Source organism: Rhinoderma darwinii, chromosome 2, assembly GCF_050947455.1.
Source record: "Rhinoderma darwinii isolate aRhiDar2 chromosome 2, aRhiDar2.hap1, whole genome shotgun sequence".
NCBI lineage: Eukaryota > Metazoa > Chordata > Amphibia > Anura > Rhinodermatidae > Rhinoderma > Rhinoderma darwinii.
In genome coordinates this window covers 236,210,679-236,499,036 of record NC_134688.1, presented here as the reverse complement: position 1 = coordinate 236,499,036, position 288,358 = coordinate 236,210,679, and the positions used below count along the sequence as shown (strand labels likewise).

The 288,358-nt window shown below is 44.1% G+C and overlaps 3 protein-coding genes across 5 annotated transcripts; 1 reads left to right on the top strand and 2 right to left on the bottom strand.

Moving 5' to 3' along the window:
• The first annotated feature begins 51,929 nt into the window (after nt 1-51,929).
• Nucleotides 51,930-268,366, top strand: REPS2 (RALBP1 associated Eps domain containing 2). 3 transcript variants are annotated; one of them, XM_075852974.1, is made up of 20 exons: nt 51,930-52,204; nt 112,341-112,464; nt 152,756-152,898; nt 167,005-167,110; nt 182,761-182,861; nt 194,149-194,287; nt 217,248-217,311; nt 217,856-217,998; nt 225,148-225,224; nt 228,917-228,994; nt 231,101-231,167; nt 232,841-232,909; nt 235,381-235,426; nt 239,442-239,578; nt 247,134-247,195; nt 250,798-250,878; nt 257,884-257,961; nt 261,806-261,951; nt 265,118-265,223; nt 265,721-268,366. In XM_075852974.1, the coding sequence occupies exons 1-20, from the start codon at nt 52,004-52,006 to the stop codon at nt 265,787-265,789; spliced, it is 2,037 nt and encodes a 678-aa protein (XP_075709089.1). In that variant the 5' UTR covers nt 51,930-52,003; the 3' UTR covers nt 265,790-268,366. The 3 variants fall into 3 exon arrangements, with proteins under 3 accessions (XP_075709089.1, XP_075709088.1, XP_075709090.1); XM_075852973.1 differs by having other exon boundaries at nt 194,146-194,287; XM_075852975.1 differs by lacking the exons at nt 51,930-52,204; nt 112,341-112,464 and adding an exon at nt 147,305-147,447 and having other exon boundaries at nt 194,146-194,287.
• Nucleotides 141,390-146,001, bottom strand: LOC142742826 (cyclin-dependent kinase 5 activator 1-like). The gene is made up of 2 exons (XM_075852976.1): nt 145,855-146,001; nt 141,390-142,850 (listed from the first exon to the last, which is right to left on the bottom strand). Exon 2 carries the CDS (start codon nt 142,816-142,818, stop codon nt 142,072-142,074), a length of 747 nt encoding a protein of 248 aa, XP_075709091.1. The 5' UTR covers nt 142,819-142,850; nt 145,855-146,001; the 3' UTR covers nt 141,390-142,071.
• On the bottom strand, nt 204,148-209,722 carry LOC142741006 (cyclin-dependent kinase 5 activator 1-like). The gene is made up of 2 exons (XM_075850413.1): nt 209,587-209,722; nt 204,148-205,810 (listed from the first exon to the last, which is right to left on the bottom strand). Exon 2 carries the CDS (start codon nt 205,776-205,778, stop codon nt 204,972-204,974), a length of 807 nt encoding a protein of 268 aa, XP_075706528.1. The 5' UTR covers nt 205,779-205,810; nt 209,587-209,722; the 3' UTR covers nt 204,148-204,971.
• Nucleotides 268,367-288,358: the final 19,992 nt, after the last annotated feature.

Sequence of the window (288,358 nt, the reverse complement as noted above, 5' to 3'; positions counted from 1 at the left end):
GTGATTGACTTGGCCATTGCAGAATATTCCACTTCTTTGCCTTAAAAAAAACTCCTGGGTTGCTTTGGCAGTAAGTTTTGGGTCATGGTCCATCTGTAATGTGAAGCGACGTCCAATCAACCTTGCTGCATTTGGTTGAATCTGAGCAGAAAGTATATCCCTGAATAATACAGAATTCATCCAGCTGCTTCTGTCTTCAGTCACATCATCAATAAACACTAGTGACCCAGTGCCTTTAGCAGCCATCCATGCCCATGCCATCACACTGCCACCACCATGTTTTACAGAGGTTGTGGTGTGCTTTGGATCATGAGCCGTTCCAAGCCTTCTCCATACTTTCTTCCTCCCATCATTCTGGTACAGGTTGATCTTAGTTTCATCTGTCCAAAGAATGATGTTCCATAACTGGGCTGGCTTCTTTACATGTTGTTTGGCAAAGTCTAATCTGGCCTTTCTATTTTTGAGGGTCATTAATGGTTTGCACCTGTTGGTGAACACTCTGTATTTGCTCTCATGAAGTCTTCTCTTTATGGTAGACTTAGATACTGATACACCAACTTCCAGGAGAGTGTACATCACAGGGTAGATGTTGTGAAGGGGTTTTTCCTCACCATGGAAAGGATTCTGCGATCATCCACCACTGTTGTCTTCCGTGGACGTCCAGGCCTTTTGAAGTTCACAAGATCACCAGTGCGCTCTTTTTTTTCAAGAATGTACCAAGCTGCTGATTTAGCCACTTCTAATATTTGTGCTATCTCTCTGATGGATTTCTTCATTTTTGTCCGCCTAATTGTCTGTTTAACTTGCATTAAGAGCTCCTTTGACCTCATGTTGTGGTTTCACAGCAACAGCTTCCAAATGTAAATGCCACACCTGAATCAACTCAAGACCTTTTATTTGCTTAATTGAAGATGGATTAACGAGGGAATAGCGCATGTTGCCCATTAAATAACTTTTGAGATAGTTGTCCAATTACCTTTGGTCCCTTGAAAAAGAGGCAGCTACATATTAAAGAGCTGTAATTCCTAAACCCTTCCTCAAATTAGGATGTGAATACACTCTAATTAAAGCTGAGAGTCTGCACTTTAAGCCCATATTGATTATATAACTGTATATTCAATATGTTTTGGTAAACAGCCAAAACGCCAAAACTGCAAAATAATTCTGGACCTGACTGTATATATCACATAGAAGCCTCTATTCCATGACTGAGGGATGATAGAGTTTGGTCCTAGTAAACCCTTCTAAACCCCCTACTGAGGCCAACCACCCAATCCCATCCTTGTACTCCTATTTCCCTCAATAAGGACAGACTGATGATGGGATAAAGTTGGCCACAGCAGCCATTTTATTGACAAACAGTAACTAATAAAAATATTACCACCAAATATAAATAATCAACATTATCAACATTAATAACAAACATTCCGAGGAAAGGGATCCTTGGAGCTAAGTAGGGTATCTGCTCAGCCACTCTGCCGATAAGTGCAGTATTTACCCCCAGCCGATTCCCCACAGGCTCAGGGGCAGCGTATCCAACTGCAGATGGCCAATAATTCAACCTTGCTCCCCGGGACACCACCCAGCAGGAGCCCAAAAATAGCCAGAGCCAGGACCATACCCACGATGAGTTCCTCCCCCACCAATTTAACACCATCTCCAAGGACCTCCAACCTGCCAACCACTGCCATGACAAATAAAACATCACCGAAACGCAGCATAACAAAACGATAAAACAAATAGTGAGGGTGGGCAGAAAACTTCACCTGCGTGTGCTTCTCCTCCTAATGGCGCAGGCACTGCCTTCGTGCCACTATAATCCTCAGGCTCCGCCCCATAACCTCTCTCCTCCTATGACCCCGATCATGTGGCCTCCTCCTATGTCCTGCGGCCCAGGTTGGCCTTTCTTTTCAACAGCTGAAAAGTAAATTTATCACATAACTGTTTTTACCAGCACAAATCCCCCCTCCCCCACCACAGATATATAAAAGAATTATAAGAAAATGATATGGTAGAATTATATTTTATTTCTTTCCTTGTATAAGGATGAAGATACAGAAGAAGATGCTGAGGACGGAGTAAGAGCCTCACTGTTACTATTACTAGATAGACATGACATATAAACCTCAACCACAGCATAGAATAACATTAAACATCTCAGAGCCCAACAAGAGGGTCTATAGTTCGGCAGAATATCATTCAGAAGGAGTTTTCCATAGATAAATCTACATGCGGGATCATTCAGTACTGACAGCAGAGTGTCAGAAGGAATCTGAAATGGGTGGACATGGCATTCACAAGAAAAATAGGAGATTATATAGAACATTATTATATAACCCAGAAAAACGAATTCTTCCCTGTTCTGTTGTAGCCGATCTACATGAAGCCAGATGACGGCATGATGATCCCGGAAGATGTAAGTGATGTCAGCAGATAATGGTATTACTTCATGAAGATCCACAACTTCTCTACATATAAACCTGACATTAAATTCTTTATATTCACATCATAATAAACCACAAACCTAGTTATTACTGGAAATAACACTCACAATGTCTCTGACAGATTCCTTACATATCACTCTCAGCATTTACTCATTCTGAACATTATCTGTTACATTTCAATGTGTAGTTTTGGGTTTCGGAGACTCCCCAGTTTATAGATGGGCCGGCCTCAGATTTAACCTTTCCCGTCGCTGTACTGTCTTTTTATGTCGGGACAGGGTATTTAAAAATGGCGCATGCTTTGAAGCCCAGCTGGCGCCGTAGCTTCTGGGTCTCTGTTGTGTTACACACCAGGGACCCAGTGGCAATGCTTGCTATCAGAGACATCTCTGATTGCAAGCATTTAACCCCTCAGATCAGGGGCGTAATTAGGAAAGACTGGGCCCCATAGCAAACTTTTGAATGGGGCCCCCCTCCGCTGGGTATCACACAACCGACCCCTTGTAGACAGTGCCTTCCTATAAATTCCACCACACAGCGCCCCCTGTAGATAGCACCATACACAGCCCCCTGTAGATAGCGCCATACACAGCCCCCTGTAGATAACGCCTTATAGCCCCAAATCCCCCCTGTAGATAACGCCATACAGACCCCCCTGTAGATAACGCCATACAGACCCCCCTGTAGATAACGGCATACAGACGCCCCCTGTAGATAACACCATATAGCCCCCCCCCAAAAAAAAAACGGCCTATACATTGTCCTACAAAAGTGATGTATCCCCTATCCACAGGATAGGGGATACATGTGTGAATGCTGGCAGCGATAAGGAGAACGGGGGACCGAAAGTCCCCCAAAGTTCTCCATGACAAACCTCGGTCTTTCGGCGTCTGCACAGTTAAATAAAAATGAAAGGAGCGCTGGTCACGCATGCGCACAAGTGCGACCTGTGCGCAAGTCATTTCTATGGAGCTGCAGACAGACCCTGGAAGTCCGAGGTTTATCATGGAGAACTTCGGGGGACTTTCGGTCCCCCGTTCTCCTCATCTCAGGGCGTCCCAGCGATCACACATGTATCCCCTATCCTGTGGATATGGGATGCATGTCTTTTGTAGGAACAACCCCTTCAGTGGCGTCGCACTGTAGCAGCCATAGCAGATGCTAGTGGAGCCTCCGGGCATGGTGGGGCCCTGTGCCGGTGGGTGGTACGGGCCCCCTCATGCTGCGGGCCCCGTAGCAGCCACTACTGCTGCTATAGCGGTAGTTACGCCACTGCCTCAGATGCTGGGGTCAGATGTGACCACCGGCATCTGAAGTGTTTTTTCACTTTCCGTTTGTGGCTGGTCACCGTCTCCCATGTGGTGAGATCGCGACAGCCGGTGTGTTCCTATAGTAGCCGGGAACATTGTAAACGCTCCCAGTCCTGCTAAGATTTGCACTGATGCAATCATGCAATGCACTGATCTGATTTGCAATGGATTTCAATACTGTGAGTGCAGTCTGTGGCATAAGCGATCTAATGATCGCAGGTTCAGGTCTCCTAGTGGGGCTAAAAAAAAAATAATTAAAAAATATAAAAATTTAAATCACTCCCCTTTTCCTAGTTCACATAGCAAAATAAATACACAAACAAATAAACAAACACATTAGTTATCCCAACCTCCAAAATGCCCGAACCATAAAAAAATACAAATATTTACCCTATATGGTGAACGCTGTAGCTGGAAGAAAGATCAAAATGGCCGAGTCAAACCAGACTCCAAAATTAATTGAGAACCCTGACACCTAAATTAATTAAAGGGGTTTTCCTATGACGGACATTTATGACATGTCTACAAGATATGTCATAAATGTCCGCTAGGTGCGGGTCCTACCTCTGGGACCTGCACCTATCTCTAGAACGGGGCCACCTAAACCCCGTTCTACCTTTTTCTGCTCCCGCTGCCTTCCGGCCACTTCCTGACTATTTGGTTGAGACTCACGAAAACAGCGTAGCTCGCTGAGCTACAGTGCTTCCGTAAGTCCCATAGTAGTGAATAGCAGTTATGGAAGCAGCGTAGCATGCGAGCTACGCTATTTCTGTAACTACCACTCATTTCTATGGGACTTACGAGAACAGCGTAGCTCAGCGAGCTATGCTGATTTCTTTTTCATGGTCGGAAATCTCCTGCTTCAGCCACTAAACAGAGCGGTAGAACGGGGTCCCTGTTCTAGAGAAAGGTGATGGTCCCAGAGGAGGGACCCGCATCTATCTGACATTTTTAACATATCCTGTAGATATGTCATAAATATCTCTGATGGGAAAACCCCTTTAAGACCCCTAAATAAATTCCAAAAACCAGACCAGGACCCCAGGTAATTCAGAACCCTGACCAAGCCCAAAAATTAAATCAGACCCCCAGGCTGACCCAAAAATAAATTCTGACCTAACCCCAAAACAAATTTAGACTTTAATCCAAACTAAATTCAGATCCCAAAACACACCAAAAATAAAGTCAGACCGCTGCATTTACTTTTTCTTCTTTGCCGGGTTTTCTTCACCTCCAGGCTCTGCGGCACTAGGCTCTGATACTGCCCAGCATCAGAAACTTGTGTTCAGCACTGGATACAGGGAAAAAGTGCCGCGGCGCTCAGGAGTGAAATGCGAGTGCAGAGCGATAAGTGATAGTGGCTGTTATATAGTGAATTTGATTTGCATAGCTGAATAAATAAGCTTCTGATTCTCTCTACTGTAGAAGTTTTTATTTTGCTTTCTTTGAGATATAAGTATAAATAGCTCAGCGTTCTGCACGTTTATAAAATGGACTGAATAATTTCCTAATATATTGTTATTATGGGAATCGCTTCCTTAATAAGCAATTGCCACTCCCATAAACCTACAGAAATACGACTATAAATACCCACACAAACCGTATGTGCTGTTTATGGACGATTTTAATTCATTAAAATGGCTAGGAATACTTAGAATATTCTTCAATATAATAATGTTGGAAATCTGGGTTACAACTAAGATGACACCTGCATGGTAATTCTGAATAGCATACACTACATACATACATAGTATACATTACACACACAATAGACTACACATACACACACACTTATCAGTTTTTCTGTTCTACTTTGCGGTGCTTGGGTGCAGTAATTTAATCGTATGACTGATATCACTAACGGTTCTGCAGTCCTCCTAGTTGTAGTTTAGTCAGACACTGGAAGCTTGTCAAGAGTAAGACAGCAGGCAGAAGGAATAGTGCATGGAGGCAGCCTCTATGTTAGCAGCAAAATTTACTGGGGAGTGGTGACGGGACATGTGCAGCTGCACACCCCTAAAGCAAACCCTGCATAGAGATACAGACCATACAGTCTTTGAAATTACTTCATTTTGTTCACAGGAGCCAGCAATGGAGATTACACCAGAAAGAACCATTCATCTATCTGAAGAGGAAGAAACACCAAGCTGCGCCTGGTTCTGCATTCCAGCAGCCATGATTCTCAGAAGAGCAAGGGCCAGGATTGCGTCCTTCTTCATGAGAGGAGTAAGGGAATCTGCGGTCTGAGAGGCATCTGGGGTCAGGGAGGAAGGGCGGGCATCTGGGGTCAGGGAGGGAGGGCGCACGGGCATCTGGGGTCAGGGAGGGAGGACGGACCGGCCATCTGGGGTCAGAGAGGAAGGGCAGGCATCGGGAAGGAAATCCGGCGTCATAGAGGGAGGGCGTCTACAAAGAAGTCAGGCGTCACAGAGGGAGAGGGCATCTAGAAAGAAGTCAGGCGACAAAGAGGGAGGGCGTCAGGCGACAGAGAGGGAGGGCGTCAGGCGACAGAGAGGGAGGGCGTCAGGCGACAGAGAGGGAGGGCGTCAGGCGACAGAGAGGGAGGGCATCAGGCGTCACTCAGGGAGGGCGTGCAGCTCGCGTCAGTCAGGGAGGGCTTCCGGCTCGCGCCAGGCAGGGAGGGCGTCCGGCTCGCGCCAGTCAGGGAGGGCGTCCGGCCCGCGCCAGTCAGGGAGGGCGTCCGGCTCGCGTCAGTCAGGGAGGGCGTCCGGCTCTCGTCAGTCAGGGAGGACGTCCGGCTCTCGTCAGTCAAGGAGGGCGTCCCTCTCGCGCCAGTCAGGGACGGTGTCCGGCTCGCGCCAGTCAGGGAGGGCGTCCGGCCCGCGTCAGTCAAGGAGGGCATCCGGCTCGCGTCAGTCAGGGAGGGCGTCCGGCTCGCGTCAGTCAGGGAGGGCGTCCGGCTCGCGTCAGTCAGGGAGGGCGTCCGACTCGCGTCAGTCAGGGAGGGCGTCCGGCTCGCGTCAGTCAGGGAGGGCGTCCGGCTCGCGTCAGTCAGGGAGGGCGTCCGGCTCGCGTCAGTCAGGGAGGGCGTCCGGCTCGCGTCAGTCAGGGAGGGCGTCCGGCTCTCGTCAGTCAGGGAGGGCGTCCCTCTCGCGCTAGTCAGGGAGGGCGTCCGGCTCGCGTCAGTCAGGGACGGCGTCCGGCTCGCGCCAGTCAGGGAGGGCGTCCGGCTCGCGCCAGTCAGGGAGGGCGTCCGGCTCGCGCCAGTCAGGGAGGGCGTCCGGCTCGCGCCAGTCAGGGAGGGCGTCCGGCTCGCGCCAGTCAGGGAGGGCGTCAGGCCCGCGTCAGTCAGGGAGGGCGTCGGGCCCGCGTCAGTCAAGGAGGGCGTGTGGCCCGCGTCAGTCAGGGAGGGCGTCCGGCTCGCGCCAGTCAGGGAGGGCGTCCGGCTCACGCCAGTCAGGGAGGGCGTCCTGCTCGCGTCAGTCTGGGAGGGCATCCGGCTCGCGTCAGTCTGGGAGGGCGTCCGGCTCGCGTCAGTCAGGGAGGGCGTCCGGCTCGCGCCAGTCAGGGAGGGCGTCCGGCTCGCGCCAGTCAGGGAGGGCGTCCGGCTCGCGCCAGTCAGGGAGGGCGTCCGGCTCGCGCCAGTCAGGGAGGGCGTCCGGCTCGCGCCAGTCAGGGAGGGCGTCAGGCCCGCGTCAGTCAAGGAGGGCGTCCGGCCCGCGTCAGTCAAGGAGGGCGTGTGGCCCGCGTCAGTCAGGGAGGGCATCCCTCTCGCGCCAGTCAGGGAGGGCGTCCGGCTCGCATCAGTCAGGGACGGCGTCCGGCTCGCGCCAGTCAGGGAGGGCGTCTGGCTCGCGCCAGTCAGGGGGGGCGTCCGGCCCGCGCCAGTCAGGGAGGGAGTCAGGCCCGCGTCAGTCAGGGAGGGCGTTCGGCCCGCGTCAGTCAGGGAGGGCGTCCGGCTCGCGTCAGTCAGGGAGGGCGTCAGGCCCGCGTCAGTCAGGGAGGGCGTCCGGCTCGCGTCAGTCAGGGAGGGCGTCAAGCCCGCGTCAGTCAGGGAGGGCGTCCGGCCCGCGTCAGTCAGGGAGGGCGTCCGGCTCGCGTCAGTCAGGGAGGGCGTCCGGCTCGCGTCAGTCAGGGAGGGCGTCAGGCCCGGTCAGTCAGGGAGGGCGTCCGGCTCGCGTCAGTCAGGGAGGGCGTCCCTCTCGCGCTAGTCAGGGAGGGCGTCCGGCTCGCGTCAGTCAGGGACGGCGTCCGGCTCGCGCCAGTCAGGGAGGGCGTCCGGCTCGCGCCAGTCAGGGAGGGCGTCCGGCTCGCGCCAGTCAGGGAGGGCGTCCGGCTCGCGTCAGACTGGGAGGGCGTCCGGCTCGCGTCAGTCAGGGAGGGCGTCAGTCCCGCGTCAGTCAGGGAGGGCGTCAGGCCCGTGTCAGTCAGGGAGGGCGTCAGGCCCGTGTCAGTCAGGGAGGGCGTCCGGCTCGCGTCAGTCAGGGAGGGCGTCCGGCTCGCGTCAGTCAGGGAGGGCGTCCGGCTCGCGTCAGTCAGGGAGGGCGTCCGGCTCGCGTCAGTCAGGGAGGGCGTCCGGATCGCGTCAGTCAGGGAGGGCGTCCGGCTCGCGCCAGTCAGGGCGGGCGTCCGGCTCACGTCAGTCAGGGAGGGCGTCCGGCTCACGTCAGTCAGGGAGGGCGTCAGGCCCGCGTCAGTCAGGGAGGGCGTCCGGCTCGCGTCAGACTGGGAGGGCGTCCGGCTCGCGTCAGTCAGGGAGGGCGTCAGTCCCGCGTCAGTCAGGGAGGGCGTCAGTCCCGCGCCAGTCAGGGAGGGCGTCCGGCTCGCGCCAGTCAGGGAGGGCGTCAGGCCCGCGTCAGTCAGGGAGGGCGTCGGGCCCGCGTCAGTCAAGGAGGGCGTGTGGCTCGCGCCAGTCAGGGAGGGCGTCCGGCTCGCGTCAGTCTGGGAGGGCATCCCTCTCGCGCCAGTCAGGGAGGGCGTCCGGCTCGCATCAGTCAGGGACGGCGTCCGGCTCGCGCCAGTCAGGGAGGGCGTCTGGCTCGCGCCAGTCAGGGGGGGCGTCCGGCCCGCGCCAGTCAGGGAGGGAGTCAGGCCCGCGTCAGTCAGGGAGGGCGTTCGGCCCGCGTCAGTCAGGGAGGGCGTCCGGCTCGCGTCAGTCAGGGAGGGCGTCAGGCCCGCGTCAGTCAGGGAGGGCGTCCGGCTCGCGTCAGTCAGGGAGGGCGTCAAGCCCGCGTCAGTCAGGGAGGGCGTCCGGCCCGCGTCAGTCAGGGAGGGCGTCCGGCTCGCGTCAGTCAGGGAGGGCGTCCCTCTCGCGCTAGTCAGGGAGGGCGTCTGGCTCGCGTCAGTCAGGGACGGCGTCCGGCTCGCGCCAGTCAGGGAGGGCGTCCGGCTCGCGCCAGTCAGGGAGGGCGTCCGGCTCGCGCCAGTCAGGGAGGGCGTCCGGCTCGCGTCAGACTGGGAGGGCGTCCGGCTCGCGTCAGTCAGGGAGGGCGTCAGTCCCGCGTCAGTCAGGGAGGGCGTCAGGCCCGTGTCAGTCAGGGAGGGCGTCAGGCCCGTGTCAGTCAGGGAGGGCGTCCGACTCGCGTCAGTCAGGGAGGGCGTCCGACTCGCGTCAGTCAGGGAGGGCGTCCGGCTCGCGTCAGTCAGGGAGGGCGTCCGGCTCGCGTCAGTCAGGGAGGGCGCACGGCTCGCGTCAGTCAGGGAGGGCGTCCGGCTCGCGTCAGTCATGGAGGGCGTCCGGCTCGCGTCAGTCATGGAGGGCGTCCGGCTCGCGTCAGTCAGGGAGGGCGTCCGGCTCGCGACAGTCTGGGAGGGCGTCCGGCTCGCGTCAGTCTGGGAGGGCGTCCGGCTCGCGTCAGTCTGGGAGGGGGTCCGGCTCGCGTCAGTCAGGGAGGGCGTCCCGCTCGCGCCAGTCAGGGAGGGCGCCCTGCTCGCGCCAGTCAGGGAGGGGCATCCGGCTCGCGCCAGGAAGGGAGGGCGTCCGGCTCGCGTCAGTCAGGGAGGGCGTCCGGCTCGCGTCAGGGAGGGCGTCCGGCTCGCGTCAGTCATGGAGGGCGTCCGGCTCGCGTCAGTCAGGGAGGGCGTCCGGCTCTCGTCAGTCAGGGAGGGCGTCCCTCTCGCGCCAGTCAGGGAGGGCGTCCGGCTCACATCATTCAGGGAGGGCGTCCGGCTCGCGCCAGTCTGGGAGGGCGTCCCGCTCGCGCCAGTCAGGCAGGGCGCCCTGCTCGCGCCAGTCAGGGAGGGCGTCCGGCTCGCACCAGGAAGGGAAGACGACCGGCTCGCGCCAGTCAGGGACGGCGTACGGCTCGCGCCAGGAAGGGAGGGCGTCCGGCTCGCGTCAGTCAGGGATGGCGTCAAGCCCGCGTCAGTCAGGGAGGGCGTCCGGCCCGCGTCAGTCAGGGAGGGCGTCCGGCTCGCGTCAGTCAGGGAGGGCGTCCGGCTCGCGTCAGTCAGGGAGGGCGTCCGGCTCGCGTCAGTCAGGGAGGGGTCCGGCTCGCGTCAGTCAGGGAGGGCGTCCGGCTCTCGTCAGTCAGGGAGGGCGTCAGGCCCGCGTCAGTCAGGGAGGGCGTCCGGCTCGCGTCAGTCTGGGAGGGCGTCCGGCTCGCGTCAGTCAGGGAGGGCGTCAGTCCCGCGCCAGTCAGGGAGGGCGTCCGGCTCGCGCCAGTCAGGGAGGGCGTCCGGCTCGCGCCAGTCAGGGAGGGCGTCCGGCTCGCGCCAGTCAGGGAGGGCGTCAGGCCCGCGTCAGTCAGGGAGGGCGTCGGGCCCGCGTCAGTCAAAGAGGGCGTGTGGCCCGCGTCAGTCAGGGAGGGCGTCCCTCTCGCGCCAGTCAGGGAGGGCGTCCGGCTCTCATCAGTCAGGGACGGCGTCCGGCTCGCGTCAGTCAGGGAGGGCGTCCGGCTCGCGTCAGTCAGGGAGGGCGTCCGGCTCGCGTCAGTCAGGGAGGGCGTCCGGCTCTCGTCAGTCAGGGAGGGCGTCCGGCTCTCGTCAGTCAGGGACGGCGTCCGGCTCGCGTCAGTCAGGGAGGGCGTCCGGCTCGCGTCAGTCAGGGAGGGCGTCCGGCTCGCGTCAGTCAGGGAGGGCGTCCGGCTCGCGTCAGTCAGGGAGGGCGTCAGGCCCGCGTCAGTCAGGGAGGGCGTCAGGCCCGCGTCAGTCAGGGAGGGCATCCGGCTCGCGTCAGTCAGGGAGGGCGTCCGGCTCGCGTCAGGTAGGGCGTCCGGCTCGCGTCAGTCAGGGAGGGCGTCCGGCTCTTGTCAGTCAGGGAGGGCGTCCGGCTCTCGTCAGTCAGGGAGGGCGTCCCTCTCGCGCCATTCAGGGAGGGTGTCCGGCTCGCGTCAGTCAGGGACGGCGTCCGGCTCGCGCCAGTCAGGGAGGGCGTCCGGCTCACGCCAGTCAGGGAGGGCGTCCGGCTCGCGCCAGTCAGGAAAGGCGTCCGGATCGCGCCAGTCAGGGAGGGCGTCAGGCCCGCGTCAGTCAGGGAGGGCGTCCGGCCCGCGTCAGTCAAGGAGGGCGTGTGGCTCGCGTCAGTCAGGAAGGGCATCCCTGTCGCGCCAGTCAGGGAGGGCGTCCGGCTCGCGTCAGGGACGGCGTCCGGCTCGCGCCAGTCAGGGAGGGCGTCCGGCTCGCGTCAGTCAGGGAGGGCGTCAGTCCCGCGTCAGTCAGGGAGGGCGTCAGGCCCGCGTCAGTCAGGGAGGGCGTCCGGCCCGCGCCAGTCAGGGAGGGCGTCCGGCTCGCGCCAGTCAGGGAGGGCGTCCGGCTCGCGCCAGTTAGGGAGGGCGTCCGGCTCGCGCCAGTCAGGGAGGGCGTCCGGCCCGCGTCAGTCAGGGAGGGCGTCGGGCCCGCGTCAGTCAAGGAGGGCGTGTGGCCCGCGTCAGTCAGGGAGGGCGTCCCTTTTGCGCCAGTCAGGGAGGGCGTCCGGCTCGCGTCAGTCAGGGACGGCGTCCGGCTCGCGCCAGTCAGGGAGGGCGTCCGGCTCGCGCCAGTCAGGGAGGGCGTCCGGCTCGCGCCAGTCAGGGGGGCGTCCGGCCCGCGCCAGTCAGGGAGGGCGTCAGGCCCGCGTCAGTCAGGGAGGGCGTGCGGCCCGCGTCAGTCAGGGAGGGCGTCCGGCTCGCGTCAGTCAGGGAGGGCGTCGGGCCCGCGTCAGTCAGGGAGGGCGTCGGGCCCGCGTCAGTCAGGGAGGGCATCCGGCTCGCGTCAGTCAGGGAGGGCGTCCGGCTCGCGTCAGGGAGGGCGTCCGGCTCGCATCAGTCAGGGAGGGCGTCCGGCTCGCGTCAGTCAGGGAGGGCGTCCGGCTCGCGTCAGTCAGGGAGGGCATCCGGCTCACGCCAGTCAGGGAGGGCGTCCGGCTCGCACCAGTCAGGGGGGGCGTCCGGCCCGCGCCAGTCAGGGTGGGCATCAAGCCCGCGTCAGTCAGGGAGGGCGTTCGGCCCGCGTCAGTCAGGGAGGGCGTCCGGCTCGCGTCAGTCAGGGAGGGCGTCAGTCCCGCGCCAGTCAGGGAGGGCGTCAGGCCCGCGTCAGTCAGGGAGGGCGTGCGGCCCGCGTCAGTCAGGGAGGGCGTCCGGCTCGCGTCAGTCAGGGAGGGCGTCGGGCCCGCGTCAGTCAGGGAGGGCGTCGGGCCCGCGTCAGTCAGGGAGGGCATCCGGCTCGCGTCAGTCAGGGAGGGCGTCCGGCTCGCGTCAGGGAGGGCGTCCGGCTCGCATCAGTCAGGGAGGGCGTCCGGCTCGCGTCAGTCAGGGAGGGCGTCCGGCTCGCGTCAGTCAGGGAGGGCATCCGGCTCTCGTCAGTCAGGGAGGGCATCCCTCTCGCGCCAGTCAGGGAGGGCGTCCGGCTCGCGTCAGTCAGGGACGGCGTCCGGCTCGCGCCAGTCAGGGAGGGCGTCCAGCTCGCGCCAGTCAGGGAGGGCGTCAGTCCCGCGTCAGTCAGGGAGGGCGTCAGGCCCGTGTCAGTCAAGGAGGGCGTCAGGCCCGCGTCAGTCAGGGAGGGCGTCCGGCTCGCGTCAGTCAGGGAGGGCGTCCGGCTCGCGTCAGGGAGGGCGTCCGGCTCGCATCAGTCAGGGAGGGCGTCCGGCTCGCGTCAGTCTGGGAGGGCGTCCGGCTCGCGTCAGTCAGGGAGGGCGTCAGTCCCGCGCCAGTCAGGGAGGGCGTCCGGCTCGCGCCAGTCAGGGAGGGCGTCCGGCTCGCGCCAGTCAGGGAGGGCGTCCGGCTCGCGCCAGTCAGGGAGGGCGTCAGGCCCGCGTCAGTCAGGGAGGGCGTCGGGCCCGCGTCAGTCAAGGAGGGCGTGTGGCCCGCGTCAGTCAGGGAGGGCGTCCCTCTCGCGCCAGTCAGGGAGGGCGTCCGGCTCTCATCAGTCAGGGACGGCGTCCGGCTCGCGTCAGTCAGGGAGGGCGTCCGGCTCGCGTCAGTCAGGGAGGGCGTCCGGCTCGCGTCAGTCAGGGAGGGCGTCCGGCTCTCGTCAGTCAGGGAGGGCGTCCGGCTCTCGTCAGTCAGGGACGGCGTCCGGCTCGCGTCAGTCAGGGAGGGCGTCCGGCTCGCGTCAGTCAGGGAGGGCGTCCGGCTCGCGTCAGTCAGGGAGGGCGTCCGGCTCGCGTCAGTCAGGGAGGGCGTCAGGCCCGCGTCAGTCAGGGAGGGCGTCAGGCCCGCGTCAGTCAGGGAGGGCATCCGGCTCGCGTCAGTCAGGGAGGGCGTCCGGCTCGCGTCAGGTAGGGCGTCCGGCTCGCGTCAGTCAGGGAGGGCGTCCGGCTCTTGTCAGTCAGGGAGGGCGTCCGGCTCTCGTCAGTCAGGGAGGGCGTCCCTCTCGCGCCATTCAGGGAGGGTGTCCGGCTCGCGTCAGTCAGGGACGGCGTCCGGCTCGCGCCAGTCAGGGAGGGCGTCCGGCTCACGCCAGTCAGGGAGGGCGTCCGGCTCGCGCCAGTCAGGGAAGGCGTCCGGATCGCGCCAGTCAGGGAGGGCGTCAGGCCCGCGTCAGTCAGGGAGGGCGTCCGGCCCGCGTCAGTCAAGGAGGGCGTGTGGCTCGCGTCAGTCAGGAAGGGCATCCCTGTCGCGCCAGTCAGGGAGGGCGTCCGGCTCGCGTCAGGGACGGCGTCCGGCTCGCGCCAGTCAGGGAGGGCGTCCGGCTCGCGTCAGTCAGGGAGGGCGTCAGTCCCGCGTCAGTCAGGGAGGGCGTCATGGCCCGCGTCAGTCAGGGAGGGCGTCCGGCCCGCGCCAGTCAGGGAGGGCGTCCGGCTCGCGCCAGTCAGGGAGGGCGTCCGGCTCGCGCCAGTTAGGGAGGGCGTCCGGCTCGCGCCAGTCAGGGAGGGCGTCCGGCCCGCGTCAGTCAGGGAGGGCGTCGGGCCCGCGTCAGTCAAGGAGGGCGTGTGGCCCGCGTCAGTCAGGGAGGGCGTCCCTTTTGCGCCAGTCAGGGAGGGCGTCCGGCTCGCGTCAGTCAGGGACGGCGTCCGGCTCGCGCCAGTCAGGGAGGGCGTCCGGCTCGCGCCAGTCAGGGAGGGCGTCCGGCTCGCGCCAGTCAGGGGGGCGTCCGGCCCGCGCCAGTCAGGGAGGGCGTCAGGCCCGCGTCAGTCAGGGAGGGCGTGCGGCCCGCGTCAGTCAGGGAGGGCGTCCGGCTCGCGTCAGTCAGGGAGGGCGTCGGGCCCGCGTCAGTCAGGGAGGGCGTCGGGCCCGCGTCAGTCAGGGAGGGCATCCGGCTCGCGTCAGTCAGGGAGGGCGTCCGGCTCGCGTCAGGGAGGGCGTCCGGCTCGCATCAGTCAGGGAGGGCGTCCGGCTCGCGTCAGTCAGGGAGGGCGTCCGGCTCGCGTCAGTCAGGGAGGGCATCCGGCTCTCGTCAGTCAGGGAGGGCATCCCTCTCGCGCCAGTCAGGGAGGGCGTCCGGCTCGCGTCAGTCAGGGACGGCGTCCGGCTCGCGCCAGTCAGGGAGGGCGTCCAGCTCGCGCCAGTCAGGGAGGGCGTCAGTCCCGCGTCAGTCAGGGAGGGCGTCAGGCCCGTGTCAGTCAAGGAGGGCGTCAGGCCCGCGTCAGTCAGGGAGGGCGTCCGGCTCGCGTCAGTCAGGGAGGGCGTCCGACTCGCGTCAGTCAGGGAGGGCGTCCGGCTCGCGTCAGTCAGGGAGGGCGTCCGGCTCGCGTCAGTCAGGGAGGGCGTCCGGCTCGCGTCAGTCAGGGAGGGCGTCCGGCTCGCGTCAGTCAGGGAGGGCGTCCGGCTCGCTTCAGTCAGTGAGGGCGTCCGGCTCGCGTCAGTCAGGGAGGGCGTCAGGCCCGCGTCAGTCAGGGAGGGCGTTCGGCCCGCGTCAGTCAGGGAGGGCGTCCGGCTCGCGTCAGTCAGGGAGGGCGTCAGGCCCGCGTCAGTCAGGGAGGGCGTCAGGCCCGCGTCAGTCAGGGAGGGCATCCGGCTCGCGTCAGTCAGGGAGGGCGTCCGGCTCTCGCCAGTCAGGGACGGCGTCCGGCTCGCGTCAGTCAGGGAGGGCGTCCGGCTCTCGTCAGTCAGGGACGGCGTCCGGCTCGCGTCAGTCAGGGAGGGCGTCCGGCTCGCGTCAGTCAGGGAGGGCGTCCGGCTCGCGTCAGTCAGGGAGGGCGTCCGGCTCGCGTCAGTCAGGGAGGGCGTCAGGCCCGCGTCAGTCAGGGAGGGCGTCAGGCCCGCGTCAGTCAGGGAGGGCATCCGGCTCGCGTCAGTCAGGGAGGGCGTCCGGCTCGCGTCAGGTAGGGCGTCCGGCTCGCGTCAGTCAGGGAGGGCGTCCGGCTCTTGTCAGTCAGGGAGGGCGTCCGGCTCTCGTCAGTCAGGGAGGGCGTCCCTCTCGCGCCATTCAGGGAGGGTGTCCGGCTCGCGTCAGTCAGGGACGGCGTCCGGCTCGCGCCAGTCAGGGAGGGCGTCCGGCTCGCGCCAGTCAGGGAGGGCGTCCGGCTCGCACCAGTCAGGGAAGGCGTCCGGATCGCGCCAGTCAGGGAGGGCGTCAGGCCCGCGTCAGTCAGGGAGGGCGTCCGGCCCGCGTCAGTCAAGGAGGGCGTGTGGCTCGCGTCAGTCAGGAAGGGCATCCCTGTCGCGCCAGTCAGGGAGGGCGTCCGGCTCGCGTCAGTCAGGGACGGCGTCCGGCTCGCGCCAGTCAGGGAGGGCGTCCGGCTCGCGTCAGTCAGGGAGGGCGTCAGTCCCGCGTCAGTCAGGGAGGGCGTCAGGCCCGCGTCAGTCAGGGAGGGCGTCTGGCCCGCGCCAGTCAGGGAGGGCGTCCGGCTCGCGCCAGTCAGGGAGGGTGTCCGGCCCGCGTCAGTCAGGGAGGGCGTCGGGCCCGCGTCAGTCAAGGAGGGCGTGTGGCCCGCGTCAGTCAGGGAGGGCGTCCCTTTTGCGCCAGTCAGGGAGGGCGTCCGGCTCGCGTCAGTCAGGGACGGCGTCCGGCTCGCGCCAGTCAGGGAGGGCGTCCGGCTCGCGCCAGTCAGGGAGGGCGTCCGGCCCGCGTCAGTCAGGGAGGGCGTCGGGCCCGCGTCAGTCAAGGAGGGCGTGTGGCCCGCGTCAGTCAGGGAGGGCGTCCCTTTCGCGCCAGTCAGGGAGGGCGTCCGGCTCGCGTCAGTCAGGGAGGGCGTCCGGCTCGCGTCAGTCAGGGACGGCGTCCGGCTCGCGCCAGTCAGGGAGGGCGTCCGGCTCGCGCCAGTCAGGGAGGGCGTCAGTCCCGCGTCAGTCAGGGAGGGCGTCAGGCCCGTGTCAGTCAAGGAGGGCGTCAGGCCCGCGTCAGTCAGGGAGGGCGTCCGGCTCGCGTCAGTCAGGGAGGGCGTCCGACTCGCGTCAGTCAGGGAGGGCGTCCGGCTCGCGTCAGTCAGGGAGGGCGTCCGGCTCGCGTCAGTCAGGGAGGGCGTCCGGCTCGCGTCAGTCAGGGAGGGCGTCCGGCTCGCGTCAGTCAGGGAGGGCGTCCGGCTCGCGTCAGTCAGTGAGGGCGTCCGGCTCGCGTCAGTCAGGGAGGGCGTCCGGCTCTCGTCAGTCAGGGAGGGCGTCCCTCTCGCGCCAGTCAGGGAGGGCGTCCGGCTCGCGTCAGTCAGGGACGGCGTCCGGCTCGCGCCAGTCAGGGAGGGCGTCCGGCTCGCGCCAGTCAGGGAGGGCGTCCGGCTCGCGCCAGTCAGGGAGGGCATCCGGCTCGCGTCAGTCAGGGACGGCGTCCGGCTCGCGCCAGTCAGGGAGGGCGTCCGGCTCGCGCCAGTCAGGGAGGGCGTCCGGCTCGCGCCAGTCAGGGAGGGCGTCCGGCTCGCGCCAGTCAGGGAGGGCGTCAGGCCCGCGTCAGTCAAGGAGGGCATCCGGCCCGCGTCAGTCAAGGAGGGCGTGTGGCCCGCGTCAGTCAGGGAGGGCGTCCCTCTCGCGCCAGTCAGGGAGGGCGTCCGGCTCGCGTCAGACAGGGACGGCGTCCGGCTCACGCCAGTCAGGGAGGGCGTCCGGCTCGCACCAGTCAGGGGGGCGTCCGGCCCGCGCCAGTCAGGGAGGGCATCAGGCCCGCGTCAGTCAGGGAGGGCGTTCGGCCCGCGTCAGTCAGGGAAGGCGTCCGGCTCGCGTCAGTTAGGGAGGGCGTCAGGCCCTCGTCAGTCGGGGAGAGCGTCCAGCTCGTGTCAGTCAGGGACGGCGTCCGGCTCGCGTCAGTCAGGGAGGGCGTCCGGCTCGCGTCAGTCAGGGAGGGCGTCCGGCTCGCGTCAGTCAGGGAGGGCGTCCGGCTCGCGTCAGTCAGGGAGGGCGTCCGGCTCGCGTCAGTCAGGGAGGGCGTCCGGCTCGCGTCAGTCAGGGAGGGCGTCCGGCTCACGTCAGTCAGGGAGGGCGTCCGGCTCTCGTCAGTCAGGGAGGGCGTCCCTCTCGCGCCAGTCAGGGAGGGCGTCCGGCTCGCGTCAGTCAGGGACGGCGTCCGGCTCGCGCCAGTCAGGGAGGGCGTCCGGCTCGCGCCAGTCAGGGAGGGCGTCCGGCTCGCGCCAGTCAGGGAGGGCGTCCGGCCCGCGTCAGTCAGGGAGGGCGTCGGGCCCGCGTCAGTCAAGGAGGGCGTGTGGCCCGCGTCAGTCAGGGAGGGCGTCCCTCTCGCGCCAGTCAGGGAGGGCGTCCAGCTCGTGTCAGTCAGGGACGGCGTCCGGCTCGCGCCAGTCAGGGAGGGCGTCCGGCTCGCGCCAGTCAGGGAGGGCATCAGGCCCGCGTCAGTCAGGGAGGGCGTCCGGCTCGCGTCAGTCAGGGAGGGCGTCCGGCTCGCGTCAGTCAGGGAGGGCATCCGGCTCTCGTCAGTCAGGGAGGCGTCCCTCTCGCGCCAGTCAGGGAGGGCGTCCGGCTCGCGTCAGTCAGGGAGGGCGTCCGGCTCGCGCCAGTCAGGGAGGGCGTCCGGCTCGCGCCAGTTAGGGAGGGCGTCCGGCTCGCGCCAGTCAGGGAGGGCGTCAGGCCCGCGTCAGTGAAGGAGGGCGTCCGGCCCGCGTCAGTCAAGGAGGGCGTCCGGCCCGCGTCAGTCAGGGAGGGCGTCCCTCTCGCGCCAGTCAGGGAGGGCGTCCGGCTCGCGTCAGTCAGGGACGGCGTCCGGCTCACGCCAGTCAGGGAGGGCGTCCGGCTCGCACCAGTCAGGGGGGGCGTCCGGCCCGCGCCAGTCAGGGGGGGCATCAGGCCCGCGTCAGTCAGGGAGGGCGTTCGGCCCGCGTCAGTCAGGGAGGGCGTCCGGCTCGCGTCAGTCAGGGAGGGCGTCAGGCCCTCGTCAGTCAGGGAGGGCGTCAGGCCCGCGTCAGTCGGGGAGAGCGTCCAGCTCGCGTCAGTCGGGGAGGGCGTCCGGCTCTCGTCAGTCAGGGAGGGCGTCCCTCTCGCGCCAGTCAGGGAGGGCGTCCGGCTCGCGTCAGTCAGGGACGGCGTCCGGCTCGCGCCAGTCAGGGAGGGTGTCCGGCTCGCGCCAGTCAGGGAGGGCGTCCGGCTCGCGCCAGTCAGGGAGGGCGTCCGGCTCGCGCCAGTCAGGGAGGGCGTCCGGCCCGCGTTAGTCAGGGAGGGCGTCGGGCCCGCGTCAGTCAAGGAGGGCGTGTGGCCCGCGTCAGTCAGGGAGGGCGTCCCTCTCGCGCCAGTCAGGGAGGGCGTCCGGCTCGTGTCAGTCAGGGACGGCGTCCGGCTCGCGCCAGTCAGGGAGGGCGTCCGGCTCGCGCCAGTCAGGGAGGGCGTCAGGCCCGCGTCAGTCAGGGAGGGCGTTCGGCCCGCGTCAGTCAGGGAGGGCGTCCGGCTCGCGTCAGTCAGGGAGGGCGTCAGGCCCGCGTCAGTCAGGGAGGGCGTCAGGCCCACGTCAGTCAGGGAGGACATCCGGCTCGCGTCAGTCAGGGAGGGCGTCCGGCTCGCGTCAGGCAGGGCGTCCGGCTCGCGTCAGTCAGGGAGGGCGTCCGGCTCGCGTCAGTCAGGGAGGGCGTCCGGCTCGCGTCAGTCAGGGAGGGCATCCGGCTCTCGTCAGTCAGGGAGGGCGTCCGGCTCGCGCCAGTCAGGGAGGGCGTCCGGCTCGCGCCAGTCAGGGAGGGCGTCCGGCTCGCGCCAGTCAGGGAGGGCGTCCGGCTCGCGCCAGTCAGGGAGGGCGTCAGGCCCGCGTCAGTGAAGGAGGGCGTCTGGCCCGCGTCAGTCAAGGAGGGCGTGTGGCCCGCGTCAGTCAGGGAGGGCGTCCCTCTCGCGCCAGTCAGGGAGGGCGTCCGGCTCGCGTCAGTCAGGGACGGCGTCCGGCTCACGCCAGTCAGGGAGGGCGTCCGGCTCGCACCAGTCAGGGGGGGCGTCCGGCCCGCGCCAGTCAGGGTGGGCATCAAGCCCGCGTCAGTCAGGGAGGGCGTTCGGCCCGCGTCAGTCAGGGAGGGCGTCCGGCTCGCGTCAGTCAGGGAGGGCGTCAGGCCCTCGTCAGTCAGGGAGAGCGTCCAGCTCGCGTCAGTCAGGGAGGGCGTCCGGCTCGCGTCAGTCAGGGAGGGCGTCCGGCTCTCGTCAGTCAGGGAGGGCGTCCCGCTCGCGCCAGTCAGGGAGGGCGTCCGGCCCGCACCAGTCAGGGAGGGCGTCCGGCCCGCGTCAGTCAGGGAGGGCGTCCGGCCCGCGTCAGTCAGGGAGGTCATCTGGGGTCAGGGATGGATTGGGTGTACCTGGGGTGAGGGAGGGCATCTGGGGTCAGGGAGGGAGGGAGGGATGTAAAGCATCTGGGGTCAGGGAGGGCAAATGGGATAAGGGAGGGAGGGCAACAGGGGTAAGGGAGGAAAGGCATCAGGGGTCATGGAGGGAGGGAGTGAGATGGGCCATCTGGGGTCAGGGTGGGAGGGCATCTGGGGTCAGGGTGGGAGGGAACTAAAGTATCTGGGGTCAGAGATGGAGGGCATCTGGGCTCATGGAGGGCAACTGAGGTAAGGGAGGGAGGGCATCTGCGGTCAGATATGGAGGGTGGCATCTGGGGTCAGGGAGGGAGGGCTTCTGTGGTCAGGGCGGGAGATGGGGCATCTGTGGTCAGGGCGGGAGATGGGGCATCTGGGGTTAGGGCGGGAGATGGGGCTGGGGCATCTGAAGTCAGGGAGGGAGGGAGAGCATCTTAGGTGAGGGTGCGAGGGAGGGCATCTAAGGTCAGGGAGGGAGGGAGAGCATCTGAGGTTAGGGAGGGAGTGCATCGGAGGTCAGGGAGGGAGGGACGTAAAGCATCTGGGGTCAGAGAGGGAGGGAATCTGGGGTTTAAGAGAAAACAAAATATAAAAAAGTATTAGCAATAGGGCCCCATCCAGTGTTATCACTGCAGTGAACCAGGGAGTAGCCGACCGCCAGTACTTGGGGTCAGGAAGGAATTTTTTTTCCCCCACATGGGGGTTATGTTTCGCCTTCCTCTGGTTCACATCCGTTGTTTGCAGTAAATCCTATAATTTGTCCTGGATGGTTTAGGTAGGTAGTAATAATAGGTATTAATAAAACCTATTTTAATCTATTCATTGTGTCAGTGTCATCTTTTCTGTTTGGTGTGAAATCCCCTGAACGATCTGGTAATAAATCGTCAATTCCTGCCACCTGTTACTTCTAAAAAAATAACATTAACATAAATATACTAAAATCCCTTCAGTCTGGTACAGAACAGTCCACAGAAGCTGATTATCTGGAGTCTGAGAAAAGTAAACATAAAGGAACGGGCATAACAAGAACTTTATGGGACCTGAGCCCCTTCTCCTCACCTGTACCACCCATTATGCATCTTACCCCTGGATAATAACCCGTCCTGAAATAAGGACCTGCCAACCCTCATGATCTGTGGCGTATGTGGAACAGTATCTGGTCTAAGGTGAGTGGTTGAAACACATCACATCACATCACCAGTGTTGGATTATGGTTGACATCTAAAGCTCAGTAATATACACGTTTCTTCTCTTACCACTGGCTTTGTAATGCTGTATAATTGTAAGGGGTCATTCCTATAATAGATTACAATGGAATGAGTATGTGGGTTATTGCTTTGTAAAAGTATCGGGTGAAGTCAAGGCCGACTTTGAGTTATGTGGTGACCTCTGGAGAAATATACCCCTCGCCCGCCACCAACTAATAATGGTGGAGATTGCTTTTGATCTGAGCACCATAGAAAGGTTGATATGAGTGCCAGTTCTATATGGCACTTCAGAAGATAATTTTTGGCAGAATTACAGATTCACCAACAAAAATACCACAATTAATATGCACATTCAGAGTGCAGCCTGATGAAGAATGTTTTTAGTACAGAAAGAAAAGAACATTTTCTACTAGGTAATGAGCCAATCACTCATAGAGTACCTAAGCTGCAGTACAATGAGTTATTTAAAGAGAATCCATCACTAGTTTATCAATTCCCTATCTCCTAACTAATCTAATAGGCGCTATGATGCTGATAACTACAGGGTGATTTGTTTTCAAAAACGTTTATTATTTGCAAAGTTATGAGCTTTTTTCTAAATATGCTAATGTGGCCATACTTGCCAAATAGGAGGTGACTCTTTCTGTTCAGTCTGGGCGGTGTTATGTTTTCTGTATGACGCTGACCAATCGTCAAACAGCTTCTCCCCCTTCCCTGCCCAGCAACACAGAGTGATCACATAGTATACAGCTCCACTCCCGACTGTGTATTCAACTGGCGATATCTCCGGTGGTGTCACAGCTAGAACTGCGATCCTGGGGTCATATGAAAGATTAGAATCTCGGGGATGTGTCCTGATGGCAGCAGACATGGCCGTGTGTTGACTTAGCTCCACTTCCACCTACAACTAAAGCGACAGATAAAGCGTTCTCAGTGTGTAAAAATCTTATCAACAAATAATCCTAAACTCATCCTAAAGACAGATCCTCTCTGTTATTCACTCACTCCGGGAGGAGAACTCAAACACATGACAGAACTGGGACCAGGAATCCCCCAGAGAGCGCGTGATGCACGGAGCTGAAAGATAGATACGGTTATGTTCACACGGCCTATTTTCTGCCGTTTTTCGTCCCGAAAAAAGGATGAATATATGGGGGTTGAACGCCTCCGAACATTTGCCTATTGATTTCAATGGGAAAAACAGTTTCGTTCCCACGGGGCGTTTTTTTTACGTGGCCATTTGTAAAAACAGCTCGTAAAAAAATGCCCTGTAAAAAAGAAGTGCATGTCACTTCTTGAGACGTTTTTGGAGCCGTTTTTCATTTTCTCAATAGAAAAACAGCTCCAAAAACGGCCGTAATAAACGCATCAAAAAATGCCTGATGCATAAAAAAACAGCTGAAAATCAGAGACTGTTTTACCATGAAAACAGCTCTGTATTTTACAGCCGTTTTTTGTTTGCTGTGTGAACATACCCTAAGACTCAGCATACCAGACTAATATGTTACCATCCCTGTTCAGGCAGTCTCCCCTGCTTCAACAAGACTTCACATCACGCTCCGGTTCATCTTAACCCCTTAACGCTATGTGACCTAATAGTCCGTCACAGGCGTTGTCCTGTTAACGCAAACTGATGGACTATTACACCATAGCATTAACAGGGTACTGTGTCTGCAGACACAGTTTTAAAGCAGTGATAGCTTAACACTATCACTGCTTCAAGGCCAGGACCGGAGCTAGCCTCCAATCCGGCCGATTAACCCCTTAGATGCAGCGCTCAAAAGCGAGCGCTGCATATGCAGTGGAGGAAATAAGTATTTGATCCCTTGCTGATTTTGTAAGTTTGCCCACTGTCAAAGTCATGAACAGTCTAGAATTTTTAGGCTAGGTTAATTTTACCAGTGAGAGATAGATTATATTTAAAAAAAAACAGAAAATCACATAGTCAAAATTATATATATTTATTTGCATTGTGCACAGAGAAATACGTATTTGATCCCCTACCAACCATTAAGAGTTCAGCCTCCTCCAGACCAGTTACACGCTCCAAATCAACTTGGTGCCTGCATTAGAGACAGCTGTCTTACATGGTCACCTGTATAAAAGACTCCTGTCCACAGACTCAATTAATCAGTCTGACTCTAACCTCTACAACATGGGCAAGACCAAATAGCTTTCTAAGGATGTCAGGGACAAGATCATAGACCTGCACAAGGCTGGAATGGGCTACAAAGCCATAAGTAAGACGCTGGGTGAGAAGGAGACAACTGTTGGTGCAATAGTAAGAAAATGGAAGACATACAAAATGACTGTCAATCGACATCGATCTGGGGCTCCATGCAAAATCTCACCTCATGGGGTATCCTTGATCCTGAGGAAGGTGAGAGCTCAGCCGAAAACTACACGGGGGGAACTTGTTAATGATCTCAAGGCAGCTGGGACCACAGTCACAAAGAAAACCATTGGTAACACATTACGCCGTAATGGATTAAAATCCTGCAGTGCCCGCAAGGTCCCCCTGCTCAAGAAGGCACATGTACAGGCCCATCTGAAGTTTGCAAATGAACATCTGGATGATTCTAAGAGTGATTGGGAGAAGGTGCTGTGGTCAGATGAGACTAAAATTTAGCTCTTTGGCATGAACTCAACTCGCCGTGTTTGGAGGAAGAGAAATGCTGCCTATGACCCAAAGAACACCGTCCCCACTGTCAAGCATGGAGGTGGAAACATTATGTTTTGGGGGTGTTCTTCTGCTAAGGACACAGGACTACTTCACCGCATCAATGGGAGAATGGATGGAGCCATGTACCGTCAAATCCTGAGTGACAACCTCCTTCCCTCCACCAGGACATTAAAAATGGCTCATGGCTGGGTTTTCACGCACATTAATGACTCGAAACATACAGCCAAGGCAACAAAGGAGTGGCTCAAAAAGAAGCACATTGAGGTCATGGAGCGGCCTAGCCAGTCTCCAGACCTTAATCCCATCGAAAACTTATGGAGGGAGCTGAAGATCCGAGTTGCCAAGCGGCAGCCTCAAAATCTTAATGATTTACAGATGATCTGCAAAGAGGAGTGGGCCAAAATTCCATCTGACATGTGTGCAAACCTCATCATCAACTACAAAAAACGTCTGACTACTGTGCTTGCCAACAAGGGTTTTGCCACCAAGTATTAAGTCTTGTTTGCCAAAGGGATCAAATACTTATTTCTCTGTGCACAATGCAAATAAATATATATAATTTTGACTATGTGATTTTCTGTTTTTTTTTTTTTTAAATAATCTATCTCTCACTGGTAAAATTAACCTAGCCTAAAAATTCTAGACTGTTCATGTCTTTGACAGTGGGCAAACTGACAAAATCAGCAAGGGATCAAATACTTATTTCCTTCACTGTATGGTATTATGGTATGGCATATATGGTATGGCATATATGGTATTTACAAGCAGATCGGAACCCCACACTGATGACTGCTGCGAAATATCGGAGGCCTAACTATGGCCTCCTGTCTGCCAAGTATGGAAACATGCTAGGTCCCGTCCAGAGGCGGGGCCTAAAAGGCGTCCGGCCACAGTAACAAGCCGCAGTAACAAGATGGCGCAGGCTCAGCTTCTGAGACATCAGCCGCTGCTGTCAGCTATATATTACAGATGACACCGTGCTGTAATGGCAGGGAATGGAGCTAGCTACGATCCCTGCTGTTAACCCCTTGGATGCCACGATCAAAAGCGATTGCGGCATCTTAGTGGTTTGTAGTGATCGGCATCAATGTAGTCGTAAGAATGCCGATCGTTGCTATGGCAACCGGAGGCCTAATAATGGCCTCCTGGTCTGTCACGTATGATATCCTATTAGGCCCCGCCCACAGATGGGACCTTTTAGGGTATGTTCACACGCACTAATTACGGACGTAATTCGGGCGTTTTTGCCCCGAATTACGTCCGAAAATAGCGCCTCAATAGCGTTGACAAACATCTGCCTATTGAAAGCAATGGGCAGACGTTTGTCTGTTCACACGAGGCGTATATTTACGCGCCGCTGTCAAATGACGGTGCGTAAATAGACGCCCGCGTCAAAGAAGTGACCTGTCACTTCTTTGGCCGTACTTGGAGCCGTTATTCATTGACTCCAATGAATAGCAGCGGCAATTACGTCCGTAATGGACGCGGCGTTCAAGCGCCTGCACATGGCGTTACGGCTGAAATTACGGGGATGTTTTCAGGCGGAAACATCCCCGTAATTTCAGCCGTTACGGACGCTGTCGTGTGAACATACCCTCAGGCTTGCTGTCAGTGAATGACTGACAGCTCTAATGCTTTGCCAGGGGCGTAGCTAAAGGCTCATGGGCCCTTGTGCATGAATTCAGTTTGGGCCCCCCTACCCCTCCCTAACACCACCAGACCCCTGCACCCAGCTGCCTTGCCTAACAGACCCCATAAATACCCCCACAGTATAATGCCCCCCTAGCTGTCCTCACAGTATAATGCCCCACATAGCTGCCCTCCACACAGTATAATGCCCCCATAGCTGCCCCACAGTATAATGCCACTATAGCTGCCCCCACAGTATAATGCCCCCATAGCTGCCCCCACAGTGTAATGCCCCAATAGCTACACCACAGTATAATGCCACTATAGCTGCCCCCACAGTATAATGCCCCCATAGCTGCCGCCACAGTATAATGCCCCCATAGCTGCCCCCACAGTATAATGCCCCCATAGCTGCCCTCCACACAGTATAATACCCCACATAGCTGCCCTCCACACAGTATAATGCCCCCATAGCTGCCCCACAGTATAATGCCACTATAGCTGCCCCCACAGTATAATGCCCCCATAGCTGCCCCCACAGTGTAATGCCCCAATAGCTACACCACAGTATAATGCCACTATAGCTGCCCCCACAGTATAATGCCCCCATAGCTGCCGCCACAGTATAATGCCCCCATAGCTGCCCCCACAGTATAATGCCCCCATAGCTGCCCTCCACACAGTATAATACCCCACATAGCTGCCCTCCACACAGTATAATGCCCCCCATAGCTGCCGCCACAGTATAATGCCCCCATAGCTGCCCCCACAGTGTAATGCCCCAATAGCTACACCACAGTATAATGCCACTATAGCTGCCCCCACAGTATAATGCCCCCATAGCTGCCGCCACAGTATAATGCCCCCATAGCTGCCCCCACAGTATAATGCCCCCATAGCTGCCCTCCACACAGTATAATACCCCACATAGCTGCCCTCCACACAGTATAATGCCCCCCATAGCTGCCGCCACAGTATAATGCCCCCATAGCTGCCCTCCACACAGTATAATGCTCCACATAGCTGCCCTCCACACAGTATAATGCCCCCCATAGCTGCCCCCACAGTATAATGCCCCATAGCTGCCGCCACAGTATAATGCCCCCATAGCTGCCGCCACAGTGTAATGCCCCAATAGCTACACCACAGTATAATGCCACTATAGCTGCCCCCACAGTATAATGCCCCCATAGCTGCCGCCACAGTATAATGCCCCCATAGCTGCCCCCACAGTATAATGCCCCCATAGCTGCCCTCCACACAGTATAATACCCCACATAGCTGCCCTCCACACAGTATAATGCCCCCCATAGCTGCCGCCACAGTATAATGCCCCCATAGCTGCCCTCCACACAGTATAATGCTCCACATAGCTGCCCTCCACACAGTATAATGCCCCCCATAGCTGCCCCCACAGTATAATGCCCCATAGCTGCCGCCACAGTATAATGCCCCCATAGCTGCCGCCACAGTATAATGCCCCCATAGCTGCCCCCACAGTATAATGCCCCCATAGCTGCCCTCCACACAGTATAATGCCCCACATAGCTGCCCCACAGTATAATGCCCCCATAGCTGTCTTGGGCCTGTTGATAGACTGCTGTGTGACCAATTTAGTATGGGACTGAAGTGCATTCCCTTAAAACAGTTTTTGAGGGGAAGAGCAAAGTCCTGTCCAGATTTAACTTTTCCAAAGTTACTCACAGAGGCAATTAAGTACCACAAAGAAGAGTGTTTTCAGGCTGAATATTGTTGCAGTATTTGCAGCTTTCACCAGCACTCAGACATTGTGGGAGAATCAAACTGGTTTTACTTGGGACAAACAGCAACCAACATCAGTAACAATATCAAGATGGAGAATACAAGAGATAACATACACATCACCACTAGAGGAGCTACACATAGATAATAACTAATAGTTAATACAGCGCCATCTACTGTCAGTTCAAGATTGTTCCTCCAGCATTAAGCTGCAGATGTTGTAATATTCCAACACCCCTTCTCAACAGCTAAGGCTTAATCCATAAATCGACAAAACGAGAATTACAGAAACGCATCAGTGAACATATCTCAGATATAAGAAGGGGAGAATTGAAGAGTCCTCTGGCAGTTCATTTCAAGTCCCATCACAAACAATCGCCGAAGGGCTTACAATTCATGGGGATATATCAGCTGCATGAGGACTGTAGGGGAGGCGACAGAAATAACCTTTTGCTCCAAAAGGAAACCATGTGGATATACACACTGGGGACTTTATCTCTCAGAGGTCTTAATAATGAGATTAAGTTTAATATGTTCCTTTGAAATAATTGGACCCCTGCTCTTCATACTCAATTCTCCCCCTCTTTATTGGGTGAGAATTCTGGACTGACGATCTCGTAACCAGATGAGTATATTATACACTAATCTTCAACTCCTGCTTGCTGGCTATAACCTGGCTCCTCTACTTCATTAACCCTCCGCATGCCAGACAGGCTTAGTGTGCTTACGTCCTCCTTGTTCTAAAAGGGTGATATTTACTCTTCAATTGCATATATGTTGTCATTGGATATGTTTATATAAATTATGTGACCTTGTTTCCATGTATTTTTGGGTGATTACATTTACTGGTCACATTTGCATGAATTGTTATTATTTGTAATATCAATGTTCTCTTGTGCTTTATAGAATATTTTTCCTGGCCAGTTAGCTTTTTTATTGTGTCTCCTTAATCTAACTTTTTTGGTATTTCCTCATGGGAATTGGTCTGTGATATGACCGTTTCCCCCTTTTTTAACTGCTTAATTAATACAATTATTTATTTTTACTATATACCCATGTGAGTGCTGATATATCCTAGAGGGTTTTTTTGTTCTTTTCTGCTTTAATTACTAGGATAGCACCGTGTGGCATTCGGTCCACAAAATTTCTTGGGTTATTGGATATCAAATCTTTTATTTTTTTCATTAAGCCATAAGTCCCAGCTTCTTCACCAGCCTGGAATGTCTTTCAGCGTTCAGGGGCTTTGTGAATATATCTGCCATCATGTCTTCAGTTGGGCAGTACTGCAAGTCCAGAAGTCCTTGCTCTTGAACATCCTTCAGATAATGGAACTTCACATCAATATGCTTGGTTCTGGGATTAACCCTTTCCATCTGTGCAAGGCAACCTTGGTTGTCTTCAAAGACCTTTGTTGCTTCTGATTGTTGTTCACCCCAATCTGCCAACAGTTGTCTCAGCCATAGAACTTATTGACTTGCCTGTGCTGCTGCCACATACTCGGCTTCTGTTGATGAAAGTGTTACAGAGAGTTGTTTTCTACTAGTCCAACTGACAGCGCCACCTGAAAGAAAAAACAGATATCCACTGGTGGATTTTCTGTCACAGGGGTCTCTGGCCCAGTCAGCATCCACATATCCGTTCAGGTTACATTCATCACTTGCTGGTAACTTTAGTTTGAAATGCAAGGTTCCCTTTAAATAACGTATGACTCTTTTTACAGCATTCCAGTCCATCTGACTTGGCATTGAGACCTTTCTACATAAGATTCCTACTGCTGCTGCAATGTCAGGTCTTCTAAGGCTGAGTTCACACGACCATGTTACGTCCGTAATGTACGGAACGTATTTCGTCCGGAAGACCCGGACCGAACACAGTGCAGGGGGCCGGGCTCCTAGCATCATAGTGATGTACGACGCTAGGAGTCCCTGCCTCTGTGTGGAACTACTGTCTTGTACTGTAATCATAATTACAGTACGGGACAGTTGTCCGGCAGCGAGGCAGGGACTCCTAGCATCGTACATCACTATGATGCTAGGAGCCCGGCTCCCTGCAGTGTGTTCGGTCCGGGTCTTCCGGCCGAAATACGTTCCGTACATTACGGACGTAACATAGTCATGTGAACCCAGCCTTACAGTGGTAACATATAGCAATTTTCCTATTGCCTTCCTGTACTGACTGTCATTTGGTAGTAAAATACCTTGGGTGTTCATCTCCTTCAAGTAGTTGGTTTCCATAGGAGACTTTACTGGTTTTGCATCCTTAAGGCCAAAAATTTTGATCATTTCTTGAATCTTGTTCCTTTGGTTCAGAAGAAAACTGCCGTCTTCCTTTCTTTCAATTTGAATACTGAGGTAATGATTTATGTTTCCAGGACCTTTTGGTCTCAAAATTCTCATTTAGAGTTTGCAGTATTTTTTGTTTCATCCCCTTCTTGCTCAGAACAGACTAGAAAATCATCCACATATATGAGCACAAAAATCCATCCGTCTGTCAGCCTCTTTGTGTATAGGCAGGGGTCTGCCTTACTCCTCTGGAAGCCTTCATCTGTCAGCCACTTTGTGTATAGGCAGTGGTCGGCCTTACTCCTCTGGAAGCCTTCATCTGTCAGCCTCTTTGTGTATAGGCAGGGGTCGGCCTTACTCCTCTGGAAGCCTTCATCTGTCAACCTCTTTGTGTATAGGCAGGGGTCGGCCTTACTCCTCTGGAAGCCTTCATCTGTCAGCCTCTTTGTGTATAGGTAGGGGGTCGGCCTTACTCCTCTGGAAGCCTTCATCTGTAAGCACTTCATTGTGTCTAGGCAGGGGTCTGCCTTTACACCTCTGAAAGCCTTCATTTGTAAGCACATTATTGTGTATAGGCAGGGTTCTGCCCTACTCCTCTGATATCCTTCATCTGTAAGCACTTCATTTATTTTAACATTTCATGCTCTTGCAGCCTGCTTTAGACCATATGCTTTAGACCACTAAGGGTATGTTCACACGGCAGCGTCCGTAACGGCTGAAATTACGGGGCTGTTTTCAGGAGAAAACAGCTCCGTAATTTCAGCCGTCATGGCATGTTGAGGTGCTTTTCGCTGCGTCAATTACGGACGTAAATGGAGCTGTTTTTCCATGGAGTCAATGGAAAACTGCTCCATTTACGTCTGAAGAAGTGACAGGCACTTCTTTGACGCAGGCGTCTTTTTTACGCGCCGCCTTTTGACAGAGGGGCGTAAAATAAATGACCGTCGGAACAGAACATCGTAAGATCCATTCAAATGAATGGGCAGATGTTTGCCGACGCTATTGAGGCGCATTTTCGGACGTAATTCGTGGCTGAAACGCCCGAATTACGTCCGTAAATAAGCCGTGTGAACATACCCTAAGTCTGGTCTTTGTTCATCTTTAAATCCTGGTGGTTGTTCCATGTAAATGTTCTCAGTCAGTTCAACGTGCAGAAATGTTGTTTTCACATCAAAATGTTTAACCTGCATTTTTCTTGTAACTGCTACTGCAAGCAAGGTTCTGACGGTAGCAAGAGCAAATGTCTCATCAAAGTCCTCTCCATATTTTTGTCAATATCCCTTGGCAACGAGTCTTGCTTTTTATCATTCCACCGTGCCATCTGTATTGTATTTAACTTTAAAAGTCCATTTACAACCTATGGCTTTTCTACCTAGTGGCAGCTCTGTTAGCGTCCATGTTTTGTATCTCATATCTTCTGCAGCCTTGATCCATTTATTGGCTTCCACTTCTGGAAGCTGGGATACGTCTTCCCAAGATGTGGGTTCATATACAGTGGCGGTGCTTGCCTTCTAAGAGAGACGTACAGGTGGTTTACCTTTGTTTTCTCTTGTTGAACGCCTTGGTTCTGTACCTGGGTTTGGTAGCTTCCACTTCCAGCATTGCATTCATATGCTCCTGCAGATCTTTTTCTATTTTGTCTCATTTTATACAGTTTCCTCAGCAGAAATAACTTTCTCTTTAAACTGGATCTCTCATGCAGCTTTTGCAGTGCGTCCCACATGCCTTTTGCAGCGCTGTCATGTCTGATGTGGATAAGTTGGTCGTCCTCCACTAATAAGCTTATGGTGGCCCTTGCCTGTCTATTTTTCTTGTCCCATTCCTGATAATTGATCTCTGGTTTCTCTGTAGTAATGACCTCCCACAGGTCATCTCTGGATAGTAACATTTCTACTTTAACCCCTTCCCGCCGGATCACGTATATAAACGTCATTAAAATCGGTGGCTTACCGCCTTTTCACGTAAATGTACGTCATGGAGATGAAGCTGGCTCAGGAGCTGAGCCAGCGACATCACCACCGGATGACAGCTGTATGTTACAGCTGGCACCCTAAGGTATCGGCCAGGACCGGAGCTAGCCTCCGATCCGACCGATTAACCCCTCACATGCTGCGTTCAATAGAGATCGCAGCATGTGAGGAGTTTATAGCCACCGGCACCCCAGCAACGTGATCGCTGGGTTGCCGGTGGCTGCAAAGGCGATCGGAGGGCTAATGCTTACCTCCCGATCAGCCTGTAACGGAATCCTCCTATGCCCCGTCGTCGGCGGGGCCCAGGAGGCTTCCGGTAACATCGGCAAGATGGCGCCGGCTCAGCTTCCGGCTCAGAAGCTGAGCCGGCGTCATCAGCAGTGGGTGTCCGCTGTATGTTACAGCGGACACCCCGATCTATCTCCAGGAACCGGAGCTAGCTCCGATTCCTGGCATTAACCCCTTCGATGCAGCGATCCATTGTGATCGCTGCATCCTAGAGGTTTGTAGAAAATCGGCAGCCTTGCCATGCGATGGCAAGGCTGCCGACTGCTACCATGGCAACAGGAGCCCTAACAATGGACTCCTGTCTGCCATTACGTAAGCTGATTAGGCCCCGCCCAGAGGCGGAGCCTGATCGGCTTGCTGTCAGTGAACAACTGACAATTCCAATACATTGCACTACATAGGTAGTGCAATGTATTAGAACATCAAACAAACAGTTGGACATTCAAGTCCCCTAGTGGGACTAAAGAAAAGTGTAAAAAAAAAGTGTAAAAAAAAAAGTAAAAATAAAAGTTGTAAAACATACAATAAAAGTTTCAAATAATAACACAAAACACAATCACCCTTTTTCCCTTATAAGTCATTTATTATTGAAAAAAATAATAAAGCCATACATATTTGGTATCGCTGCGACTGTAACGACCTGAACTATAAAAATATTATGTTATTTATCCAGCGCAGTGAATGCCGTAAAAAAACAAAAAAAAAAACACTGCCATAATTACTGTTTTTTTGGTCACCGTCTTCCAAAAATTGAAATACAAAGTGATCAAAAAGTCGCATGTATCCAAAAATGGTACCGATAAAATCTATACCTCGTCTCGCAAAAAACAAGCCCTCACACAGCTCCATCGATGAAAAAATTTAAAAGTTATGGCTCTCACAACTTGGCGACAGAAAAAATACATTCTCTTTCCAAAAGCAATTTTATTGTGCAAAAAGTTATAAAAAAGTTCTATAAATTTGGTATCGCCGGAATCGTACTGACACTCAGAATAAAGGTAACATGTAGTTTATAACGTACGGTGAACGGTGTATATAAAAAAAAAAGTGGCACAAGCTGGGCATGACATATTTGACACTGAATTGGCATATCTAGGGAAACATTTTAATTTGTACCTTCCGCAGCGCAATCATTTATGGAAAAGACACGTGGGGTGAAAATGCTCACTACACCTCTTAATAAATGCCTTGAGGGGTGCAGTTTCCAAAATGGGGTCACTTCTCAGGGGTTTCTTTTATTATTTCACATCAAAGCCTCTGCAATTGTGAACCAATACTTTATAAGTCGCCAAATTAGGCCTCAATTTTACATGGTACTCTTTCACTCCTGAGCCCTGTCGAATGTCCAGGCAAAAGATTAGGGCCACATGTAGGGTGATTCTAAAACAGGGAAACACTGCATAATAATTGAGAGCTGTCTTGTTATGGTGGCACAAGCCGGGCACCACATATTGGCGTATCTAAGGAAAAATTCCCATTTTCATTCTCCCACATCGTGTGCACACGAATTTCTGCAAAACACCTGTGGGGTTAACATGCTCACTACACCCCTAGGTGAATACCTTGAGGGTGTTGTTTCCAAAATTGGGTCACTTCTGGGGGGGATCCACTGTTTTGGTCCCACAGGGACTTTGCAAATGCAACATAGCGACCAGAAACCAAATGCAGCAAAATCTGTACACCAAAAGCAAATGGCGCTCCTTCCCTTCTGAGCCCTGCCGTGTGCCCAAAAAGCATTTTACGACCACGTGTGGGGTATTGCCGTACTCCAGAGAAGTTGCTTTACAAGCGTTGGGGTTCTTTTTTTCCTTTATTTGTTGAGAAAATTAAAAATTTGGAGCTAAATCTACGTCTTATTGAAGAGAAAGGATTTTTTTTATTTTCACTGCCCAATTCTAATAAAATCTATGAAACACCTGTGGGGGCAAAATGCTCACTACACCCCTAGATGGATTCCTCAAGGGGTGTAGTTTTCTCAATGGAGTCACTTTTTTGGCGTTTTCACTGTTTTGGTACCTCAGGGGCTTTGCAAATGCGACATGGCCTGCGCAAACCATTCCTGCTAAATTTGAGCTCCAAAAGCCAAATGGCGCTCTTTCCCTTCTAAGCTCCGCCGTGTGTCCAAACATCCGTTTATAACCACATGTGGGGTATTGTTTTACTCGGGAGAAATTGCTTTACAAATGTTGTGGTGCTTTTTCTCCTTTAGTCCTCGTGGAAATTAGAAAAAATTAGCTAAACCTACATAATCTTTGAAAGAATGACGATTTTTATTTTCACGGCCTACTTCCAATAATTTCTGCAAAAAACCTGCTTGGTCAAAATGCTCACTATACCCCTAGATAATTTCCTCAAGGGGTGTAGTTTCCAAAATGGGGTCACTTTTGGTGGATTTCCACTGTTTTGGCACCGAAAGAGCCCTTGAAACCTGACATGGTGCCTAAAATATTTTCTAATAAAAAGGAGGCCCAAAATCCACTGGGTGCTCCTTTGCTTCTGAGGCCGGTGCTTCAGTCCATTACCACACTAGGGCCACATGTGGGATATTTCTAAAAACTGCAGAATCTGGGCAATAAATATTGAGTTGCGTTTCTCTGGTAAAAACTTCTGTGTTACAAAAAAAATAGAATAAAAATGAATTTCTGCAAAAAAAAATGAAATTTGAAAATTTCACCTCTACGTTGCTTTAATTCCTGTGAAACGTTTAAAGGGTTAAGAAACTTTCTAAATGCTGTTTTGAATACTTTGAGGGGTGAAGACTTTTTGGCGGTTTCTAATATATAAGGCCCTAAAAGCCGCTTCACAACTGAACTGGCCCCTGTAAAAATAGCCTTTTGAAATTTTCTTGAAAATGTGAGAAATTGCTGCTAAAGTTCTAAGCCTTGTAACGTCCTAGAAAAATAAAAGGATGTTCAAAAAACGATGCCAATCTAAAGTAGACATATGGGGGATGTTAATTAGCAACAATTTTGTGTGGTATAACTGCCTGTCTTACAAGCAGATACATTTACATTTAGAAAAATGCTAATTTTTGCAATTTTTCACCAAATTTTGGTGTTTTTCACTGGTAAATATTGAATTTATCGACCACATTTTTCCACTATCATAAAGTCCAATGTGTCACGAGAAAACAATCTCAGAATCGCTTTGATAGGTAAAAGCGTTCCGGAGTTATTACCACATAAAGTGAAATATGTCAGATTTGAAAAAATGGGTCTGGTCCTGAAGGCCAAAATGAGCTTGGTCCTGAAGGGGTTAAACTTCCATAGCTGGTAATTGTCATTGTTCAGTTTGGCCACTGTAAGTTTCAGCTCTGAGCTGCCGCCATCTTCCTTTATATGTTTCTTACTTGTATTCAGGAGATGAGACCTCCTGGATGATTCCTGGTATCAGTCTGATCACCAAGCTGTGCTGTTCTGTTCCTTGTCTGTGACTGGGCCCATAACCTGTTGCAGTATTTGCAGCTTTCAACAGCACTCAGACATTGTGGGAGAATCAAACTGGTTTTACTTGGGACAAACAGCAACCAACATCAGTAACAATATCAAGATGGAGAATACAAGAGATGACATACACATCACCACTAGAGGCGCTACACATAGATAATAACTTATAGTTAACACAGCGCCATCTACTGTCAGTTCAAGATAGTTCCTCCAGCATTAAGCTGTTATATTTGTTGGAATATTACAACATCTGAAGTGCAGGAGGGAACCAAAGAGGCCCCCAAAACTGTCTAACAAGTGCTCAAGTGCAGACAAGACATGAATGTAGTGAAAAGTTAATGCCTTCTCTTAAAAACCTAGCAGATTAGATAGCTGACCTGAAGAAAAGGTAATTGTGCCAAAGTATAGTGACAGGCAGCCGCTTTGTGATTCCGGATGTGGCGCTGTCAGTAGGCAGAGTTACCTGCATAAACACCTTAGATCTATTTTGCCAGATATCTCAAAGAATATGGAAGGTGTAACTTCCATATTTCCCACTACCCAAAAGCCGGTGGGTACAAGTAGACAGACCACTTGCATTGTGAGTACAACTACTGCCAAGCCAAGGGCATCTATGGTGTCTGAGAGGAATATGCCAACAATGACGTTTTCAGGAACCGTGCAGTGGTTTAACATGTACAAAGGTTATGGGCTTATTAGGAGACATGACACCAACAACAATGTGTATGTACATTACGGTGGAATTGTATGGAGACATCCTGATCCGCTTGTCCGCCATTTGAATAAAGGTGAACCTGTGGAATTTAATATTGTTGATGGACTGCAAGGTCCAAAGGTGGATAATGTAACTGTCAGGGATCATTACCATGTATATTGTCTGAAAAATATTATCCTCACACATATGTATATACATTTCAGTTCTTTGTGTAATATACTGATATATATAACAAGTTCTTTGTTCATGTCGGACACACCTATGGAAGACACCGCCCCCTGGAATGCAAAGAGGAGTGTGCAGAAGAATGTATAGGAAAAGTTACAGCTGGGGAGCGAATAGAATTTAAGGAAGTCCCACATCTATAGGGAGGGGCATGTGTCTTCTCTGTGTGTGTTTCTTTGTTCTGAATAAAGTTCAGTTCCTCCTGGCTGACATTGAAGCTGTACCTCAGACATTTGTGTGGTGTACTTCTCTCCAGGCATGCCTTCAGCTTTCAATTTACAGAGGTGGTTATTCGGTGTGAAATACGGACCTGACATAACTGGGCCTAGTGCTGCCCCAGTAAAGGCAAATGGGTATCCTGTGCAATGTGTTAGGAGTGCCCTTTATACGAGGACTTCCAATATGGCCACAGCATTGTAGAGGACTACAATGGACAAACAAGGGGGAAGTGTAAGAGGGGTGAACATGGCTGGGATAAATGATTGTAGTCTGTGTAACCTGTATTCTGCTGTACTATGCGTATGCTGTAACTGTAGTTTGTTATTACTGTTATCTGTCTGGTTATATTTGTAGAAGCAATATTTTTACTAATGAAAATATGACAGATTGTACTGAGCATGCCCAGAAAGCCCAGCACAGCAGACTGAGGAAAGTTCTAGAAAGGAAGAGGAGCAGCAGGAGGCGAAGCTCTGTGCTAGAGGAGCAGACAAGAGAGTGAAGGAAGAGAGACTGCAGAGAGACTCATGAGAGGAGAGTGTAAAGAGAGACTACCGAGAGACTCCTGAATGGAAAATCTGGAAAGAGAGCAGAATTTAGAGAAAACTGTGGAGACTGAGACCGTTACTGGAGTGGCTGAGAACTGCTGGGACTGTCCTCACTGATGTGGCAGGTGGGAGCTGAGGAGAAGCCTGTGACTGGGATATGTGGATATTTGCAGAGACTGATATTGTGTCACTGTATAACCCACAGATACTCATTTAATTTCTGAAGTAAAGTTGTGTAAAATCTGCCACCTGTCTGGTTCCTGTGCTCATATATTGCGCTGGTTGTGCCACCCTTACAGACTTGACAAGTGGACGCTGGCAAGTACCAACACAAGAAGGGGAGCAAGAGAATACTGTGTCTGTTGTTTCTACGAACCTGTTGCCCTTCAGTCTCATGATCACCTTCGGTCTCATGAACGCCCCCAGTACCTTTAACCCGTTAGTGACCGGCCCATCGTGTTTCTACGTCGGTCACTAACGGGCCTTATTCCGATGCCATAGACTTTTTACGTCGCGGCATCGGAATAAGTTTACAGAGCAGGGAGATGTCAAATCTACCTGCTCTCAGCTGCTAGAGGCAGCTGAGGGCTGGGGGCGTCCCTGCTCTGCCGGGTGAGATCGATATTAGTATCGATCTCACACGTTTAACCCCTCAGATGCGGTGCTCAATAGCGAGCACCGCATCTGAGTGGTTTTGGAGAGAGGGAGGGAGCTCCCTCTCATCCCACCGACACCCAGCGATACGATCGCCGAGTGTCTGTGTCTCTAATGGCAGCCGGGGGTCTAATAAAGGCCCCCAGGTCTGCCTGGAGTGAATGCCTGCTAGATCATGCCGCAGGCATGACCTAGCAGATGCCTGTCCGTGTTAAACGGACAGGCAGTAATACACTGCAATACAAAAGTATTGCAGTGTATTACAATAGCGATCGCAGAATCGCATATTATAGTCCCCTAATGGGACTAGTAAAAAAGTGAAAAAAAAGTTTAATAAAGTTAATTTAAAAAAAAATGTGGAAAAAAAATGAAAAACCCAGCTTTTCCCCTTACAAAATGCTTTACTATTAAAAAAACAAAATAAAGTTAAAAAGTTACACATATTTGGTATCGCCGCGTCCGTAACGACCCCGACTATAAATCTATTACATTATTTAACCCGCACGGTGAACGGCGTAAAAAATTTAATAAAAAACTATGGAATAATTGCTGTTTTATGTGAATACTGACTTTAAAAAAATGTGATAAAAAGTGATCAAAAAGTCGCATCTACTCCAAAATGGTACCAATAAAAACTACAAGTCTTCCCGCAAAAAAAAAGCCCTCAACCGCATCGGTGAAAAAATAAAAACTTTACGGCTCTTCAAATATGGAGACACAAAAACAAATAATTTTGAAAAAAAAGCGTTTTTACTGTGTAAAAGTAGTAAAACATACAAAAACTATACAAATTTGGTATCGTTGCAATCGTAACAACCCGCTGAATAAAGTTATTGTGTTATTTATACCACACGGTAAACGGCGTAGATTTAGGACGCAAAAAAGTGTGGCGAAATTTCTGTTTTTTTTCTATTCCCCCCCCCCCCCCAAAAAAAAGTTAATAAAAGTTAATCAATAAATAATATGTACCTAAAAATGGTGCTATTAAAAAATACAACTTGTCCCGCAAAAAACAAGACCTTATACAGCTATGTCGACGCAAAAATAAAAAGGTTATAGCTCTTGGAATGCGACGATTGAAAAACGTAAAAAATAGCTTGGTCATTAAGGTCCAAAATAGGCTGGTCATTAAGGGGTTAAACGAGCCATGAAACGGTGCTCAGGAGATTAAAACTATGAGTCGGTGTTAATCTATCTTGACAATTGTGATTTTTTTTTTTTTTCGATAAATTTCAGGACCACTTGGAACACTTAAAGGAACAGTGTCACCAACATTTTTTTTTTTTTATATCAGTTTTATGTTAGGGTTTTATTAAAAACGTTTATATTTATTTGTGTGTTTGTGTGTTACTTTTTTCTATTTTTACACTTTTTCTTCCCTATGGGGGCTGCCATTTTTTTTCCATTTCTGTATGTGTCGATTAAAGACACATACAGACATGGAATACGGCAGCTCCAGTCCCATAGGGACTGCGAACGGGGCCCGTTCCATCCACTATGGTGTACGCCGTGTGTGTGGGAACGGCGCATGCGCTGCTCCCACACAGTCCGATTTGAAATGCGCGCCGTCCGGCGCCATTTTCCTGTGGACCGGAAGTCGCGGCCGGGCAGTAAGATTACTACTTCCGGTCGCGGCTTCCGGACTTGTGCACATGGAGCAGCGGCAGCAGACGGAGCGGACAGACCGGAGGGAGCGGCGACGACTGGAGCAGGTAAGTGATTTCTATGTATGTTCATGTTTCAGTGTGTTTTACTAGTGTATGTAAACCTTCTACACTGTGTGTTAGCTCAAAAAATGGCGACACACAGTGTAGGAGATTAGACCGTTCAAACCCCTCGTTTCTCCCGGCACTAGCCAGGATGAAGGAGGGGGGGATTCTGAGAGCTCACTAGAGCGAGGGATTTTTTCCCAATTTTGCAGCATAAAGCAATGTGGTTGCTTTACCACATGCAATGCTGCAATTTTGGGAATTGCTCCATCTAGTGACCAGTGCTGGGAAATATTATAAATTGAATCCAATTTATAATATTTCCTGACTCGTGAAAAAAATAAAAAAAATTAGAACAATGTTTAATCACCTACACACTAATTGTTTAACTAAAAAAAACAAAACATGTTTTGCTGGCAACACATTCCCTTTAAGAGTCTTGTTAGCCTCGCCATAACTTAGCCATGAAACAGTGCTCGTGAGCACTTTGCTGTACAGTCGCCCTTGTAGATCAAGCCCCCCACCTCTGCCCTGTAGATCGTGTTATACAGCCCCCTCTGTCGACAGCACCCCCCACCTTCCCCTGTAGATTCTGCCACACAGCCCCCTGTGTAGATGGCATCCCCGCCTCCCCCTCGTAGAGTGCCATACAGTCCCACTGTAGATAGCACCCCCCACCACCCCCTTGTAGATAGTGCCATACAGCCATCAGCAGATAGTGCCATACAGCCCCCCTGTAGGTAGTGCTATACAACCCCCCAAAAAAAAAATATTATACTCACCTAGGCCATGTTCCTGCGACGAACTGAGCTTTTACACAGCCTTAACCCTACGGGATCCTTGCGTAGTCCAGCGTGATCCAGTGACGTCATTGTGCTGGCCTGAGCAGGGATCCCGCCCCTGCACCTGATAGGCTGCAGGCCTGTAGCCTAGTTAAGGGGGTTTTCCCGTGAGGGACATTTGTGACATATCCACAGGGTATTCCAAGACAAATAGTAGGACAACAGCACACGTCTCCAGATCTTCAAAGTGGTTTTATTGTCAAAACATCCACGACAAACAGGCTGTTTGTCGTGGATGTTTTGACAATAAAACCACTTTGAAGATCTGGAGACGTGTGCTGTTGTCCTACTATTTGTCTTGGAATTTGCATGATGCCGGAGTGGGTTTGGCTGGCTTGACATTGTGCTCCGCACCAGACTCGGGACTTGTGCTGCTTCAAAACCTTCTATTTTTCTTCATATCCACAGGATATGTCATAAATGTCAGATAGATGCGGGTCCCACCTCTAGGACCCGCAGCTATCTCTAGAAATAGGGCCCCCTAAACCTCAATCTAGCCTTTTGTGCTCACGCTGCCTCCCGGCCCCCTACTGATTACATGGTCAGGAATTACGAAAACCGCGTAGCTCGCATGCTACGCTGCTTCGGTATTTGCCATTCACTACCATGGGAGTTACCGAAACAGCGTAGCTCAGCGAGTTCTGCCTTCCTGGTGTGGACTGGAACAGGCTTGGATTTGTCGTATTACTTCACGGCACCATGCAACACTGCAGATGCTCCAAGGCTAGAAACGGATGAAGGTTTTGGCAACCGGATACTGGTGAGTTCACTGGCAGCACCAGGCTTAGAATCTTGCTTGCAGATAGGGAACTGGACATATGTGGCATGAGGCCTTATGCTGCCCTCAGACATGTCAGCATAAAAATCTGACTGATCTGTTTTAACTCTATCGTGATGCTGTGGCATGACTTGAAGAGGGCTGTGCACGCACAAAGCTTGATGAACTAAAACATATTTGAAGGGAGGAATGGCCCAAAATTCCTCCTCAACGTTGTGCAAATCGTATTTTATGCTACAGGAAACGTCTGGTGGAGATGATGGAGATCTACAAGCAGGAGTGAACCTAGCCCCTTTGCTGCCTGAGGCGAACTATAGAAAGGCGTCCCCCCCCCCCCCCACAAATCTATCCAAGTAACCACAGCCGGACGTTCTGACTTTCTGCTGAGTTCAGCGGCCCAGTGCGGATGGCATGATGCAGTGACGTAATCGCGCTAGGCCGCTGACGTCAATAGCGTGCTCTTGGACTGTTGTGGACCGCAGGCCTAAACCTGGCTGTGGTCTACTAGAGAAAACGGTGGGGCAGGGTGCCAACGGCCCAGGGCTGGCTGGCACATTTTAGCCTGGAGGCAAGCACACAGCACTTTCTCAAGAGTAGCGGCCCATTTTGGGGGCATTGTGCAATTGTTGAGTTTGTCCTCCATAACACCACCGCTATAGAACTGCTACATGTCAATGGAAAAATCTTCCACCAGAGGAAAAAATGGTTCCCAGTGGTGGAGTAAAAGAAAGCTTCACCCGAACCTGGGACGGGTACAATCCAATACCTGAACATATGAAGTGACGGCCGGGCACTGTCATCCCTTCAGATGGTTGGGTTCTGGATCGTACCTAGCTCTTCCTGGTACCCCTGATAGCGGTGGGTACTGGGGTAATAATGGGAGGTTGTGCTAGCATTTTTACTGGTTAACACTAAGCCCCAGCCTTAGTAATGGATGCTGTCAGACAGCGGCTATTACGAAGACGGTAATATAGTATAAAAAAAAAAGACATACTATTTTTTTAATTGAAATAAAAACTCCCTCACATAACCCTCTGACCATTTTATTAAAAAAATGTAGATTATCAAAGTAATCCAACGAATCTACGACGTTGTCCAAATGGTCCAGCGGAACCTGCAAAACATAACCAGTATGAAAAATAATACTTCCACTCACCTACTGCAGTCTTCTGTCTTCTCCCCTGCGCTGCAATCGAAACTAGAGGTCAATGAACTGTAGTTCCTATTGTGGCGCACAGGAACTAGAGATCCGGCAGAAATATTAATCGTTCTTAATTCTGATGCATCTGGGACGTCCCGTGCAACAGAAAATGCTAATGCATGGACTCCTAAAGTCCCTGTATTGGCTACGTGACCGGGGTTACTAGCAGTCACATTGAAGTGTTAGGTAAGGGTGTGGGGCAGGAGGAGGCGGCAATTCAAATGAATTGACGGGCGGTCCTGCATTCACAGCAGGCAGGGCCTGGCAATTCATTTCAATTGACAGACAACTCCTGCGATGACTGCAGTGGCTGTCGCTCTTAGATAAAATGGCGCCTGTCTTCCCCCTAGAAGCGACGGTCGCTGTGGGTCCTTGTGAACCGTACATGCCACGAAGCATGCACAGTTCAAAGCTAAAATGGCTCCAGCAGGAGATCGGAAAGTAGGGATGGGAGCCGACCCTATACCCTGAGTGCACCATATAGCACCTGTGTATGTGTCATACAGAAACACGTACACAGATGCTAATAAAGATGGCTGCCCCCATATTTATTAGTACAAATATATGAATAAATACAGTTACATTAGGGAACTTTAAAATAGTTAGAAAAAATAGGTTCATAACTTAAAACACAAAAAAATACAAAAAACTTTCCTTAAAGGAACAGTGTCATCACAAATTATTTTTTTATATGTTAAAGATGTTAGTGCTTTATTAAAAACGTTTATATTCATTTGTGTGTTTGTGTTTTACTTTTTCTTATTTTTACACTTTTTCTTCCCTATGGGGGCTGCCATTTTTTGTTCCATTTCTGTGTGTGTCGATTAACGACACATACAGACATGGAATATGGCAGCCACAGTCCCATAGGGACTGAGAACGACTCCCGTCCCATTGACTTCAGTGTACGGCGTCTGTGTGGGAACTGCGCATGCGCCGCTCCCACACAGTCCAATTCGAAATTGGCGCCGTCCGGCGCCATTTTCCTGTGGACCGGAAGTCGCGGCCGGACAGTAATATTACTACTTCCGGTCGCGGCTTCCGGATTTGTGCACTTGGACCAGCGGCAGCAAACGGAGCGGACGGGCCGGAGGGAGCCGCGGCGGCAGGAGCAGGTAAGAGATTTCAATGTATGTTCGTGTTTGTGTGTGTTTACTACTGTATGTAAACCTACTACACTGTGTGTTAGCTCAAAAAATGGCGACACACAGTGTAGGAGGTTACACCGTTCAAACCCCTCGTTTATCCCGGCACTAGCCAGGATAAAGGAGCGGGGGGATGCTGAGAGCTCACTAGAGCGAGGGCTTTTTACCCAATTTTGCAAAGCTGCAATTTTGGGGATAGCTCCATCTAGTGACCAAAAATGGGTAGTATTATAAATTAGAATTAATTTATAATATTTCCTGACTCGTGAAAAAAATAAAAAAAATTTGAACAATGTTTAATCACCCACACACTAAATGTTTAATTTAAAAAAAAACAACATGTTTTTCTGGCAACACATTCCCTTTAAAGAGGCTCTGTCATCAGATTATAAAATCCCTATCGCCTATTGAATGTGATCGGCGCTGCAATGTAGATAACAGTAAAGCGTTTTTTTTTTAAAAACGATCATTTTTGCCCAAGTTATGAACAATTTTAGATTTATGCAAATGAGATTTTCAATAGACAACTGGGCGTGTTTTCTCGTTTTACCAACTGGGCGTGTATTGTGTTTTTACCAACTGGGCGTGTTTATTCGTTTTACCAACTGGGCGTTGTGAATAGAAGTGTGACATAAACTGAATGAGGATCCTGGGTAGTTGGCGGGTATAATACACAATTAACAAAAAGAATGCCTGCAGGCAAACAAACCCTTTTTCCCAACCACCCTTAAAAGATGAGAACAATATTTTATTGTGCTACGTATAGCAAAAAGGACAGACCACTTATAGGATTATTAAAATTGTCAATGCCCCGGGGGGGGCTTTCTTTATTTTAATTCCTGCCTCAAGCCGTACCTACCGCTATACTACTTAGACAATCTAACTTATAACTGCTAGGAATGACGGTTCTTATATCTGTTGGTACACCGCTGTATTTGTATCAGCTGATTACTCTCATGTCCGGCTCTTGGCAGTGACAATTTTAATAATCCTATATGTGGTCTGTCCTTTTTGCTATACGTAGCACAATAAAATATTGTTCTCATCTTTTAAGGGTGGTTGGGAAAAAGGGTTTGTTTGCCTGCAGGCATTCTTTTTGTTAATTATGAATAGAAGTGTCTGACGCTAACCAATCAGCATCATACACTTCTCATCGTTCCCACCCAGCTTCTTTCACTGCACAGACACACAGCGTGACGTCACCCACAGGTCTTTCACCATCCCGTCGGACGAGAGAAGACACATCGGCTCCAGGCGTCAGAGAGGGTACAGTTGAATCTGCAGCAGCATCACCGTGTGCAGGTAATCATAGTGAACTCCCTAGAGATGAGCATATTACCCTCTCGGACGCCTGGAGCCGATGTATCTTCTCTCGTCCGACGCCAAGGTTGAAGGACCTGTGGGTGACGTCACGCTGTATGTCTGCAGTGAAAAAAGCTGGGTGGGAACGTTGAGAAGTGTATGACGCTGATTGGTTAGCGTCATACACTTCTATTCACAACGCCCAGTTGGTAAAACGAGTAAACACGCCCAGTTGGTAAAAACACAATACACGCCCAGTTGGTAAAACGAGAAAACATGCCCAGTTGTCTATTGAAAAGCTAATTTCCATAAATCAAAAATTGCTCATAACTTGGGCAAAAATGATCGTTTTTAAATAAAACAACTTTACTGGTCTCTACATTGCAGCGCCGATCACATTCAATAGGAGATAGGGATTTTATAATCTGGTGACAGAGCCTCTTTAAGGGTATGTTTACGCAGAGTTTTTTGCAGGCAGATTTTGATCTGCCTGCACACCGTTTGCCGCGCTTTTCGTTTGTGCCCATTGAGCGCAACGGGAAAAAACGCAGTGAAACACACTTTCTCTGCCCCCCATTGGGAGGAAAGAGACGTAAACGCCCAAAGATAGAGCATGCCGCTGCTTTTTCCCGTGAGACGGTTTTTCCGCTCGCGGGAAAAAAAATGCCTCCGATTGAAATCAATGGGAGGCATTTTCAGCAGTTCTTTGGCGCGTTTTTCCGACGCGGTTTCCGCATCAAAAAACTCTTTGTGAACTGACCCTTAAAGTGTAAATAAACTTTAAAAAAACCTTTGTCATGTCATAGTAAAATTTCAGAAGTTTTGATCATTGGGGGTCTGAGCACTTAGCACTCCCCGATCGCTAAAACGAAACAGCAAAAGTGCTCAGGTGAGCGTTGTGCCGCTTCGTTTCTTATTGGCGTGTGTGTGTTTGTGTGCGTGTGTAAGTATGTATGTGTGTGTGTGTGTGTGTGTGTGTGTGTGTGTGTGTGTGTGTATATATATATATATTGTGCACGCACACACTATGGCCTCATGCACACGACCGTACTGGTTAGTTGTGTATTGGTGTATCATTAGGATTCACGGATCCACAACAATTCACCATTATTGGCAAATCCGAACCGTAAAATTACTTGTCTTGAGTTTTTGCAGTCCGGATTTGCAGCCCCCATACGGATCAGTGTAAACCACGGTTGGGTTCATAGGGCCATAGAAATGAATGGATCCGCAATTTATCCGCAAATATGCGGATAAATTACAGCTGAGAAAAAACGGTCATGTGCATGAGGCCATACTGTACGTACGTACATCCGTACATATATACTCTGATACATACACAAATGTATATCATATATGTATATACACACACACACTGGCGTAGCTATAGGGGTCGCAGCGGTCGCAATTGCGACCGGGCCCCGAAGCCAGGGGGGCCCACGGCCCCCCGCACCACATCAATAAAAAGTTACTATAGTAACTCGGGCCGCGGGCCCCTGTTACTATAGTAACATACTTTACTTACCTTCCTGGTTCCGGATTGCAGCGGAGGTCCTGACGTCAAGCGCTGTGCGCAGCGCATGACGTCACAGCGCTATGCCGCCGCGCACAGCATCGAGACTACAGAACTCCCGCCGCGGCCGAAGAGGAAGGTAAGGTTAGCCCTGACTGGCGGGGTCTGACTCCCGGGACCCGCCAATCAGCTGTTTTGAAGGGGCCGCAGCACTCGTACGAGAGCTGCTCCCCTTCATTCCTGTCACTTCATTCCGGTCACACTGTGAATCGGTGTCGGCGATTCACAGTGTGAGCGAGTAGTGAAATGAAGGGGAAGCAGCTCTCGTACGAGTGCTGCGGCCACTTCAAAACAGCTGATTTGCGGGTCCCGGGAGACGTACCCCGACACATCAGCTATTGATGGCCTATCCTGTGGATAGGCCATCAATGTTTAGGGACTGCACAACCCCTAAGCCTACGATGTATCAGGCTTAGGGGGCCCATGAGACAGGATCACAGATTGTGTGATCCTGTCTGCTGGGCCCTGTATCTAAGCCTACCACACTGTAGGTTTAGATACAGGGCCCCAGCACACAGTAATCTTATACTGTATAAGATTACTGTCTGCTGGACCCTGTATCTAAGCCTACCTTGTGGTAGGCTTAGATACAGGGTCCCACAGACAGTATCACACATGGGCCCTGTATCTAAGCCTTAGGGTATGTGCACAGACACTAATTACGTCCGTAATTGACGGACGTATTTCGGCCGCAAGTACCAGACCGAACACAGTGCAGGGAGCCGGGCTCCTAGCATTATAGTTATGTACGATGCTAGGAGTCCCTGGCTCGCTGCAGGACAACTTCCCATACTGTAAACATGTTTTCAGTACGGGACAGTTGTCCGGCAGCGAGGCAGGGACTCCTAGTGTCGTACATAAGTACGACGCTAGGAGCCCGGCTCCCTGCACTGTGTTTGGTCCAGTACTTGCGGCCGAAATACGTCCGTCAATTATGGACGTAATTAGTGTGTGTGCACATACCCTAACACATGTGTTACTAATCATTTTTTGTGTGTTTTCTTACAGGTTCGGTCGTTGGACTACGGCGGATTCCAGGACTACTTCGATGACAGCTTTTTTTTTTTATTAATAAAATGGTTAATGAGGGCTGTGTGGGTTTTTTTTTTATTTCAATAAAATATTTTTTCTATGTCTTTGTGTTTTTTTTTTAAACTATATTACTACCGCCTTAGTAATGGCCGCCGGCTGATTGACAGCATCTATTGCTAAGGCGGGGCTTAGTGTTAGCGGATGCAGAGGCTAACACTAACCCCCTTTATTACCCCGGTACCCACCGCCACCAAAAACAGTGGCCCTTCCCATCCTGGTAATGCTGCCTGCTGCTGCTTTATTGTATCTGGCTGGTTATGAAAATGGGGGGGACCCCACGTCATTTAAAAAATAAAAAAAAAATAAAAAATTGGAAAGAACGATGTCGGGTCCCCCCCAATTTTCATAACCAGCCAGATACAACACAGCAGCAGCAGGCAGCATTACAAGGGTGGGAAGGGCCACTGTTTTTGGCCTTCCCCAGCCTAATACTACCAGCCTGCGGCCACCCCGGTGCCTGCCCGTCACTACAGATGGTCGGGTACTGGTTTGTACCCGGCTCTTCCCAGTACCCCTGGTGGCGGTGGGTACCGGGGTAATAATGGGGGTTAGTGTAGCCTCTGCACCGGCTAACATTAAGCCTCGCCTTAGTAATGGAGGTTGTCAATCAGCCAGCGGCCATTACTAAGGCGGTGATAATAAAGTTTAAAAAGATACAAGCACATAGAAAAAATATTTTATTGAAATAAAAAAACACAACCCTCATTAACCATTTTATTGAGAATAAAAAAAACGCCGTCATTGAAGTCCTCAAATCCGAAGTCCAACAACCGAACCTGTAAAAAAAACACAAACACAAAAATAATCAGTAACACATAAAGAAGCAAAATTATTATTCTTACCTATCCTGGGTCCAGCGCTGGAGCCGCAATGTCAGCGAGCTGGGCCCTGTATCTAATCCTATCATGTGTGATAGTCTGCTGAGCTGTGTATCTAATCCAATCATGTATGATACTGTCTGCTGGGCCCTATATCTAATCCGATCATGTGTGATACTGTCTGCTGAGCCACTGTATCTAATCCTATCATGTGTAATAGTCTGCTGAGCTGTGTATCTAATCCAATCATGTATGATACTGTCTGCTGGGCCCTATATCTAATCCGATCATGTGTGATACTGTCTGCTGAGCCACTGTATCTAATCCTATCATGTGTGATACTGTCTGCTGAGCCACTGTATCTAATCCTATCATGTGTGGTACTGTCTGCTGAGCCACTGTATCTAATCCTATCATGTGTGATACTGTCTGCTGGGCCACTGTATCCAATCCTATCATGTGTGATACTGTCTGCTGAGCTGTGTATCTAATCCTATCATGTGTGATACTGCCTTCTGAGCCACTGTATCTAATCCTATCATGTGTGATACTGTCTGCTCAGCCACTGTATCTAATCCTATCCATAGTTTATAGGGTCGTAGTGCTATAGATATGCTATGCTGTCTCATATACACACTTTTTTTTGGGGCGGACATATATGTATTGGGGCTATTTCCCGGACATTTTAAGCCCTGAGGGTATGTTCACACGGCAGCGTCCGTTACGGCTGAAATTACTGTGCTGTTTTCAGGAGAAAACAGCACCGTAATTTCAGCCGTAATGGCATGTGCAGGCGTCTTTTGCTGCGTCCATTACGGAAGTAACTGAAGCTGGTTTTCCATGGAGTCCATGGAAAACGGCTCCATTTACGTCTGAAGAAGTGACAGGCACTTTTTTACGCGCCGCCTTTTGACAGCGACGCGTAAAAAAAATGACCGTCGGCACAGAACATCGTAAGACCCATTCAAATGAATGGGCAGATGTTTGCCGACGCTTTTGAGCCGCATTTTCGGACGTAATTCAATGCTAACACACACACATACATTACACATACAGTACACACATTACATATAGTATACACTACACATACACATGACATTTACCTTTAGTGCAGGCTGCTGCCTATATGGATCTTCTCTCAATGTGCAGGGAGACTCCAGAGAAAATTAGGAAGTGGTGGTGAGTCCATGGCAGGATTTCCCCTTCCCGACACTGAGCAGGATCACTTTATAATAGCCACAGAAGAGTGGAGAGCAGCGGGGGAAGTCGGGGGGGGGGGGTGGGGGGTTGTTAAGGTGGCACAGGAGGAATGTTCTCTTAAGGAGGCAGCACATCTTGCAGCTGCTAATAAGTGGTGGAAACGTCGGCCAGCAGTTCTGTAATGCCGCCCCCTCTGAGACTCTGCAGTGTGCCGCCTGAAGCCAGAGGCTCAACTCGCCTCATGGTAGGTGCGGCCCTGTCTACAAGTTAGAAAATTCAAGGGTTGACTTACTTTTACTCCCTGCCCTGTGTTCAATAAAAGTCATGAACAGTGCTTGGTAAAAGACATGAACAGCATTTGTGTGTTATTAGTTTAGTTAGGCCTGATTCACACGAACATGTTAAACGTCCGTGGGATGGCTGTTGAAACATCATCCGTCTCCCGGACCTATGTAATTCAATGTGGCCGTTCACACAGCCGTTGTTTCAACGGACCGTGTGAACGGTCCGTGAGAAAATAGAACATGTCCTATCTTTTCACGCATCTCTCCATAGACTCTAAACTATGGTGGATGCGTGACATCGCGTCCCGCAGCGCTGAGCACGGATGCACCTCGGACGTGAAACTGCAGTTTTTCATGTCCGAGATGCGCAGCGCTCGTGTGAATCAGGCCTTAGATTGTGTTGGTCTATAACTGTGATTTAGAAAACATTTTATTAGTCAATGCAGGAATCCAGGTAAATTCAAAGTGTTCACTTACTTTTTCTTGCAACTGTAGGTATATTATTTTTTGTAGTGGAGGAACCCGTATCTAAAATAATTTTTTGCCATAAATATCTGTGATGGGAATAGCCTTTAAAGTAATGTGTAAAAAAATAAAAGTTAATAAATTGTGTGTAAAGGAACTCTCACATGGAGGCATGAATGCATACAGGGCCGGTGTCAGCACCCGGCAAACCTGGGCAAGTGCCGGGGCTTACTCCACTTGGGGGGGCCCACTCGGCCTCCGGGTGCTGACGCTGCCGTCGTTAAGGCATCACTGTCAATATATGGACAGTGATGTAAGAAGGAGAGGAGTCCCAGGCAGAGCGCTAGTCGCTTTGCTCCGGGACTCAGTCTCTAGGAAAGCCCCTGACATTGCTGTCCATATATGGACAGTGAATATGGACAGCGATGCCAGGACCAGAGCAGTGTCACAGCCAGACCACGCTGGTCCCGCCTCCAACCGAGCCTGCGTCCGTAGGACGCAGATTCAGTTGGGTTGAATGCTGGAGCCTCACTACATCGCACCTGTCTGCGACGAGCCACTCGCAGCACAGTGCAGAGGAGGAGAAGGATCCTCCACACGTCGTAGGTAAGTCATTATGTTATTATTTTTCTATTAGGTACATATGGGGCATTATACTAGGTATGGGAGGGGGGTCCTATTGTAGCTGCTGAGGGGGCATTATACTGTATGGGGGCATTATACTGTATGGGACAGCTGTGGGGGCATTATACTGTATGTGGCAGCTATGGAGGGCATTATACTGTATAGTGCAGCTATGGGGGGCATTATACTGTATGGTGCAGCTATGGGGGGCATTATACTGTATGGTGCAGCTATGGGGGGAATTATACTGTATGGTGTAGCTATGGGGGGCATTATACGGTATGGGACAGCTATGGGGGCATTATACTGTGTGGGGGCAGCTATGGGGGGCATTATACTGTGTGGTGGCTTTATACTGTGGGAGCACCTATGGGGGCATTATACTGTGGTGGTCAGCTATGGAGGGCATTATACTTTGTGGGGGCAGGTATGAGGGCATTATACTTTGTGGGGGCAGCTATAGGGGCATTATACTGTGTGTGGGGCAGCTATGGGGAGCATTATACTGTGTGGGGGGCAGCTATAGGGAGAATTATACTGTGGTGGTAAGCTATGGGGGGCATTATACTGTGTGGGGGGAATTATACTGTGTGGGGCAGCTATGGGTAGTCATTATACTGTGGGGCAGCCATGGGGGCATTATACTGTGGGGGCATTCATGGGGTCTGTCGGGCAAGGCAGCTGGGCATAGGCGTGCAAAGGGGTCTGGTGATGTTGGGGAGGGGTAGGGGGGCCTAAGCTGATTTCTTGCACCAGGGCCCATGAGCCTTTAGCTACGCCACTCTCAGGCAGAGTGCTAGTAGTGCTCTGCCCGGGACTATGGATCTGGGGTTATCCCTGACAACACTGTCCATATATAGACAGTGACGTCAGGAGCTGTGTGGCACTACCTGGGAGGGGGGGCTGTGCGGCACTATCTACAGAGGGCACTAAATTTATGGGGGTACAAACTTGGGGTCTAACTTCTATATGGGGGCATAAACAGGGTCTAACGTCTATATGGGGGCATAAAGTGATGATTTTTGGCATTTTACTGCCGCCGTGAGTTCCCCCACATAGGGGCCCACTAAGTCTGTGTTGCCCAAGGGCCCACATAAACCTGTAGCTGGCCCTGAATGCATATCATACAGTATATCTTTACTTTTACACTAGTCTGTGCTGGAAAAAAATAAAATAAAAACCGCATTGGAGTAATTTTATAAATAATACTGTTTTATTACCGGATCTTTCCTCAAGATAAAGTTCAATGTTATTTGTATTTAACAATCAATTTTACTAGTGCTAGCTACTTCTCTACTGATTTAGAAACACACAGCAGTTGGTGAGTTTGATGTGGACAGCAGGGGGCAGCAAAGAGCTATATGAGTAAAATGCTGAGCTGTGGACACCCAGCAGCAGCAATGCAGAGAGGGATGTTTCACCAGCTGCAGTAGTAACACCTCCTCTTTTCAGCTTCTTTACCTCTTGTTGAGAGAGCACAGGAAGAGGGTGACAACCATAGAAAGAGAAGGTACTTCTGATTCACTGGCTTGGGCTGCTTAAATTGAGATTGTCAGATAGGAGCTGCTCTATGGATCCAGGACCTCCAGTGGTGTCTGCTGGTCAAGCAGCTGGAGCACACTATCTACCTCTCAGTGACAATGAGCAGAAACGTTACTCAGAGCTTTTTTCCTTGTGCCAAGTTGAAGGATCCTCAAGACTGGCAGCTGATAGCAGCAAAGTGGCAGAGTTGTTTATGGCATCCCAGCTTCCAGCTGAAACTTTACACCAGGTGAGTCCTCAATAGTGGGACAGGTATTCTCACCCATTGGAGATTTGGTTTAATATTTTGTTGATAGTTGCTCAATTATTGATTTCTTCAATTTCAAGGGTGGAAATGGCAGTATAAAGTATTTACTATGATCCCATGAAACAATGAGAAGCTTGTCGAATGCATGCTGGTGACCTTACCTAGAATTTTACAGAGTTACTGGACCAGTTAGGCCTCTTCTTAATGCACTTGTTTTACCAGTCTGCTCAGGTTGTTTTTAGGCTTACTTTGCTGAGCAGCATATAATGGAGTATAGATTTCTCCTGGGAGGGATACGCTTGCTTTGGTTAAATAAACCCATTTATGACCACATTGATGAAAAATAATTATAGGTCTGTTTTAGTCTTGGCCCATTATTTATAATTATTGCAGAAAAAGAAGAGTGCCTATAATGTTATTTTGTTTTCGTGCTTTCTTTTTTTTATTATTGATTTACATTAGTCCTTAAAGCATCTGCTTCCTACAGGACTCATAAAACAACATTAGTAATAGAAGAATCACTAACAATATATCATTGTAGACATTCTACCTCTTAGAGGGGCTTCAAAAACACATTCTTATATAAATTGGAAAAACCTCATTCTGACTTAATAATTTATACTGCAGTAGACATTATGAAGTGATGTCCAGGTGCATTTATGTATATATATATATATATATATATATATATATATATATATATATATATATATATATATATATATATATATATATTATATTTATATTTATTTTTTAGGTAGTGCAGCCAGTGGAGATGAAAATAACGTCTGGAAGCCATTCATGATATGGCTAACTTCACTAAAGAGCTTGTTTGGTTCCATTTTCATAAACCTATTAGGGAATTCTGGATTAATAGTGGGGGTCCCCTGTTCAGGATCCTCATCTTTTGGTCAGCGTGGAGAGAATCTGTAGCTCTGGCAGATCTGTCCTCCACTAAACAGATACCCCATTGATTTGAACAGACACTGTGAAATGCTTAATTTCTCCTGTGGTGGCGCTGCAGGGAAATTAAACACTTACTACCAGGTTTCCCCACCGATTACAGGTGATCGCTGGGGTTCCCGATATCAGGAAGTGCAGAGGTCAAAACCAGCCGGGAGCAGAATGTCCAAATCAGTAAGCAAGGGGTAAATCCAGAGACAAGCCGAGGTCCAGTTCCAAAAGATCAAATAGTCAAAGGTACAGGGTATAATCAGGAGTTTGATCAAACACATGTAAATAAGGAGAATCACAAGCAAAGAACACAGAACCAAACCAGAACTAAATACTCTACACTTTAATCTGATAGGAAGAAAGACAGAGAATCTGGGATAGGCTCTGCAACTAAAACCAGAGCCGCCCAGAAGCTAGACTAGTAGTCATGGCAATCTTAAAGGGACAGATGTTTCCTAACAAATCCCTTAATGACTGGTACATAAAGCACAATATTAAAGAGACACTCTGGCCAAAACTAAACTTTCCCATATGTACGATTATGGTATTTAATGTGTCAGTCTCTCACCTGCATAGTTGCCAACAGTTGATTTTTTTTCCAGGGACACTCAGGGTGTGGCTACTTTGGTGGGTGTGTCCAATGTGGGCGTGGTTTATCTGAAGGGCGTGGCTTTCCAGAATTTATGCATACAAATAAAACGAACAAAAATGTCTGCACTTGTTTTGGCTGGCAAATATTTTGGCAGCCAGTATCTCTCTCTGGTTTTCTGGTTGTATACAGGCAGGTGATGTCTCACTTTATCACTAGGGCTAGGCGATATGTGCTGATCACTACTGGTAGTGTAAAAACCAGCGTAGATAGTGTCATACTCAGTGCCCCTTATAGATGGTGCTCCACACTGCTCCCTGTAGATATTGCCACACACTGCTCCTTGTAGTTATTGCCACACACCGCTTCCTGTAGATAATTCCACAGTGCCCCCTGTAGATGGTGCCACATGGCCCCACAGTGCCCTCTGTAGATAGTGGCACACATGTTTTTTTAGCTAGTGCCACACAGCCTCCCTGTAGATAGTACCACACAGCCTCCCTGTAGATAGTACCACACAGCCCCCCGTAGATAGTGCCATACAGCCCCATTGTAGATAGAGCCACACAGCCCCCTGTAGATGATGCCACACAGCCCTCCCTGTAAATGATGCTACACAGCCTCCCTGTAGATGCCACACAGAACCCTGTACTTGATGCCACCCTGCCCCCCTATACTTGATGCCACACAGCCCCCTGTAGATGATGCCACACATTTCTCTGCTGGAGGAGCCCCTGATGTCACTGCCCATAGACAGTGACGTCAGGGGATCCTCCTGGAGCGGAATGTGATGTCAGAGGCAACCCCAGAGTGCTACTAGCACTCTGCCTGGGACTCCAGCTCTGCTCCTGACATCACTGTCCATATATAGACAGTGATGTGAGGGGAAACCCTAGAGCCGGATTCCCAGAGCAGAGCGCTACTAGCACTCTGCCTGGGACTCCTGCTCTTCTCCTGACATCACTGTCTATATATGGACAGTGATGTCAGGGGCTTTCCCAGCCGGAGTACTGGAGCAGAACGCTTCTAGCACTCTGCCTGGGACTCATGCTCTGCTCCTGACATACTGTTCATATATGGACAGTGTTGTCAGGGGCTTCCCCAGAGCAGGAGTCTCTGAGCAGAGCGCTAGTATTGTCTCTGCTCTGGGACTCCTTCTCTGGGGAAGCCCCTGACATCAGTGTCCATATATGGACAGTGAAGTCAGGGGCTCCGTCTATGAGCGGAATCCGAGGCAGAGCATCGGCAATGCTCAGGCCGGGGATTCCGCTGCAGGAGGGAGGTGCCCTGCCCTGACGTCACTGCCCTTATATGAACAGTGAAGTCAGGGGCTCCGACTATGAGCAGAATCCGAGGCCAGAGCATCGGCAAGGCTTTTTCCAGGGATTCCGCTGTAGGAGGTGCCCTGCCCTGATGTCACTGCCCTAATATGGACAGTGAAGTCAGGGGCTCTGATTATGAGCGGAATCCCCGGCCATCACATCGGCAATGCTTTGGCCAAGGATTCCGGCGTTCCAGGAGGAGTGAATGGCTTAGCAGGAAGCAGATAGTTTCCTGCTCTGAGAAAAAAGGAGAAATGATCCAGCGCTGTGTCGGGATAAAAAGGATACGTGGATCCCACTTTTATTGGCAATAGAAGATATAAAATGTAGACCGAGACGCAGTCCCAGGATGGTTGATGGTGCGGGCGTGTGCCAGAGCCTACGCGTTTCAAGCACCGACCGTGCTCTTAGTCATGGCAAGAAATGACTTCAGAGATCCGTGCGAGGTGTCAGGCTGGGACGCAGGATTTGGTGAGCTGGAGGTTTCTCCCCATTTTTTCAGTTTCCTGCTCTGCCATAATATTCAATTGTATCTGTGTCCTAAGGACGCAGATACAATTGAATGTAGCAGTTGCCGGGACAAGTCCCGGGACAGTAATTTGCCAGGACAGTCTCTGTAGATTCGGGACAGTCCGGCAAATACAGGACTGTTGGCAAGTATGCACCTGTAATTTTTATTGCTGCTTCTATTTCTATATATCAGACTGGGATGGTTGCTTAGTAGCAGTGTAAATCCGGCTCGGCGACACGCTTTCTCCACTTGATTTTATGGAGAACTATGTGTCACCCATCACAGGATTCAGAAGTTGCTGTACCACATAAGTTTTGCACAGGGGGGGGGGGGGGGGCACACAAATTTCTTTCTTCAGCTACCCCTGATACTTAGACAGGTTCCTGTCACACATGTATAATGTGGAAGAATATAGTGCAGCCTCCCTGTCTGTATACTTATGGTTTCTCAGCTTATTTAGGAGAATATAGAGCGAATGATAATCACAGTGTCCCCCAGAATGCAGAAATTGTATGGTCTTTAGCTGGTCATCTGATGCTGTGCTGAAGCATTATGGGATTGATAGCAAAGCAGAGAGGAAGAGGAACCTGGGGAAATCTAAGAATCAAGATGGAGACTTTTTTTTAGAGCACAGACAAGGCAGCAGTTCAAAAAGTTAATACAGAATACATAAAAGAAGTGTAAAGTGTGGTATGTAATCAGGTGGGGAATACAGACATGGAAAGTTGTGTTTCCACTGAAGGTCTTCTTTAAATATATAAAACACGAGAGTGTTATTCAAAAGTGTTATTACAGACACTTGTAAACATTTATAGTACTGATACAGAATGAGACATGAGAAAACTTGTCTGAAAATACTTCAGGCGCTGTGAACATTGAACTGAGATTGTGCATGTATCTCTATTCTCTTCGAAGGTAGTGCAAAACATGAATCTCAGCAAACGCCTGAAGACCATTCATTGGAAATTTCTGGTGTTTTGCTGATATTTGTACTTTATACTGAATTTATTTGAACTGTCTCTGTAACTAAGTTGACTCATTAGAATTGCTTAAAAAAGCTTGTCATCAAATTATTATTTTGCCTATATAATGCTAACTCACCAGCAGTATCCTAGCAGTGTCCTTTGTTTTTTCCTATCTCAGTTGCATCTATAAATTTCTAACCCTTTTTGGGCATCTGTGTCATGTGATCTCTGTCTGACTACCAAAATAGAAAATGACCTCATGTGTAGAAAGGAAGTCATTTTCTCCTGTGTGGATGACTTCCTGTGAAATATAGGATTACACCATCACCAATCAAATCCATCCTGCTAGCTCTGAGACACCTCTCTTTCTAACCCAGCTTCACCCTCCTTGTTTCTCTATATGTCCCCTATGCTTATGGTGCTGCTGAAGAGATCATTTCTGCCCTATCTAAGGAAACAGGAGTGCAGTGATATAAAGGGTGAGTCCATACAATGATTAGCTGCAGAGTTATAAACTCCCCTGACTCACACTGCCTGTCTATACTATAAGTGAGTGCTGTGTGCAAAATCTCCAGTGTATTTCTATGAGATGTTATGACATGGAAAAACCTATTACAAGCAGAATGCAGAGTAGATAGGCTGAAGCTGCATCACATAGGAATACACTGAGACTGCAGTGCGAGGACATAAATTATGTCACTGATCTATCACTTGCCGCACTTAGATAGTACTCAGAGCAGAGCAAGTGCAGTGTGATGAGACTCCACCCTTTCTGCCTCTGCAAAGCCAGAAGTATCATGGGAAATGTAGGATGCATTAGGGGAACCATAACAGAGGGAAAGAAGGAACCAAGATGGCAGACAACCCATAAATGGCACATCAACTAATACAGGCATACACAAGGCATACACAAGAGCCTCTACATTATTCTTTAATAGTAGCCTATGCTGCACTATATAGGCAAATAAAAATAAAATTGCTGGAGTTCTTCTCACTGTATAAATTAAAAGTTCCACAACTTTCTAATAGACTATGGCCTACATTTACTAAGACAAGCCAGTCTTAGTAAAAGAGAGAGTTTTCGTAATTTGTTCTGAATTTATTAAAAGATGCATTTCTCTCATTAAATTTGTTTTTTTTTGCACTGTCTGAGAGGCAGAAAAACAAACCTACACCTTCTACGAGCAGGTGTAGATTTGTACCAAAATTTCCCCCATTTCCAGACTTTATACTTGAGTAAAACGATGTCTCATTGAAGACCATGCCCACTTTGAGTCACTTTCAAAACTTGGCGAGTCATAAGAAAAAGCGCAAAAGTTGTAAGAGCGCTGCAGCCTTTTCATTGTTTACCTAGGTTTCATTCCTGTTCGTACCTTCACACGTCTAAACTTTCGTGGCGGATGTGCAATGTATTGCAGCACTTTCCCATTCACTTTAACAACTGCAGTTAAACGGAGCTCGTTTTTACCAATTTATCTTCAAGTGTAAAAAGTGTTTCAATTCCTCAGCATTTCCAATGTCTTTGTTTGCGGTCAGGTCCTGCTCACAGCGGGGAAGTGGATACATTTGTATACAGTCTAGGCAATTCTCTGTGAACTGAATTTATCACTAGCACAAATCTCTTCATACAATGTTTGCTAAATGTATCAGTCTTGAGTCCAATATGTTTGGTTCACAGAGCATTGACTAGACTAGATACAATTCTATCCACTTCTCAGATGAGAGCAGGACTAGCTATGTACACGTTTTCAGCCTCTGGATGTAAACCAGAATGTTTTCATCCACTGTCAGTAAAAAGAAATCTTAAAAATGTTCCGAAAGTGGTAAAAAAAATATTAGAAATTTGCTAAACTTTTTATTAGAGGACCTATCAGCTTTACTGACATGTTTATTTTAGTAAACACTTGTATGCCCCATGAAATAACAATGCTGGAGCGAGCATCTTTTCTTAAAACTGCGATGTGTGATTCCTGTGTTATTTCTCATGAAAATGTATGAATAAATTGACAACTGGGTGTTACCTTTTCCGCAGCCAAAGTAGCTTGTTCCTACACAGTCTGACAACAAGAATTGGACAGTAAACTATCAAAACAGCTCAGGAGCTTAACCCCTTCCCGCACCTTGGCGTAAATGCACGTCCAGGTGAGCAGTAACTTCGCGCACCTGGGCGTGCAGTTACGTCCGCGCTTTAACAGTTAACCGCCGCGCGGCGCTACACCGCAGCGGCGGTTAACTGTGCAGGGTGTCAGCCCTGCTCTCCCCGTTGCCGATCAGCGGCCTGTCGCCGCTGAAATCGGCAATTAACCCCTTCGATGCGGTGGTCGATTGCGATCACCACATCGAAGAGGTTTACAGCGGATCGGCAGCCCCCCACATGCATTTGCGGGGGCTGGCGATCCTTATCATGGCAACCAGAGGCCAGACCATGACCTCTGGGTTGCCATGTACGGAAGCCTCGGAGGATCAGGCTCCGGCCGGTCCTCCGATGCTTCCTGTCAGTGTGACTGTTACGTCACAATGACAGTTAGAACACATTACACTACGCGTGTAGTGTAATGTGTTCCAGCAGCGATCAGAGCTGCAAGTCTAAGTGTCCCCTAGTGGGACAAGTAAAAAAAAAAGATAATAAAAATGTTTTTAAAAAGTGTAAAAATAAAAGTTAGAAGTGACATAAACAAAGAATGCTTTTTTTTCCTATAATAAAAGACTTAACACGTTAAAAAAAGTACACATATTTGGTATCGCCGCGTTCGTAACGACCCCAACTATAAAACTGTAATATTATTTTTCCCGCACGGTGAACACCGCGAAAAAAATAATAGTGCCCGAATCACAATTTTTTGGTTACCAACCCTCCCAAAATATACAATAAAAAGTGATCAAAAAGTCGCATGTACGCCAAAATGGTACCAATACAAACTTCATCCCGTCCCGCAAAAAACAAGCCCTTACACCGCTTTTTTGACTGAAAAATAAAAAAGTTATGGCTCTCAGAATAGGGTGACAGAAAAAATAATTTATTTTATAAATAAGTGATTTTATTGCACAAACGCTGCAAAACATAAAAAAATTATATACATCTGGTATCGCCGTAATCGTATCGACCCGCAGAATAAAGTAAAATGGTCATTTATAGCCCAGGGTGAAGGCCATAAAAAACAAATAAAAAACATTGTCAGAAATGATGGTTTTTGGTCACCTTGCTTGCCAAAAAATGGAATAAAACGTGATCAAAAAAATTTCTGCTACCCCAAAATGGTACCAATGAAAACCTACAGATTGTCCCGCAAAGAATAAACCCTCACACAGCTCCGGTGGTGAAAAAATATAAAAGTTCTGGCTCCCAGAATATGGCGATGCAAAATTTGCAGTGTCCAAAAGCAGATAAGATCGGGCGCCATTTATAAGTGCGACACCGGCCACATATCTGCGAATTACTATTTATTTACGGCATTATTATACCCTCTTATTATACCCTGATTTACCCCGCACAGATAACATATGCCCCCACATTATAAACTGAAACACCAGTAAAACCCCAAACAGAACAACTACCAAGCTACATCTGCGCCCCAAAAGCCAAATGGCGTCCCTCCCTTCTGAGACCTGCAGCGTGCCTAGACACCAATTTACGTCCACAGATATGGCATCGCCATACCCGGGAGAACCCGGTTAATATTTTATGAGGTATTTGTCTTCAGTGGCACAAACTGGGCATAACATATTGTGCACTAAAATGGCATATGAGTGGAAAATTTTAATTTTCACTCCGCACCATGCGCTGCGCATTAACCCCTTCACGCACCACAACATAGCATGTCTTAGTGTGGGGGGTGATGTATGGAGCGTCTCATGTGAAAAATAAAGAATTTAAAACTGCAAAATCGCTGTTTTTTTGGTCACCTTGGCTCTACCCAAAAATGTAATTAAAAGTGCTTAAAAAGTTGTATGTACCAAAAAATGGTACCAATAAAAACGACCGCTCGTCCCTCAATAAATAAGCCCTCACACCGCTCTATTGACTGAAAAATAAAAAAGTTGTGGCTCTTGGAACGCGGGGAGGAAAAAACTAAAAAGGAAAAAAAAAAAATGGATCAGTTCAGAAAGGGTTAATTACTTTCTAACGAATAACCATTTATGACCACACGTGGGGTATTGCCGTACTCGGGAGAAATTGCTTTACAAATGTTGGGGTGCTTTTTCCCCCTTTATCCTTTGTGAAATTGAAAAAAATGCAACATTTTAGTGGAAGAAATGTTGATATTCATATTCACGGCCTAATTCTAATAAATCCTGCAAAAGACTTGTGGGGTCTAAATGCCCACTATATCCCTAGATAGATTCTTTAACCGGTTAAGGACTAGGCTGTTTTACAGCTAAATGACCAGAGCAAATTTCACAATTTTGCTACGCGCTTCTTTAGATGACTATAACTCAGCAGGTGAATAAAGTTCATCTTTGAATTTTACACTCTTTTTAAAGGACAGATAGGGCTTTGTTTTAGTGGCATTTGTCAGTATATATCATTTATTTTTTTTTCTCTAAAGTGGGCAAAATTGGAAAAAAATGCAAGAATTTAACAATTGCGTCGGTTTATGCTAGCATTTTTCACACACGGTATGAACCACGGCCAAAATTAATCTCCTTTCACATTCTTCCACTTCTCCCGTGCATGGGGATACCAAATATGTGAGCCTTATTCACTGTGCGGGCATGTGCCAGGGCTTGGCATAAAAGGAGGCTTTTTGGCCTTTTCGGTCCAGGAATTTTGCATTTGATTTTATAGCCGTATACTGTTTTCTGGGGGGCCTAATGCTGCTGAAACATTAGAAACACCCCATAAATGACTTCATTCACACAAGTAGACCCCACAAGGTTTCCTTCAAGGGGTTTATCATATTTTTAGCAAGTCCAGTTTTCTTCTGAAAGTTTCTTGAATAAGATGGAACAAAATAAAATCAGCACTTTTTTAGCAAATGCGTCAGTTTAGGCTAGTATTTTTCACACACGGTATAGACCACGGACAAAATTCATCTCCTTTCACGTTCTTCCACTTCTCCCGTGCATGGGGATACCAAATATGTGTGCCTTATTCACTGTGCGGGCATGTGCCAGGGCTTGGCATAAAAGGAGGCTTTTTGGCCTTTTCGGTCCAGGAATTTTGCATTTGATTTTAGAGCCGCATACTGTTTTCTGGGGGGCCTAATGCTGCTGAAACATTAGAAACACCCCATAAATGACTTCATTCACACAAGTAGACCCCACAAGGTTTCCTTCAAGGGGTTTATCATATTTTTAGCAAGTCCAGTTTTCTTCTGAAAGTTTCTTGAATAAGATGGAACAAAATAAAATCAGCACTTTTTTAGCAAATGCGTCAGTTTATGCTAGCATTTTTCACACACGGTATAGACCACGGCCAAAATTCATCTCCTTTCACGTTCTTCCACTTCTCCCGTGCATGGGGATACCAAATATGTGTGCCTTATTCGCTGTGCGGGCATGTGCCAGGGCTTGGCATAAAAGGAGGCTTTTTGGCCTTTTCGGTCCAGGAATTTTGCATTTGATTTTAGAGCCGCATACTGTTTTCTGGGGGGCCTAATGCTGCTGAAAGATTAGAATCACCCCATAAATGACTTCATTCACACAAGTAGACCCCACAAGGTTTCCTTCAAGGGGTTTATCATATTTTTAGACAGTCCAGTTTTCTTCTGAAAGTTTCTTGAATAAGATGGATCAAAATAAAATTAGCAATTTTTTAGCAAATTCGTCAGTTTATACCAGCATTTTTCACACACGGCATAGACCACGGCCAAAATTAATCTCCGTTCACATTCTGCCACTTCTCCTGAGCATGGGGATACCAAATATGTGTGTCTTATTTATCACATAGAGATGTAGGAGGGCGGAGGATAGAAGAAGATTATTTCACAAATCGCTTTTTTTCAAAGCTGGTTTTACAAAACTCAACAGAGTTTCTATAACACTTCCAAAATATCTGCTCTTGAAGCAGAAATCCCAAAATATTCATCTAGGGGTATAATGGGAATTTATTTTTTGGGGTTTTCTAAAATAAGAAATTGCAGGTTAATGCAAATGGAGCTCTCCAGCAGATGAACTTTAGAAAACATCAAACATGACATCCACCCCCCACCCATTCCCTCCCTCACCCTTGGAGTAAAATCATGGGAAAAATAAAAACGTAATGTAGGGCAAATATATTTTCAACAAATTAACTAAAATCTAATAATTCAGAACAGTGTGGTATTTTTTAAAACATGGCTCAATGCACAGGCCTGGTTGCGAGGGACATGAGGGACAGAAATATCGGGAATCTTTGCGGTGCCCGTCTTTTCTGCAGACGCGGCACTTTTTCTGGGGGTTGCTTCTGGTTGCTGTTGGGGGAATCCGACTGATGAAGTGTCTTTCAGTCAGTCGCGTGACATCCTCAGACTGGGGGCATTCTCGGGTGTCCTGAACATCAAAAATGAGGCCTTCAATAATTTTTTCCTGGAAATCCAGGTATGTGTCTCTGCCTCTGTTTTTTTTATAGAGCACAAATGAGTTGTGGATGGCCACCTGTAACAAATAAATGGCCACCTTTTTGTACCAGGTTTTAGTTTTGCGTTTTACTAAATAGGGCTGTAAAACCTGGTCGCTTAAATCCACCTCCCCATGTACTTGTTATATTCGGACACGCTCACTGGTTTGTGCTTGTCCGATGTTGCCCCTCTTTCCCTCACTGCCACTGTTCCTGCGGTATGAATCGTGCTTAGCACATACACATCTTTGCGATCCCTGAACTTGACCGCCAGCAATTCTTCAGATGCATAAGCACAGGAGTCCCCCTTTAACATGCGCTTCCCCACTAATTGCTGTGGAAAACCAATTCGGTTTTTGCGCATGGTACCACATGCCCCAGTCCTTGCAGCATGCAAATGCCTAAACAGGGGCACACTCGAATAAAAATTATCACAGTACAGGTGGTACCCCTTGTGAAGCAGAGGCTGCATTATCTCCCACACAATCTTACTGCTGGTGGAAAGATCAGGGGGGCATCCAGGAACATTTATTGTGCGGTCCCGCCCTTCATAAATCCTGAAGGCGGTGGTATATCCTGACCCGCTTTCACACAATTTGTAGAGCTTAACGCCATATCTTGCCCTTTTGGAAGGTAGATATTGGCGAAAGCTAAGTCTGCCATGAAAGTTGAGGAGGGATTCGTCCACACTTACATTCTGCTCAGGGGTGTAGAGTTGCAGAAATAAATTATTCAGGGAATTTATTAGCGGTCTTATTTTGAACAACCGATCCCGGTTTGCATCGGTACTTGGGGGGGCCTGTGCGTTGTCATTGAAGTGGAGGAACCTCATTATTGTCTCATAACGAGACCTGGGCATTACTGCAGAATATACTGGGGTGGCTTGGGCGGGTCTTGTTGACCAGTAAGACCTAATGGAGGGCTTTTTGACAATACCCATATTTAGGGTGAGCCCCAAAAAATTTTTTAATTCCTGCAAATTGGTGGGCGTCCAATCTCTGGCATGGGTGGATGAAGGTTTCTGCCTTATATATTGCGTGGCATATAAATTTGTTTCGTGGACAATCTGATTTAGGATGTCGTCCGTTATAAATAAATGGAAGTAATCCATTTGGACAAAATTTGTATTGTCCACGGTTATGCCAGGAGTGGCCGTAAATCCGTGGATTCTAGGCCCAAAAGATGGGGCAGGTGCCCATACAAGAGCCTGGACTGGAGGGACCAGGCTGTCCCGTGCTACAGCGCTACTTGGCCCTGCGCTTTCATGTTCTGCAGTTTCGACTGCATCAGGGACAACGTCCCCTGAAGATGAACCTGAAGTGACGCTGTCATCGTCACTACCTAAAACAGGTTCCATCTCGGACGCCATCTCTGATGCGGTCTCCGACTCAGACCACAGCATGGCGTATGCCTCCTCGGCGCTAAACAACTTCCTCGCCATAACGTAACTAACACTAACACTAACTAAACAAATTTTTTTATTTTTTTTTATAAAACACACAAACTAACTGCTATATATATCTACACTACCGCTAACAAAAAAATAAACCGCTATTGCTATATATATTATATATATGTGGATATATATATAATTATATACTCCCTACCTGCCTATTCTAATAGAATAAAAGAAAGAAAGGTAGATAGATAGAAAAAAAGATAGATGGATAGATAGATTGTATAGATAGATAGAAATCTATCTATACAGAGAATGTTTTAGTGTAACTGTATTTTTTTTCACTGTATTCTTCTGGCAGCAATTCTCCCGAGTCTCTTCTTCTCCTCAAACTGAAACAATGTTTGAGGAGAAGAAAAGAGGCAGGAGATTTACTGCCAGAAAAGTCAAAATAAAACAAATGTGGTCGCTGTGATAGGTTTTCACAGCGACCACATGATCAGGGACCATCAGATTGGTCCCTGATACTCTGCCCAGTGCCCAGAGCTGTTGGTAACAGCGTGGGCACAGGGCTGTGTGCACGCGATCGCGTGCACACTGTTTTATAAGCAGGAATGCATGTGATCGCTGTGATTGGTTGTCACAGCGACCACATGTTCAGGGACCATCAGATTGGTCCCTGATACTCTGCCCAGTGCCCAGAGCTGTTGGTAACAGCGAGGGCACAGGGCTGTGTGCACGCGATCGCGTGCACACTGTTTTCTATGCAGAAATGCATGTGATCGCTGTGATTGGTTGTCACAGCGATCACATGTTCAGGGGCCAAAAGATTGACCCCTGACATTCTGCCCAGTGTCCATGGCTGTTAGCAACAGCCAGGGCATAGAGCTGTGTGCACGCGATCGCGCGTGCACAGTCTCTGAAGTGCGGCCGTATATATACTATACGCCGGACTTTAGAGACCCTGACCGCTGGCCGTATATTTACGGCCAGCGGTCGGGAACCTGTTAAAGAGGCTCTGTCACCAGATTTTGCAACCCCTATCTGCTATTGCAGCAGATAGGCGCTGCAATGTAGATTACAGTAACGTTTTTATTTTTAAAAAACGAGCATTTTGGCCAAGTTATGGCCATTTTTGTATTTATGCAAATGAGGCTTGCAAAAGTACAACTGGGCGTGTTGAAAAGTAAAAGAACAACTGGGCGTGTATTATGTGCATACATCGGGGCGTGTTTACTACTTTTACTAGCTGGGCTTTCTGACGAGAAGTATCATCTACTTCTCTTCAGAACGCCCAGCTTCTGGCAGTGCAGACACAGCCGTGTTCTCGAGAGATCACGCTGTGACGTCACTTCCCCAGGTCCTGCATCGTGTCAGACGAGCCAGCACCAGAGGCTACAGATGATTCTGCAGCAGCATCGGCGTTTGCAGGTAAATCGATGTAGCTACTTACCTGCAAATGCTGATTCTGCTGCAGAATCAACTGTAGCCTCTGGTGCCGATGTGGCCGACACGATGCAGGACCTGTGAGTGACGTCACAGATCTGCACTGCCAGAAGCTGGGCGTTCTGAAGAGAAGTGGATGATACTTCTCATCAGAACGCCCAGCTAGTAAAAGTAGTAAACGCCCCGATGTACACACATAATACACGCCCAGTTGTACTTTTACTTTTCAACACGCCCAGTTGTACTTTTGCAAGCCTCATTTGCATAAATACAAAAATGGCCATAACTTGGCCAAAAATGCTCGTTTTTTAAAAATAAAAACGTTACTGTAATCTACATTGCAGCGCCTATCTGCTGCAATAGCAGATAGGGGTTGCAAAATCTGGTCACAGAGCCTCTTTAAGTGGTGTAATTTCCACTTTTGCGGGGTTTCCACTGTTTTGGCCTCTCAGGGGCTTTGCTAATGCGACATGGCACCTAAAAACCATTTCAGCTAAATTTGAGCTCCAAAAGCCAAATAGCGCTCCTTCCCTTCGAAGCCTTGCTGTGGGTCCAATCAGCAGTTTATTACCACATATGGCATATTTCCGTAATCGGGAGAAATTGTTTTACAAATGTTGGGGTGCTTTTTCTCCTTTATTCCTTGTAAAAATTAAAAATGGCTACCTTTTTTCAGAAAAAAAGTCAATTTTTACCTTTACAGAATAATTCCAATGAATTCAGCAAAACAACCGTGGGGTCAAAATGCTAACTTTACACCTAGAAAAATTCCTTGATGAGTGTAGTTTCCAAAATGGGGTCACTTTCCGGGGGTTTCCACTATTTTGTTCCCTCCAGTGCATTTCAAACGCGACATGGCACTGAAAACTATTCCAGCAAAATCAGAATTTCAAAATCCAAATGGTGCTCCTTCCCTTCTGAGTCCTGCTGTGGGTTCAAATAGCAGTTTATTACCACATATGGGGTATTGCTATAATCAGGAGAAATTGCTTTACATATGTTGGGGTGTTTTTCTCTTTTATTCCTTGAAAAAATTTAAAATTTCTAAGTTTTTTTCAGAAAAAAAGTAGATTTTCATCTTCACAAACTAATTCAAATAAATTTAGCAAAAAAACTGTGGGTTCAAAATGCTAACTATACCCCTAGATAAATTCCCTGAGGGGTGTAGTTTCCAAAATGAGGTCACTTTTGGGGGTCTTTATTGTTTTTGCCCCACAAGACCTCTTCAAACCTGACATGGTACCTAAAATATATGCTAAAAAAAAGTAGGCCCCAAAATCCTCTAGGTGCTCCTTTGCTTCTGAGGCCGGTGTTTCAGTCCATTACCGCACTAGGGCCACATGTGGGGTATTTCTAAAAACTGCAGAATCTGGGCAATAAATAATAAGTTACATTTCTCAGGTAAAACCTTCTGTGGTATAGAAAAAAATGTATTACAAATAAATTTTGTAAAAAAAAAATGAAATTTGTAACTTTCACCTCTACTTTGCTTTAACTCCTGTGAAACGCCTAAAGGGTTAATACACTTTCTGAATGCTGTTTTGAATACTTTGAGGGGTGCAGTTTTCAAAATGGGGTGATTTATGGGGACTTTCTAATATATAAGGCCCTCAAAGCCACTTCAGAACTGAACTGGTCCTTGTAAAAATCGCCTTTTAACATTTTCTTGAAAATATGAGAAATCGCTGCTAAAGTTCTAAGCCTTGTAACGTCCTAGAAAAATAAAAGAATGTTCAAAAAACGATGCCAAACTAAAGTAGACATATGGGAAATGTTAACTAGTAACTATTTTGTGTGGTATTAGTATCTGTTTTACAAGCAGATACATTTAAATTTAGAAAAATGCTAATTTTTGCAAATTTTCTCCAAATCTTGGTGTTTTTTACAAATAAATATTGAATTTATCAACCAAATTTTTTCACTAACATAAAGTACAATATGTCATGAGAAAACAATCTCAGAATCGCTTGGATAGGTAAAAGCATTCCGGAGTTATTACCACATAAAGTGACACGTCAGATTTGAAAAATCGGCTTCGTCCTGAAGGCCAAAACAGGCTCAGTCCTGAAGGGGTTAAACAGCCAAAATAACATCACTCATAGATATAAAAGGTATATGTCTTTGTAAAGGATCTGCCAGGCACAGCTTCGGGGTTAACTCCATTAATTAATCAGTCAGCACCTGAATCTACATCCCTGAGACTGACTCCAGCTTCCACCACTCAGGCTGGCAGGCTTAGGAGTGGGAGAGCCTATCGCAGCCTGGCCAGACTCAGCTAGCTCCCGCCCTCTGTCTATTTATACCTGCATTTCCTGTTCCTCCTTGCTTGTTATTCTTTTTCGTGTGGTTTCCTGGCCCAGCTACAGTTCCTTCTATTTTGTTCCTGCTCCATACAGACCCTGGCTTACTGACTACTCTTCTGCTCTTCGTTTGGTACCTCGCACACTCCTGGCTTGACTCGGCTCGTTCACCACTCTGGTTGCTCACGGTGTTGCCGTGGGCAACTGCCCCTTTCCCTTGCTTGTATTCCCTTGTATGTTTGTCGTGCACTTACTGAGTGCAGGGACCGCCGCCCAGTTGTACCCCGTCGCCTAGGGCGGGTCGTTGCAAGTAGGCAGGGACAGAGTGGCGGGTAGATTAGGGCTCACTTGTCCGTTTCCCTACCCCCCGGTCATTACTTAATAACAAGCCCATACCTAGTCTACCCTGGTCCCTGACACCACTATGGACCCCCGTGAGACCCTGGCTCAGCAAATGCAGGGTCTCTCCCTACAGGTCCAGGCCCTGGCTCAGAGGGTCAACCAGCCTGATGCTACCTTGGTAGTTCCCCTCACTGCACCTCTTGAACCCCACCTCAAGTTGCCCGACCGGTTCTCAGGGGACCGGAGGGCTTTTCTCTCCTTTCGGGAGAGTTGTAGGCTTTACTTTCGTTTAAAGCCTCATTCCTCAGGTTCTGAGAGCCACCGGGTGGGTATAATTATGTCCCGGCTCCAGGAAGGGCCCCAAGAGTGGGCCTTCTCCTTGGCTCCTGACGCCCCTGAACTTTCCTCCGTTGATTGTTTCTTTTCTGCTCTCTGACTTATTTATGATGAGACTGACAGGACTGCCTTTGCCGAGAGTCAGCTGGTGACCTTACGTCAGGGTTAGAGACCTGTTGAGGAGTATTGCTCTGACTTTAGGAAGTGGTGCGTAGCTTCTCGGTGGAATGACCCTGCCTTAAGGTGCCAGTTTAGGTTCTGTCTGTCGAATGCCCTGAAAGACCTGCTAGTTAGCTATCCCTCTTCTGACTCCCTAGACCAGGCTATGGCTTTAGCGGTACGACTTGACCGACGTCTCAGGGAACGACAACATGAACGTTTATGTGTTTTCTCCTCCGACTCCCCCATGATGCCTCCCGAAGTTCCGTTGCTTCGTTCCTCCAGGAAAGACTCAGAGATACCTATGCAACTCGGGGCCTCCGTGTCCCCCCAACAACGTAGAGAATTCCGCAGGAAGAATGGTCTCTGCTTCTACTGTGGGGATGACAAGCATCAAGTGAACAACTGTCCTAAGCGTATGAATGCAGCCAGAGAACTTCCGCGCCTAAGTGATCATCGGGGAGGTCACTTGGGCGCACAGGTATTTCCAGTAAATAGGAAACGTACTAAGATCTTGCTTCCCTTTCAGGTCTCTTTTGGTGGTAGGTCTGCTACCGGCAGTGCCTTCGTGGATTCAGGGTCCTCTACTAATATTATGTCTGTGGAATTTGCTATGTCTCTTGCTATGCCTCTGATTGATTTGCCTAAACTTGTCCCGGTAGTGGGTATCGACTCCACTCCTCTTGCTAATGGTTATTTTACACAGCATACCCCTGTTTTTGAACTCCTTGTTGGCTCCATGCATTTGGAGCAATGCTCTGTACTGTTGATGCAGGGATTATCGTACGATTTGGTTCTAGGCCTTCCCTGGTTGCAGTTGCATAATCCCACGTTTGACTGGAATACTGGGGAGCTAACCAAATGGGGTAATGAATGTTGTACGTCATGTTTTTCTGTTAATTCTATTTCTCCCCCTGAGGAGGCGAATACGCTACCCGAGTTTGTTCAGGACTTCGCTGATGTTTTCTCTAGGGAGGCCTCCGAAGTGTTACCTCCTCATAGAGAATACGATTGCGCTATCGAATTGGTACCAGGAGCTAAGCTTCCTAAGGGTAGGATATTTAATCTTTCTTGTCCCGAACGTGAAGCCATGAGAGAGTATATCCAGGAATCCCTGGCCAAGTGTTACATTCGCCCCTCTTCTTCTCCGGTAGGTGCTGGCTTCTTCTTCGTGGGGAAGAAGGATGGTGGTCTTAGGCCATGCATTGACTACCGTAGCCTGAATAAGGTCACGGTAAGGAACCAGTATCCCCTTCCTTTAATTCCTGATCTCTTTAATCAGGTTCAGGGGGCCCAATGGTTCTCTAAATTGGATCTACGGGGGGCGTATAACCTTATTTGCATCAAAGAGGGGGATGAGTGGAAGACTGCGTTTAACACGCCCGAAGGCCATTTCGAATACCTCGTCATGCCCTTTGGGTTGTGTAATGCCCCTGCGGTCTTCCAGAATTTCATAAATGAGATTTTGAGAAATTACCTGGGGATATTTCTTGTAGTGTACCTTGATGACATACTGGTGTTTTCCAAGGACTGGTCCTCCCACATTGAGCATGTCAGGAAGGTGCTCCAGGTCCTTCGGGAAAACAAACTGTTTGCCAAAACCGAAAAATGTGTGTTTGGGGTACAGGAGATACCATTTTTGGGTCAAATCCTCACTCCTCATGAATTCCGCATGGACCCCGCCAAGGTTCAGGCTGTGGCGGAATGGGTCCAACCTGCCTCCCTGTAGGCGTTAGTGTTTTTTGGGGTTCGCTAATTATTACAGGAGATTTATTGCTAACTTCTCGGTCATCGCTAAGCCTCTTACGGAGCTCACTCGCAAAGGTGCTGATCTCCTCCACTGGCCTCCTGAGGCTGTCCAGGCTTTTGAGGTCCTTAAGAAGTGCTTTATCTCGGCCCCGGTGCTGGTTCAGCCCAACCAAATGGAGCCATTTATCGTGGAAGTTGACGCATCTGAGGTGGGAGTGGGGGCTGTCTTGTCCCAGGGTACCAGGTCCCTCACCCATCTCCGCCCCTGTGCCTACTTCTCCAGGAAGTTTTCGCCAACTGAGAGTAACTATGATATTGGCAACCGCGAACTCTTAGCCATTAAATGGGCATTTGAAGAGTGGCGCCACTTCCTTGAGGGGGCTAGACACCAGGTAACGGTCCTTACCGACCACAAGAATCTGGTTTTCCTAGAATCTGCCCGGAGGCTAAACCCGAGACAAGCTCGATGGGCGTTATTTTTTACCAGATTCAATTTTTTGGTTACCTATAGGGCTGGGTCTAAAAATATTAAGGCTGATGCACTGTCGCGTAGCTTCATGGCCAGCCCTCCTTCGGAGGAAGATCCTGCTTGTATTTTGCCTCCAGGTATAATCATTTCCTCGATCGATTCTGATTTAGTCTCTGAAATTGCTGCTGCTCAAGGTTCAGCTCCCGGGAACCTTCCTGAGAACAAGCTGTTTGTTCCCCTGCAATTCCGGCTAAGGGTACTTAGGGAAAATCATGACTCCGCACTATCTGGTCATCCAGGCATCCTGGGTACCAAACACCTCATTACCAGAAATTATTGGTGGCCTGGGTTGCCTAAAGACGTTAAGGCCTACGTCGCCGCTTGTGAGGTTTGTGCTAGGTCCAAGACTCCCAGGTCCCGACCAGCGGGCTTACTGCGTTCGTTGCCCATTCCCCAGAGACCTTGGACACATATCTCCATGGATTTTATCACCGATTTGCCTCCATCCCAAGGCAAGTGGGTGGTGGTAGACCGCTTCAGTAAGATGTGCCACTTTGTGCCCCTCAAGAAACTACCCAACGCCAAGACGTTGGCTACCTTGTTTGTCAAACACATCCTGCGTCTCCATGGGGTCCCTGTCAATATTGTTTCGGACAGAGGGGTACAATTTGTTTCATTGTTTTGGAGAGACTTCTGTATGAAGTTGGGGATTGATCTGTCCTTCTCCTCTGCCTTCCATCCTGAAACCAATGGTCAAACGGAGAGGACTAATCAATCTCTAGAACAATACTTAAGGTGTTTTGTCTCTGACTGTCAATATGATTGGGTCTCATTCATTCCCCTCGCCGAATTTTCCCTTAATAACCGGGTCAGTAACTCGTCAGGGGTCTCTCCCTTTTTCTGTAATTTTGGGTTTAATCCATGGTTGTCCTCCGTTTCACCTGGTAGTTCCAACAATCCCGAGGTAGAGGTCGTTCATCGGGAACTGTGCACAGTCTGGGCCCAGGTTCAGAAGAACCTAGAGGCGTCCCAGAGCGTACAAAAAACTCAGGCTGATAGAAAACGTTCTGCTAACCCCATGTTTATGGTCGGGGATCTGGTGTGGTTGTCGTCTAGGAACTTGCGTCTCAAGGTTCCGTCCAAGAAGTTTGCTCCCCGGTTTATTGGGCCGTATAAGGTCATTGAGGTCCTCAATCCTGTCTCCTTCCGGCTGGAGTTACCCCCGTCTTTTCGTATACACGACGTGTTTCATGCCTCCCTCCTTAAACGCTGCTCCCCGTCCTTGGCTCCCTCGAGGAGACCTCCTGTTCCCGTCCTCACCCCTGAGGGGGTGGAATTCGAGGTGGCCAGGATTGTGGACAGCAAGATGGTCCAAGGCTCCCTCCAGTACCTGGTCCATTGGAGAGGTTACGGGCCCGAGGAGAGGACTTGGGTACCCGCCCGGGATGTTCACGCTGGGGTATTGGTCAGGAGGTTCCACCTGCGTTTCCCCAGTAAGCCAGGTCCACTTAGAAAGGGTCCGGTGGCCCCTCATAAAAGGGGTGGTACTGTAAAGGATCTGCCAGGCACAGCTTCGGGGTTAACTCCCTTAATTAATCAGTCAGCACCTGAATCTACATCCCTGAGACTGACTCCAGCTTCCACCACTCAGGCTGGCAGGCTTAGGAGTGGGAGAGCCTATCGCAGCCTGGCCAGACTCAGCTAGCTCCCGCCCTCTGTCTATTTATACCTGCATTTCCTGTTCCTCCTTGCTTGTTATTCTTTTTCGTGTGGTTTCCTGGCCCAGCTACAGCTCCTTCTATTTTGTTCCTGCTCCATACAGACCCTGGCTTACTGACTACTCTTCTGCTCTTCGTTTGGTACCTCGCACACTCCTGGCTTGACTCGGCTCGTTCACCACTCTGGTTGCTCACGGTGTTGCCGTGGGCAACTGCCCCTTTCCCTTGCTTGTATTCCCTTGTATGTTTGTCGTGTTTGTCGTGCACTTACTGAGTGCAGGGACCGCCGCCCAGTTGTACCCCGTCGCCTAGGGCGGGTCGTTGCAAGTAGGCAGGGACAGAGTGGCGGGTAGATTAGGGCTCACTTGTCCGTTTCCCTACCCCCCGGTCATTACAGTCTTATTGAATACAAAATCTAATAAAATCATACACAAATAGAACAAGGATTGAAGAACTAAAAATCCTGCGACAGGCCGGTATACAAAGTAAGCAGAGATGAGTGCTGGGTAATAAATAAATTGTGCTAAAAGTATAGTACTATATGACACTACTATAGTTATAGTTACTGGATAGTCACCTGTATGGTCTGGCCACCCCCAAGAAATGGGTCCCGGAATAAGGTTAAATATGAATGTGATTTCAAAATGGCAGTAACCAGAAATAGAGGGCCAAAGGGAATGAGGTAAATCTAATAGGAAAGGAATGCAGAGTGTGCAACAACAAGAGATGTATAGTCTCCAGATGTCGAGTAGACCAAGATGCAAAGGTTAAATACAAGTTACACTAAATAGCGCTGACTAAGAAAGAGACTTCTAAGCACTCACTCGCGCAGTAGTGACTCACACCGTGTCTGCAGGCGCCCCAACACGCGTTGTAGACTCTATGCATCTCTTGTTGTTACACACACTGCATTCCCTCCCTATTCCATTTGTACTCTTGCTTATTAACCTTATTCCTTTTGGCCTTACCATACAGGTGAAAATCCAGTATAGTGTGTCATATAGTACTATACTTTTACCACAATTTATTTATTACCCTGCACTCACCTCTCTTTACCTTGTATTCCGGCCTGTAACAGAATTTTTAGTTTTTCCATCGTTGATCTGTTTGTGTATGTTTTTACTGGATTTTGTATGTAATAAAATATATACATTTTATATCTATGAGTGATGTTATTTTGGCTGTTGAAGCTCCTGAGCTGTTTTGATAGGTTTAATGTCTAATAGGGAGTAAAACCTCTATAAGGTTTCAGGACTCTAAAAGGTTGTAATAATTGGACAATGTCAGACTGTTTGGGGACATACCTCCAAATGGTAACACCCAGTTGTCAATTTATTCTTAAATGTTTTAGGAGGAATACAGAGAAATGGCACCTCACCTAGTTCTACAAAAAGATGCTCCAGAATTGGTATATTATTGAAAATTCAAATATTTTTTTTAAAACAGAGGAGAGCTGACAGGTCCCCTTTAACACCTTCCCCCTGCATGCATTCTGGGCCTTAATGGCAAGCATTTTTTTTTAGTTTTTCTATCGTCCCATTCAAAGTGTTATAACTTTTTTGATTTTTCCGTTGACATGGCTATATGAGGACTTGTCTTTTGGGGGATTAGCTGTATTTTTCAATGGCACCGTTTTGGGGTATATAGAATTTTTTTATTAACTTTTTTGGGGGGTGGTATAAAAATATAAGTTTAGCCATTGTTCTATGCATTTTAAATTTACGCTGTTCACCATGTGGCATAAATATCATGCTACCTTTATTCTATGGGTCATTACGACGATACCAAATATGTATAGTTTTTTTATGTTTTACTACTTTTGCACAATAAAAACACTTTTGAACTAAAATAATTTTATTTTGCATCGCCACTTTCCAAGAGCCATAACTTTTTGATTTTTCCATCCATGTCGCCATATGAGGGCTTGTTTTTTGTGGGACTGCATTGCTACCATTTTGGGGTACATGGGACTTCTTGATTAACCTATAAACTGATAAATGGGAGATCTTAAAATCTACTTTGTATAATTATAGTGCAAAATTTATTCTTATAGCTAACAAGCATACAGTGAAGGAAATAAGTATTTGATCCCTTGCTGATTTTGTAAGTTTGCCCACTGTTAAAGTCATGAACAGTCTAGAATTTTTAGGCTAGGTTAATTTTACTAGTGAGAGATTATATTTAAAAAGAAAACAGAAAATCACATAGTCAAAATTATATATATTTATTTGCATTGTGCACAGAGAAATAAGTATTTGATCCCCTACCAACCATTAAGGGTATGTTCACACGAGGGCGTCCGTAACGGCTGAAATTACGGGGATCTTTCAGCCTGAAAACATCCCCGTAATATCAGCCGTAACGGCATGTGCAGGCGCTTGAACACCGCGTCCATTACGGGCGTAATTGGCACTGCTATTCATTGGAGTCAATGAATAACGGCTCCAATTACGGCCAAAGAAGTGACAGGTCACTTCTTTGACGCGGGCGTCTATTTACGCGCCGTCATTTGACAGCGGCGCGTAAATATACGCCTCGTGTGAACAGACAAACGTCTGCCCATTGCTTTCAATGGGCAGATGTTTGTCAACGCTATTGAGGCGCTATTTTCAGACGTAATTCGGGGCAAAAACGCCCGAATTACGTCCGTAAATAGGCCGTGTGAACATACCCTAAGAGTTCAGCCTCCTCCAGACCAGTTACACGCTCCAAATCAACTTGGTGCCTGCATTAAAGACAGCTGTCTTAAATGGTCACCTGTATAAAAGACTCCTGTCCACAGACTCAATTAATCCGTCTGACTCTAACCTCTACAACATGGGCAAGACCAAAGAGCTTTCTAAGGATGTCAGGGACAAGATCATAGACCTGCACAAGGCTGGAATGGGCTACAAAACCATAAGTAAGACGCTGGGTGAGAAGGAGACAACTGTTGGTGCAATAGTAAGAAAATGTAAGACCTAAAAAATGACTGTCAATCGACATCGATCTGGGGCTCCATGCAAAATCTCACCTCGTGGGGTATCCTTGATCCTGAGGAAGGCGAGAGCTCAGCCAAAAACTACACGGGGGGAATTGTTAATGATCTCAAGGCAGCTGGGACCACAGTCACCAAGAAAACCATTGGTAACACATTACGCCGTAATGGATTAAAATCCTGCAGTGCCCGCAAGGTCCCCCTGCTCAAGAAGGCACATGTACAGGCCCGTCTGAAGTTTGCAAATGAACATCTGGATGATTCTGAGAGTGATTGGGAGAAGGTGCTGTGGTCAGATCAGACTAAAATTGAGCTCTTTGGCATTAACTCAACTCGCCGTGTTTGGAGGAAGAGAAATGCTGCGTATGACCCAAAGAACACCGTCCCCACTGTCAAGCATGGAGGTGGATACATTATGTTTTGGGGGTGTTTCTCTGCTAAGGGCACAGGACTACTTCACCGCATCAATGGGAGAATGGATGGAGCCATGTACCGTCAAATCCTGAGTGACAACCTCCTTCCCTCCACCAGGATATAAAAAATGGCTCGTGGCTGGGTCTTCCAGCACGACAATGACCCGAAACATACAGCCAAGGCAACAAAGGATTGGCTCAAAAAGAAGCACATTAAGGTCATGGAGTGGCCTAGCCAGTCTCCAGACCTTAATCCCATCGAAAACTTATGGAGGGAGCTGAAGATCCGAGTTGCCAAGTGACAGCCTCGAAATCTTAATGATTTACAGATCTGCAAAGAGGAGTGGGCCAAAATTCCATCTAACATGTGTGCAAACCTCATCATCAACTACAAAAAACGTCTGACTGCTGTGCTTGCCAACAAGGGTTTTGCCACCAAGTATTAAGTCTTGTTTGCCAAAGGGATCAAATACTTATTTCTCGAAAACACGAGATTATGTCAGGTAATGTCGGATGGGGGGAGGCTCCCTCCTTTGTCTGAGTTGCGCGGGACTTGCCCGGGGAGGACGCTTTCTTGGATGGAACATGCCCAATTGTCCGCCTTCTTACGTTCGGCCCTACCGGGCGGGATGCATATCGTCACTAGCACTGCATTTGAGTCGTTGTTGCTTCAAACCGAGCCTCCGGCCCGGGTGATATCTAACCTGTATCTTACTTCTAGAGGCCTGTGATGATCAGCCTCCTGCATACGTCAGCGCATGGGAGCGAGAATTGGGAGTAACCCTGTCACTGGCTGATTGGGATCGAATATTTTTTCTGTCTCTCAAAATGCCGGTGGCATGTCATGCACAGGAAAAAAACGTTAAAATACTGACTAGATGGTACCGTTGCCCACAGATTCTGAGCAGAATGTACCCTGAGGTATCAGATTTGTGTTGGCGGTGCGGGACTGAGGCCGGAACAATGTTGCACATCTGGTGGTCATGTCAAGTATTGCAGACCTTCTGGAAAGCGATTTTTGAAATCTATACAGAAGTGGAAGGTACGCAGATGGTGCCCACTCCTCAGATGGCTTTGCTATCCCTAATTCCGGGCCCTTTGCCGAGTATTAGGAAGGGGCTACTACGGCATTTCCTGACTGCGGCACGAACAGTTATTCCTAGACATTGGAAGTCCACTGTGCCGCCTTCAGTTGTCGAATGGGTAGCGGAGATGGATTCTTTATGTCGAATGGAATCTCTGGTTGCAGAGGACAGTGATCGCTTTGGGGCGGTTCTTTCTCTGTGGAGTGCATGGTCATCCTTCAAATCTGGTCCACACTTTGCTAAATGGCTAGGCGGAACCCCCCCATAGAGGGGTCGGTCAGGAGCAGTCTGCTAATTCAGGGGCTTCCGTCTGGGAGAAGGGAACCCCTTCTTTCCTTCCCAGTCAATCCTCTCATTGCTCCCACTGGGCAGGTGGGACACGGGGAGTTTCTGGGTGGCCCAGGACGTTTAGCTCTGGGAGTCTATCTCTTTCCTTGATCTTTCCCTATCTCTCTCTTTCCCTCTTCTTCTTCCTCCCTCCTTTCGTGGGACTTAGAATGATATCACACACTTTACACGAAGCCTTGGATATACTTTTATGATGAGACCTTATCAAGGAGAGACAATGCCTATAGCCTGAGATGTGAATTTCGCAGATAAGGTGTGTGTGTAATATGTTGAAACATGCTAATGTCTTACCTAAGAGAACTACAGACAATGCAAATAAAACATGTATGTATATTGAGATGTTTTCTTTGGCTTGTTTGCTTTTGTATTTGCTAAAATTCTTAATAAAAATTTAGATTATGAAAAAAAAAAATACTTATTTCTCTGTGCACAATGCAAATAAATATATATAATTTTGACTATGTGATTTTCTGTTTTTTTTAATTTTATATAATCTATCTCTCACTGGTAAAATTAACCTAGCCTAAAAATTCTAGACTGTTCATGTCTTTGACAGTGGGCAAACTTACAAAATCAGCAAGGGATCAAATACTTATTTCCTTCACTGTACATGACTAAAATTAAACCCCACATGGCTTAGACCTTCTGTAAAAAGGGAAATATATGACTAAAAAAGGGTATTTGAACAATACAAATCGGAGGGTACAGCTGTAGCCTTTGTAAATTTTAAAGCGCTTAATCCCTTCCCGCTCCAGGACATACTATTAGGTCATGGTAAGTGCGTCCTTCAAGCTCCATGACCTAATAGTACATCCTACATGAAACACGGCGCTCTCACACCGGGCGTGTTTATGAGCTGAGATAGCTGCTGTTTCCGACAGCAGGCTATCACAGCTCAATGTGCTGGGACCAATCCAGATGTTCCAGCCTCCACGATCGCCGCTGTTGGTTAGTGAGTGACTAACTGACCAATAGCGGTGATTGTTGTCTTCACTTCCTCTCCCTGACATCAGTTCCTGCTGCAACCGCCCTGAACGTCTCTGTTGGAGTTAGCTAGGTGTTCAGAGCGGTTGTGAGCAGAGAAGTGAAAAAAGTTAAATATGTTAAAAAAAAATTACTTTTTTCTGCTTCCCACTGCCCCCATCCACTACCCACTCAAGTTCCCTTCCTCCTTGTGTTCCCCCCACGTTTTTGGTCAGTGATCTCCTATCACTGACCACTTTTTAGTCTTCAGGACCAAATTTCTTGGTCCCTGGGGATTCTTTTTTTCTTTTCTTCTTTATAAAATATATAAAACAAAAAAATATATAAAAATTAAAAAATAAAAATTTAGTTAGTTTTGACAATTTAGACAATTTAACTGGTTAGTTTAGTCTTAGGGTTAGTTAGTTTCAGGGAACCGCCAAAAAGCGTAGTTAGGTATAGCGTCAGGGAATGTAGTGTCAGGAATCCGTCACTCTAGTTAGGTTTAGCGTCAGGCAGCCATCACCGTAGTTAGGTTTAACGTCAGGGAAGCTAGGAATAATCTAGATAGGTTTAGTGTTAGGGAAGTGCACATAAAATCTAGTTAGGTTTAGTTTTAGGGACCCTCGCCCTAGTTAGTTTTAGTGTCAGGGAAGTCCACTTGTTCTTTAAAAACAAAACAAAAAAAACACTCTTTTGTGCTAGTTTAGATAGCAGCCTATTGCTCCCAGTTAGGGAATTATTTTTATTTTTTGCTGTTTTCCAAATACATTTTGTACGTGTCTAAGCACAATAAACATGTCCCAAGAGACCTTTACTGCCGAAGAGGCATATTAATTTCTTGCCTCCGACACAGACTCGTCGGATGGTGAGACTCAGTTTTATTTGTCGACCTCATCCAGTGATGAAGAGGGGGGGACCCCCTAGGAGACTCCCCAGGACCACCACCACAGTTGAAACCCCTGAGAGAAGTGACCCCACAACAATTGATACCCCCGAGTGAAGTGACCCCATTTTGACCCCCACACCGGACAATTATGAACCCCAAATCCCTGAGAACTCGGGCAGCCCAGGGATCAAATTTAACACGACAGGGCTCAGTAAGATGGACTTTTTCAAGTTCGTTCTCATTGATGAGTTTATAGAGCTTATGGTGTCCCAGACAAATTTATATGCCCAACAGTATATCACCAAGAACCACAAAACATTTTATGCCCAATCCCACAGGTGGACTCCTGTAGACGCAGCAGAGTTGGGCAAGTTTTGGGGTCTGCTCTTGAACATGGGGCTTCTGAAAAATCCATCCATTAGGACCTACTGGAGCATGGACATCTTATACCACACCCCGATGTACTGCATGGCCATGTCCAGGAAGCGTTATGAGGCAATACTTCGCTTCTTACATTATGCTGATAATGAGCAGTGCCCACCCCGAGATGACCCCAGTTTTGACCGTTTACATAAACTGAGACCCCTATTAGACCATTTCAGTGCCCGGTTTGCTCAAGCATACACCCCAGAGAAGTGTATTTCTATTGATGAGTCCTTGGCACATTTTAAAGGGAGGCTTCAATTCCGCCAGTACCTGCCGAGTAGGGGGGCAAGGTATGGCGTGAAGATGTATAAGCTGTGCGAGAGTGCATCAGGGTATACTTACAAATTTAGGATAAATGAAGGGAAGGACACCTGTATTCAGCCCCTAGAATGCCCCCCCTTACTGGGTGTTAAAGCCAAAATTGTGTGGGATTGCCTCGCTTCCAGAAGTACTGTGGCATGCTGCACTGCTAGAAGAAATCTGAGAGGCCTCCCTAAGACTCTGCTTTGGCAAACAAGAAGGGGTGAGAGCAGGGCACATTCTAGTAGTAACATATTGTGTGTCAAGTACAAGGACAAGAGAGATGTCCTTGTATTGACAACAATACATGGCCACACAAAGTACCCATGTACCAGTACAGGGACCCCCAAACCAGACTGCATCCTGGAATACAATAGGTACATGGGAGGAGTGAACTTTTTAGATAAAGTCCTGAAGCCCTACAGCACCATGTCGGAAATCGAGGGTGTGGTATAAGTAGCTGGCTGTACACATCATACAGATGGAATTGTACAATGCGTACGTGCTACGTTGTTATGCAGGCCAGAGGGGAAATTTCCTGGAATTACAAGAGGTGGTTATCAAGAACCTAATTTTTAGGGACCAGGAAGGGGGGGTACCCAGTACTTCTGGAAGCGAGGCCACAGGCATAGTACCAGGGCAACATTTTCCAGGATAAGTTCCCCAAACTGGTGGAAAGGGAAAGAATCAAAAGAGGTGCAGAGTCTGCTATAAGAGGGGGATAAGGAAGGACACAATATATCAATGTGACACGTGTCCCGAAAAACCAGGGCTCTGTATGAAAGATTGTTTTAAAATTTACCATACATCCCTTGATTTTTAATTTACCCTGGTGCACTCCGCACAGCTTATCCCCCTCATCTTTTCCTTCTGAGTCCTGCCGTGTGCCCAGGCAGCAGATAACAGCCACATCTAGGGTATTGCCGTACCCAGGAGAACCCACATTACAATCTATGTGGTGTACTGTATGTCTCCGGTGGCACATGCTGGGCACAATATATCGGACACTAAAATGGCATATATGTATAGAAAATTGCAAATCTCACTCTGCACCATCTGCTGCGCATTATCTTTTACACAATAACTGTGGGGTCAAAATGCTCACTACACCTCTAGATGAATGTCTTAAGGTGTAGTTATTAAAATAGGGTCACTTCTCAGGGATTTCAACTGTACTGGTACCTCAGGGGTTCTGCACACATGACTTAGCAAGTGAAAAGCTCCAGTAGGCCAAATGGTCGCAACAAGCATAAATTAATTCCTTGAGGGGTGTAGTTTCCAAAATCGGGTCACCCTTGGGGGATTCCTACTGTTTTGGCACCACAAGACCTCTGCAAACCTGGCATGCTGCCTAAAATATATTCTAATACAAATAAGAGGCCCCAAAATCCATTAGGTGCTTCTTTGCTTCTGAGGCCTGTGTTTTAGTCCACGAGCACCACATGTGGGATATTTCTAAAAACTGAAGAATCTGGACAATACATATTTAGTAGCGTTTCTCTGGTAAAACCTTCTGTGTTACAGATTTTTTTTTTAATAAAATGTAATTTCTGCAAGATAAATGAAATTTGCAATTTTCACCTCCACTTTGCTTTAATTCCTGTGAAATGCCTAAAGGGTTAAGAAACTTTCTAAATGCTGTTTTAAATACTTTGAGGGGTCTAGTTTTTAAAATGGGGTGTTTTATGTGGGTTTCTAATACATAGGCCCCTCAAAGCTACAATTTATTTGAAAATATGAGAAATTGCTGTTTACGTTCTAAGCCTTAAGAAAATGATGCCAATCTAAAGTAGACATATGGGAAATGTTAATTAGTAACTATTTTGTGTGATATAACCAGCTGTCTTACAAACAGATACATTTAAATTCAGGACAATTTTTATTTTTCCATATTTTCTGTAAATTTTGCTATTTTTCACAAATAAACATTGAATGTATCAACTAAATTTTACCACTACCATAAAGCCCAATGCGTCACGAGAAAAAATTCTTAGAATCGCTTGGATAGGTGAAAGCATTCCAAAGTTATTACCACGTAAAGTGACACATGTCAGATTTGAAAAATGGGCTCTGAGCCTTAAAGGGAATGTGTTGCCAGAAAAACATGATTTTTTTTTTTTTAATTAAACATTTAGTGTGTAGGTGATTAAACATTGTTCAAATTTTTTTTATTTTTTTCACGAGTCAGGAAATATTATAAATTAGATTCTAATTTATAATATTTCCCATTGCTGGTCACTAGATGGAGCTATTCCCAAAATTGCAGCATTGCAAAATTGGGTAAAAAGCCCTCGCTCTAGTGAGCTCTCAGCATCCCCCCCCTCCTTTATCCTGGCTAGTGCCGGGATAAACGAGGGGTTTGAACGGTCTAACCTCCTACACTGTGTGTCGCCATTTTTTGAGCTAACACACAGTGTAGTAGGTTTACATACAGTAGTAAACGTACCCAAACACGAACATACATTGAAATCTCTTACCTGCTCCTGCCGCCGCGGCTCCCTCCGGCCCGTCCGCTCCATCTGCTGCCGCTGGTCCAAGTGCACAAGTCCGGAAGCCGCGACCGGAAGTAGTAATCTTACTGTCCGGCCGCGACTTCCGGTCCACAGGAAAATGGCGCCGGACGGCGCCAATTTCAAATTGGACTGTGTGGGAGCGGCGCATGCGCAGTTCCCACACAGACGGCGTACACAGAAGTGGATGGGACGGGACCCGTTCGCAGTCCCTATCTGCGTTAATCGACACATACAGAAATGGAACAAAAAATGGCAGCCCCCATAGGGAAGAAAAAGTGTAAAAATAAGAAAAAGTAAAACACAAACACACAAATAAATATAAACGTTTTTAATAAAGCACTAACATCTTTAACATATGAAAAAAAAAATTGTGATGACACTGTTCCTTTAAGGCCAAAACTAGGCTGCGTCCTTAAGGGGTTAATAAAATCAGCAAAAATGCAAAATGAAAGGCAGGTGGCCAAGGATAGCAAAACAAATCCCCCAAAATTCTTCAGGTATGTAAATGCAAAAAAGCCAAGGTCTGAACATGTAGGACCCCTAGATAGTGGTAATGGAGAGTTGGTCACAGGGGATCAAGAGAAGGCCGAGTTACTAAATGGGTTCTTTAGCTCTGTATATACAACAGAAAAAAGCCCAGCTGATGTAGCCGGAGCCAGTGCTGTTAATACATCAATTAATATACTCAATTGTCTGAATGTAGGTCTGGTGCAAGCGAAGTTAAATAAAATGTGCACAAGGTTTCGGGACCAGATGGGTTACAACCAAGAGTTCTTAAAGAGCTGTGTTCAGTTATTTCTGTCCCCCTCTTCATAATATTCAGTGATTCTCTAATGACTGGTATAGTGCCAAGGGACTGGCGCAGGTCAAATGTGGTGCCTATTTTAAAAAAGGGTTCCAGGTCTTCCTCGGGTCATTAAAGACCAGTTAGCTTAAAGAGGCTCTGTCACCACATTATAAGTGCCCTATCTTCTACATAATGCGATCGGCGCTGTAATGTAGATTACAACAGTGTTTTTTATTTACAAAAACGATCATTTTTGACGGAGTTATGACCTATTTTGGCTTTATGCTAATGACTTTCTTAATGGATAACTGGGCGTGTTTTACTTTTTGAACAAGTGGGCGTTGTGGAGAGAAGTGTATGACGCTGACCAATCAGTGACCAATCAGCGTTATACACTTCTCCCCATTCATTTACACAGCACATAGTAATCTTACTAGATCACTATGTGCAGACACACACACACACACACACACACACACACACACACACACACACATTAACGTTACTCAAGTGTCCTGACAATGGATAGACATCACTACCAGCCAGGACGTAATGTCTATTCACAATCCTGACACTTCGGTAATGTTTGTGTGAGATTTACAGCAAGGCAAGTGTAATCTCGCTTTAAATGACAGTTTACAGCGTAATCTCGCAAGATTATGCTTGCCTTGCTGTAAATCTCACACAAACGTTACCGAAGTGTCAGGATTGTGAATAGACATCACGTCCTGGCTGGAGGTAATGTATATTCACTGCCAGGACACTTGAGTAACGTTAGTGCGTGTGTATGTGGCTGCACATAGTGATCTAGTAAGAACACTATGTGCTGTGTAAATGAATGGGGAGAAGTAAAATAAGATAGGTCATAACCACGTCAAAAATTATAATTTTTCTAAATAAAAAACACTGCTGTAATCTACATTACGGCGCCGATCACATTATGTAGAAGATAGGGCAATTATAATGTGGTGACAGAGCCTCTTTAACATAAATCGTGGGAAAAATGTTTGAGGGGCTATTGAGGGACTATATACATAATTATGTGACATAATATAATATCATATGTGACAGCAAGCATAGTTTTACGAAGGACAGAAGTTGTCAAACCAATCTGATTTGTTTTTATGAAGAGGTGAGGAAAAGCCTAGAGAGAGGGGCCGCTGTGGATATAGCGCTTTTGGACTTTGCAAAGGCATTTGACACTGTCCCTCATAGACGTCTAATGGGTAAATTAAGGACTATAGGTTTAGAAAGTACAATTTGTAATTGGATTGAGAATTGGCTCAAGGACCGTATCCAGAGAGTTGTGGTCAATGATTCCTACTCTGAATGGTCCCCGGTTATAAGTGGTGTACCCCAGGTTTTGCAGATGACACCAAGCTATGTAGTAATGTTCAGTCTTTAGAAGATGTTCATATATTGCCAGCTGATTTGGACACTAAGTATTTGGGCATCCACTTGGCAAATTAATTTTAATGTAGATAAATGTAAAGTTATGCATCTGGGTACCAACAACCTGCATGCATCATATGTGCTAGGGGGAGCTAGACTGGGGGAGTCACTTGTTGAGAAGGATCTGGGTGTACGTGTAAATCATAAACTAAATAACAGCATGCAATGTCAATCAGCTGCTTCAAAGGCCAATAAGATATTGTCGTGTATTAAAAGAGGCATGGACTCGCGGGACAGTGATATAATATTACCACTTTACAAAGCATTAGTGTGGCCTCATCTAGAATATGGGCTGGAACTGGGCTCCAGTTCTTAGAAAGGATGCCCTGGAGTTGGAAAAAATAGAAAGAAGAGCAACAAAGCTAAAAAGGGGCATGGAGAATCTAAGTTATGAGGAAAGATTAAAAGAATTAAACCTATTCAGCCTTTAAAAGATACGACTAAGGCACATACAAAAAAACATGGTGAAATCCTGTTCAATGTAAAACCCCCTCAAAAAACAAGGGGGGCGCTCCCTCTGTCTGGAGAAAAAAAGGTTCAATCTGCAGAGGCGACAAGCCTTTGTCATGTCTGTGGCTGCGGTCCGTCAGGTTCACTCTCCCCCCTGACGGCCGCAGCCATGGCTCTGCTACGCTGGCCCCAGTCTCCTCCTCAGGAGACGCCAGCGCTCACTTCCACTCACCTTGGCCGGGACCCGTAGGGTGCGCGCGCACACTCGTGCCCGCTCCTAAAGGGGCAGCGCGCGCACTGGACTTTTAATCAGCCCACAAGTGCCCTGGACTATAAGAGGGGCCCAGCCCCTTTCTTCGATGCCTGAGCGTTGTTTGTCATATCCTAGTTTGTCTATACAAATGGTCTCCTAGTGTTTACAGTTTCAGTGTTCCCTGTTCCTGTATCCTGTATCCCGTGCTATCCTGTTCTAGTGCCGTGCTGTAGTCGTGCTGTGCTGTATCTACGCCTGTCCTGCTGCTCCACGCCTGACGTCTACCCGCTGCCTAGTCCCAGCCGAGCCTGCCTTGCTACTGTCCGAGCTGCCACAGGTACCTTTATATGAACTGTGACCTACACCCTGTTGGCCAGCTGCCATACCACCAAGGTGGTACGGCTCAGTGGGTCCACAAACCCAACGTGACAGTACGCTTAGGCCATGTACCCCGCTGGTCGATCCAAGACCATGATGACGTCACAAGAGATGCGTGCAGATATGCTAGACCTCTGGTCTGGACTGGATGGAGATGAAAAGTAAAGAGAACGTCTCAGAAAAAACGTTACCTGTTAGTCACTGAATATAATAGTTATGTATTCTGTCTGTGACTGCGTCTGATCAGTTCAGAACTTAGACCAGTCTAACATGGCCATAATACAGATGCAGTTTAGGGTCCATATTATGTCACACGGTTCTACACAGATCTTAGATTACCTGGAATTTATGGGTCAGACTGCTGTGGTGCAATACAAACCCCGTAATACTTTTCTATTACAGATGCAATTTTCTTATTTGGGACCTAATCCTGTATTCACATGGTGTGTGATAAGTAACTGTGCACACTGTATATTCTGTACATAAAAAAAATTGATCAAATCCCATAAGGGCATGTTCAGACTTGGCAGAAATTTGCCACTACCTGGCAGTTCCGGGAAAGGCTGTCCTGCATACCTCTGATGAGTTTCCAATCAGTTTTTGATATAAAGTATACAGCACTTAGGTTGAGCAACAATACAATAGTGTGGAATAGAGTCATAATAATATGTCGGGTGGAATCACAGGTCCATCTGTCTATAAATGAAGATTGTATTATTTGAGGAATAGATTTATAGATTGAGGGGGTTGGAGGAGAAATGTTTGCATATGTGGGTTTATGGATTAACACTTCTCTCTCTGTGGCTGTGGGTGGGTCACTGGTCAGTGGGGTGGAATTGGGTTTATACTATACTTATATATGTATATTTGTACGTTTTTTTAAAGCAATAATTAAAGAAAGAAGTCAGGTGCAGGACTACAACAGCAGATGGCAGTGCTGGAGGACGGGTCCTAAGAGGGAGAGTATAGTACCATGTTGTCCTATGCGTGTAATTAACCCCTTAGTGACCACCAATACGCCTTTTCACGGTCACTAAGGTGCCTTAGCCTAGGCCGCCGCCTTTTCACGGTGGCCAAGTCTAAGTCTTGCACGGGTGTCCCGTGCAGGCTGGAGCCGGGGATCGGCTGTCTGATGATAGCCGGGCACCTGCTCCAACGCCCACGATCGATGTTTACTTAGATCACGGCCGTTTAACCCGTTAAATGCCGCGATCAATAGCGACCGCGGGATTTAACTTGTTTACGGAGGGAGGGAGCTCCCTCTCTCACCCATTGGCGGCCCACAAATACAATCGCGGGCCTCCGATGGGGTGTCATGGCAGCCGGGGGCCTAATAAAAGACCCCAGATCTGCCCATGGCATATGCCTATTAGGACGCGCCAGAGGCACATTCTAATAGATTGCCTGTCAGAGTTACACTGGCAGGCAATAATGCTTTGGTATACTAAATGATTACAGTAAGAAAAAATAAAAAAAATAAACATTTTTCATAAAAAGTTGTTTTATTTAGTAAAAGTGTAAAAAATAAAACTACACATATATGGTACCGCCATGACCATAATGAGTCAAACAATAAAGTTAATATGTAATTTAAACCGCAAGATGAACACTGTAAAAAAAAAAATGCAAAAAAACAATGGTGAAATTGCTAGTTTTTTCAATTGCCCCCCAAAAAAGTCATAATAAAACTTCATCAATAAGTCCATTGTACCCTAAAAGAGTACCAATAAAAACTACGTCTCGTGCCGCAAAAAACAAGCCCAAAAAATCACTACATTGATGGAAAAATAAAAAATTACGGCTCTTGGAAAGCGACGATGCAAAAACAAATAATTTTAGTTCGAAAGAGTTTTTATTGTGCAAAAGTCGTAAAACATAAAAAACCTATAGCAGGATAAAGGAGAAACTGATCCAGCGCTGATGGAAATTTAAAAGGGAAAAGCAGGTCCCATGTTTATTCGGAAAAAATCTTAAAATCGGAAGGGAGACGCAGTCCCAAGGCAAAAGTAGGAGTAGATGGGGTAGATGCCCTAAGCCTACGCGTTTCGAACGCGGTCTGCGTTCTTAGTCATGGCAGGAAAGATCTTTCCTGCCATGACTAAGAACGCAGACCACGTTCGAAACGCGTAGGCTTAGGGCATCTACCCCATCTACTCCTACTTTTGCCTTGGGACTGCGTCTCCCTTCCGATTTTAAGATTTTTTCCAAATAAACATGGGACCTGCTTTTCCCTTTTAAATTTCCATCAGCGCTGGATCAGTTTCTCCTTTATCCTGCTATACATGCCGCGGGCCGTCGCGGGGATCCGTGTGACGCTGCTTGAAGACGCAGACCGGTGAGCTGGAGGTTTCTCCCTGTTTCCATAAAAAACCTATACATATGTGGTATCGTCGTAATCGTATCAACCCATAGAATAAAGGTAACATGTTATTTATGCCGCACAGTAAACGGCGTCAATTTAAAACGCATAGAACAATGGTGGAATTTCAGGGTTTTTTTCTATTCGCCCCCCCAAAAAAAGTTAATAAAAGTTAATCAAAAAATGATATGTACCCCAAAATGGTGCCATTAAAAAGTACAACAAATTCCGCAAAAAACAATTCCTCATACGGCTGTGTCGACGTAAAAATAAAAAAGTTATAGCTCTTTGAATGCGACTATAGGAAAACGAAAAAAATAGCTTGGTCATTAGGGCCTAAAATAGGCTGGTCACTAAGGGGTTAAAAGAAGTCCTTAGTGTATTTTATGTTCTGTTAGGAGCACTATATGGGGGTATTATTTACACATGGCATGGTGATATTATTTGGACTTTCTATGGAGGTATTATTTGAGTACTGTAGGTATTTGTTCAGCATCACTTGCTTCTAGACAGTGTTATATAGATGCAGTATTACACTATTTTTAGGCATTGAATAGTTTATTATTTGCACATTTAAAGTTAATATTATGTTTGTTGGTTATTATGTTGGTATTGTATGGGATTATTATTGCTATATAAAATTGTAGTACGCAGCAGATTGCAGAGCGGAGGCCCCCACCTCTCGCATTCACAATAACAGTACATTGCGGCGCAGATGACATAATCATTTTGCGCTGACGTGATTACATCATCTGCGCGACTGCGCCGCAACGCTTGTTATTGTGGATGTGAGCGTCGCCAAGTACCAGTAAGAAGACAGTGATGGGACCGTTCAGCTTGTCGTAAGAACGTGTTCGGTGAGGTTTTTATTTCATTATTTTTATTGGAGCAAAGGGACCAAACTGCGGGCACAAACTTGTGACCTAAAACTTTTACATGGGGGCACAAACTGGGGGCCTAACTTTTATATGGGGACAGGGCAGAAACTGGGGGCCTGAATTTTACATGGGGGCACAAACTGGGGGATTAGCTTTTATATGGGAGCACAAAAAAATGGACTAACTTCTATATGGGGACACAAACTAGCGGACTAACTTCTATATGGGGGCATAAACTAGCAGACTAATTTCTATTTGGGGGCATAACCCAGCGGACTAACTACATGGGGACACAAACTGGGGGATTAGGTTTTATATGGGAGCACAAACAACAGGCTAACTTCTATATGGGGGCACAAACTAGTGGACTAACTTCTATATGGGAGCACAAACTAGTGGACTAACTTTAATATGGGGGCACAAACTGGGGTTCTAACTTTAATATGGGATCTAAAGGAAAGGGAAAAAACACGGCGCCACATGGTGCGTGTCACAAAATATAAAGGAACAGCAAGGCACATGAGATGATAACTGCTCACCTATTTCAGTTGTGCAACGACAGGCACAACACTAGTGAAAACCGAAATTGTGGATGAGATGAAGCTGCAGCTAGGTTCAGAAGCCGGTCCACTGAGCAAGGCCATTTTTCTACATAACTCACTTCCAACTTTAATATGGGGGCACAAGCTAGCGGACTAACTTCTATATTGAGGCACAAACTGGGGCCTAACTTCTATATGGGGGCATAAAGGGGGCCTAAATTCTATACAGGGGCATAAAGGGGACCTACCTTCTATATGGGGTCATAAACAGGGCCTAACCAGGGGCGTCGTTAGCACTGGGCCTTCGGGACCCAAGCCCTGGAACTTTGGCACGGTGCCCCGGATACCCGGGGGACTGCCACATTCAGTGGTGTAGCTATAGGGGTCGCAGCGGTCGCAATTGCCACCGGGCCCCTGTTACTATAGTAATGACACTATACTTACCATCCTCATTCCGTAGCGCAGCGGAAGTCCTGCCGTCTTCTCGCGTCATAACGTCACGACCATGTGCGCCACGCATGACGTCATGATGCTGGATGGTGTCAAGACATCCGCTGCACCCAGAGCTGAAGAGGAGGGTGAGTGTAATATTACTGTCTGCTGGGCTCCTGTATTTAAGCCTGCCTTGTGGTAGACTTGGATACAGGGTCTAACAGACAGTATCACACATGGACCCTGTATCTAAGCCTACCACATAGGCTTAGATACATGACCATATAAAATGTTTTCATATTCACTGTCTAGTTTCTGCCTTTATACTGCCGCTGCTCAAGTTGCACCGCAAAGGGGCCCACTAAGGCTCTGTCTCTCAAGGGCCCACATAAACCTGGAGCTGGACCTGTCGTGGTGCAATGGAACCGTTGCTTCCGGTATTCCCTTGTTCTGCTACTCTAATGGAGCAAAACAACTAAATGTTACGAAAGGTGTGAACCCAACCAGAAATCTAAATATGTCCCAGCCTGGTAACATATTGTGTTGAAGGAAGAAGCAAAGTGTAGCAGGTAGGAGCCAGGTAGTTAATGGTGTTTTTATAGTGCAAAATTCTGGCGTAAGAGAAGAGATATGTGTTTTAAGCTACAGTATATATTGTCAACCATACAGCTAAGGCCTCATTCACATCATCGTCGAGCTTTCGTTCATGGGTTCCGTTAGACCTGCTGGAACAGTTTGGAGAAGACCCTTTTCTGTTCCAGCATGACTGTGCCCCAGTGCACAAAGCAAGGTCCATAAAGGCATGGTTAGGTGAGTTTGGTGTAGAAGAACTTGACTGGTCCACACAGAACCCTAACTTCAACCTCATCAAACACCTTTGGGAAAAACTAAAATACAGTTTGGGAACCAGACCCTCTCGTCCAACAACAGCGTCTGACCTCACAAATGCTCTTCTGGATGAATGGGCAAAAATTACCAGAGACAATTCAAAGTCTTATAGAAAGCCTTCCCAAAAGAGTGTAAGCTCTTTTAGCTGCAAAGTGGGACCAACTACTACCTATAAATATAGAATGGGATTTTATAAAAGCTGATGTAGATGAAATGTGTAGTTGTCCTAATACATTTCTCCATATAATGTATGTATGGACAGGCCTAAATAATGTGTATAAAGTCAATTTATTCTGCATAACACCTGGGACAGGTCGAGCAGGGGATTCTGCTCATCCTAATTGGTGTCAACCAGCTTTGCTAAAACATATATAATTAATTTATTGATGGCAAAGGAGGATACATAGAGATAGTATTCTAAGGCCTCTTGCCAATCTTCCTCTGTGAAGGATGGAATAATGGTTTGCCACTTAGACTTAACAGAAGAGCATGTCCAACAGATGGGTACACAGGGCAGAAATGAAGCCTCTGAGGCCTTGTGAGCGTGGTACACCATTTAAAGAGTATTTGAAAATCGTCATACTTAGTGCATGGCAGAGCTGTAGGTAGCAGTAAAAGGCTATACAAGGTAAATTAACTGTGTGACAAGGGTGTCAAATGAAACTAAAATAGAGTTGTCGTATATGTCCAATAGGATGTTGATCCCAGATCTTATCCAGAAAACAGTATCAGGTAAAGAGTATAAATGGGAAAGGCTTGGGTTGTTCCATAATGGTGTTTCAGTCATAATATCAGGGTAGTTCGTGACCTGTAATGTCTGAGACCAAACCAAGTGTACTAATGTATGGATGGGTTACATCCTACAGTTCGGCCCAGTAGGACCACTTAGGATAGGCCATAAGGATATTAAATGAGAAAAATGGGCCAGAGTTTGTGGGGAGATATTTTTAGTAAAAGAGAGATTACAATCTTTTCTTTACTAATAATTTTGCCAAGGTATTTAAATTCCTAGGTTATGGATAAGTCCATGATGGAAGGGGATAAAGAGTAGTGGAGAAGAGGTGCATGACTGAGAATTTTGCGAGTTTATGTGGAGACCTGAGGACGACCAAACACTTCTATAACATGTATGGCATAGGGTAGAGTAGACAAAGGGACTGATAAAAATAGGATAAGGTCATCAGTATAGAGGCCAATCCAGTCTTCACGGGCCCTAATTGCTATACCATTCATAGGTGATCCTGCTTGATTTTTAAAGTCAGAGCCTTTATGGCCAAAATAATAGCGGACATCTCTACCTTGTGCCCCTATACAGCGGAAAGAAAGGAGAATACATGCCATTAAAAGACAACTTTGTGGTCAGTGGAGAATACAGTATAAAAATCCATTTAATAAAACCAGGGACAAAATTTAATCTATGAAGAACTGCTAGCAAAAATAGCCATTCCAATAAATCAAAGGCCTTCACACTGTCAACCAGATTGGTCAGCCGCAATAATAAAAATAATTTCTTTGCCCAAATTGTTGTCTGGCTATTTTGGTAAGGATTTTGTAGTCAAGATTTACCAGATAGGAACTGCATTTGGTCAGGCTCCTCCTGGATTTGAGTAAAAGCATGATAGTTGCTTCATAGAGAGAAGGGGGAATTATTCAGTTTGAAAGGCATATTCAAACATGGCAATCAAAGGTGGGCTTAGAAGTTCTGAATATTTGGCATATACATCTAATGAAAGTCCATCTGGGCATCGGATTTACCATTATTGAGATAAAAAAATAGCTTGAGCTCGATGGATTTCATCTGGGGTGATGGGGGCATTTAAAGGCCCTATTACACTAGCATATAATCTAATGGAAGGCAATCTGGACCTGGTATTTTCCATTAGTGAGATCAAAAATAGTTTGAGGGATTTGATCTAAGGTGATGGGGCATCTAAAGGCCCTTTTACATGGGCCAGTTATCAGGCAAACAAGTGTTCATATGAACGCTCGTTCCCGATCATTGCCCTGTGTAAATAGGGCAATGATCAGCCAATGAACGATCAAACGCTCGTTCATCGGCTGATCGTATAGTTTATGCAGCAAAAAATATTATCGTTGTTAGCAGCACATCTCCCAGTGTAAACAGAGATGTGCTGCCGACATGATGGAAATGCAAGTGGATGAGCGATCGTAATAATTAGTGCTCGTCCCCATACATCAGTGATAATAGCTCCTTGTGAAAGAAGCAAATGGGCGCCAATTAACGAGCTGTCTCGTTGATCTTTGCTTGTTTACATGGCCCATAACGGGCCATGTAAGAGGACCCTTAAGCCATGGTCACTTGTTAATTGGGGGATGTGATGCTATGTCAGACAAGTATATGTCAATATCAAACACGGATGAGGTTATTCGGGAACTGTATAGGTCAATATAGAATTGATGGAATCGTTGAATGATTAAATTATCTGTGAGAATATCTTGGGGAGAGGTGATGCTTAAAATGACTGCTGATGAGGTATTTTGTTTAACTAGGTGGGCAAGCAATTTGTTTGAATGATTACTATCTATTGAGGAATTCCAGTTCCTTATCAGCGGATTCTCGCATCAATGGATGTGGTGGTACCCCAGGTATAGGAGCTTGAGCCGAGACCCTGTGAACCCGCTCTACGGGAAAGCCAATGAAAATGGGGCATCAGGAAACAGGGTTTTGATTCAGTTCTCCACAAAAGAATCAGGATGTTGACCGTTTGCCCGTTCTGGTAGGCCTAGTATCTAAATATTGTTCTGACGTAGCAGGTTTATAAAATTGTCGACCTCCTGGTGCCATAAGTCGGATTTCTTATTTAGGAAGATATGATCAGCAGGGGATCCAGTGAGTATGATCTTCCAGTTGAGAAATATGTTGTTCGGTCCTTATCAGATATCCTCTTGAACTTGAACAGGTTATGCAGGGCTTGTTAAAGTGCAATTCCTACACAGTGCAGTTCATACATAGTGCAACATGCTTGTTCTGACACTGAGCATCTAAATGCTCTTCCACAGACTCACAATCTCTCTGTTCACCAACCCACTGTCTTAAAGGGACGGTGTCACAAAAAAAATTTTTTTTATATATGTTATTGCTTTTAGTATGTTATTAAAATACATTTTATTTATTTGTGTTTTTGTGTTTTACTTTTTTCTCTTTTACTTCTCTATGGGGGCTGCCATTTTTTTTTTCATCTCTGTATGTGTCGATTAACGACACATACAGAGATGGAATACGGCACATACATCCCCATAGAGAATGCGAACGGGAGCCGTTCCATTCACTATAGTGTACGCCGTCTGTGTGGGAACGGCGCATGCGCCGCTCCCACACAGTCCAAAAGGAAGGTCTTCGGCAGAGAGACATCCTTTTTCATGTGGACCAGAAGCCGCGGCCGGACAGTAATATGACTACTTCTGGTCGCGGCTTCCGTCCATATGTTCAGAAGCAAGGACAGGGAGCGGAGGCAGCGGCAGGAGCAGGTAAGTTATGTTTGTGTATGTGATGTGTGTGTATGTTCGTGTTATACTGTGTGATTACCACTGTATCTAATCCTCCTACACTGTGCATTCGCTCAAAAAATGGCGGCGCACAGTGTAGGAGGTTTGAACATTCAAACCCCTCCTTTCTCCTGGCACTAGCCAGGATAAAGGAGGGGGGATTGTTTGAGCACACTAGAGCGAGTTTGTCTTCTCCAATTTTGCAGCATAAAGCAATGAGGTTGCTTTACCACATGCCAATGCTGCAATTTTGGGAATTGCTCCCTCTAGTGACCAGCACATGGAAATGTTATAAATTAGAATCTAATTTATAATATTTCCTGACTTGTGAAAAAATTAAAAAAATGAGAACAATGTGTAATCATTTATATACTAACTGTTTAACCAAAAAAAATAAAATAAATTCTAGCGACACACTCCTTTTAAATCTCCGTGAAAACATTCATTCCTAGTTCAGTAGCAAAAATCAGTATTCCCTGGTCATTTACTCAGTCCAACCTTCATTCTCACAGTGACTCCAGTGGACCACGCTGCACGGCTTCACTCAGGCTCTTTGTGGCTTGCTTCTACCTACAGCCCACCGGCGCACTCCATGTTGGCTGTGTTCGGGCCTGCTTGCTCACAGACTCTGAGCACACCCTCTGTCACACCCTGTAATCATACTGAACACTTCCTCTACTTCCTCTTCTCATATATTCCTGCCACTATGAGAGCCATCTAGTGGCCAAAGTCAGGTATTACAGCATATACAAATACAATACATACCAGGCAACACAAGTAGACAATGGAACAGTCTCTATAAAAAGCATACACTTTTAGTACTTCCATGTAAGGGGAAGTAAAGTGTTGACCCCTAATACAAGCTTCCCCTTTGGAAGATCTGGCTAAACTGTGCATTACACAAATGGCTAAATGCTGTAGGGTAATGAGCACTTGTCGGCCATGATGTGGAGGTGAGAATTTTTTTTCAAATTTTCTTTAATTTCAACATGTTGACTGCTTGGGATTATTAATAGGGGCAAATAAGTTTGCTAGATTTTGTTGGAATTAGTAAAGAATGTCAGGTTCATTTGAGCACTGATACGTTTTTTCTCATGTTGATCCGTGTGCCGCTTCTTGAATACAGCTGGAATTTAAAGCTCTTTGTGGCCTAATTTCTGCGCTTAATCCTTTTCACGGTGCTTGTAGAAAATCAATTATATTTTTTTTCTGGCCTGAAATTTGTTGAGGTGATTTTCTAATGCTGAACTTGGGCTCACTCCAGATGGCATACCTTTAGTCACTGCCATCCCTATTAATAGAATTACTAGTAGGCAATCCTAGCAGTGCCTCTGGCATTTTGATGCTACAGTTTTCAGAAGGAATGTTGCCCAAAACATTTACTACAATTTTGCAGCAAAAATATGTTAAAAATAAACAACTTCCCTAAATAATTGTACTATACAGTATTTATTGAGTTTGTACTTCTGCATTATAAATATACTATATAATGAGCCTTGTTTTTAAACATTTGTGGAGACAAAATGTTGGAGTGTTCTAGAAAAATTAAAGCTGAAATCCGATTGGTTGCTGAGGGCAATATTGGACTTTTTTACTCCACTATTATGATACAAACACTAAGTTTCTGAATTGTAACACCACCATTCTATAATCCGACAGTTACATAATTAGAGATGTTAACCCTTTAGTGACCAGCATATTTTGCATTTCAAAATTCTTAACTTTTTCCGTGTGACGGCTTGTTTTTTGCGGGTCAAGTTGTATTTTTCAATGGCACCCTTTTAGGGTATAGATAATTTATTGCTTAACTTTTATTAACTTTTTGTTGGGGGGTAATGGAAAAAAAAATGAAAAAAAAAAAAAAATGGGAAAAAAAGAACAACATTTCGCCATACTTTTTTGTGTCTTAAATTTCCGCAACTTACTGTGTGGCATAAATAAAATAATAGCTTTATTCTGCGAGTCACTACCATTACGGCAATACCAAATTTCTATAGTTTTTTTTATGTTTTACTACTTTTGCACGATAAAATTATTTTTTTTTTTCTGTTGCCATATTCTAAGAAATATACCTGCTTTATTTTTCCGCTGACATAGCTGTTTGAGAATTAATTTTTTGCTGTATGACTTGTAGTTTTTATTAATACAATTTTGGGGTACATACGACTTTTTTTTATCACTTTTTATTTAATTTTTTAGATAGCAGGGTGTACAGAAAACAGCAATTCTGCCGTTTTTTATTTATTATTTATATTTTTATGCCGTTCACCGTGTGGGTTAAATAACGTAATACTTTTATAGTTCGGATCATTAAAGTTGCGTTAATACCAATTATGTGTAGCTTTTTAAAAAAATGTATTTAGTATTTATCATAATAAAGCATTTTTTAAAGGGAAAAAGTGTGTTTTTACTTTTTTTACTTGGGATTTTTCATTTCTTTATTATAAACTTATATGTATTATGTCTGTCAATGTAAAACTGACATGCATGCTATTAGGCCCTGGAGACCTTTGTTAAGCCCCCTGCAGCCATGGAAATCATCGGCTTCCCGTGATAGTGTTGCAAGTGCCGATGGAGTGACAGATGGAGTCCCCTCCCTCTGAAACCAGTTAGATGCCTGTCACTATTGACCACAGTATCTAAGGGGTAAATGGGCAGGATTGGAGCTAACTTCGATCCCGCCCATTAGAGCAGGAGTCTGGCTGTCGTTGGACACCCATGTCGAGCTTAGGACACAGCGCCGCTGTGCCATAAGGACCCTTAATGACCGCTGTGAAAATACATATGGCCAGTCATTTATATGGTTAAAGTTAAACTCTTGTTTCAGAAAACTTTAAATTCTGGTTGAAACCAGGTGCCAGGGTAATAATGTTAGTAATAACTGTAGAGGGGCAGTTCACAGGATCCATTATACACGGTACACGTGATAACGCTCAGCCAGAGCGGAAGGCACAGCATACAAACTAAAGATACATCCGGCATTCAGGCAGAGGATCAAATGTACAAATCTTTATTCCAACATCCGTGGTACAGTTGAGTGTTAAAATACAAAAGTCAACGTGTTTCGGACAGACAAACTGTTCTAAATCATAACAAAATAATGTTTCAGGAATATGAAAATATGGAGGGCTAAGTGTTTCACATTGGCCAGCTTTCATGAGGTTGTTGTTATAGGCAGGGGGATATGCTGGAGCTGAGGGAGATCCTGGACTGCAAAAGGGTAGGAGGAAGGACTTTCTATTTCTTGGATTGAAGAGGGTTTGGTGCTGAGGAGAGGTCCTGGGAGCCGAAAGAGAACCTCAGTGCCCCTGCTCTCATTAAGAAATTTCTCTCTCGCTCTGGTCCCAAGAAGAGGGGGCAAAAGAGGGGGGATACTGTAGCGTCCATGGCCGCAGGCCGTCGCGTTTACTCACCTCCTGACGCCCGCAGCCATGGATCAGTGAGCACTGGCTGGCTAGCATCTCCTTCCTAGGAGATGCCAGCGCTCACTTCCACTCCGCTCCGCTGTGTCCCGTAGGGTGCGCGAGCACGCTCGTGCCCGGTTTTAAAGGGCCAGCGCGCGCACAAGTGAACAATCATCATCATCAACTACACATGATTTCCTGGACTATAAGAAGGGCTCTGCCCTTCTGATCCTTGCCTGAGCATTGTTAGTGTATCCAAAGTTTGTCTTGCAAATGGTCCCTTAGTATTTTCCAGTTCCAGTTTTTAACCTTTCCCTGTTACCTGTTCCTGTATCCTGTGCTGTGTTCTTGTTCCTGTGCCTCCTAGTGTTGGAGTCGTGTCTACTGCACCTGCTGTCGTTTGCCACATCCTGTGTCATCTGACACGTCCAGTGCCATCTGCCACGTCCAGTGCCATCTGCCACGTCTGGCGCAACGTCTTATACCTGCTGTCATCTGCCATGTCCAGTGCCATCTTCCACGTCCAGTGTGATCTGCCACGTCTGGCGCAACGTCCTGCACGTGCTGCCATCTGCCATATCCAGTGTCATCTTCCTCATCAAGTGTGATCCGCCATATCTGGCACAACGTGCTGCACCAGCTGTCATCTGCCACGTCGGGTGTAACCTGATGCACCCACCTCCATCCGTGCCAAAGCCCGGCCACTGTCTGGACTTTTCAGATACCCCTGTGCGGGACTTTGTATTGGTGGGGTGCTCTGTGGTTTGGCCAGCTACCTCCCCGCTATGGCGGTGCGGCCTAGTGGGTCCACATACCCATGGACCGTGACAATTATCACATATTACCACTATATAGTGACTGAATAATACCAACAAACTGTTACTGAATAATATCTCCACCCCATGACCACATATTTCCACCACATAGTGACTGAATAATACCACCATACTGTTACTAAATAAAACCTCCACACCATGACCACATATTACCAGTACGTAGTGACTAAATACCACCAAACTGTTATAAAATAATACCTCCACACTATGACCACATATTATCACCACATAGTTTCTAAATAATACGATCATACTGTTACTGAATAATACCTACACAACATGACCACATTTTCCTATCACATAGTGACTAACTAATGCCAGAATACTGTTACTGAATAATACAGCCATACCATCAACACGTTACTACTATATAATGACTGAATAATATCACAATACTGTTACTGAATAATACCTCCACATCATGACCACATATTACCACTACATAGACACTGCATAATATTACCATACTGCATAATAATACCATACTGTTACTAAATAATACCTCCGCACCATGGCCACATATTACCACCACATAGTGACTGCATAATATTACCATACTGCATAATAATACCATATTGTTACTGAATAATACCTCCACACTATGGCCACATATTTCCCCTGTATAGTGACGCAGTAGAACCACCATACTGTTACTCAATAATGCAGCCACGCCATGACCACATATTACCACTACATGTACAGTGACTAAATATTACTATTATATAGATACTGAATAATACGCCACTACATGACCTACAATCACTACGTAGTGACTGAAATATACCACCACATCGTGACTGAATAATACCCTCCACACATGATCACCTATTACCACCACATAGTGTATAAATTATACTACCATACTGTTACTGAATAGTACGCCACACCATGACTACATATTACCACAACATAGCGACTGAACAATGCCACTATACTGTTACTGAATGATACCTCCACAACATGACCACATATTACCAGCACATTGTGACTAAATAATGCCGCCATGCTGTTACTGAATAATACCTCCACACCACAACCACATATTACCACCATATATTGACTGAATAATACCACCATACAGTTACTGAATAAAATCCACTATATTAGACTGATATTACCAAAATACAGTGACTATGTAGTGGTAGATGCCAGTTCTACACAGGCACTCTGCAGACCATATAAGTGAATACAATCAATCCTGTGGCTCACAGGTTATGTCTTCTCTAGACCGACATGAAGACTTCTTCCAGACACGACTCGTCTCTACAGAATTTGACACACAAACCTCTTTGACTCCTCGATTTTCTAGCACACTCCCCACCTATTCCCAACCCTCATCACAAACTCTCCATCCATAGTCGGCCAGACGGTAATAATTCCACTTTTACACCCCAAGCAATAATAATACCCCCATAGTGTACTCCACACATTAATAGTGCCCCCCAAACTGTTAGAGTGCCCTCTTTAGGCCCAAACAGTAATAGTTCCCCTACACAGTAGTAATGTCCCCGTTGTGGCCCCATATAGTAGTTAGGTCCCTCCATATATTAGTAAGGCCCAATAATTTTTGACTATGAAGCCATTTGTGACTTTTCTACACCAGAAAACTGGCATTAAAAAGTTGTTAAATTCCCCCCAAAATGTGTATTCTGATTTAGCCTTTCTCATTACCCGAGATGAACAGCATTTCAAATGGAAGCACGCAAAGTAGTCCATAATCATTAATGCATTTCTTAGGCTGTATTCAAGTTTGTATTTCCTTTTCTCTGTTCCGTCATAGGAGCAGAAAAACTAAAATAACGGCGGTGCCGGATTCGTTACATGACGGACACCAAACGCACTTGACAGACACAATTGCCTTTAATGCGGTCCCTGGGGTTTCCATCATGCTGTGTTATTTTTCCCGCCATTTTTGAGGAGCTACTAACGGAGCCTCCAGCGCAGATGTAAACAGAGATTACTCTGAAGGTTCAATTGCGAGTAATCTGAAGCCTTAATATAAAGAATGCAGTAGATACACGTAACAAGTGTGGCATTCACCCAGTCACCCGCTATACCACTAGTATCTGGGCTTTATTTACCTGCATGTGGCAGACCATAACAGCATTTTTTTTTTTTTTCGTTTTGCAATTGTGCTAATTCTTTTAACAAAGAAAAAGCTTTGGTCTATTGTGATGAATGATGTCCGTATGGGAAGTGGGCTGCACTCAGGAACATAGATATAAATATTTCTCTACAGAAAGGAAGCTGCTATTAAAAATCTGTCCCAAAAGATTAGACTGCATCTAGTACTTGAAGTAGCTGCTGGCCACACTATCTTACTGTGTATATATCCTCATATATTTACATATATTTGTAACTCAGGTACTTTTCAGAAAAATGAGCCAAGCTCCAAAAGTATACAACGTGAAAATTTTCACACAGACGGCTAATTTACGTAAAAATCATATAGCTAGGATCAGATTATAATACGATTATTGCTCCATCTCCATATTCATACCTTTCAAAGTCATAGCTCCCCTATAATTTTTTTTACCTGACATTGCTGTAAAGCTATATATATTGACAAAAAAAAAAAGAGTCATTCAGAAGGGCAAAAACTATTAATTTATATGTATCAAACATTTAACATATTTTATGTATTAATTATCTGCTGTGATTGAAGGAAAAAGAGGCAAAACACTGCAGTAGACTGGTAAAAAAAAAAATGTGTATTTATACTGGAGCTGATCATGTTGTTCCATGAGCTCTAGAGTCCATCACGCGTCACAGGATGAGTTGAAATACGAGACTCCCACAATTGCTTTCATCCGACTCCGGATACTTCCTTCCTGTGAAGCAGCTCTCTGTTGTGCCTCCCTGCTCCCTGTCTACCATTTGTGTCCTCCATATCAAAGATGAGGAATGAAGTACTGGCACATGATATTCATGAGTATTAAAAGAAGACTCTACAAATAGACTGAACTATTAGGGCCTGTTCACACAGAGTTTTTTTGACACATTTTCTGACGTGGAAACCACGACGGAAAACGGCCGAAAATGCCTCCCATTGATTTTAATGGGAGGCGGAAGCATTTTTTTCCTGCGAGCGGAAAAACCGTCTCATGGGAAAAAGAAGCGACATGCCCTATATTCGGGCGTTTAAGTCTCTGACCTCCCATTGACATCAATGGGAGGAAGAGAATGCGTATTTCGCGGCGTTTTTTGCCCACAGCGCTCAATGGCTGCGGGCAAAAAACGCAGTGAAAATGCGGCAAACGGCGTGCAGGCAGATCAAAATCTGCCTCAAAATTTCAGACGGGATTTTAAGGCAGAATTTTCTGCCTGCAAAAAACTCTGTCTGAACATACCCTTAGGCTAGGTCTCTACACGGCGATTTTGCAGATTTTTCTTGGCCATGCTGCGAAATCTCGCAGTAATCGCGGCAAAAAACGCACCAAAATTGCAATGTGGAAATCCAGCCTTATAAGTCGAGAAGATAAAGGGGGGTACTCGGTGTAACCAATTCAATATGCATAGCAGCTGCACTAGCAATCAATGAGAAGCAGGGGGTGCGTTTCAAGCACACTTTTCTACACTAAGATACCCCACACTACACCATCAGTTAATGAACGATGGTATCCTGAATGGCTCTATCATGGTGGATACCGTGATAAATGTCAGCAAAGTCCACAGCCATGACAAGAAATGGGCAGTGGATGAAAGAAGTTAGACTTTTTTGTAAAGTTTGCCTGATTTAGACCACAATTGAAATTAGTTATGGCGGTCAACATATATTTTATTGTTTAAGCTGTTAATGTAATGTATGCTAGAATGGAAAAAAATGGATAGCGAATATGTCATCAAATATACACCAATTGTTCTTAAATCTAATAGTTTAAAAGCACGGTTGTGCAAAATATTTGCGACTTTTAAAGAAGGTGCATATGATAAATGTGTCCGATTTTCTTACTCAATTTAAACCATGCTTATTTCTTGAATAGATGCAGATCCTAGACAGACAAATCAAAACTACAGATTGTGTTCTAAGGGTATGTTCACACGAGGGCGTCCGTAACGGCTGAAATTACGGGGATGTTTCAGCCTGAAAACATCCCCGTAATTTCAGCCGTAACGGCATGTGCAGGCGCTTGAACGCCGCGTCCATTACGGACGTAATTGGCGCTGCTATTCATTGGAGTCAATGAATAACGGCTCCAATTACGGCCAAAGAAGTGACAGGTCACTTCTTTGACGCGGGCGTCTATTTATGCGCCGTGATTTGACAGCGGCGCGTAAATTACGCCTCGTGTGAACAGACAAACGTCTGCCCATTGCTTTCAATGGGCAGATGTTTGTCAACGCTATTGAGGCGCTATTTTCGGACGTAATTCGGGGCAAAAACGCCCGAATTACGTCCGTAATTAGTGCGTGTGAACATACCCTTAAAGTCACATTTTCCACCAATTTTTTTTTGCACATTTGCTTTGATAAATCGCCCTGATTGTGTGTAACGCAACATTTGCAAAGTATAACAGCATCACGTCACGTCACAGTAACATACCTATAACATAAATTTTATTGGAGTTTAGATCCTAAAGTCACGCAACTTTTTTTCTTTTTTCAGATGTCTGTTTAAATAACAGAATGTAGGCTTCACTCTGTATTTGAATGTTTTTACACCAACACAGACTTTAGACAATGTAATAAAAGATTAGAACAAACAACACTGGCATGGGCTATAAAGAAACCTACAATGTATTTTAACCCCTTCCCTCTTTGGCCACTTGTGACGTTCCTGACAGCCTCATTTTTCAAATCTGACATGTTTCACTTTTTGTGGTAATAACTTTGGAATGCTATTCTGAGATTGTTTTCTCATGACACATTGGACTTTATGTTACTGGGAAAATTTGCTCTATACATTCAGTATTTAATTCTGAAAAATCCCAAAATTTAGCGGAGAATAGAAAAAAATTGCATTTTTCTAAATTTAAATGTATCTGCTTGAAAGACAGGCAGTTATACCACACAAAATAGTCACTAATTAACATCCCCCATATGTCTACTTTAGATTGGCATCGTTTTTTGAACATCCTGTTATTTTTCTAGGACGTTACAAGGCTTAGAACTGTAGCAGCAATTTCTTAAATTTTCAAGAAAATTTCAAAAGGCTATTTTTGCAGGGGCCAGTTCAGTTATGAAGTGGCTTTTAGGGCCTTATATATTAGAAACCCCCATAAATCAGCCCATTTTAAAAACTAGACCCCTCAAATTATTCAAAACAGCATTTAGAAAGTTTCTTAACCCTTTCACAGGAATTAAACCAAAGTAGAGGTGAAATGTACAATTTTAATTTTTTGTTGTTGCAGAAACTTTTGTAACACAAAGTTTTACCAGAGAAATGCAACTCAATATTTATTGCCCAGGTTCTGCAGTTTTAGGAAATATCTCACATGTGGCCCTAGTGTGCTAATGGACTGAAGCACCGGCCTCAGAAGCAAAGGAGCACCTAGAGGATTTTGGGGCCTCCTTTTCATTAGAATATATTTTAGGCACTACATCGGGTTTGAAGGGCTCTTGCGGTGACAAAACATTGGAAATCCCCCACAAGTTACCCCATTTGGGAAACTACACCCCTTGAGGAAATTATCTAGGGGTATAGTTAGCATTTTGACTCTACAGGTTTTTTTTGTATAAATTATTGGAAGTAGGCCGTGAAAATGAAAATCTACATTCTTTCAAAGAAAATGTAGGTTTAGCTAATTTTTTCTTATTTCCACAAGGACTAAAGAAGAAAAAGCAGCACAAAATCTGTAAAGTAATTTCTCCCGAGTAAAACAATACCCCACATGTGGTCTTAAATGGCTGTTTGGACACACGGCAGGACTTAGAAGGCAAAGAGCGCCATTTGGCTTTTGGAGCTCAAATTTAGCAGCAATGGTTTGCAGAGGCCATGTCGCATTTGCAAAGCCCCTGAGGAACCAAATCAGTGAAAACGCCCAGAAAGTGACTCTATTTAGGAAACTACACCCCTTGAGGAATTAATCTAGGGGTGTAGTGAGCATTTTGACCCCACAGGTGTTTCATATATTTTATTTGAATTGGGCAGTGAAAATAAAAAAAAAATTTTTTCCAATAAGACGTAGCTTTAGCGCAAAATTTTTCATTTTCTCAAAAAATAAAGGAGAAAAAGAACCAACATTTGTAAAGCAATTTCTCCCGAATACGGCAATACCCTATATCTGGACATAAACTAATTTTTGGGCACATGGCGGGACTCAGAAGGGAAGGAGCGCCATTTGGCTTTCAAAGTACAGATATTGCTGGATTGGTTTCTGGTCGCTATGTAGCATTTGCAAAACCCCTGTGGGACCAAAACATTGTAAACCACCCAGAAGTGACCCTATTTTGGAAACTACACCCCTCAAGGTATTCACCTAGGGGTGTAGTGAGCATGTTAACCTGGCAGGGGTTTTGCAGAAATTAGTGTGCACTTGATATTGCAGAGTGAAAATGGGATTTTTTTCCATAGATATGCCAATATGTGGTGCCCAGCTTGTGCCACCATGAAAAGACTGCTCTCTAATTATTATGCTGTGTTTCCCGGTTATAGAATCACCCTATATGGGGCACCAATCTTTTGCCTGCCTATTCGACAGTGCTCAGGAGTGAAAGCGTACCATGCGAAATTGAGGCCTAATTTATAAAGTATTGGTTCACAATTGCAGAGGCTCTGGTGTGAAGCAATAAAAGAAACCCCTGAGAAGTGACCCCATTTTAGAAACAAAACCCCTCAAGGCATTTATTAAGGGGCGTAGTGAGCATTTTCACCCCACAGGTCTTTTCCATAAATGAATGAGCTGCGGATGGTGCAAAGTAGAAATTTAAATTTTTTCCCCAGATATGCCAATTCAGTGTCGTGCCCAGCTTATGCCACTGAAGAGACACACCCCAAAAATTATTAAAAGGGTTCTCCCGGGTATGGCGGTGCAATATATGTGGAAGTACGCTGCTGTTTGGGCACACTGTAGGGCTCAGATGGGTTGGAGCGCCATTTGGCTTTTGAAGCGTAGATTTTGCTTGGTAGTAGTTTTGTTTGAGTATTACTGGTATTTCAATTTATAATGTGGGGGTACATGTAAACTGGGTGGAGTACATAGGGAGCATAGTCAGGTGGTGTAATAATGGGGTAAATATAAAATAATCCATAGATGTACAGGCCAGTGTCGCACTGATAAATGGTGTCCTTTCTGATCCCCCTTTTGGTCCACACTCCGCACCTTTTGCAGTTTGGGAAATTTTGCTGGTATAATACGGGCACCCTCGCTTCTAGCCGATATGTTTTGGGCCCTCTCCTTCCTGGTTCCCTAATTTTAGGGCCCTGATAAATTACATCTTGAAACAGACAAAATGTTCCCCTCTGATCTGCACAACCGCATATTTTTATTTCCTGACTTATTGGAGCCTTAACTAATTTTATTTTTTGATAGACGTAGTGGTATGAGTGCTGTTTATTTGCGGGACGAGCTGTAGTTATTATTGGTACCATTTTGGGGTACATGCGACTTTTTGATCACCTTTTATCCTATTTTTTGGCATCGTTTTTTTGAGTGTTTTTTTATACAGCATTCACCATGTGTTATAAACTACATGTTAACTTTATTCTGCGGGTCAGTACAATTCCGGCGATACCTAATTTATAGCACTTTTTTATGTTTTACAAGTTTTTGCACATTAAAATGACTTTTGTAAAAAGAATGTATTTTTTCTGTCGCCAAGTTGTGACACCCATAACGTTTTAATTTTTTTTGTCGACGGAGCTGTATGAGGGCTTGTTTTCTGCGAGACGAGCTATAGTTTGTATAGGTACAATTTTTGGATACGTGCGACTTTTTGATCACTTTTTATTTCAATTTTTGTAGGGCAAAGTTACCAAAAAACAGAAATTCTGACATTGTTTTTTATGTTTTGTTTTTTTTATGCCGTTCACCGCGTGGAATAAATAACATAATCTTTTTATAGTTTAGACCGTTACGGTCGCGGTGATACTAAATATGTATGGTTTATTTTATTTTTTTCAATAATAAAGGACTTCATAAGTGAAAAAGGGCGATTGTGTTATATTTTATTACTTTAAACTTTTATTATATTTTTTACAACTTTCTTTTCACTTTTTTTTTTACACTTTTCTTTAGTCCCACTAGGGGACTTGAAGGGCGAACTGTCAGATTTTTTTTCCAATACATTGCACTACCTATTTAGTGCAATGTATTAGATCTGTCAGTCATTCACTGACAGCAAGCCGATTAGGCTTTACCTCCGGGCGGGGCCTAATCGGCTTCCACAATGGCAGAGGTCATTGTTAGGTCTCCTGTTGCCATAATAGCAGTCGTAACAACCACAAATTTGCAGTGATCGCCTCCGATCACTGCATCTGAGGGGTTAATGGCAGGGATCGGAGCTAGCTCCACTTACAGGTGGATGTCAGCTGTAACATACAGCTGTCATCCACCGCTGATGACGCTGGCTCATCTCCTGAGCCATCTTGCCGGCGGCTACGGAAGCCTTTCAGGTCCCGTCTCCGGGCGGGAGCTGAAAGTTTTCCATGCTAGGCACACCAGGAGGCGACTATTAAGCCTCCGCTTGCCATTGCAGCCACCGACACTCTGCGATTTCATTGCTGGGGTGTCGATGATCTGGAAACACCTTAACCCCTTAACGCACCATGACGTAACTGTACGTCATGGTGAGCAGTAAGTTCGCGCACCTTGACGTACAGTTACGTCAGTGCTTTGACAGTTAACCGCCGCGCGGCGCTACACCGCAGCGGCGGTTAACTGTGCAGGGTGTCAGCCCTGCTCTCCCCGTTGCCGATCAGCGGCCTGTCGCCGCTGATATCGGCAGTTAACCCCTTAATTGCGGCGCTCGATTTTGAACGCCACAATTAAGGTCTTTAGCGCCGATCGGCAGCCCCCATGTGAAATCACGGGGGCTGGCGATGGTACCCATGGCAACCGGACGCCAGACAATGGCTTCCGGGTTGCCATGTACAGAAGCCTATGAGGACCACCCCGAGGGTGGTCGTCGTAGGCTTCCTGTCAGTGTGACTGTCACGTCACAATGACAGTTGAAATGCATTACACTACGTGTGTAGTGTAATGTATTCCAGCAGCGATCAGAGCTGCAAGTCTAAGTGTCCCCTAGTGGGACAAGTGAAAAAAGTAAAAAAAAAGAATAAAAATGTTTTAAAAAAAGTGTAAAAATAAAAGTTATAAGTGACATAAACAAGAACTGCTTTTTTTCCTATAATAAGTCTTTCATTATAGGAAAAAAAATGAACACGTAAAAAAAAAGTACACATATTTGGTATCACCGCGTTCGTAACGACCCCAACTATAAAACTATAATATTATTTTTCCCGCATGGTGAACGCCGCAAAAAAAATAAACGAAAAACAATGCCAAAATCACTATTTTTTGGTCACCACCCCTCACAAAATATGTAATAAAAAGTGCTCAAAAAGTCGCATGTACGCCAAAATAGTACCGATACAAACTACAACCCGTCCCGCAAAAAACAAGCCCTTACACCGCTTTTTTGACTGAAAAATAAAAAAGTTATGGCTCTCAGAATACGGTGACACAGAAAATACATTATTTTCTAAATAAGTTATTTTATTGCTCAAACGCTGCAAAACATAAAAAAACCTATATACAAATGGTATCGCCGTAATCGTACCGACCCGCAGAATAAAGTATAATGGTCATTTATAGCCCAGGGTAAACGCCGTCAAAAATAAATAAAAATCATTGTCAGAATTGATGGTTTTTGGTCACCTGGCTTGCCGAAAAATTGAATAAAAAGTGATCAACAAAATCGCATGTACCCCAAAATGGTACCAATGAAAATTACAGATTGTCCCGCAACAAATAAGCCCTCACACGGCTCCGGTGGTGAAAAAATAAAAAAAGTTCCGGCTCCCAGATTATGGCGATGCAAAATGTGCAGAGTGTTCCAAAAGTGGATAAGATCGGGCACCATTTATCAGTGCGACACCGGCCACATATCTGTGGATTATTATTTATTTACCCCATTATTATACCCTCTTATTATGCCCCTGATGTACTCTGCCCAGCCTACATGTGCCCCAACATTATAAACTGAAATACCAGCAAAACGCCAGAGCTACTACCAAGCAAAATATACGCTCCAAAATCCAAATGGCGTCCCTCCCTTCTGAGCCCTACAGCGTGCCCAAACAGCCGTTTATGTCCACCGATATGGCATCGTACCAAAAAATGGTACCAATAAAAACGACAGCTCGTCCCGCAAAAAATAAGCCCCCACACCGCTCTATTGACAGAAAAATAAAAAAGTAGTGGCTCTTGGAAAGCGGGGAGGAAAAACGAAAAAGCAAAACATGAATCAGTTCGTAAAGGGTTAATTACTTTCTAATGAAAAAACATTTATGACCACATGTGGGGTATTGCCGTACTCGGGAGAAATTGCTTTACAAACGTTGGGGTGCATTTTCTCGTTTATCCTTTGTGAAATTGAAAAAATTCAACAATTTAGTGGAAATAATGTTGATATTAATTTCACGGCCTAATTCTAATAAATTCTGCAAAAGACGTGTGGGGCCTAAATGCTCACTATACCCCTAGATAGATTCCTTAAGTGGTGTAGTTTCCCAAATGGGGTTACTTTTGGGGGGCTTCCACTGTTTCGGTCTCTCAGGGGCTTTGCAAATTCGACATGACACCCAAAAACATTCCAGCTAAATTTGAGCTCCAAAAGCCAAATAGCGCTCCTTCCGTTCTAAGCCCCGGTGTGGGTCCAAACAGTAGTTTATTACCACATATGGGGTATTTACGTAATCAGGAGAAATTGTTTTACAAATGTTGGGGCGCTTTTTCTCCTTTATTCCTTGTAAAAATTAAAAATGGCTACCTTTTTTTCAGAAAAAAAGTAGATTTTCATCTTCACATACTAATTCAAATAAATTTAGCAAAAAAACTGTGGGTTCAAAATGCTAACTATACCCATAGATAAATTCCTTGAGGGGTATAGTTTCCAAAATGGGGTCATTATTGGGGGGTTTCCACGGTTTTATTCCCTCCAGTGCATTGCAAACGCGACACGGCACTGAAAACTATTCCAGCAAAATCAGAAATCCAAAATCCAAATGGTGCTCCTTCTCTTCTGAGGCCTGCTGTGGGTCCAAACAGCAATTTATTACCACATATGGGGTATTGCTATAATCGGAAGACATTGCTTTACATATGTTGGGGTGTTTTTTCTACTTTATTCCTTGTACAAATTTAAAATTTCCTAATTTTTTCACAAAAAAAGTAGATTTTCACCTTCACATACTAATTCAAATAAATTTAGCAAAAAAACTGTGGGTTCAAAATGCTAACTATACCCATAGATAAATTCCTTGAGGGGTATAGTTTCCAAAATGGGGTCACTTTTGGGGTGTTTCCACTGTTTTGGCAGCACAAGGCCTCCTCACACCTGACATGGTACCTAAAATATATTCTAATAAAATAGAGGCCCAAAATCCACTAGGTGCTCCTTTGCTTCTGAGGCCTGTGTTTCAGTCCATGACCGCGCTAGGGCCACATGTGGGGTATTTCTAAAAACTGCAGAATCTGGGCAATAAATATTGAGTTGCATTTCTTGGGTAAAACCTTCTGTGGTACAGAAAAAATTTATTACAAATGAATTTTTGAAGAAAAAAAATGAAATTTGTAAATTTCACCTCTACATTGCTTTAATTCCTGTGAAACGCCTAAAGGGCTAAAATACTTTGTGAATGCTGTTTTGAATACTTTGATGGGTGCAGTTTTCAAAATGGGGTGATTTATGGTGACTTTCTAATATATAAGGCCCTCAAAGCCATTTCAGAACTGAACTGGTCCCTGAAAAAATAGCCTTTTGAAATTTTCTTGAAAATATGAGAAATTGCTGCTAAAGTTCTAAGCGTTGTAACGTCCTAGAAAAATAAAAGAATGTTCAAAAAACTATGCAAACATAAAGTAGACATATGGGAAATATAAACTAGTATGTATTTTGTGTGGTATTACTATCTGTTTTACAAGTAAATACATTAAAATTTAGAAACATGCTAATTTTTGCTAATTTTCTCTAAATCTTGGCGTTTCTTACAAATAAATATTGAATTTAATGACAAAATTTTTTCAGTATCATAAAGTACAACATGTCACGAGAAAACAATCCCAGAATCGCTTGGATAGGTAAAAGCATTCTGGAGTTATTACCACATAAAGTGACACATGTCAGATTTGCAAAAATGGGGCTGGTCCTGAAGGCCAAAACAGGCTTAGACACTAAGGGGTTAAATGCAGCGATCGCTTTTGACGGCTGCATTTAATGGACCTGTGTCTTTTTTCAACCTATGTAACTATGTAATGTCATAAGCAATAAAATACGTAAATGTGAACAGATTTAGAGATATGAGCAAACAGAAATTTTTGCCTCTTATGCTATATTAGTTGGAGTTAGTTGAGTTTGAGTAAGGCCTCATTTACACGAGCGTAATATACGCGCGTGCTTTTCACGCGTGTCGTACGCACCTATATTAGTCTATGCGGGCATGCAGACAGTCCGTGAGTTTTGCGCAGCGTGAGTCCGCTGCGTAAAACTCACGACATGTTCTATATTTCTGCGTTTTTCGCGCATCACGCACCCATTGAAGTCAATGGGTGTGTGAAAACCACGCAGGTCGCACGGAAGCACTTCCGTGCGAACTGCGTGATTCGCGCAAGAGCTGTCAAACTCTGAATGTAAACAGAAAAGCACCACGTGCTTTTCTGTTTACAAACATCCAAACGGAGTGTCATAATGATGGCGGCTGCGCGAAAATCACGCAGCCGCGCATCATACACTGATGACACACGCAGCTGTTAAGTGCCTTTTGCGCACGCAAAACGCTGTGTTTTTTGCATGCGCAAAACGCACACGCTCGTGTAAATCAGGCCTAACAGAGGCAATAGGGAAAAGCAACAGCTCCATTAGCAAATAACGGCTATCCCTCTCACCAGGGAGCGTATCAATAAGGAACCCGTGTTCCCTGCAGCTGCTGTTCTCTACCAAACTACTCAGCTTGTGTGAATTGGGGCATAAGCAAATATCTAATATGCAAGTAAAAGTGACCTTTTACTTTAAATATATGGCAAGATTTTTTTTAATAGAATAAATAGAAGTACCCTCTGTAATTCAGTTTTTTTTCCCCTTAGATCACAGAACTGGTCGGTGCAAAACATGTGGGTTTCTTCGGTCCAGCTCAGTTTTTTATTGCATTGAAATTAATTGCAGCAGCACAGACTGGTCTTGCAGTCCGCATGGAGAACATCAAGTGTGGTGAGGAGATAATATAATTTGCAGTAGATGTGCATGTTCTGGAACAATCATTACTGAAAACAAGTAAAAGCTGTTAACATAATATCTGCATATATAAATAAATATAATTCTATCTATCTATCTATCTATCTATCTATCTATCTATCTATCTATCTATCTATCTATCTATCTATCTATCTATCTATCTATCACACTTTTGGCCTATGTTGGGTCAATGGGGCTATATCAAACCATTTGAGTATGCGCCTTGAGCCTTTCTGACGCATACGCCCAACAAACACTGAAAACACAGTGTGCGTATAGCCAGTGTTCTCAAACACACGGCCACAGGCCTCAAGCGGCCCATGAGGCTGGCATCTACAGAGGGCAAAGTGGGAGTATCTACAGAGGGCACTGTGTCATTATCTACAGAGGGCACTGTGGCTTTATCTACAGAGGGCACTGTGGCAATATCTACAGAGGGCAGAGTGGCATTATCTACAGGGGACACTGTGGCATTATCTAGGAGGGGTGTGGCCCTATCTACAGGGTGTAGCATTATCTACAGAGGGCACTGTGGCAGTATCTACAGAGGACACTGTGGCAATATCTACAGAGTGCACTATGGCAATATCTACAGAGGGCACTGTGGCATTATCTAAGAAGGGCCTGCCCAATCTTGACATTCCTGTGTCTGCCAAACGTTGCCAACTGACCGCCAGACTGCATTTAGCGACACTTAAATTGGAAAACTGGATTGTTAAAATATGAACGTGGCGTAAACTCGCAAATTTCTGGTAAATTTAAATTTAACAGTATTATTATAGTAATGTAGTATAATTATAGTAATGTAGTATTATTATAGTATTGTAGCATTTTGATAGTAATATACTGTTATAATAGTAATGTAGTATTGTTATAGTAATGTAGTATTATTATAGTATTGTTATAGTAATGTAGTATTATAGTAATTCAGTATTGTTATAGTAATGTAGCATTATTATAGTAATGTAATATTATTATAGTAATGTAGTATTATTATAGTAATGTAGCATTATAGTAATGAAGCTTTATTATAGTAATGTAGTATTATAGTAATGTAATATTATTATATTAATGTACTATTGTAATAGTAATGTAGTATTATTATAGTATTGTAGTATTATTATCGTAATGTAGTATTGTTATAGTAATGTAGTATTATTATCGTAATGTAGTATTGTTATAGTAATGTAGTATTATAGTAATGCAGTTTTGTTATAGTAATGTAGCATTATTATAGTCATGTAATATTATAGTAATGTAGTATTATAGTAATGTAGTATTATTGTAGTAATGTAGTATTATTATAGTCATGTAATATTATAGTAATGTAGTAATGTAGTATTATTATAGTATTGTAGTATTTTGATAGTAATATAGTATTGTTATAGTAATGTAGTATTATTATAGTATTGTAGTATTATTATCGGAATGTAGTATTGTTATGGTAATGTAGTATTGTTATGGTAATGTAGTATTTTTATCATAATGTAGTATTGTTATAGAAATGTAGTATTATTATTATAGTAATGTAGTATTGTTATAGTAATAGAACCTATCCATAGAGTATGTACATACATCATTTAGACATAATCATTTTCCCCACGTAACACGACTGTACTCCTTATAAATATTGTACCAAAAAAGAAGAATGCATGGAGTCTTTAAGTCAAAATATAAAACATGTACTTTATTTGACAAAGTCTAAAAAGTTATTATCACATAAACTATTTTAAAAATGAAACACCACAGATGACAGACAAAAAGACCGCCAAAACATGAGATGATTACTCATAAGAATTCACATAACCATTATGTATCAACATATTCATTGGTGTGCAGTATCATAAAGAAAGTGCATAGTGCAACAAAATTACTTGAACCATAGATGTGTCTGTTTCTAAAGGTATGAGAAATGTTCTATTATCAGCCTCAGTCTAAGGGCAAATAGAGACCCCCCTACCACTATTCCATTTTTTGTAAAGTGCAAAGTGCAAACAATGAACAACCTGAACAGAGGTGGACTACTGACCCATGATGCTGTATCTCAAGAAATGGCGACCTGCCCCGACGCGCGTTTTTATAACAGTATATTACTATCAAAATACTACAATACTATAATAATACTACATTACATTACTATAATAATACTGTTAAATTTAAATTTATATATGGACCCCCAGACGAAGGCGGAAGCCGAAACGCGCGTCGGGGCAGGTCGCCATTTCTTGAGATACAGCATCATGGGTCAGTAGTCCACCTCTGTTCAGGTTGTTCATTGTTTGCACTTTGCACTTTACAAAAAATGGAATAGTGGTAGGGGGGTCTCTATTTGCCCTTAGACTGAGGCTGATAATAGAACATTTCTCATACCTTTAGAAACAGACACATCTATGGTTCAAGTAATTATGTTGCACTATGCACTTTCTTTATGATACTGCACACCAATGAATATGTTGATACATAATGGTTATGTGAATTCTTATGAGTAATCATCTCATGTTTTGGCGGTCTTTTTGTCTGTCATCTGTGGTGTTTCATTTTTAAAATAGTTTATGTGATAATAACTTTTTAGACTTTGTCAAATAAAGCACATGTTTTATATTTTGACTTAAAAACTCCATGCATTCTTCTTGTTATAGTAATGTAGTATTATAGCAATGTAGTATTATTATAGTAATGTAGTATTGTTATTATAGTAATGTAGTATTATTACAGTAATGTAGTATTGTTATAGTAATGTAGTATTATTATAGTAGTTCAAATAACTAATTGATTAACAATAATTTTGTATTGTATCAAATTTGAAAGTAATGCGGCCCGTCAACTTCACATTTTCTCTATGTGCCCGCCATTTACTTGGCCGAGTTTGAGATCCCTGGCCTAAGCTGAAGTGCTGATGGCTTTTTATTGTACTTCTAATATAGATTCACCTTTTAAAAAATACCTCCGTGCGCTGGACTTTTACTGCTATTCTTACCATTTGCTGACAGCAATGCATGAACCGAGTTTGCGTGGATTTTCAAAGCAATGTTGAACTTATCAAAGAAACTTTTATTTGAGCTTGTGGTTCTCTGGTACTACTGATATTGATATTTATGTTTGTAAATACTTTTGAATTATATTGCACAAAATGCTAAGCCTAGTAACGACTGACCTCATCTACCACCAAAAAATTGAATAAAAGCTGATCAAAAAGCTGTATGTACCCAAAAATGGTTGCACTAAAAACTACAGAACATCCCATAAAAAAAACAAGCCCTTACATCGCTCAATGGTCGGAAAAATAAAAGTTATTACAGAATATGGCGACACAATTTTTTTCAACACATACTATATAAATTTGGTACCGTCATAATTATATTGACCTGCAAAATAAAGTTAACATGTTATTTATGCCGCACAGTGAACGGCGTGAAGACTCAATTAAAAAAAACACTGTTTTTTTTCCCATTCCACCCCACAAAAAATGTATTCAAGTTTTCCAGTATATTATATGGTGAAATAAAGGGTGCCGTAAAGAATGACAACTCGTCCCACAATAAACAAACCAATATACAGTTATATTGACAAAAAATAAGAAAGTTATGACTTTTGGAAGTGGAAAAAGTGAAAATGAAAAGCTAAAAAAATTGCTTCAGAGGAAAGGGGCTAAAGAGATTTGAGTTTCCTGTATGGGTTTATTTGCACTGAAATATTTCAAGAGGCTGTATGAGATTAGAACAAGAAAGTTTTATTTTCCCCAGAAACAGTATCACTCTTGTCCATGGACTGTGTCTGGTATTGCATCTTGGCACGATTTACTTGAACCCAATTAATGCATTTGTCTTATAGTAGACTGGGTTGTCTTTAGGGGCTGGTGAGTGGTGCCACCACCTGGGGCGCTGGCCCTTTAAGTGACCGCTGAGCAGTGAGTTCCCTTAGTAATCATAGCGAGAACTGCGCTACTGTGTAATCACAGCAATACAGTTCTCTGTATCGCCGCCTGTACATCAGGTTCAGCTTCCTGTTAAAGGAACAGTGTCATCAGAAATTATTTTTTTATATGTTAAAGATGTTAGTGCTTTATTAAAAACTTTTATATTTATTTGTGTGTTTGTGTTTTACTTTTTCTTATTTTTACACTTTTTCTTCCCTATGGGGGCTGCCATTTTTTGTTCCATTTCTGTGTGTGTCGATTAACGACACATACAGACATGGAATACGGCAGCCACAGTCCCATAGGGACTGCGAACGGCTCCCGTCCCATTGACTGCAGTGTACGGCGTCTGTGTGGGAACTGCGCATGCGCCGCTCCCACACAGTCCTATTCGAAATTGGCGCCGTCCGGCGCCATTTTCCTGTGGACCGGAAGTCGCGGCCGGACAGTAATATTACTACTTCCGGTCGCGGCTTCCGGATTTCTGCACTTGCACCAGCGGCAGCAAACGGAGCGGACGGGCCGGAGGGAGCTGCGGCGGCAGGAGCAGGTAAGAGATTTCAATGTATGTTCGTGTTTGTGTGTGTTTACTACTGTATGTAAACCTACTACACTGTGGGTTACCTTAAAAATGGCGACACACAGTGTAGGAGGTTACACCGTTCAAACCCCTCGTTTATCCCGGCACTAGCCAGGATAAAGGAGGGGGGGATGCTGAGAGCTCACTAGAGCGAGGGCTTTTAACCCAATGTTGCAATGCTGCAATTTTGGGAACAGCTCCATCTAGTGACCAAAAATGGGTAGTATTATAAATTAGAAATAATTTATAATATTTCCTGGACTCGTGCAAAAAAATAAAAAAAATTTGAACAATGTTTAACCACCCACACACTAAATGTTTCATTTTTTAAAAAAAAACATGTTTTTCTGGCAACACATTCCCTTTAAGGCCCTTTAACACGGGCCAATAATCCAGCAAGAGACACAGCACAGCAGTCCTTGCTGGAGCCTGGGGAGGAGAGTAAACTACTCTATTACCCTAGACCACAAGGGAAGCAGCCATCAACCCCTCCAGTACTCTGGACCAGCAAGGGCAGGTATTTCACACGAATGTCTAAAACCACCCTTATTCAGTTACTTTATGGCATTATTATTACTCATACATTGTTTGTTCAATGAAAGAAAATAATTTAGTTGACAAAAAGTATTTATATGCATGGAAATGGGGGGGGGGGGTTGTTTTTCAACAGGCAGGAATGCTTTGGTTGCCAAGAGGCATAGCAGCCAGAAGAAGAAGAAGAGCCGAATGTCAGTGTGAGTAAAGGACATGTGTGTTAGCAATGGAGGGCGTCCTCTGCAGGAGTTTGGTTTATGTCAGTGAGGGTCCATATAAAACTGAGGCAGGCTGCATGGTAGAGGTTGGCCTTTCTTTGACTTGTAGTGGCACAAGCATAAATCCATGGACTAGTGTGAATTCAGTTCAGTCTTCAATTTCAATTTATTGTTTTTCCCCACTGCGGGGAGTTCTCAGGTTGCTACCCCAAGAAAAGTCTCAGATAAAAACAGCTGATACAGCAGAGTCAGGAGCCACCAAGATGCAGGACCGAGGCACAAGGCAAAGAACGTAGTCAGACGTGCTGTAATGATAGGGGTAGGGAAACGGACAAGTGAGCCCTAATCTACCCGCCACTCTGTCCCTGCCTACTTGCAACGACCCGCCCTAGGCGACGGGGTACAGCTGGGCGGCGGTCCCTACGCTCAGTAAGTGCACGAGACAAACAGACAAGGGTACACAAAGCTAAGGGAAAAGGGGCAGTTGCCCACGGTAACACCGTGAGCAACAAGAGAGGTGAACGAGCCGAGTCAAACCAGGAGTGTACGAGGTACCAAACGCAGAGCAGGAGAGTAGTCAGTAAGCCAGGGTCAGTATGGAGCAGGATCAAATAGTCAAAAGCTGTAGCTGGGCCAGGAAACCACACGAGAAGAATCACAAGCAAAGGAGGAACAGGAAAGGCAGGTATAAATAGACCGAGGGCGGAAGCTAGCTGAGTCTGGCCAGGCTGCGATAGGCTCTCCCACTCCTAAGCCTGCCAGCCTGAGTGGTAGAAGCTGGAGTCAGTCTCAGAGACATAGACTCAGGTGCCGACTGATTACCTATGGGCGTTAACCCCGAAGCTGTGCCTGGCAGATCCTTTACACGTGCACTGGTCAGGGCAGGCAACGTTCAGTCGTAAACAGAAATCAGGCAGTAGTCAGGGCAGATGGCAGATAAAATCTTGGTCAGGTACAAGCCGGGTCAACAACAAGTATTCAGAACAGACGATATGAAGACTATGGCATTGAACACAGGATTAGCGCCAGTGACAATCAACCTGTGCGAGAGGACTACCGAAGCATACAACTGGCCCTGTATAAAGAGATCAATGGGTTGCTGTGAAAGATGATAGACAATCAGCTCGTTCTAGAAAGCATTAGGGATCATGGACAGCATTAATCTTCCTGATGGGAAAAAGATGGTACTCTGCTTCCTCGTGGACCTTCCCACATCATGATGCTAAGTACTCCACCACCCTTGACTTGTCAAGTGGACGCTGGCAAGTGCCAACACAAGAAGAGGAGCAAGAGAATACTGTGTCTGTTGTTTCTACGAACCTGTTGCCCTTCAGTCTCATTATCACCTTCGGTCTCATGAACGCCCCCAGTACCTTTAAACGAGAGATGAAACGGTGCTCGGGAGATTAAAACTATGAGTCGGTGTTAATCTATCTTGACAATTGTGATTTTTTTTTTAGAAACATTTCAGGACCACTTGGAACACTTAAGAGTCTTGTTAGCCTCGCTAAGCAAGTATAAGCTAAAGTAAAAATGTTGACCTGTGCATGAGTGGTCCGAGCCACAGATGTGACAGACGTGTGGTCCTTCTTGGACTTGGCGAGCTATTCCAGATGTTATATCTCTCCCTTAATCAGCTTCTACTAAAGCAAGCTCCAGTGAAGATTGTGAGCCCCATTAGGGTATGTGCACACGTAGTGACCAAAAACGTCTGAAAATACAGAGCTGTTTTCAAGGGAAAACAGCCCCTGATTTTCAGACGTTTTTTGAGCAACTCGCATTTTTCGCAGCGTTTTTCGCGCCGTTTTTTACGGCCGTTTTTGGAGCTGTTTTCATTGGAGTCTATGAGAAAACAGCTCCAAAAACGTCCAAAGAAGTGTCCTGCACTTCTTTTTACGAGGCGTAATTTTACGCGTCGTAATTGCCGTACGACGCGTAAAATTACGCGTCGTGGGAACAATACAGCGTTATACCCATAGAAAGTAATGGGCAGATGTTTGACAACGTATTTGAGACGTATTTTCAGACGTAAAACAAGGCAAAAAACGCCTCGTATACGACTGAAAATAGGTCGTGTGAACCCAGCCTTAGGGAAAGTGAATCATGTGAATGGAGAGAATATCTGTACAGCGCTGCGGAATAGGTTGGCACTATATTAGCAATAGGAAATAAATAAAAAACGTTCACCAGTATTTCTACAGTCCATAGCAGTCTTCTGTAATTAAAGCTGTTTTTCGGTTTTATCTAAATAAAGCCAATAACTTTATAAATAAAACATTCTACTACTTTCTAATATTCTTTGTCTTTTAATTCCTCACTATTTTCAAGATATTGGCTGTCTGTAAGTGAATGAGAATACTCTTGATTCCATTCAGAGGAAGCTGAGAATTAGATACAATTGTATCCAGTCTAGGCAATGTTCTGGGAGCGAAATACACCAGCGGTAGCTGCACAAATCTCTCTGCTACTGTAGTTTGGTAAAATGTATCAATCTGAGGTGCGGACTGTGAGGCTAGGTTTTCACATCGCGGTCAAAATGCATCATTTGCTGCTAATTGTGGCTAAGTCATGTGAATTTGCCACGATTTTCATCAGATTGTGGCAAAATGGCACAGTATTGCAGTGATCTGTGGCAAAAAAATAAATGCATTTTGACTGTAATATGTAAATCCAGCCTTAAAGGGGGTGTCCAGGAATACATTTTATTTAAATTTTAACCTAATTGGACATATTTAATAAAATTTCTAATATAGTGTCTGTTTACCTGTGCCAGCGTTACCCTGTTCTGAACTGCGGTCCCATGAACGCACCCGGGGTACATTTTTTATTTCCTGTGACATTCCGTGTCTTTGCTCAGCCAGCATTTCCGGCGGAACAAAGACATGGCGCCTCATCAACTACATTTACAGGCAGTGGGCCGGACGGATGTTTCATGAGCTACTCAGAGCTCCGCCTCTGGTCCCACTGCCTGTAGACCTAGTTGATGACGTGCCGTGCCTCTGTTCAGTCGGAAGTGCTGGCTGAGCAAAGACATGGAACGTCATCAATGATAGTACACGCCCCCTCCTCCTCCTGTCTCGTCGTCCACGACGCCTCTTCCTCCTCCTTCTTCACACTTGGAGCTCTCGCACTGAAGTGCATGTGAGAAGGAGGAGGAGCGGAATCCCTAATCCCCGGCTACAACGTTGCCGAAGCTGTGGCCGGGGATTACGCTCCAGTAGAAGTCCCTGCCTTCACTGTCCATATATGGACACAGTGACGTCAGGGACTTCTGAAGCGGAATCCCCACCGCTGTGGCTGGGGATTCCGATCCAGGAGAAGTCCCTCACTTCACTTTCTATATATGGACAGTGAAGTGAGGGACTTCTCCTGGAGCCGTCCCCTACAGGAAGGTAGGGGGGGGGGGGGGTGCCGTCTATGGGGGGTGACTATGTACAAGGGGGCTGTGTAGCACTACCTACAAGGTGGCTGTGTGGCATTACCTACAGGGGGGCTGTGTGGCACTACCTACAAGGGGGTCTGTGTCGCACTACCTACAAGGGGGCTGTGTGGCATTACCTATATGGGGGCTGTGGCAGTATCTATAGAAGGTAGTGTGTGGCATTATCTACAGAGGGCAGTGTGTGGCATTATCTACAGAGGGCAGTGTGTGGCATTATCTACAGAGGGCAGTGTATGGCATTATCTACAGAGGGTAGTGTGTGGCAGAAAACATACAAATGAAATTCATCCATTTTTAAAACGGACAAGGAAAAAAACGGATGCAAAAGGGGTCAAAATCAGTCTTTAAAAACGGAAACACAGCCCGGAACGGATGCAAAACGGACGAGAAAAACGAACCAAATGGCCGTTTTTATCGGCCGACAGTTCCTGTCGTGTGAATAGAGCCTAAAGGTATTTGATGACTCGCTGCGCCCGGAAGTGCTGACTGATCAATGACCTAGTACACGCCTCCTGCTCCTTCTACTCTCTGATGTAGAAAGAAAAGGGGGCGGCGTTGTTACTCCTCAATCTCTACATGCCCCGATAGTTACATAAACACAGGGCTGATGAGTTTACATGACCCTCAGCATCCCTGTCTATTACCCTCAGCATCCCTGTCTATTACCCACAACATCCCTGTCTATTACCCTCAACCTCCCTGTCTATTACCCCCCAACATCCCTGTCTATTACCCTCAGCATCCCTGTCTATTACCGACAACATCCCTGTACATTACTCCACACATTCCTGTATGTAACCCCCTCCCCCTGTGTGATAATTACTGGGTGTGTATGACTGTGCAGGGAGCTGGCTACTGGTAATTAGAGCAGGAATGACCCTGTGAACATAAAGGGGCGTGACAGTATGCAAATAGCTGAGATGCTGTGGAGGGAGGAAATGCAAGCTGTCTCCTCAGATGCAGCAAGGGATCATGGGTATGGTGGGTTACAAGACAGGAACAGAAGCAAGGGATGTAAACAAATAGAAAGAGCAGCAGTGACGATGGAGATCAAACAGAAACTGGTTAGAAAGTATGTAGGGGGTTTTAGGGAAAGCAAACCATGGCTGGGGGACACTTTTTAGAAACTATTTTTTTCCTGGCCAACCTCTTTAAGCTTGCAGTGCATTGCCTAGACTGGATACAATTGTATCCACTTCAGCTGCGAGCAGGAGAATGTTTAGTATTTATGGATTTTTTGACCCGGAATGTAACCAAAAGTGTTGCTACTCACTGACAGCAAACAAATAGCTTGAAAATGGTAAAGAATTTAAACATTATGGGGAATTTGTCAACAGAATTCTGTTGTAGAAAAGTTTCATAAGATTTGTATGCCGCCCTAGCCGGTTTTGCATAAAAAGTGGGTGTGGCTTCACAAAATGGACAGAGTTATAGCAGCCTGACAAATTACTTATAATTTATGGCAGAAAATTGGTGTAAATTATAGTGTAAATCTATACCAGCTCCTAGCTGCCGTAGATTTCTCCTTGTGGGGCTGTCACAAACCTGGGGTATGTGAACCCACTAGGCCGCTCCGCCGTAGCGGAGTGGAAGCTGACCAAACAGCGGTCTATGCAAAGTCTATGCAAAGTTTTTAGCACAAGAGTACCTGTAAGAGTCCAGACAGAAATGAAGTGTAGCAGACGCTTTGGCACAAGAGTGTAGCAGGAGCTTGGCGTGGCAGATGATACCAGACGTGGCAGATGACACCAGAGGTGGCAGATGACACCACAGGTGGCGGATGACACCAGACGTGGCGGATGACATGGAACGTGGCAGATGATAACACAACTCCAACACTAGATGCATCTCAGGAACAAGCACAGTTACGGGATACAGGATACAGGTTGTAGGATACGGGAACAATGGGAGCAGGATAAAAACTAAGGGACCATTTGCAAGACTAATATGGGAATACAACAACAACGCTCAAGCAAGGAGTGGAGGGGGTGGAGCCCTTTTTATAGTCCAGGATGATCTGGGGTTTGGTTAGGGAACTTTTTGTATATGCACACACTGGCCCTTTAAGGCAGGGGACGAGCGAGTGCACCCTAGGAGACAGTCTAGAGCAGAATGGCCGCGTGAGATGTAGTCTTTGGGGAGGGAGACGCTGGCTAGAAGACAGAGGTCTGCGGTCGCGGCTGTCCGAAACTGGGGAATGGCGGCGGTCTGCGACTGCGGCCGTTTCAGGGGCTTAGCAAGGAAGAGGGCACCATAGATTGCCCCTTTCCGTCGCACTAGCCCCAACCCCCTTTGGACAATTAAATAATGAAAAAATGATGCTCACTACATCGTTCCTATTCTCTCCTCTAGGTCACCTGAGGCTGCCTCAGCGCTCGGCGGCTAATACATGCTACTGATGGCAGGAAGCGTCACCACCTGGTATATGAAGCCGCACTGTTGACGTTGAGTTCTGACACTGCTAGGCACCAGGAACTTGTATGCACCACCGTATACTGAGGGAGCCTGAGGGGACTAGGAGGGGAGAAGAGGAGCAGTGAGGTTATTATACTTATTGTTTATTTTATGTCTGATGAGGCAGGGGGTGGATGGTGCACAGCCGCAGTTGTTGTGCCTGCAGGAAGATGCAACAGATTTTTTTTAAATAATGCTTTTGATTAAATTTTTTAACTTTTAGGGTATGTTCACACGTCCGTTACGGCCGAAATTACGGGGCTGTTTTCAGGAGAAAACAGCCCCGTCATTTCAGCCGTAACGGCATGTGTAGGCGCTTGAACGCCGCGTCCATTACGGACGTAATTGGCGCTGCTTTTCATTGGAGTCAATGAATAACTGCTCCAATTACGTCCCAAGAAGTGACAGGACACTTCTTTGGCGCAGGCGTCTATTTACGCGCCGTCTTTTGACAGCGATGCGTAAATATACGCCTCGTGTGAACAGACAAACGTCAGCCCATTGCTTTCAATGGCCAGATGTTTGTCAACGCATTCAAGCCGTAATTTCGGACGTAATTCCAGGCGTAAAACACCCGAATTATGTCCGTAATTTGGCCGTGTGAACATACCCTTACAATCAAGGGTACAGAGGGCAAATAAGGAGGGAAGGAACAAATAAGAAGCATGGTTATATACATTATATTAAATGTCAATACTTGAATTCAGGTCAATAAAGATGACATTCCCGAGATATAGCTCAAAGTTAATGGTTGATTCATGAAACTTCAATCTGTAACATACAGAAAAATCACACGGATAGAGAAATTTATAACATCTCATGTCCTATATAATTTTAGGATAGTAGTCATGCAGGTTCTCTAAAACAAGGGTTCCTTATTCTATCCTGGCCAAGCGAGTCTCAAATCACCAAGACCCTTTGTAAAGGATCTGCCAGACACAACTTCTGTGTCGACGCCCATAGGTAATCAGTCTGCACCTGCTTCTGTGAGACTGACTCCATCTTCCACCACCCAGGATGGCAGGCTTAGGAGTGGGAGAGCCTATCACAGCCTGGCCAGACGGAGCTAGCTCCCGCCCTCTGTCTATTTATACCTGCCTTTCCTGTTCTTCCTTTGCTTGTGACTCTTCTCTGTTGGTTTCCTGGCCCTGCTGCAGCTTCTTGAACTACTGATCCTCTGCTTGTGATTGACCTTGGCTTTACTGACCATTCTTCTGCTCTGCGTTTTTGTACCTCGCTCATCTCTGGTTTGACTCGGCTCGTTCACCTCGCTTGTTGCTCACGGTGTTCCCGTGGGCAACTTCCCCATTTCCCTGGCTTCTTTGTACCCTTGTCTGTTTGTCTATCGTGCACCTATTGAGTGTAGGGACCGTTGCCCAGTTGTACCCCGTCGCCTAGGGCGGGTCGTTGCAAGTAGGCAGGGACTGAGTGGCGGGTAGATTAGGGCTCACTTGTCTGTTTCCCTACCCCGACATTACACCCTTTATATGTATACTGAAAGGGAGGTTATGCAGAATAGAGGTATATCTTGATCAAAGTATATAAATAACAGCTATATACGTGTATATTCACATTAATACAATGTAATGTAGAGAATCTGTAAAAAAAAAAAAAAGGGGGGGAAAGCGGGAGAGGAAATGGGGTTTGGACACCCGGACTTCACCTGATCAGATACCATGAAATGTTATACAGGCTAAAATATAAATGGTTTAAATCAATCAGGTGTCGAACCAGTGAGAGATTGCTCAACATACCAAGTGGTTGGGCCAAACATCTTGAGTTTCACATGGTCTGGGAGAAGAAATATGAATCTCCCCCAAATATTTCAGTTTTTTTCCCCCTCTTTTGTTCTTGGATAAAGATGCCTCTTTCCAGTTCAAGTGGAATTGAAATTAATACTTTTCAAGGAAAAGTCCGGTAGTGGGTGGAGATGATGATATACAACAGCGTAATATTGTTTTACATGCTGCCGCTGAAATAAACGGCAATAATTTTCGCTTATGTCCAAACCTAACTTTTTTAAAGTTTTTGGGATAATATCAGATAAACTCCAGGAAACTGCATAAGGACATTTCACTAATATGTTTATAGCAACAAAAGACTTTATCTGTTACCACAAGTTTTAAATCTGAGGGCATGACCACATACAATGAAGATGAACTGTGTGTCGGGCAGCGCATTTTGGGCAGGAGTGATCTGTAGTATTATTAACCAAAAATCCCCTGTGTGAAGAGATGTAAGCTCTGTGTGTTCATTTGTATGGCATTTCCCAGTACATGGTGGAGGGCAAATATTTAGCTTTACTCTGCAATGCAGACAGGATATCAACTACTGTGACTGCTCGACATCACAAGTATAGCTGTTATCCTGAGCCTCTACCAATCAATATACCCATGCTATACTTTGCCACCGGACTGTACAGTATTCTTATTGCCGTTCCCTTGAGCCTGAGATTTGGTGGTAGGTGTGTTGGCAGCTTCCATTGTGTGTTTTGTCCATTGTGCCGCCACTTGGTCCCAAAGACTTGTGTGTTTTTAACGGGAGCATCCTCTGCAGGGGTTTGGGGCATCTCAGTGAGGGTCTGCATTAAACATAGGCGGGCCATGTGGTAGAAGATGTGGTAGAAGATGCCCTTCTGTGACCTGTGGCAGCATCAGCATACATCCATGGACAAGGGTGTCCTCAAGCTTTCTGGCATATCTGTACCACAGTGGGACTCTGCGGTGGGGATATAGGACTTTTCTCTGTATAGGTCTGATCAGCCTTCTATAAAGTCTGACTGATAGTTATCCACTTCCAATGCTCCACTGTGTAGATTACAGTCTGTATACCTCACATATACAGATGCTGTTGTCAATCTGCTGTACCAGGGTGGGGAAAGTCAGATTAGCCGATGCAGGAATCATAGCCAAAACTATGCACCAGGGGAACAGTGTATTCTGGAGTTTTTATAGTAACTTGTAAATAAATGTATGACCCCACAGACCTGCATTTACAGTGCATTCAGAGCCCTGGCTGATCGAACATCTCTGGAAAGACCTGGAAATAGCTGTGCGTCAAGGCTCCCCATCCAACCTGACAAAGCCTGAGAGGATGTACACAGAAGAATGGGAGCGAATCCTCAAATACATTTGTGCCAAGCTTGCAGCTTCATACCCAAGAAGACATGAGGCGGTAATCCCTCAAGAAGGTGCCACAACTAAGTACGAAGTAAAGTATTACTTGGAAATTTATGTAAATGTGGTAATTGAGTTTTTTATTTTTAAAACATTTGCAGAAATTTCTACAAACCCGATTTTGCTTTGTCATCATGTGGCATTGTGTGTAGATTGAGGAGTACAAAATAAAGCTTATCCATTTTAGAATAAGGCTGTAATGTAACAAAATATTGAAATAGTGAAGGAGTCTGAATACGTTCTCATTATTTTCTTGAACATTGTAGCGTCCATGGCCGCGGACCGTCGGGTTTACTCACCCCCCGGCGTCCACATCCATGGATCTGTGAGCGCTGGCTCGCATCTCCATCCCAGGAGACGCCAGTGCTCACTTCCGCTCTGGTCCGCTGTGTCCCGTAAGGTGCACGCACACACTCGTGCCCAGCCTTAAAGGGCCAGCGCACGCACAAATGGAGTCATTATCATCAACTGCCCATGAGTCCCTGGACTATAAAAAGGTCCCTGCCCTTCTGATCCTTGCCTGAGCGTTGTTACTTTATCCCATGTCAGTCTTGCAAATGGTCCCTTAGTGTTATCCCATTCCTGTTTTTACCAGTGCCCTGTTACCTGTATCCTGTATCCCGTGCTGTGTTCTTGTTCCTGAGCCTGTTAGTGTTGGAGTTGTGTCCCACTGCACCTGCTGTCTTCCACGTCTAGTGTCTCCTGCCACATCCAGTGTCATATGCACGTCCAGTGTGCTATGCCATATTTGGCGCAACCTGCTGCACCTGCTGTCATCCGCCACGTCTGGCGTAACCTGCTGCATCTACCTCCATCCATGCCAAAGCCTCGGCCACTGTCTGGACTATTCAGATTCCCTAGTGTGGGAGTTTGTATTGCTGGGGTGCTCTGTTGTTTGACCAGCTGCCTCCCCGCTATGACCGTGACGCATACCGTGACAGTACGCTCAGGCCATGGATTCCGCTGGTCAACCTGAGACCAGGGCGACTCAAGCCATGCTGGCAGAGAGGCCAGACCTTCAGTCATGGCAAGACCAACTCCTCCTGCCGGTGAACGCCATTGCACATTGGCTGGTTGTCCAAACCACAGTCGTCACTGCACCTATAACTGCTGTTCCACCTGCTACACTTCCTGTCTGTACCAGTGCCGATCCCCTATGCTTCTTACCGCTACCTCCTCGCTATGACGGAGACATGAGGACCAACCGAGGATTTCTAAATAAGTGCCAGATCCACTTCAGACTACATGCCGGGGCCTAGACAACCCAAACGCGAACCATGAGGGAACATAGCACCCAAAAGAGAATAATAAGCAAAATATATTTGATGCAAAAATAGAAAAACTTTATTAGATACAATATGCAATAAGTAGTACAGAGTAAAAGGATGGACCATACAAGGAGATAAAAACATCAAGGTCAGATGTCAACAGACCAATGGCTAACAGAGACAACCGACCGTCAGTGGCCAGGAACCACTCAGATCACCCACAAAAATAGAAATGTATATAATGCGCTATAGTGATAACATGCCCTTATATAACAATGGAAGGTAGTGTTAATTAGATAGAACTAATGATAAATGACATAAAAGAAATGTACTAACATCTAGATATAGATAAACCTTACTCCTGATTTAAATCAAACCATACAGGCTAGAAAGCCACACAGATCAACTGAAGAAATAAATAAACAAAAAATGGAGGTTAACACATACCCTGAGACATGGTGGGGAGTGGGACCGACAACAACAGGTACTGGCAAAAGAAATAGCCGCGACATGCGTTTCGTCCTGACTTCGTCAGAAGGCTACATGTAATAAAACTCAAGGGTTTTATATAGGGATATAAATAATTGCTCTCACCTGTGATGAGCACAAATCGGCGCTCATCTTGCACGCTGAGGGACACCCGCATCACGTGAAGCGCCACATGTCAAAATGACAAGGCGCAGCATGATGATTTCAACCATGAGTTACCATGACAACGCCGACGCTAAGCGGCACTTCCGGCAGAGCGTCTGTGCGCAAACCACAGCCGAGACAAAAACCGGGAGTGTATATGGCAACATATGACGGAAAAACTGATAGGTAGGACTGGCATGAAATAAAGAGAATAATGATAAAATGTAAAAAAAAAAAATAATAATAAATAATGAATTAATAATAAATAATAAAAATAATAATTAATAAGAAAAATAAAAAGAAAACCGAAAAGGAACATCTATCAAAGACATACTGATATATACATATAAGGGTATGTTCACACGCAGAGTCAAAAACATCTCAAAATACGGAGCTGTTTTCAAGAGAAAACAGCTCCTGATTTTCAGAAGTGTTTTGTGCCACTCGCGATTTTCGCGGCATTTTTCACTGCGTTTTTTATGGCCATTTTTGGAGCTTTTTTCAATGGAAAGCAGTCTATGGAAAACCGCTCCAAAAATGTCCCAAGAAGTGTCCTGCACCTCTTTTTAGCGGCTGTTTTTTTACGCGTAAAAAAACGCATAGAAAAATGCTCCGTCGGAACAGAACGCCGTTTTTCCATTGAAATCAATGGGCAGATGTTTGGAGGCGTTCTGCGTCCGATTTTTCGGCCGTTTTCGGGCGTTTACGGCCCAAAAAACGGCCGAAAATAGGCCGTGTGAACATACCCTTACACTAAATAAAAAAATGCATATAAGTAAGAAAGTGATATAAATGGATAAATGAATAAAAAATAAAAAAAGGTGAAAGACAACAACACATGCAAAATAAATCACAAAAAGTGAAAAAGTGACAACAAAATAAAAGAACGGCAAAAGAGGTGTTTCACAGAAAATATTTAATCGTGACAATTAATGAATAAAGATATTCGTACAGATAATGTGCAATGACACAAGAATATATATTAAATGCAAAAATATGGAAGATGTATAATATATACAAATATAAATAAGTGAAAGATGTATATTTCATAGTATAATAAAAAAATAATAATAATAATAAAAAATAGAAAATGAATTGATATGGACTAAACATATACAATAGATGTTATACATATACCAAAGTACATACAACCAAAGAAAAAAGTACTCAATAAGTGACTAAAAAGAAAAAATATACATAGTGTGTGTATATACTCAATAACACGTGTCGAAATATTGATAAAAATACAAATCGAGCGTAAAAAATGAAATATATAAAAAATATTTATGTATAACTATATATATATATATATATATATATATATATATATATATATGTACAGTACAAGAAAAATAATAGACCAAAAAATAAACATTTTAATAACAAATATCTATATATAAACTAATATATACATACAAAATCAATATATTTTACTGAACATTATACTCAGTATTATGAAACAATGTATATCAGTTATTAGGTCCAAAAATAAGACTAGAACAAGCCAAAATAATTTTTGTTCACACAAACACTAAATCTCACAAAAATAATGCAATATACAGGAAATATTTTACATTAAACACTAGACATAAGTCGTTGTGTCCAATCTTTGACTTCAGTAATAAGGTAACGGTATGTCCGCTCAGATGTAGATCACACAAGGACAGTCCCACATACAGGAATACATGAACTATAACAAAAAAAAGTAGAAAGAAAGAATAATAAACAAGAAAAAACACCCTAGAGAGATAAAATTCACGCAAATTTGTAAATTAGTGGCCACATTCATGCCAGGGCCTTCTCTTCTGATGACGCCAGGATCAGCTTCATAATCTCTCTCATTACTGGCAAAGCCCTGGCATGGGCAAACCCTCTGTGGGAACATCAAAGACCAGAGACCCGTGGCTTCCAGTGCTTTTTACGTATATTCAGTACGATATTTGAGGAACCTTGGAGAGTTTCTTCTGCTGCTGCATCCCTGCTGACCCTACACCAGAGAGACCTCTCCGTGGGCGAATATGCCATTTAGTTTCGTATCCTGGCTGCTGAACTGACCTGGAACAACGAGGCTTTAGTGGTCACATTCTGGCAGGGACTGTCTTCTGGGATTAAAGACGAGCTGGCCGCTCGCGATTTGCCACCTACCCTGGACAATCTTATCCTACTAGACACCCGGGTTGACATGAGGATCCGGGAGCGTTCCCAAGAGGTTCTTCGGGAGCGAGGATTTCCTTGGCTGGCTTCTACTTTCCAGCAATTCCTACTATTGTTAGGCATATCATCAGCCATTACCACCTCCAGCCACAAGAGGCCACTATAACCCATTGAACTTGTTCTTTTCCAAGATGGCCAGTTTTACCTCGGAAGAATCCATCTTGGTTCCTGTTTCCTGTTTGGGCCTATAAATAGGTACTTCCTGAATATAGCCTTTGCTTGAGTATCTGTTTGCTTTGCTCCTGCTGCCTTGCACTTGCTCCTGTTGGAATATTTTGCCTACTTGTGTACCAACCCGGCTTCATCTGACTACCTGCTTGTGCACCGACCCGGCTTCATCTGACTACCTGCTTGTGCACCGACCCGGCTTCATCTGACTACCTGCTTGTGTACCGACCCAGCTTCATCTGACTACCTGCTTGTGTACCGACCTGGCTTCATCTGACGACCTGCTATATCTGTATGTTTTCTCTTCAGCTAAAAGGACCCAGCTTAATACACCAGTATCGTGACAGAATACTCAAGCCAACTAAATGGATCCTGCCGAAGACATACCTGTTAAGCGACGTGTAGCAGGTTTAAGCACTATATTAATTGAATGCCAGAGTGAATGAATATCCCTGAAGAATAGTTTTGCTGCCCTTGAGGTACATGTGACTCAGGAGGTTCAAGTCTGTTCGCAAAAGATCCGTGATGCACATAATGGTTTTCAGGAATTTATAACTAAATTATCCCAGCAAGAAAGGCGAATTTCCGATTTGGAAAATCGATCAGTTCCACTATCTGCAGCTTCACCGGGTACTCTCCCTCTTCCTCCAGCCCGTTTTGGAGGAGATCCCCAAAAGTTTAGTGGATTCATTAGTCAGTGTCGGATGCATTTTGAATTATATGAGTCTCATTTCAGATCTGAAAGATTAATGGTACGTGTATCCTTTTGCTTCTCAAAGACGCAGCTTTGGCATGGGCCTCTCCTTATATTGAATCTAGTAGTCCAATACTGGAGAAACTTGATGACTTCCTCACAGCAATGAGACAAACTTTTGATGATCCAAATCGGAGAGATACTGCCGAAAATACATTATTGAGGCAACGTCAGGGGAGACGCTCAGTAACAGAATATACTGCAGATTTTCGAAGATGGGTTCTAGACACCACATGGAATTCTGAAGCACAGCTATCTGTCTATCATAAGGGACTTTCTGACCCAATCAAAGATGAATTGGCCCGTGCCGAGACTCCCACAGAGCTTGAACCTTTTATTAACCATTGTCTTCGTATTGATGCTCGACTGATTGAGAGAAGACGAGAAAGGAAGACTTCCACTTGGAGTCATTCCAGTTATCGTGAACCCATGATTTCCAATTATTCAGGGAACTCTGAGGTTAAATCAACTAATGAACTGGAGACTGAATCTATGCAAGTAGACGCAGTTCACAAACAGTCTTGATGAAAGAAGAGAGCAACGGCACCAGGAGAACTTGTGTCTGTATTGTGGCAAACCTGGACATTATGTGTCAAACTGTCTCAAAAGACAGTAGCTACATTGGCAGACGCTGACCTTTATGACCAGGAGTCTATAATTTCCAGTACGCCTCAGCAAGTGTACGCAGTGATCCCTCGTCTGTCCCCATTAGCAGCAACTGAACACAAAGAAAACAATAGTTCACACATCTCCATTCCAATTCGATTCCAAGTTGGGTCTCGTTGGATTTCCACTTCCGCGATGGTGGATTCTGGGGCGAATGGCAATTTTATGGACATTACGTTTGCTCAGAACAATCAAACTAAATTCAGAGAAAAGCCAACACCAGTATTGATGGAAACTCTAGATGGTTCACCTTTGAGCTCAGGTCCGGTTACTCATGAAACTGAACAGTTGAACATAGTAATTGAACCAAATCACTGCGAGGCTCTTAACTTCTTGCTTATCTCATCCCCTTAGTTTCCTGTTATTTTGGGGATTCCTTGGTTGACGACGCAAAACCCATCTATTAACTGGGAATCAAAAACCATTTCTTTTCCCCAGGAGATTGCTGCTGCTCAGGCCGATTCTGTATCCTCTTTCATAAATATTAATACTACCAATAGCCTCTTTTCTAAAGTGGCAGAACAATTACCTCCTCAATATAAAGAATTCTCTGACGTCTGTAATAAGAAAAATGCTGAACAATTACCACCTCACCGGCCATATGATTGCTCGGTGGATTTATTACCTGGAGCAGCCATACCCTTTGGACGTACATACCCATTAGCCGAACCTGAATTAAAGGTTCTTAAGGAGTACTTAGAAGAAAACTCAGCAAAGGGTTTTATTTGTGATTCTACATCTCCAGCAGGGGCACCTATCTTCTATGTGAAGAAAAAAGACGGTTCCTTAACGAGGCTCTGTCATCACATTATAAGTGCCCTATCTCCTACATAAGGAGATGGGCGCTATAATGTAGGTGACAGCAGTGTTTTTTATTTAAAAAACAATCTATTTTGACCACTTTATTAGTGTTTTTAGATTTGTGCTAATGAGTTGATTAATGCCCAAGTGGGCGTTTTTTTTTACTTTAGACCAAGTGGGCGTTGTACAGGGGAGTGTATAACGCTGACAAATCAGCATCATGCACTCCTCTCCATTCATTTACACAGCGCATAGGGATCCTGTTAGATCCTTATGTGCTGTCTTATACTAAGGCCGGATTCAGACGAACGTGTGCGTTTTGCGCACGCAAAAACAGCTGCGTTTTGCGTGCGCAAAAGGCACTTGACAGCTCCGTGTGCCCTGTTCATATGGATGTGCGGCTGCGTGCTTTTCGCGCAGCCGCCATCTTTAAGACACTCCGTTTGGATGTTTGTAAACAGAAAAGCACGTGGTGCTTTTCTGTGTACATTCATTCTTTTACTGCTGTTGCGCGAATAACGCGCGTCCCACGGAAGTGCTTCCGTGGGGTGCGCATGATTTTCACGCACCCATTTCAATGGGTGCGTAATGCGCGAAAAATGCTTAAATATAGAACATGTCGTGAGTTTTACGCAGCGGACTCACGCTGCGCAAAACTCACGGACTGTCTGCACTGCCCCATAGACTTGTATGAAAACCACGCGGGCTGCACGGACGCAAATCACGGTTTTCTGAATCCGGCCTAACACATTAACAATACTGAAGTGTTTAGACAGTGAATAGACATTCCACGGGATGTCTATTCACAATCTCTGCACTTCGTTACTCTGTCTGTGGTAGTTACAGCAGAGGACGTGTAATCTCGCGAGATTATGCGGTAAATGACAGGTTACAACGAGATCACGCTTCCTCTGCTCTAACTACCATAGAAACAGTAACGAAGTGCAGAGATTGTGAATAGACATCCCGTGGAATGTCTGTTCACTGTCTAAACACTTCAGTATTGTTAATGTGTTAGTATAAGACAGCACATAAGGATCTAACAGGATCCCTATGCGCTGTGTAAATGAATGTAGAGGAGTGCATGATGCTGTTTGGTCAGCGTCATACACTCCCCTGTACAACGCCCACTTGGGCATTATGCAACTCATTAGCATAAATCTAAAATCGCTAATAAAGTGGTAAAAATAGATTGTTTATTTTAAATAAAAAGCACTGCTGTCACCTACATTATAGCGCCGATCTCCTTATGTAGGAGATAGGGCACTTATAATGTGGTGACAGAGCCTTTCTAAGACCTTGCATTGATTACAGAGAATTGAATAAAATCACAATCAAGAACCGCTATCCTCTCCCACTTATCTCTGAATTGTTGGAGAGGCTTTCCTCGGCTAAGATCTGGGTGCGTACAATTTAATCCGAATACGACCAGGTGATGAATGGAAAATTGCTTTTCGAACCAGATATGGACACTGAATAATTGGTAATGCCTTTCGGTCTGTGCAATGCCCCTGCAACGTTCCAACATTTCATTAATGACATTTTTAGGGATTTAGTGGACCAATTTGTTGTCATTTATCTTGATGACATATTAGTTTTCTCAAATTCCCTAGAAGAGCATCAAGATCAGGTTCGAACTGTGCTAGAGCATCTTCAGAAACATCAACTACAGTGAAGGAAATAAGTATTTGATCCTTTGCTGATGTTGTAAGTTTGCCCACTGTCAAAGACATGAACAGTCTAGAATTTTTAGGCTAGGTTAATTTTACCAGTGAGAGATAGATTATATAAAAAAAAACAAACAGAAAATCACATAGTCAAAATTATATATATTTATTTGCATTGTGCACAGAGAAATGAGTATTTGATCCCCTACCAACCATTAAGAGTTCAGCCTCCTCCAGACCAGTTACACACTCCAAATCAACTTGGTGCCTGCATTAAAGACAGCTGTCTTAAATGGTCACCTGTATAAAAGACTCCTGTCCACAGACTCAATTAATCAGTCTGACTCTAACCTCTACAACATGGGCAAGACCAAAGAGCTTTCTAAGGATGTCAGGGACAAGATCATAGACCTGCACAAGGCTGGAATGGGCTACAAAACCATAAGTAAGAAGCTGGGTGAGAAGGAGACAACTGTTGGTGCAATAGTAAGAAAATGGAAGACATACAAAATGACTGTCAATTGACATCGATCTGGGGCTCCATGCAAAATCTCACCTCGTGGGGTATCCTTGATCCTGAGGAAGGCGAGAGCTCAGCCGAAAACTACACGGGGGGAACTTGTTAATGATCTCAAGGCAGCTGGGACCACAGTTACCAAGAAAACCATTGGTAACACATTACGCCGTAATGGATTAAAATCCTGCAGTGCCCGCAAGGTCCCCCTGCTCAAGAAGGCACATGTACAGGCCCGTCTGAAGTTTGCAAATGAACATCTGGATGATTCTGAGAGTGATTGGGAGAAGGTGCTGTGGTCAGATGAGACTAAAATTGAGCTCTTTGGCATTAACTCAACTCGCCGTGTTTGGAGGAAGAGAAATGCTGCCGATGACCCAAAGAACACCATCCCCACTGTCAAGCATGGAGGTGGAAACATTATGTTTTGGGGGTGTTTCTCTGTTAAGGGCACAGGACTACTTCACCGCATCAATGGGAGAATGGATGGAGCCATGTACCGTCAACCTCCTTCCCTCCACCAGGACATTAAAAATGGCTGGTGGCTGGGTCTTCCAGCACGACAATGACCAGAAACATACAGCCAAGGCAACAAAGGAGTGGCTCAAAAAGAAGCACATTAAGGTCATGGAGTGGCCTAGCCAGTCTCCAGACCTTAATCCCATCGAAAACTTATGGAGGGAGCTGAAGATCCGAGTTGCCAAGCGACAGCCTCGAAATCTTAATGATTTACAGATGATCTGCAAAGAGGAGTGGGCCAAAATTCCATCTAACGTGTGCAAACCTCATCATCAACTACAAAAAACGTCTGACTGCTGTGCTTGCCAAAAAGGGTTTTGCCACCAAGTATTAAGTCTTGTTTGCCAAAGGGATCAAATACTTATTTCTCTGTGCACAATGCAAATAAATATATATAATTTTGACTATGTGATTTTCTGTTTTTTTTTTTTATATATAATCTATCTATCACTGGTAAAATTAACCTAGCCTAAAAATTCTAGACTGTTCATGTCTTTGACAGTGGGCAAACTTACAAAATCAGCAAGGGATCAAATGCTTATTTCCTTTACTGTATGCATTCACTTGGAAAAGTGTGAATTCCATCAGACACAAGTTCTGTTCCTGGGCTATATAATTTCACCTCAAGGTTTACAAATGGATCCCAGCAAGGTTCAGGCTGTAATAGAATGGCCAATTCCTAGAAACGTTAAGGAGGTTCAGAGGTTCATAGGATTTGCCAACTTCTATAGACGCTTAATTAAAGACTTTTCCAAGATTTCTTCTCCAATCACTCAATTAACTAAGAAGGGATCATCCTTTATTTGGTCCCCAGAAGCTGAGAAGGCTTTTTCTGCATTGAAGATGAGGTTTACAATAGCCCCCATATTTATTTATCCTGATCCATGGCTCCCTTTTATCATCGAAGCAGATGCCTCAGATTCTGCTGTGGGAGCAATATTGTCGCAGAGAGTGGGAGAAAAAAATGTTATTACACCCATGTGCTTTCTTCTCTCGTCACATGACTGCCCCAGAAAGGAACTATGACGTGGGAAATAAATAACTGTTGGCCATCATAAGTGCCTTTGCTGAGTGGAGACATCTGTTGGAGGGTGCTGAACATCAAATAATTGTACTCGCAGACCATCGGAATTTTGAATTTGTCAGGTCTGCAAAGAGACTCTCACCCCGACAAGCCAGATGGAGTATATTTTTAAATCGATTCAATTTTCTTATTTCCTACAGACTCGGAATGGCAAGGCTGATGCTCTATCTAGAGCATATATCAAGGATTTACCCCAGGTTGGGACAGAAGAAACAATCCTCCCCAAGTCAATTGTTTTGGGAGCTGTTGGTACTGATGAGCTGTTGTCTGACATCAAGGATGGTTATGGAACAGATCCAACCCTTATAAATCCCCCAGTGGACTTGCATTTGTCCTATCGGAATAATTTATGGAAGTATGACCATCGTTTGTATGTACCAGCAACAACATGATTGAAAGTTTTGCAATTTGTTCATGATTCCAAACCGGCAGGTCACAAGTTTTCCAAAGACCCATGAGTTACTGTCTAGATATTTCTGGTATCCAAAATACAGGGAGGATGTTAAAAGATCTGTATCGTCCTGCAGTATTTGTGCACAGTGTAAGACTCCCCGTACCTCACCGCTTGGACTTTAGCAACCCTTGCCTATGCCCTCTCTTCCATGGGGTTCGATCTCAATGGATTTTATTGTGGATTTACCTCTGTCTAAGGGCATGACTACGATCTTAGTAGTTGTAGATAGACTCACAAATATGGCTCATTTTGTGCCCTGTCATGGACTTCCTTCTGCAAAGGAGACCACAGAGTTAATGATTAGGGAGGTGTTTAGACTGCATGGCGTTCCTGATGATGTAGTGTCTGATCAGGGAGTGCAATTCACTTCACGCTTTTGGAAGTAATTTTGTTCTGCTCTCAATATCCATATTAATTTATCGACTGCTTTCCATCCGCAATTCAATGGTCAAACAGAACATACTAATCAGTCACTGGAACAATATCTTCATTGTTATATTTGCCATCTGCAGGATGATTGGGTTGACGTTCTACCAACAGCCGAGTTCTCCTACAATAACTCCCAACACATCCACAAGACAAAGTCCCTTCTATGCCAATTTGGGCTATCATCCAAGTCTCCTTCCTAATTTCCCAAGAGATTCTTCCATTCCCACTGTAACTGCTAGATTGGAGTTGCTACTAGATAACCTCAAGATACTAAAGAAGACATTACATCATGCCCAGGACACCTATAAAAAGACTGCAGACAAGCATCGTAAAGCTGTACCAGTGTTTAAGGTTGGCGACAAGGTCTGGTTCTCTACACGAAATTTGAAAGTGAGTGTGCCTACCGCTAAACTAGGTAAAGGATTTGTGGGTCCCTTTAAAATTTTGATACAGGTCAGTCCAGTTGCTTTCCGACTTGAGCTTCCAGACTCCATAAAGGTTCACCCAGTATTCCATGTCTCTCTACTTAAACTAATGAATCCAAATTCATTTCCTGGTCGTATTCCATCTCCCCCTGATTCGGTTCAGGTTAACGAACATGAAGAATTCCTTGTGGAGAAGATTCTGGATTCACGTATCTTTCGAAATCGGCTTCAATATTTGATACAATGGCAGGGTTATGGCACAGAAGACAATTCATGGGAACCAGAAGAAAACATCCATGCTCCTCGGTTGTTGAGAGAATTCCACCAAAGATACCCTGAGAAACCTAGCCAGGTACCGTCCAGAGGATGCCATTGAGAGAGGGAATACTGTTAGGAATATCATCAGCCATTACCACCTCCAGCCACAAGAGGCCACTATAACCCATTGAACTTGCCCTTTTCCAAGATGGCCAGTTTTACCTCAGAAGAATCCATCTTGGTTCCTGTTTCCTGTTTGGGCCTATAAATAGGTACTTCCTGAATATAGCCTTTGCTTGAGTATCTGTTTGCTCTGCTCCTGCTGCCTTGCACTTGCTCCTGTTGGAATATTTACCTACTTGTGTACCGACCCGGCTTCATCTGACTACCTGCTTGTGCACCGACCCGGCTTCATCTGACTACCTGCTTGTGCACCGACCCGGCTTCATCTGACTACCTGCTTGTGTACCGACCCGGCTTCATCTGATTACCTGCTTGTGTACCGACCTGGCTTCATCTGACGACCTGCTATATCTGTATGTTTGCTCTTCAGCTAAAAGGACCCAGCTTAATACACCAGTATCATGACAACTATCCTCTTCAGTCGTCCTACCAGAGGATCCTACCCAGATTGACCGAGCCAAATTGTCTACCCTGGGGAGACAACGCAGACGCACTTCTGGACTTTGCCTGTATTGCGACCTCGGAGGCCATATTGTGCGTTTGTGTCCCGAGAGGCAAAAGACATCCCAGTGCCTAGGATTGGTTGGAGAAACAACCCTCCGGGGAGGACTTTTGTTCGGTTGGCAGACAGGAGAAGAATTCTCAGCTGGGGACACAGCTCTAAACTGGCTGGGCACGCTGGTGTTCGTAAGACCCGAGACCTGATTACTCGTCACTTCTGGTGGCCCATGCTACCCAAATATGTTGTGGACTTTGTCTCTTCCTGCACGGTGTGTACTTCTAAAAAGGCTACTCACTCCAAGCCTGCCGGCCTGCTCCAACCTCTGCCTGTACCCAATGTCCCCTGGCAGCACATTGTGATGGACTTTGTCACAGACCTTCCTCCCTGAGAATGATGCAACACTGTCTGGGTGGTGGTGGACCGGTTTTCGAAGATGGCACATTTTATCCCGCTGACCGGCCTACCTTCTGCTCCCCAGCTGGCAAGTCTCTTCATTCAGCACATCTTCCGTTTGCATGGCTTGCCCCTTCACATCGTGTCTGATTGGGGGGGTTCAATTTACCTCAAAATTCTAGAGAGCCCTCTGTAAACTCCTGGATGTGAGATTGGACTTTTCCTCAGCCTATCACCCCCAGTCCGATGGGCAAGTCAAGATGATTTACCAGATCATGGAAAAATTATCTCCGCCACTTCATCTCCTTACAGCATGATAACTGGTTATAGCTTCTTCCATGGGCCGAGTTCCTGTACAACAACCACACAAGTGAGTCCACCACTTCCACTCCATTCTACATTGTGTACAGTCAACATCCTAGAGTCCCTCTTCCTGTGTCTGCTACATCTCAGGTACCTGCTGCTGACTGCATTTGGGGACTTTCTGCAAATATGGCAACAGACCCGGTCCTCTATTTTGCTGGCAGTCGATCGCATGAAGCCAAAAGCGGATATAAAGAGAAGGAGCCGCCTCAGTATCTTCCAGGTACCAAAGTCTGGCTGTCCTCACGAAACATTTGTTTAAAGGTTCCTTCATACAAGTTTGCTCCCAGGTTCTTCGGACCTTTTGAGATATTGCAACAGATAAACCCTGTCTCCTATAAGCTTCGGCTGCCTCCTACCCTCAAAATCCCCAACTCCTTTCATGTGTCCCTCTGAAGCCTGTGGTCCTGAAACACTTCAGTAAGACTCCGAGACCCACAATTGGTCCCAGCGGTTCATCTGATGTGTTTGTGGTGAGGGAGATCCTGGACTGCAAAAGGGTAGGAGGAAGGACTTTCTATTTGGTGGACTAGAGTGGCTATGGTCCTGAGGAGAGGTCCTGGGAGCCGGAAGAGAACCTCAGTGTGCCCCTGCTCTCATTAAGGAGTTCCTCTCTCCCTCTGGTCCCAAGAAGAGGGGGCGTAAGAGGGGGGGCACTGTAGCGTCCATGGCCGTGGACGGTCGGGTTTACTCACCCCCCAGGGGCAGCAGCCATGAATCTGTGAGTGCTGGCACGCTCATGCCTGGCCTTAAAGGGCCAGCCCGCACACAAATGGAATCATCATTATCAACTGCCCATGATTCTTTGGACTATAAAAATTGCCATGCCCTTCTGATCCTTGCCTGAGCGTTGTTAGTTTATCCCATGTCAGTTTTGCAAATGTTGTCCCGTTCCTGTTGTTACTCATGCCCTGTTACCTGTATCATGTATCCCGTGCTGTGTTCTTGTTCCTGAGCCTGTTGGTGTTGGAGTCGTGTTCCACTGCACCTGCTGTCATCTGCCACGTCCAGTGTCTCCTGCGAATGGAAGCAGAACTCCAAGAATATCGCTCAATAAAAATCTTTTATGCACCCAGTGTTCACATTAGCAGTGTTTCACCTTCTCAATTAGGGCATTTTCAAGCTTGAGAATGCCCTCATTGAGAGGGTGCAACATTGCTATTGTGCATAAAAGAGTTTTATTGACCGATATACTTGGAGCGCTGCTTTAATCCGTAGTTTTGAAGTAGTGTAAAGAAGGTGAAGTAGTCATTTACCTTGAAGCTATCACCCACCTGAGAAGGCTTTCTCATTGTGCTGCTTTATTTCTCTGCATTTTTTTAATCACATGCTTGTATATAATGAGTTACGGCTGGTGGGGGACCGTGAACAGGAGTTGATAATCCATTTAAAACTTCACCTTGCTCTTTAACAATAATAAATGCATCTACTGAGGGCATGTGGCTCAGCGGATGTCCCAGCGTCTCCTTAGTGATTCTGCGCATACACCCAGGCTCAAGCTTTCAGCTACACTTGTGCCTTACATTATTACGGCTATCTAATAGGACAAAAAAGGACAAACCCACTTGTCACGTGGGCTTGAGGGTGGGGGGAGTAGTGCAAAATGTAAAACCTCGGCCTTGAGTCCCACTGCATGTAAGGCAAAGAGACTGTTCTACAGAAGTGCGTAGTCATGGACTTCTTCACTGAGACTGATCCTTGCTGATAGAGACCGGCGCTGGGAGTGTAAATTACATTTGAGAGCTCTGTTGTTGGCCGATTACATGTCACTTCCTGGCAGTTTGTAGAGATGATGGATCGAGGAGGAGGTTTTAGTTCTTTAGGAGCTACCACAAACTGAAGCTTCGTTTCCCATTGGAGTGGTGTCTATTTTTGACGGAATATTGTTCAATGATATAAAGTGTCGTTTGATCCGTGTGAACTTTCCCCTCTGGCCATCATTCCAGGTAGTGCACTCATCAGAAGATTTTAGTTTGCTTGTCTTCCTTCAGCTCTAAGGCTCACAAACATCTGACTGTAATACTTTGGGTCAGTATTGAGACGCATCATCTTTGAGCTCATGTGTGCAATGATGGACAGACATTGGTACCAAAAGGTCTCCTTTCTGCCGTCTACAAGGAAGGGACCTAGTGGGTAGGAGATCTGGTGTCCCATATAGCAATATGACACATACAAGCATGTTAACAAGGTTGCCTTTAGTTCTTTCTCACTTCTTATCTCGGAAGAAATGACATCTCGGCAAAGCATGTACAAGAACACCACAGTGCCTGATGTTAAAAATCCTTGGCCCTGCCATCCTTGAAGGAGAAGATGTCTGTCTATGCTTGTTATCCACTCTACTATATCTATTGGGGAAAGGTGATACAGCTGGAAGCATCTCCGGCACAGAAAGTCCGCTAAACATTTTAGGATCTTCTTGGTGTATGTGTGTAGTATGATGCGCTGTGGAACATTAAATATTTGTTGCTCTTGAGTGGACACTTGATCTTTGAGGACTGGATATTCTGAGTCCATCTTGACGCTTGGTGGCTTAGTAGTTGTCAGAGTCTCCTTCAGATCAGGACTGATGACTGGAGTAATACTATACTTGCAACTGTTACTTGGTTCATGGTGGTGTTTTCCGTTCTTTGTTTTCTGTGTGTCTTCATGGCGGGTCACTCTCACTTTGCTCTTTACATCGGGAACCAGCTTGCAGCAGCTGAAAGCTTTCCCCATGATTATTGAAGTCTAGATTCTGGATTTTATTTCTGTAGATGAAGTTACAACAGATGATTATTTCATAGTTATGAAAAAACACATTACAATATTTAACAAAAAGTAGAGAAAAAAAAAAAAGTAACCTTTCATTAGAACAAGTCTATGCCTCTGGGCAGCTCAGCCTTAAAATTTGCCTGCTCTCATGGGTCATGGGTATATGCAGTGTGCTGTAAATATGCACAAATGATGTCAAATTTATTGAAGTGGCACAAGCGGGATTATAAATTTGTTGCAACTTGCTAGTCACCCTTTTATTCCTTATGCCAACAGTACGACACACACTTTTCTTAGCCACATCCTTTTTTCTAGACTGCTTTAATACGGTTTAAGCAGTATAGACGCGAAAAGTGTCTAAAACAATTAGATTTAGTGTGTCATGTGTTCCATTTTGTTGGCAAACATCAAACAACTTTGTTAGGAAATCTCACCCATTGTAATTCACAATTAATGTTTATTATTAATTGGGGTTGGCTAGTCTTAAAAAATGTATGGCCTATCCTCAGTATAGGCCATCAATATCTGATTGGTGGAGGGCCAAATCTTGGCACCCTCGCCAATCAGCTGTTTTGAAGGGGCCGCGGTGTTTGTACGAGCGCTGCTTTCCCTTCATTCTTTATTTGCTTGTACTGTAAATCACCGACACACATGTAGCAGCGGTTCACAGTATTACAGTGAATGGGAGAAGGCTGTAATACTGTAAACCGTCGCTATAAGTGTGTCGGCAATTCACAGTACGAGCAGTGACAGGAATGAAGAGGAAGCAGAGCTCGTACGAGCGCCAGGGCCCCTTCAAAACAGCTGATCGTTAGGGATACCAAGAGTCGGACCCTGACCAATCAGATGTTGATAGCCTATGTTGAGGATAGGCCATCAATTTCTTATGACTGGACAACCACTTTAAGGTATATATGCAAATATATTTTCAATGATGGCATTGATTCCTCATGTTTAAAATCCATGTAAATGCTGCTGAGTTTTTTTCGTAAGTGGTGGGGCTGGTGGGGCATGCGCCTTGAGTGCTAAGTACCAAGGGGTCATTTTCAGGTAATAATATAGTTTTACCCTAAAAGAAAATCTTTAATTGAGATCGTCATTGTCTACCGTAAATTCTTATACATTACGTGTCTTTTTTAGGGTAATTGGATCAGGGCTAGTTCTACGACAATGATTGGTCAGGAGGAGCCGTTTTTTGGGGGTATTTTACGTGCAATTTTTATTTGGTTTGTTTGTTTTTTTACTTTTATTTTGTTATAATTATGGTATATCGCTAAGAAGTCACGTTTCGCCGTCAGCTTTCTCAAGGGGTACCCCCTGACGGCGAAACGTGCGTCTGGGGCGGTCAGTGTGGAGTGTTCCTGCGTGCTTCCTATCATGCAGTCCATGGGTTTGTGCAATATCCTTTATTTATAAAGCATGGTCTTTGTTTTGGGTGCAACTTGGAGCTTTAGCTGTATACTCTTATATGCATGCACAATTGTGTGCTCTTCTGTTAGGTACTAAATATATTTATGTGCTTCTGTTGTCCAAATACTTGATCTATATGATTATCTTTTCTATAGATATCTGCATTTGTTACCACATCACAGGATGTTTATAGTATGGTAGCATATATATTGGATTATTCACGCAGCTCCTCCATACTCTCCTTTTTAACTGTGTGCTATATTGTTTTTATATTTTGATGGCCAATGTGTTATGTATATTTCAATAAAGTTTATTTTATATTGTCATGGTACATGACTTGTGCTATGTGTGTTTCATTATCTGGATATACTAGTAGTCTTCACAGTCTGGTATAGGTATTGATATTTGCTTTATAATTTGTGTGGACGCATTATTGTTTGGCGTATGCCAATGGTCTATACTCGTATAGGTATTCATCATGTATTATGGATAGCTGTGAAATTCTAAATACATTATTTCTAGTGGTTGCTGGCATCATTTTTAGCGCATTGATCCACTTATCATTATTTAGTGTATCCACCACCCTATTCCATGTAATGAAACTCTTCTTCACCTTATCTTCTGTATCACTACAATTTAGCATAGAATATATTTTTGCCGCCACCTTTTCTCTAGTTACAGAGTGTATTAAGAAATCAAATAGTTTGTGGTTATACAATCTGAATTCTCTCTTCCCATATTGTGACCTAATATCATATTGTACTTGTACGTACTGTAAAAAGTGTATATCTAACACCCCATATTCTCCCATAATCTTCTCAAAAGACTTAACCACCCTATTATTAAACCAGTGCATCATAAATGTAGCCCCCTTATCATTCCAAAACTTAACCCCTTGTAGAATTTCAGTGTCTGTAAATGTATCACCCCAAACTGGGGTAAAAGGTAAATAGCCTTTAATCCCTAGTGTTTTATCCCTCACCCTGTCCCATATTCTCTGAATCATTCCCCCAGTAATATTACTCCCCAATCGTGAGAGAATATTTGCTTCCATGCACATCACCATGCATATTTTTTTTCCCTATTTAAAGATTCGACTGCCTTTACACCATTCAGTAACCCTTTATCATAATCCACCAATTGTGCTGGTTGGGTTGTAAAGTAATAGAGCTGAAAGTTGGATATTTTAACCACCCCCTTCTCATATGGCAATTTCAATATCGATAGTAAAATTCTAGATCTTTTACCACCCCAAATCAGATCGATTATAATTCCATTAATAGTTCTAAAGTATTTACCGGAAATCCATACTGGACAGTTTTGTAAGACGGGAACAATAGGAAGTGTATGACGCTGATTGGTCACTGATCGGTCAGCGTCATACACACTCCTCTGTACAACGCCCAGTTGGTAAAAACTAAAAACACTCCCAGTAGTCTATTAAGAAATGAATTAGCATAAATCTAAAATTGCTCATAACTTGCTAAAACAAATGATCGTTTTTCAAAATAAAAACCACTGTTGTTATCTACATTACAGCGCCGATCAGATTATAATGTGGTGATAGAGCCTCTTTAAATATATAGATACCTTATCCAGCAACCCTTTATTCTGTAGTAGACCAGGAGGTCCTCTCTTCTGGTTCAGAAGATTGTGAAATGTATATTCTCTAAAAGTAGTAAGACAATAGAGATAACATGGACACTGCACACTGAGAAGCGTGAAGTGTTAGGTAAATCTGCGGTGAATCACTTGGATCTAGATGTCAGTGTTCTAGAACAATGTATGTCACAATGGCAAAGGATATTTACTGGTTACTATGACAATGCCAACCTTGCTGTAGAGTTTCTATTAAAGGGGCAGTGCAGGATTAGAAAAACATTGCTGCTCTCTTGTAAAAACAGTGCCACTCCAGTCCACAGATTGTGTGAGGTATTGCAGCTCAGCCGGTGAACTGCAATGCCAGACACAACCCATGGACATGCGTGGTGTTGTTTCCGATAGAAAGCAGTCACTTTTTTCTAATTCTATGCAACCCATTTAAGATTCATTAGAAGGTTTGTGTCAAGGATGACCCGTGTCCGTCTGCCTTATTAGGGCTTTTGAACATGATAGAAAGTAATTTCCGCTTTATGGGCCAGAGCAGAGAGATGCTAACAAACAACAGCTCTTCCTCTTAATGATTCCAGCTGTCTATGTATTACATGGTCGGACATCAGTGTTGGGCTGGGATGATTCCCCAGTAGATGTTTAGGGCCGCCACGTTTTACTGGCTACACATTTGAAAAAATCCTCCATATCTAGTAGATGTGCCGCACGCTAGGCAGGTCTAGAACACACCTCTGACGCAGCCTGCCAGAGAGGAGCAGGAGAGCGTGCCACTGCATGTGAGTGACTTGCTTATGTATCCCAAAGGAGCAGGAGGACATAGGAGACAAACAGGAGATCGAGGGCCCTGGCCGATGAGAAATGTAAAAGACTGAGCGCTGCTCAGCCTGTTGCCCCCATTATCCAGGGCCTTCAAGATTTAATGATTGGCCGACAGCAATGTTCTGGATAGAGGGGGAATTTATACTTTAAGGTGGGTCAGACTGACTCTTGAAAGCTCTATGGGGGGAAATTATACTGCAAGAGGCGGTCTGACTGCTGAGAGCTTCATGGGGGATTATACTGCAAGGTGGAGTCTAACTGCGGAGGGCTCTATGGAGGGAAATAATTCTGCAAGGGGAGTCTGACTGACTGCGAAGGGCTCTATGGAAGGAATTATACTGTAGTGGTGGTCTAACTGCTTTGAGCTATATGAGGGGATTATCCTGTAAGCGCAGGGCCGCCATCAGGGGGGGACTGGGGGTACTGCAGTGAGGGGCCCGGGCATAAATTTTAAAAAAAGGGGCCCGCACTCTGCCGCTGGAATTAATATACTCACGGCAGTGTGACTCTTACGATTTCATTTCGGTGAAAGGAACAGGTCCCATCACGAAGGAGTGGCCCGTTCATTACATCAGAATAAAATCGTAAGGGCCCGCTGGAGAGTGACATGTGCCTGCCCCTCCTCCTCCGCAACAGTGTGACAGCGTGTGGGGAGGAGACAAGGGGTGGAGACATCACAGCAGCGGGAGTTATGAGCTCAGCCTCGGAGGATACGTCCAGCAGCAGCAGTCGTCGTCTTCTTCTTCAGACACAGTGAGTACTGAGTTATGTCTGTGTCAGGCTGCTGCCCGGAGCCTCCTGAAAAGATCTCCTCCTGCCCCCATAGAAAGTAAATATCTTACCCACCTCTGTATTATGTTAACACCGCAGCATAGGATTATATCAGCTCTACGGCTCTTATCTCCCGTCCTGTGTAACATGTGCAATAAACCTGTCTTCTCCCTCTGTTTACACAGGACAGCAGAAAAGAGCCGTCGTGGAGCTGATAGTGATACAATCCTATGCTGCAGTGTGAACCAATACAGACGTGGGGAAGATTTATGCTTTCTATGGGGAGGGGGTAGAGGGAGATGATAACGGGGGCAGGGAGATGATAATGGGGGCAGGGAGATGATAATAGGGCAGGGAGATGATAATGGGGGCAGGGAGATGATAATGGGGCAGGGAGATGATAATGGGGGCAGGGAGATGATAATGGGGGCAGGGAGATGATAATGGGGGCAGCGAGATGATAATGGGGGCAGATAGATGATAATGGGGGCAGGGAGATGATAATGGGGGCAGGGAGATGATAATTGGGCAGGGAGATGATAATGGGGCAGGGAGATGATAATGGGGGCAGGGAGATGATAATGGGGGCAGGGAGATGATAATGGGGGCAGGGAGATGATAATGGGGCAGGGAGATGATAATGGGGCAGGGAGATGATAATGGGGGCAGGGAGATGATAATGGGGGCAGGGAGATGATAATGGGGGCAGGGAGACGATAATGGGGCAGGGAGATGATAATGGGGGCAGCGAGATGATAATGGGGCAGTGAGATGGCATTGGGTAAGGAGGGAAATGATGCTAGAGTGGGAAGGAGATAATAATGGAGGGAGGATGGCACTTGAGTAGGGATGCACGATGCATCAAAACTTCGATACGGTTTCGATACCGTGCACCCCCAAACGGTTCAATACCGTTATTTCATGTATTTCGATACTGAGCTGTGCGGCCGCACAGCTCAATATTGTAATACATGAATGTATGAGAGCGGAGCTGCGGCTGTGTAACACAGTCACGGCCCTGCTCCGGAGTCCTGACATGTGCGCGCCGCCAGGATTATGTGATGCGGCCAGCGCTGCACTAATGAGCGGCGGCACTGAAAACAGAACATGGCGGGCGCACTACAAAACACCCCCACATGTTCTGTCTTCAGTGCCTGAACCGCCGCTCATTAGTGCAGCGCCGCCCGCATAACCTCGTGCTAACCTCGTGCGGGGCGGGGCAATGGTTGTATTACACAGCCGCAGTCCCACTCTATAAAGGCAGAGATCAAAGAAACCTCTCATCTCTGTCGCTATTCCCCTGAATGCTGCGATCACAGCTGACTGCAGCATTCAGGGGAAAATAAGAAGGGGGGATGCCCCTTGGATCACGTCACAGGAATCCCTGTGACGCGATTGAGGGACATACCATATATGGGCAGACAGCCCAAGGTCCAATGAAGGACCCCAGGGCTGTCTTACCATATTTCCTGTTAGGGCATACTCAGGTCTGTCCTAACAACTGCCTGTGTACTATGCGTATATAGATATATACCAGTACATTAAAGTTTCAAAAAGAAAGTAAAAACATAAAGTAATGTTAAATTTAAAAAAAATACACATACACCTTTTTTACAAAACACATTAAAATAAGTCTCAATACATAAAATATACACATTCAGTATTGGCGCGGCTGTAATAACCTGCACAACAATTTTTTTGCATCATTTATGATGTGTACGTTGTAAAAAATAAAATAAAAACTTCTTTCACTTATTAATGTGAGGCACGAGGTATTATGAATTTTGAACCTCCATGTGCCTCACATTAATAGTAATTAACCCCATCATGTACCTTACACATTAACCCTTTATAATTGAGGAACATGATGGGGTTAATTACTATTAATGTGAGGCACATGGAGGTTAAATTTACCATCACACCTCGCGCCTCACATAAGAAATGGAAGAACTGTTTTGTTTTTTTATTACTGTTGGCAAAGTATCGCTTTGTTATCGAAATCGCAATACTACACAAAGCATCGGTACCGAAGTCCAAATTCTGGTATCGTGACATCCCTCCACTGGAGGAGGCATTATACAATGGGGGGGGGGGGGTAATAATTGGGTGAAAAGTGATGATATCTGAAGGGAGGGGAGAAATTATACATGGGGAGGGGTAGAGGAAGGAGAGAGTATACCTGGGTAGGGGGAGAAAGCTTATACCGGAGGCATAGTTAGCAACAGTCCTGAATTTGCAGGGACTGTCCTGAATCTAAAGAGGCAGTTCCGGCAAATTACTGTCCCAGACGTGTCTCAGCCACTGCCATATTCAATTGTATCTGCGTCCACAGGATGCAGATACAATTGAATACTATGGCAGAGCAGGAAAGTATCAGCTTCCTGCTCTGCCATTCACCCATCCAGGAGCGAAATCCCCGGCCAGAGAGTTGCCGACACTCTGGTCGGGGATTCCTCTCCTAGAGGTAGCCCCTGAGGTCACTGTCCATATATGGACAGTGAGGTCAGGGTCTCCTCCTGGACTGGAATCCCCTGTAGAGAGTGCCACACACTCCCCTGTAGTCAGCGCCGAACATACCCCCTGTAGATAGCGCCACACACACACACCCCTGTAGATAGTGTCACACACTGCCCCCTGTAGATAGCACCACACAATCCCATGTAGATAGCGCCACACAATCCCATGTAGATAGCGCCACACCCACCCTGTAGATAGCGCCACACACCCCCCCTGTAGATAGCGCCTCACCCACCCCTGCAGATAGCGCCACACACAGCCCCCTGTAGATAGCGCTACACACAGATAACGTGTGTGCAGCGTGTGAAGAGAATGCAAAAGCATCATCCAGACATGCCCGTGGCGGTGGGAGATCTTAGGGACTACATTTTGGTGAGTGACTCTGCTGTGTATAGGGCTTCAGTGCAATGATTTTTGTTTATATTGCCCTCCTACACCCTGACAGATTCTACATACACACACACACACATACACACACACTCACTTTCCCTTTTTGCCCCCCACAGAGCCGCTGTCTCTTGTCTCTTCCTTGTCACTCCACAGAGCCCCTGTGAGGTTGCGTCTCCCCCCTGGCTACCACTGCTACCTTCAGTTCTCCCAGCCCTGGGACTTAGTTTCTCCCCTTTGCCCTCCGACACCCACCTCCTGTCTCTGCCCTGCTCCTCCAAAGAGTTTTATTTTTAATGTGCCCTACCTCCCGCCCCTTTACATTTCACCCCCCCCTCCTAATAACGAGGGGGGCGGGGGCCCAGACTCATTGGCAGTATGGGGCCCAGAAATTCCTGATGGCAGCCCTGTGTAAGCGGGTTCTGTCTGAGAGCTCTATGTGGATATTAGGCCATGTTCTGACGTGGCAGAATTTTTCCGCTGCAAATGTTGGTGCAGATTGGGGGCAATTACGCAACGAATCTGCAGCAACATTTGCATATTTGACAGGCAATTCAGACATTACAAAAAAAAACAGCGGACTTGCCACAAGTTTCAGTTTTTGCTTTGCAAAGGCTGAAATCCACAGTGAAATTCCACTGCTTCAACATATTGAGCATGCTGCAGAGGGGAAATTCTGCCCCACAGCCTAATTTCCGCACAGTTATTTTCCGCAACGTCTGTACTAAGTTTCCTAAAAATGTATAGAAACAAATGTAAAAAACGACTGCTTCAGATTTCCACTGCGGACTGTCCACAGCGGAATTCAACAGCAATTCCGCCACTTCTGTACAAGGCCTCATACTGCAAAGGGGACTCTGACTGCTGAGAGATGTATGGGGGGAATTATACTGTAAGAGAGGGTCTGACAGCTGAAGGCTCTATTGGGATTATACGGCATGGGGTGGCTGATTGCTGAGGGCTATATGGGGGATTATATTGCAAGGGGGGCCTGAAAATGCTGAGGGCTCCATTGGGGATTATATTGCTAGGCGGGGTCTGACTGCGGAGGGCTGCACGGGGGGATTATAATGCAAGGGGGTCTCACTGCTGAGGGCTCTGTGGGGTCAAGAGTTAAAGATGTTTAAGGGGTATTCTTATCCCAGATATTTATAGCATGTCTACAGGATATGCCATAAATGTCTGATAGATTTGTGTCCTAATTCTGGGACTCGCACCTATCTTGAGAGCGAGGGTCCGCCGACCCAGTCCCCTGGCTGCCGAATCCAGACGTAGACTGTGTGGACAGGTAGCCGGGCTTACATAAACAGCATAGCTCGCTGTCCTACGCTATTTCCGTAACTCTCAGAGAAATGAATTGGAGTTACAGAAACAGCGTAGCAGTTCCAGAAACAGTGCAGCTTGCCGTGCAACGCTGTATCCGTAACTCCAATTTATTGCTATGGTTGTTACGGAAACAGAATAGCACAGCGAGTTACACTTTTTACGTAACCCGCACCAATCTCAAGATAGGTTTGTGGATGTGCCATAAATGTCTGAGATAGGAATACCCCTTTAAGAATGGGCCGCCACTGATGGACCAGTGCTGTGTGTTTGCCCCTCAAGCCAGCGCCTGTCGGCCGTTCATTTGAATGACCACATGTAAAACTGCCTAGCCCCTACATCTGCCGCTGCAGAGAAAATGTACAGCTGACACGAACTTCCCTTCGCAAATTTAGCTGTTTGCTGGGGGTGAGAAACCGTACCTACAGAAGTCAGCTGATTGCAGCAGAAGGGTTAAAGCTTATGTTTCAATCAGAAATGAAAAAATTCAATCTGTTATTTACCTACACTTGCTATCGGAATTACTGCATGGCCTAAAAACTGAATAGTTCTCAACCACATAGTGTGAATGGGATTTTTACAAAGTTCATCCACAACTATGTAAAATCTTTCTGTGAAGATAGAAATGTATCAGAGTAGGTGATAAATGTGTGATCGATCCACCACTGAGACTCTCTCACTAGAGTCCTCCTACGTCTGTTCCTCCTCACCACACGACCACGGTGAAGAGGAGTTTGAATTGAGTCGAGCATGCACACTGTCACTCCTCTCAAGTTCTATGGTGCTGCCGAAAAACCCTTTTATAGTCAGAATATGATTGATATAAAATGATATAGTAAAGGCTTTCTACCAGGAGTGAATTACAGTCTGCATTACATGAGATAGCTCTAGTCATCTGCACGCTAGGTAGGTGAGAATTTCAACTGTACTTCTTGACAGCTTGCCATGTCGGAATCTTGGTATTCTTTAGTTAAATAAGTAATGAGAACGTGAATGATTAATGAATGCCGTAGACTGGAATGTACTCACCATCACAAACTTTCTCATTTGCGCTCATTTACAGAATTACCACTTGCGTGTTTCCTTTCAATGAAACTTGACAATTTAAAGTATGGGATGCAATCAGTGTGCATAGACGGACCACTATCAAAACATACTGCCAGTGAGAAAGGGTCGCTCCGTTCCTCAGGTGAAGGGGAATCTAAGGTGAGGAAATGCAGACAAATTCCATACAGCCTTTTAATTATGAATACCGTGCCCTGAAAATCCATGATAATATAATATAACATGAGCAGCAGTGTACAAATTTCAATTATAATTCCACTTGTTTTTAGGGTATATTCACATGCCACAGATTTGTTGCTGACTTAAAGACAGTGCAAAACATCTGAATGGGATTGTTTCTGCAGCAGTTCCGCAAACCCTATTCAGATGAATGGGACGGTCGTGGAAATTTCTGCAACAAATCTGCCATGTGTGGCCATACCCTAAGTATATGTTCACATGCAGATTCACAAACAACTGAGAATTACGGAGCTGTTTTCAGAGAAAACAGCCTCTGATATTCAGCGGTTTTCGAAGCTGAAAATGTTTTTTCAGTCGTTTTTTGGAGTAGTTTTTGGAGCTGTTTTTCCATTGACACAAGACATGCTCCTCCTTTGTTTTTTTTAAACAGCAGAGTAAAATAATGCCCTGTCTAAACAAAACACAGTTTTTCCCATTGAATTCAATGGGCAGATGTTTGTAGGCGTTCAGCTACCATTTTTTCAGGTGTATTTCGGGGCGAAATACGCCTGAAAACACAGAGTGCGAACATTCCATTATAGGTATGGTTGTAGCTGTAGAAAAGTAAATCCTAAAATAAGAACAGTATGTTGTAGGATGCATTATGCATATGATCTTCTCATCTAATGGCACCACAATGGTTGTATTTATTATACAGAAAACAGCATGATACTCCTATACCAGTTCTCCTCGGCCTGTGACTCTCCAGCTTTAGCTGTCAAGAAATGATGGAGGTTGTACTTTTGCAACAGCTGGACAGCCACAGATTGGGGAACACTGCGCTATACTGATGCAGAAATGTACTTCACATGTTATTTTTATTGCCAATATTGGTAACAGGACTACACACAGCCTCCAAAAACCTTGTTCACACTTGTTGACAACAGCAATACAAACAAACCAATACAAGCCAGCACAATAAGGAGGGAATTTATCAAGATTGTCATTTTCTACGCCAGTCTTAAAAGAAAGAAAGTTGGTGCAAGATGCAATACTTTTTAAGAGGCGAGCCCCTCTAAAATAAATGTGTCACATCTTTCAGCCATCCATGCACTGCAAATAGGGCGCAATGACTGCGTCCATGCCCCATCTATTCTCCCTCCCTATAGGCCATAAAATAAAAAAGAAGCACACTTACCTCACCACTCCTCTTCTCCCCTCCGTGTCCCCCCCAAGCTCCCTCAGCATGCTGCGCGGCTCATACAAGGATCTGTCACCGAGCAGCGGCAGGGCCTATTATGCAACATCAACATCATCAGTGCTGCATCATATACAACGTCCACATTTTTTTATTATTATTTTTTAATTGTGCGATAGGAGGTCGTAGGGGCAGTCTTATGGGTGGCAAGATACGGGGCCTGGCATGGGCCTCTACCTGACTATTCCCCATAGAATGAAATCTATGCTAGCTAGGAGCTGGGATCGTTTTCCACTACAATTTGTAACGGCTGCCGCACCGTCTTCCCCAAGGCCTCTGCTCCGGTTCCTGCGCCCTCCATTACCTCATGTTCATCCCGAGCTCCACTTACCAGATCCGGATGCTCTGCTAGCCCTGGGCGGCGTCGGGTAAATGCATCCCTTACCTCCCTCCGCGGCCGTCATCCTCGATGTGCGGCTGCAGTCACTAGAGGGCACGTGCGCTGATTCGTTCTGTCTTGAAGGGCCCTGGTTCTCTGTTTCCTTCCCTTCTGCCTTTGTCTGGATTTCCCTTTGTTGACCTCTGCCTGAACTTGACTATCCTTGCCTGCCGCCTGCCTTGACCTATTGCTATCCATACCTGATACAACGTCTGCTGCCTGTCCTGACTTCTGCCTACCATCTGACCCCCTCTACCCGCTGTGCCAAGCGTTGCCTGGGTTCCAAGCACCATCTCCCAGACGACACAGAGGATCCACAAACAAACCGGTGAGAACCGTTATAGTTTGAACAAGCCATGGATCCCCTTGAAACAGCCTTGCCTGACACGGCTGATATGGCTCAGGAGCTTTCTAGACAACGAGTCCGCCAAGATCAGTTTTTTCAGCTACTGCAAAATGTGTCTACTCGTTTGAACGAACTAGCGCCTCCGGCGCCTCCGATACAGCCACAACCACAGCAAGCCCCTGTCTACAGTCCTGGACTACATTTACCTGCGTCTGCCCGCTATGAGGGAGACCCCAAGACCTGCATGGGATTTTTTTTTCTTATTCAAAATTTTTTATTGAGTTTCAAAACACAAAATTACACAACATAGTGGAGGGAAGGCCTCCACACCATAAATGGAACCGACAAACAAGGTCAGTGGACCAAATCAAAAACAAATCAGAACAACAACAAAAAAGAGAAATCAATCAATAATGTGCATCACATCTCAATAGGAAGGACACTGCGCAGTATACAACAGTAGCATGGAGAATTCTTACAGCAAAACATCAGGAGGCACAGTGAGGCCACTTAATTCAAACAGAGAGGGAGCGGCACATTACCCTAGACAGGGGAAGAGAAAGTATAGAAAAAGGTCCCAAGAGGGGGAGGAGTAGGGGGGAGGGGAGAGGACAAGGGGATCCTGGACTCCGATTCTGGGGTATTCTGGGTGAAAAAACATCAGCCAGCAAGCGTCACAGTACATTTCACAAGAGCATAGGCCAACTCAGGTTACAGCCGTGAGGTAGGAAGGAGAAGAAAGAAACACTATCCAAGGAGACCACGTAGTTGTGTATTTTACCACAGCTGCCGGAGAGTGAGCCACCAGGTGTTCCATTCGCTGTATCGCGGCAACTTCCCGAAACCACTCATCTAATGTTGGGGGTATTGCCGTTTTCCACCTGCGCGGGATCACTGACTTTGCTGCCTGAAGGAGATGTCTAACTAGTGAGCTTTTATAAACTTGTATTGGCATCGGGAACATGAATAAAAGAGCTGCTTCCGGAGAGTTGGGGACAGAGACTCCAGTAACCTCCAATATCAATTTAAGTACCGCATCCCAAAAACTCCTCAACAAGGGGCAACTCCACCAAACATGAGACATACAACCTCCTACATCACCACAACGCCAACAATTGTCAGGCATAGATGGATACCATTTATGAAGCGCAGCCGGGACCCGGTACCATCTAGATACTATTTTGTAGCTAGTTTCTTGGGCCCTAGTGGCTATAGATGCTTTTTGTGAGAGGGAGAAACATCGCTTCCATTGTGCGTCAGTAAATGTAGTATGCAATTCTCTCTCCCAGGCCCCGCAGAAGGAGGGGAGTTGTTGGGAACGCTGTGAAAGGAGTAACTTATATATCGTGGATATGATATGGGTAGGGGGCTGGGTGGAGACACATAGGCGCTCAAAGTCCGTCAACAACCGGTGAAGATGTGCGCGTCGCTTAACCGCTCCATAAAAGTGCTTTAACTGGGCATATTCATATATACGGCGAGTGGAGGGCACAGCATCGGGGCAGATGGATGTTAGAGCGAGAAGAGAGGAAGCGGAGAGGACCTGGGCAAAATACATGGGATTGGTGGACGGCCTGCCTAGGAAGGAGCGACCAGCCTTACCAGCAGGAAAGGCTGGATTATCTGTGATAGGAGTTAAAGGACCCAGGGGGTCTATAAGCGTACTTCCAGGTCCTAAGGACCTCAATACCAGAAGGGTATGATGGACCACAAAGGAGGTTTGAGTCGGTCTGTTCCCGGGCAGGGTCCACGGCAGGGATGATAGGGTACTGGGACATAGTTGTTGAGCCAAACGGACCCATAGTTTTGATTCACGGTTATGAAAAAAATCTAAAACACGTGCGTGAGTTGATGCTAGATAGTAGAGCCTACAATCCGGCAGACCAACCCCACCCGTACCCCTGGAGCGAGTCAGAAGAGCCCGGCTCAGACGTGGGCGACCAGTCGGCCAAACGAAGGAGCCGAAGCATCGCTGAAGCCGCAACCAATAGAAGGATGGGATAGAGATGGGGATCGTCTGCAGGAGATAAAGCAAGCGGGGGAGGAGCGACATCTTAATAATATTGATACGGCCAAACCAGGAAAATTCAGTCTTATGCCAGGAATTAAGATCAGTGCGAAACTTGGCAAGTAGGGGGATATAATTATTTGTAAACAGTTGTGTAAGGTCACCACTTATACGGGCACCCAAATATGTAATACCTCTGGAGGGCCAGGAAAAGGGGAAATTACTTTGGAGAAGCGACACTAACGGGCCCGGGAGAGAAACATTTAGCGCTTCCGACTTAGAGAAATTGATTTTGAAATTAGACCATGTTCCAAAACGGGACAACTCGGACATCAATGAAGGAAGAGAGACATGAGGATCTGTGAGATAGACCAATAGGTCATCAGCAAATGCCGAGCACTTGTATTCCATCCCTCCAATATTAATACCCTTAATATCCGTGTTGCTCCGAATGGAGGCCATGAGGTGTTCCATAACCAGAACATATAACAGGGGGGATAGGGGACAACCCTGTCTCGTGCCATTGTAAATAGGGAAAGGTGCCGAGAGGGAGCCATTTATTTTTATTTGGGCCGAAGGCGTACGATACAATGCCATTATTTTTGCCAAGAGAGAGGGTCCTATTCCCACATGCCGAAGGGTTTGGTAAAGGGCAGGCCACGATATTCTGTCAAACGCCTTTTCAGCATCTAGGGACAGGATCATGAGCGGGATGTGGTTAGTCTGGGCGTGGTGGATAATATCTAGAGTTTTAAGGGTGTTATCACGGGCCTCCCGACCAGGCACAAAGCCCACCTGATCCGGGTGGATTAGATCAGGCAGGTAGTTATTTAGTCTATTGGCGAGCAATTTGGCGTAAATTTTCAGGTCTACATTGAGCAAGGAGATGGGACGATAACTGGAGCAGAGTTGAGGATCCTTACCCGGCTTAGGGATAACCGTGACATGAGCCAAGGTGGAGCTAGGAGGAAACCGGACCTCCGGGGAGATAGAATTAAAAGCTGGCAGTAAAAACGGTAACAACCGGTCAGCCAACACCTTGTAAAACTTGGCAGTGTAGCCATCCGGGCCAGGACTCTTTCCCCCAGGAAGATCGGTTATAACCGCAAGGAGCTCCGGGGAGGTGAAGTCCTTATCAAGTTCCTCAGCTATCTCCCTAGACAACGGTGTGAAGGGAGAAGAGAAAGAATCCCCGTCTGGCGGATGAGAGTGGGTAGGGGTGGGAGAGTCAAGGTTGTAAAGATTAGAGAAAAAGGTATGGAAGCAATCCGCTATCTCTGGGGTCGTGTGAACCACCTGGCCAGAAGGAGCTTTAGTATTTGGGATGTGTGATTGGGCAATCTTAGTTTTTAAAGCTCTGGCCAACATGCGTCCGCTCTTATTGCCAAACTTGTAGAATTTACTGCGACAGACTTGGAGAGCGCGCTGCTGGGCAGAGTCCAACAGCCGTCTGGCGTCCTGTCGGGCAACCTGTAACTCCCGTAAAATCGGAAGAGACAACGCACGCTTGTGGGCCAGTTCAAGAGCGCTAATTTTTTGGAGCGCAATTTTAAGGGAGTGGGCCCTTTCTCTTTTAAGGCGCGCTCCGGGGGCTAAGACCCCCCTGAGAACACATTTAAGGGCTTCCCAACGCACCAAGGGGGACGTGTCATCCTGAGCGTGATCAAGTGTGAAATATTCCACCGTTTGAAGTAAATCATCATGGCACATCCCATCCAGGAGCAGGGACTCATTCAGTCTCCAAGTCCAGGAGCCTTTAGTGATGAAGGGGAGATGTAAGGTACAGTATACCGGGGCATGATCAGACCACAGGATACTGCCAATGGACGTAGAGGCTACCCAGGGGAGAGCATGTTGCTGGATGAAAATGTAATCCAAGCGACTGTAGGTGCCATGCGGATGGGAGTAGAAACTATAATCCCTATCAGTGGGGTGTTGTAGGCGCCATGCATCACAAAGTTGAAGCTGTAGGAGAGCACGCCTCGCCCGTCTAATAGCACCGTATGCAACACTAGAGCGACCAGTAGAATTATCCACCGTCGGATCCAGAGTAAGGTTAAAGTCTCCGCACAGCACCACAGTCCCCCGGACCACTGGAAGGGCGGCTTCTATAAGTTGGAGAACGAAGGGCACCTGACCCTGATTGGGAGCATAAGCGTTAATCACCGTGAATTCCCTCCCACCAATATTAAGCACTAAGATGATGTATCTTGCGTCGGGACCGACAACCAGATTAACAACCTGATGGGGGAGGGACTTGTGGAGGGCTATGGCAACTCCACACGATCTGGAGAGGGGATTATTACTGAAATGCCACGTAGTGTAATGTTTGTGCTTGATAGTAGGGGTATGTCCCTCCTTAAAGTGTGTTTCCTGGAAGCATGCAATGTGTACCTTACGCTTGTGTAGATGGTGTAGAATTTGCGCCCGCTTTTCAGGAACATTCAGCCCCTTCACATTGAAGGAGGCAATAGTAAGGTCAGCCATGGGTGCAGACTAAGCGGCTCGCTGAAATATGCCGGCTAACGCACGAGGGATCGGAGTCCAGGATCGCCAGGAGGGAGGCAGAGGAGGGAAACAAGCTAGGAGTAAAGAACAGAGCATTAGAGAAAAACACAGACATAAAATCAAACAAAAAAGGCAGTAAGAAAACAACTGCCGCACCAGCTAAGCGCACAATTGCGGTAGACCAAAAATTCGGTCCAAAACCTACAGGGGGAAGGTGACAACTACGCATAAGAGTTATCCGCACTCCCCAGCGTACCATATTATAAGTATTGACAGCTTAACATCATTGCACACTTTAAATAATGAGCGAGAGGAAGACATTGGAAGGCATCTGAAGGTAATACTCAAAACCACAGGCATTCTTGAAAACCGACAGCAAGTAAATACGTAAAAGGAAGGATTCCAGGGGTGTGAAATCCGGGTCATCACGCCGAACGGGCGGTCTCCGTGGGTGGAGTAGGGTCCCGTTCTTGTCGGCGTCTAGATCTTCTGCGGGGTCCTCGTGGAGGGCGACCCTCTGCCACAGATAGAGGCCCAGGGAGCGGGCGTCTCCCTCTCGATCCTCCGCCAGCAGAGGATAACAATGAGGGACACTCTGGTAACGCAACATGAGGAAGGTTCAAGTCCCGCAAGAAACTAGGCAAGTCGGTCGGGGATCGCACGGTATAGGTACGGCCATCCTGTCTGACCATCAGGGCAAACGGGAAGCCCCACCTGTAAATGATGTCCCGGTTTCGGAGCACCTCCAGCAGGGGCTTGAGAGCAGCACTTTGCGCCAGCGTATGTCGAGATAAATCCGGCAAAATACGTAACTGCGTGCCTTGATGGAGAATGATGGGCTGCCGCCTGATTTTTTGCAGGATAGAGTCCTTGATTGCGTAAAAATGGATTCGGCAGATGACATCCCTCGGCCGAGGATCATCAGCACTTACAGGGCGGAGAGCTCTATGTGCCCGGTCGATCTCTATATGGGTATTTGGCGGACGGCCTAGTAAAGTATTGAAGATGGTGGAGAGAGTTGAAAACAGATCGGACGTAGGAATAGATTCGGGCAATCCTCTCACACGTAGGTTGTTCCTCCTGTTACGATTTTCGATATCATCGAGGTGTTGTTGCAAAGTGAACAGCTGAGCTGAGTGCTGCTGAATAGTAGATTGGATATTTGCAATAGTGGCATTATCAGCAACCCGCTCCTGCGTAAGAGTGTCCACCCTTGTAGAAAGTGAGGAAAGTTCAGCCCGAAATTGAGTAAACTCCAGCTTACATTCTTCCACGATCTGTATGGCAAAGGAAGACATATCAGCCCTGGTGGGCAACAGTTGGACAAGCTGGCGGATGTCTGAAAGAGTCGCCGGCCTATTTTCACATATACCTCCAGACGACGGGTCTGTGAGACTTAATGCAAGGTCTGCTGGTATATCCATCGGAGCATGGGCATATTCCAGGTCAGGAGAAGGAAGTGGGTGGAATTGAGGACCCTGGTCACGGGTATGTAATGCAGGCAAAGTCCCGGATTGAAGGGGAAATCCCACATGCCCGGCCGGGGCGGTGGTTGAGGGGACCTTTGGGGCGCTGCTCCTTGAGGAGCTGGAGGACCAAGATGGGGGGGCCCCCACCAGCCCAGGGCCCCTGAGAGGAGTGGGGAGGTCTGGGACTAGTGGCCCTACAGGCTGTAAAGTGACACTGGGGGCAGGAGGTTCAGAGCCTCGGTACTCACTGCGCCTCTCATATGAATCGTCCTGCTGTGGAGCTGTAGTCAGGGCAGCTGTGGCGTCTCTTGCGCCCCTGGAGGCCGGATCAGGTGGTAGCAGGCCGCAGTCAGGTCCAGGAGGTAGCTGGCCATCAGGCCATGAAAGCAATGGCGTAGGTGGATGGAGTCCCGACGTCTGCAGGCCAGCCGGAGAGCGCCGGCGGCCATCTTGAGAGGCCACGAGGCCTGATGGCAGAAAAGCGGCACCTGCCGCGGAGGGAGCCCCAGATGCCTCACAATGAGACCGAGGGTCCGATACCCTCTGCACCGGGGCTCTCCCATCCGGAGAGATTGTAAAGGGGGCCGTATTCCCCAGAGTAGGCCCACATCCGAGCACCACAGAGTCCCGGCGGCCATCTTGGATGCAGGCAGGCGAGGTCGGCCGGGCCGCAGGATCCTCCACAGCCCGGAGAAGAGATGCGGAATCGGAGGCCTCCAGATTCTGGACCCGGACGGGTAAGTTAGCGACTTCTGTTGCCGTCTCTATCAGCTCAGGGCACTGAGACAGTGGAGATGGAGAGGTCGGGCGGCCATCTTGACCCCCGGCCTCGGCCCGGATCGAGGCCCGGAGCTGCATCTGGGGTTGTCGCCCGAAGTATTCCCCGATATCACGCTGGGGTGATGAGGGGCAGGTAGGGGCTGCTGCCTTGTGTTTTTTAGTCGTCTTCCCCATGTCTGAGAGTGGATGTCAGCCGATTTTAGCACACTGGGTGAGGAGCTGGAGAAAGCACGTCTTCACTCTCCCATAGCTGGCCACGCCCCCCTGCATGGGATTTTTTAACCAATGCACCATCCATTTCGAAGTCATGGCGCATCATTTTTCCTCAGACCGGGCTAAGGTGGCCTACATCCTGTCCCTGCTGTCTGGTGAAGCGCTGGCTTGGGCATCGCCCTTGTGGGAGAGAAACGACCCCATCATGTACAACATTCAGAACTTTATCTCCGCTTTTAAAAGGGTGTTTGAAGAAACGGGTCGAGCCTGTTCTGCAGCTTCCTGTCTTCTCAAGCTCTGGCAAGAAACCACCACAGTAGGCCAATACGCCATTCAATTTCGCACCCTGGCTACAGAACTCCAGTGGAATAATGAGGCTTTGGCATCTACCTTCTGGGAGGGTCTGGCAGGCCGAATCAATGATGAACTTGCTGGCCGAGACCTTCCACCGTCCTTGGATGACTTGATTACTCTTGCTAATCGAATAGATATACGTTTCCGTGAGAGACAACAAGAATCTGTTCTAGGCAATCGGACATCACGGTTTGCACCAACCTTCCAAAGGCCTCTTCTGGCCTAATCTTCCTCTCGGTCGGATGAACCCATGCAGGTGGAGAGAACAAGACTCACGCCTAAGGAGCGCCAGAATAGACACAAGTTGAATTTATGTTTGTATTGTGGTGGTGGTAAAACGCACTTCCTCAAGGACTGTCCAATGAGGCCGGAAAACTCCAATGCCTAGGGCAAGTAGGAGAGGCTACCCTAGGTGGAAAACCTCCCTCTCAAAAGATGACCATACCAGCAAAACTGTCCTTTGCAGGAACCACTTTCTGCGTTCAAGCCTTCTTAGATTCCAGAGCCGCTGGGAATTTTTTGTGCCAGTCCTTGGTAAATCGCTACCAAATCCCAGTGCAAAAGCTAACCAAACCTTTGTCCATTGCTTCTGTAGATGGGAGGCTTCTACAGGAGACTATCTATCTCGTCACGAGCCCATTCTCTTGTTAACAGGGGCGCTGCACCAGGAACGTATCTCCTTCTATGTTTTAAAGAACTCTCTGTTTGCCAAACTAGAAAAATGCCTCTTCGAGAAAACCAGCCTGCCTTTCTTGGGGTATGTCATTTCCGACCAGGGACTTCAAATGGATCCAGCCAAGCTATCTTCTATTCTCAACAGGCCTCATACGCAATGACTCAAAGTTGTCCAACGAATGCTGGGATTCGCAAATTATTACCGCCAGTTTATTCCTCATTTCTCCTCTATGACAGCTCCTATTTCTGCACTGACCAAAAAGGGGGTTAATGCCAAAGACTGGACCGCAGAGGCTGAAGCCGCATTCCAAGCCCTTAAAATTGCCTTCTCTTTGGCTTCAGCCCTACATAGACCAGATTCCACCAAACCCTTTGTTCTGTAGGTCGATGCTTCATCTGTGGGAGTCAGAGCTATTCTTTGACAAAAGACTTGTAGAGGGAGACTGGTGGCCTGTGGTTTTTTCTCCAAATCATTCACATCCGCTGAAAAAAATTATGCTATTGGAGATAAAGAACTTTTAGCTATTAAATTGGCCCTGGAGGAGTGGAGACATTTGCTTGACGGTGCACGACATCCTATCATCATCTACACAGATCATAAGAACCTCCTATACTTGCAGACTGCTCAACACCTAAATTCTCATCAAGCTCGGTGTGCATTATTCTTCTCCAGTTTAGATTTTCAGCTTCACTACAGACCCGCTGGAAAGAATACCAAGGCTGACGCTTTATCTCACTGTTTTGACCCCACAGACCAAGAGCCCGGCCCGCAGTTTATTATAGATCCTAAACGTAATATGATCGCTGTTCCAGCTGAAGTGGTACACATTCCCCGAGGAAAAACCTACATACCCCCTAAACAAAGGGATTGTGTTCTTCGCTGGGGTCATGCCTCCAGGGTTTCTGGGCACCCTGGCATCAAAAAAACTCTCAATTTGATTGGCCGTCAGTACTGGTGGCCTTCCATGTCCCAAGACACTAAAGACTTTGTTTCAGCCTGCTCCACCTGCTCTCAGAATAAAGTCTCCCATTTAACCATTTAAGACCTGCTGGCCTTTTGCATCCTCTACCCGTGCCTGACTCTCCCTGGTCGCACATTGCCATGAACTTCATCACCGATCTGCCTAGTTCTGCTGGGTGTACCGTGATCTGGGTTGTAGTGGATCGCTTTTCCAAGATGGCACACTTCGTACCCCTCTCAGGCCTTTTGTCATCTTCCCGACTGGCAAGGCTGTTTATTAAGCACATCTTTCGCCTTCATGGTCTTCCTAAGCATATTGTTTCTGACAGAGGAGTACAGTTCACATCCAAGTTCTGGAGAGCCTTGTGCAAACTGCTGGAGGTCAAACTAGACTTCTCTTCTGCGTACCATCCTCAATCCAATGGTCTAGTAGAGCAGATAAACCAAATACTTTTCTTCAGGAATTTCGTGTCTCCACGACAAGACGACTGGGCAAGTCTACTTCCATGGGCCGAATTTGCCTACAACAACCATAAGGGGGAATCTACCTGCTCTTCTCCTTTCTTCTTGGTGTATGGCCAGCACCCAGGAATTCCCCTACCAGTTTCTGTGCCTTCTGAGGTTCCAGCTGCTAACACGGTCCACCGTGACTTTGTACTGATATGGCAGCAGGCCAAGGACTCCATCCACAAAGCCGTAGCCAGGTTTAAGAGAGACGCGGATAAAAGACGCAGGATACCGCCGCAGCTCCTTCCTGGGGATAAAGTCTGGCTGTCCACCCGGTACATACGTCTGAAGACCCCTTGTTACAAGCTAGCTCCTTGGTTTCTGGGTCCTTAGGAGATAACTAAACAGATCAATCCAGTAACTTTCAGACTTCGACTTCCTCAGTCTCTGAAAAACTCTAATTCCTTCCACATTTCTCTGCTGAAACCCACTATACTCAACCGATTTAAAAAAAAAATCCTGTCCATCCTGCTCCTGCGGCTGATGCCGAATTTGAAATTAAAGAGATCCTGGATGTCAAATGAACATGGGGGAGACTATCGTACTTAGTGGACTGGAAAGATTATGGTCCTGAGGAGAGATCATGGGAGAATGTCAACGCCCCAGCTCTCATCAAGGACTTTGAACGAAGAATTCCAAGCAAGCCAAAAAAGAGGGGGCGTAAAGGGGGGGTACTGTAACGGCTGCTGCGCCGTTCCCCATCCTCCCCACGGCCTCTTCTCCGGTTCCTGTGCCCTCCATTACCTCATGCTCATCCCGAGCTCAACTTACCAGATCCGGATGATCTGCTGGCTCTGGGCGGTGTCAGGTAAGTGCATCCCTTAACTCCCTCCGTGGCTGCCATCCTCGATGTGCAGCTGCAGTCACTAGAGGGCGAGCACGCTGACTCGTTCTGTCTTAAAGGGCCAGCGCACGCCTTAATTCAAAAGACTTCCTATTTAAGGTTCCTCCTTCCTTTCATACATGCTTGTTCAACCAAGTTCACCGTGAGTTTCCCTGTGCCCTGGTTCTCTGTTTCCTTCCCTTCTGCCTTTGTCTGTATTTCCCGTTGTTGACCTCTGCCTGAACTTGACTATCCTTGCCTGCCGCCTGTGCCAAGCGTTGCCTGGGTTCCAAGCACCATCTCCCAGACGACATAGAGGATCCACAAACGAACCGGTGAGAACCGTTATACAATTGACGCCAGTTTTCTGGTGTAAATTATAATAAATTTGTTATGCAGCTGTGGCCCCGCCCCCTTCCCAGGAAACCACTACCCTTTCCACAAAAGTGGTGAGGATGGCGTAAAAAGGCCAAAAGTTACAATTTGCAATGCTGGTTCAATTCTGACTTCAATCAGCAATCCTTGGTTCACTTGCCTGATATACTACAATACTAATGTTTTGCAGTATATAGTGAGTTTGACAGGCTGCTATTGGCAGGGCTTAATAGGAGTACAAAGATGGCGAGTCCTTTATTCATTATGCCCCAGGGCTGCTATGACAACCATCGTCTCCCAACAATGGCCTTGCGGTGGGGGGCGATGGAACATCAGAGGAGGCCGCCCCTATTTCTAACAGCTTAGATGTTTCGGTCGCTATTGACTGCGGCAACCAATGGGTTAAACTAGCGGGATCGTTGCGCTGACGTGTCGGCTGTAACATACAGCTGACGTGCTCGTCTTATGGAGCGGGCTCCACCATATATATACAGTGCATGTCGGGAAGAGATTGAAATGCTCCAAAAAAAGAAAACTGTCACAAAATTCTGGCGCAAGTGTCTAACATGTCATTCAGTATTGTAGTTTTTTGCGGCCGTTTTTAGAGCTGTTTTTTCTATTGACCCAATGAAAAACGGCACGCAAAACGGCTCAAGAAGTGACATGCACTTCTTTTTACGGGGGGTGTTTTTTTACGGGCCATTTTTTCACACAGCCATGTAAAAAAACGCCCTGTCGGAATGAAATGCCGTTTTCCCATTGAAATCAATAGGCAGATGTGTTCAGCTTCCGTATTTTTAGCCATTTTTTGACTCGTCTACGGCCCAAAAAACGTTTGAAAATAAGCCGTATGAACATACCCTTAATACAGCATTAGTAAGGCCAGGATCACAAACACACGTTTGATGCTGTTTTTGTGCCAGTTTTTGGCTCCGTTTTTGGAGCCAAAGCCTGAAGTGGATCCAAAAGGAAGGAAAGGTAAAAAGAAAAGACTGATGCATCTCATTTCTTTTATGTGCACTTTTGTGTATGGCTCAAAAAGCTGAGCCAAAAACTGCGTGAAAAACTGCATCAAAACTGTGATCCCGGTCTAGGGGGCGGGGGGATACCGGCATGAGATGGAGCATGCCATTATTTTATTTTTTTTCCCGCTGCTTCATATGAAATCTGTGAGAAAAACATCTGCATATGAATGTCCCTATTGTTTACCCAATATGAATTAACCAAAACTCTAGTGTTACATGACATCATATCTAAATATAAACATGAACTGTGAAACAAATTAAGGTTAAAACAAAAAAATGTTTTGTCTTTTCTCACAAATGTGATCTAACTTCGTGGCCTGTGCTACTGCTCCATTCACAACTACATGTGCATATTTTCATTATTTCACAATAGATTGATCTTTTTTTCCTCTTTTTGTTTCTTTAAGTCAGAAACCAAGACATTTGTGACATCGCCTCAGAAATCTCCTTTCTCAGCAGTCCCAGAATGTGGGCATGGGAAAAGCCAAAGAAGTCCTGAACACCATACTGGAGGTGAGCTAAATAAGTGGATTTTATTCTCTGTTCTTAAAATAAGCACATATGAGTATCCATAAGCCCTACGGACCTGGCAGATGCCAGAAGAGTTTCCTTTTGGCATCTGCCGGCCAGATATATGTCACTAGACTTTTTTTCTACTGTTTAAAATAGCATAGGCTGCTGTACTTTCCTATAAGATAAACTACCTAAAAAAGGAAATAACGTATGCGGCATCGTATACATTTTTTAACATAACCTACAGGCGTATGTCAATGCTTGGCATACAGTGGCATATATCGGGCCTTTACGTAAACAACGAACATAGAGTAAAGATGTGAAGCGAACCTATTATGTGTGTCAGAGTCACTATACATACAGCAGCTATTACAGTGACTGCCAAATAGAAGTATCCCACATGTGACCCTAGCACCTAGTGGATTTTGGTGGCCTTTATTTTTGTATTAGATTATATTTTAGGCACAATGTCAGGTTTGAAGAAGTCTTGTGGTGCCAAAACAGTGGAAATCCCCCAAAAAGAGCATTTTGACCACACAGGTGTTTCATAGATTTCATTAGAATTGGACCATAAAATTAAAAAATAATTTTTTTCCAACAAAAACAGCTTAAAAATTTTCATTTCCACAAGTAATAAAGGATAAAAATACCCCCAACATTTGAAAAACAATTTCTACCAAGTGCGAAAATACCCCATATGAGGTCATAAACGGCTGTTTGGGCACACGGCAGGGCTCAGAAGGGAAGAAGCGCCATTTGGCTTTTGGAATGCGGATTTTACTTGATTAATTTCTGGGTGCCATGTCGGATTTGGAGAGCCCCTAGGTACTAGTACAGTGGAAATCCCCGAGAAGTGACTCCATTTGATGAACTACCCCCTTTGAAGAATGCCTCTAGGGGTGTAGTTAGCATTTTGACATCACAGGTGTTTCATAGATTTTATTAGAATTGGGCAGTGACATATTTTACAATAAGATGTAGCTTTAGCTAAAAAATTGCAATTTTCTCAACAAATAAAGAATAAAAATAATCCCAACATTCGTAAAGCAATTTCTTCCGTGTACGGAAATGCCCTATATGTGGTCATAAACTACTGTTTGGGCACACAACACGACTCAAAAGTCAAGGAGCGGCATTTAGCTTTTGGAGTGCAGATTTTGCTGGATTGGTTTCTGGGCTCCATGCCGCATTTGCAAAGCCCCTGAGATACTAGTACAGTGGATACCCCAGGGAAGTGACTCCATTTGGGAGACTACACCCAACATGGAATTCATCTTGGGGTGTAGTGAGCGTTTCGACAGCACAAGTTTTTGCTGAATTTCTTAGAATGGCGCCGGGAAAATTTAAAATAATTTTTTTTTTCCAATAAGATGTAGTTTAAGCTAACAATTTTTAATTTTCACAAGGAATAAAAGAGAAAAAGCATCCTGAGTGACCTTATTTTGGAAACTACTCCCTCAAGGTAATTACCTAGGTAGTAGTGAGCATGTTGTCCCCAAAGGTGTTTTCCAGAAATTAGTGTGAAGTGATTGTTACAGAGTGAAAATGGCAATTTTTCCATAGATATGCCAAATCAGTGTCCAAGATGTTGTGCCCAGCTTGTGCCAACCTGAAAAGACAGCTCTAATTATTATGCTGTGTTGTCCGATTTTAGAAACACCTTACATGTGGCCCTAACCTTTTGCTTGGACATTCAAAGGGGTCAGGAGTTAAAGAGTACTATGTGAATTTGAGGCCTAATTTGGCGATTTACACAGTATTGATTCACATTTGCAGAGGCTTTGATGTGAAAAATTAAAAGAAACCCCTGAGAAGTGACCCCATTTGGGATTCTACAACTCACAGGGAATTCATCTAGGGGTGTAGTGAGCATTTTGACCTTACAGATTTTTTGCTGAATTTACTAGAATGGGCCCGTGAAAATGATAAATTATATTTTTTCCGAGTAAAATGTAGTTTAAGCTAACAATTTTTAATTTTCACAATGAAAAAAAAAGAAAAAGCATCCCAACATTTGTTAAGCAATTTCTTCCGAGTACAACAATACTTCATATATGTCCATAAACTGCTGTTTGTGCACACGGTGGGGCTCAGAGTTGTAGGAGGGCCATTTGGCTTTTGGAGTGCAGATTTTGCTGGCTTGGTTTCTTGGTGCAATTTCGCTTTTGCAAAGCCCCTGTGGGACTTAAACTGTGGAAACCCCCTAGAAGTGACCTCATTTTGGAAACTACACCCCTCACAAAATGTTCGTTCCCTCTAACGGAAAAACGGCCGAAAAATCGCAAGCAGAACGCCTCCAAACATCTGGCCATTGATTTCAATGGGAAACACGGCATTCTGTTCCACGTAAAAAAACGCCCGTGAAAAAGAAGTGCATGTCACTTCTTGAGACGTTTTTGGAGCCATTTTTCATTGACTCTATAGAAAAACAGCTCCAAAAACGGCCGTAAAAAACGCAAGTTGCTAAAAAAAACGTTGACAACAGCTCCGTATTTTCAGATGTTTTTTATTAAGCATGTGCACATACCCTAAGTCTTGGCAGCTCTTGAGCTGAGCAGTTAGGGAGCAGGGCAAGTCTATCAATGGTGGGCGATCTGATGACTAAAACTATTACCCCAGTAAACACTAACGTAGCGTACGAAATAATAGAATAAGAAAACGTATTTTAAATTAGTTTTAATTACTTTGTTAAATACTATAATATTACAAGTACACAAGTAAAATAGACAGTTATAAACACCAATTATATGCATCAATGAAAGAATCCCTCTCTTACACCACTGTCCCCTGTGTGTGGAATAAAACAAAAAAAGTGAACTATCTTATTCCACTAGATATCAATCATTATCACTTTCTCCATTGCAAATAGACAAATAGCGCGACACAGCACCCCCTTGTAAATAGTGCCACACAGCCTCCCTTGTAAATAGTGCTACACAGCCCCCTTGCAAATAGCGCCACACAGCCCCCCTTGTAGATAGCGCCACACAGCTCCCCCTTGTAAATAGCGCCACACAGCTCCCACTTGTAAATAGCGCCATACAGACCCCCTTGTAGATAGCGCCACACAGCCCCCTTGTAAATAGCACCACACAGCCCACCTTGTACATAGCACCACACACACCCCCCTTGTACCTAGCGCCACACTGCAAACAGAGCGGAGAGCGGCAGTGGTAGCCTACTACTACCACTCTCAGCTCTGCCTGACGTGACTCACCATTAGGAGGAGCCGAGGAGGTTATGCGGCGCAGTGGCGGAGTACCACTTCTAACTGGGGTCGGTGACCTGAGTCGCTGATGTGAGGTCAGGTGACTGCATTCGTCCACTCCCGGCACTGACCTCACTTGGCAGCGGTCTGCATATTTCCGCAGAAGTCAAGCGGAATCTGAAAATATGCACGGCCGCGGCCTACTCTTCCTTTGCACTGCGGATGTACATTTTGACGCATGTGCAGTGCAAAGTTCCGGGAGAATAAGGAAAAATCACGGACGGTGCTTTTTTCTTCCAGACACTACGGAAGACAGAAAAAAAACACCCATTTTTGCGGACTGTCTGTAAATTTATGGATGGTTGGCAACACTGATCCGCCCCCCGCCCGTGACAGTTAACGGGCTTTAAAGTTTAGTGAGCGGGGGGACCGTGGAAGGTGGGCAGCTGCCCACCGTATATAGAACATTGCCCTCAAGACATTCACATAGGGGTATAGTGAGCATGTTGACCTCACAGGTGTTTTTCAGAAATTAGTGTGCACACGATTGCAGAGTAAAAATGGCAATTTTTCAATAGATATGCCAATTCAGTATCCAAGATATTGTGCCCAGCTTGTGCCACCATGAAAAGACAGCTCTCTAATTGTTATGTTGTGTTTGCTGGTTTTAGAAACATGTGGCCCCAATCTTTTGCCTGGACATACGACAGGGCTCAGGGGTGAAAGAGTAGCATGCGAATTTAAGGCCTAATTTGGCGATTTACAAAGTATTGGTTCACAATTGCAGAGGCTCTGAGGTGAAATAAAACCCTGTCAAGTGACCGGATTTTGGAAACTACCGCCGTTAAAGGCATTTATTAAGGGGTGTTGTGAGCATTTTGACCCCACAGGAGTTTTACAGAAATGAATGACCTGCATATGGTGCAAAGTCAAAATTTTAATTTTCCCAGCTTGTGTCTCTGCAGACATAGACCCCCAAAACTGTTAAAAGAATTCTCCAGGGTATAGCGATGCCATATATGTGGAAGTAAACTGCTGTTTGGGCACAGTGTAGGGCTTGTAAGGGAGGGAGCGCCATTTGGCTTTTGGAGCACAGATTTTGCTTGGTGTTAGTTTTGTTTGGATTTTTAATGGTGTTTCAGTTTATAATACCATACCATAATAAGGTGCTATAAAAATGGGGTAAAAAATAATAAAATTATGTCTGGATGTTTGTTACACTCTGCACCTTTGTAGTTTGGGGAATTTTGCTGGGAAAGTGTAGTCCTGGTATAATACGGGTACCCTCACTTCCAGCAGATAGGATTGGGCCCGCCCATTCCTTGTTCTCAGATATTAGGGCACCTCTAGAAACATACGAAATGTTCCCCTCGGGCCTGCACATCCACATATTTTTCTTTCCTGATTCGTGGGAGCCGTAACTTTTTTCTTTTTTTCTAGACATAGTAGTATGAGGGCTGTTTTTTGCGAGACAAGCTGCAATTTTTATTGGTACAATTTTGGGGTACATGATCACTTTTTATAAAAAATGTGATTTTAAAAAAAGCAATTCCTGCATAGTTTTTTTTTATTTATTTTTTTACCGTGCTGTACTTTATATATTACATGTTAACCTTATTCTGTGGGTCAGTACGATTATGGCTATACCAAATTTATATAGTTTTTATATGTTTTACTACTTTTACACAATAACATTTAAAAAAAAAATCATGTGTCTGGGTCGCCATATAATTTTTTTTGCTTTTAAGTCTATGGAGCTGTGAGGGGGCTTGTTTTTTGCAGGATGAGCTTTAGTTTTTATTGGTACCATTTTGGGGTACTTGCGAATTTTTTATCACTTTTTACCCTATTTTTTTGGGAGGCGTTCATGGTGCTTTATAAATGACATGTTAACTTTATTCTGCAGGTCAGTACAATTCCGGTGATACGAAATTTCTATGTTTTTTTTATGTTTTACAAATTTTTGCACACTAAAATAACTTTTTTGTGTTGCCATTATTTGAGAAGCATAACTTATTTTTATGTTTTCATCAACCGAGCTGAATGAGGGCTTGTTATTTCCGAGGCGAGATGTAGTTTTTATTGGTACCATTTTTGGATACATGTGACTTTTTGATCACTTCCTATTTCAATTTTTGGAGGTAAGGTGACCAAAAAACAGCAATTCTGGCAATGTTTTATACATTGTTTTTTATTTGGCGCTCACCGCTTGGGGAAATGAGACATAATAGTATTACATTTCAGGGCATTATGGAGGCGGTGATACCAATTATGTATAGTTTATTGTTGTTTTTTTTTTCATAACTCCAGGACTTGATAAGGGAAAAAGGACGATTTTTTATTTTATTACATGAAACTTTTATTTTTTATTTTTGTACATTTTTTGAAGGTCCAACTGTCTGACCTCTATTCTAATACATTGCACTACCTATGTAGTGCAATGGATTAGAACGGTCAGTTTTACACTGATAGCAAGCCTATTAGGCCTCGCCTCCAGCAGGGCCTAATAGCCTTCCATACTTGGCAGACCAGGAGGCCATTGTTAAGCCATTGGTCTGAAAAATCTATCAAATCTATCTATCTATCTATCTATCTATCTATCTATCTATCTATCTATCTATCTATCTATCTATCTATCTATCTATCTATCTATCTATCTATCTATCTATCTATCATCTATCGTTAGCCTTTTAAATTTACAAGGTAGATACATATGCACATGCAGCATACTACACAGCAGTAAACATTGCATGATGATTTTTTTTTGTAGGATTTCGAAAAAGCAGACAGCAGGCCCATGCACGTAAGATGTTGTCTAATTATAGTGTCATTGGATTTATTAGCCTATAATTTGATTACAACATGGAAGCATTTATGCTATTTCCTCTTGTAATTCCAATATTAAAGGATTACGTCAGACTGCATTTATTCACTTATTCATAACGTTCATTGTTACAGCATACTAAAGTTATTAGGTGAAATGACTAGTCTTGCCCCTGTAGTTTGCTATGACATCTGTTATATAATATGATTTATGTACTAAAACTAGCAATACATAAAAAATAAAAATATCTTTATACATAATAAGAAAACGAGAAACAAAAAAACAACCTACAATAGGAACGGCTAGTTGAGAAACTGCTTAACACTAGTTTTATCAATATACTGCTGACCCTAATGAAACACACTTGTTTTCAAGGCACCATGCAGTGCTGGTGATTTTCCACTAACAATTTCCTAAGACATATTGTAGTCTCGTATTAACCATATGTGGTTCTGGTTTGTCCTCCTCAACAACCTCTTCTCTATGTCCCATATGAATGCCAAAGATTCTGCCTATCTCTACTACAATTGATCATGCACTTTACCCACTGTGCTCAGTACCTCCCCATTATAACTGATATGACACGTTGAAACAAACACTTCGACCTGTAATGGTCTCTCACTCCTGCACCTCAGGCCGATATTCTGATATACAGGGGACAATAAGTAGGACTACTTTTGTTGTGCATGCTATATAGACCTTAGTAAAGCCATACCTCCCAGCTTTCAAGTATCGTAAAGAGGGACAACCGACATGGCACTTTTTTTTCCTTTTAAGCTACTCCTCTAACCACGCCCAATCCCCACCCATACATACCTGGTTCAGCCCACACAGTATTATGCTCCTATAATTCCTCCCCACATTATAATGCCCCCATAAAACACCCCATACATTATAATGCCCCCATAGCTTCCCCCCACACAGTATAATACCTCATAGTGGCTCACACGTTATAATGCCAAATAGCTGCCCCCACACAGTATAATGCCTCATAGCTGCCCCATACTGTATAATGCCCACATGGACGACCCCATACAGTATAATGCCCATACAGATGACCCCATACAGTATAATGCCCCCACAAATACTCCTATACAGTATAATGGCCCCATAGCTAACCCCCATACAGTATAATGCCCACACAGATGCCCCACACAGTTTAATTCCCCATAGTTGCCCCCATACAGTATAATGTCCCCATAGCTGCCCCATACAGTATAATGCCACCATAGCTACCCCCATAGGGTATAATGCCCCATAGCTGCCCCATACAGTATAATGACCCATAACTGCCCCCATACAGTATAATGCCCCATAGTGGTCCCCCATACAGTATAATGCCTCTACCACTGCCCCATAAAGTATAATGCCCCCACAACTGCCCCATACAGTATAATGTCCCTATAGCTGCCCCATACAGTAAAATTCTACCTATAGCTGTCCCCATACAGTATAACACCGCCTTAGCTTTCCCCATACAATATAATGCCCCCTTAGCTGCCCCTAGTGTCAGTGCCCACATATAAAGTGCCAGGGCCCACATAGAGAGTGCCACACACAGTGCCCATATAGATAGCACCACAATGTCCCCTGTAGATAGTGCCCATACAGTGCCACAGTGCCCATGTAGAGCGCCATTAGTGCTCCCTCTAGGAGCAAAATCCCCAGCCAGAGCATTGGCCACGCTGTGGGTGGGGATTCCGCTCCAGGAGGAGCACTTGATGTCACTGACCATATATGGACAGTGACGTCAGGGGTTCCCTCTAGGGAGTCCCCAGCCAAGGCCTCGGCAACACTCTAACCGGGGATTCCACTCTTGGAGGGAGCCCTTAACGTCACTACAGTGATGTCAGGGGCTCCCTCTAGGAGTGGAATCCCCGGCCAGTGCATCGGTAATGCTCTGGCCAAAGATTCCACTCCTGTAGGAGCCCCTGACGTCACTACAGTGATGTCAGGGACTCCCTCTAGGAGCCTTATACCCTGCCAGAGGGTCGGAAACGCTCTGGCCGGGAGTCCGCTCCTGAAGGGAGCTTCTGACATCACTATCCATACAGGAACAGTGACGTTAGGGGCTCCTCCAGAAGCCGAATCCCGGACAGAGCGTCGGCAACACTCTGGCTAGGGATTCCGCTGCAGGTGGATCCTCTAACGTCACTGTCCATATATGAACAGTGATGTTAGGGGCTTTGAGATGCCGGAATCCCCGTCCAGAGCATCAACAACCCTCTGGCCGGGGAATCCGCTCGAGGAGGAGCCCCTAATGCCACTGTCCATATGAACAAAAGAAGGCAGCATAAATTAATAGTGTCCAATTAGATACTGTCAAAAGAAACCACTAAGTTCTGCTGCCAGCAAAAGTAGATGAGCAATGGTCATTGGCTTATCACTCCCTGCACCTGCTCAGTGAGCAATGTAACTATGTATACAATAATGGTGACGTAGAGGAATTTGAACTGCTGCATTAGGCCTCATGCACACGGCCGTGCCCGTAATCACGGCCTGCGATTGCGAACACGGCCGGCTGGTCGCCGACGCCCGTGGGCCTCATTTTCGTGCCGTGCTCCGATACACAGTATGGGAGCACGGCCCGTAAAATCCGAAAAGTAGGACATGCTCCTTAATTCCCGGCACGGTTCTACGGCACGGACACCTTTCCGTAACATACGGAAAGGTGTCTGCGGCCAATGGATCAGCGCTAATTGCGGACCACAATTACGGAGTATTTTACGGTCGTGTGCATGGGACCTAACTCAGTAGAAATGTGGATAGCTCCTGTAGGCCTCATGCATTCGGCTTTGCACAAACCCTGTAATTTGGCATTGCGGACCCTTAGGCACTCTGCATGCATGGTTCCTCCATACTACGTCATGTGATAAGTATTCAACCATTTTTTTTTCATGAGTCTATGATAAAAAAAACTTTTTTTTAAATCGGACGTACAGTGTGGAACCAGAGGAATCTATGGGGGCCATATTCTAGAACCAAACAACATAGGTCTATATTAATATATCTATATAGGTCTATATTAATATGACTATATTAATATGACAATGTGCATATTGTATATGCTTCTTATATAATTTATACCTACTCTGTATAAAGTAACTATGCTGATGTAATAAAGCCTGAACTTAACCCTGGTTAAATGCAGATTATTAAATAAAAATATAAAAATAAAAAGTGAACAAAAAGGATGGACGGAACAAGAAGTGAACTTTGGTATAGGCTGGAGCCCAGGCAGCATTTCCAATCATACAGTATAAAGATTTGCAATTATATTAGAACATGAGATGTAAAAATGGATATATACTATACTACTTTTACTTTTGCATACCGATGATTTTTACATAACATATCCATGACTATCTATGGTGTATGTAGACAGTCATACTGTTTCCTGATATCTGCTGTTAGGTGAAAGAAGGATCACACAAGTAGGATTTTATCTTTTAGTTTTTATTGTCCCACTGCATTGTATGGAGAATTTGATGGGAGATTTCCACTAATAGGGAACATAAGCTATCCAACACATAAAATGACTTTAATATTAGCCATTCATGGAAAAAATACACAACGTCACTTGTCAGTATCTACAGTGTATAGAAGTGGAGAACTTTCCAAGTAAAAATAGAAAGCCTCTGAGAAACAATACAGCTCTCTACACATATGGTGTCAGCTTGGAAAAGTCCCATAGCGAGCTTCCTTCCTGCACTCAGTACAAACAATTCAAGAGTTTTTACAAAGGTATGAGAACAGATATGAATCCTGCGGAAAGGACATCAGTTCTTCATTAGCTTGAAACAACTAGGAGAAAAATAATGTTTACATTGATTAACATTATAAAAATATTATTCACAGTATATAATGCAGTTTAATATTCAATGTACAGATGCAACCTGATATTGTGTTAGTAGTACTGTATCAAAACCAGACCAGCCAAAAGACTGTAATAGAGAGGCCCACGGCATCAGATGCATGCTGTCTAGAATGTCTAGGGTGTTCATGTTACACATCTTTTTATGTTGTTATATGGTATTATATTATTTATCTACCTAAGTATGTTTCCATAAGCATGGAGCTTTGCTTGGGAATATATATGGGAAACAATAAGGGTTAAAGGCTAAGCCATAAATAGTGAAACCATGGGGTAGGGGGTGTCTCTAGCAAAAGGAAATGCTGGCACTGTCTAATAACCACCTAAAACATTGCATTATTCAGAAGACATACAGTAAATTGCATATAATAATATCCCCGCTGAAGAATAATTATTAAATGCAGGTGTTATAGACTCTAAGGCCTTATGTACATGGCAAAATAATATATTTCTGTAGGCGCTCGTTGTGCCACTATATGGTGCCTCTGTGAAGCGCAGTGAGCTATGGGCACCGTACTATCTGGACAATGCAAATCCATATTAAGATAGTGTGCGTGAGGCCTAAGGTAGGGCTGGGTGATTATGACCTAAATCAAAATCACAAACAATTGAACATGTAACCTTGATTACGATTAATGAACGATTATTTAGGCCACACCCCTTTTGCATGCCAAACTCTCAATTTGCATTCTTTGCCATTAAATTAATATATATCCCCTGAGCCTGCTGTATACTACTGTATATAATATACCCCCTGACATTGCCCCCCACAGTATATTGCCCCCATAGCTGCCCCCACGCAGTATAATGCCTCCAAAGTGCCCCTATGCAGTATAATGCCCCCATAGTGCCCCCATAGCTGCCCCCACACAGTACAATGACCCTATAGCTGCCCTCCACACAGTATAATGCTCCATAGCTTCTCCCACAAAGTATAATCTCCCCATAGCTGCCCACACACAGTATAATGTCCTCATAGCTGCCCCAACATAGTATAATGCCCCATAGTGCTCCCCACACAGTATAATGCCCCTATAGCTGCTCCCACATAGTATAATGCCCCCATAGTGGACCATAAACAGTGTAATGCCCCCATAGCTGTCCCGACATAGTATAATGTCCCATAGCTGCCCCACAGTATAATGCCCCATTTCTGCCCCCACACAGTGTAATGGTGTCATAGCTGCCCTCCACATAGTATAAAGCCCCCCTAGCTTCCCCTATACATTAGAATGCCCCCATAGCTGCCCTCCACACAGTATAAAAACCCCATAGCTGCCCCCCACAAAGTATAATGCCCCATAGCTGCCCTATCATAGTATAATGCCCCAGAGCTGACCCCTCGCAGTATAATTCCCCACAGCTGCCCCCACGCAGTTTAATGCCCACATAACTGCACCCACACAGCACCAATAGTGCGTAATAAAAACAATAAAATACATACTCACCTAACCCCGTTCCAACGACGAGTGGAGGAGATCCCTCTGCTCCTCCGGTCTGTGTTGCTCAGCGCAGACAGGTGCGATGACGTCACTGCTTCACACCTGTCTGTGACGAGCAGTGAGAGGCACGGCACAGACAGGCGCGAGGCAGTGACGCCATCGCTCCTGTCTGCGCTAATTCATGAGCGGCTGACATTACATAGTGAATGGTAGAGCAGGGAGCTAATGGCTCCCTGCTCTACTATTGGATTCAACTGTATCTGGCTCCTCAGGATGCAGATACATTTGAAACCAGGAAATAAAACGAATCGATAAAACCGAAATGCGCAAGATGACATTGTGATCTGCACTAAAATTCGGTTTAGTTTTTCTTCTATTAATTGCCCAGCCCTAGTCTAAGTCCTCTTTCACACAAGTATGCTCTTTTTTGTAGGTCCTGAAAAGTCCTCAGACTTTTAAATTTTGCCTAATCTGGACATTTTAGTGACAGTCATGACATCTATAGGGGCTATTAGACTGCTCTCTTGACAGTAAGTAAGAGCCCAGACATTTCTATGGGTGCTATGTTACAGCCCCATGCAACTTAAAGTTTGTACAGAGCCATGTTACAGGCATGTGCATGAGCCCTAAAGCTTTAATGATGCTGCTATGGAATCTCCCCTGAAACCGTCGTAGATGTTGATTGTCAGTGATGGATCAACGAAAACTATTAGGGTCAGTTGACTTTTTTGGAGCTGATTTTGATGCGGAAACAGCATCATAATCAGCACCAAAAACGGCCAAATTCATCCCCCATTGATTTCAATGGAAAGTAGAAGGGTTTTTTTTCCCGGACGGCTTTTGGCCGCCTGCGGGAAAAAAAATTGGCATGTCCTTTCTTGAAATCAATGGGAGGCAGAAAAACAAGCGGCAGTCATTTCTAAGCGCTTTTCATGTAATTTTTTGCCCACGGTCCTTGCATTATCTTCAATGGCCGCGGGCGAAAACCGCAGCAAATAAATGCAGAAAAATATGTGCAGGCAGTTCAAAATCTGCCCAAAAATTCCTGAAAGAATTCTGAGGCATATATTTTCTGCTTGCAAAAAAAATCTGTGTGAACAGGGCCTTAGCGCTCTTCCACACAGAGAAAAAGAGTTCAGTGAAGCTCCAAATACGGACCCCTTCAAATACTATAGTTTAAATAGCCAGAAGTTTTCTTGTTTTTCCAGTGTGGCTGGTCTATTATGTACGGTTTTAGAGACCTGTTCTATTAGTGTAAGTTTGAGAACACTCGGATCTTCTTGGGGTACATAGTGCAGTGTCTGGGCACACTGTGCAGTGTATAGGATGACCTTTTTTTCGACTGGTGGGTATTCAGTCTCATTCTCACATGTTGGATGGCTCTGCCTACATAATGGAGGCCATATGGGCACTCCAGTAGGTAGATACATTTTTGGATTCCATGGGCATTTTTGGCGATTACATATGTAATTGCATTTGAGGGCAGGGAAGAAGGAGTAGAACTGATATTTGAGAGGTTGACATTCTTTTAATTTACTAGCGGCAAGGATGTTTTTTAATGCGGCTGATCTCCTAAATATCAGATTTGTTTTTTTGGGGAGGGTCAATAGGAGGATCCAATAGGATCAGCCAATGTTTTATTGATATCTGTCTAATTTCTTTATTTGTGTTATGAAGTTATTAGTGGTTATGAAGTTATGAATCTAAAGTTGCTCTGTCTTCAGGAAGTGTTTTTAGGTCTCGTTTGTAAACAGTATTTTTGTTTTTGTTGTAGTGCTTGTTTCTATGCATTTTGTTTTTGTTTAGCATGATTTGGGATTGATATTTATAGGTGATTGTGTCATATAATTTTTTATTAGTCTTTTGTACTGACTATTGAATACATTCCTTAACCACTTTAAAAGCAGCCATGTTTTTTAAAACTTTACAGCCCCTTTATTAGCCTTTGTAAAATCCATTCCATGCAACATATTAACTTAACTGCATGTTACATTTTTATGAATTTGGTACATTTCACAAACATAATAGGGGAGATTTATAGTGTCATAGGATGCATGAATTTAGGAGTCAGCAAAAATTATTATCAAAATGATGCACATGGCATACAAAGTTGGTCACAGCTTTCTAAGCATTGTAAACATATTTATTTTCCTTACATCATTTATGGCTGGCATACATGCACATCAATCATTTGCACCAAAAAATGGCACACGTTTTTTATAACTACTGCTTTTATAACTACTCCTCTTAGCGATTCCTATTTGTCTCAAAATAGTGGAGGTGAGCATGTAAATGTACGGTAACATAAAAACAGAACATAAATTTGGCTTGCACCATGTACTCCATATTTGGAGCAAATTGTAACATAATTCTGGCGCATTTTACTGAGTAAGGCCCCATGCACACGAACGTGTTTTTGCGTCCGCAATTCCTCCGAAAATCCACGGGAGAATTGCGGACCCATTCATTCCTATGGGCCCATACACACTATCCGTGTTTTCACGGGTCCCCGCATGTCCGCAAATCCGTGCCGCACAAACTCAGGACATGTCTTATTACGGCCCGCAAATTCGATGCGAACATGCCCATAGAAGTCAATGGGCCCGTGGAAAATGCGGGTACACCTCCGTGTGTCAACCGCAGTTTGCGGATTTACGGAAGTGTTGCTAGGCAACGACCGGGAATGAGTTCTGTCGTCATCCTGTTTTACCTAGGTTTTTTTTTTTATCCGCATTTTTCGGATTACATACGGATGAACTGCGGATTACATACGGATGAACTGCGGAGGACATTTCACGGAACACGGTCCTGGAATTTGCGGACCAGAAAAACACTACGGTCGTGTGCATGAGGCCTAAATCTCCTTTGTTAAAAAGAGATGAAAGGAGGGAGTGAACATTCTGCAGAAAATTGTGCAAGTGACCACTGGAGACCAGAAAACGATTCAGTTACCTGATCTCATGTTCTGCACTATAGTCTGCTATTACATATCAGTTCAGGTACTAGAGGACTGTCACCTCAAAGTAATATGGTAAGTATGTATCCTATAGTAAGTAACATTGTAAGTTTGAAAAAAGACACATATAGTACAACCTATTGTCTTACAGTGCTGATCTAGTGGGAGGCAAAACAACCCGTGAGTGGTAGATGACCATTCCCCCCACCCCAGCAGAAAAATAATTAATTCCCATCTCCAGACATGATATTTAATAACCTCTTATCTCAGGTCATCTAGTATAGATAATTTGTAATAGCTCAGATTTCACCGTCCTGCAGGGGTTGCCACAAAGGCTAGGCTCACATATGTAGTTTTGATGTCATTTTTTCAAGAGTGTATCCTAAAGAAAGGATAAGGATAAAGGAAGGATACGCCTTTTATTTTTTTTTATATCTACTCATGTGTTTGGATAAAAAAAAAAAATAATAATCTAAAATGTAACTAAAGGGCATGTTCAGACGTGGCGGAATTTTTCAGCTGCAAATGTTGCTGCAGATTTTTTTGTGAATTTGCAGCAACATTTTCATATTTGACAGGTAATTCAGACGTTGCGGATATCACAGCGGACTTGCCACATATTTCAGTTTTTATATGATTAAAGGCTGAAATCCGCAGTGAAATTCCGCTGCTTCTCCGCAACCTAATGTGCATGTTGCGGAATGAAATTTTGCACCGCAGCCTTAATTCTGCACTGTTATTTTCCACAACGTCTAACCTAAGTTACCTAAAAATGTATAAAAAGCAATTTAAAAAACGGCTGCTGCAGATTTCCACTGTGGACTGTCCGCAGCAATTCAACAGCAATTCCGCCACGTCCGAACGTGCCCAAAGACTGTGATCCAGCCAAACTCCACTTTCTAAGACTGTTGGCAGGCACTTGGCATGCCCCTCCAGATGATTGGGACCAACTTATCAAAGATTGTACTTCACTGCCTAAAGTGCTGCAATTGTAACATATATAGTATAGTATATGTGTGTATATATATATATATATATATTTATATATATATATATATATATATATATGTATATATATATAACACATGCAAAAAAATGGAAGTCCATGGAAATGCATATACTATTTGGTATCATACTATCATATAATCTATTATGTCTTGTCTTGTTTTTTATTTATCCCCTACGTTTATACGAATTCTGTTTTCCCAGAAGTGAACTGGTTAAGTGACTTTTAGCAGCCTTCTATTGCTTTAAATTCAGTTAATTACCACTCCGAGCCTTGTAACCATGCAACAGCAGCCTCCGAGTCACATGACCGATCCTTCTTTATTATTCCCTCTCTGCAGCAGCATACGAGACTAGACAACCTGCTCTACTTCAGCAGGATGGACACTTGCCGCTGAACTATGGAAACCAACCTGCACCTCTGCAGTCTTCTATTAGCCGGGTAAGGATATATGATCAAATAAGCAAAATCTGAAATTGAATGCAGCAATCCTGTTTAGATTGTACAGCATATACTGCATATGTATATTTATTATAAGAGTCCTCTGCTGTCACCATAGCTGGCTCTGATAAACTGCAGCACCTGGATTTTTGCTCTAGTTTTCTAGGAATCCACCATTATAAATAATTGCTGCTCATCGTGGAATGTAAAGATTGAATAAGATTATGGAGAAGGAAGGTTGGATGGGAAAATTGCAGCAGCAAATACTGATCTATTCTATAGGCTTGTTCCAGTGACTAGCAATGCATCCATCACCCCTGCCTGCTGTCATTATCACATTTAACTATATATTTCATAACCGCAGAACATAGGATACAGCAAGATCAGAGTTAATGAGGTATAAAAGGATAAAGTTTTTTTGTGAATTTTCTAAAGTCACACATACTCTGAATGATTTAGATACCATTGCATTCTTATATTTTATGAATACATGGGTTCACATATATAATTATAGTTTTATTACTTTGTTAAAACTGACTATAAATTCTAATAAAGTGATCCCATGTACCGTCAGTGGTTACTGATAGCAAATAAGGCTTGCCGAAAACATAGACAATACAAAATGTGCAGTTTGCATTCTACAAAAGGCTTAAACCTTCACTGAATTAAATATATAAAATAACAAAAATATTATAAATATATATTTTGTAATATAACTTTATGGTTAAATCATTACAGTCAAATGTAATTATAAATATACACATGTGTATATTACGTATCACAAATTAGTGTCACATTAATACAGGCAATTAATAAAAGAAGAATAGACTAATACTTATTAACAGAATGTGGTTAATCCCTTAGTAAATCTTTACTAAATACATAAAATAATTTGGAAACAATTGCTTTCATAAACATCATAATGTGCACCGAAGCATCCAGGAAAGAGTACAGTCTATATTAGGCTGTGTTCACATCTGCATTGGAGGATTCGCTAGGAGCCTCTGTTGCAGATCCGGTCAAATATGCTGGAAAAAATAGTGCAGCGTGCGGTAAAACGATCCTATGACGGAACAGAAAAACTGAAAAACAAATGCAGATGAGGACCCAGCCTTATTGCTGCTCCCCCATTTGTAAAATTCTGCAAAATATTATTACTCTCCTTATCTTTATTAGGCTCTGTTCACACTTTTATCATGGCTTTAGTTCCTATAATGGGATCTATCAGCTGAATAATAGCAAATGGGAACAGATCCTAATAGTGTGAATGTGCTTTTGCCTAAGGAGAATTATGATACTATTTGTGTATGGGTTTTGCAAAATAAATTCATCAATTGCCTCAGTCATTTCAGTAATTTTGTTTTGTTTTAAATAATGAAAGGGTGATACATACAAAAGCTTTTTTTTTTTTGAGGTGGAAGATTCCACATTGCCTATTTAAGATACCCCTTGTATAGGCATGGGATACTAAGGTTTTGCTACAAATGGAAAATAAATTTGAACGGGGTCATTGGAGTTTTCACCATTATGGTATACTATGAACCTGGATGAATGTAAAGATCTTCCAGAGCTCCCCCTCCTAAAAATAAAGGGAATAAGGAGGATAGAAGATGTGGTTGAAGGGGGAAGAATTAAGTCATGGGAAAGTTTAGTTGAGGAGTTTGGTTTCACAGAAAAAGAGAAATATTTCTATGTCCAATTCGAACAGGCAATAGCATATACAGAAAATAAGGACATTTTTTAGAACTATTCCATGAACATAATTTATAAGCGGCTACGATAACAGGAAAATACCTTTGTCAAGAATTTATAGGTCCTTAATAGAAAGGAATACCGAAAACGTAAAATTTAAATGGATTAATAATTGTGAGGCAGAGATAAACGCTATAGGGGAGATTAAATGGTAAACTTTTTATATAAACATAAAAAAACCTCACTTAACTTTAAGCATCAGTTGATTCAATTAACTTAATTCACAGATTCATTATACCCTGCAGATGTTGGGGAAAATGGAAGGATATTTGTCCTAGATGTAGAAAAGGGGCTGATTATATGCATATCTTATGGAAATGTGTGGAAATAGTTAGGTTTTGGGATGGAATCTTTAGTGAAATGTCTGAACGCCTAGAAGTTGATGTCTACTTCTCACCGCACTTGGTGATAGTAGGGGACGACTCGGAGGTTAATATCGCAAGAGGGGAAAAAATTGTTTAAGAAAGCTTCTATTTGTTGCAAAATTGCAAATAGTAAGAAAGTGGCTCTCAAAATAGTTCTCCAGAGGTAAAAATATGGAAACAAAATGTCTAAACAATAGTGAAATATGAGATGTTATATTACCGTAGCATGGGGATCCAGAATAACAAAACACTGTGGGGTAAATGGGAGTGAAGGTGTAAAAGCCAGGCTGGTCTTAGAGGGTGGGCAGGGAGGGAATTAAATATTTATTGTTGGTTATTTATGTACCTGGATATTGTGATAAATGAAATAAATTCTTTAAATAAAAAGAAAAACTCATGGCAAATAAATAGCGTCTGAGAGTGAATGTTTATTAACACAGATAGAGGTGGTTAAGCCATGTTGAAATCTTTGCTTCCATGACCCCATGCACATGATATTGTCAGTTGATGCTGCCTAAATCTACAGAATCTGACAACATTGATCTAAAGTGTGTGGTGTATGGGATCCTCAAGATCAGTGATTCACAACCTTATTACTGTGGGGAAAAATATTTTCACTCTCAGGGAACTCCACCTCCCATTCCTACCTCAAAGCAGCTTGTAGGGTAGGGTAAAGCATTCTATAATTTTATTTTTTTCCAAGATTTGTTGACTGCTTTGCCAGTACCGATGGCATGCGTCTATAAGCCGGCTAAGTTTGCATGAAAAGTTTGCTATCCCTGGTGTAAAAGTGAAGCTGCTGCTACTGCCTTCTGGGGGACTTCTCACCAGGATCTCTTGGAGGAAGCCCTGATAAGGAATCACTGCCCTAAAAAGTATACAAAGTTCACTGCTCTCTAAAAATATAACTGTGCATATGCTTTTGCAGTGTTACAAAGATCGGTTCTAGCGTAGACTTGCTTTGACCATTAACCCCTCTGCAATTAGCTCTGTATTTCTATGTCACATTAAAGTTGTACACTAATAATTTTAGTTTCAAAGTTGCCTAGTTAAGCACATTCACAAAGGTGCCTGTAGTAAGCTACAACAATATGTGTCTGGAAAGATGCCCCTCTTATGTTTTCTAGTTGGATGGATTAGAATGACCCTTTGCTCACAATGTTGTGTCAAATTTTTAATTAACAGAAATCTTTGAGCAGTTCTAAAGGGGTTTTAGCGCACTTTAGTACTCTGGAAATCCATAGTGGTCTGAGATCAGACTCCATTTGATTGTGGTGTCCAAAATATAGAACAAGCTGCTTCCACACAGTGAGCAGACAGAGATGCCACGGACACAAGATCTGTGTCTCCCAGGGGCGTCGCTAGCACCTGGCCTCCGGGGCCCAAGCCCCTGGTCTTTGGCTCGGTTCTCCGGGTGACTGCGGCTATAGCGGTCGCAATTGCGACAGGGCCGCGGCCCCCAGCTCCACATCTATAAAAACTTACTATACTAACTGGGGTCTATGTCATAAAATACACGGGCCCCTGTTACTATAGTAATAACACCATACTTACCCTTCTTCGAGAGCACAGCGGAAGTCCTGGTGTCTTCTCGCGTCATGACGTGGAGCAGGGCAAGTGTAACATTACTGTCTGTATCTAAGCCTGCCTTGTGGTAGGCTTAGATACAGAGTAGGACAGACAGTATCACACATGAACCCTGTATTTATGCCTACCACATGGTAGGCTTAGATACATGGCCCATCTGTGATCCTGTCTGCTGGGCCCTGTATCTAAGCCTACCACCTATGTTACTAATGTTTTTTTTGTATGTTTGTGTTTTTTTTACAGGTTTGGTTGTTGGACTACGTCGAATTCGAGGACTACTTCGATGACAGCTTTTTTTATTTTCAATAAAATGATTAACGAGGATTGTGTGTTTTTTTTTTTATTTCAATACAATATTTCTTCTATGTCTTTGTATTTTCTTTTAAACTTCATTACTACCGCCTTCGTAATGGCCGCTGGCTGATTGACATTACTAAGGCGGGGCTTAGTGTTAGCCGATGCAGAGGCTAACACTAACCCCCCAATATTACCTTGGTACCCACCACAAAAACAGTGGCTCTTCCCACCCTGGTAATGCTAGGCTGCTGCTGTGTTGTATCTGTCCCCCCCCCATTTATCATAACTAGCCAGATACAACACATCAGCAGCAGGCGAGCATTACCAGGGTGAGATGACCCACTGTTTTTGGCCTTTCCCAGACTAATAATACCACCCTGTGGCCGCCCCAGTGTCCGTCTATCACTACAGATGGTCAGGTACTGGATCGTACTCAGCTGTTCCCGATTCCCCTGGTGGCGGTGGGTACCGGGGTAATAATGGGGGATTAGTGTTAGCCTTTTCACTGGCTAATATTAAGCCCGGTCTTAGTAATGGACGTTGTTAATCAGCCAGCGGCCATTACTAAAGCGGTAGTAACAAAGTTTAAAGAAAATACAAGGACACAGAAAAAATATTTTATTGAAATCAAAAACCCACACAACCCTCATTAACCATTTTATGGAGAATAAAAAAGCTGCCATTGAAGTAGTCATCGAAACCGACGTAGCTCAATAACTGAACCTGCCAAAAAACACAAACACACCGAAAAAAATAGTAACACATAAAAAAGCAAAGCAATTATTATAATTTCCTTTCCTGGGTCCAGCGCTGGAGCCGCAATGTCTGCGAGATGGGCCGTATGTTCAATCCTGTCATGTGCTGAGCCAATGTATCTAATCCTATCCATATTTATAGGGTCGTAGTGCTATAGATATGCTGTCTTATACATACATATACTAGTATATACATACATACATACATACATACACACACTTTTTTTGGGGGGGGGGGGTGAACATATGTTAGTACAAGGATACTTACTTCTGGGGCCCTGTATCTAAGTCTATCATGTGTGATACGGTCTGCTGGGTCATGTATCTAAGCCTATCATGTGTGATACTGTCTGGTGGGGCCATTTACCTAAGCCTATCATGTGTGATACTGTCTGCTGGGGCCATGTATCTAAGCCTATCATGTATGATACTGTCTGCTGAGACAAGGTGGTTATATGGGAATATCTACATGGGACTGCATGGCACTATCTACAAGGGGGATGTATGGCAGGGGGACTGTGTGTGTACCATACAGGGGTTTGTGACACTTTATACAGGGGGCATTGTTTGGGGCACTCTCTACAGGTGTCTTTGATTAGACCCCCGAGACATAACTTTTCTTGTTTCCCCAGAAATGCCAAATTTGTACAAGGATACTTACTGCTCGGGCCCTGTATCTAAGGCTACATTACACACGAGCATGACAGATTTACGTGCGTAAAAAATGCACGTAAATCTGTCCATGTGTTTTGCATCTGTGTGCTTTGCGTGTGGCATGTGTTTTTCATGTACTTGCAAGCACTTTTTTTTTTCAGTGTAACTGATATGTGAAACCGCACAGCACATGGATGTCGTCCGTGTGGTGTCCGTGGTTTTCACACACCCATTGACTTCAATGGGCGACTGGGTGGGTGAAAACGCACCAATATAGGACATGCAGTGAGTTTCACTCAACAGACTCTCGCTTGCGTAAAACTCACGCGTGTGTGAATAGCCCTATTGAAATTAATGGGGACGTGTGCTGTGCGTTGTTTCAACACACAGCACACGGACGAGATTCACGCTTGTCTGAATGAGCCCTAAGCCTATCATGTGTAATACTGTCTGCTGGGGGCCTGTATCTAAGACTATCATGAGTGATACTGTCTAATGGGGCCATTTATCTAAGCCTATCATATGTGATACTGTCTGCTGGGGCCATTTATCTAAGCCTATCATGTGTGATACTGTCTGCTGGGGCCCTGTATCTAAGCCTATCATGTGTGATACTGTCTGCTGGGGGCCTGTATCTAAGACTATCATGTGTGATACTGTCTAATGGGGCCATTTATCTAAGCCTATCATGTGTGATACTGTCTGCTGGGGCCATTTATCTAAGCCTATCATGTGTGATACTGTCTGCTGGGGCCCTGTATCTAAGCCTATCATGTGTGATACTGTCTGCTGGGGGCCTGTATCTAAGACTATCATGTGTGATACTGTCTGCTGGGGGCCTGTATCTAAGACTATCATGTGTGATACTGTCTGCTGGGGCCATGTATCTAAGCCTATCATGTATGATACTGTATGCTGGGGGCCTGTATCTAAGACTATCATGTGTGATACTGTCTAATGGGGCCATTTATCTAAGCCTATCATGTGTGATACTGTCTGCTGGGCCATTTATCTAAGCCTATCATGTGTGATACTGTCTGCTGGGGCCCTGTATCTAAGCCTATCATGTGTGATACTGTCTGCTGGGGGCCTGTATCTAAGACTATCATGTGTGATACTGTCTGCTGGGGCCATGTATCTAAGCCTATCATGTATGATACTGTATGCTGAGACAATGCATCCAATTCTATTCAGCGGTATAGCTATAGGAGCCTTAGTCTTATAGATATGTATGCAAAAATTTATTAATTTTTATGGGGGGGGGGGAGGGGGTAAATATATGTCTCGGAGCTTGTGCCCCTGGTATTTTAAGACCCTAGCAACACCCCTGATATTTCCCCTGCATTCCTCTTAATGCAGATCTCTGATCATAATGATCTTATGGTCAGAATATCACTTATTAGATCACTATTCATGCTCACTTTGCTTTCTCGGGCCCAATAGGAAAAACAGAAAATACAAAAATCTCATCCATACTATCATCAGCCATCCTGCATTACACAAAAGCATTTTGCATGGACATATTTTATTTATGAGATAATGGTCCCACGACAAAATGTGTTATCCTAGACCCCAAAAGATTCCTTGTCCACAATTTGCCTGCCATCTGTCTGCTGCAATGCCTACCTGTGTGCAGGTACTGTATATGAGCTAAGGGGAGGGAGACATAATTAAAATGAGGGCCGTTTTCCGCAGTCCTTATAGCCATACATCAAACATGTATATAGTTGGTATTGCCAGACATAAAATAATTAAGGGATTTTTTTTGTTAAATGACATTGGACTACAAAAAGGACAAATTATATACATAATATTACCATACTAAAACCCCATGTGTCTCTTAAGATTCACATTTTAAATATGTCATTCTAAAAGGTGAAATGAAAAGGTTTAATGAGTAAATTCTTAAATACATGACACTTAAACACATTTTATTTAAAGAGAAAGATGTTAGCAGAATAGACAATGCTAGCCTTATTCCCATGTAGTGTTAATGCATGTATTAAATATAATAAAATATCAAGATTGCTTCAACTCAATAGAAAAAATATACATAATAAATGAGTTCTTTCATTCCCTGCAATTCCAAAGATGTTCCATTCTGTAAATATTAATTTTTAAATATTTGTTTTATATTGAACTTTTATTCTGCATATCAGACTAACACAGAGCACATATAATTTACAAGGTTACACAATGTCATCTCATAAAATGAAGACCCATGCATCAATTAGAAGAGATGCATAATAATAGAAAGTGACGTAACAAAGATTGATATATTTGTTTTTGTTTTCAGAGTATTATTAGTATGACGGGGTAAACAAGTCACTACCGCTGTTTAGTGCAAAATATAAGAAACAGCAGCATTTTAAAAATATTTGTGGCCAAAAATAAAACAAAAGAATAATGATAATTATAGGTGCCTTAAAATGATAAAAGAAATGTAAAAATGTAATTGGGAGAGCCTGCTTCTAAATTTTAAGAATAAGATGAACTGTTAAATTACTATTTGGCCCATTAGACAGTCCTTTATTTGACTGCAATTATTGTAGTCTGAATGTGCTAATTTAGTGGGCCACCTTGTGGTGACATTAGAATGAAAACAATGGAGGTATAGCAGATACTTATAAATTCAGTATGTACCCTCAGAGGGATAGCAGGCGGAGGATTCCTCAAAGTGATTGTTTACCAGCTAACAGATGAATGATAATGGCCAGTGTGATGGCTTTAGTATCAACACATTCTAGATTAGCTAAAAGAAAATATTAAATGGGTTATCTGTTTTGATATAAACGTGGTTCAAATAACAGATCAGATGAAGTGATCATATTTGCTAATGTGTAACAGTTTGGTAAAGGTCAGTTACAGAAAATTAGTCTCAATAGACAAGGTAGGTCAGATATATACATAGCTGTGGATGTTTCGCAATCAACAAAGATATCTGTAAAAACACAATTAGAACACAATATACTACCAGGTCTTCTGCTTTAACCCCTTGTCATATCTAACCATAGCATTCATTTAATAAAAGTTTTCATTTTAAGGTTTAGTTGATCTTTCATCCTTTGTGAGATTTCAGTTCCTTTATTTGCTGGATTAATTTCCCAGTAGCAGCACCAGCTGCAGATACAGCCTAGGGTATAGTCACCTAATGAATTCCAGAACAGACTGATCATTCACTTATGTGGAACTGTATTAAAAAATAGAGACTTCCGAGAAGAGAATTATATCTTCTTACAAGTGATCGATTGTCATTCTCATAAAAAAATAATAGCTCTAATAATTTGGTGTTCCCACCAAAAAATCATGAGAGGGAATTGCACGCCTGTATGTCTCACTCCTCCCTTTTCTTGGTGCAGCTGACACCCATTTTATCATATCAGATTCAGCCTCTTGAATTTACTGTGCATAATTTTACAGTCGCTTTATAAATACCCTTGTCACGGGGCCTGTGGCTAAGGAGACTGCCATTGTCACGGGGCCTGTGGATAAGGAGACTGCCATTGTCACGGGGCCTGTGGCTAAGGAGACTGCCATTGTCACGGGGCCTGTGGATAAGGAGACTACCATTGTCACAGGGCCTGTGGATAAGGAGACTGCCATTGTCACAAGGCCTACAGAGGATGGTGTGAATCCACTGATCCGGGCAGAGGAGTCTAAGGAATCCCCAGTCATTCCCCCTTTGACGCCTATACCGGGATCTGGACTGCTGAGAATCCCCAGGTCGCTACCCCAATATATTCTCCCTTGGCAACAGCCGACATGGACAGGAGAGGTATAGAAGCAGGTGACTGAACACAAGATCTGGTATAGCACAGGTCAGGGCAGGCGGCAGACTATCACTTACGGTTAACTGGTCAGGGCAGGTGGCAGAGGGTTGTCACAGGCAACAAGCAAGAGGTCAGGGCAGCCAGCAGGCAAGGAACAGGCAGGGTCAAATTACAGGTAATCCAAACAAAGGATAATGCAGGGTTTCACTAGAAAGCTAGGATAAACCTAACCTAAACAGAAGGGAGGTTCCTTTATACCCTGGAAAGCTGGGTGAATAATTTTTTTCACCCTGACCCTTTAAGGGGAAAAAGGTCAGCGCACCAGGTAGTGCGCGAGATGCAGTAGGAGAGCATTGGTGATGGAGGCTGTGACCAGACCAGAGTGAAGAAGGGTTGCAGCGCCGGCCAGGAGCCAGAGGATACAGTTGGGAGGTAAGTATACAGCGGGGACCGGTAGGCGTTATAGACATATTTTACGTGACTACAGCAATGTTAAATCCAGTTGCGAAAAGCCCTATTTTCTTTTCCATGTAAAGCAGATACTGCAAGTAACCGTAATGTTGAACTAAAATGATATATAATGTCTGGTATACTGCCAGGGGCGTAGCTATAGAGGGTGCAGATGTAGCAGTCACACCCGGGCCCTGGAGCGTGAGTGGGCCCAAAAGCCCGTCAGCCGCATAAGAAGACACCAGTATTATAAATGATATATGGTAGGCGGGGGACTTGTTATAGATTTTGCATTGTGGCCCAGGAGCTTCAAGTTACACCTCTGTATACTTCACTTTATTTATCACTATATGTATGTTTTTACGTAGAGCAATTTGTAATTTTTGTTAAATTGTTGTTATTGAACCATTTTCACATTTTCTTGAAAATAGAAATACACGGTAATAATAGTGAGAGGCATGTCTAGAGGAAGGGGGGATGATCACGTAAGACCCTTCGGACTGAAATGATATCAGATGTTGATCCCAATGTTATCAGATCTTCTGCAGAGAAAGATTGGGCTGTGTCAGTACCTGTTCTGACTCTTGGAAGGCAGGAGGGCTGTGAAGGAAGATCCACAGCTTTCTTTGGTATGAATATTGGGCAGAATGACCATGTTTGTCCGATGTTGCTTTATGAGGGTGCTATTGGTGCATTCTTCGCTGGGCTCTGTTCCCGATACCAAGCAATGCCTGTGAAACAATCATCTCGTTTTGGTTAGGAAAGGTTTCAGTGACGGCTTTCCACAGAGAGTTAAATCTCTTGACTCCTGTAGGTTATGGATTGTTTCGTTCCTGCTGAATAGCTTTGCAAGCTGCTGCCTAAACACAATATTCTGCTTATTACTATAGCTAAATATGCTAGGGACATCAGGGCATAGTTGGTTAAGCAATGGAGAACCCTTCTACCTGTTTTCAGAAGGACTATATTATTAGGCAGTCCCAAAGACAGTGAAAGTACAAGATGTGGTCACACTGGGACAGGTGGCAGGTATATCTGGGCAGTTTACCAGCAATTTAACACACACACACACACACACACACACACACACACACACACAATTGTTTACCAAGCATGGGCAGACCTGCAGAACTTTGATCATCAGCATTAGAACCATACTTGTCTTTTAAGAAGGGGTATCATGGAGCAAGGCAATTTTTATTCATAGTTATACTGACATCATGTGACAGATCATGTGTGACGCTTTGATTGAACACAGGGAGATCAGATTCAATGATGTGACTTCTGAAGATCATTGGTTTGACCAGATCTTATTTAGGGGTTTCATAGCAAAGAGGGGGAATACATATGCACTCACAAGTTTTCCGTTTTTGTTTTTAAACATGATATTTTTCTTTTCATTCCACTGTAACAATTTGGACTATTTTGTCAGGTCCATTAACTTAAATTAAAAATTAATTTTAATTCCACGTTGTAACTCAACAAAACAGGAAAAACACCAAGAGTGTGAATACTTTCGCAAGACACTGTATAGACATATAAATGGTTCATCTCATTTTATATTTGTGATTCAAATAACTTTTGTGGATCCCTAGTGATTTAATATGTAAAGGTTTCATGCTGCAGTATCTCTAAAAAAAATCTCTGTTCCCAGCAGTCATTTTCAGTTGAAAGAGAATCACAGGACAGTTCAGAGAGTTACTCCGAGGACCCCTGGAGGATAACAGAAGAACAGCGAGAATACTACACAAACCAGTTCCAATCCCTTCAATCTGATCTGAATGCCTTCATTTCTGGTAAGTTAGATCAATATTTTGTTTATTTGGTTATGCAGATAACATGGGTATGTGGACGATCATACTTTATCAGCTTATGAATGACTGGATTTTAGTATCCATTTATATTTATAAATAATCTTTTTTTAGTTATCAGACTGGAATCACTTGTATAGTCCTACATATCAACTTCAAAAGGAAGATAGTACTTCAGAATATGAAGGTTTCAAGAGTCCTAATGTACTGTAGGTGTGCTAGGTGTTCTGTAGTTGTGCTGTCCGGAAATAAAACTGTCTCTTTTAGGTTTTGTCTAAATTCATATGCTTTTCCCCTCAGTCTCCCTCCACATTCTGCGTCTCTTACAAAGTCCTCACACGGAGCAGCGTCAGGGCCTTCTATGCGACACAGCACTCAACGTCACATGCGACGACGTCCTGACGCGTCGTCAATACCTTGTATAAGCCGCAGCAAAGGTGGATTTCCACACAAAATGTAAATAGCTACATATTAGTAGATTAGAAACTAGAGCCATTGCAAACGTTTTGTAATTATGTTTCTTTTACTTACAGAAATATTTACATTTTTCTATTTAGTTTCATTTGCCAATATTGCAGACGTGACAACAGGAAATGCCGCCATATTGGTTGCTATTGAATCTTGTTTTCAGAAACTGATGAAATCCAATCATTTTGTGAGCATTTTGTGAGCAAAGTCTTAGTTTTACCATCAGTATCCAAAATATACAATTTTGCAAAAGTTAGTAAAATGCACATTTTGCTCCAAGTGATCTAAGCCTTGGGGAGATTTTTAATAAAAAAAACATATGCATATACACACAACATAGGCATTTCTATGGCTTTTACTATTGTCGCCTTTCCCACATAAATAACCTAAAATTCTGATATTGTGGAACTTGTGTCTAACACAGCACTGTATGATCTTGAATTAACAAGACCAGGAGTAAAAGGAGACTTCTTTATTAAACTCCTTTGGCCGAGCTGTTTAGTTATATTTCCCCAGCTAGCCTGTTCCACATTTACTCCATGGAGGCCCATATTAAGGTTTTACCCAAACCAGGGAGTTATCTTTCTTTTTGTTAAAATCTCTAACCCATTTCCCATATCAATTGCGACATCAAACTTTTCTCTAAGTTTCTGTCTACAGTCCTTTCATCTGTTATTCCATAGACCAAGGCAAGTGGGGTTTGTCCTAGAGATAGAGGTCACAGATTAAATCATTTAAACCATTAACCTAGTGTTGTATGCCAGGTCCAGGTGTTTCTGTATACATTTGTGATCCGTGTAAGCCTAGCTGCAACAAAATGGGCCGTGGGAAGAAATTCTGGGGAATGTAAATGTTCTTTATTAATCCCATATGCCCTGAGTGTAGGTGATACCTTCCCAAGTCAAAACAGTATGAAGCATGGATATACCCCATCCCTGTATTCTCCATTTATGCAGAGAAATATGTCTTCTGATTCATCTTTCTTATCCATTGTGAAAGATTTTGAAAGCTTTTTGGCATCTACCTTAACTACTTAAACTTTCTGCACTTTACAATGACTGCCTTACAGAACTACTGTAAAAAAAATATATCTCTTCTGTATGAGCGAATAAATGTAGTTGGAGATACATGTCTAACCAAGACTGCTATATGCTTGCTTGGGGATGATAATATTTCTTCCAGCCCCGTATAAGTAGAGTTACTTTTACCAAACCAAAAACCTTGGGGGCTATAGTCAACTGTTTGAACGACTGGCAATATTGTGAAGGGGACAAACTGTAAGCAGGGTCGCCTTTACATGTTATGCCGCCCTAGGCACTGGGATTGAATATACATCATTTAGTAGCCTGTCACTTTTCTCAACACAAACAATGTTTTTCATTTGTGTTGGGAAAAAAAGGCATGATCTTTTTCTCATCGTTTTTTTTTTTTAACTAATGCTTTGCAAAATATCATCTAAATAATTTCAGCTACTTTTCATCTTAGAAATATATAAATCCTATTTTGGCTAAGGTTTGAAAATATCAGTAATTTTTTTTATGATGTAATTGATATAGATATCACAATAAATATGAATATCATTAGTCCAATTTGTAAGACATGCACACATACACATAATTACAGACAGGGGTACACACATGCACAAGCAAAAAAACACAAAAAACACTCATTATATTGCTGACCCCTAAATTATGCTTCCCTAAGCATCCACCCCCGAGTACCTAGTGGCAAATACGGCTCTGGCTGTGGGTCTCTCTGGAGAATGAGATGTCCCAATGGCTGCTCATTGCCCTCCTCTGGTTGCAACCCGAGGGTATGATTTTTACTAGGAATTTTATGCTCCCCATACAGGTCTAAGGAGAAAAAAGTATCTGCGCTCAGAATTCGCAGTATAAATTGACATGCTCCAGATTATAAAGTCGCACTGCTTCTGAATCTCCACACAAATTATGTGCGGATTTTAGCCACAACATGGGGATGAGATTTGTTGAAATCTCATCTACATTGCTGCTACTGAAAACGCTGCATATTTTCCGCACGTTAATCCGTTGCAGAAAATCAGCAGCATATCCGGCCCGTGGGAACATTTCTCTTAACATCCTTGCTAGCATTCTGGGACTTTTATCTCCCAGACCTGAAATTTGACACCAGGCCATCTTGCTGATTTGGGACTCTACAGTATTTTTCTGATAGTTTGCTGCAGTAGTTTACACAAACTCTCAAGGAGCATTGGCTTATGAACAACTCAGATTTTTTACATTTATTCTTTGTTTCCTGCCCATCTTTATTAATGGGTTAATGGGCTCTTTGCATTGAGCTTCTGACAATCCAGGTGTGTCTTGCAAATATTTAAACTCTTGTTATGTATTAACTCAAGGTTGCCATCCTTCACCTCTGGAAGGTAAAAGAAATTGGGGATCTTAGAAGTCTCTAAAAAGCTTTGAGTTAAGGCATGGACAATAGTTCGCAACTTGTCGCTTACACCCATGATGTCCTGCCGACAACGATAATTTTCAGGGTAGCATAAAAATTAAATCAGCCGACAAACAACCATTTGCTCATTCATTCGCTGATCGCTACTCTGTTTACACAGGGCAATCATCAGGAACGAGTGTTTGTATCAACGCTTATTTGGCGGATTATTCGCCCGTGTAAATGGGCCTTAATGTTATGTTTCTCATTATTAATCATTTTCTGTACTTTCTTCTTATCTCTGTTGATCTCTACTAAAGTGGCTATCGGGGACATGACTTTGGAAACTTATTTACCTATGCCCTTTGGCTATTAATTGTAAAACTTATGTGTGTTTCTATTTACTTCTTATGCACTTTTTTTTTAATAGTTAGCTTACCTTCTATGTACAGTAGGTTACATTGTTACATGGTATTTTTTTAATCATAATTTGTATCAGCAGTTTATTTTGGTCTGTTGAATTAATCCTACCGTGCCGCGATATCTACAGTTCCTAGCCGCTGTTCTCTGTAATGGGGCTGGCCATAATGCACAGTTTTTACAGCCACCCATAGAGCACCATATTTAAACCCCGTGGTCTATGTCTAGGTAATACCTTGCTGATACCCAGCTGTGTCTGATCATTGTTGCTTATGTGTTTGATCCTCCAGTACGACTCAAACCGTTTCCTTACCTCGGCTGCTTCAACTTTGTTTCTAGTTTATGCGCCCCTGTACAAATTTAAGGCTACCATAGCACTCTTTCCTAATCCTGCCTAGTTTGTGACTTTTTTCTGTATCCTTTGGTCTGCACTCAATTGGTTAACTGGCAACTACTCGCTCCACTAAGTTTTTCCATCTCGGTTCCATTAATGTTACCGAGATACTCAATTACCAGATAAGGAAATGTGATTCTGTTTCATTTTTTCTCTTCGATACTTACAGCTTTCTCAAAATTCTCTACTCCTACAGGTACAGTTTATATACTTTTTAATGATGGTCCATCAATTTAGAATATCTGATAATCCGACAGACCCAATAAAAACTGTAAAGGAATTTTACAGTATAGGCTAAACTTTGCCTTAAAAATACCTATCGCCTCAATAGTTACACTGGAAAGAATGTCAAACCCCAAAGTTAGGAAACTCCACTGTAACCCTAAGACAAAAACTGTCGTCCTGAGAGTTTGCTAATTTGACTCTCAGCCAAGGGTTGTTTTTTTTTTTGTTTGTTTTTTTTAACCCCTAGAAAAATGCTGGGAGTACTGACAGTGTTGCCAGCTTCTTTTATATGACTGAGGTACTTTTGCTTGATTATATTTTCATGTAATATCCTGGTTTGAAAATGGCAATTAGCAGTCACAGATGGGGCCCACTACCTAGAGGTTGGCATCGTCTTAACATAAACATGATAGACTGATTATCTATTGATATAAATTAATATAGTTTATGATGCATGTTGCCTCCAGGTGGCCAGGGCTGCCACAGTACTTGTCGGAAACCACACAATGCTGTCCTTGAACGCAACATATCTGTAATTCTTTTTTCTGACTTGCCTTCTCCAGTGCTGATCTCAGACTCCCGAGATAGCTGCATTTAGGTGGATGCTGGTTGACACGTAATTTCTTGGTAGAGGAGTAGAGAACAGTGCAAGAGCATGTAATGATCCATGCATTGTATTATGGTGGCACTCTGACTGGCAAATTTATATGTACACTACTGTAGCAGTAAATACTCTGTGGCACTGCCATGAAAATTTACCTTTTTTCTGGACACTGATATATGGCTAAACCAAAATGATGTGATCTTTATTGGTGGGCACCACTGTGTACTATATGTGCCTTAGTGTGGGGACAGTCTGCTCTGAGCACTACAGTTTGGAACAATTGAGGTTTGTCATTTACATCACTTGGCATTCATAACACAGGATTGTTTTAGAGTTATAACTTGATCTTGGGGTGTTGTCATGACAATCATGGTGTGGCATACTGCAAAATTTGTGCTGGCACATGCTTCAATGCTTCTATGTTTGAGGCTCCTGGAAGGTAGCTAACAACTTTTGTGGCATGTGAAGACATTGCTAGTTGAGTGGAGGACCCAGGTATAGGCTTTGCATTTAGGGCCCAAGACAGCCTAACTAAGTTTCTGTGTACATCTCTTTAAAGTTAGGGTTGTTTTCTTTGAAGAAAAAACATTGTCATTCTGATGAATTTTACCTGTAATCATTTCACCGGCTCATGAATATTGTATTGGAGTTCCGCACCATCCAGTCCTCTATTTTGATAGCTGACTGGTTTACCAGAATGGCATCACATTCACTAGTGAACAAGATTGGTCATGGCCCCACTTAAAGCCATTGTCGCATTTACGTACTTAAATCACTGTCTATGGATAATGTTCACCAGCTATTTTTATTTTTTTAAAGGTTTCTGCTTTTTAGATCTGCTATGGTCAGTGACTGTAGCTCCTATCTCACCAGAGCCACAGACTACTGTCCTGTTCCCTTCCCGTTCTTTACACTGCATCTTATTTTGTTCAGATTGTCTGCTGTGTATAAGCACATGCTGCCCAGGACATTAGTGCATATAATACTGATCCCATGGCAGCAAGAACAGAATGATTATAAACTACAAGATTCTAAACCTCTGGTCAGAAAGTTAAGGTTATCAAGAAATTGTCACACATAAACTGTAGTAAATGAAATTCAATATGGGGCAATCCTGGAGATCCACATAGTTTTATTCAGAAAATTGCAAACCCTTGACTTATTTGCACCTAATTATACAATTTTCTAAAAGAAAAAAAAAAAATTCCTTGGAAACTTTGTTTAACGGAGTATTTTCAAATAAATAAATATTTTAACATAACATAGTTTTTTACACATGAAACAGTAGGCCTTGTTCTTATGCTGCTATTGCCTTCCGTCGGAGGTATACGTTAGGAAGTATAGTTATACAGTGGTATACGTGGTCCAAACCCCAAGTGGTCGAAGCACTGTGCCAAAGAAAGCTTCTGACTTCACTGTCCAAATATGGAGCGTTATGTCAGGAGCTAGAATGCCGGGGTCCCCGGCCAGAGTATAGCAAGCGCTCTGGCCGGGGACTCCAGTTCTGGAGAAGCACTTGACATCATATATGGTTAGTGATGTCAAGAGCTTTTCAATGCCAGAGTCCCCGGCCAGAGCTTCGTAAGTGCTCTGATCGGGAACACCGGTCGTTGGGAAACTCCTGCTACAATACCAAAGTCCCCAGCCAGAGCGTCAAAATTGTTCTGGCCGGGGACTCCGGCCCTTGGGAAACTCCTGACGTCCCTGTCCATATATGGACAGTGATGTCAGGAGTTTCCCAGTGGCCAAAGTCCATGGCCAGAAAGCTTCTGATGCTCTGCCCTGGGACGCATTGGGAAGCTCCTGACATATACTTTTAACATATACCTGTGACGGATGCCATACGGAAATAATAATCTTTATTTATATAGCGCCAACATATTCTGCAGCACTTAATTATTTAGTGGGTTCATGTACAGACAATATCAGACATTACATATTGACAAAACTAATTTACAATTCAAACAAGAGGAGTGAGGACCCTGCTCGCAAGAGCTTACAATCTATGAGGAAATAAGGGAGACACAAAATATAAAAAAGAGCTTGTAAAGTACGATGGTCCAGCCATCTTTTATACACATGGGGTGGTACACATAAAGCTGCATGAGCCAGTCACCAGCCAGTATCCATGTATGACGGACATGAAGTGCATTAGGGTGCAAGGAGTGTGGGGCATACTGATAAATAAGGTGCTCAAGTCCTCATAACTAATGTAAAAGGGGGGCTAGGGAAAGTTAGATTAGGGAATGTTTTAGGCCTGTCTAAAAATATGTGTTTTCAGAGCACATTTAAAACTGTGGATGTTGGGAATTAATCTGATTTTCTGGGGAAGCGCATTCCAGAGAACTGGTGCAGCACGAGAAAAATATTGGAGACCGTAGTTGGAGGTTCGGATTATGGTTTATGTTTATTTAAGATCGTTCGCAGACCATAGACCGCGAATAGGGTGGTAGACAGAGATGAGGGAGGAGATGAAAGGAGGTGCAGCACTGTGGATAACTTTGTGGGCGAGAGAAATAAGTTTGAATTTACTTCTGAAGGGTATGGGCAACCAGTGCAGTGACTGGCACAGGATAGAGGCATTGGTGTAGTGGTTGATCAGAAAGATGAGCCTGGCTTCTGCATTAAAGGGGTTTTCGGCCGAAAGAGGTGAATTCAGACCATGAAAAAGGTTATATGGTCGTGACTTACGAAAACAGCGTAACTCGCTGAGCTACGCTGATGCCGTAAGTCCCATAGTAGTGAATGGCAGTTACGGAAGCAGCGTAGAATGCGAGATACGCTATTTCCATAATTACCACTCACTACTATAAGACTTACGGAAACAGCGTAGCTCAGCGGAATTCACCACCTTCAGCCGCACCACAGAGCAGCTGAACGGGGTTTAGGGGACCCCCGTTCTGGAAATAGGTGCAGGTCCCAGAGGTGGGATTCGCATCTATCTGACATTTATGGCATATCATGTGGATATGTCATAGATGTCTCCCATGGGAAAACCCCTTTTAAGAATAGATTGGAGAGGGGAGAGTTTAGTGAGTGGAAGACCGACTAGTAATGAGTTACAGTAGTCAAGACGAGAGTGAATCAGAGCAACAATGGGAGTTTTGGCTGTTTCCATAGTAAGAAAAGGGCAGATTCTGGAGATGTTTTTGAGGTGAAATTGACAGGAACGTGAAAGTGATTGAATGTGAGGAGTAAAGGAAAGATCTGAGTCAAAAATAACCCCGAGACAGCGGGTGTGCTGCTTAGGAGTTATGATAGTGCCACACACTGAGATGGAGACAACTGGTTTAGGGAGGTTAGTAGATGGTGGGAACACAAGGAGCTCAGTTTTAGAAAGATTCTGTTTTAGATAGAGAGAGGACATGATGATAGAGACAGCTGACAGACAATGACTGGTGTTTTGTATTAGAGCAGAGGTGATGTAATGGGAAAAGCCATATAATTGGGTGTCATCAGCGTAGAGATGGTACTGGAAGCCAAATCTGCTGATGGTTTGTCCAATAGGGGCTGGGTAGAGAGAGAAGAGGAGCCGACCTAGGACTGATCCCTCAGGAACCCCAATAAAAAGGGAAGGAGAAGAAGAAGTAGAACCAGCAAATGACACACTGAATCAGCGTTCAGAGAGCATCCGTCACCCATAGGCTTTCATGTTAAAAAAAATATTTTTTGCAGGATCCCTCAGGTTGGAATAGCATAGTCTACTACTCTATTCCATCTTTTAAAGAAAAGGTAGGACACTCTTTTGGTCTCTGTCGGGTTACTGGAGCCCTATGGACACATTTAGCGTGTACGGTGAGAGTTTTCCCGACTTACACGCTAAATGTAGGGCTAAAACATGTGAACAGGGCCAGGTGCTCTTTAAGACTGGAAATCTTGAAAACTGATAATGATGGCAGTGTGCACTAGAGTATGAATGATGAGTATGAATGAGGGTATATTTACATTACTTATTTTCGGCCATTTTTAAGGCCGTAAACGGCCGAAAAATTGCTGAAAAATCGGCAGCAGAACGCCTCCAAACATCTGCCCATTGATTTCAATGGGAAAAACGCCATTCTGTTCTGACGGGACTTTTTTTTACGTGGCCGTTTTGAAAAATGGCCGCGTAAAAAAACGCCCGTGAAAAAGAAGTGCATATCACTACTTGATCCGTTTTTGGAACCGTTTTTTATTGACTCTAGAAAAAACAGCTCCAAAAACGGCCGAAAAAAACGCAGCAAAAAGCGGGAGTTGCTAAAAAAACGGCTGAAAATCAGGAGCTGTTTTCCCTTGAAAACAGCTCCGTATTTTCAGAACTTTTTAGTAAGTCGTGTGAACATACCCTTACAATTTCAGCCCAGGAAAGATACCATCAACCCAGTACAATGGGGAATTCACAGCACCATCTGATCTAATATTGGATTTTATTCCTTTTAAGTTCTAGATTATTATCATAACTTCTCATTGTTTTTTTGTAAAAAGGTAACATTATTTTGTTTTATTTAAAAATATTTGTATTTAAATATTTGTATTTATTTTTTTCCATATTTTTTTCAAACTATAGTAGCTAATTAATGTCAATAAATTGCCTATTCTTAATTGAACATTGATTTATCAGTGCATCTTTCTTTATAGCCATCATAAGGACATAAGTGTACAAAATTCTATATATTATAACATATCAAAATATTTTAATCTTGTAAATTATAATACATTTTCTTAACTGTTAGGCACCTAAAGCCCATTTCCCTTGACATTTCATGTGTGTCATAAAGTTAATGTTTTGAAAGACGACGTAATTTTTTGCTTTTTATAGTTGAAAGTTACACCATTTTTTAATTTAACAGTGGCTTATGACAATTATTACAAAAAAGCTATATATAAAAAAACACCCTAAGACCCTGTTCACACAGAGTTTTGTTTCAGGCAGAAAAAGATTTTGACCTGCCTGCAAATTCTTGCCGCAGCTTTTGCTGCATTTTTTGCAGCGTTTTTCAGAGGAACCACGGCAAGAAAGAGCTCCCGGAAAAAAAAACGCCTCCGCCTCCCATAAGGCCTCCTTCACACAAAAACTTTTTAGAGCCTTTAAAAAAGCATTTAAAAAAGGCCAAGAGTTTCAAGCATTTTTAATGGAGTTTAATAAATGTGTTTTTCTGATGTTTTTGAAGTCCCATAGAGAAGTCTATGGGAAAAACAGCAGTAAAGAAACGGCATACCTAGAGCATGCTGCGTTTTAAAAAAAAAAAACACATCTGACCCCAAAAACACTACAAAAATGCCACAAACGAAAACACTGTGTACAAAGGCTTCAGAAAATGCAGAAACAATCCCTGGGTGCATAAAAGAGTTTTATTGACCAATATTCTTGGAGCGCTGCTTCCATCCGTGGTTTTCAAGTAATGTAAAGAAGGTGAAGTAGTCATTTACCTTGTAGCTATCACCCACCTGAGAAGGCTTTCTCATTGTGCAGCTTTATTTCTCTGCATTTTTTTATCACATGCTTGTATATAATGAGTTACGGCTGGTGGGGGACCGTGAACAGGAGTTGATAATCCAATCAAAATCCCACCTTGCTCTGTCACAATAATAAATGCATCTACTGAGGGCATGTGGCTCAGCGGATGTCCCAGCGTCTCCTTAGTGATTCTGCGCATACACCCAGGCTCAAGCCAAATAGTATCATGACAGCATGTATCCATATAGTAACATGACAGCACGTATCCAAGTATTAACATGACAGCATGTATTTTAGTAGTAACACAACAACATGTGTCAAGGACAGAGATTTGTAACTTTGGCGCTGGCTCCTAGACCTGACTAAGATTGGTCCAGACATGGCAGAGGGTGGAGGGAGTAGTGCACAATTTAAAACCTCGGCCTTGAGTACCAAGTGTACCTCCCAAGAGACTGCTCTGCAGGAGTGCGTAGTCATTGACTGCTCCACTGAGACTGATCCTTGCTGATAGAGACCGGCACTGGGACAGTAAATTACATTTGAGAGCTCTGTTGTTGGCCGATTACATGTCACTTCCTGGTAGTTTGTAGACGATGGATCGAGGAGAAGGTTTTAGTTCTTTAATAGCTACCACAAACTGAAGCTTCGTTTCCCATTGGAGTGGTGTCTATTTTTGACGGAATATTGTTCAGAGATATAAAGTGTAGCCTTATCCGTGTGAACTTTCCTCTTTGGTCATCATTACAGGTAGTCCACTCATCAGAAGATTTTCGTTTGCTTGTCTTCCTTCAGCTCTAAGGCTCACAAACATCTGACTGTAATACTTTGGGTCAGTATTGAGACGCATTATCTTTGAGCTCATGTGAGCAATGATGGACAGACATTGGTACCAAAAGGTCTCCTTTCTGCCGTCTACAAGGAAGGGACCTAGTGGGTAGGAGATCTGGTGTCCCATATAGCAATATGACACATACAAGCATGTTAACAAGGTTGCCTTTAGTTCTTTCTCACTTGTTATCTCGGAAGAAATGACATCTCGGCAAAGCATGTACAGGAACACCACAGTGCCTGATGTTAAAAATCCTTGGCCCTGCCATCCTTGAAGGAGAAGTTGTCTGTCTATGCTTGTTATCCACTCTACTATATCTATTGGGGAAAGGTGATGCAGCTGGAAGCATCTCCGGCACAGAAAGTCCGCTAAACATTTTAGGATCTTCTTGGTGTATGTGTGTAGTATGATGCGCTGTGGAACATTAAATATTTGTTGCTCTTGAGTGGACACTTGATCTTTGAGGACTGGATATTCTGAGTCCATCTTGACGCTTGGTGGCTTAGTAGTTGTCAGAGTCTCCTTCAGATCAGCACTGATGACTGGAGTAATACTATACTTGCAACTGTTACTTGGTTCGTGGTGGTGTTTTCCTTTCCTTGTTTTCTGTGTGTCTTCATGGCGGGTCACTCTTACTTTGTTCTTTACATCGGGAACCGGCTTGCAGCAGCTGAAAGCTTTCCCCATGATTATTGAAGTCTAGATTCTGGATTCTATTTCTGTAGATGAAGTTACAACAGATGATTATTTCTGAGTTATGAAAAAACACATTACAATATTTAACCAAATGTAGGAGAAAAAAAAGTAAACTTTCATTAGAACAAGTCTGTGCCTATGGGCAGCTGAGCCTTAAAAGTTGTCTGCTCACATGGGTCATGGGTATATGCAGTGTGCTGTGAATATGCACAAATGACGTCAAATTTATTGAAATGGCACAAGCGGCATTATAAAATTTTTTTCAACTTGCTAATCGCCCTTTCATTCCTTATGCCAACTGCTGACATTATGTAACTATTTGGCTGTGTGAAGTAAAGCAGGGGATTTGTAGCTCTCTACCAATGTTATGGACAGGCAACCTCTATAAAGATATAAAAGGAACTTAAGCAGCACAGAATTTTTGACCTACTCAGGTAAAACTATCAATATCTGATTGGTGGGGGGCCAACTCTCGGCACCCTCGCCGATCAAATGTATCGATGGGGCAGCGGTGTTTGTAGGGGCGCTGCTTCCCCTTTATTCCTTATTTGCTTATATTGTAAATCGCCGACACACATGTAGCAGCGGTTCACAGTATTACAGTGAATGGGAGTAGACTGTAATACTGTAAACCTCCGCTATAAGTGTGTCGGCAATTCACAGTACGAGCAGTGACAGGAATAAAGAGGAAGCTGAGCTCATACGAGTGCCGTGGCCCCTTCAAAACAGCTTATCGGTTAGGGATACCAAGAGTCGGACCCCGACCAATCAGATGTTGATAGCCTATGTTGAGGATAGGCCATCAATTTCTTATGACTGGACAACCCCTTTAAGGTATATATGCAAATATATTTTCAATGATAGGATTGATTCTTCATGTTGAAAATCCATGTAAATGCTGCTGAGGATTTTCGTAAGTGGTGGGGCATGTGCCTTGAGTGCTAAGTACCAACTGGTAATTTTCTGGGAATAAGATAGTTTTACACTAAAATAAAATCTTTAATTGAGATCGTCATTGTCTACCGTAAATTTTTATATATTACGTGTCTATTTTAGGGTAATTGGATCAGGGCTAGTGCTACGACAATGATTGGTCAGGAGGAGCAGTTTTTTGGGGGATATTTTATGTGTAATTTTTATTCGATTTGTTTTTTTTTTTTTTTATTTTGTTATAATTATAGTCTGTACTTTTCTGTATACTTTTCCATTGTATCTGGGGCTGCACAGTTACAGGGTAAATGAACCCTGTTATAGTGACTATTGTCACTGTTAGGCTACGTTCACAAAGGGCTGAGACGCTGCATAAAGGTACACAGCGTATCCTCTCTCGCGGGTGTAGGGAATTCCAGTCGAAAAACTGCACCAAATTGTGGTTAATTTTTTGTCCGGAATGTCCGCTGCAGAAAACTGCTCGTAAAAAAACAACAACACATACTTACCTTCTGAAGTCCTGCAGACCAGCCTCCTAGGATGACGCTTAATCCCATGTGACTACTGCAGCTTGTAATTGGCTGCAGCGGTCACATGAAATAAAACGTCATCCCAGGAGGCCGGCCTGGAGGAAGAAACAAAGCATTCTGGGTAAGTACACATTTTATGCGGAGGAATCGCTGTTATTCTACCACAAAAAAACGCATGATCTGCTATTTGTTGCAGGTTTTACCTGCCCATTGAATTGAATGGGGAAAAACCGCAACACAAAAGCAGTGATTCCGAAATACAATTGACATTCTGCAGAAAAAAAATAATTACCCACAGGTCAATTTCTGAGCGTTTTTTTCCACTCATCATTTACGCAGTGTGTGAAGGGGATTTGTTCAAATCTCATCCACTTTTCTGCTACTGTATTATGCTGCGGATTTTCCACAACGAAATCCGTTGCAGAAAACGCTCAGTATTTACGCTACTTGTGAACTTACCCGTAGGGCTGTGCTGGGTCTAGTTAGACCTAGCAGCAGCCTCCTACTACCGGCATCCCGGCGATCATGTGACCAGTGTGAATGTGAGTACAGAGAAGACAGTGACCTACTCTCCAGGGTCCCTGACAGTCACTGACTGCAGACCACCGACATTGAGCTGCCCAATGGTTTGGAGAGCAAGCTTAACCTGCGCCATATATATAAGGTGGACGGTCCTCAAACGGTTAAATATGATAAAATATATAAACTTGTGAATGTATTCCTTATAGATAATTTGTTTTTCTTTAGAAATATATTTTATTAGTATCACTTCCAAATACAAAGTTATCAAGGCACCCCCACCCACCCAACCCTCCTGTCTCATGGGGTGTGAAAAAACCCCTGAAAAAAACATAAATTTACATTCTGATCCTAAATTCTTTTCCATTTAGACCATGTTTGCTTATATTTCAATAGCTGCCCTCTTTCTTCATAATACATTTTCTCTGAGATAATCGGTTTCGTCATTCTCCATATCCTACTACGAATAATTCTTCTTGCCATTTACAACACATTCAATGTTAATACAGCCTCTTGTCTCCCTTTTATTCCCATATTAGCTCCCAGAAGATGATTATTTCATCCAGAAGGATCCGTATTTTACAGTTTCTATCTACGGTATCTCGGCTATACGTTTTCCCCAATAAATATGGAGCTTGGGGCAGCGCCACGGTATATGGACCAGGTCCACATTTAGGTTTGCACATCTTGGACAAGGGTATTCACCACCGGGATTAAACATTTTAACTTTTTTGGTGTATAATAATACGCATCATGTATTATGGATAGCTGTGAAATTCTAAATACATTATCTCTAGTGGTTGCTGGCATCATTTTTAGCGCATTGATCCACTTATCATTATTTTGTGTATCCACCATCCTATTCCATGTAATGAAACTCTTCTTCACCTTATCTTCTGTATCACTACAATTTAGCATAGAATATATTTTTGCCGCCACCTTTTCTCTAGTTACAGAGTGTATTAAGAAATCAAATAGTTTGTGGTTATACAATCTGAATTCTCTCTTCCCATATTGTGACCTAATATCATATTGTACTTGTACGTACTGTAAAAAGTGTTTATCTAACACCCCATATTCTCCCTTAATCTTCTCAAAAGACTTAACCACCCTATTATTAAACCAGTGCATCATAAATGTAGCCCCCTTATCATTCCAAAACTTGACCCCTTGTAGAATTTCAGTGTCTGTAAATATATCACCCCAAACTGGGGTAAAAGGTAAATAGCCTTTAATCCCTAGTGTTTTATCCCTCACCCTGTCCCATAGTCCCTGAATCATTCCCCCAGTAATATTACTCCCCAATCGTGAGAGAATATTTGCTTCCATGCACATCACCATGCGTATTTTTTTTCCCTATTTAAAGATTTGACTGCCTTTACACCATTCAGTAACCCTTTATCATAATCCACCAATTGTGCTGGTTGGGTTGTAAAGTAACAGAGCTGAAAGTTGGATATTTTAACCACCCCCTTCTCATATGGCAATTTCAATATCGATAGTAAAATTCTAGATCTTTTACCACCCCAAATCAGACCGATTATAATTGCATTAATAGTTCTAAAGTATTTACCGGAAATCCATACTGCTCAGTTTTGTAAGACATATAATCCATGTGACAGGATCAATATTTGTACCAGTAAATTCTGGCCGCCATAGAAATTGGGGGTTTACACGACACCTTAATCTTTCCTCTTACTTTTAGAAACCAGGGCATCAAGTTCAAGGCGAGAAAACCTTCTATTTTCTCTGAAATAGTTATTAGCAGGTATTTGGTCCACAATCAGTATATTTGATGGTAACTTTAAGTATATAGATACCTTATCCAGCAATCCCTTATTCTGTAGTAGACCAGGAGGTCCTCTCTTCTGGTTCAGAAGATTGTGAAATGTATATTCTCTAAAAGTAGTAAGACAATAGAGATAACATGGACACTGCACACTGAGAAGCGTGAAGTGTTAGGTAAATCTGCGGTGAATCACTTGGATCTAGATGTCAGTGTTCTAGAACAATGATGTCACAATGGCAAAGGATATTTACTGGTTACTATGACAATGCCAACCTTGCTGTAGAGTTTCTATTAAAGGGGCAGTGCAGGATTAGAAAAACATGGCTGCTCTCTTGTAAAAACAGTGCCACTCCAGTCCACAGGTTGTGTGGGGTATTGCAGCTTAACTGCTGAACTGCATTACCAGACAAAACCCATGGACATGCGTGGCGCTGTTTCCGGAAGAAAACAGTCACTTTTTTTCTAATTCTATGCAACCCATTTAAGATTCTTTAGAAGGTTTGTGTCAAGGATAACCCCTGTCCATCCGCGCTATTAGGGCTTTTGAACATAATAGAAAATTAATTTCCGCTTTATGGGCCAGAGCAGAGAGATGCTAACAAACAACAGCTCTTGCTCTTAATGATTCCCACTGTTTATGTATTACATGGTCGGCCATCAGTGTTGGGCTGGGATGATTCCCCAGTAGATGTTTAGGGCCGCCACGTTTTACTGGCTACACATTTTAAAAAATCATCCAGTATCTAGCAGATATGCCGAGTCTTTCACACGCCTCTGACGCAGCCTGCCAGAGAGAAGCAGGAGCTCCACTAAATGTGAGTGACTTGCTGCTGTATTCCAAAGTAGCAGGAGGACGTAGGAGACAAACAAGAGATCGAGGGCCTTGGCCGGTGAGCAATGTAAAAGACTGAATGCTGCTCAGCCTGCTGCCCCCACTATCCAGGACTTTTAAAATTGAATGATAGGTCAATGGCAATGTTTTGGATAGGGGGGGGGTGGATTATACTTCAAGGGGATGTCTGACTCTGACTGCTGAGAGCTCTATTAGGGGAAATTATACTAGAAGGGGTGTCTGACTAGCTGCTGAGGGCTGTATGGGGGGAAATTATACTGAAAAGGAGGTATGACTCTGACTGCTGAGGGCTCTATGGGTTGACTTATCATGCAAGTGGGGTCTGACTGCTGAGCGCTCTATGGGGGAAATTTATACTTCAAGGGGGGTCTGACTGCTGATGTCTCTATAGGGGGACTTATCATGCAAGTGCGGTCTGACTGCTGAGCGCCCTATTGGGGAAAATTATACTGTAAGTGGGGTCTGACTCTGACTGCTGAGAGCTCTAGGGGAAAATTATACTGCAAGGGGGGTCTGACTGCTGGGGGCTCTATGGTGGTCTTATACTGCAAGTGGTCTGACTGCTGAGGGCTCTATGGGAGGAATTAAACTGCAAAAGGGGGTCTGACTTCTAAGGGCTCTATGGGGGATTATACTGCAAGGGGGAGGGCCTGAATGATGAGGGCTCTATTTTGGGGATTATACTGCAAGGGGGTGGGGGGTGTCTGACTGCTGAGGGCTGTATGGGGGGAATTATACTGCAAGAGAGGTTCTGACTGCTGAGAGCTCTATGTGGGGATTATACTGCAAGGGGAGTCTCACTGCTGAGGGCTCTATGGGGGATTATACGGCAAAGGGGGTCTGACTGCTGAGAGCTCTATAGAGGGGATTATACTGCAAGGTGGGGTCTGACTGCTGAGTGCTCTATTTGGGGGATTTTACTACAACCGTGGGTCTGACCACTGAGAACTCTATGGGGTATTATACTACAAGGGGGTGGTCCAAATTCTAAGGCTTTGTGGGGAATTATGGGGCGCATCCATATTAGGTGGAGGTAAACAGGTTAAAGGGGTATTCCCATCACAGACATTTATGGCATAGCTACAGGATATGCCATAAACAACTAATAGATTCAAGTCCTAGCTCCTACATTGAGATCGAGGGTCACAATTTTTGAGCCAAAAAAGGACTGGACAGAAAAGAATTGAGATGATCAGTCTTTTCTTTATACATGTTCTTCCTTTTGGATCCATTTCTGGCTTTGGCTAATAAAAAAAACTGTTCCAAAAACTGCATCAAAACTGCTTGTGTGATCCTGCCCAAACCCCTTTAAACAAAATTAGTTCTGAGGAAAGTAATGTGGAGCAGAGAGTAAAAATTGAAGAACTCTTTCTATGTTTTCCAGAAGGGAGAAATTAGGCCGCAATCTACCCATATATGCAAAATATTGCCTATATGAGTAGGAAATCTCTAGGAAAGGAGGGTTTGAGAGGGGCACATGTATGCAAAAAAATAAGATATTTTGTACCATTATTGCTCTGTTGCCAAACTGAATTTATTTGTGAGCTTGACATTGAGAAGTGTTTCCGCCTAACCAGTATAGCTGAGGGGTTCCTAATGGAGAGAATGAACCAGGCTGCTGAAACCGCCCTAGGTCTTAAGATAAGGTCTGTGTCTGTTGTACCTCCTTTCTCCTCCTCACAAGTATACCTCTTATCCGGTGTATAGTTGATATTAATGTGATAATAATTAGGAGCCTCTACCAATCATTATATCCATGCTAGACTGTGCTACTGGACTGTACTGTATTCCTATTGCCGTTCCCTTGAGCCTGAGAGTTGGTGGTAAGGCCGGATTCACACGAGTGTGTGCGTCTTGCGCAGGCAAAAAACGTGACGTTTTGCGTGCGCAAAAGACACTTAACAGCTCCGTGTGTCAGCCCCGTATGATGCGCGGCTGCGTGATTTTCGCGCAGCCGCCATCATTATGACACTTTGTTTGGATGGTGCTTTTCTGTTTTCATTCATAGTTTTACAGCTGTTGCGCGAATCACGCGCGTCCCACGGAAGTGCTTCCGTGTGGCATGCGTGATTTTCACGCACCCATTGACTTCAATGGGTGCGTGATGCGCGAAATACGCTCAAAGAACGGACATGTCGTGAGTTTTTCGCAGCGGATTCACGCTGCGTAAAAATCACGCAACTGTCTGCACGGCCCCATAGTCTAATATAGGTCCGTGCGACAGACGTATATCCCGTTCGTCTGAATAAGCCCTCAGTGTGTTGGCAGTTGCCATTGCATGTTGTGTCCATTGTGCGGCCACTTGGTCCCAAAGACTTGTGTGTTGGTAACGAGAGCATCCTCCGCAGGGGTTTGGTGCATCTCAATGAGGGTCTGTATTAAACATAGTGGTATGTGGTAGAAAATGCCCTTCTGTGACCTGTGGCAGCATCACCATACATCCATGGACAAGGGTGTCCTTAAGCTTTCTGGCACATCCGTACCACAATGGAACTCTGCGGTGGTGATTTAGGACTTTTCTCCGTAAAGGTCAGATCAGCCTTCTATAAAGTCTGACTGATTGTTATTTACTTCCAATGCTCCACTGTGTAGATTAGTCTGTATACTTCACCAGTGGCCTAATTACCGCTGTAGCAGCCATAGCGGCTGCTCCGGAGCACGTGGCATGAGGCGGCCAGTTGAGGATGCTTTGGAAAAGCTCCGTTCGTCGTGGGAACCGAGCCTAGGTGAGTATAAAGTTTTTTTGTTTTATTTGTTTGGGGGACGCTATCTACAGGGGGGTCTGTATGGCGCTATCTACAGGGGGGCTTTATGTCACTATCTACAGGGGAGCTGTATGGCACTGTCTACAGGGGGGCTACTGTATGGTGTTATCTACAGCCTCGGGCTGTATGGCACTATCTACAGGGGGCTGTATTTCACTATCTACAGGTGGGCTGTATGGCACTATCTACAGGGGCGGCTGTATGGCACTATCTACAGAGGGGGCTGTATGGCACTATCTACGGAGGTGGCTGTATGGCGCTATCTACAGGGGGGCTGTATGATGCTACCTGCAGGGTGGGTTGTATGGCGCTATCTACAGGGGGGGGGGCTGTATGGCACGATCTACAGGAGACTGTATGGCAAGATCTACAGGGGGGCTCTATGGCAAAATCTGCAGTGGGGCACTGTTTTCAGGGGGCCACTATCTACAAGGGGGATGTGTGGCACCCAGGGGAGGGTGGCCCAGTCAGAGAGTTCCAATATTTAACTGCCCTTACAGTAAAGAATTCCTGTCTATGATGGTCGTGAAACATTCTTTATTTTAGACACAGGGGATTACCCCCTGTCATGGTTACAGGCCTATGTATAAAAAAATTCATTACAAGTATCTCTGTACTGTCCATTTATACATTAGTGCATTCTATTTGGATCACCCCTAAGCCGTCTTTATTTCTAAAGTGAATCACCCAATATTTGATAACCTTTCTTCATACTGCAATGCACCTATTCTCTTAATTGCCATGTTTGCCATCCTCTGCACCCGATCAAGTTCATCTATGCCCTTCTTATAATCTGGTGCCCAAACCTGAACACCGTATTCCATGGTATATATCATTTTGTAGTTTAAGGACTTATGCATATAGCTGTATTCAAGGTTTTGTATATAGTTGCCAACAGCCTAGATTTTGGCAGGACAACCAAGCGAACTAAGTCGTCAAAGGGGTGGCGTTTATGTAAAATGTTTGAAAATTTTCAGTGTTTTGGGGCGTTCCCAGTCAGAACAGAGGCGGGCTTGAAATTTCCCTATTTAACCCCTAGCCTCACCACTCAGTAACTACATTGTCGCGGGAGGTTACTTCGCGCACAGGGACGTACAGTTACTGAGTCTTTCCCGGTGAACACGGAACCGGGAGGTCAGCTGTCTCTGACAGCTGACACTCCGCTGTTGCCGGCCAGTGGTACTTTGCCTCTGATTTTGGCAATTAGCATATGGGTAGCCCCCATGATGCGATCGTGGGGGTTGCCGATGTTTGTCATGGCAACCATAGGGCAGACAATGGCCTCCAGCTGGTCTTGATAGGCTACCTGTCAGAGTGACAGAAAGTCACTGAGTCGTTCCCCATGCACAGTCGGTGTGCACCGGCAACCGGGGGTTTAGCTGTCTCCGATAGCTGACACTCCACTTAGAAATTAACCCCTATAATCACCACATTTATGTGGTTTCTAGCACATCAGCAGCCGATGGTTGTCATGGCAACCTGCGACCAGACATAGGCCTTCAGGTCTGCCATGTTCGGAAGCCTAAGAGGACCCGCCTTTGGCTGGTCCTCATAGGCTTCCTGTCAGAGTGATGGATACATCACAATGACAGTTAGAATACATTACACTACATAGGTAGTGTAAAAATAAAAGTTATAAGTTAAAAAAAAAATGCTTTTTTTCATATAATAAGTTCACATATAAAAATTCACATATTTGGTATAACCACCCAAACTATAAAACTCTAATATTATTTTTCCCTCACGGTGAACACCGCAAAAATATAAAAAACAATGCCAGAATCGCTATTATTTGGTCACCACACCTCTCAAAATATAGAATAAAAAGTGATGAAAAAAGTCGGATGTACCCCAAACTAGTACCAGTGAAAATTACAACCTCTCCCACAAAAACAAGCCCTTACACAGCTTTTTTGACTGAAAAATAAAAAAGTTATGGTTCTCAGAATATGGCAACACAAAAAATTATTATTTTTTAAAAAAGTTATTTTATTGCGCAAATGCTGCAAAAAATAAAAAAAAACGATATACATATCGTATCGCCGTAATCATATCGACCCGCAGAATTAAGTAAAATTGTCATTTATAGCCCACCGTAAACACTGTAAAAAAAGAATAAAAAACATTGTCAGAATTGCTGGATTTTGGTCACCTTCAAAAAATTGAATAAAAAGTGATCAAAAAAATCGCATGTATCCCAAAAAGGTTAACAATGAAATCTACAGATTGTCCCGCAATAAACAAGCCCCCACACAATGTGCCCAGACAGCAGTTTCCGTCCACATATATGACATTGCCATACCCGGGAGAACCCGTTTAACATTTTATGAGGTATTTGTCTTCAGTGGAACAAACTGGGCACAACATATTGTGCACTAAAATGGCATATCAGTGGAAAATTGCAATTTTCACTTTGCACCATCCGCTGTGCATTAACCCCTTCGTGCACCATGATGTAATAGCACGTCATGGTGTGGGAGGTGATGTATGGAGCGGGCTCTCGTGCTGAGCCACTCCATACGCTGCGGGTGTCAGCTGTGTATTACAGCAGACACCCGGGACTAACAGACAGGAACACCTATCACGCTATTACAGAAGCATGTAAAAATGGCAATATTCTGCAATACATTGATCTAACAATCGGTGGTTCAGGTCCCCTAGGGGGACTAATAAAATGTGTAAAAAAAAGTTAAAGTTATTGGTAGTGAGAAAAACTATATATATTAAAAGTTAAAAAAAATTATTTCCCATTTTTCTTCTAAATTAATGTAAAAGAAAAAAGATTGGTATCTCTGCATCCGTAAAAGTCCACACTATTACAATATACCATTATTTAACTCGCACAGTGAACACGGTAAAAATGAAACAATTTAAAACACCAAAATCGCTGTTTTTTGGTCACCTTAGCTCTAAAAAAAATGTAATAAAAAGTGATCGAAAAGATGTATGTACCAAAAAATGGTAACAACATAAACTGCAGCTTGTCCCGCAAAAAATAAGCCCTCACACTCATACATCGATGAAAAATAAATAATTATACTCTGCTCTGGGACTCCAGCTCCGGGGAAGCACCTGACATCACTGTCCATATATGGACAGTGACGTCAGGGTCTTTGTCATTCGTCGGCGCACCCTGGCCGCAGATGACAGCCTCAGGGGTCGCATGCGACCGGCCCGTGTGTTTGAGAACCCTGCACTAGGTGTTCCTTTGCTTCTGATGCAGTGTTTCAGTCCATTACCACGCTAGTGGGATATTTCTAAAAAACTCTGAGCAATAAATATTGAGTTTCGTTTCTCAGGTAAAATCAGAAAAAAAAATATTGGTAAATTTCACCTTCACTTTGCTTTCATTCCTGTGAAAGGGTTAAGAAATGTTCTGAATGCTGTTTTGAATACTTTGCAGCTTTTAATATGGGTTGATTAAGGCCCTCAAAGCCACTTCAGAACTGGACTTGAAAATGTGAAAAATTGACTGCGAAAGTTCTAATCCTTGTAACGTCCTAGAAATATAAAAGAATATTAAAAAAACTATGCAAACATAAAGTAGACGTATGGGAAATGTTAACTAGTAACTATTTTGTGTGGTATTACTATCCGTTTTACAAACAGATACATTTAAATGTAAAAAAGTGCTAATTTTTGCACATTTTCTCTAAATTTTTGTGTTTTTCACAAATTTGAATTTATCTACCACATTTTTTTGCTAACATAAAGTACAATATGTCACGAGAAAACAGTCTCAGAATCGCTTGGGTAGGTAAAAGCATTCCGGAGTTATTACCATATAAAGTGACACATGTAAGATTTGAAAAAATCGGCTGTGTCCACAAAGCCAAAACAGGCTGAAGGGGTTAAATGTTGATAAGTTTGTCTGTATCACATGCAATACTGCACCCAAAGAATGATATGGGCCATACTGTATCTCTGCAGTTCAATTTTATCCATGGGAATAAATGACCAAAACATTTGTGATGTGCTCCATCGCAAGCCGTATTACGCGGTCTAAGAAATATGAATGTGTTACTGCCAATCTGTGCAGGCTGTGTAAAAATGCTCGTTTTCAATTATTTACAGGTGCTGTAGCAAGGAACTTCTTTACCAAATCAAAGCTTCCTATCCCAGAACTTTCACACATTTGGTAAGTACAGCAGAGCAGGTTACCTTGTTCCCACTTATGTTGGTGAACACTGCAGCATTCACATATGACATATTTCTTCATGGGATATATTGGGTCTGTTATCATTAAGGTGTGTGTAAGCCCCCTCAGCACTTTCACATTGCTGTATGTAGAGACTATGACAGTTCACAACTCATCCCATGAACATACATGCTGTCCACTCTTTATCTCTAATTTTTAATGTGCATACAAGATCATAGACAGAAAATATGTGCATAGCATTTTCTGGAATAACTTGAATATATGTTCGTCTCTGTATACAGTACACCGAGAGCCCGCACACCAAAAAACACAGAATTCTGGCATACATGCCGTGCATAACATTTATTAACTGTTTTAGACACTTTTTTTATTTTATTTTTACACGCTCGACAAGTAGGCGTGGCTTAGTGGGACAAGGGTGTGATCTAGCGGATAGGGTGTGGCCTAAAACGTGACAATGTGCGTTCAAAATACACCCAAACTTTAGAAAAACATTTTTTTATTTTGCTTTGTTCCCTTTCAGGGACCTTAGTGATGTTGACTGTGATGGTGCTTTGACGCTGTCAGAATTTTTTGCAGCTTTTCACCTTATTGTTGCTAGAAAAAATGGATACGATTTACCAGATACACTTCCCAAAACTTTGCTGTCTGAAATACTTAAACCAAGTAAGTGACTTTTTTTTCTTGAAAGTTTTCCTGGAACGCACTGAATTTGGTCTAATTTCTTGCATATTGCAATATCATACATATAGATTTCCATATTATCTCTTGGGGACATAAAAGCAAAAGACAGATGATGCTTTCTACGAAGCACTCGGCACTCTTCATAACACCCATTTATTGCTATCACTGGGGTCCCACATGTTATAAAAACCCTTTTTATGCTTTATATACAGCATAGACCAAACAATGGTTTTATCTGTTACATTTGCCAAGTGCCAAATATCCTTATTTATTGCCAAATAATATAAACCAGAGCTGCCTAGTATTTTTGTTGTGAGGGCTAAGTGAAAAAAAGAGACTACTTCCTTCTAGTAACTCATGCTCACCACCAATATTTTTGCAGCTGCTTACTAAGCGACCGCCTTTATCTGAGTTTGGGGTCATGTACACGCCAAGTAAGCAGGGCCGGCATTAGGATAGATGGCGCCCTGTGCGAAATGATCTTTTGGCGCCCCAACCCCGTCATAAAAAAATGCCCCATAAAAAAAGTATAGTTCCCCCATACAGTATAATATTTAATAATATAATATATTACAACCCCTGCAAGGACACAGTATTTTGTCTTCTAATTGAGCCCACAGTATTATGCCCCCTGTAATACCACTGCACAGTATAATGTCCGCTTAGTGGCCCCCAAAGAGTATAGTGCCCCTCCTGTAGATTTTACCATACAGCCTCCCTGTAGACAGTGCCATAATCCCCCACCTCCTCCTTGAAGATCGTGCCATACAGCCCCCCCCCCACCTCCCCCTTGTAGACAGTGCCCCCGAACAAAAACAAAAATTGTACTCGCCTAGGCCCCGTTTCCATGACGAAATGAGCTGCTCCACGACGAGATCCTTGCGTAGGCCGGCTTGATCCTGTAGCATAGCACAGCGTTTCCCAACCTTTTAGGACTCGAGGCAGCACTGGAAAAATAAAATTTCTTCAGGGCACCCCTACCAAAAATAGTTTAGAAAAAGGCTAAAAACAAGCACTACACTTTAAGGCCCCATGCACAGGACCATGCCCGCAATCATTGCCCGCGATTGCGGGCACGGCCGGACGCCGACTGCCACTCGCATTTTCGGCCCGTGCTCCCATACAAAGTAATTTACGAAACATTTATACGGCACGGGCACCCATCCGTAGCACTACGGAAAGGTGTCCGCGTTCAATGAAAGTGAATGGGTCCATTTTTGCGGACCGCAATTGCGGTTCGCAAAAACTGAGTTGTTTTTTTACGGTCGTGTGCATGGGGCCTTAGGGTGTGTTCACACAGCGTTTTTTGTATGGCAAAAAAAATTGTATTGACAGCGTTGTTTGACCTTTTTTTTGCGTTTCTTCTTAAGCCGTTGAAGCTAATGCAAAAGACGCAGGCAAAAAAGCTCCAAACAGGCGCCACAGGTATTTTCTGCCTCCTATTCATTTCAATTGGAGGTCAGAGGTCGAAACCACTTGAAGACCATCAGCCCCCCACTCACAGTAAAATGACTGTAGGCCTCCCACTCACAGTAAAATGACCATCAGCCCACCACTCACAGATTACCCCTGTAGATAATGCCACACAGCACCTTGTAGGTAGTGCCATACAGCCCCTTGTAGGTAGTGCCACACAGCCTCCTTGTAGATAGTGCCACAGAGCCCCCTGTAGAGAGTGCCACACAGTCCCCTGTAGGTAGTGCCACACAGCCCCCTGTAGGTAATGCCACACAGCCCCCTGTAGGTAATGCCACACAGCCCCCTGTAGGTAGTGCCACACTGCACCCTGGTAGGTAGTGCCACACAGCAGCCTGGTAGGTAGTGCCACACAGCCCACTGGTAGGAAGTGCCACACAGCCCCCTTGTATGTAGTGCCACACAGCCCCCTTGTAGATAGTGCCACACAACCTCCTTGTAGATAGTGCCACAGAGCCCCCTGTAGAGAGTGCCACACAGTTCCCTGTAGGTAGTGCCACACAGCCCCCTGTAGGTAATGCCACACAGCCCCATTTAGGTAGTGCCACACTGCACCCTGGTAGGTAGTGCCACACAGCAGCCTGGTAGGTAGTGCCACACAGCCCCCTGGTAGGTAGTGCCAAACAGCCTCCTGGTAGATAGTGCCACACAGCCTCCTGGTAGGTAGTGCCACACAGTCCCCTTGTAGGTAGTGCCACACAGCCCCCTTGTAGGTAGTGCCACAAAGCCCCCTTGTAGGTAGTGCCACACAGCCCCCTTGTAGGTAGTGCCACACAGCCCACAGCCCCCTTGTAAGTAATGCCACACAGCCTACAGCCCCCTTGTAAGTAGGGCCACACAGCCCCCTTGTAGACAGCACCCCCCTTCCTGTAGATAGCGCCACTGTAGCTCCCAGAAGGAGCGGAATCCCCGTGTGGCCGGGGATTCTGCTCCTGGAGCGCTCAGCTTGATGTCTCTGTCCATATATGGACAGTGACATTAGGGCCAATTCCTGAAGTGGATTCCCCGACCACAGCGTTGCCGACGCTGTGACCGGGGATTCTACTCCAGGAGAAGCCCCTGTCGTCTGTGTCCATTTATGGATGGACAGAGACATCAAGCGGAGCGCCCCAGGAGCGGAATCCCCGGCCACACGATTCCGCTTCTTCAGGGAGCTACAGTGGCGCTAGTACATAGCAGAGCAGGGAGATACCTCCCTGCTCTCCTATAGTGCCATCGCTATCGCTGTAGCGCCCAGGCCCGGCGCATGCGCCCTCATGCACGGTGTCGACACTAGCAGCCACTATGACTGCTACAGCGGTAGCGACACCACTGAGTGAAGATGCGCCCGGGCGGAAAGTCGTCGGGCCTGGACGCTTCTAAAACAAGCAGAGGAAGGGAGCCAGCGCAGCACCCCCTTCCACCTGCTGCAAAGGCACAGGTCGCACACCCCTAAGGCCGGCCCTGCAAGTAAGCTACTTGTATAGCATGTCCCAAAAATGGCCCCACCACCCATTCACCCCTCAGAATACAAATGCATGTTTAGCAGTGATTTTCAGTGCTATACATATAATCAGCTACCAGCAGCAGATCACAATGTGTTAATATATATACAAAGTCTGTAAAAACATTAACTTAAATTAAGGTGGATTGGATAAGTTGTTGGGAACCTAAGGGGCCCTGCCTACATACAGAGGACACAATATGCAGCTGGGATGGTGCCACCTGACCCAACCTCTGCCAGTTGCAAATGGACCCACCCCTACTTTTAGCTGCTTAACCCCTTCCTAACCTTGAGCCCCTGTAGTCAGAAGCACTGCGTTTATGCAGCATGGTGCCAATCAAGACACAGGTGGACAGTGCCAAAAAATCTAGACATGAAAGCATCATTTTACCTAATAGTTTAATGATTATTACATTTTAATGATTATTACAAAGCACCAAACATGAATAATCTTAATGTGTATCCAATATACTTTTTAAGATAAAATTACCTTTAAAATTGTTTGCTGTACCCACGCCACTGGAGTCAGTGGGTCTTGTCTCTCCGGTGTTATGATTGCAACGCAGTGGCAGTACCACCATGATGATGTCATATCATGTGATAATAGCAGCCAATCACTGACTGCAGAGGTGATGTTGGGTCCAAAGAGACCTTCTGAGAAAAATGGCATGCCTATGGCCAGTTTTAGTGGGGACTGGGACTGATAAGAGTGGATACATCTCTGTACAGAGCTACAGGATATGTTGATGCTATATAAATAGTGAGAAACAAATGAATACATTCTGTATACTATTTTAATGAAAATGTGAACGAAGATTAGGCAAATGAAGGACAAAATGAAATAGGAATATCAAGACAGCAGGAAGATGCTGTTAAACTAATTGATCTGATATATCCATTTGGAAATATAAAAATCTCAGTTACTGTTATATGATATATAGGCTTTTAAGTCAGATACGTTCCTCAGTAAAAAAAATATACATTAAAAAGGTCTTTGGTGTATATATAGATTGTTGAACAACGTAAGAGAAATATTAATGATACGTTTTAATCCTGTCCATATTCTTCCTTGGCTTTCATCTGTCGAGTATTTCTGAGAGCCTGTTGCTAGGCCAGTGCCTTTCTTCCATTAGCAGAATGCATGCAATGTATTAGTATTGTATAATTATTGTCTTATTAACATGACAACACCAAGGTAATATGGTAAATGTATCATACAAAATTATAAAAGATAGATTTATAAATGCTGCTGCTGTACCTGCGAGCGGACATTGCTGGCCGCATGTCTAGAATGAGAATTACAACCGCTGTAAGACAATCAAACAACATAAGAATATGTAACTGTTGGAAATGAATAAACTTACATGAGTTTTGCAAACAAATAAATAAACAATTCTATTTCCAGGCTTATAAGAAGGTGATAGAAAATTCTATAGTTAGATAATTAACCTTCCGTTGCTAAACTGTACTGAATAAATGAAACCTAGAACCTGACTGATTCAGTTAATTACATTGGTTATATTATGTACCCTCTGGTGGTCCTGTTACCCCAACATTTGCTATACTATTTCATGCGCAAATAATATTATCACTCATTGTATAAGTCACATCAGACGATACCTAACTACACTTCTCAAAAAAATTAGGGGACCATTTAAGTATCACAGTATCACCCCAAGTAAATTAAACTTCAGGGATATCAATCTGTTTAGTTAGGAAGCATAAGCGACAAAATAGACAATTTCGCTCTCCTTATCCTTCCTGACAAATTCTTCTCCAGTTTTGCGTTTTGCTAGTGTCCTTGTCACTACTGGTAGCATGAGGCTGTGCCTGCTGTCCATTCACGTTGCACAGGTAGTCCACCTCCTCCAGGATGACACATCCATACGTGCCATCGCAAGAAGGTTTGCTGTGTCTCCCAGCACAATCTCAAGAGCATCGAGAAGATAACAGGAAATGTGCCGTTAGACGAAGAGAGCCGGACAGGTCCGTAGAAGATCATCAATCCATCAACAGGACCGGTATCTGCTCTTTTTTGCAAGGAGGAACTGGAGGAGCACTGCCAGAGCCCTACAAAATGACTCCAGCGGGCTACTGGTGTGCATGTTTCTGACCAAATAATCAGAAACAGGCTCCATGAGGGCCCGAGGTCCTGTAGCGGGTTCTCTTCTCTAAGCCCAGCTTTGTGCAGCTTGATTGGCATTCGCCAGAGAACACCGGAATGTTGAACTTAGATGTGATAGTTTATAGGTGGATCCTGCATGTCCGAGACGTGCAGGACCCGCTGTCACTGAAGCCGTCAGGTCTGCGGGACTGACGGATTCAGTGAATAGCGATAGATACAGCTGCTCTTTATAGAGAATACAGAGCAGCTTGAATTTTTAATAAGAAGTATTTGTAAAGTTGTATCAAACATACTGAGAGGCCTTTTATTTAAAAAAATGCCTTGCAAAGGTGTCCATAGCCTATTGCCAAAATAATAATAACATAAAAAGACATAGAGTGCAATATATTGTCTAAATAATACAGCCATACATTTAATATTATTATCCTTGGTGGTTTAGGGGTTATCTACAATATCTCTGCTGGTCTAAGGTGCTTTTTAGATTTTAAAGGTGTTTTCTCGGCTTTGTTCAAAAAGACAAATGTGATAATAATACTTACTTTTTAATCCCATACCACATACTATGCGTTCTTGCTTGTTCCATTTGTGTGGTCAGTGGCGTTTCTCCTAAAGCAGCATGCTCTGGGTATGGCGTTTTCCTCTGGCTTTTTCCCCCATATGCTTCTTTATAGGTCTTAAAAATGGCAGAAAAAAAAACATGGACAAAATTGAAAAACGCATCCAAAAACACCACTAAAAACTCCATAAAACACGTTGTAGTATTTAAAAAAACTCTGGCATTTTGAAATGCGTTTTATGCCAGAAAAAAAATATGGTGGGAATATATAAAAAGGTTCACTCCAGTTTTCTGGAATAAAAAAAATTCCCATTTTGGCAGCCAAATATGCACTAACTTTATTAAGAGGTGTCCACCTCTTAATACAGTTGACGCATTTTCCGCCAATGTAAATTAGTTGACTCCGGTTTTCTGGCATGAAAAAAAAGTTTCCCTTTTTGGCACAGAAAGCGGCTTAAATTATGGTACAAATCTACACATGCACGGCAGGTCGCACGGCAGCCAAAGATGCACCAACTTTATTAAGAGGTGTCCACCTCTTAATACATTTGGCGCATTTCCCGCCGATGTAAATTAGTTTAAGATTGCAATTTGAATCGCCAGTCTTATTATATTCATCCCTTTGTGTGAAGGGAGCCTAAAAGTGGCCATATACAAAAAGGCCCCCTGCTCACAGAATGGAAATACTGTGGATTTTCCACTTAGGCTGGATTCATACGAGCACATTTCAGTACGGGACAGTAGCTCTATGGAGAGGCTGGGACTCCTAGCATCGTACATAACTATGATGCTAGGAGCCCGGCTCCCTGCAGTGTGTTCGGTTCGGGATTAGCGGCCTGAAATACGTTCCGTCCATTACGGACGTAATGTGCTCGTGTGAATCCAGCCTTAGATTTGTGCACGGAAATGGAAAATCCACAGCAGACAGTACCACCATGTGGGTGAGATTTGAACAAATGTAATCAAATTCCATTCATTTCACATGCTGCAGAAAATCTTTCTGCACAGAAATCATATTATTTAGCTGCGGATTATTCTGTACAGGTGTTCACAGCGGATTTCACCATGTAGAAGGGATGAAATCCATGGTGAATCCACAGCAAAATTCATACCAATTTTCACACATGCAGATTTTGCTGGGGAATTGCTAAGGAAAAATCTGCAAACAAATTCGCCTGGTGTGTGGCTACCCTTAAAGAAGAACTTCCATGAAAATTTTTATTGCTCGGCAAGTCAGTTTACAGATCACATGACCACACGGGAGAGCCGAACGAAATCTATATATTGAAAGCTAGACGCTCGGTGAGGAAATAAATATAGTTTACATGTACAAGATGCCCATTACAAATGGATAAGGCAATACAAATTTTCATGGGAGTTCTTTAAGTCACAGGAAAAATTAGAGTAAAAAAAAAAAAGTATGCTTTAAAAGACTGTGTACAGTCATGTGTACAGGAAATATCACGAATATATTTATTATTTATTTGACAGCCCCTGTAAAGCCTGGCACAGATGGTGTATATGAGGTGTATCGTGGCACAAACACAATTTGCTCAGCCAGGAAGGAGGTAAGAATATATTGATCTATACAGTTAGGTCTTCACACAGTGACATTTTGTTGTAGTGTATGCATGGTTTTTTTTAGCGCCTGCAACAGTACACTCCTCCACTTTTTTTTTTTTGTATCTAGTTCCAGTTTTGACTGGCATAAAAAAAACAGGCATCATAAACTGCACAAATATTGCACTGTGTGTACTTGGCCTAATAATCATGCTAAAACATTTAACAGCTTAATGAAATGTTTGAAGTCATGATCCCCAGAGGTAGAAGAATATCAGAGGTGCCATAACAATTATGTAACAGCAATATATAGACACAGGAACATTTATTTTTATTTTTTTTAAAAAGTCCTTTTGAAGAATTGTTTTTTTTTTGTGGGATCTAACAGAGAAATATCATATTTAATGGAACAAAAAAAAATGGGACATACTGTATGGCCTCATGAAAAAAAAACAACTAATGTTCAGGAAAGCAATTATTTCTTGCAACGAATAAGATGACAGCTCTAATTTTTCTAAGATATTGCTATGGGAAAAATGTCCTTGTTCTGTCTGCTCCAGTTCTTATACATGCAGGGTATGCTTTATCTCATGACAGAGCTGCCGCAGCTCATTTTCCTGGGGGATGTTGCCCCGGGAACTTTATTGTAGTATTAATTGTATTAATTATTGTAGGAATATTATTGTAGTATTAATAGCGAGTTAGTGGCTTTTTGCTCTAGCTCCCAGAGGAGAAGTTCTGAGTGAGGAAACCCTCTCCATTACTTTCAATGCCCTCATAGGGAATATGGACATATTTCACACCTTGTGGTTTGATATCATACAGGCAAGTGCCAAGCTAATAGGTAAGTAACTTTAATGTTTTGTTTGGTTAGATAATACTTAAACTTCTTAAAGGGGTTTTCCAGTCTTTAATAATTGTTTGCAAATTGTTTGATTTCAGTAGGATTAGTCACTTATGCCCAACGTAATCAGGTCCAACGATCAAATGATAAAACCCACTCACGATCATTGCTACATGAAAATACGAACGCCGATCATCTTCCTATATCGTCAATTCACACTCGTTATAGGCAGTTTATGTGCCCGTGTAAAAGAACTCTTACTAACATACAGTCTGTAGCTGAAATGCCTCTGTATGGCAGTCTCACGTGACCATGCTCTTGATCTTTATCTCCTTCTTGTGTGATGTTCTGTACACTAAACATGTGGTTCTCTCCCCTTTCTGTAGTACAGGACCTAACACATCACATGCCTCTTATCTATACTTCTCCTTACTCTCCTCCCAGGCTCTGGAGGTATTGTGTTTTTTACTCTGGGCAGCGGAGAGTGCAGAGTATAGCAGCAGAACAGCAGAGTTTTGTCATAGTAACAGACAGTCAGTAATTACAGCGCTACCTTCCACATTGTATTTGAGGGGCATGCAGCAAGCTGTAAATATAGGCAATGTTCATATTTTTCAAGAGGAAACATGGGAACTGTTGTCTTTTACATGGTAATCCCGCCCAGAGCAAGCTCCTGAAAAATGAAAACAACAGGGCTGCCCGACATAATGAAAATGAAAAATAATTACTTCTGAGCTATGGTGGCATCCTCTGGTGAGCATTCACAAACATTCAGGAACTCTTCTGTTTTTTTTTATCTGCTTGGGTATCCCCTTTAACAATGAATATAGTATGGACTAACAAAGCACAGCACTATAGTTACTAGCTGTTCAGTCTATCTGTACATATACATGCATACGTACAAATATTTATATATACACGCACACATATATATTTTATATTTACACTCACAAAAGAAGCTGCATCTCCTTTATTTGCAGCATAGAAACTTTAGTCAACATTGTCCCCTCATTCAAAAGAGGTTGGGAAATTGTAAAAATTGGTACCACTATAAGGGCATGCCCAGACGTGGCGGAGTTCTTCCGCCACTGTCCGCATCAATGCCGCACAGAATCTGCGTTGCAGATTCTGTTGCGGCTTTGCCTAAAATGGGCATTAAATTGATGCGGACTAGCCGTTGCATATTGAGGGGAAGAGGGCTTCCCTTCTCTCTATCAGTGCAGGATAGAGAGAAGGGACACCCCTTTCCCTAGTCAAAGTAAAAAGAAATTCATACTTACCCGGCTGTTGTATTGGTGACGCGTCCCTCTTTCAGCATCCAGCCCGACGTCCCTGGATGGCGCGGCAGTCCATGTGACCGCTACAGCCTGTGATTGGCTGCAGCCGTCACTTGGACTAAAACGTCATCCCGGGAGGCTGGACTGGAGCAAGAAGCAGGGAGTTCTCGGTAAGTATGAACTTCTATTTTTTTTACAGGTTGAAGTATATTGTGATCGGAAGTCACTGTCCAGGGTGCTGAAACAGTTACTGCCGATCGCTTAACTCTTTCAGCACCCTGGACAGTGACTATTTACTGACGTCACCTAGCAACGCTCCCGTAATTACGGATGCACACACGTAGTCACCCGTAATTACGGGAGCCCCATTGACTTCCTCAGTCTGGCTGTAGACCTAGAAATACATAGGTCCAGCCAGAATGAAGAAATGTCATGTTAGTAAATCCAATACGCTCCGCAGCACACATAACATCTGCGGACTTCATTGCGGAATTTTGACTCTCCATTGAAGCCAATGGAGAAATTCCGCAATGAGTCCGCAACAAGTCCGCGACACGTCCGCAACAACCATTGTATGCTGTGGACACCAAATTCCGCACCGCAGCCTATGCTCCTCAGCGGAATTGTCCGCAACGTGTAAACGAACCCTACTAAAAAGCTGTGGAAGGCAATGGAGAAACGTGTACGTCTCGGATTTGCGCTGCAGACTGTCCGCAGCGGAATTCCAGAGCAATTCCGCCACTTCTGGTCATGCCCTAAGTGTAGGTTTACACAGCCTGGTCGCCGTAGGGAATTCCGTCCAAAAAATTGCACCAAAATGTGGTGCTGTTTTTCGGCTGAAATGTCCCATGTGGAGAACAGCATATAAAAATAAAAAGTTTCATACTTACCGGTAGCCATGGAGACACGTCCCTCTGCCGTCCTGCAGCCTGGCCTCCTGGGATGATGTTTCATCCCATGTGACTGCTTCAGCCTGTGATTGGCTGCAGCGGTCACATGAAATGAAACGTCACCCCTGGAGGCCAGACTGGGTGAAGAAGCACAGAATTCTGGATAAGTATTAGATTTAAATTTTTTTCTGAGTTGCGATTTTTGCCGCAGAATCGCATCTTTTCTGCCGCAATAATTGCAAAATCTGCTATTTGTTAAATGCTGCGGATTAAAAAAACGCACCGCAGGTCTATTTCTGAGCGTTTTTTCCGCTTATCATTTATGCAGCGTGTGGATGAGATTTGTTCATATCTCATCCACTCTGCTGTTACTGTATTGTGCTCCTTTGCAGAAAATCTGCAGTATTTACGCTACGTGTGAACCCAGCCTAACTATGCCACTAGTCACTCACAGGGCATTTGATCTTTGAAGTCGCAACCTGGTGTAGCGGTAGTGTGGATATCTTCATGTGACTGTTTTTGTTTGTGTGCTATTATCTTTTAGTATAAATATATATACAAAATACTGTATTATTAGCTCTACTTTGCCCTGTTTTTGGATGATTCTCTTGTGGCCTTGTTTGCATAGATTAAATCTTGAATCTTAACATCTAACCTTCCTCTGGTGTTTTGTTTTCTCTTCTAACCAGCTTGAGACTGTCTGTGAAGATCCTGCTAACTCAGAGCCCCTGATCCTCTTTGATGTGGAAACCAGTAACAAGGAGCCAGTCAGTAATAATTGATGTTTTTATGTTTTTGTACTCCCACAGTATACATCAGTGCTTTTTACATGAATGCTTCGAACATTTCAAAGACATCATGAGCACAATCTTTGTTATATTTACAATCTTTTCATGATAGATATGCTTTCATGCCTTGCATTGCTGCAATATACCTGTCTATAGCTAAGGAAGATTGGTCCAAGTCTCGTTCTCATTCCGTTTTAATTATACTGTGATGGAATTTATTCCTGACTGCATCTGTGACCTTCGTTCAGAACTTAGATGGAAATTTTTAGATGACTCTTTCTTGGTGGGTACATGTTGGTTATCAGCTGTGTCTCTGCATTCATTGAGTTAACTTCTTTCGTTTTGACAGTACGTTTTTTTTTAATACTACTGGTTTGGTATTTCAAACTTAAAAGTAGAAGGGCGTCGTGGTCTGTATAATTATGTGAAGTGAATGATTTCTCTAAAATGGCTAAGAATACATATTAGGTGATAGAAATAAACATATACTGTATAAACACAAAAGATTTATATAGTGGCAAATGTGTATTAGGAAAAAAGCCATGTTCACGTCTTGTCATTATATTTTATTATTAATAGGTGGAAGTATTTTTTAAGTGCTTGACAACTCTCAAAACCATTCGCCAGAAAGTCTTAAATGGATTTTCCCATATTTATTATTTATCACCTACCTACAGGATAGGTGAATAATATCTGATCAGTGGAGGTCCGACTGCTGGGTTCCCCTCTGATCACAAGAATAGGCTTACCTTGCCGTCCCTGGGAGCTCCATTGAAATGGAGCGGTAGTGCGCATTCTTGGCCCCCGCTCCATTCATTTCTATGAGACTGCCGAATATCTATCTATCTATCTATCTATCTATCTATCTATCTATCTATCTATCTATCTATCTATCTATCTATCTATCTATCTATCTATCTATCTATCAACAAATTGCTTGTAACTACTACCTCATTATACTTTAAAAAGTGCATTTTGTGCCATTTCCTGCAGTTTAAGCTAGTATTTCTGTTTATACTTTAAAAAGAAATAATTTTTTTTTATAAGGATGAGTTCAAATGTGGCGGAATTGTCGCAGATTTTTGGCACAGATTTTCTAAACAAAGTACAGAGATTGCTATGAATTTTCAAGGCCACTCCATGCACAATGTGATGCAACCAAATTTGTACTCTTGCGCACCACCTCCTACTTTTCTACTTTTCATTTACACTCCCTCTCGTGATGTGCGTGCAGTTTTAAGAATCCTCATCAGCTGAGTTTATTGCACAAAGGAGACCCCCTCAGATTTACAGCCAAAGGCCAGACCCCCACATATCAGATATTGATGGCTTATCTTGAAGTTATTTCATAAATCTTCTTTAACCGGATAACCCCTTTGAGGCCCAAACTGCATCAAATCATTAAATAATATACATATACATGTTCTGGGTATGTTTTGATATCCACGGAATGAAACTGTGAAAGAAGCCTGATATCAGTCTGTGTCTGCATCACCTCCTACTTTGCAAACCTTCACGATAAGCTTGTGTGCCATTTATTTCCCTAAACAGGAATCCCAACAGTTTGGACTTATCCACACGTAACGGAATCGCTGTGTATTTTCCGTCTGGAATTGCGGACAGAAAATACGCAGCAGAATACATTAGCAGCAAAGTGGGTGATTTAACAACACTCATCCACACACTGGGTAAAATTGCCGTCCAGAAATTGACCTGCGGTGCATATTTTTCGGACCGCAGCACGTCAATTCCTGCTGCGGAAAGTGGACTGAATTTCTGAATTTTTAAGAGCAGATATCACCATCTCCCCGCATTGAGAAAAACGCTGCAAAATCCGCACCATTTTCTGCAGTAAAAAATGCAGGAAATGGTGTCGTTTTTCCGCAGCAGATTGTCTGCTTGTTTCAAAAGAAAGGCTGCAGAAATTTTCTTCAGCAATTCCATTACATGTGGACAGGCCCTTTAAAAGACCTGCAATTCAATAGCAATAGGATTACTTCTAAATGCGGTTATTTGGGAGTTTGACATTTATTTATGGATCCATAGTTTGATAGAAAAATAATTTTATTTTCTTTCAACAATTAGAAGATCACTACAGAAGTAGCAACAGGTCAAAATGCATTAAAGGAAAATATAGTGAATGACTCAGAAGGTACTGTATTTTGGTTTGATTCTTGCAGTTATTTTTCCTTCACATTTATGAAGATGTTTTGTTTTTCTATTAGGTTACAGTCACACGCGGCAGATTTTGTTGCAGATATTTTCTGTGACTGAAAATCAGGTCCATTCATCTGAATATGGTTGTTTATGGAGCAGGTGTTTGGATTTCTGCAAGATTCATTAAGATAAATGGAACTGATTTTAAGTCGCAGGAAATTGTTGCAACAAAATCTGCCGCGTGTGTCTTAGGCATCATGCACACGACCGTATTTTTGTCCACTCGTAAATACTGGCGTAAACACGGGTCCTTGGTCACACGTATTCGACCCGTATTGCACCAGTATTAACGGACCCGTGCACGTTTTTGGCTGCAAAATTGCACTGCAGTAATCGGCAGCCCTTCTCTCTCTCAGTGCAGGATAGAGAGAAGGGACAGCCCTTTCCAGAATAAAAGTAAAATAAATTCATACTTACCAGGCCGTTGTCTTGGTGACGCGTCCCTCTCTTGACATCCAGTCCGACCTCCCTGGATAACGCGGTAGTCCATGTGACCGCTGCAGCCAGTGATTGGCCTGTGATTGGCTGCACATGGGCTATAACGTCATCCAAGGAGGCCGGACTGGAGGAAGAAGCAGGGAATTCTGGGTAAGTATGAACGTCTTTTTTTTTTTTTTTTTACCGGTTGATCTATATTGTGATCGGTAGCCACTGTCCAGGGTACTGAAACAGTTACTGCCGATCGCTTATATCTTTAAGCCCCCTCGACAGTGACTATTTACTGACGTCGCCTAGCAACGCTCCCGTAATTACGGGTGCACACACGTAGTCACCCGTAATTACGGGAGCCCCATAGACTTCTATGGGCTGCCCGTGCCGTAATTACGGCCTGAAATAGGACATGTTCTATCTTTTTCAACGGCACGGGCATCTTCCCGTAAGCATACGGGGAGGTACCCGTGGCCAATAGAAGTCTATGGGCCCGTAATTACGGGCCGTAATTATGACCCGTAATTACGGGAGTTTTTACGGTCGTGTGCATGGGGCCTTACAGTTTTTATATTCTCTAAAGGCTTCATTCACATAATTTCCCAAAATATCTATTAAAAATAATAGGTTGAATTACCCCTTCCTTCCCAGGGGGAGGATCATTTGAACTATGCATTACTATGTTTGTTGACTTCCTCCCTTTACATGCTTGTTATACTGTAGTGGTGAGATAGGCAGGACCCGCTGACACTGAACCTTTCAGTCCCGTGGACCTGACATATTCAGGTCTTAGCACACTATACAGCTGCACTGTATACAGTATACAAAGCAGCTGAATCTCAAAAAGTAAAAAGAATAAAAACAAAGTTACAAGTTGCACAAAACACACTAATTGAACTTTTTATTTTAAAGAAAAATCTTTAGAAGGTTTACATAGCCTTTAAATTACAGTAAATTTTCAGATGTTCCATATGCTACACTGTTCCAGCATGTACCAAATGCTAAAACGCTAGCAGGATTAGACATGGAATGCCTTGATAATCCAGAAAATGTCATTATATAAATGCGTTTTTGGCATCAAACATTGAATATTCTTAGCATAGTTTTCTGACATTAGTTGGACTGCATATGTTTCCTGCATATATAAATATTTGTTTTTCTATTTTTCCATTCTTGCAGCTTTAAAAGGAAACACAAAAATTTATTTTGGACCAATTGAGACGAAAAAGTTCCAGTCCGTCAAAACCGGTAATCTGAAATAAATCTACTATTCTATATTTTCAAAGTGATATCTTAGGCTATGTTCACATCCCTTTTTTGGCATACGTTTGACGTGTACGCCGGGAAAAGTTTCTAACGTATACGTGAAACATAGACTGTGACGGGTATCTAACAGTGGCATCCATCACCCATAGACTAGAATGGTATTCATTTAACGGATACGTTATGAGCTCTCATTACTTATGATACCATAATAGCCTATGGGTGATTGATGTCACTGTTAGGCACCCGTCACATGCATCTGCCATCTATAAGCTATAATAGAATGCATTTAATGGATACGTCATGAACAGTTTTGAAAAGTCCATGATGTTTCCCGTTTAACGGATGCCTGTGACAGATTTCATACAGTAGAATAAAGATGCATTAGGCCTCATGCACACGAACGTATTTTTTCCCTCCCGTAAATACTGGCGTAAATACGGGTCCTTGGTCACACGTATTCGACCCGTATTCCACCCGTATTTACGGGCACGTTTTCGCTGCAAAATTTCACTACACTAATCGGCAGCCCCTTCTCTCTATCAGTGCAGGATAGAGAGAAGGGGCAGCCCTTTCCGAGGTAAAAGTAAAAGAAATTCATACTTACCCGGCCGTTGTCTTGGTGACGCGTCCCTCTTTCGACATCCAGCCCGACCTCCCTGGATGATGCGGCAGTCCATGTGACCGCTGCAGCCTGTGATTGGCTGCAGCGGTCACATGGGCTGAAACGTCATCCCGGGAGGCCGGACTGTAGGAAGAAGCAGGGTGTTCTGGGTAAGTATGAACTTCTATTTTTTTTTACACGTTGATTTATATTGTTATTGGTAGTCACTGTCCCTGGTGCTGAAAGAGTTACTGACGATCAGTTAACTCTTTCAGCACCCTGGACAGTGACTATCCACTGACGTCGCCTAGCAACGCTCCCGTAATTACAGGTGCACACACGTAGTCACCCGTAATTACGGGAGCCCCATAGACTTCTATGGGCCTGCCCATGCCGTAATTACGGCCTAAAATATTGGCAATGGTGGATCCATTGTAATCTTGCCTGTGATGATAATGAGATGACTCCTCGGAGAGCTCTCTACAGAACAGGAAGTGTCAGCCTATTATCGAGGTCGGCACCTTTTAATCACATTAAAGAGCGTGACAGATGCTGACGGAAGGCAGAAATCTGTGGTAAAGTTGTTCTTCGATTTATTTGGTTATTTTCGGGTGCTGTTGTTGGACAGTTGTTCATGCCAAACGACAGATCTGCATCCCATTAATAAAAGCCTAGACGAGGCTAGAGATTAAGGAAGAAATATCGGCGATGTGTCGTTTTCACCTATGGCGTTGACGTCCAGTACAACAACCTTTACAGACCAACCGTGAACGACAAGTCGTTCAGAAAACGGAAATCTAAAATCACTAATGTATGGCCAGCTTTAGCCTGATTGGCTGAGATCAGACAATTTGGCTGCAACACGACTCTCTTCTGCAAAGGTGCCATGTATGCAGTCACATGGTCTGCTTTCTAAGGTTGTGAAGATGCCTCTATTTTGCATATTGGGCACTTACGCACTTATCAGATGAAAAATTACGCTGTGATTTTTCAATTGATGCATTGTGTACTGAAGAGTTACTGAACTGTAACGGATTTCATTATATATCTGCACATCCTGAAAAAAGTTTGGTACATTACCTAAAAAATATATGTTTCTAGCTTTCAGTAAAAAAAAAAAAGAAAGACAGGAGACTAATAGTAATGCAAGAAAGATATGACAGAAGCAAGGATCATACACAGTGTTGTCTGTCTAAGAGGTATACATATGTACACCAGGACAGTTTTAATAAACCTCTTTACTCCTGAAATTTACAGCAGGATTTACTTAGTAATCTCTTAATCTGATCTTTATCTTGCAAAGTAATTTTACAGTATTAATGGGATTTTAATAATCTGTCTTCTTAGTCAATATGCCAGAAAGATACTGCCTTGGTTTGTTACTTAAGAACTCCTCTTTAGAAAACATTTGAATATATTTATAAATTATATGCATGTAATCTTATATAAACTTGCACCCGACAATGACCAAAAAAATGGTAGAACAACTTTACCACATCAGCTCGTTCGCGTCATGAAAAGGCGCCGACGTTGGCAAAAAAATATCTAAATTCGTTTTTTCGCTCAACCAAAATCGTTTGCTCGGCTGATTGTTGCCCTGTGTACACAAAAGCTTTTTTTCAATGAGCTCTTTATGTAATCTTTAAAACGGATCCAGAAGTGGAGCTCCACCTTAACAATTTATTTTAAATTATTGCATTTTTGTGGTAGCTGGCTACCTATTAGTGTATTTTGTTTTCGAGTCATGATAAAATGCCCATGATCTATAATACTATAGATAAGTGTATTTTTCCATATTGCCTAAATATTTTGTGATCTAAAATATGTTTTCATCTAATGTAATTTTTTTCAGCTGTTCACCAAGAACCATATACACACAAAACAAGGCCAAGATCTCGGTAAGATAAGTTTAATTATATCTATTTACATATATCGATCAGACATAACATTAATAGCACTCACAGGTGCAGTGAATAACATTGACAATCTCATTACAATAGCACCTGTCAGGGGTGGAATATATTAGAAAGCAAGTGAACAGTCAGTTCTACAAGTTGATGGGTTGGAAGTATGAAAAATGGGCAAGCATAAGGATCTAATCAACTTTGTCACCATGACCAATTTTTGATGGCATCTGGGTCAGAACATCTCCAAAATGGCAGGTCTTCTTGGGTGTTCCCGGTATGCAGTGTTTAGTACCAACCAAAAGTGTTACAAGGAAGTACCCACTGGCAAACCGGTGACTGGGTCATGGGTGCCCAAGGCTCAATGATGCACATGGCTAGCCAGTCTGGCTCGATCCTGCAAAAGAGCTACTGTAGCACAAATTGCTGAGAAAGCCATGATAGAAAGGTATCAAAAAACACAGTGCATCTCAGCTTGCAGGGCTGGGACTGCATAGCCACGGACTGGTCAGAGTGCGCATGCTGAACCCCGTCAACCGTCGAAAGAGCCTACAATGGGCACGTGAGCATCTAACCTGAACCATGGAACAATGGAGGAAGGTGGCCTAGTCTAATAATTCACATTTGCGTGCGTGTGTGTCACTTACCTGGAAAGAAATGGTACAGGATGCACTATGGGAAGAAGACAATCTGTTGGAGGCAGTGTGATGCTCTGGCCAATGTTCTCCTGGGAAACCTTGGTCTTGGCATTCATGTGGCTGTTACTTGACCACCTACCTTCCTAAACATTGTCGCAGACCAAGTACACTGCTTTATAGCAACGGGCTTCCATAATGGCAGTGGCCTCTTTTAGCAGGATAATGCACGTTGCATCACTAAACTGCTGTTTGACTTAGGCCGGATTCACACGAGCGTGTGCATTTTGCGCGCGCAAAAAATGTGGCGTTTTGCACGTGCAAAAGTTACATAACAGCTCCGTGTGTCAGCAGCATTATGACACTCTGTTTGTGTTTGGAAACAGAAAAGCATGTGGTGCTTTTCTGTTTTCATTCGTAGTTTTTACTGCTGTTGCACGAACCACGCGCGTCACACGGAAGTGCTTCTGTGTGCTGCGCGTGATTTTCACGCACCCAGTGACTTCAATGGGTGCGTGATGCGCGAACAACGCACAAATATAGGACATGTCGTGAGTTTTACGCAGCGGACACACGCTGAATAAAAATCACGGCCTGTCTGAACGGACCCATTGACTAACATAGGTCCATGCGAGGCACGTGAAAATCAAGCGCGTTGCACGGACGTATATCACGTTCTTCTGAATAAGCCCTTAGAGTGTACTAATGCTTCTATAACTTCTAGGGAAGTTACGGTTTTGTTTGACATAGGGCTGGTCTTCTGACAATATATCAGGCTATGTTCACACGCTTAACAAAAAACGGCTGAAAATACAGAGCTGTTTTCAAAGGAAAACTGCCCCTAATTTTCAGCCGTTTGTTAAGCAACTTGCGTTTTTTACGGCCATTTTTGGAGCTGTTTCTCTATTGAGTCAATGAAAAACGGCTCCAGAGACATGCACTTCTTTTTACAAGGCGTTTTTTTACGGGGCCGTGGGAACGGAACGCCGTTTTTCCCATTGAAATCAATGGACAAATGTTTGGAGGCATTCAGCCCCCACATTTTTAGCCGTTTTTAGGGGCGATTATGGCCCAAAAAACGGCTGAAAATAGGTTATGTGAACATACCCTTAATGCAAAATAGCTTTCCTCCAGAAGGAAGAAATTATTCTTCTAGTGCCACCTTTAGGTAACTAACCTGTAAGTCAATGTCCAACCCCTAATAGACCCGAGAGTCTGTAAATGGAAAAATATGAATATTATGGCTTTTGGAAAGCAGTGATGGAAAAATTCAAATAATCACTGCGTCCTGAAGGCCAAATTAGGCTGCATCCTTAAAGGGTTAACTTCATCCATATGCTAAAGGGGAAAATCCTTTGGCTCTGCTGCTTAAATTTATGTAACTTAAAATCTCCGAAGCAATATTGAAAGCAAAATGCCATTAAGATGAATGACAATTTGTTAAAAACTTTATTTTAGAGATTTTCAATAACTGGATTTGTATATTCTAAAGTCCAAGGGCACCTTTACAGTAGGGATATATACTGTATATATACTTGTCCCTGGATGTGGCCATGGCAACCAAATCGGAAACATGCATTGTTTACATTGTTACCCGTCTTCAGAGAACAGTTCACTTAAAAAAATGGCTTAGAATAAAAAGACGTCACTTACTAATATAAGTCTAAATAGCTTTCTTATTGCAAATACCTAAGATGTAAACTCGTGTTATTCACTTCTTAAAATAAATAACGTGATTTCTTAAGAATAATCTGATTGGAGTAATACCTCAAAGACTAGAATCTTCCTATGGTGTTGAGTGGTGTCGTAGTGTCAGATAAGCGCTTCCTGCCCTCAATCACCTGACATCTCACGGGACCTGTGATTAATCTCTTAGTTAATTTCCAGTTAAATTGTGGACGAGATTAAGCATCAGAAGCGTATGTAAGGAGATTACTCAATGTTCAGGCTACACATTCATGCTTTAAACGCATTCTATTATCCTTAATATTACTATTATTATTTTGCTTTATTTTGTAAGATACAGTGCACTATGTAGATTTAAGGAAAGGGTGAGTATTTTCACTCTAGTAGAACGTTCTGTATTAGGCACTGATACTGCAGGGGCGGACATACCATATGTAACCTGTGCAGCTGCACAGGAGCCCAGTAAGTATGGATGCTCACTTCCTGACGAGAGGCTTCTTAAATTAGCCATACACATTAGATGAATGTCAATTTCGGCAGGAATGGCAACGATCTAATATGTATGGTGGTGTCCCGACTCTCCTTTTGTTGGTAAGGAGAATAGCCGCTGCCAGAAGTGTCTGACAGAGGCTTTTTTCCTTCTTCCTATTGAGAAGAAATGAACGCTTGGTGGAGCCATGCATAGTGTATGGGGAGAAGGTAGGTACATACAGCTGTTGTATGAACGAACATTGGATGGCCAGATTTTCTGTCTATTAGATTAGATGAAAGAAATGGAGCACCATATTTGCTTTGTGTACTTCAAGTTTATAACATGAAGCAAGAGCAAGTAAATGGACACTACCATTTCAAAAACTTTTACTGATCTAATAGTATACCTCATATAAAACAACTTTGTAATTTACTTACTGTTAAAATGTTGTTTTATCCATGCAAATTCTGTGTGAAGTTACTACCACTAGCTCTATCACTTTATGTAATCTGCTGTTCAGCCCCTTTTATCAAGCATTGGCCGACCCTGGATACAGAGCAGAGGTGACAAACTGCAGGAAGTGTGGAGGGGGTGTCACTTCACTGCCTAACTTTCTAGAGAGAGAGAGAGAGTTATTTAGCAAGATATGCTGGATGTAAGTCTATGGAGAGGGGAGGAGTAAGCAGGGGGAGGAAGTAGCATCAGAGAGAAACACACAGAGACACTGCTGGTAAGATGTAATCTCACACCAGTGCTGGATTCTCAGCTACACTGGAATATAATGCTGTGTAATCTCCTCCATGCTACTGCAGCTGTATAGAAGACATAATAGAAGTTAGGCTCCACCAACTACCTTTGAGACAACTGAGAAATAGAAATAAATATAAAGCCTGAAGCGGTGAAAACTGCTAAATAATGTCACATACAAGTCATATAATGACCAGGAATAGTGTTATTCTTCATGTACACACATATCACAGCTTATTCTGAAAAGTGACCTGGTACGTTTTAAGATAGCTTTAAACAGCGCTAAGCTCTGTTATTTTTTAGTGTGCTCTAATCTGGTATTCCTCCAACCATCATGCAACATGCTGCCCACAACAGGACAATATAATATAATTTCCTGAACAAATGTTTGGATGAGAGCATGTATGTACCTGTATGCGGGCTCATTTCAGCTTTTACCAGTAAAGCTCTCTGGTGTCCCTTTTTTCAGGTCTTACTCCAGTACTTCAATTGAAGAGACAATGAAGAAAGTTGAAGAACCTCCAACTCCACCCCCAAGACCACAGAAAACACATTCTAGAGCTTCTTCTTTGGACCTCAATAGGATCATACAACATCATTCTCCAGGTTCTTACACTTTACATCTCGTCCATATTGATTTTTTTCTGGATGTAAATATTTCTGAATGTATATCCACCTCATTTTCCTGTATTGTAAAAAGAAAACAAGACATTTTCTTTCATTTTATGGTGTTATTTAGCCAAATTATTTCATTTTCAAAATATTATTATCATTATTTATTACAATGTTTGGAGTGAAAAATTTACAAATGCAACTATATACACGAATACATAAATGTACAGGCAAAACTTTGATGTTTTATGTAGCAGTGAGACATAGGGAGACCCACAGCGGAGCAGACTAAGTTGGTGATAGAGAGACAAGAGAGGAGGGTAGTGCAAACTATACAGTATGAGCTGAGGTGGTATTGAAGTTAAGGTGATGGAAGATTTTGGAATCTTTAGGTTGTTTTTAAAGGATTGAAGGGTAGTGGAATGTGAGATGGTCTTTAATAGTGAATAACAGAGGAGGGGGAGAGACACAGGAGAAGTACTGGAGAAGATAAAGATGAGGACGGGAAGATAAGAATGGAAGGACATAGAAGGTCGTGAATATGGAACATTGGTTGTAAGATATAAGAAGAGGGCACAGGTTGTAAAGCATGAATGTCGATTTTGAATTGTATTCCCTGAGATAGACTGACAGAAAGAGACACTGGAAGAAAAAGAGGTGAATAAATTGACTGGTGTCGTTGAGGATAATTTGAAGGTTGTCAGTTTGTTAACCAGCTAAATGGGTGGGCATATAAAAAAAACAAACGCGTTGATTTCTCTATGTTTCTTGTTGGTTTTGTATATTAATTGAAATGTTTAACCACAGCTGCAATGATTTAAAGGATTATATCCATCAGAGAAAATATAGCTAAATAGCCAGGACCCCTACTTTCTTAGAGACTGAGGGAGCCGCAGTGCTGCTTTAGCACTGCACACCCTTCAAATTTTTTCTTTTGAATCGAGCTGTTCTGCACAGCCGGTAGATGGTAGCACCACGGTTCAGGGAAAACAGTGAAGGGATCGCAGCGCTAAAGATCCTCATTTTAAGGATCGGTGAGGGTCCTAGAGGTCAGATCCCCAACAATCAGAAAGTGATGGCATATCCCAGCGATATTTGTCATCACATTTTGTGATTTAAATAACTCTTTATGAAGAATGTAACCATTTAGGTAGAAATATCTGTTCCTCTGCAAAATGAACTGTGATCACAGAAAATGGCAGTGTTAATGTTTAGAAAGCACATAAACTATTATATCAGGCAGCCAGAAAAGATTAGACTGTAATTTACTCTGTAGAAATCTGTAGTTAGCCGTAATTCACCTTCAATTAACGTAATTACAAAGGGTTGTGTAGAAATAGAGATCTCCATTATACAGTGCACATACACAAATGATAGAAAGCCCCTTGCCAAGAGATGTACTAACATATACCAGTACACTGGTAGTATGAGTTTGTATTAGTGGGCTTCTGAGTTTTTCACCTGTCTTCAAGCACTGACCAAAATGTTGTTTAATGTGATTGATCCTTCAAAATTTATTTATTTTATAAATTCAATCAGGGCATTTACTAGGCATTAAATACAATACATACTGTAATTCAATGCTGTATACCATTGGGTGTGATATGATCAGCAGTCTATCTGCATGGAGTTTGTGGTACTACATGTGTGTGGAGTTGCTGTAGCAGCTTCAAATTCCTTTCACATATACAGTTAGGTCCAGAATTATTTGGACAGTGACGCAAGTTTTGGCATTTGTTTACCAAAACATATTGAATATACAGTTATATAATCAACATGGGCTTAAAGTGCAGACTCTCAGATTTAATTTGAATGTATTCACATCCTAATTTGAGGAAGGGGTTAGGAATTACAGATCTTTAACATGTAGCTGCCTCTTTTTCAAGGGACCAAAGGTAATTGGACAATTATCTCAGAAGCTATTTAATGGGCTGTATGGTCTGTTCCCTCGTTAATTCATCATCAATTAAGCAGGTAAAAGGTCTGGAGTTGATTCAGGTGTGGCATTTGCATTTGGAAGCTTTTGCTGTGAACCTACAACATGAGGTCAAAGGAGCTGTCAATGCAAGTGAAACAGACCATCGTTAGTCGGACAAAAATGAAGGAAATCCATCAGAGAGAGCACAAATGTTAAGAGTGGCCAAATCAACAGTTTGGTACACTCTTGAAAAAAAAAGAGCGCACTGGTGATCTCGTGAACTGCAAAAGGCCTGGACATCCACGAAAGACAACAGTAGTGGATGATCGCAGAATCCTTGCCATGGCGAAGAAAAACCCCTCCACAACATCTATCCTGTGAATTACACTCTCCTGGAAGTAGGTGTATCAGTATCTAAGTCTACCATAAAGAGAAGACTTTATGAGAGAAAATACAGACTGTTCACCACAAGGTGCAAACCATTAATCAGCCTCAAAAATAGAAATACCAGATTAGACTTTGCCAAACAACATCTAAAGAAGCCAGCCCAGTTCTGGAACATCATTCTTTGGACAGATGAAACTAAGATCAACCTGTACCAGAATGATAGGAGGAAGAAAGTATGGAGAAGGCTTGGAACGGCTCATGATCCAAAGCACACCACATCCTCTGTAAAACATGGCGGAGGCAGTGTGATGGCATGGGCATGCATGGCTGCCAAAGGCACTGGGTCACTAGTGTTTATTGATGATGAGACTGAAGATAGAAGCGGCTGGATGAATTCTGTATTGTTCAGGGATATACTTTCTGCTCAGATTCAACCAAATGCAGCAAGGTTGATTGGACGTCGCTTCACAGTACAGATGAACAATGACCCAAAACTTACTGAGAAAGCAACCCAGGAGTTTTTTAAGGCAAAGCAGTGGAATATTCTGCAATGGCCAAGTCAATCACCAGATCTCAACCCGATCGAGCATGCAGTTCACCTGCTTAACTGGTTGCCGACACAGGACGAGTATGCTCGTCCTGAGTGGCGAGCACTTCGCGCATTAGGACGAGCATACTCGTCCTGTGTGACAGCCGTCCCTGCGCGCGTCTGTGCGCGCGATCGAGAGCGGGGCAACGGCTGTAATACACAGCCACGGCCCCGCTCTGACAGCGGAGAGGAGAGAAACATCTTCTCTCCGCTGTTAACCCTTTGAACGCCGCGATGACAGCTGATCGCGGCGTTCAAGGAGAGGGGACTGCACATTGATCGCGTCACAGAAAATAACTGTGACGCGATCAAAGCCCACAACTCGTATGGCCAGACAGCCCAGGGTCCAGTGAAGGACCCCAGGGCTGTCTGAACATATTTCCTGTTGTTAGGGCACACTGAGGTATGCCCTAACAACTGCCTGTGTACGATCAGTAACAGGCTAATCTACTGGCATATAGATCTATGCCAGTACATTACAGTTACAAAATAAAAATCAAAATGATAAATCCCTTTATGGGATTAAAAAAAAAAGTTAAATGAATGTAAATAAAAAATTATGGTAAATAAATAAATAAAAAGTAAATAAAATACACAGAAATACACATTTTTTATACTAAATCAACTTTTTAAAATATAAGTCCCAAAACATGAAATAATGTAGACATATTTGGTATCGCCACAACCGTAACAACCTGTACTACAAATGTATACCATTATTTATTATGATCGGTGTATGGTGTAAAAAAATAAATATTAAAACTGCTGCACAACTGCTTTTTTTCTGCATTTTAATCTAATTAAAAATTTATAGAAATTAAACGATAATGTATTTGTACCAAAAAATGGTAGGTACATAAAGTACAACTCGTCCCGCAAAAAACAAAAAGGTTCATACAACTACGTCGTACAAAAAATAAAAGCGTTATGAGCGTCGGGATGCAAAGAGGGAAATGTAAAAAAAATTGCTCTGTCCTGAAGGCTAAAATTGGCCGTGTCCTTAAAGAGGCTCTGTCACCAGATTTTGCAACCCCTATCTGCTATTGCAGCAGATAGGCGCTGCAATGTAGATTACAGTAACGTTTTTATTTTTCAAAAACGAGCATTTTTGGCCAAGTTATGACCATTTTTGTAGTTATGCAAATGAGGCTTGCAAAAGTCCAAGTGGGTGTGTTTAAAAGTAAAAGTCCAACTGGGCGTGTATTATGTGCGTACATCGGGGCGTTTTTAATACTTTTACTAGCTGGGCGCTCTGATGAGAAGTATCATCCACTTCTCTTCAGAACGCCCAGCTTCTGGCAGTGCAGATCTGTGACGTCACTCACAGGTCCTGCGTCGTGTCGGACACATCGGCACCAGAGGCTACAGTTGATTCTGCAGCAGCATCAGCGTTTGCAGGTAAGTAGCTACATCGACTTACCTGCTAACGCCGATGCTGCTGCAGAATCATCTGTAGCCTCTGGTGCCGATGTGTCCTCGCTCGTCTGACACGATGCAGGACCTGTGAGTGACGTCACAGCGTGATCTGGCAGAAGCTGGGCGTTCTGAAGAGAAGTGGATGATACTTCTCGTCAGAGCACCCAGCTAGTAAAAGTATTAAAAACGCCCCGATGTACGCACATAATACACGCCCACTTGGACTTTTACTTTTAAACACACCCACTTGGACTTTTGCAAGCCTCATTTGCATAACTACAAAATTGGTCATAACTTGGCCAAAAATGCTCGTTTTTTAAAAATAAAAACGTTACTGTAATCTACATTGCAGCGCCTATCTGCTGCAATAGCAGATAGGGGTTGCAAAATCTGGTGACAGAGCCTCTTTAAGGGGTTAAGACAAAACTTAAGGCAGAAAGACCCACAAACAAGCAAAAACGGAAAACAGCTGCAGTAAAGGCCTAACAAAGAATCACAAAGGAGGAAACCCAGCGTTTGGTGATGTCCATGGGTTCCAGACTTCAGGCAGTCATTGCCTGCAAAGGATTCTCTACAAAGTATTAAAAAAAAAAATATTTATGGTAATGGTAATTTGTACAATTACTTTTGAGCCCCTGAAATGAGGAGGCTGTGTAGAAAAATGGCTGCAATTCCTAAACATTTCACAGGATATTTTTGTTCAACCCCTTGAATTAAACCTGAATGTCTACACTTCAATTGCATCTCAGTTGTTTCATTTCAAATCTAATGTGGTGGCAGCAGAGCCCAAATCAAGATTGTGTCACTGTCCAAATAATTCTGTCTTTTTATACTTCTTCTTGTGCTTCTGTTAGTTCTCAAGGATACAAAGATACAGAATGATAATTTGGAAGTTCGGGGTTGTCCCCTAAAATCTGCTACTTAAACTTCGGACTTAGCAGGAGGCAAACATTTATTAGTCTGATTCTCCTTTTGCCTGAATGCACATAGGCACATTATGGCTCCGTACAACCTCGGAACTGTACGGAGCCGTAATATGGTGACATAGACATCTTTGGGGTCCTACTATAACTCTGTATGTATCACGACTGTGGGGTATGTGGACCCACTGGGCCGCTCCGCCGTAGCGGAGTAGCAGCTGGTCTAACAGAAAATCTATGACAGACACTAGGGCGAGAGTACTTGGGTAGCTGGCTTGTGCCAGACTATAGAAATATGGCCTGTACCAGACCATTGGAAACTGGCTTGTGCCAGACTTTTGGAAGCAGGCTTGTGCTAGATAACTGGACTTGAACACTGAAGTCGTCCCAGACCCTTGATTTGACACGGACACTGGACTTGAACACGGAAGTCGTCTTGGACACTTGACTTGACATGGACACTTGACTTGGTACAGACACTGGACACTTGACTTGGCAGGGACACTGGATGCTTGACTTAGCACGGACACTGAAGTGGTGACAAACAGAGGACTTGACACCGAACATGGTCACTGGATTTAGGATATGGGATACAGGATAATGCTTTGGAACCTTTGCAGCCCAACACAGGGTTAGACACAACATTGCTCAGGCAATTTGAAAGTGAACAGGGTTCCTTTTATACTGGGATTGGTTAGGGATGAATTTCCTGGTACGCGCGCTGGCCCATTAAGAAAATTTTCCAGGAATAGCTGTAGGTTGAAAGATTCCGGACCCTCATGTTCCCAGATAGGGTTCACCTATGCCAGAGCTTTGCCAGAGAGGAGGGAGACAATAAAGGCAACTTCGGTCAGATCAAGGGGAAGAGATGTGCGTGAAACTGGAAGTGGATCTTGCACTGGTTGAAAATGCTGCTACAGGTTGTTGCATTTTCATTGTAATGAGGAGGAAGTGGCAAGAAATTCCAGGCCCAGCACTGACTGGAGTGCTGGTGGGCAGTGGAGTAGTTGGGGCAGCAACTGAAGCAAGATCCAAGCGTGTGGCAATAGCATTGACCGTTTGCAGAAGCTGATCCTGGCGTGCTCGGAGATCTCGGATCTCTGATTGCATTGCTTGGACCGGCGTCTTGGATTGACCAGCAGTATCCATGGCCTTTTCAAACTGTCACGACTGTGAGGTATGTGGACCCCCTGAGCCGCTCTGCTGTAGCGGAGTAGCAGCTGGTCAAATGGAAAGTCTATGACAGACACTAGGACGAGAGTACCTGGGTAGCTGACTTGTACCGGACTATTGGAAGCTGCCTTGTGCCGGACTATCAGAAGCAGGCTTGTGCCAGACTATCGGAAGCTGGCTTGTATCGGACTATCGGAAGCAGGCTTGCGCCGGACTATCGGAAGCAGGCTTGTGCTGGATAACCGGACTTGAACACTGAAGTCGTCTCGGACACTTGACTTGACATGGATACTGGACTTGAAAACTGAAGTAATCTCGGACACTTTACTTGACATGGACACTTGACTTGGCACGGACACCGGACACTTAACTAAGCACGAACACTGAAGTCGTCACAGACACGGGACTTAACACTGAACATGGACACTGGATATAGGATAATGCTTGGGAACCTTTGCAGACCAACACATGGTTAGACACAACATTGCTCAGGCAAAACGCGTGTTCATCCCCGGTCTTAAAGGGCCAGTTCGCGCACCCTACGGGCATCGGCCGGAGGAGAGAGCAGTGTGTGCTGGCATCTCAGGGAAAGGGGAAGGAGATGCCGGCAAGGCTTCAGAGTCCTGTGGTCATGCCTGTCTGTGAGTGGAGAACGCCGGCGGTGGGCTTTACAGCATGCCTCCAATTTCTAATTGAGGAATGCATAGTTTGTTTTTTTTCTGTCAGAATTTTTTTGGGTGTCAAACACTTTTGGATGCCATATTATAGAGCTATTCTCTGCTGAAGCATTTCATCTAGTGCAGAACATTTCTGTAACATGGCATTGTACAGAGCACCATATTGCAGCATAAAGGGTGCCTACGATGCCATAGAACAGAGTTGGAGAGCATTTGTGTGCCTCTGCAGGCTCTGCGCATACAGTTTTGCTTTGTGCATGAGGCCTACAGCTTGAGCATATCTTTATGTATTTCAGCAATTTACATTAACAGTAGTGTCATTTACCCGTGTTGTGTTAAATTGTAAGCTGTGTATAAAATAAGACCGTGCTGCATAATTTACATTGCTCCATCATTGTATAAATATATTTTGATTGATTACATTTGACTTCTGAAGATATTCCTAAATGCTTTTCTCTGGTTTACATAGCTCCTCGAGCTGGATGGATACCACCTCCACCTGCACTACCTCCAAGACCATGTGTATCACAGGTATTATAAAATAAATAATATAGTATAATTAAAAAATGAAGACAAGACTAATTATTATATGTACACACTAGCTAGTATGTATATATAGTAGACTAGTTTGTCTCATAATTCTGTTTCATACTTTTTACAGTAAAATGAGAGAGCTGTTTCCATGTCCTGTCGCCATTGTTTTTATCATATTTTTCTGATGACAGATTCTATGAGTTAGCTAATCTTCCTGGCTAATTGTTAAAAGTAGCTAACAATGCAATGGTCTGCAACCTGTGGCTCTCTACCTTTTAGCCAAAGGTTTAGGACAACAGCCCTAGAGGCATTTGAAATAAATTTCTTATCTTTTCTTTTGCTATGGAGCAGGAACAGGGTCACACTGGTCCACCAGGGGATCCCCCAGTGGGCCATGTCACTGTAACAATAATGGTCCAGCAGAAGATCCCATTTGTAGGTGACTTTGAAGCCAGTCGCTTACCACTAGGGCATATTTCTTATATGATAATTGGCAAATAACCTATTCGTCCTTATTGATGATATGTCGTGCGTGTGCAATGATAGCAACAAAGATAATGATGCAATTAATAGAGGACATGCACATATACTCTATAGATGGAGGATCATCTCCTCTGGTAGGCCCAATGGACCTCAGTCTGACACTGAGCAGGACAATTTCCCATTCATGTTGGAATTTTCCATTAAAGGGGTTGTCCCAGATTAAATGACTATGTGTTAATGCTTGTAATTTATAAATGTAAATACATTTGTAATATACTTACATTTTCCAAAGTGGCCCCGTTTCCAGATCCTGCCATGGGGTATTTGACTGGTGATGTCACTCTCTGCTCTGGCTCTGGCCGCTGTGTTGATCTTCAATTCTTTGCCGGGTATACGACACGTCACTTGTGACGTGCCGTGTATGGGCTGTTCTGCTGCACAGCCCCTAACGCGCATGCGCAGTCCCTGCTGTTCTCGTGGTCCCTAATGTTCTCGAGATAACAGCAGGGACCGTGCATGCGCGAAACAACAGAACAGCCCATACACAGCACGTCACAGAACATGTTGTATACCCGGAAAAGAATTGAAGATCAACACAGCGGCCAGAGAGTGACGTCACCCGTCAAGTACCCCACGGCAGGATCTGGAAACGGGGCCACTTTGGAAAATGTAAGTATATTACAAATGTATTTATATTTATAAATTACAAGCCTTAAAGAGGCTCTGTCACCACATTATAAGTGCCCTATCTCCTACATAAGGAGATGGGCACTATAATGTAGGTGACAGCAGTGCTTTTTATTTTAAAAAACCGATCTGTTTTCACCACTTTATTAGCGTTTTTAGATTTATGCTAATGAGTTGATTAATGCCCAAGTGGGCGTATTTTTACTTTAGACCAAGTGGGCGTTGTACAGGGGAGTGTATGACGCTGACCAATCAGCCTCATGCACTCCTCTCCATTCATTTACTCAGAGCATTGGGATCCTGCTAGATCCTTATGTGCTGTTTTATACTAACACATTAACAATACTGAAGTGTGGGATGTCTATTCACAATCTCTGCACTTCGTTACTGTTTCTATGGTAGTTACAGCAGAGGAAGCGTGATCTCGTTGTAACCTGTCATTTACAGAGAGATCTCGCGAGATCACGCTTCCTCTGCTGTAACTACCACAGAAAGAGTAACGAAGTGCAGAGATTGTGAATAGACATCCCGTGGAATGTCTATTCACTGTCTAAACACTTAAGTATTGTTAATGTGTTAGTATAAGACAGCACATAAGGATCTAGCAGGATCCCTATGCGCTGAGTAAATGAATGGAGAGGAGTGCATGAGGCTGATTGGTCAGCGTCATACACTCCCTTGTACAACGCCCACTTGGTCTAAAGTAAAAATACGCCCACTTGGGTATTAAGCAACTCATTAGCATAAATCTAAAATCGCTAATAAAGTGGTGAAAACAGATAGGTTTTTTTTTAATGAAAAGCACTGCTGTCACCTACATTATAGCGCCCATCTCCTTATGTAGGAGATAGGGCACTTAAAATGACTATGTGTTAAAGAGGCTCTGTCACCACATTATATCTCGGACAACCCCTTTAACTAAAGATTGTAGTTTTTGTTGTAATATTGTAACCATATTTAAATAAATACATACAATTGTAGCTATGTGTTTTAGTTTGTAAACAGAATTGGCAAATGCATATTTGAAATTCTGCTTTTATATACAAAGAATAGTTGTGTTACCATGGAGTAATGCAAGACATAACTACAATATAGAGAATGTATACAAAGCATCTATAAACACCAAGGTAATGAATAGAATATATAAAATCAATTCAAACACATCTTGTAAATAGAGTATAATAAAATGTTATGAAACTTTCTATAATCCTTATTGTTTTAAAATCTAATTTACACCGAGAGGCTGAGGACTCTACACACTAGTACGTGGTCGTTTTGCTACTGTTAGGAACCAGTTGTGCACAGCTATCCTCAAGTAATACATATAGCATTCAATGGAACATGCCACCATTTTTTTTTCTGTGTTGATTCATTCGGGTAGAGTCCTCATGCTACACATAGAGTCCCCATGAAATAGAATGGGACCCCTTTCACTAAAACTGAGCCATAATACGCACATTTGCATGAGGCCTCATACTGAGATTTACTACATTTGTATCCTGTGAGATTAAATCTGGATTCCAGGTTGATGCACTACACTGATACATAGTAACAAACTATTAGGACAGGAGAAATATTTGTGCTTCTGATTGCCTTGACTGGAAACAATTGTAGCAAACTCTGGATGCAAACAAGAATGTGCACATTCAGTCACAGCAAACAGAGGTTTAAAAAATGGTGATCAAATTAAACACAAGTAGGGAATTTATTAAGACAGTCTTAATCTAAAAAATACTGTAATAAGTGCACACACCTCTTAATGAATTAGACACATTTCTGGTCATCCGTCCGCCAGAAAGTAAAATCTACGCTAGCGTAGATTTACTCTATAATTCATAACAGTTTTTTGGCATAAGTTATAGTACATTTATCGGGCTGTGGTGGCTCCGCTCCACCTGCTAAGCCCTGCCTAAAAAATTGTGATTGTGACGTAGAAATGAAAGTCGCAAAATGTTTGCACATTTTTTGTGCAAAGTGCCACTTTCTATGCCAGAAAACTGGAGTAGATTGTTTAACACACACACGCTAAAGGACCTTTTACACTGGCCAATTAGCAGGCAAACGAGCGTTCATAGAACGTTCGTTCCCGATAATTGCCCAGGGCAATCATTGCATCGTTTTAAATGCATAAACTTTTATCGTTGTCGTCAGCACATCTACCTGTGTAAACAGGGAGATGTGCTGCCGACACAATAGAACTGTATGGGGGCGAGCAATCGTAGTAACAATCACTCGTCACCATACTAGCTCCTTGTAAAAGGAGCAAACGAGCCCCGATCAAAGAACTGTCTCTTTGATTGGCGCTCGTTTACACGGCCTGTGTGGGGCCGTGTAATACTACCTTAAGTTTATTAGGTAGTTACATAATCCAAGAGATAAAGATTTACTGTGATTGTGCCTCATAGAAATAATTGTATGTGTCTTGGCAGGTTTCTTATCCCAGCACTAACACTGATCAAAAGATACAAATTCAACATCCAAGTTTTGCAGACTTCAAGTCACATGAACAGGTATGAGGATAAACAAAAATGTTTTTTTTCTTTCTTTTCCAGGCTTCTGCTTTATTATTATTTCAGTTTCGCAAACCTCTGTTTAAAGCTTCTCTAAATTCCATTAAACTTTTCTTGGGTGATTTGCCAGTACTACTTTTTTTTTTTACCCTTGTGAGGAGACATGTCGCCTGGTCCGGACACATGGAAAATGCAATGTTTACAGTTTTTATATATTTAACCCCTTCAGGACCAAGCTCATTTTGGCCTTCAGGACCAGACCCATTTTTTCAAATCTGACATATTTCACTTTATGTGGTAATAACTCCGGAACGCTTTTACCTATCAAAGTGATTCTGAGATTGTTTTCTCGTGACACATTGGACTTTATGATAGTGGAAAAATGTGGTCGATAAATTCAATATTTACCAGTGAAAAACACCAAAATTTGGTGAAAAATTGCAAAAATTTGCATTTTTCTAAATGTAAATGTATCTGCTTGTAAGACAGGCAGTTATACCACACAAAATTGTTGCTAATTAACATCACCCATATGTCTACTTTATATTTGCATCGTTTTTTGAACATCCTTTTATTTTTCTAGGACGTTACAAGGCTTAGAACTTTAGCAGCAATTTCTCACATTTTCAAGAAAATTTCAAAAGGCTATTTTTACAGGGGCCAGTTCAGTTGTGAAGCGGCTTTTAGGGCCTTATATATTAGAAACCGCCAAAAAGTCAGCCCATTTTAAAATCTTCACCCCTCAAAGTATTCAAAACAGCATTTAGAAAGTTTCTTAACCCTTTAAACGTTTCACAGGAATTAAAGCAACGTAGAGGTGAAATTTTCAAATTTCATTTTTTTTTTGCAGAAATTCATTTTTATTCTATTTTTTTTGTAACACAGAAGTTTTTACCAGAGAAACGCAACTCAATATTTATTGCAGAGATTCTGCAGTTTTTAGAAATATCCCACATGTGGCCCTAGTGTGGTAATGGACTGAAGCACCGGCCTCAGAAGCAAAGGAGCACCCAGTGGATTTTGGGCCTCCTTTTTATTAGAAAATATTTTAGGCTCCATGTCAGGTTTCAAGGGCTCTTTCGGTGCCAAAACAGTGGAAATCCACCAAAAGTGACCCCATTTTGGAAACTACACCCCTTGAGGAAATTATCTAGGGGTATAGTGAGCATTTTGACCCCGCAGGTTTTTTGCAGAAATTATTGGAAGTAGGCCGTGAAAATAAAAATCGTCATTCTTTCAAAGATTATGTAGGTTTAGCTAATTTTTTCTAATTTCCACGAGGACTAAAGGAGAAAAAGCACCACAACATTTGTAAAGCAATTTCTCCCGAGTAAAACAATACCCCACATGTGGTTATAAACGGATGTTTGGACACACGGCGGAGCTTAGAAGGGAAAGAGCGCCATTTGGCTTTTGGAGCTCAAATTTAGCAGGAATGGTTTGTGGCAGCCATGTCGCATTTGCAAAGCCCCTGAGGTACCAAAACAGTGAAAACGCCAAAAAAGTGACTCCATTGAGAAAACTACACCCCTTGAGGAATCCATCTAGGGGTGTAGTGAGCATTTTGCCCCCACAGGTGTTTCATAGATTTTATTAGAATTGGGCAGTGAAAATAAAAAAAATCCTTTTTCTTCAATAAGACGTAGCTTTAGCTCCAAATTTTTAATTTTCTCAACAAATAAAGGAAAAAAAGAACCCCAACGCTTGTAAAGCAACTTCTCTGGAGTACGGCAATACCCCACACGTGGTCGTAAAATGCTGTTTGGGCACACGGCAGGGCTCAGAAGGGAAGGAGCGCCATTTGCTTTTGGTGTACAGATTTTGCTGCATTTGGTTTCTGGTCGCTATGTTGCATTTGCAAAGTCCCTGTGGGACCAAAACAGTGGATCCCCCCCAGAAGTGACCCCATTTTGGAAACAACACCCTCAAGGTACACCCTAGGGGTGTAGTGAGCATGTTAACCCCACAGGTGTTTTGCAGAAATTCGTGTGCACACGATGTGGGAGAATGAAAATGGGAATTTTTCCTTGGATACGCCAATATGTGGTGCCCGGCTTGTGCCACCATAACAAGACAGCTCTCAATTATTATGCGGTGTTTCCCTGTTTTAGAATCACCCTACATGTGGCCCTAATCTTTTGCCTGGACATTCGACAGGGCTCAGGAGTGAAAGAGTACCATGTAAAATTGAGGCCTAATTTGGCGACTTATAAAGTATTGGTTCACAATTGCAGAGGCTTTGATGTGAAATAATAAAAGAAACCCCTGAGAAGTGACCCCATTTTGGAAACTGCACCCCTCAAGGCATTTATAAAGAGGTGTAGTGACCATTTTCACCCCACGTGTCTTTTCCATAAATGATTGCGCTGCGGAAGGTACAAATTAAATAGTTTCCCTAGATATGCCAATTCAGTGTCAAATATCATGCCCAGCTTGTGCCACTTTTTTTTTTATATACACCGTTCACCGTACGTTATAAACTACATGTTACCTTTATTCTGCGGGTCAGTACGATTCCGGCGATACCAAATTTATAGAACTTTTTTATAACTTTTTGCACAATAAAATTACTTTTGGAAAGAGAATGTATTTTTTCTGTCGCCAAGTTGTGAGAGCCATAACTTTTACATTTTTTCGTCGATGGAGCTGTATGAGGGCTTGTTTTTTTTGCGAGACGAGGTATAGATTTTATCGGTACCATTTTTAGATACATGCGACTTTTTGATCACTTTTTATTTCAATTTTTGGAAGACAGTGACCAAAAAAACAGTAATTATGGCAGTGTTTTTGAGGTTTTTTTTTACGGCGTTCACTGCGCTGGATAAATAACATAATATTTTTATAGTTCAGGTCGTTACGATCGCTGCGATACCAAATATGTATGGCTTTATTATTTTTTTCAATAATAAATGACTTATAAGGGAAAAAGGGCGATTGTGTTTTGTGTTATTATTTGAAACTTTTATTGTATGTTTTCCAACTTTTATTTTTACTTTTTTTACACTTTTTTTTACACTTTTCTTTAGTCCCACTAGGGGACTTGAATGTCCAACTATTTGTTTGATGTTCTAATACATTGCACTACCTATGTAGTGCAATGTATTGGAACTGTCAGTTGTTCACTGACAGCAAGCCGATCAGGCTCCGCCTCTAGGCGGGGCCTAATCAGCTTACGTAATGGCAGACAGGAGTCCATTGTTAGGGCTCCTGTTGCCATGGTAGCAGTCGCCAGCCTTGCCATCGCATGGCAAGGCTGCCGATTTTCTACAAACCTCTAGGATGCAGCGATCACAATGGATCGCTGCATCGAAGGGGTTAATGCCAGGAATCGGAGCTAGCTCCGGTTCCTGGCGATAGATCGGGGTGTCCGCTGTAACATACAGCGGACACCCACTGCTGATGACGCCGGCTCAGCTTCTGAGCCGGAAGCTGAGCCGGCGCCATCTTGCCGATGTTACCGGAAGCCTCCTGGGCCCCGCCGACGACGGGGCATAGGAGGATTCCGTTACAGGCTGATCGGGAGGTAAGCATTAGCCCTCCGATCGCCTTTGCAGCCACCGGCAACCCAGCGATCACGTTGCTGGGGTGCCGGTGGCTATAAACTCCTCACATGCTGCGATCTCTATTGAACGCAGCATGTGAGGGGTTAATCGGTCGGATCGGAGGCTAGCTCCGGTCCTGGCCGATACCTTAGGGTGCCAGCTGTAACATACAGCTGTCACCCGGTGGTGATGTCGCTGGCTCAGCTCCTGAGCCAGCTTCATCTCCATGACGTATATTTACGTGAAAAGGCGGTAAGCCACCGATTTTAATGACGTTTATATACGTGATCCGGCGGGAAGGGGTTAAATCTATTTACTAAGGTTATTTATATAATCTATAAAACTGTAGTGATTTTTGTCACATTTTCTCTGAATAGAATGCATTTTTTTTATTTAAATGGAAGGCAAAGATTCCACTAGGTGGCACTTAAGGACATCTGAAGCACAGTCATCGCTAGGTTTTATAAATAAAGCTTATTGAAATAAACACTCTGAACACACTCTTTGCTATGTGTTGTTTACATATGGCATGGGACAAGATATACAAATATGTTCCATATATATAGAACATGGACCTGACTTTTAACCAGTGAGCACATAGAGTGTTTGTTACAATAAGCTTTACATATAACAACCTGGAGAATCCATTTATCCAGTCTTAAATCATTTCCAAATTCGACAATTCCATAAAACTTAACTAATTTAGCATTTCCTCAGATACTTTCTGAAAAAGAACAAAGAGCACACCTACTGTCAATTACAATAATGTTCTGGAGAAAGTTAACACGCTCACTAACATCAGGAGTCCACTACCCAAACCGCTGACCATCATTTGACCAATCCAATCCTTTGTTTCCTGTGGAGATAAGTGCCGCCAGAGGTTTCTTAAAGAGATATTCCCATCATAGACATTTATAGCATATACATAAAGCTTGCTCAGCTGTTTACGTAACTCCCATAGAAATAAAGAAAGAAAGTGGAGCACTTGTATGGTTACCTTTCAGTTATTCTCTGCGTGGATGCAGTGTCTGCCCCGGCAGGCAGGTTGAGGGACCCCCATTATGAAGACAGGGTCTGGTCCCAGAGGTAGGACATGTACCTATCAGACATTTGTTGCATATCCTGTGGCTATGCCATAAATGTCCTTGATAAAAAATTCCCCTTTAAGTGCATTGTCAGCTTACGGTGTCAAATAAGTTTAGCACATTGATGTCTAAAAAGCCTACAGAACTTACTTAGGAATCCTTGAGTCAGTATTGGGCATAGATCTCTATGGAACAGCAATATAGCGAGGTGAGAGCAAAGGTGTAACTAGAGAGGGTGCCTGAAAGGCTCCTCCACCACATAAGATGAAAGCAGAATTATAAAGAGGCAATGCATAAGGTGTGATGTATCTAATAATAATTGTACAATAATATAGTACCCATAGACAGCTGTACTGCTATACAAATAAATACTTCACTCTTAGGCCCCATGCACACGACTGTGTCCGCAATCACGGCCCGCGATTGCGGGCACGGACGGCCGCCGACTGAAGCCGCATTTTCGGGCCGTGCTCCTATACAAAGTATGGGAGCACGGCCCGCAAAATGCAAAAGAACGGACATGTTCCATAATTTTCGGAACATTTCCACGGCACGGACACCCTTCCGTAGCGCTACGGAAAGGTGTCCGCGTTCAATGGAAGTGAATGTGTCCGTTTTTGCGGACCGCAATTGCGGTCCGCAAAAACAGAGGTTTTTTACGGTCGTTTGCATGGGGCCTTAGGGCTCATGCACACGACCGCAGCTGTGTGCATGGCCGTGATTTTCGGGTCGGCCGGCTGCGGACTGTCAGCCGCGAGCCGCCCGCAAATCGCGGGACATGCACATGGCCGCGGCCATTATTTTCAATGAGCCCGGACTGCAGAACACGGCCGTAATAAGACATGTCCGTTCTTTCTGCGGTGCGGGCTCCCGGACCATGCACGGACCGTAAAAACTACGGTCGTGTGCATGGCCCCATAGAAATGAATGGGGCCGCAATTCTCCCGTGGATTTTCGGGGGAATTGCGGCCGCAAAAACACGTTAGTTTGAATGGGGCCTTACAAAATACATAGATCCTGCATAGTGTAAACTCAATTCATACAATGGCATGTGATGGTTAGGCGGTAGGCCCTGGTGCATGCATTGTGGCCCACGGTTACACCCTGGATGCAGAAGAAGTGAAGAAATGCTCATTGCATTAGTACAAGCTTTATATGAACCATGTTGTTATTGGCAAGTGGTGCTGACCAGGCCTTCAAGATGGCACCAGGCAAGAAAGTCCATATAGTACTAACAGGTTGGCACCTTTGATAGTCCTCTGCTTAAATCTAAAGCTCCACACAGCAACATTGTGTGAAATTCTACATTTAAGAAACATCCAGTTTCACTCTTTTTGTCACCTTCAAACCTTCATGTTTTTTCTACCCCAGACTCACCAAAAAAGAATCTGGTGTGTTTTCTATTATCCTTACGTGGAAAAAATGCGCACATCATGTTTGGGTTTTGCTGCTGTAGTTGCTATTTAACTTTAGGCTAACTAGGGGGCAGCATTTAGTTATTTTAGAAAGCAGACAAAGCTTTGCAATGTCATTTCTTAGCAGTTCAGATCCAGGTAAAGGTTCCAGTTAAAGGTATGGCGTCTACGGATGTAGCAGGAATGAAAGATGCCATTTACTTAGCAGAGAAACATATTCTTTTGGACCTTCAGTGAACTGCAAGCTTGTCAGGTGTAGCAGAGGCAGACTCTCCGTATCTTTGTCAGCAGTCTTTGATAGCTATACACCAAAAAGTTAAAAGCTTTTTAGTGTTGCTTGAGCTCTCTGTGGGTTTCTAAAGGTAGCAGCTTTGCGTTTTCAGTCTCCCATCAGACAAGGAACCTGTATACTTGTGTCGGCAAACGTTCTAAACTTTGGGTAGACACTGACCATGTGCCAAGACTATATGCAGCTTTTATAATGTGTTTTATTGGTAATTTTTATAATTATTACAGGGACTTAGATCATAGTCAACCTAATTTAGTCTTCCACCCACACTTATTACTGAGTTAGGTCTCATGCATATGGCACATAGAGGTACAGTAGGGCCCCATAAAAGTCTGTGGGTGCCATATCACAGCTCCGCAAAACGGTGAGCTTGTACGGAGCCATAAATGGCCATGTACATTAGACCTAACATTGTGAGGATTTGGCTGTCTGCAGCAATAGATGTTTTAAGGTGGCTACATGCCCCCTTCTTCTACCATTACACATGGCACACAAGATATTTACAGACAGTAGTGCAGAAACTCATAGAATCCAAAAGCATTTTGTGTAAAAATCTCCAGTATTATAATAAAAGCATTCACCACATGAGCATATCTGTTTCTCTTATGTTTTTTTTTTCCAAGCTCACCTTCCAGTCATTCTGTCTTCTAAGGTATATAATATCTGTTTTACAGCATGAACGAGGAGCAGAGATTGAATTACAGACTAATAAAATTTTGCCACAGACAGAAGAAAGCAGTCCAGCCAAAAAGGTAAATCAGACTTTGTGTCATCCGTCACTCCCAAATTTATCGCCAATATCCTTTACACTTTATAAACCAGCATACATTACTGGTTTATAAAGCACGAGAAGGGGTTCATTGCAGGATTTCATATGCAGATGTTTTACATTTACTTATGCAGCAAAATTCTGAAACTTCATTTTGCTTCGAACAAGCCAAACTGATTGTGAGATTCTTATTTTATTTATTTCATCATAACAGTTTTAATTAAAAAAAAAAATTCATGTTGTACATCAAGGGTAAAATGTAACAGAAGACAGAACATATTATAAGAATAGAGATAATATGGAGATAGGGGGTCCCTAATGACATCATAAAATTGTGGGTATAAATCAGAGATGGCAAATCACAATATCTATCGCCAATATAAATCAGCCCAAAAAATGGCAAGTCTGAATAGTGCAGTGGAAACAGAGTGAGGTACGAGGCGCTATCCTTGACCCAAACCAAGAGCTGGCTGACAGATTTGTTTTTTATATTTTCGTGCCAGATGCAGCAAATGTTTAATTATTATGTTCTTCCTTCTAAGTGCACTTCCATAGTGTTGAATGAATACATTATAATTTCACATGAACTACAGTATAAGGCCTTATTCACACGAACGTATAATACGTCCGTGCTACGCGCGTCGCACGGACCTATGTTACTGAATGGGGCCGTTCAGACTGTCAGTGAATTTCATGCAGCGTATGTCCTATATTTGGCCGTGTTTCGCTCTGCACGCACCCATTGAAGTCTATGAGTGCGTTCAAATCTCGCTCGGCACATGAAAGCACTTCCGGGTGCCGCGCGTGATTCGCGCAACAGCAGTAAAAACAATGAATGAAAACGGAAAACCACCACGTGCTTTTCTGTTTGTAAACATAAAACCAGAGCGTCATCATGATGCCGGCCGCGCACCATATGCTGATGACACACGGACCTTTTGCGCGCGCAAAACGCAGCGTTTTTTGCGCGCGCAAAATGGACACGTCCGTGTGAATAAGGCCTAATGGACATCATTCTATACCATATGCTATCTTATATATCATTGTATTTAGGGGCGCAGAACAAGCTCTTTTGGTGCCCAAGGCAAAGCAAGCAGAATTCCCACCATGAGTGTCAACCGTGGTGTACACCAATCAGTGCCAGTCACGGTGCCACCATGAATGCAGCTCAGTGCACCCATGAGTAGTAGCCAAAGTGCCCCCAAAAGTGCCAGCCTTAATGCCCTGTGAGTAACATCCACGGTCACCTGTTGCAGATACTGACAGACAGACAACCAGAGGCCGCTCACATGTAACTTTTTCCCTCTCCTGCTAGTATTTTCCTATTAGTCTATATAATATAATATATATGTAGTGTGTTGTGCATTGGGGATTACTGGTTATCTTTTCGATGGTGACAGCTGCATTCATTCCTTGGTTTATGGCGTTGGACCAGTGCTACTATATAGGATAATCTAATAGTGGAGCTGAGGTGAACATTTTTCTAAATTATTATTATTATTGATTCTGTTTAAAGCTGGGCCCTGTCTACTTATTTAGATAGAGAGGAGACATAAATGAACATATCTCTATATTCAGTTTCAAAGGGTTCATGGTCATTTGATATATTGTCCTTGGGGATGCCCTCCATGACATTGATCACTTTGTTCATAATGAAGCATGTGACAGAGGTGTTCTCACTTGGCCTGAGAATATCATACTCATTGGACACACTATTGAATTTCACAAATAATTCAGATTCCCCAAATATCTTCCTGCAGGTCTTCCACAAGCCATTTCTTACAGTTTATGTAAATGTTTTTCTTGAAATTCATGTCATTAATTCTAGTGTGAGACTGCATGAAGTGAGGACTTGAAGTTGTTACTATCAAAGTTTTATGAGCTACTGCAAAACGCATTTCATATGGTATTTGACAATAATAACTTTTGTGGTTAAATCTATAGCTAATTGTATGTATATATATATATATATCTATATATATATATATATATATATATATATTGTTAGGGATCTGCCAGGTACTACATCTAGGTATACTCCTGGGATTAATCAATCCACACCTGAGGCCAGACCTGTTCGACTGACACCATCTCCCACCAACCAGGGTGGCAGGCTCAGGAGTGGGAGAGCCTATCGCGGCCTGGTCAGTCGGAGTTAGCTCCGCCCCCTGTCCTTTATTACCTGCTGTGTTCTCCTCCTCAGTGCTTGTAATTCTTTTGGATTCCTGGCCCCACTGCTGCTTGCTCCAGCCTGCTTCTGCCGTGCTTCTGCCTTGCTGCAGTTCCGCTTAACCTGCTTTGCTTTGCCCCTGGCTTGCTTCCTCCTCCGTGCTCTCTTGGGTATACTCCACTTCATCCTGGTCCTGACAACTCATTCACCGCTCCGTTTCCTCGCGGCGTTCCGTGGGCTACTGCCCCTTCCCTTGCGTGTTCCCTGTTTGTTCTCCCGTGCACTTAGACAGCGTAGGGACCGCCGCCCAGTTGTACCCCGTCGCCTAGGGCGGGTCGTTGCAAGTAGGCAGGGACAGGGCGGTGGGTAGATTAGGGCTCACTTTCCCTTCACCTCCTTCCTGCCATTACATATATATATATATATATATATATATATATATATATATATATATTAGAAAGAAATTCTTGCAGCACTCCCAGAATAAGTGAAAAATTCACTCCTTTTTTTTCAGCTTACATGCTTGCACTGTGTAAGCTGAAATAAATGAGATTGATTTTATTTATACTATTGAAGATCGTTGGATTAAGATCATTTTCTGGCACCGTGCTCGTTCAGGGGAGGATCACACACGGCGTGTTCAGGACGGATACGATGCGTCGGGCTGCACAGCGTATCCGCCCTGAACACCGCAGGGAATGACGTCCGAAAATCTGCACCACATTTCGGGCAAAATTTCCACTGCAGAAAGCAGCGCCGGAACAAAACTGGGAACGTTCATACTTGCCCCCTCCCTGTGATTGGCTGCAGCGGTCACATGGAATGAAACGTCCCAGGAGGCCGGACTGGAGAAGAAGCAAGGAACTCTGGGTAAATATGATTTTTTTTTTTCTTGCGATTTTTGCATCGGAAATTGCTGCCATTCCACCGCAAATGTCGCAACACACACTACTTTGTTGCGGGTTTAAGCACCCCATTGAATTTAATGGGGAAAACCCGCAACAAAAGTGCAGCGACCCCGCAGCTTTATTTGACATGCCGCGGCTGAAGAAACCGCACCGCAAGTCAATTTATGTGTTTTTTTCGGCATCTTTTTTTCCCCTGCGTGGGGACGAGATTTGTTGAAATCCCACCCACGGTGCTGCTACTGTAATGCGCTGTGGATTTTTCACAATTTATCCATTGCGGAAAATCTGCAGCGTTTACGCCGTGTGTTCCTACTCTATTTTTTAGAGTGCTGCTGCTTTCTTTCAACTATATATATAGTTTAAACTTTCAACTATATACATAGTATTTTGTGTAGAGAGGATATACTGTCACAATGACTGCCAGTGCATTACAGCACTCGCTCTGCTTCTTTCTTGCACAGGATGCAGACTGCCATAAAAAAAAACGGATTGTATTATGCTGACATTTCTCTTAAGGCAGTGATAAGGAATTTTATTTTCCTGTCATTGCCCTGCTCTATTACCCAAATTTCTCCTGTTCATAAAATAAACTAAAATAGGGATAAATTAGCTTGTGATTCACTTACATAATATATAAACATGGCTCCAAAGAATATACTTCACTAAAAGCAACATAAATATATATGGAAACACTATATTGATTTATGTTTAATATTTATGCCACATTTTTATGTATTTCTTCCATAAAGGAAATCCTACTTAACCAACCACCCACCAAACCATTAAGAAGAAAATTCCATCCTGAAAACCAAGTGCTGGAAAATCATGACTTGTCATCAGCGTCAAGTGTGACCTCATCTGCTACATCCTTGAAGTCGCATCCTGCTGTCCAAAAGTAAATTAAATAGTGAATATACAATAAAGTTATGAATAGCAGTGGTTTATTTCTCTGGGTAATGTGCTATGCACATACTAAGCTTGTCTAAACCATAAGTAACTGGCTTCATAATGACCACCCCACTAGTGTCTCCATTCAGTCTACAGTGCAACTAAATCTAAGTACTGAGTGTTAAAGAGCGTTTGCACCTAAATGGCTAAAAAGTTTCTTTACGTTAGCAAAGGAAAGTTTATTTTAACCTCTGTAGTAATTACTGAGATGTTGTTAGTGTTTTCTGGTGTGGCTGCCATATTAACAAAATCAACAACATATGGCGACACATAGTTGTGACTTTTGCGTCTACAGTGAAACCTCTTTGAGATGACCACCCAAAGTTGCATAAAAAAGTAGCCTGCTAGAGAGGTGTTCCCATCACAGAAGAGGTCCAATATACTTAGGACAAAAGGAATTTGGATATCCTTTACAAAAAAAATCTTCTAATTTTACAGAAAACTAAAAGTGACATGTCCATACATCCTTCTACATGGATTTGTGTGTGCAAATAAAAGTAGCTTGTAGCTGCAGTCCCAGAATTAAACCTTGGGACCAAGTTTTGACATAAAGTACATTTCAAACTAAGGGCACTTTAGAACAGAGCACTATTGTCTCACACTCATACTTGTGCAAATCTTGCCTACCAGTTGCCACCACTAGGGGGCTGATCTGTAGACGACTACTATTCAGGTGATGAGAAGCCATATACAGCTAGTGGTGCCAACAGGCAGTGAGATTTTCATTTATCGCCTCCCCAACTATATAAGGTAAATTCTCCACATATTTTATCTTTTCTTTCTTGGGGAGAAAAGTATAATAATAGGTAGATTTTAAAGTTAAAGGGGTTGTTTCAAAAAGACAACTGTCTTAATGTCCTATTAGGGCATATGGACATTATAGAGGGGTTTCCCACTCAGGCCACCCTGTAAAAACAACTCCCTTTCTGGAGGACTTGAGCCGTCCATTTATTACATATATGCCCATTCATCTGCCTGGCTTGCTGTGGCCTCCCCATGGCAATATCAGCTGTTTGGCAGGGGTTACATGGAGCTGCACCCTCGTCAATCAGCGCGTCACCGCAGCAGCTCTTTCCTGAAAGGGGATGTCTCAGATAAGACAACCCCTTTAAGTGTGACCATCTTTTTTTTAAACCTGAATAGAATTAACTCTATTGAATGCTACAAATGTAACAATAATATAAAAGATTATATAATGTACTACTGGTATCATTATTGCTGATAATACCTAGTGATGATTTACAATGTACAGGTGATAAAATTGTCATTGCTGACTTTAGCTGTCTATTGTAAATTGGTTATAAAAGAAGCGCTAGACAAATCTGAAATCTTCCGTAAATATTGAGATCCATGTAGACTATCAGATAATACTGGCAGAAGGAATTTCCGTCTGTCACTGGCACCAGAGTGAAAGATTGTTGTATATGATTAATTCTCTTGTTGACACATTTTAAGCGATGTACCACATTGACTTTCGGTGATTATAACAACACATAGATGACTACTGTACATGTGCTGTTTGTTGCTTAGTAGGGCAGCACAGAGGCGCAATAGTTACTACAGTTACCTTGTAGCATTGGGGTCCTGGGTTTGGCATGGAGATGTAGGTTTTCCCCATACATGAGTTTTTTTTCAGTTACTCTGTTTTCCCTTCCCATAAAATTGACTAGTATTTGTGAGATAGTTAAAAAGTTTAATTCATGGCATCATCGGTGACGGAAACATTTTCAGGTTTGTCTTAAAATCTGATCCGTAAGTAACTAGCAAACAAGAACGCTGACTGGTTCCCATGTTATTCCAATATTTGTCCCATGCACCAATCCATATGTCTTTATGTATGCCAGTACAAAGTGACTCATTTGCACCCATTATATCTGTTATTCACAAAAAGATATAGGAGGAGAATTATCAAAACTGGGGCAAAGTCAAAGTGGAGTAGTCACCAATGCCAAATTATTCCTCCGTGCATTTTTTTAGGGGACCCTTTGGAAAATGAAAGCAGCAACTTTTTGGGTTGCCTTGGGCAACTACTCCGCTATTCCTTTGCACCAGTTTAGATAAATTTCCCCCATCATGGTAGCGAAAGCTGAACTTACCCATTTACACTTGTTCTTTAAATTCTCCTATTGCTGTATACACATCTATATTACAGATGCTGATACCTATAATAGAAGAACATAATGGTATTGTTTGTAGCTCTAAAAAAAAATCACGTCTCTCAAACTTATCTCAACCAAATGGTTGGTTTAACCCTTTCCCACCTCCTTTCCTGCCACTCAGCAATCCGCAGGCAGCGGTAGATGTGCTGATCAGCACTTTCAGTTAGACAGAACTACAAGAGCACACATCATCATCTGCTAGCAACCTAGTTTAATCCAGTGAACAAAAAGCCTGATTACTGCCGATTATCCCTGTTCTAGGAAACGGACGTAGTTTTTATCCCTTAGACTATTGCAGCCATTAGCTGAAGTGTGAGATTCTCCATTGAATGTGTGCAAAGCATATTTACAATGAATAGATGTTGCATCATAGGCAGCCTGTGTTAACCAGTGTGCTGACTGGGACATAACCCAGTGATTAAAACCATTAAAAAGCCCTGCAAATAAAACCCGCACACTCAGCAATGTCATGGAGCAGTTCTTAAGTTAAATGAAACAAGGAGACATGCGGCGCTTACTGGGATTATAAACCATAGCCGAGCATTGACCAAAGGTGAGAATAATGAACGATTTTGGATCAGTAAAAAACATTATTACTGTCGTAGGAATGACGTATTGCTGTGGCAATGATCTCATCTTGACTGTATGCCACTAAGCGTAATTTACTCCACTTATTACAACGTTTAATAATAAAATAATGATCTAACGTTATACAGACAAGCATTTGCTATCTTTATAAAATCTAATACAGAGACACGGAAAGTTCAAACAGGATGAGAAGGGGGGCACTGATTTTAGTCATCATGCATTGGCATAACATTTGGCACTGTACTAAGGGGTTGTGGCCCATGTGTTGTCAGATAATTATTTACAGATGCTATGGTGGGTGTGTGGTCCTCTGGAAGAAGTGACTTTATCTTTGGACGGGTCTTTATGTTCTTCTCCTGTTTTTAGGCAGCCTTCCAAGCAGAAAAAAGCTATCCAGACAGCCATCCGTAAAAACAAGGAAGCCAATGCAGTGCTGGCCAGACTGAACAGTGAACTTCAGCAGCAACTGAAGGTGAGGAATATACTCAGACTTTATTTAAAGGGATCTGGGAAAGTTTCTTAGTCTGACTCTGTAAGGGTATATTCACACTTTACAAATGCTGCAGGAACAAACTGGATGAATGTGTTGCGACATGCCATAAAAATTGCTGGGTTCATAAACACATAGGCCCATATATCTCAAAAGGGGCATGATCATAGCCACATTGGTTAAGTTAAAGCTCAGCTCATTTACAGACATATTTCGCAAAAAAAACTTATGACTGTAAAATGTAGGGATAGTGACATTAAGTTTTAAAGTGGACTTCACATTCTTTAATTGTATTCTGGGCCCATCAAGGCATTGTAGATACGTTGAAATATATTTATTTTGCTGTGCCTTTAACAATGTACTACTGTCTACGTTATGTGCTGTGTCTCCCTGTGGCGTTGCGGAGGAGCGATCACTCCAGCCACTGCATAATGCGATAGAGAGGCAATTCAGAATGTTTTTCATCTTGTACTTTTCAGGAAGTCCATCAGGAGAGGATTACCTTGGAAACCCAACTGGAGCAGCTCCGTCCTCTTACTGTGTTATGACCTTTGGCCAACTGGAAGATGTGACTTGTACAAGGATGTGACTTGTACGCATCTAGTAGCCTGGTTATCACTCTTGTTAAATCCATGGTGCTGAAGACCGTTATTTTTGGAAGAACATATGGTGTTTGCCATTCACATTGTTAGCAAAAAACAGAAAAGTATATTTTGAAGTAATTTATTCCGGCTAAGGCTGGGTTCACACGACCTATTTTCAGACGTATACGAGGCGTTTTTTGCCTCGTTTTACGTCTGAAAATACGTCTCAAATACGTTGTCAAACATCTGCCCATTACTTTCTATGGGTATAACGCTGTATTGTTCCTACGACGCGTAACTTTACGCGTCGTACGGCAATTACGATGCGTAAAATTACGCCTCTTAAAAAGAAGTGCAGGACACTTCTTTGGACGTTTTTGGAGCTGTTTTCTCATAGACTTCAATGAAAACAGCTCCAAAAACGGACGTAAAAAACGCAGTGAAAACGCCGCGAAAAATGCAGCGAAAAACGCGAGTTGCTCAAAAAACGTCTGAAAAGCAGGAGCTGTTTTCCATTGAAATCAGCTCTGTATTTTCAGACGTTTTTGGTCACTACGTGTGCACATACCCTAATAGTGCACATGGACCCGAAAGCCTGGGTTTATGACGATTGATGGACACCTAACATGACACCAAAGTTCCAATGAAGCACGTCCATTCTCACTCCTAGATGTGTGGGGAAGCAAAAGAATGTAAAGCTAAACATATTTTATATATATATATATATATATATATATATATATATATATATATATATATATATATAGCCTTTGGAGCCCCCAAATTAACAGTTTTCTTCTAAATGTTAGAACTAGAGGACATTGTATCTGTTTTTATTTTACCGCGTAAAGGGCGTTAAATGCAGTTGAAGTTGTAGTTCAAATAAATGTGCATGCGGAGTAGGCCAAGTTAAACATTTTAAGAGTAAACCTGATGAGGGAGTTCCTTCATAATGGCTTGTCACTTATACATGCATATTTATACCCACTGTCATATTTTGCTGCATAACTTGTGCCCATTCAGTTGTGTTTTCACCTCAGGGTGGAGTAAGTCCAATTTCTCATCACGTTTGGGACATACAGCTGGGACACATTTTTTCCTGCCTGTTAAAATGTATACTCCACTGTATGTAAAAACATATGCAAAATGATGGTAATACAATAGCATACATCTGCCATTGACATTGATTGTAAAAACAAAAAGTGTTTCATAACGTATATATTTTTTTGCGGCATTGAATAGTGTAGCAGGCTGCACTTTTCAGTTTTGTCAGAAAACGTTATGCAGATGTTTACCTTTTGGCATACGTTTGGCGCATAGAAACCTATGGGTAGGACTGGATACTTATTTAGCCCATAAACGTGGTGTGAAAGGGGCATTGTATGTTGTCTGAGTAGTGTTATGGGTGGGTGCGTTGTTTAAAAAGAACTAGGTGTCCTATTGGACATAACTGAAATATTAGCAAAAGGTGAGCAGCAACAAAAAAAAAAAAAATCTAGTCACATTTGAGTATATAACATTGTGCATAGTGCAGCACCATCTGACAAATGCACTAGAAAATGGCCCCTTCTGTCTGAACCTGGGCACTGACAGAACCATAAACATTGGGAAGGTTTATGAAAACTGGCTTTGCCGCCCATAGCAACCAATCACAGTGCTGCTTTATTTTTTCAAGAGCACTATGAGAAATGAAAGCTGCGCTGTGATTGGTTGCTATGAGCAAGAAAGATAGTTTTCATAAATCTTTCCCATTATATTGTAAACTCTATCAATGATATGTCAAAAGATTTTTCTTTCTAAAGTGGAATTCACCCGTAAGTATTTTTCACAATAATGTTAATCTGAAGGGCTACTCTTGTGAGACCTGTACATCTATATCTGTTTAAGCTCTTTGGAATTCATACTATTCATGTTAAACTGTGTGATGTTTCGCCATTTTTGAATGATATTTAACAGTTATATATATCTATTTTTTATCATGCAAATCAACGTTAATATACAGTATATAATAAAATGCCAAAATTCCAGATCCTACTATATTTCTGGTATGTAAAAAGAAAATAATGTAATGTTTGATATCATGTTTATAATATACAAAATGATCTGCTATAGATGTAATGTACGTTGCATCAGAATGGGTAGAAAAACGAATAAGGGATTACACCAGTATTTGCCAAGCCTGTGATGGACAAGGGTCAACACTAATGCAGTATGTCTATTTTATTCATTCTTTTATCTATTATTGAGAACAACTTTTTTATATTGAAGTCGGCCTGATCGTTGCGGGTGGTCTGGCTTTAGAAACACCCGGCGACTCTCACCAGGGATCCACTGGCTTGTCATATATATTTCCTATGTGGTGGCTAAAATGCAGTATTACAGCCCTTTAAATGTGAACCTAGACTTGTTACATGGACGGTCTGTGTCTTTTAGAGCAGCTGTTTTAGCAGCTCTACGCTCTGGCTAAAAGATCTGTTTTATGTCCATATGCCCTAATAGTATATATGGAAAGGGGTATCTTAAAGGGGTATTCCGGTTACAACAAGTTACCGCCTATCCGTAGGGTAGGGGGTAACTTGCTAATCGGTGGGTGTCCGACAACTGGGACCCCCACCGTTTACTAGAACTGGGGTCCTGTACCCCTCGTTTGAACCGAGTGCCCAGGTCGCTCATGCGCACTGCCGCTCCATTCATTCTCTATGGCAGCACTGGAAATAGCTGAAAGCTGTACTCGGCTATCTCCGGTGCTCCCATAGAGAATGAATGGAGCGGCAGTGCGCATGAGCGACCTGCCGCTTGGCTCAAATGAGGGGTTCGGGATCCTCGTTCTCGTAAATGGTGGGGGTCCCAGCTGTTGGACACCCACCGATCAGCAAGTTACCCCTCACCCTACGGATAGCGGGTAATTTGTTGTAACTGGAATACCCATTTAATGAGAAAACCACTTTAAGAATGATTGCCTTAAAGCTCTCGTCCCCAGACATATCTATGTTAGGAAATACTTTTATTGCCAATGAAATGACTATTCTGGAGCATCTTGTTTTAGAACTCTGCGTTATGCCATTCCTCTATTATTCCTCCTAGAAATCTATGAATAAATCGACAATTCCCCTTGTCAAAGTGGTGTGTCCCTACACATTCTCACTCTGTCAGCACTGATTAGATAAGGTCAGATTGTATAAAGAAAAACACCCCCCAACTGATAACACCCGGTTGTCAAATTATTAATACATTTCTAGGAGGAATAATAGAGGAACTGCATAATGTAGAGTAGTAAGAAAAGGTGCTCCAGAATAGTTATTTCATGGGGAATACAATTATTTATGAAAATCAGATTTGCGAGGAGAGGTGAAAGGGCCTCTTTAAACAATGGGCGCACACACCAACCCACATTTATTAAGAAGTGTACGTCTGTTTTTGGCGAAAACTGTGCCACTAAAAAGTAGCACATTATGCTGTGCTAAATTTTAGAACTAAAATTTGCAACTGTACTTGCATGTCGCTTGCCAAATTTGAAAAAAGCAGAGAGAAGTGGGTCTGGTCTCCAAATGAGACGTAGTTTAGGCGCACGCTGCTCTGGGAGAGAGATTGGTGTACTGTTTGTATGGTATGCCAGTAACGATGAATCAAAATGTTACCACTGTCATGGGCTGTAAGGTACCGGCGGCTGAAATGGGAAGACAGAAGAGTCCTAAAATCACATTGTTGCACACAGTAAGTTGGAGATAGTCACTTTAGTTTCAATGTAATTTACGTCCTTTCAGCCCTGCGCATGAATATGGTTATATGACCTGATTGCGCCAACCCCTTTCAGTCGCTGGTAGCTAATATTAAAAGGTTTACGCCAACTTTGTAATAATTTAGAACCCCTTTAAGAATAAATGGAGAATATATACAGCTGTATTTTCCAGGTATGACTGTACAAAATATTATCTGTCAAAATATTTGGCTGACAGCCTGAGCTTTTCATAGATCATGTAGGAAACAATGACACCCGCAGGCTATTAAAACACACACTATTTTGTGGAGAACATTTACATGATGGCAATATCTTTTGGAAACTAATTTTATTATGACTTGTGTATAGTATGAAACCCCTAGGTAGAATTCAGCTCTGTGAACTCTTTAAGGACATATTTTAGGAATTTAGTTGTATCGACTTTATCAGTTGCATTACAGTAAGAAATCATTATTTTACTATGGAATCATATTTCTCATTTAATACTGCCAAGTTATACATAAAGGTTTTTAGGGGACCCATATAATGAGGGGCATGTAAGGGGCTATGTAGGACAGATGTTTTTAATATCCTTCATTGCTTTTCTACAGACAGACTAAGGACTCATGCACATGGCAATGCCTGTACGGCTATTACAGGCTTTGTACACGTACATGTACACGTATTACGGCACCATAGGTACTCTGTGTGCCACTGTATGGTGCCTTTATTCTCTGCTAGAAACAATCCATCTAGGGGACAATAGGTTTGTAAAATATGGAGTTTGCCTGTTCTCCCTGTGTTTGCGTAGGGTTTCTCTGGGTACTACAGAATTCTCCTACACTCCAAAAATGTACTAGTAATTGGCTTCCTATGAAGTCGGCCCTTGTGTACACATCTGAGATAGGGAAATTAGGGGATTGGTGACAATCTCCAGAGCGCTGTAGAATATGTTGACGCAATAAACAACAAGAAAATAAAATACAATACAGCATGTGATGGAGCATATCACAACTCCATCAGGAAAAAAAGCATTGGTCCATAGAATTCTATGGGTGCCAAATAATGGATCTGTACAATATGAATCTGTAGTAGCCCTATGGGTCATCACTTCTTATTTACCAGTAGCGTGTATCAATAAGATGGAGCAAGTTCTAAAAGGTCATGGGCAACCTTTTATCTCCTCTGGTCTATGGCATGATATTTTTCACCAGTTTACATGTTTGTAAAAATAAAAATGTGGCATTGCACAAAAACGATAAATGAAAAAATAGAAAAAAGCATACTGGTTATGAAAAAATAGGAATAGTAGATGGATTGGGAGCATATCTCGCTATCGGTTGCCAGTTTAAATGGGTATTTTAAGTATAGCTTAATAGGTTGAAAATAATCCCCGGTAACCCCACCAATCCGCACAATGAGGAAGCTGTGACGCTCCTGTGAGCACCACATCCCCTTATTTTTTTCCAAAGGCAAAATGACTCGTCTATATGAGTGGTTGTGACTGGTACTGCATGTTTACCAACATTTAAATCCCATATTAAGGCCCCTCTACGAAATGTTTAAAAATGCACAGAACCACCCCTTTTATACAAATGTGCATAAACCACACCACTTTTGTGGCCCAGGACTGTCCTGCGAAAATCAGGACTGTAGCTCCTCCCAAGTGAATGAGACCGGCTGTAATAAATACCAGACACAGATGCCCAATAATTCTTTCTAAGCTTATATATTATATTATCATAGAAGCATGTATTAATACAAAAAAAAGCATTATTGACATCTTTCATTTAGTGGGCTGGGATTGCAAGTCTCCAGTTGTTCACAAGGACATTAACCCGTTCCAGTCTGGGACATATTATATTATTAACATAATATCCAAACTAAAGTTTCTTGATAATAAACATATATTCTACTTCACCCACTTTACCTAAAGAACCTGCAAACTGATAGAAACATGAATCTTACGTTCCATAATTATGTTACAATTTTTTAACTTTTTTTTGTGTATCAAACATTTTCTCAGATTGTATTTGCTGTCCCTGCTGTTGTCTTCTCCATCAAAACATATGTGTTGGCCTTACTTAAAATGTTTTGTGTAATAGTATTCCATGTATTAAAATATTGCTTGAAACATTGCTGCGAAAAGGAATTCAAAATATAGATTTATACATTGGTGTATATATAGGTATATTTACAGTATATGCACTATTAAAATACTGTACCGTGGCTACTTGTATTATTTGCCCATAAAATAAAAATATGTTCTTTACATAAAATTATGTTTTATTGAAAGACTAGTGGCAAGGAGTTTTAAAAATAAACCTGAATTCTGAAAAATATTACAGTTGAGAAATTCAGAGATACCAGTGCAGTTTGTTTTACCTGTGTCATTTCTAGCATAGGCCATAGCTCATCGACCTTGGCTGTGTGCCACCTTATGGTGCCGCCATGTGGCACTGTATCATGGAAGGAGAATTGCCTCTATTTGGGTAATACAACAGCCAATAGAACATGCTATGATTTTTTTCTCTGTCGGATTTATAAGGAATGCGAAAGAAAAAAGTCTGTACGAAGTTGGTGGTATACAGAGGTATATTATGGGCCCATAAACTTCTATGGATGCTGTATTACGGCTCCATACAATTAAAAGTTTGTACGGAGGTGTAATACATTTGTGTGGATGAGGCCTAATATTAACTACTTGTATATGATTTTGTCTGCCAAATTAAGCTAAGATTAGAAACCAGAAGGCCAATGGATCGTAGTGACAACCGGAAGGACAAACCTGGAGTAAGAACCAAATAACATGCCAATGCTAGGGGGATCTGAAAAGGCTTGCGTCCTGATGTAGTGAGTGGTGACAGACACTTGATAGCAAAGATGTAGCCACACCTGCCGGATGACCCGTCTACGGTACTGCTTGACCAAGGGGAGATGAGTAGCAATAACGGTTTTGCTGTCTTAAAATGTATTATTGAAATTTGTTTTATTGCACCTGCCATGGTCATGGTAAAACCTTCTTCAAACTGTAACTTGAAAAATAAAAGAAGAAAGACTTTTTACTTTAGGGTTAGTATTTGTCTTTAAGTCCCACAATTTAAACCAGATTATATATTGCAAAACTAAATACCCATCAATATAGGCTCTGTGTCAGAAGTTTTAGGTACTATTTTCTGAAGAGAATTCCCCCAGCTACCACATAGATCAAAAACTTGATTGCAGAAAATTACGTTTGGAGAACAGGGTTCTCATATAGCAGATCTTGGAAGGTGGTGGAAGATATCATGTTCTCAAAGACTCAGGAAAAAGGATAAACATATCTACCTTGCTGGCAGGTGTTATGTGCATGAGAGTACAATGCAAAGTGCCGGGACTATTATAAGGAATGAATGCGTATAATGTGGCGTACATACACCGTTTGTGTTCATTTAAAGCAGATGGAACCTCGAGTGCAAGATGATATTGGCGGCCTTTGTTCCAAGGGCAGTGAATAAACCGCTGCAGTTCTCTATGCTTGTTAAAGACTAAGGTGTGCTGGAGTCAATGATGCCTGCATCCTGCTGTCTGCACAAAGCTTGCATTGTTTATCATCAGTTTAGTTCTTTCTGCATTTCAGCTGAGCCACATGATCTCACCTGTGGCTCCGTCACTAGCTCATCCACCCCTTTGTTTGACTTGGCATTTAAACTATCCTTTCTTGATAATCATGAGTTACAGCTTAGTTTACCTGCCTTTCTGCCAGTTGATCTTAAACCATATGGGTACATCCTAAATTCTGCTATCAGATCTTTATTAATCTTTGCTACAGTCACACCCGCCTAATAATGCAGTTAGGCTCGAAATGCACGTGCAGTGTCATAGAAAAAAACGTTACGATACCCACCAAAGGCAGTGATGGCATATCACTAGGATCAGTGGTAACTCCTGCCAATGCACTATGACCTTTCCGCTTTAGTATAGAAAATGGGAATGATGCTTTACAAGCGCAATTACAGATCCATTCTACAGATCAACGGGGGTCATAGCGGTCAGATTCTGACAGATTGTAAATGTGTGGCAATAATACCGATATGCTATCAATGTTTTTTGTGAGATTATTTACATAAAGATGTATTCTACATGTGTGTATATGTATATATATATATATATATATATATATATATATATATATATATATATATATAAAAAAAGCTATTCGACTTTAAAAATATGTTACTTTCTCTATCTTGATTATTTCTATTCAGAGCTGAATTCACTATTCTGAGCTCGAATCTCACAGCATTCCTTTCCTGTCCATTTTCTGTGCAAAATTTTCTCTATGGAATTACAATTCTGGGAAGTTTCGTTTTTATAGGATACAATTGTTTTTAGAATACTAACTCCCCCCAAAACACTATAGCAAAGTACATTTCAAGCTCAGCAAAACTGTTAGAGGTGTAACTATCGACAAATTGTTGACTGATTTCCGTAGAAACCAGGTCAGGGGTGCACTTAGGGGGGAGTTCCCATTTCTTTGAAAACACCCTCTGAAGAGTTCAGAGGGGAAAAATCCAGTTGAAGGCTGAAATTCTTTCTGCCACCACTAGTGGGAGCTTACTGCATATTAACTTATTATTCAGTACGATGAGAGTTCTAAAAATCCCTATGCAATGAGCTCCCCCTAGAGGTAACTGCAGTAGGACAGAGATTCATTATGTAATACCATGGATGTGTGAAGGGAACCAGGGGATTTTGAGCTCTTTATTAAAAAAGACCAAAAACAGATATACATAAAAATTCTTAAACTATTAAGTCATATTAAAATATAGGTACAATGCCCATGACCACCATTAACCCTTGCCCCATAAAAACACCATAGACCTCCAGGGATATAAGATATTTACCCATAACCACAATTTATAATGTGTATCAATATATCTTCTTTAAATAAGACCACCAAATATATTATGAATTAATCACTAAACCAGGACGGGCTGCATTTTGGGGTACATGCAACTTTTTGATCAGTTTTTATTACATTTTTAGGTGACCAAAAAACAGCAATACCTGTGTTTTTTTGTGTTGTTTTTTTTTAACGGCGTTCACCATGTCAGATTAATAATATTATATTAGAATAGACCAGACTTTTACAGACATGGCAATACCAATTATGTTAATTTTTTTCATAGTTTACATAACTTTAGCGGGAAAATGTTTTATTTTGACTTTTGTAAAAACTTTTTTTTTTTTTTTTTTGTCCCACTAGGAGATATGAACATGTGATCGTTAGATTCAAAGCCCAGAAAACACATTAGGCTGTCACAGAACCATATACCACATGAGGCTATGTGCTTTTCTTTTTTATTCGTGAAAACTAAGGTACCCTTTAATAGGAGGACAATGATGGCAGACCTAGAAGCCTTCATTAGGCCCCAGGCTGCCGTGACAACCATCGTAACCACATGATCGCGTTGTGGGGGCTGATGGAGTGACAGAGGGGGCCATCTAGATGCTATTGACGATGGCATCTAAGCAGTTAAAGGCCCCCGCATTGGAGTTATCTTCAATCTAAAGCAGGGTGTCAGCTGTAATAAACAGCTGACATCCGCAGCACATGGAGCATGCTCATTCTGTTAGCCCAATCCCATACTTTCCCCTCAGATATACACATGTCGGGAAGGGGTTAAGGGGTTATTCCTATAAATGCCTGATAGATAGGGGTCCCTGCTCTGGGACCCGCACTTATATCAAGAACGGGGGTCACCAACATTGTCAAAAGCTGGGCACTGCATTGATCAGACATTTATTGCATATTCAATGTCTAAGATAGGAATAACCCTTTAATGTAATCATAGCTCAGAGAACCATTATAACTATCCCATTCTGTTGTTGGCAGACTGCAGACAGCTGACAGAGCAAGGTTATCTAGGGAGGGCTAATGATGTCACTGCCCATCTATCATTACAGACTTTAACTCTTATGCCGTGAAGAGAAGCTTGGTTTAGGATAGTTTTTTCTTGTAACTCGTCAAGTTTTAAAAGTGACAAGAAAAATGGGCGCAGTCTCCAAGAAGACGTAGTTTTGGCCAAAATTTAGTAAATAAACAAAGTGGAAAAAAGTGCACATTTCATTGCAAATCTACGCCTGCTCATAGCAGGTATAGATTTGATTTTCTTTCAAAATGCGCCAGAGGCGTGCATCTTTTAAGAAATTTGGCACAAATCACTCCAACTACCTAAGGCTTAGTAAATGTTGCCCATTATCTTTTACATTCATACCACATTACACTACTACCACCATGTTTTAATTGATCTGTGCTATTCTTACAGTTGAGTGCTGTTTTTGCTTTACACCAGACATAATAAAAAAAACTAACTTGGGTTTTCTTTTTTTGCAATTATTTTTTTCTCTACTGAATCTATTTTGATTGTCATATAGTGTTGTTGTAGAGACTTTGTGATGAGATTTAGACTCAACAGCAGGATTGATTCAAAAGTTTTGTGATTACTTGTAACTATGACATACAGGTCCTTCTCAATGAATTAGAATATCATCAAAAAGTTAATTTATTTCAGTAATTCAATTCAAAAAGTGAAACTCATATATTATATGGATTCATTACACACAGAGTGAACTATTTCCAGCATTTTTTTTTCTTTTAATCTTGAAGATTATAGCGAACAGTTAATGAAAACACAAAATTTTGTCTCTCAGAGAATTAGAATATTGGGTAAAAGTTCAAGATTGTAGACTCATGGTTTCACACTCTAATCAGCACAAAACACCTGCAAAAGTTTCCTAAGCCTTTAAATGGTCTAACAGTCTAGTTTAGTAGGCTACACAATCATGGGGAAGACTGCTGACTTGACACCCTCCTCAAGGAGGATAAACCACAAAACGGACATTGTTAAAGAAGCTGGCTGTTCACAGAGTGCTGTATCCAAGCATATTAATTGAAAGTTGAGCAGTAGGAAAAAGTGTGGTAGAAAAAGATGCACAAGCAACAGGAATAACCACAGACTTGAAAGGATTGTTAAGAAAAGCCCATTCAGGAATCTGGGGGAGATTCACAAGTAGTGGACTGCAGCTGGAATCAGTGATTCAAGAGCCACCACACACAGACGCATCCACGATATGGGCTACAACTGTGGCATTCCTTGTGTCAAGCCACTCATGACCCAGAGACAACGTCAGAAGCGTCTAACCTGGGCTAAGGAGAAAAAGGACTGGTCTGTCGCTCAGTGTTCCAAAGTCCTGTTTTCAGATGAAAGTAAATTTTGCATTTAATTTGGAAATCAAGGTACCAGAGACTGAAGGAAGAGTGGAGAGGTACACAATCCAAGCTGCTTGCTGTCCAGTGTGAAGTTTCCACCGTCAGTGATGGTTTGGGGAGCCACGTCATCTGCTGGTGTTGGTCCATTGTGTTATATCAAGTCCAGAGAAAATGCAGCCGTCTACCAGGAAATTTTAGAGCACTTCATGCTTCCTTCTGCTGACAAGCTTTATGGTGACGCTGATTTAATTTTCCAGCAGGACTTGGCAGCTGCCCACACTACCCAAATTACCAATACCTGGTTTAGTAAGTACAGTATCACTGTGTTTGATTGGCCAGCAAACTCGCCTAACCTAAACCCATAGAGAATCTATGGGATATTGTCAAGAGGAGGATGGGAGACCCAACAATGCAAACGAGCTGAAGTTCGCCATCAAAGCAACCTGTGCTTCCATAACACCTCAGCAGTGCCACAGGCTGATCGCATCCATGCCACGTCGCATTGATGCAGTAATTCATGCAAAAGGAGCGCATACCAAGTATTGAGTGCATATACTGTACATACTTTTCACTAGGCCAATATTTCCGTATTAAAAATAATTTTTGAAATTGGGCTTATATAATATTCACATTTTCTGAGACACTAAATTTTGGGTTTTCATTATACGTTCTAAGCGCCGATGCAGTTAGCACGTATATAGACGTTTGCAGCGGCAATCGGGGTTTAATAACTAATCTATGTATCGGCTCTCTTTACAAGCGTCGACACCTCTTTGTTTTATGAAACTAAGTCAAACATATGTATTTTTATGAAAAAAAAGTTACAAGTGTAGCTCTGCTCACAAAGAACCAGGCTGCACTTTTCTCTCTCCCCCTGTGTGTGTCGGCACCTCCCCCCTCCTTCTCCCTCCGTCGGCTTCTGCCCAAAGATAACAGAGCCAGTGTGCTCATTAGGCTCTGTTCACATCTGCGTTGGGGTCCCGTTCTGATGTTCCATCTGAGCTTTCCGTCAGAACGGGACCCTGAACAGACACAAACTGACAGGAAGGATACCAGAGGTTTCCGTTTCCATGACCATTGATTTCAATGGTGACGGATCCGGTGCCCGCGGTTTCCGTTTGTGTTGTACACTAGATCCGTCGTTTTGCCGGAAGCAATAGCGTAGTCGACTACGCTATTGCTTCCGGCAAAACGACGGGTCCGGTGCACAACAGAGACAAACGGAAATCACAGGCAAGTGTTTTTTTTTCCCATTTTTAGTTATATGTCTGCTCGTAATAAAAATTTAAAACATGGAATTAATTCAACTAATCTAGAAAATTAAAGCCTCATAAGTCTTGTAAAAAAAAACAAAGTAAAGATAGTTAGGATATTCAAAGCGGTTGCAAAGTTATTATCATTTAAAGAAGTGCACATCAGAAATTGAAAATTTGACCTGGACACGGGCATCAATAACCCTTGGTCATGAAAGGGTTAAAAGAAAAAATGCTGGAAATAGATCACTCTGTGTGTAGTGAATATATATAATATATGAGTTTCACTTTTTGAATAGAATTACTGAAATAAATTAACTTTTTGATATTCTAATTCATTGAGAATGACCTGTATAATTATGAGTTCAGTTTGTGTAATATTATAATATAAATTATATACTTACGATTTAATACTAATATTAAAAACCTATGGGATTTAAAAGGACAGGCATAATACACTGCAATACAAAAGTATTGCAGTGTATTATAATAGCGATCGGAGGATCGCATAGTGAAGTCCCCTAGTGGGACTAGTAAAAAAGTTTCAAAAAAAATTTAATAAAGTTAATAAAAAAATGTGAAATATTTTTTTTAAAAACCCACTTTTTCCCCTTACAAATTGCTTTAGTATTAAAAAAAACTAAATAAAGCTAAAAAGTTACACATATTTGGTATCGCCGCATCCGTAACGACTCCGACTATAAAGCTATTACATTACTTAACCCGCACGGTGAACGCCGTAAAAAAATTAATAAAAAATGACGGAAAAATTGCTTTTTTCTGTGAATCCTGACTTTAAAAAAAATGTGATTAAAAAGTGCTAAAAAAGTCGCATCTACTCCAAAATGGTACCAATAAAAACTACAAGTCTTCCCGCAAAAAAAAAGCCCTCATACAACCGCATCGGCGAAAAAATAAAAACGTTACGGCTCTTCAAATATGGAGACACAAAGAAAAAAATTATTTTGAAAAAAAAAGCGTAAAAATAGTAAAACATACAAAAACGATACATATTTGGTATCGTTGCAATTGTAACAACCTGCTGAATAAACTTATTGTGTTATTTATACCACACGGTAAACGGCGTAGATTTAGGATGCAAAAAAGAGTGGCGAAATTTCAGATTTTTTTCTATCCCCCCCCCAAAAAAAAGTTAATAAAAGTTAATCAATAAATAATATGTACCTCAAAATGGTGCTATTAAAAAATACAACTTGTCCCGCAAAAAACAAGACCTTATACAGCTATGTCGACGCAAAAATAAAAGAGTTATAACTCTTGGAATGCGACGATGGAAAAACGTAAAAAATAGCCTGGCCATTAAGGTCTAAAATAGGCTGGTCATTAAGGGGTTAAGGAAAAAGCCAATAGATTGTTTCCATAAGATCTGTCAAGTTTGTATGAAACGAGTGCATGTGCTGTAGATAATATATAAAAAATGTCTTAAAGCGTACCTAACTTTTCAGTTGACTTTTCAGATTAAGCTGTTATATGTGTGTATATGAGGAATAACTATTTCTGGCCATTATATGATTTGTATATGCCATATTTAAGCAGTTTTCCCCTCTGCTGACTCTCGAGCTAGTGGGCTGCTATCATGTCTTTTATACAATAGAGAAGAGGAGAATCCTGCTCTTCTATATCTATCTACCACATATATATAAACAGCAGCAGAATAGAGGATATTACACATTAGTAATAAGCAGTATCTCTCTCTCTCTCTGTAATGTCAGGATAGGGAGACAGACAGGTGAGCCCTAATCTACCCGCCACTCAGTCCCTGCCTACTTGCACAGCCCGTCCTAGGCGATGGCGTACAACTGGGAGACGGTCCCTACGCTCAATAAGTGCACGACAGACAAGACAAGGGTACACAAAAGCAAGGGAAGTGGGGCAGTTGCCCACGGCAACACCGTGAGCAACAGAGTAGTGGACGAGCCGAGTCAAGCCAGGAGTGTACGTGGTAACAAAAGCAGAGCAGGAGAATAGTCAGTCAAGCCAGGGTCAATATGAAGCAGAGGTCAATGGTAACAGGATGAACAGCAGAGCCAGGAAACAAGAGAATCACAGGCAAAGGACAAGCAGCAAATTAAGGTATAAGTAGACCAAGGGCGGGAGCTAGAACCGTCTGGCCAGGCTGCGATAGGCTCTCCCACTCCTCAGCCTACCAGCCTGAGTGGTAGCAGATCGAGTCACTCTAGCAAACCTAGGAACAGATGCAGGCTGATTAACCACGGGCGTCGACACAGAAGCTGTGTCAGGAAAATCCTTTACAGTACCCCCCTTTTATGAGGGGCCACTGGACCCTTCCTAGGTGGACCTGGCTTGTTGAGGAACCGAAGATGGAACTTCCTGAGCAATAACCCGGCGTGAACATCCCGGGCGGGTACCCAAGTCCTCTTCTCAGGCCCGTATCCTCTGCAATGGACCAGGTACTGGAGGGAGCCTTGGACCATCCTGCTGTCCACAATCTTGGCCACCTCGAATTCGGTAGCCAAGGACGGGGAGCAACGTTTATGGAGGGAGGCATGGAACACGTTGTGTATTTGAAAAGACGGGGGTAACTCCAGCCGGAAGGAGACAGAGTTAAGGACCTCAATGACCTTGTACGGCTGTAATGACAGGGATAGGGAAACAGACAAGTGAGCCCTAATCTACCCGCCACTCAGTCCCTGCCTACTTGCAACGACCCGCCCTAGGCGACAGGGTAGAACTGGGCGACGGTCCCTACACTCAATAAGTGCACAACAGACAAACAGACAAGGGTACACAGAGCAAGGGGGAGAAAGGGGCAGTTGCCCACGGCAACACCGTGAGCAACAAGAGAAGTGAACAAGCCGAGTCAAACCAGGAGAGTACGAGGTGCCAAACGCAGAGCGGGAGAGTAGTGAACAAGCCGAGTCAAACCAGGAGTGAACGAGGTACCAAACGCAGAGCAGGAGAGTAGTCAGCAAGCCGGGGTCAATATGAAGCAAGAACAATAGTACAAGAAGCTGCAGCAGGGCCAGGAAACCAAACGAGAAGAATCACAAGCAAAGGAGGAACAGGAAAGGCAGGTATAAATAGAAAGAGGGCGGGAGCTAGCTCCATCTGGCCAGGCTGTGATAGGTTCTCCCACTCCTAAGCCTGCCACCCTGAGTGGTGGAAGATGGAGTCAGTCTCACAGACATAGAAGCAGGTGCAGACTGATTATCTATGGGCGTTAACCCCGAAGCTGTGCCTGGCAGATCCTTTACAGTACCCCCCCTTTTATGAGGGGCCACCGGACCCTTTCTAAGTGGACCTGGTTTACTGGGGAAACGAAGGTGAAACCTCCTGACCAATATCCCAGCGTGAACATCCCGAGCGGGTACCCAAGTCCTCTCCTCAGGCCCGTGTCCTCTCCAATGGACCAGGTACTGGAGGGAGCCTTGGACCATCCTGCTGTCCACAATCTTGGTCACCTCGAATTCTGCCCCCTCAGGGGTGAGAACAGGGACCGGAGGTTTCCTCGAGGGAGCCAAGGATGGGGAGCAGCGTCTAAGGAGGGAGGCATGGAACACGTCGTGTACTCGAAAAGATGGGGGCAACTCCAGTCGGAAGGAGACAGGATTGAGGACTTCATTGACCTTGTACGGCCCTATAAACCGGGGAGCAAACTTCTTGGACGGGACCTTAAGGCGCAAATTTTTAGACGATAGCCACACTAGATCCCCGACCATAAACAAGGGGTTAGCAGAACGTTTTCTATCTGCCTGAGTTTTTTGTATGCTCTGGGACGCCTCTAGGTTCTTCTGAACCTGAGCCCAGACTGTGCACAGTTCTCGATGAACGACCTCTACCTCGGGATTGTTGGAACTACCAGGTGAAACGGAATAGAACCGTGGATTAAACCCAAAATTACAGAAAAAGGGGGAGACCCCTGACGAGTTACTGACCTGGTTATTAAGGGAAAATTCGGTGAGGGGAATGAATGAGACCCAATCATATTGACAGTCAGAGATAAAACACCTTAAATATTGTTCTAGAGACTGATTAGTCCTCTCAGTTTGGCAATTAGTTTCAGGATGGAAGGCAGAGGAGAAGGACAGATCAATCTCCAACTTTTTACAGAAAGCTCTCCAAAACAATGAAACAAATTGTACCCCTCTATCAGAAACAATATTGACAGGGACCCCATGGAGACGCAGGATGTGTTTGACAAACAAGGTAGCTAACGTCTTAGCATTGGGTAGTTTCTTGAGGGGCACAAAATGGCACATCTTACTGAAGTGGTCTACTACAACCCACGCCACCGACTTGCCTTGAGATGGAGGCAAATCGGTGATAAAATCCATGGAGATATGGGTCCAAGGTCTCTGGGGAATGGGCAAAGAACATAGTAAGCCCGCTGGTCGGGACCTGGGAGTCTTGGACCTAGCACAAACTTCACAAGCGGCGACGTAGGCCTTAACGTCTTTAGGCAACCCAGGCCACCAATAGTTTCTGGCAATGAGGTGCTTGGTACCCAGGATGCCTGGATGGCCAGATAGTGCAGAGTCATGATTTTCCCTAAGTACCCTTAGCCGGAATTGCAGGGGAACAAACAGCTTGTTCTCAGGAAGGCTCCCGGGAGCTGAACCTTGATCAGCTGCAATTTCAGAGACTAAATCAGAATCAATAGCGGAAATGATTATACCTGGAGGCAAAATACAAGCAGGATCTTCCTCCGAAGGAGGGCTGGCCATGAAGCTACGTGACAGTGCATCAGCCTTAACATTTTTAGACCCAGCCCTATAGGTGACCACAAAGTTGAATCTAGTAAAAAATAACGCCCAACGAGCTTGTCTCGGGTTTAGCCTCCGGGCAGATTCTAGGAAAACCAGATTCTTGTGGTCGGTAAGGACCGTTACCTGGTGCCTAGCCCCCTCCAGGAAGTGGCGCCACTCTTCAAATGCCCATTTAATTGCTAAGAGTTTGCGGTTGCCAATATCATAGTTACTCTCAGTGAGTGAAAACTTCCTGGAGAAGTAGGCACAGGGACGGAGATGGGTGAGGGACCTGGTACCCTGGGACAAGACAGCCCCCACCTCGGACGCGTCAACCTCCACGATAAATGGCTACATTTGGTTGGGCTGAACCAGCACCGGGGCCGAGATAAAGCACTTCTTAAGGACCTCAAAAGCCTGGACAGCCTCAGGAGGCCAGTGGAGGAGATCAGCACCTTTGCGAGTGAGATCCGTAAGAGGCTTAGCGATGACCGAGAAGTTAGCAATAAACCTCCTGTAATAATCAGCGAACCCCAGGAAGCACTGTAACGCCTTCAGGGAGGCCGGTTGGACCCATTCAGCCACAGCCTGGACCTTGGTAGGGTCCATGCAGAATTCGTTAGGAGTGAGGATTTGACCCAAAAATGGTATCTCCTGCACCCCAAACACACATTTTTCGGTCTTCGCAAACAGTTTGTTTTCTCGAAGGACCTGGAGCACCTTCCTGACATGCTCAATGTGGGAGGACCAGTCCTTGGAAAACACAAGTATATCATCAAGGTACACTACAAGAAATACCCCCAGGTAGTCTCTTAAAATCTCATTTATGAAATTCTGGAAGACCGCGGGCGTCGACACAGAAGCTGTGTCAGGCAAATCCTTTACACTTTCCCCCCTCTCCCCTCTCCATAGACCTCTATGGGCAGCTGTAACCTGATCCCTCAGTGAGCAGATAGTCCATCTTGTCTTGAGGAGATGGAGTTAGCATTAAATTCAGAGTGAGTGAACAGTTAGGAGAGGGGGCGGAAAGAAGTCTAATAAGTATAGAAAGTGTTTTCTAGTAAAATATATTACAAAGTGTCTTATTTGTGCTTGTACTATTGTGATCTCTGCTAAGTTTGTTCAAAGGTTAGTGACCATTTAAAGAGTCACATTATAATTTTCATCAGTGACAATAGTAAATGTCTGATCCCTACAAAAATATGGAGCTGAACACATTGAATACAAGTGAGAAATTATCGATAACTTCCAGGCTTCTCTTTTTTCCACTTTTTTCCTGAGTCCAGTCAATTTCTTACCACATAAAAAAAAAAAAAATAATGCTTCAGGCCCATAACCCTGCCTCATATTACAGTTAACAGTATACTAGCCCTGCTGTGGCCTGCAGCCAGATGGCCATATGCCACCACATACTATTCCCGTTCTTTTTTTTATTCTTTAATAAAATGCTTACTTCATAGGGAATGCATTCATAAAACAGCCAGGTTTAGATTATTCTCCTCCATGGTAATGTAACTGTTCTATGATAGCTGTCAGTGCAATTTGGTTTTAGACCAAGATTTGATCTCATTCTGTTTTTGTAGCTGCTATCGCTTTACTTTGCTATAAATTAACTAGCAAATTATGAATGGAAGCTCCCTAAAGCAAATTACCAGCGACTGTGGAAATGTTCACAACAAAATAGAAACCTGCACTGATTCTAAGTGAGATAACTTTCATATTAACGTCGCATGAGATTTACCATTTGTCATGTATAGTCTATATTTTTGCTGTTACAGTATGTTGTGTTACACAAGAGTAGCAAAAGCTATTCATAAACATAACCTTCTTCTACAGATGGGGGAATAGGTCATGGGATTTTAATTAGTAACTGCCCATTGTACAGGTATACAGTGAAAGTGAAAATAAGATTTCACTGCAAAATGTTGTCTGCTGTCATTTTATGCTGTCATTATTTTACCACTCATTACAGTGAATGAGACTGATATGTGATACTGTACACAACACATGGCCAAGATGGTTCACCCCTTATTCTAATCTTAGGCTATTGTTCACACCTGCGTAGGTCTATTCCATTGTTCTGCTCCTTCAGAGGAGCAGAACAAGGGAATAACGTAAGCAACACTTCCATTGCACGACAGACACCACCGGCGGCCGACGAAACTCATTGACTTTAATAGATTCCGTCGGGATGACCGTTGTTTTACCGGTGACAATAGGATAGCATGCTGCCCTATTGTCTCCAATAATCTCTAGTAAACTCGGCCGGCTCTGCGACGGAGGCCCCTAACGGAGCCTCCAACGCAGATGTGAACGAAGCCTTAGATAACCTTTTTAAAAGGGTTTCCCCACCTTATACACACAGGATATCCCATATATATCTGATAGGTTCCAGTACAGTTATGAAAGACTGGCAAACTGTCTGCTTGCAAAGTTCTATACTTTTATGGTGTATATACACCTTATTATTCCAAAGTTTGGAATGACTTACACATTCCCTAGTTTTTGAAAGAAAATCACTAGTGTTAAAATAACATTAAATTGATCAGAAATCCAGTCTCAATATTGTTAGTGTTGTAAACTATTATTATAGGGGGAAAGGACTGATTCATCATGTTATCATAACTGAAAATTGTTGTGCTGTTAAAGGAAACAATAAAAACCGACCATCCTGCAACTTGGGTATCTGGAGCATCAACGTATGGTTTAAAAATGGCCAGACACAAAAGTTTATTGTTGTTGTTAGATAATAAAGGGGTTGTCCCAGAATCGACAATTACCTAGCCACAGGATAGGTGATTATTGTCTGATGGCCGGGGGCCCTACCGATGGTTTGAGGGTGCTTTGGTGCTGGTAAAGTGGAAAATTTGTACAGAGTAAAACACATTTTAAAGAAAGTGATCATCCAATTCTGCTATTCCATTTCATATTCTCTAGACGGCGCTTGTCTGGGGCCAATTTTATCCTACAACAGAATAGTGACCTATAGCACTTCTTCAAACTATAGAAGACCCATTTAGGAAAGAAGTTGTCACCTGTCTGTAATGGATTGCCCAGCACAATCATTAGATCTTCACACTATTGAGCTGCTCTAGGGCAGCTTGACTCTATGTACTTTCTACTGCAATCTCGATTGTAACATTTTTAATACAGGTATAAGAATAAACACAGGGGCAGCTTTATCAATGTAGTTGCACCTTGATTCAGGGCCAGTGATGCACCAGATTGTTGGCGCATTTTAAATTCACTGCATTTATTAAATGTTTAATTGATGAAGAACATTGATTTGCGAGATGCTTGTTATGTAGGGATAGATACTTAGAATATGGTCGTGGATATGTCGAGTCGTGAAATGCTCCAGATTTATCACTGGTGTGCTCCAGTTTTACGGTGCAAAATACTGGTCTAACGTATACCATCCAATAGGTGGTGTAAAGAAGGTAAAGGAGGTTAAGATGCGTTAAGATGTGCAAATCTATTAAGCAGCGTGTAAATAATCAAAAAATTTAGCGCATCTTCAGCCTAACACCTCTAGCTTTAGGCTATTTATTTTTAAGTCATTATTAATAAATTCTGCCCACCCTATTTATTGTTGTAAATTGCTTAAAATTACATTTGTGAATTAAATTTTTGTAGATTTCTACCAAAAGAACTCTATAAATATGGACATGTGGAAACTTACATGTTAAGTATACATTCAGTTTTAACTTTCTTATTTAAAGTAACACTAAGCATAAAAAAAAAAACACAACAAAATCCCAGCAATTCCTCTTGAAAGGCTATGTACACCTGTAAATGGATTTTTTTTTATGCAATTTTCTAATTGGCTATTTTTCAAAATGTTTTTTACTTTTTATGATACAGCTTCTATGTATCCTATGTGTCAGCTGAACTGACAGAATCGTCTGAGAGAGATCGATACAGCTTCTATGTTTACAAAATAAATAGAAGCTGTATCGTAGAAAGTAAAAACATTTTTTTAAGAAAAGGCAATTCGAAAAGTGATTAAAACACAAAACACATCAATTGAATTTTAAAAAATCCATTCAAAGGTGTACATAGACTTTAATTCCCTTTTCTTTGATCCTATTTTGTCTCATGCTGCAATTAAAACGGAGAAATATGTAAAAAAAATATTCCCTATGTGATCCAGGTGATCAGCCATTTCCCCCTCCTTCTTCTTCTTGTCTGGCTATAAGATAACTGGCTGCAGTAGAAGCCCTATCTTTTCTGCCTTGTCTTCAGTAGGACAGAAGGATTGTTAAACCTCATTCCTTGAATAATTCTTGCCCCTCAACCGTCGACCAGACGAAAATCAAAAGGAAATCAAATCCTATGTTCTTTGCAGGATTTCTACAAGCCTGTTTGTTTCAAGAACATGCTTTAGATCCGACTGACTGATACACGATGGGAGCAAGTTTATACCCAGTTTACTTTTATTATTAATTTCTAGGTTGAGATTTCCTTCAATGTTAGGTTCAACATCTGTTAGCCTTAAAATAGAAGGGCACAGATAGTCATTCTAACCTCATTACAAATAACACATGACTATAAAAATCTGAATGAATATGAATGTTTTTTTAAGTCAAATATGTGAAATCCAAGAAACCAATAATTAAAAATGATCTACTCCCAAAGGACGAATGTCATTTGATGGCTGTTAAATGAAACTGTGTTCAGCCAGGTGCTTTCCATATGCGAGTTTCAAGCAAATGCCTCATTTTAAATACATTCATGCATAATACATTTTGTGAGGACACAGAACATTGACTATGTACTTTCATCAGTGCTGGTGAGTGTTGATCTAGGAGGGGACATGATACCGTTTGGTATTGAAGTACTTGTTGTACATGTACATTTTTACCCTATTGTGAGAAACAAAGAGAGTGTCCTGAAGCACGATATAGTGGGGGTAAATTGAGGAAGGCGTTGTTAACATTATATTTTCCCTCAGCATACAATTTAGACAATTCACCTACAGCAGTATTTAGGCTTGTTGTATCTTCGTAGCCATACTATCCGCCTGTAATAGAAATCAGCTGTCTCTTGCACTGATGTCCCGGTGAGCTTGTGCGGATCATGTGAAGTAAAGCATGTGGAAGAAATTGACGAGAGAGTAGGTGGATTTCAGACTACATAGACTCTCATCAGACAGAGAGAAGCTCATGGGACATTGTAATCATTGTAGCACTGTAATGCCCTATTACCTTTACTCATTGAAATCTTCTATAGATGCCAATGAGGAACAATTCTCTCTAGAGCACCACAGCCCATCAGTTTTAGAAGTTGGAATGGGACTCACAGAGCCCCACCAAAAATATCTTCTGGCATGTCTCAATGAAATGCCAGAATATATTTTTGAAGATGCCCATATGCTTCAAGGAACAATTTGTGTCCCAGTGCTCTTGACCACTAGTTTGCTAGTTGGCTTATGGAGCCAGGCAGTCAGAGTCTATTATTCACACATTTTCTTCTACACACAGATCTTTTTTTGACAACATGTTCCGGCTTATCTCCTTATTCCATCAGTTTTTCTATTGACATTTATTAGGTATTGTTTCGACTTTTTCTGCTAAAACA

Excerpts from the sequence above, each read along its gene's own strand:
- LOC142741006 (XM_075850413.1), bottom strand. The coding sequence starts at position 205,778 with ATGGGGAAAGCTTTCAGCTGCTGCAAGCCGGTTCCCGATGTAAAGAAC.
- REPS2 (XM_075852973.1), top strand. The coding sequence starts at position 52,004 with ATGGATCCAGGACCTCCAGTGGTGTCTGCTGGTCAAGCAGCTGGAGCA. Across the intron at positions 194,288-217,247 it reads TCTGAATGCCTTCATTTCTG|GTGCTGTAGCAAGGAACTTC; the intron begins GTAAGTTAGATC and ends AATTATTTACAG. Across the intron at positions 232,910-235,380 it reads GTTCCAGTCCGTCAAAACCG|CTGTTCACCAAGAACCATAT; the intron begins GTAATCTGAAAT and ends AATTTTTTTCAG.
- LOC142742826 (XM_075852976.1), bottom strand. The coding sequence starts at position 142,818 with ATGGGGAAAGCTTTCAGCTGCTGCAAGCTGGTTCCCGATGTAAAGAGC.